At 36.1% G+C, this 204,974-nt stretch overlaps 3 protein-coding genes across 5 annotated transcripts; all 3 read right to left on the minus strand.

Annotated features, from left to right (window-relative positions):
- Nucleotides 1-444: 444 nt before the first annotated feature.
- Nucleotides 445-63,281, minus strand: ABCA8 (ATP binding cassette subfamily A member 8). Its single transcript, XM_012747411.3, has 39 exons — nt 63,088-63,281; nt 56,938-57,039; nt 55,602-55,806; nt 51,979-52,143; nt 48,165-48,268; nt 47,328-47,554; nt 45,384-45,525; nt 44,878-45,063; nt 43,714-43,861; nt 40,470-40,638; nt 38,015-38,073; nt 37,145-37,255; nt 36,148-36,323; nt 35,541-35,660; nt 35,296-35,434; nt 34,511-34,601; nt 31,630-31,769; nt 29,799-29,918; nt 28,068-28,266; nt 26,193-26,359; nt 21,329-21,462; nt 20,590-20,724; nt 18,338-18,445; nt 16,481-16,663; nt 16,164-16,277; nt 12,970-13,086; nt 12,100-12,165; nt 11,553-11,644; nt 10,271-10,391; nt 9,375-9,492; nt 8,653-8,744; nt 6,511-6,671; nt 5,558-5,633; nt 5,388-5,482; nt 4,533-4,652; nt 4,178-4,318; nt 2,341-2,420; nt 957-1,012; nt 445-799 (listed from the first exon to the last, which is right to left on the minus strand). Exons 2-39 carry the CDS (start codon nt 57,031-57,033, stop codon nt 701-703), a joined length of 4,872 nt encoding a protein of 1,623 aa, XP_012602865.2. The 5' UTR covers nt 57,034-57,039; nt 63,088-63,281; the 3' UTR covers nt 445-700.
- Nucleotides 63,282-69,849: 6,568 nt separating this feature from the next.
- ABCA9 (ATP binding cassette subfamily A member 9) lies at nt 69,850-128,704 on the minus strand. The gene is made up of 39 exons (XM_012747410.3): nt 128,339-128,704; nt 124,631-124,738; nt 122,859-123,066; nt 120,326-120,490; nt 119,607-119,710; nt 118,318-118,544; nt 116,924-117,065; nt 116,514-116,699; nt 115,484-115,631; nt 113,891-114,059; nt 111,191-111,249; nt 110,414-110,524; nt 109,808-109,983; nt 109,446-109,565; nt 109,084-109,222; nt 108,479-108,569; nt 107,269-107,408; nt 105,045-105,164; nt 103,471-103,669; nt 101,333-101,499; nt 100,573-100,706; nt 98,890-99,027; nt 94,438-94,548; nt 91,799-91,972; nt 91,504-91,617; nt 86,122-86,241; nt 83,224-83,292; nt 82,676-82,767; nt 81,308-81,428; nt 80,566-80,683; nt 79,451-79,542; nt 76,913-77,073; nt 76,446-76,521; nt 76,278-76,372; nt 75,110-75,229; nt 74,760-74,900; nt 73,942-74,021; nt 71,169-71,224; nt 69,850-71,033 (listed from the first exon to the last, which is right to left on the minus strand). Exons 2-39 carry the CDS (start codon nt 124,724-124,726, stop codon nt 70,935-70,937), a joined length of 4,878 nt encoding a protein of 1,625 aa, XP_012602864.2. The 5' UTR covers nt 124,727-124,738; nt 128,339-128,704; the 3' UTR covers nt 69,850-70,934.
- A 9,532-nt stretch (nt 128,705-138,236) lies between these two features.
- Nucleotides 138,237-192,579, minus strand: ABCA6 (ATP binding cassette subfamily A member 6). Of its 3 annotated transcripts, XM_012747407.3 has the most exons (40): nt 192,364-192,579; nt 191,846-191,928; nt 191,211-191,311; nt 189,598-189,802; nt 188,367-188,528; nt 187,537-187,640; nt 186,527-186,753; nt 183,213-183,354; nt 181,955-182,140; nt 180,872-181,019; nt 178,951-179,119; nt 175,538-175,596; nt 174,317-174,427; nt 173,750-173,925; nt 173,420-173,539; nt 173,028-173,166; nt 172,373-172,463; nt 171,006-171,145; nt 167,496-167,612; nt 166,098-166,281; nt 165,537-165,703; nt 163,304-163,437; nt 161,869-162,006; nt 159,285-159,392; nt 158,290-158,463; nt 157,952-158,065; nt 151,059-151,178; nt 149,421-149,498; nt 148,159-148,250; nt 147,158-147,278; nt 146,132-146,249; nt 144,912-145,003; nt 144,270-144,448; nt 143,685-143,760; nt 143,514-143,608; nt 142,435-142,554; nt 142,100-142,240; nt 140,578-140,657; nt 138,739-138,794; nt 138,237-138,608 (listed from the first exon to the last, which is right to left on the minus strand). In XM_012747407.3, exons 3-40 carry the CDS (start codon nt 191,304-191,306, stop codon nt 138,507-138,509), a joined length of 4,881 nt encoding a protein of 1,626 aa, XP_012602861.1. In that variant the 5' UTR covers nt 191,307-191,311; nt 191,846-191,928; nt 192,364-192,579; the 3' UTR covers nt 138,237-138,506. The 3 variants fall into 3 exon arrangements, with proteins under 3 accessions (XP_012602861.1, XP_012602862.1, XP_012602863.1); XM_012747408.3 differs by lacking the exon at nt 191,846-191,928; XM_012747409.3 differs by lacking the exon at nt 151,059-151,178.
- Between the last annotated feature and the right edge of the window lie 12,395 nt (nt 192,580-204,974).

Raw genomic sequence — 204,974 nt, forward strand, 5'->3', positions numbered from 1 at the left:
CCAAGTGACAAATATCCATGAAAGATCAGTTATAATACAGGCACCTCCAGAGCCTAGATTTAAAACTACAATCAAAATAGCACACAGTTGGATTATAGAAATTTTAAAAAGTGCAATCAATTTCTAATAGTAAGTTTTTGGTTTTCCAGATGATGTCTATATCATGGTGTTGCCAGTGGATAGGTTACCAGATTTATTGATATCAGATAGTATGACCAATGATATTTAGTATTTTTAGCCATGAGAAATGCACTAAAATCTATTTCAAAAAGTTTGATACTTTAGAATTCTTACTAAAATATCAACTTTTCAAAGTGTCGAACTCCCAGAAAAGTAAATACATGGATTTCTCAGTCTAGGTTAGAAAAAAAGTGTTTTAAGGTTTTGATTTTTTTAAAAAAAACTGAAACAAAATTTGTTTACCATACTCAGAAACTTAAGCAATGCTATAAAAGTGAATTTATTGATTCAGCGTTGTACAGAAAACGGGAACCAGGTGGCTGCAGAGATTCGGAGGCTGTGCCAGGAGGTTGGCTTAGTCAAATGCCACTCGCTGCCCCCCCCCCAGCCCACCTCCTCCCACAGGAAGAACCATTTCAGTGCTTATAATGTCGTTTCTAAAAATGTAACATTGATGCCGTAAAAACAAATGTCTTAAAAAAAAATCACAGGCTTAACCAGGAACACAGAATTTGGGGTTTTAAGGCTCTTCCTGTGGGAGGAGCTTCCACTTTACTGAGGGATCAATTTCCTCACCAAAATCTTCCAGCTCCTGCTCTTTGGAGAGTTCCAAGAAAACCTGAAAGGGAGGAAAGAAATTAAGAGAGGAGAAAAATGTCATACTGCCCCCTGTGCACACTCCTTCCAAGCATACCTTCCATGCCAGTGCAAAGAGTATACACCTGTCACACATTTGACATTCCACGGATGATACAGAATCACTGAAAACGACCCACCTGCTCCAGGGTAGACTGCGAGAGGCTGTACTCTTCCAGATCGAAGCTCTGTTTAACTGAATAAGGATGAACATGTATTAGAGGTTTACGTATTTTTTTTTTTTATACCTATAGGGTCTGATAAGTCAGCATGCAATACAAATAATACATTATTTTTTTAGAAAATCTTCAATAAATAGGTTAAGGTAATATGCATCCCTATCTTTAAGTATATCATTCAGTTAAAAATACACCAATGCATTTACTTAGGTTTTGGGGGAAAAATGTGCTTGTGTTGTATTTGCTTATTACACAGTTTTTGAGATCTGTATTTAAGGGAGGAAATCACACTGGGAAATCCTCGTTTCCTGTGTGTGAGCCAGTGCTTTTTGTACATTCAGCACAGGGAGATATGGCAGGAAGACACATTTTGAAAAGAGCTGCATTGGAAGATTATAGAGAAGGTTATCTGAGCTTTCTTAGTGAGCAGATATCGTCATGGGTCTCTTTCCAAAAGCCATTGCAGCTTCCCCTAATTACGTTGAAAATTCTTCTTATTGACGGAAGTAGACCGGGAGGGACATTAGAGCTCTGATAGGAGCCAGCAGACTGGCAGCATGCCACCAAAAGTTCCAGCATAGTATTGGGCATCAGTGCCAATCTGGGGAGTGCTGACCCAGAAAGTTGGGGTGCTCAGCTCAGAGAAAGAAGAGACGATGCATCACTGTGACCACAGATGCTATCTATCAACAAGAGTCAGGAGAGTCTTCTGGAACCAAGAGATTTAAATCTCTTCCTCAGGGTAGATGACAAACAAGCAAAGACATGTCACTGAGTGGTGACAATGAAAACAGTGTAGAGAGGCAGTTGCCACTAGCACAGTTCACAGTAACAGAGTTAATGGCCTAGAAGTGCAAGGAAAACACGGATCTGTTATGCTGGATGCAGTGTGGTCAGTTTTAGAGTACAACAGACCCAAGAACATTGTTTCAACAACCAGGCAGAAGTTAGTTTCTTAACATACAACCTAAGGCAATGAAATAATATGCCAGTCCACAGAAAAGTTAATTGGAAATATGCAAGCATCAATCTTCCAAAAAAAAGTATTTTTTCTTAAGTGAATATATAGCTGGGTTTTGACTTAGGTCATACAAATATATATGCAAAAATACACAGAAAAAAACCTCCACAAAGCAAAAGTAAAAATCACTCCCATTTGCCACACACATGCACAGAATCCCTCCTCTTCCTTCCTTGGTTTTGGTGGTCTTAAAATTCAATTTGAGATTTTAACTTTTAAACGTAATGCATTATGTCACATTTCATATTTGTCATGTAGATGGATTATTTTATGATTTGGAATTATGTCCTTTCCATAGTCTTATTTCAAAGTTATACTTCTTACCGTTCTCTAATTTGAAGAAAGCTTGGGCTAACGGTCGCACATCTTCCACCGGCAACTTATACACCATCAGAGAAGAGAACCTGAGAGGAGAGAAGAGGAGAAGAGAGTGGATTGTTTTCTTTGCTGCGTAGAAGGTTTTCAGTTTGATATCATCCTACTTGCTTATTTTTGTCTTTGTTGCCTATGCTTTAGGTGTCACATCCATGAAATCATTGCCAAGAACAACGTCATGAAGATTTTCCCCTATGTTTTCTTCCAGGAAGTTCTACAGTTTCAGGTCTTACGTTTACATTTTTAATCCATTTTGGGTTGATTTTTGTGTGTGGTGTAAGATAGGGTCCAATTTCATTCTTTTGCATATGGATATCTGGTTTTCCCAACACTGTTGGCTGGAGAGACTGTCCTTTCCCCCATCTTGTTTTCTTGGCACCCTGGTCAAAGTTCAGCTGACCATACATGAATGGATTTATTTCTGGGCTCCCTATTCTGTCCCACTGGTCTATGTGTCTGCTGTTATGCCAGTACCATATTGCTTTAATTAGTGTAGCTTTGTATCTGGGTCTTTATTTCTGTAAATGAGAGTCAGTTTGGTGTAGGTAAAGAGTGTAGGGTGAATCTATAATAACCAAAAGGAAGCAGTTTACAAGAGAACTGGGCAAAGTGAGTGTTAGGACTCAGTTTAGTGTCCTTGGCTGCTTGAATGGAAGTGGGTGGGTGCTGCCCAGCTGATATTTCAAGAGTTGCCAAAGCCATCTTCCACTTTATTTTCTAAGCTGAACACTTGATCTTCAACTTCATCCTTTAACCAGGAACCGACTGAGTTTCTTAAAATTCCCCAACTTGGGTAGAAATTTAGGTGTATTCCCTGTAAGACTCATAACGTCTGCTTCTCCTCCATCCTACTCAAACTGACTTCCTAACATAGTACAATGTAATTGAGCCTCTGATTAGGAGATCAGGAATTTAGCATCAAATAATGTCAGCAACAATAATATTTCAATAATTTGTTTCTCAGATAAATGTCCATCTTTTCATCATTTTAAAATCAGGAAGATTTACCTTTCTTTTCATATCACTTTGTATATTTATGGGGCAACCATTCTCATCCATTTTGCTTATTTCCTGTATTTTCATGATATATTTCTATTCCATCGTGGGCTGCTCATTGAGTTATAGCATTGCTTTGATATTTACATTCTACTATAAAAATGTATTTTTCCTTATTATTATTATGGCCTATTTCTCCTTATTATCTTTTTTTCTCTTCTAACTCCTAAATCACTTCTTTTGCAGTTAATTCGAGATATTAAAAATGACTGTAAAGTTGGTCTTGATTTTTGCTGTATGTGGATGGTACTATTACCTGAATTTATATAAACTTGGAAATATTAATAGATTTGAAATAAAATAATTAAGTTTGCCTCCTGGTTCTGCAGCTTGTTAGCTCAGTCATGTGACCTAGCCACTCTGTCAATTTCCTTTTCATAAAGATAATAATCAATTCCATTTATGAAGGTCTTTGTAAAGGCCAGACCCTCATAATACTTTTTTTGAAGTCTGCTCCTTTTCTATTTGAATAAGAGTGTCTACTTTGAAAAGTCTCTATGAGGATTGGATAAAATAACACAATACCAGGACAGTACCTGGCACACAGTGGGACCACAACATTCACTTTATCACCTTTTACATCTGCTCTCTCTTCTCCAGTTTACCTCCTGCACTATCCAACAAATAATCTCTATAATTTAGGTTTCCTTTACGAATGACTACAAGTCAATGTAACCGACAAGAAAAAGTGAACATTTGGTGCCATATTGAAAACAGCCCCTGCCTTTACCTTTCCTGCCGAGCAGCTTGTGGGAAAAGCCTCAGAACCTCTGCGTGGAGGGGCTCCACTTGTGCGGGGGTCTTTACCTTCATCTCCAGCAGATAATCTTTGCCGAATTTGCTTTTCAGCTGTTGGATGGAACCGATGCATCTGGAGGGAGGAGGAGGATGAGTTCAGAAGAGAAAGGGAGAAAAGAATCTACAATCCAGTGTTTGAGGCCCTCGAAAATGCTGCTGGCATTTTCTCAAGGTCCTTACTGTTAGACCTGGGCTCAGCAGTTCCAGCTGTTCTCAGCGATGTTCTCAGACAAAATCTTCCAGCCATGCACTATGGGTGCTGGTGCGGGCTCGGGGCGGGCACTCACCTCAGCCTTCCAGACACCATGATGGCCACTCGGTCACACACAGCCTCAGCCTCTGCCATGTAGTGGGTGGTCAGGAGGGCGCCCCTCTCCGTGTTTCTAAAGGTGGCCCGGATTGCCTGCCTACATTGTCAAGAAATGATTTATTTAATGGCAAAATTGATTTATTGTCCAGAAATTTAGGAAATCCTCTAATTAACCAGAAATGGATAGAAATAAGAATTTTTAACTGACATGAATATGAAAATTAGCAAAAAGAGATTAAGCTAAGGGAACGCTCCTAAGAGGGCAGATAAGATGAGGAAGGGCAAGCTGGTGAGAGCTGTTGAACTGAAAAAGGGAAGTTTGCAGAATACATTTATTACAAGGTTGCATGGAAAGAGAAATGCTGAGAGAGAGAGAGAATTGTTTATGAATAGGCTGTGGGAAGGAAAGGAAGACACAAAACTCAGCAACGGCACTGTCATAACCTCGTGGGAAGAAAATAAGTGCACGGTGAACACGCAATGACCACTTTTACAACTTCATGAAAACTACCATTCTCATGGTAAGTACTAGACACTGTGATTGTGGTACAGAAATGTACCACACTCACCTCAAAGATCAATTGAGCAATTACAATACTCAGTGAGTACCTGCACCCCCTGACAATGGTTATTCTTCTTTTAATAAGAAATGGTTATAAAATAATATCAGGGAAATTTTTTTTTTTTGCAAAGTATTGGTTTTACTAATGATATTGATCTCTTATTATTATTATTATTTCCACCTTGAAAAACAATTTTTGTGGGAGTAAAATGGTTGACCAGCTTGCTGCAAGGCTCCCACGTGGCCCCCCACTGTGGGAACGCTCCTCACCACATTTGCTGCTGCCCCTCGGGGTCCATCCCGGTCGACGGCTCGTCCAGAAGCACCACCGACGGGTTCCCCAGGATGCTCAGCGCGAAGCACAGCTGGAACAAGAGTAACAGCCCGTCTGGCACCCGTCTACGACTTTGTATGCAGAGTAATACTAAGCCCTGCCGTACCTTTCTCTTCATCCCCTCCGATAAGGTCTTCGTGGGAGTCTTCAGTTGGTCCTGCAGCTTGAGCATGCCGACTAACCTGAAACAAACACCACAGGGCCTTACAGTCTTCTCGACAAAGAGGAAGTTGATAGGAAGATGGACCAAGCAAGGCTGTGGGAGCAGAGCTCAGAAATGCAATTCTGGCTCTCGCCTATAATCCCAGCACTTTGGGAGGTGGGAGGATTGCTTGAGGCCAGGAGTTCGAGATCAGACTGGGCTGCATAATGAGACCCCATCTCTTAAAAATAAAAATGTAGTTCTGAAAATACATGTGGTGGTGGTGGGGTGAGGAGGGGCCGTATTACTGGCTGGTTTATTTCCCCCGCCAAAGATAATGTCGTCTTTTGAAAGAATAGAGGCACATGTCATGATATCCAAATAGTTGTTCTAGGATAAAAATAGTTTAAGAGCCAATTCTAATTATCCCAATATAATCTTAAGAAAAAGTGAAGGAATAAATTTGTATTTGTCTGATGTTTTGTTACAGTGAAATATTTAAAAGAGTAAGGTAGAAAGTAGAGACAAAGTCTGAAACCTTTCAAAATGGAAAATTAATTTTAAACTTAAAAATATAAAAGCATGTTCCTATTACCTATTACTCATACCGTCTTTGCATAAATGAATAAACAGAAATAAATTTTTTTTCAAAAACAATGTTTAGCATTTTTGATACAATTTACCAATGAATAGTAATTTTTAAAATCTTCATGTTTAATATGAGGAAAAAAAAATTAGCACTTTGACATCTGGGAAACCAGTTTCCAGTTGCAAATCTACTGAGTGCAACCTGGGTCAGCATTCAGAGTCTCTCATCCTGCGTTTTCTGTGAAGAGCCTCGCTCTCAGCCTCCCCCAGGGCCCCCTCAGGTGTGGAAGAGAACAGGCGTGGCTCACCACCCCTCCCCCACCGTGTACCGTGTAATAGTGACCTCCGCGTCCCCTTTCCTCAGCCCTTTCATGGCGGCGTACACCTGCAGGTGCTCCCTCACCGTCAGGCTGGGCCACAGGGCATTCTCCTGGGGACAGTACCCCAGGAACCCCAGGGCGTCCCCTCTGCCACTCCCTTTCAACAGCACCTATGGATGAAAGTTTCCTTTCAGAGCCTGTGTTCTGTCTGCAGTGCTTGTCTCAGTATGTCCGAGACATCTTGCTCCTTGCAAACCTAGAAAAACTAGAGAAATGCTAGGGCCTAATTGAGCTTAATAATCTGTAATTATTTTTGCATTAGAGAAACGTTGTCAAAAAGTAAATATGTGGAAACAAGAGTGTGCACAGCCAGCTACCCAATCTCAGCTGAAAATCAAATAGCCTACAACGTCGGTGCCCGGCCATCACGGCCAACGGTTCCTATCCAATTTTTCCATCACGGTCGGAATGAAGCACGTTGACTTATTCCTAACTATTTAATGTCACTCATGGATCGGAGGTCTTTTGGAGTACCTCCTATGTGACAGAGGCTGTGCTTCTTGCAGGTACAACGGAGAAGGGAACAACCAGTGCTTCTGCTCTTCGGAGTTTTCATTCTGCTGAATGAATCAGGCAAGAAACAAGTAGAGAAATGAGTAAACAGGATGAAGACAGATCAGAAATGATGCTGTTGTGGGAATGCAGGAGGCTGGGGTAGACAATAACAAGGAAGTGACTTTAGGGAGGGTGACTAGAGAGCCTGTCTGTGGAGAGGCCATTTCAGTGGAAGAGGAGAAGGTGCCAGTCACGGAGAAAGCCAGAGGCAAGAAATCTGGGGCAAATAGCAAGACCAGAGCCTCGTGCAGGGATGAAGCTCGATGCATTCTTGGGGCCAAGGCAAAGGCAAGGGGCCTGGAGCAGCATGAACAAAGGGGAGGACAGAGATACAGCAAAGGAGACAGGGAAGTCAGCTCCTGTTGCCGCCCGCAAGACAAGGGAGGAGGTGTCCTTCCAGCCACAGGAATGGGAGAGGTGGTTGAAAGTACTTAATCATGAGACTGGCATGGTGCCAAAAAAAGTCACTCTGGCTGATTTAATTAAGTTCATTTCATGACACCCAAATAGCTGGCTTTATATAACACTTAAAAGGATCTTACCTTTTAAAATATTCCATTTCACTATATCAAGGAGCAGTTACCTCCTTGTCTGTCTCTCATGTTTAGTGAGAAATAAAATACTGACTTAGGGCCCAGGCAGTGACTGGGTTGGAGGGTATTCATAATTAAAGTTAGGGGGTCTGTTAGGGCTGGCTGTGCCACCCTTACTTACTGAGAGAGGCCTTCACGAGCACCTGCCCTCACCGAGCCTGCAGAGAACTCTCTCTTTAGTGGGCTATTCAACAATAGCATCCTTGGCTGTTTTTCCCCCTTGTTGTCTTGATGACCAACTCCCTTTCCATAGTGCAGTTCCACAGACCTCAGTCTTACATTCTGTTCTGTACTTCCCCTGGACATATTTTCAAAGATGTTCTTAAGGTTTTCTATCTTCTGCCATAAAATTCGGAAGAAAATGTGTCATCTCTACCCAGTCATGTCTCTCTCCTTGATAAACCCGAGTCCTTTTTCTGTTTGCCCGGCCACCATATACAACTAAACCGTAAGCACAATCAAAGTCAACTTCACCACCCCTGTTCATTTTTGAGCCATTCCTTGAAAACGCTCCTGAGAAATAGTGTATTTGCACAAAAAATGCATATTTAAATAACTAAGCACTTTGTGAAAGACAATTAATATAATTGCCTAATAAAGTTTTTTTTTTTTTTTAACAGTTTTACTCATGATTAAGGTATTACATACGGGAAAGACAATGCTCGCTAAATGTGCAAATCCATGCGCTTTATGGTAGTACAAGGAGGATCCGTATGGATTCTGATCTGATACTACACCTTCTCCATTAATGTCTTTGAATAATTATTCTCTATCATTGCTTAATTTTTGTGTGCATTTATGTGATAATTTGTGAATTTGTTCTCCTGTATTTTGCATTAATTAATCATCTAATGATTAAATGGCATTTTGCTGTTTATAAGGTTGCAACATCTTACAAATCTATTTTATCCTAGATAACATATTTTCCACACAATTCACCTACCTGTCCAGCAGTTGGCTTTGTGTCTCCAGTTATCACCTTAATGGATGTACTTTTACCAGCTCCATTGTGTCCTAATAATCCTAAAACCTCACCTGGAAAAAATCGGTTACACTTAGTATTAATTGATTTTAATAGTAAAATTAAGAAAAAACATAGCCTGAAGTCTCACTACATGCTTTATATATAATATCTCATTTAATTGTCACAACCAGCCTGAGAAGTTGTTATCCTAGTCCCTTCTTATGTATTTGGGGACAGAAAGTCTCAAGGATGAAGTTACTTTCCCCAACGCCATACTGATGGGGAGTGGCAAAGACACTCTTGGAAGCTAAGTGCGTCAGACTCTGTCTCCTGCCATTCTGATCACTGTGTGATAATGACAGGCCATCTAATACCAGCTGGCCAAGCCTTCAGAATGTGCTGGCCCATCTGCAGACAGCTCTCTTGTGAAAAACAATGAACATTAGGAAATCAATTATGTTCATTTAATAGAAGTGTCACGGCTTCAGTGGTTCACTCTAATAGAGAGCTTATGGTTTCAGTGTAGATGTGACCAGGCCACTATTCATGGGGGGAGTTAATTAATTTAACCTAAGAATTGAAACATGTAAAAGGAGTTGCCATTGTTACTCCATTGGGTCACTCTTTTGCTGGGTCTCTCGGTAAACCACGAAGCTCTAAGGAGAGCTCTGGGCCAACAGTGGAAGAGCCTTGTGTCCAACCTTGTCTAACACAGAAAGAGACGTTTCTTGTGGCTATTTTATTCTTCCTCTTGGAAAAACAGCATTTCCTCTTCCCTGCATACTCCTTGCGCAGACAGCTGGCAATAATGACCGGCTTCTGTAAACAACAAAGTGGGCCATGTCAGACCATTTCAGTTCATTCTCTACCCTCCCATGGGATTGGCCCTTTGCTGACCACGCCATGTATCAAAGATGACCTTCTGCTAAGTGACATGCTCATTGGTCATTCTCCTACCCTAGCACTTAGTTTTTTGGAGAGAAGAGACTGTCGTGTTCATCTCCTACAAAGACAGTTTCTCAGGAGTGCATTACTTCATACAATCTGCCTTTCCACTCAGAACAGGAGCAGAGACTTGGAAAAGCACCGAATCATCCTCAAAGGACAAAACAAATGCTGTGGCCTGGACTCTACCCCGCATTTTGTACTACTGTGCACTTTCTCCAAGAAACAGTGATGTGCATTACTTTGCTTGGTTTCTAAAATTCTTGGCTTTTGTAATTTCAAATGCGCTCTACTTTATTTAATTTATTTATTTAATAAATAAATATTTATTTTAAAAATAAATATTTATTTATTTAATAAATAAAATTTAATTAAATATTTGTTTATTTAATAAATAAATAAAATGAGATTTAATTAAATATTTATTTATTTATTTATTACTACTTTATTCTCTGAAAGAAAAAAGTTAACTTGACTTTGAATCTGCTCACTTAGATGTAAAAAAAATGGCAACTACCTACTAAAATATTGACCCTCGTTTGTAAGGAATAGAGAAACTCAAAATCATTTGAGAATTTAGACTGGTAGACCAACTCCCCGGAAAACATTTGTGTTACTGGATGAAATAACTATTATGCTTTATAGGTTTTACCTCGTCGTAATTGGTGGAGCTCAAGGCATTTGCTGTTCTCACTCTTTCCGTCTGAACATCTTCATCTTCCCCTTGTGGCTCTTCTGGGTTTTGACACACATCACTGCTTCTTGGAGAAATCCTAGAATCAAAACCATCCATTAATCATTGATTTCTGGCTTTCATCCTCATATCGAAGATACTGCATCTTTTAAATCTTACGCTTGACTAGATTGGGCAATTAACAAACCACCATAATCTCCCTTGAGAACCCTCATCCCTTTACAACCTCCTTGCCTCTGTCAACAGCATGATTCTATTTAATGGCCATTGTTTCTTGCATATCTTTCATTCTACTTATCTATAGAAATATTTTTTTCAATATCAATGGTTAACTTGAAGCTTAATATCTAACGGAAGATTTTTATATCATAGTTCAATGAAGTAATTTTTCTGCAAGCCTTAGCTTTGACAACAACATGTAGGCATTACTATGTTTTCATGGGGAAAATGGGCCAGAATATTTGTAATCAGGACTGTCTCAGAAAATACAAGTTAGATGCTTGATCTCTCATGAATCCCGACCATTTCTTTGGAATATGTGTCAGCTTTACTTTTTCTCCCCATTCTGAGTCTGGTCCTGCATATCTAGAATTTATTGTAGTCTCTCTTCCCTTGATCTCCTTCCCCACACTGATCTTAGAAGATTTCTTAAAAGTCTGCTTTCATCTTGGCAGTCTCCCATCCAACTATCTGTAATAGTGGAAGATGAAGCTGATGTGGTATGGGACACACAGAGGCAGTGGGATGCTTATGGTTGTATCATTGTGTGGTGCAATAAAAAGTCTCAGCTTTTAAGCCCCATCAATAACTGAGCCAGTCTGTGATCCACCAGCTGGGTTTCCCACAACCACAGGAAAAGAGCACAGTTATTGCTGTCCTTGGCCCATTGATCATTCCATTCCTTCTCCCTGGGTGGGCAGCATTCCTTCAACTGCCAATCTATCCAAATGGATTGCTCTTTAAGTGGAACCAGCCACTTTTAACTTTCCCTGGTGCCACTGTGCACAGTGTCAGATAGAGCCCTGAACATTCAATGTTTCAGTTCTGTTTCTTCCACCAGATTGTAACCTTCTTTGGGTTAGGTATCTGGCTCTGTTTTATTTGCATTGGCACATGGGTATGACGCCAGCCTATCCTAGCACACAGCACCTCTTTGTTAATGGATTCATTTATGTGTGGAAAAATATTTTAAAATATTAATCAATGAAATAAAAAAAAATCCAATTTGATTTCTTCCAACCTAAAGAAAGGATCCTTTCTCATCGATTTCTTTCCAAACTTCCATTCCAGACATCGAAGAATAAAAAGAAAAATGATAAAATGAAGGAAAGGCTAGGAATAAAGAGAGAGATGCACAATTAGAAATGGCAAAAAGATAATTGTTTTAATATAAGAGATGAACTAGGAGTAATTGGACTTCTACAAAAATGCATTCAGTGAAATCATTACAAATTTCCAAGAACCTAGCTGGCAAATTATGAAACTATCAAATTCACTTTCAGTCTTGTTTACAGCAACATTGGCAACAACTATAATTATGTGATACCATTACTTTATGTCATTTCCTCTGATACTTGCCTAGTGTTCTTAAAATCTGGGAAGCACATTATCTGCTCAGTTGACCTTTATAAAAACAATTATTCCAGATTTTACAGATATTCTCTCTCCATGGGCTACAAATATCTATTATCTTCACCTTAAGAAAAAGTTTCACAGTGTGTACGGGAATTAAAATTAACTACAGTAAAAGGCGTGCAATCATGTTTTAAAGAAGAATGTGTTCTTACAATTAGGAATATCAGAAATGGCGTTACACCCCATGATTCTCCAGTAAAAAGAGAAACAGCGAAAAACTGCAAAACAAAAGACAATGGTTAAGGAGGAAGTTTTTGTTTCAAGCATTTTATCCACATACAGGTGAATTGGCTCTAAATAGCCCTGCTAACATTTCCCCTGATTTTATCATGATTATCAGGTAAGTGACCTTTCTGAAATGTGTGGCAAGGGGCTGTCTTCTTTACTCCCAAGCCCTATGAGCTTTTATTTAAAACAATAGGACTTATCAATGATTGACCACCTGGTATCCTGGGAATCTGTGCTAACCTTCCTAGAAAGTTAGAGCAACAGTGTTGATTCTTGTTACGTAGAGCTTCCCACACCTTCCTGTGCCCACTGTCCCTCTTCCTGTAGCCCTTCTCTTTCTCTTCCTTTCCCATAGATACCCCTTCATTCATGTACTGCATCTTCCTCCCTTTCGTAAAAGCATAGCCATCAGTCAGCCAGACCAAAAAGGGACTTTACTTACGTTGGGTGCTTCTCTAGAACCTTGACATTCCAAATATTAGGGGCATTTCATTTTGCCTCCTTCTCATGCTGAGTTTGCCCAGGAGAGAACAAAGCCCCAAATGAGACTAAAGGCTGCTCTATTTCCCACCGCCCATTCCCCTTCCTCCCGTACATTAACCAGGACTGGATTTCCTATTACAGACCAGCCGGAGCACACTGTCCTGGCTGGGAGGAAATCAACTGGAATCCATGAGGTAGAAACTGTCAAGCCTCATGCATGTTCACCATGTTGTACAGTCCCAACACTTGGCAAACTTTTCACAATTGGTCATGAGCTCCGGGACACCAGGACAGACAGTGGCATCACTTACGTAAAAATATGAGAAGAAACAGCCAATCAATGTGGCAGGTGGTACTAAAAAGGTGTAAATTTGGATACCACTTTCAACGCTCTCAGCTATAAGCCCAGCCACAGAGACTATGGTGACCTAAAGAAAATACAAATATGAATGTTAATCACTCTGAATTGCAATATATTTTTCAAATCAAGATGGCTCATCTTGTTTTTTTTGAGACAGAGACTCACTCTGTTGCTCAGGCTAGAGTGCTGTGGCATGATCCTAGCTCACAGCAACCTCAAACTCCTGGGCTCAAGCAATCCTCCTGCCTCAGCCTCCCGAGTAGCTGGGACTACAGGCATGTGCCACTATGCCCGGCTAATTTTTTCTATACACATTAGTTGGCCAATTAATTTCTTTCTATTTATAGTAGAGGCGGGGTCTCTCTCTTGCTCAGGCTGGTTTCGAACTCCTGACCTTGACCGATCCTCCCACCTCAGACTTCCAGAGTGCTAGGATTATAGGCGTGAGCCACCACGCCTGGCTGAAGATATTTTTAATTTTATCTCTAACCTCACAAACCAAATTGAAATTCAATGTATCTCCATTAACATTTTCTACTAGTGATTTAGCCAAATTTCTTTGGCCTAGAGTATCATGAGTGAGACGTCACTGGATAAACCTAGGATTCAATATATAGAATATATTCTCTCCATATAGAATATTTTAAATATAGAAAAGGAAAAAATTGGGGTGTTTATTATCTTTGGAGGTAAAATTCAGAATAGTTGATAAGCAAAAATCATAGGGAAAAATTGAAATTGATATCTAATGGAAATAAACAATAAGAGTAAAACGCCAAGAATAAAAAGAGACTTTTGTTAGCTATTCCAGTGGAGAAATATAAATATTTAACAACCTTGAGTGTCTTGAGCAGAAGTAGTAAAATTCAGTGATCCAGTGAGATTCATGCAAGGAGAACTCCATTAACGTCCAGTGGTATCTTATGCCCAGTTGAATACCAGTAGTCTCAGCACATTCCCAAACTTTCTTTTGGACTTTGCATTTCATTTTTTAATAAGTTCCAAGTCTGCATGCTTGTTAATCATTTTTAACTACAGCAATTTCTAAGATAGTCATGGGAAATACCATGGCATAATCATAACCTAGTCATCTTTCCTACACAAATACTACAACATAGACCTGGGCAAAGACCAAAGATGCTGAAAATAATAAGTAAGTAAGTTTTTGTTGGATTTCATATGAAACAAATATCTCGATTAAGTCAAAACTTTAGTAGATTTATGACAAATTAAGATATTTTCCCCAAGTGGTTCTAAATGTATGGTTCACAAACTGTTGATACCTCATCAAATCAAGATATGTTAAAGTTTTGATATGCTTTCTTAAATTATTTCTATTGTCCCATATTGTTTATGCATATAATGATAGAAATAAATATTCGATAAGTGCTAAATATGCTTTAATAAATTATGTTTTTATGTTTCACACAAAAAAGTTCAGGGATGAGAGAAAGTTATAAGTAAACCCGCAGCCTTCAGACGTTCTCTTCTAACATTACAATGGCTTCCTAAAAGCTTTTATACTTCTAATTTCTGTCTTTTAAACCATCATTTTTATGGCTGTCAAGGTATTCTTCCTGAAAGTTTGTCTCTGATCATATTTCTCTTAGAAACACTATAAGCTTCCGTGGCATCCCACAGTTTGTAGAATAAATTCTTGAGCACATGACGTAACAGAGGCCATGCTTCCAGCCATTATTTTTTCCATAACTAGGATCGTGACCGTGATGTACTTTGTTTTCTACCATATCCATACAAGATTATTATCAATTCCCAGGATAAGCCTGAACTTTCTCCCTTCTAGGTCCTATTCATTCATTATTTTCTATTTGTACCCTCATACTTCTTTAAAATTTTTAAATTTTTCTTTATCTTTTTCTAAATTTCAGAATATTACGGGGGGTACAAATGTTTAGGTTACATATATTGCCTTTGCCACACCCGTGTCAGAGCTACAAGCATGTCCATCCCCCCAGACAGGGCGCACCGTGCCCATTACGTGTGAATATGCCCATCCCTTCCTCTCCCCTCCCATCTGCCCGACACCCAATGAATATTACTACCATATGTGCTGATCAGTTAAGTGTTGACCAATTAATATCAATTTGATGGTGAGTAGATGTGGTGCTTCTTTTCCCATTCTTGTGATACTTCACTTAGTAGAATGGGCTCCAGCTCCACCCAGGATAATACAAGAGGTGCTGGACCACCATTGTTTTTTGTGGCTGAGTAGAGCTCCCTGGTATACACATACCACATTTTATTAATCTGCTCATGTATTGATGGGCACTTGAATTGTTTACACATCTTTGCAGTTGTGAATTGGGTTCTATTTGTTAAAATCTTACTCTTTTTCAGGTTTAACTTTTTTAAAAGAAAATCTTTGCCCTTATTTTTATAAATTAATCTTTCCATAAGGAGATGTCACTGGGTTTCACAGACATCTTTGCTATTTAGTTGTATTAATAGGCTTTTAAGATTACAAAAACTCTAAAGACAATCTTTTCTTATGACTGTTTTATTGCATGGCTGTTTCCTTATCTGTTTATCTTTTGAGAGCTCTTTCTGTGTTGAAGCTGTCTATTTAATATCTTTTCTCCCATTATCAATTTTAACTTGTGACACACTGTGGAAGTCAATAATTATTTATTGAATTAATAATTCACTTTTTTGGTATACTGAAATCACAGGAAATTAGAGTAGATACTCATAAATTACCCATGTTTTTCCTCCTGATTTAGACAAAAGAAATGTAGCTTTATCGAATTAATTTTCAGTAGAGAGTCTGGAGAAGCAGTTTCTATTTCAATGTTGCTAGCAACAGAATTTGTAATCTCATGAGGGTCTTTAGGCTTATTTTATTTTCGTTTTCAGTAAAAAGAAGACATGGTTGGTCTCCAGGTTTCCTTCTAGCTGAATATTTTATGGTTTTAGAAACAATGTTGCTACTTTTAAAGAAAGACAAGGATGGAGATAGGAAGTAAAAATGTGCATATTTTTTCAAAGGATTCATATGTAAAGCAAATGTAAAGTATTTTAGACTGCAATATTAATTTATCATTCTATCAAAGGCAAAATTTAAAGTATTAGTTCAAAATTGCACATTAAATATATATAGTAAATGTCCACAAGAAATATACTTACAACATAGAAGCAAAATGACCAAATGCCACTATTTTTTCTCCCCTTGTGGAAAAGGAACGAAATCACATATGTCATGAAGATAAGGGATAAGGAATACCCAACAACACATGGGATCTGAAATCAATAGCAATGTTAAGCTTAGTTAAAAAAAAAATCCAATGTAGGAAAAACACTTAGGATCCAAAGCATTGTCATAAAACAGGATTTCATAATAATTTAATTTATGACCATGTCAAGATCAATGAAAACTGTTAGAAGTTTCAAATTTTATAATTAAATCCTACAATGATATCTGTTTCACAAATATTGCCACTTACTTGAATAGCACGAGATATAGTTGGAAATATAAACGCCATATTGTCATGGGAATTTAAAATGTAGTCCACGCAATACATAAAAAGCAATATCAAAAGGTAGAGGGGAACATCCACCAGAGCCTGCCCAAGCCAGTAAGCAGAAGGGAAGAGCCCCGAAATCCGCAGCTGAGACCGAGCTTTGTTCTGATTAGGAAACAGCAAAGACACAAAGTGTTATTTCAGTTTGAGGATTAAGAAAATGTGGATTATGTAAGAAACTATTCAAACACAATCTTTATTTGTAATAATTCTGGATTACAGCTATAAATGTTATCTAGACTAAGGGATATGATAGTTCCAAACACAAATAACCAGTCTGCTGCTTTAATAAATGACTTTGATGTTTATCACACACTTGGCAGAACTATGCAAAAAGAAGACCTCAGAATAATCAAGGAATGGGTACTGCAGTAAACTGTGATTTAAGGACTTACAGGGGTGGTGGTGGCGGGGTGGATGGGAGGATAGTTTATCCATTTAAGCAACTAACTTTTCATCATAATGATTCCTCTCTCTTTCCTTCTATCTCTCTCTCTGTCTCTCTCTGTCTCTGTCTCTGTCTCTCTCTCTCTCTCTCTCACACACACACACACACACACACACACACACACACACACACACACACACACACAAATGTCCAAGTTTTTATGTAGAAAGGTGTTTTCTTTTCTTCTGGGTAAATACGTAGGAGAGAATTATGTCATGACAATAAGTTTATTTTTAACTTTGTAAGAAACAGCCAAATTGTTTTGCAAAGTTACTGTACTATTTACATTTCCACCAGCAACATGAGAGTTCTAGTTTCTGCACATCCTTACAAATTCTTGGTATTATCAGTCATTCTGGCATTATTTGTTTTATTTGCTGTACAGGGATATCTTACTGAAGTGATTTCCCTGATTACTCATGATATTACCCATTTTTTCATGGGAGTATTTTCCACCTGTGTCTCTTGTTTGGTGAAGTATATGTTCAAATATTTTTTTCATTTTTAAAACTAGGTTATCTTCTATAACTGAGGTATAAGCATTCTTTACATAATCTTAATACAAATCTTTTGTCAGATATACACACACATATATATAGATAGATAGGTAGACAGAGAAATGGATAGATAATGCATATTTTTCTCCCTGGCTTTTTAATTTTATTATTAAAATTGGCTTTTTAATTTTATTATTAGTCTTTTATTATACAAAGAGCAGAAGATTTTAACTGTGATGAAGTTCAAATTATCATTTTTATGGTATATATATGCTTCTGTCTCACCTGAAAATATTTGATGATCGTGAGATATATGATTCATTTCAAATTAATTTTGTGTATGGTGCGAGGTGCATGTCTAGAACCATTTTTTTTATACCAACATCAAGTTGTTCCAGCATAATTTGCTGAAAAGTCTAACCTTAACCCCATTTGAATGACCTATGTGTAGGTTTATTCCTGAACTCTCTATTCTATTTCATATATCTATATGATTATTTCTAGTTAATACAATACATTCTTAGTTACTATAAGTTTGTAGTGAGTCTTGAAGTCAGAAGCATAAGTCTTCTACCTTTCTTATTTAGATATTTTGTCTACTCTAGGTTATTTGCATAAACTTATAAATTTTAGAATCATTCTCTGTCATCTATCTATTAATATTTGTATTTCCACTTATAAAACTTCCTTTTATTTTTATAACTTAGAATTTATGCCTGAATTGGCTGCTCAGTTAAACATGTATAAATATCCTTGTGAAAAATCCTCTGATTATATTATACCTTCAGCTTCTAATTATATGAAACAATGGAAGTTGCAATTACTCGTTATTACCTTATAATCATCAATGCTGCTCATGGCAATATAAGGTGGGCAACTCGATGCCACAACCAACCAGAATATGGTATACACAAAGAATTCAAGTGAGTAGCTCTGTGTGTGCTGAAAATGGAAAGAATACAGTGAACTGAATGAACAAATTCAAAATTCATTTTCTGGAATACATTTTAAAACTTCAAGCTGCATGTACGTTATTCTGCCTTAGGCATCTTTTGAAATTCCCAAACTCTTTCATTATCCTTCCAGTTTTGAAGCTTGAACTTTTGGCTTTACACTCAAATCAGTAGATAAGGAAAGTGATTCAAAGAAAACGTATGAATTGATAACATTTGGAAAGTAGTAAGAGTTAAGATTTTCCTTATGATTCTAAACTTTATTCTGATGCTAAATAATAAATGATAATTCACAGCTGAAACATTCAATTTCGTAACTGATCTTTAATTATTTCAAAGGTCACAGCTTGACTCAAACATCATATTAGATGTTTTATGGGCACAGTGGTAAGTTAGCTTTTTAGGTACATCTTGAGACCAGAAAAATGTTGGCTAAGGATTCAAAAGTAGATATGAAATACTAGGTGGGAGAATGAAAACACCAAGGAAAACCTTTGCCCTTAGTTTTACCTATTGTTACTCCTGTTTGTAACAATCTTTAAGGATAGAAGGTTCACAGACTGTCTTGAAAATCAGTCCCGTGTTGTTTTCATGATTCACATTATTGGATTAAGCACATTACTGAAGAAAGTTCTAACCAGAGCCTGGTTGTCTTCAGAATGGTCATCAGAAAGACCCTTGCTAACCACAGAGTGGTGAGGTTAACGCTTATTGTCAGAATGCTTCCAGAACACTGTGAGTGCTGGGTAGGTTCAGTACTTGGTGGTGAATCTATTGACATAAGGAAGGACAGCAGCAAGGTCTGAAACTCCAGAAAACTCTTACTTTAGAGAATAGAATGAGCTGCTGGAGATATTGGTGGAAGTTAATACATTGGGCACATAAACATGATATCAATTGAGCTGGTTGATATTAGACTCATCCTAGCTAAAGCAGGACGTCTTTATAGATGGAAGCCCAAGGAAATTTGCTCAATTATTGTATCCTGCTCTCAGAAACAAGAAGGTTGAAAACGTCTTCACAGTCATAAAAGGTTAATTAAATGAACCATAACATATATTCTAAAATTAATTAACACTTGTTGGGTGACTAAAACTTTTACTTTAATGATTAGGTTTCTTGTATGCACTTAATAAAAGGAATTTTTATTTCCTGAGCACACGATGAGATATGGTATGAGAAGGTGACTGCAGATCTTGCTGGAGCATAAAAAAATAATAATGGATACATAGTCCATTTTATATACATATGAGTAAATGATTATTGGCCATGTATATGTTCTTAAAACCCTATAGTTGAATGAGATGTAGAAAGTTTGATGACACCAGCATTCATTTATATGTTTAACAAGTAAGTTATTTGGTGCTTATCATGTTCCAAGCCTTTTCCTAGGTACAAGGTATTTATATAGTATTAAAAATACATGACTCCTGTGCTCAAAGAACTCTCTGATAGGGAAAAATATGTTTATAAAATAACAACAACAAAAAAACTGTGATAAGTATTCTAGTTTCCAAGCTTAAAGAGCTATATGCATTCTAATCACTTGGGCCTTTGTTTAGAAATAGGATTTTTTTTTTTGCCTCACACATGGAAAAGATGGTTTGGCAGGTCTAGGAGGGCCAAGGGAATTAATATTTTTGGCAAGAACTTGGAGTAATTCTGATGTAGACATTCTGCAATTCTAGCCTAAACTTTGTCTTGAATTTTTTTTCTTTTGTATAATTTCTAAAGGTAATAACAAAGCCCTTTCCTTCCCTTCTTCCCCTCTCTCCCATCCTCCCTCCTCCATCCTCCTTTCCTTCCTTCTTCTTTCCTTTCTTCCTTCGTTCCTTCCTTCTTTTCTTCTTTCATTTGTTCATTATTTTTGTGCTAGTCACTGTACTGCTCAATTTCCCTTTTGTTGCTTCATCATCTCTTTTAAAAATATTTTCTTATTTTTATTTTGCTTTAAATAAATTGAAGCTCTGAAAAGTGTATTGATTTCCCAAAGCCACAGAGCTAGCATGAATCCAAAAGTTAATTTATTATGCAATGGTTTGTTCAATAAGAATAAGACACCAGCATTTAAACGTGTGATCTGTGAGATTCCTGATGGAAAGGCAGGAATTATAAGTAAGATTGTGTACTTACCCCAGTTGTGCTTCTGTCAGTTTGAATATGTGCTGAGGGTTTAACCATTCCAAGTAACCCATTACTAACAATGTCCATAAGAACTGGGAAGCAATTCAATCTTTTGGTATTGCATGCAAAGGAAAAGTTGTAATTCTACAATATAACAAATAAGGTTATAAATTCTCAAAGATCCTTAATTTTTTTCTAAAGAACTCAAAATTCACTATTTTAAGAGATTATGCTTTTAAAGCGGTGTTAAATAATCAAAACAAAAAACCAAATACTGTCTAAGTAAAAATGCTGAGTAAATAAAAGCACAACTTTTTGCTGTATAAGCAAAACAAAACGTGTATATAGTAAAACAAATCATATATCTGATTTTTAAGACATCAGGTGTTGTGTTTGAGGCTAGAATCATATGTTGAGTGTTTATTGTTTAAGAACAAAACAGAAGTTTCAGAATATATGTGTTACAGAATCCTTGAGAGGAAATACGAAGTTTTGGACTTCAATATGCACTTGACAGTGGGTATCTTACAGCACATATTTTGCTAACACACACCATTTGTATTGGTGGACAATGATTGACATGTGAATTAATTATCTCTTATGCTAATGAGTATAATTCACTGAATAATGCATGAAAACAGTATTTGATTTTCATTTTTATTTCTGAAATTGGAGACATGAATGTATGGATATTACATTAGCTTTCCACAACTTTGGGAAAAAAATCATTCAGTAGAGACCAGCATACCTTTTCGTTCCCAGACACCGTGACGGCGCCGTTGTAAACTGGCTCATCTGTGCCATTTCTAATTCCAAATGCATCCACTTCCACAGCTATGTTCTGAAGCTCCACAGAATGTATAAAGTCATCGATGCTTGCCCCTAGGGATTGTAGTCGAATATATGAGGTCTCACAAAACTGAGAAAATTGATGTCAAGTTGTGTACTCAAATTTTAACTAATGTCATTATGTGATACTTATAGTAAGTAGCATGGGCTACTATACTTCAGGATATTTTTCCACATGATAACATGCTTGCTACTGTGAAATAAAAATCTATTTGCCTCTCATGGAATTTACTTCATAGTATGTTTATTCGCTTATGATTGCTGTTAATGTAAACGGGTTTTTTTAGTGCCATGTGGTTTTGGGAATAAATTTTTTTTTTCTCCTAGAATTTCGCAGTGAATGGTCATGATCAATAAGGTTTTAATGACACAGATAACATCTACTGATAAAAGACCTAATTTGCTAAAACTCATTTCACTACTACTAGATTGTTAATTAATTTTCAAAATGTTCTTGATACAAGAAGATAACTTGTAGCATGGCAATTAGAGGAGCTCTGTAGACCCTTTCCTCAGGAAAATAACCATAACCACTAAAAATTCCTAAAAAAACAACAAATTAAAATCTTTGGAAATTGTCCTAACGGCATACAAAAAACGAAGAAACATTCATTTAAGAATATTGATTAAATCTCAGTAAGAACACAGAAAGACTGTGGCATTTGAGCTGTAACCTGATACCTCCACTCCCTGATCCTCTCAGAGCAGCATGGTAGGCTCCAAGAACTCAGGAATTCTTCTCTAAGCCCAGTTGAGAGGTATAGTATCTTCTTGGGAGGGGCTGACCACCAACTTTTCTCATTTCCACAGCTCTGTGTTGCAGAAGCTTCACACCAGGCAAGAGTGGCTGTTGAGAGATCTGCAGTTCTCTGCTTCCACCCATTCCCTACTCATAAGGTAGAAGCTCTATCCTAGGCACAAGAGGCTCAAACTCCTGGATCCCAATCATCCTTGCCCCATCTCACTTGTAGGGCAGAGTTTCCATGACAGGAGAGGCAAGTTGAGGAGACCAGAGGCTACCATCTCTGCCTAGTACTCTGCCCATAAAGCAGAATCAGGTCACTATCCATGCTTCCAGCTCTGGAGCAATGGGACAGATGTTTTTCCATGGTAAGAAACAGGCTATTTGAATAGAGAATTTTGAAACTCTACTCAAGGGAACTAACTGTATCTGAAACAGAGTTTGGGAACGTTCAAGCCTCAGAGCGCATTAAAAACGGTAAGATTTTGCTGGTAAGCAATTGACAGAAGATTGATTGGAGCCACCTGGTTAAACCATAACAAAACAAAACTACAATACAATAGCAAAATACAATACAAAACAAAAATATAATAGCTACATGTTTACCAGGGAGAACCAGCAAAGCAGATAGTTAAGCAGAGCCCTGAACCTTCTATGTTAAGACACTGAAAAAAAAAAAAAAAAAAAAAAGAGCAAACTAAACCCATGGCAAACAGAAAGAAATAAAACAACAAATATTAGATTGAAAATGAGTGACAGAGAATAGAAGAACAATGGAGAAAATCAATGAAACTTAAAGTTGTTATTTTGAAAACATGAACAAAATTGATGAATCCTTAACTAGGATGACACACAAAAAGTCAAATAAAACTCAAATTACTAAAATCTGGAATAAAAAAGGGGCATAAATACCAATTTTATAGATAAAATTATTTTAATGGTATACTATGAACAACAGTATGACAATGAATTAGATAATATAGATGTAATGGAAAATTCCTAAAATATCAGAAATTATCAAACTGAGACAAGAAGAAATATAAAATGTGAAGAGATTGGATTACTACTATCTCTCACCATATATAAAAATTAATTTAAGATGGATAAAAGACTTAGATATAAGTCATAAAACATTAAAAATTTAAGAAGAAAACATAGGAAAAACTCTTCTAGACATCAGCCCTGGCAAAGAATTTAAGACTAAGACCTCAAAGGCAAACACAGCAACAACAAAAATAAATAAGTGGGACTTAATTAGATTAAAAACTTCTGCATAGCAAAGGAAATAATCAACAGAGTAAGTAGACAATCCACAAAATGGGAGAAAATATTCACAAACTGTACAACCACCAAAGGGCTAATATACAGAACCTACTAAGAACCCAAACAAATCAGCAGGAAAAAAACAAACAACCGCATCAAGAAGTGGGCAAAAGATATGAACGGAAGTTTTTCAAGAGAAGATAGACAAATGGCTAACAAACATATGGAAAAATGCTCAACATCACTAATCATCATGGAAATACAAGTTAAAACCACAATGAGATACCACTTCTCTCTATCAGAATGGACATTATTAAAAAGTTAAAAAACAGTAGATGCTGGTGTGGATGCAGAGAGAAAGGAATGCGTATACATTGCTGGTGGGACTGCAAATTAGTACAACCTCTGTGGAAACGAGTATGGAGATTTCTCAAAGAAATAAAAGTAGTTCTTTTATCTACCATTTGATCCAGCAATCCCACTACTGGGTATCTACCCAAAGGAAAAGAAATCATTGTATCAAAAAGTCACCTGCACGCAAATGTTGCAGCACAATTCATAATTGCAAAGATGTTGAATCAACCTAAGTGACCATCAATTCATTAGTGGATAAAGAAAATGTGACATATATATATACACACACACAAGCACATATATACATGTATATGTACATATACGTGTATTTGTACATATACACGTATATGTACAAATACACGTATATGTACATACATGTATGTGTACATATAGACACACATGTGTATTTGTACATATACATGTATATATGTGCTTGTGTGTGTGTATATATATAAGCACCATGAAGTACTACTTAGCCATAAAGAGAAATAAAATAATGTGTTTTGCAGCAACCTAAATGGAATTATCCCAAGTGAAGTATCTCAGGAACAGAAAAACAAACACCTCATATTGTCACTAATAGTGGGAGCTAAACAATGGGTACACATGGGCACAAAGAGATGTAAGGGATATTGAAAACCAAGAAGGGAGGAGAGTGGGAGGTGGGTGAAGGATAAAAACTTACCTTTTGGGTACAATGAACACTATTCTGGTGATGGGCACACTAAAGGCCCTGACTTAAGCATTATGCAATGCATCCATATGACAAAAACATTTGCACCTCCTCACTATTTTGAAATTTTAAAAAAGAGATTGAATTACTCATTACAAAAATTTCCATAAAGAATATCTCTTTCTCAGGTGGCTACTAGTAAATTTCTACCTAAAATCTAAAAAAGAATTGTTGATCCTTCATAAAACCTTCCAAAAGAGAAAAGTGAAGAAAAAATTTGCAATCTAATTCTGTGCAGCTACTATTATCCTGATATCCAAAGACATCACAAGAAAATAAAACTACAGACCAACATCCCTTATGAATAGAGATGCAAAATGTTCTCAGCAAAATACTAGAAAACCACATCCAGCAGCATATTTAAAGGATCATACATCATGACCAAGTAGAATTTATCCCAGGAATGAAAGGTTGGTTAAATATTTGAAAGTGAATTAATATTGTACACCATACTGATAGCATGAAATACAAAAGAATCTGTGAATAATAAGGGTCTACAGAGTATCTGATAGGAGACTTATATGTAGAATATATAAAGGACACTTAAAACTCAATAAAAAAGATGAATAGTTCATTTTAAAAATGGCCAAAGAAAATAGACATTTCCCCAAAGAAGATGTATGACTGATCAGTAAGCACATGAAAAGATGCTCAACATCATTATCTATTAGCAAAATACAAATCAAAACTACAAGATATCACTTGACACAGTATGATGGATGTAATAAAAGAGACAGAAAACAAGTACTGGCAAAGAAGGTTAGAAGTTGGAACCCTCAAAAATTGCTGGTGTAAATATAAAGTGGTACAGTCACTTTGCAAAACAGTTTGGCAGGTCCTTAAAAGGCTAAATATAGTCACCATATGACCCAACAATTCCACACCTGGGATTATACCCCAAAGAAATGAAATATGTTCACACAAAAAGTTGTGCATGAACAATTACAGCAGCATTATTCCTAACAGCCAATTATTGAGAAAAAACAAAATGTACATCTGCTGATGAATGATAAATAAAAAAATGTGATATATCCATGTAATAGAATATTATCCAACAATTAAAAAATGAAATATTGATACATAGATACACGCTACAATATGAATAAACATTGAAAACATGCTAAGTGAAAAAAGTCAGTCATCAAAAATCATATATTTTATGATTCCACTGATATGAAATGTCCAGAGAAGGCAAATCAATAGAAACAGAAAGTAAATTTGTGGTTGTTTAGGACCAGAGGGAGGGATAAATGGGAATAACTGCTATTGGGTATGGGATTTCTTTGGGGGGTGATGAGACATTATAAAATAGATTGTACTGATAGTTACACATTTCTGTGAATGCACTAAACACCATTGAATTGTACATTTTAAATGGATCAGTCGTATGGCATATGAATTGTATGTCAATTAAGCTGTTAAAAATGTTCTGTTTTTTTGGTACAGACTCTTTTATGTTTAAAATTGCCACCAGATACTTTATTTCTCCTTTGGAAAATACTTTCTTAATTTCTCCTTATTTTGAGGCTTGCATTCATTATCCTTAAATCCCATAAATGGTTTTTAGCACATGCTGAAGAAGTCAAAAGCTCAGTTTTCTTTGTCGTGATTATGTTTTCTAAGCGATGCTCTGAATAGTAAATGGGAAACCAGTATTCATCACATTATTACCTGTTTTATTGATGATCAATAATTGAGTGAGAGGGTCACGTGGTTGTTGTCCAGGAGCAAGGAAGTACAAGTGAGGAGAAAGTCTCCAAGTGTAACTGTTTTGATATATTTGTGCCATTATATTCCCCACAAGAAGAGGGCACAGTCCAACCACGAGCATCAACAGCCTACAGAGGAGAAAATTGCCAATGTGAATGCAATGTCATTTCCTAACCTAAAAGTATCTGAGCAGTTTATAATGTAATGAGATCAAGAAATTACGAAAATTAAGGCCGGGCGCGGTGGCTCACGCCCGTAATCCTAGCACTCTGGGGGGCCGAGGCGGGCGGATTGCTCGAGGTCAGGAGTTCGAAACCAGCCTGAGCAAGAGCGAGACCCGTCTCTACTATAAAAATAGAAAGAAATTAATTGGCCAACTAATATACATAGAAAAAATTAGCCGGGCATGGTAGTGCATGCCTGTAGTCCCTGCTACTAGGGAGGCTGAGGCAGTAAGATTGAGCCCAGGAATTTGAGGTTGCTGTGAGCTAGGCTGACGCCACGGCACTCACTCTAGCCTGGACAACAAAGCGAGACTCTGTCTCAAAAGCAAAAGAAATTATGAAAATTAAACAGACGGCTCTCTTCTCATTTCTTGAGTATTTTTTTCTTTTTCTGACCTCTAAATTGGAAGCGATAAACTGTAAACTTATCCTTTGCTCATTTCTGGCCATTTGATATCCCCTCCAATTTCATGGGTTATGTGTCCTTTGACGGCATGACCACATCTGCCTCTCTCTTGTGTTTCTAGTGTGATGGTCTCCCTTTCTGCTGGTTGCTTCATCAGCACTTTACTCTGCATTTTTTTCACATTGACTCTTCTTCTTATAGTCCCTATGTCTATAAGTGACCACATGATTTCTTAGATCTTCAGCCTCCAATTTTAAATTATTTTGTACTCCTTATTCTCCTGTATTCCCTATTTCAAATAAATTAAAAAAATCTTACTATACTGTCATTAACATTTTTCACTTTCTCTATTCTTATATTGTCTGAAGTTTTGCTAAATGGCTGATATCTGTCTGTTCTTTATTCTCTGCAGACTCTCCATAGAGTGTTGACAGATTCATATTAAAGATTTTTCTTAAATCATGCTCATCTCCTTGTTAAAAATTCTCAATGAATTCTCACTACTTATTCATTTAGCAACTATTTATTGAGATTCAATTATGTGCCAAGTCTTCTATCTCCTTATAACTTAATAAAAGTATTCAGAGACAAGTCATTGATCAACAGCCATGTTTCCATGAGTTCTGATGTGACAGCCATTAGCTCCAGGGTGCTAAGGGGGAAGTGATATGATTCTTGGGAGCAGGGCTGGTACCAATTAAGCGCACAGTAGGTATGCGGAATGAGCAACTTTCACTTAGAGGGCTGGAGGGAAGCCATGACATCTAGGGTGGAGCCAGTAGGATAATGATGGGAGATTCAGGCCATCCAAGGAAGAGTCAGCCGGACAATCATATAGCATCTAAAATAGGGCATTGGCATATTGACATTGAGAAACAGGATACAGGATCCCAGTAAACCTGCCACCTACCACAGTGGAGAATTTGAGAGAGGAAATATTACAAGAAAATTTGTATGACTTCAACGTTTTCTGTAGAATTATCTCTGAAACATTACAAATTCCACCTGCCAGTCTCCTAATAGACAACTACTAGGACTCTTGACTAAATTGGGTATTATACTTTATATACTTTTGTAGACACAAAAATTTATTTGTGACACAAAAATTTATTTTCTTCTTTTTTTCCTCTTGTTTTTGTACCTTAGATTTGCTTTTAAATGCATTGACTCAAAAATTAAAAAAATCAAGGGCACTCTGCTACTCACAGTGATAGAAGAGCTTTTCTTTCATGCTTTAACTTTAATAAGCGGACCCTTGCAATCGCACAGATTTGCTGTCGCCAGAGAGCCACACCACCTATTGTCTCTCTTATCTCCCTAAGTGAAGAGATAACTTGTTCCATCTCAACAAGTCTTTCTGTGTCTCCAGTTCTTTCCACTTGTGCTTCTCCCAAAATAGCAATATCTGCAAAACACAAAATAAACAATTCATAAAATCCCACTCTCTAGATGTAGTTTTTAAAATTTAAAGATATTGGGGAGGGTGCAGATTTTTTTTGATATATGGCTTGAGTCAGGGCTATAAATGTGCCCTTCATCCGAATAGTGTTCATTGTACCCATTAGATGTACTTGATGGAGCTTACTGTAGGAGTTTGTTCTACCAAGAATATCACAGTTAGAGTCTTCTGTATTCCTACAGGCATTATATGGTAGGACTGGCTGCTGCCTTAAACTAGAAAAATAGATGAAAGATTTATTTCTTAAACAAAAAGAGCGGAAAGGATATCTTAGATAATTTGGATACAGACAATACATTAAAGAGCTTGAGATAAATATGCAAGATCCTCATAGTGCCTTAGTGTGACTTGGAAACTTATTAGAGGAAACAATTACCTTATGTGTTCAATTAAGCTACAAATTGACATGCTACACACTGCCGGTGAACTATCAATTGTTACTGGAGAGAGCTCACACCATCTACTAATTTGTCCCCATGGAACCTTCACTAAGTGCATAGAAATAGTACATCAGTGGCTGGGGGCAGAAAGGAAAAATTGAGAGAGAGAAAGGTGCATGGGGTCTTGTGCAAGAAAAGACATCGTGTCAAAGTGTGTGGGGCCTTCCTCTGTGTAATACATAATAGTAGATAAAATACACCAAAAAAATGGAGGCATGCTGAAAATCAGCACGATTTCTCTTATTGTTGAGAAATTTGGTAGTGGGACTTCATATAGAGAGATCTATAGAATTTGGCCAGTACTATAATTTGAAGTCATATTGAAGGGAAAGACAGGATTCTACCTTCAAAAAATGTGAAGCTGGGGACAAACTGAATCTAACAGAAGCTGTGCAAAAGCCCAGATACGTGCCAGATACAAATTAGATAAATTTATCCTTCTGTATCAGCAGCCTAACAGAATAAGAGTCATGCCATTTTCTGGGCATTGCTTACTTCAGTATTTACTGTTATTTACTGTTTTTTTTTTCCTTGTAGTAATGTCCACAATGAAATAAAAATTACAAGATATGAATAAGCAGGGAAATTTAACCCATAGGGAAAAGAAAAAAGTCAATCAAAATCAGTCACTGATAAGGGTCATTACTGACATGGTCCACATGTTGGAATTAAAATTCATGAGCTTAAAAGGCACTATGACAAATACATTATAAGATCTATTGGAAAACATGGATGATATTAGTGAACAGACAGGGAATTTCAGGAGAGATGCTGAAACTATAAAGCAAAAGAAATGGAGATATTGGAATGGGAAAATACAGTATCAGGAATGTTTATTAGTTTGGCTTCAAAACAGTCTGGACACAAGAGAAGACCTTGAAGACAGGTGACCTTGAAGACAGGTAAATAGGCATTCTCCAATTTCTAACATAAACAAAAAAAAATGAAAAACCTAACCAGAGAATCTGAGGAACAAATATATACTGCACTGGATGTGGTGAATACTTTCATATGACAATTTTCATGCATTTCATTTACCTGATTCATCAATTGCTGATTTTCCTTCTAGTTTCAGGAAAACCTCATTCAAAGTTGTCATGGAAACACCATAATTTTCAATTCCCAGGCCAGGGCAGCTATCAAGATCCTTGTAAAGTTCTAAAAAATACACCACACAGCAGTGAACCAAAACAAGAAAAATCGCAAGTGAACTGAAGACAACTTTTCAAATAAGCACAAATATATGAAATTATGCTTGTGATATGTCAAAAACATTTTAAAAATTAACATTTCATAATAGGTAACCTTATTCTTCTAATTCCATACATCATTTTCTATTTTACATTATGTTTTATAGTCCAAATATTACTTTCTTTTGATCAAATAGTAATTTATACTCATATTTCTATGACATTTTAGCTTTTCTCTGAATTGCTTTTAAAATTTAATTAATTGTGGAACTTTGAATTTTCCAACTCTCAGCCTAATTAATTGAAGAGTCTTTTCCACAGAACAGACACAAATGGAGCCATTTATGCTATATCTGAGTAAAAGGAGAAAACTAATTTGTTGAGAATTAGTTGGATGGTACAGAATCTTCTTCAGTTCAGAAAAAAGTCTTTCAAAGGAAAGATATAGACTATCAGCCATTTTTAAAAATTTTCTGTTTCTGAAAATGGAAGAAATAATTTGCAAGATCTAATAGAGAATGAGAAATTGACTCAGGGAATTTTCTTGGAATATTAGGGAATTGTGATAATCATTACTCTCTTGCCTGCATGGGTTTGAATTATAGGGGTTAATTAAATAAAGCTTAAATAAAAACCTAATTCTAAATTCTAGGTTCGTTACAGGAGTCCTTAGGCTTCAACCTAGCACTCCTAGTTGGACAAAAGGATAAATTAAAACCTGTCTTCACTAGAACACTATATACAGAAAGGCAGAAAATAAGTAAGATTTAAACTGCTAATGAGTCTTATGCATTATCTATCATTCCACCTAAAACTTTTACAAATTTTCTCTAAGTTATTAAAACACACTAATTAATGCTCTATTTAATTTAATTAAAATATACTAATTAGTGTTTGATTAAAACTTCGCCTGATGATTCTAAGAAATACTTGTGTTGTCACCATAAAATATATACTTGAATGGCTTTGTGGGGTAATTTGTATGTCTTTGTTAACCACACATATGGCAAAGTCAATTGTCTCAACTACTCACTGCAAGCTCTTCCAGTGACCCATGTTAGGGAACAGATTCTCTGAATAACAAACATAATTAGTAAACTTTTATGTATTAGCCTAAAAAACCCAAAGCTATCACAAAAGTATATCCAAGAAGAGTGGAATTGGAATGTTCCTAACACAAAGAAATGTTACATGCCTGAAATGATGGATACCCCAACTATCCTGATTTGATAAATTCACATTGTGTGTTTGTATTAAAACATCATATGTAACCTATGAAGATATACAACTGTTGAGTACCCATAATAATTAGAAATTAAAGAAAAAGAAATAGCCACATCATGGGGCTGTTTAATATAGTGCTTAAGCAAGAGGTGTTAGATTATTTGTGTTTAAGTACAGTTATGAAGACTAGAATATTCTGCTACACACTAAAAGGAGAAAAAGGACTGAAAGAAGATTCAGTCTTCTATAATGCCCAGGCATTACAATATCACTATTAGAATATAATAATATTTACCACTATAGATAAAATACTCTAGGTATCATACTATTCTTTTGATCATGTCTCAATATGTGAACACACCATAAACCCTCAAAAAAGTTGGTTATAGTGATTATCATTATTATCATTATGAAATTATTTCTACATTTTGTTTCATAGTGGTCATGTACATTACCTGGAAATTTATTTGTTCTTTCTAAGGGTAATGTATACACAACTTTTCCTTCGCTTGCTGTTGATAATTGGGCATCAGGGATGTGCTGTTTAACAAGTGATGTGATGTTTTCCTGAACACATATTTCATTTAACTGCAAACTGCCATTCCGAGAACAAAAAAGGTATATGTTATTTGACATAGTGTCCAATAGCATGAAAAAAATGACTAGTATCTATAGGACAAAAGTATCAATTAAAATATAATGCCAGAAATAGGTCATATAAACATGAAATTAGAGGACAAAACCCCCAAATCATAGGATATCATGGGGAAAAGCAAAGAATGAATCAGCATTTCTTGAGGTTACTCAGGAGTGGTGCCCAGAGAAGTCTGGTATTGATTGAGGTCCTTGAACAAAGATGAGGACTACACAACATGGATAATGTTCAATATTATGTTCAAAGGAAGTTTAAGTTTGCTAAATAGGGTTGTTGTATTGGTTCAAAAGAACAAGGGACCTTTGACAAGTATGATGCCACACAGGTTTAGTTATTCAATTTAGTCATCCAATGTAAATGAATTCAGTTCTAAGTATGGGACAGACATTGTACTAAGTGCTGAGGGTACGATGGTGACCATCATAGCATTGCCCTTCTCTTATGGAGTTGATTGCCTAGTGGGGGAGACAGAAAGAAAACAAATGAACAAACAGAGCAGTAAAATAATTGTCAATAGTAGTAAGTGCTACAAAGGAAACTGGGTTACAGATAGAAACTAATTATAGATGAATTGGGGGTTTGGTTAGTGGGATCCCTAACTTTTGTTTTCCTTTTAGTGCTAATCCCACAATGTTGATTAAGAAAAAAATTATCATTGAGAAAATCAGCCTATCCATTCAAAAACACCACACATATTTCCCCATTATAGACAAAAAGACAAAAATTTATTAATCAAGGTTACAAAGTATACAGTAGATAAAATATCAGTAGTGACTTGGCTTTGAAACTTGGTTTTGTCACTTGAAACATGTTATTAAACCTGTCTGTACAGTTACTTTGTTCAGAATGATTCCTGGCATCTAGGGTAAAATAGAAATGATTCCTAGCATCTAGGGTTGTTCTAAGAACTGAGTAATAGTAATGTTTTCCTGTAGCAAGCTCTTAAAAATAGCCTCTATTTTATTTGACCAAATGCTTAAGTCAAAATTATTCTATTCACTCATAAGACATGTATAGACTTACAAGAAGATGTGCAATTTTTTGAAGCAGTGAAATCTGCAGCAGGAATGAAGCAAAAAAAAAAAAACATATCATAGTTGTTCGCCATAATGCTGCCCCCTCAAAATAAAAACTGTTCAAGAAATATTCCTTGGCTACTTATAAGAACTTGTGTTGGGTGCTATGGGGGACTGCATAAGTGGAACACAGTGTCCTTCCTTGAGGAGCTTACAGCTTAGAAGGGGGAAGTATGGTCAATTTTTTTCTGTAAATGGCTGGATAGTGAATATTCTAGGCTTTGCGGGCTACCAGATTTCTGTTTCAACTCTTCAACTCTGCTGTTGTAATGTGGAAGCAGCCATAGCAATACGTAAGAGACTGGACAAGGCCGGGTCCAATCAAACATTATTTACAGAAACAGGAAATGGGCTGGATTTGATTCATGGGCCATCGTTTGTTGATTTCTGGTTTAGAAGAGAATAAGGCAACTGGACAAATTCGTGTCCAGGAGCTCACAAAGAGGCTCACAAATTGGGCAGGGATCCTGACTAGCACTTTTTATTTTGAGAACATGTTACTTTGCCATGCAAATGCAAGACAGCATCGCATTTATTTTTCTATAACCTTCACTTGCAACTGGGAATTATTACTCCTACTTTATAGCTGAGAAAATAGAGTTTCAGAGACTTTAATTTCCAAGAAGAGATTCAAACCAAGTGCTTTAGGAAATAAAAAAAAAAAATGAGACATTACACAGAACTGGAAAATTAACAAAGTGTATGAGATATATTATCAAATAACTCTTTGGGATTTAAACAAGCAGAAAAGGGTTCAACGAAACTGCCAGCCTGTTTGCTTTGTTTCGTTGCCATCACATGGTGGTTTGTGGTTTCCTTTTTTAAGTCTAGATGGTAAAAATCAGGAAAACTAACCAATAATTTAATAATTAAAAAGTAGTTTCAAATATGGATTTAGACACTAGATTTTGAAGTTAAAAATATCTAGGTCCAATTCCTGGCTCCACCACTTATGAATTTGAGAAGCCTATGATTTCTTTCTTTCTTTCTTTTTTTTTAGTTTTTTTTTAGCACTCAAACTGGCAATTTTATCTATAAAGTAAAAGTAACAACAGTTCCTATCTCAAAGAATAGAAGATTTAAATAAAATAATGTTAAATATCATACTCCTGAATGATTCAATAAATAACAGCTAGAATATGCTATTATTCAAAATAATGATAATAATAAGATGAAGAGGATGGACAGGAGAACAAGAAGGACAGAATTTAGGAGGAGTGGAAGTAGCTGGTTTAAGAAATTGTATTAACACCCTGGGTGAGAGAGGATGAGGGTGTGAATCACAAATGTGTCAACTGAAAAATTCCCTTAATACATGTCTCCCTTAACAAACAATGTATTGTGGATATATTTTCTAGCATGTTTATCTAAACTTTTGTTGTTACATTCTCAGTCTCTAAAATCTGCCAATAAATATCTCTTATATATACATACTAATTGACAAGGGAGCTAGATATCTGCACAAATATGTGTATACTAGTGTGTGCAAACATCTATGTACGATGAGAAAAGTTTTTCTTATGTATTGTTAATGTTCTACTTCAAGCACCATGCCTTATTCTAGCTCAGTTTCCATTTAATTCCAGCCTTCTCAAGTGGCCCTACCTTAAGTGATAGCCAATCCCCCATTTCTTCTTTAGGAACAGAGAAGAGCCTGCACACTTCAGTTTCCCTTTGGAGAGAAACACTTTCCTATCTGAAAGGGAAGAAAAGCAAAAATGAAAGTTTGGTAAGAAGTTGCCCATTCACATCCAAGAAAAGGAAGGTAAGCATCAACATAAGCAAACTCTAATTCAGGAGCTCCTACAGCCTCAAATACAGGGTTTAAGAAGGCTGAGTAGTACTCCATGGCAATTCAGGTAATCGAAACGTTTGTACTTCCCTAATATTCCGAAATAATTTTTTTTAAAAAAGGACTCAATGAAATAGACACATTTTAATTTCATTAATACCTTAGGCTAGTGTTTTGCCATCCAACTCATCAGGGAAATTAAATTATATGGATATATTTTTAATATAGAGAATCACCCTATTCTATATTTTAAAGGATCAAACATTAAAATCATTTGAATATTTCAAGTTGATTTACCTCAATTGTGAGTATAAAGGTCAATCTCAGATTAGAATATAGATGTCCTTCACTTTACAGTAAGCGAGTTTCCTGGCAGATCCTGCTCTTACGTGATCAAACGATACAAAAGTGTACAAGGTACACTAAAATGGTTCAGAGTCAGAGACTTTGGGTCCAGTTCCTGTCATTACCGGCTGTTCAGATTACCGGACACAGCTACATTGCCAAATTACAAAATATAACTGTTCAGAAAGCAATCTATACTTCTTAAATCTCTTAAAATTCTCATCAAGATACTTAAAAGGAAACCAGCAATTACCAGCCAGGATGTCAGCCTCGTCCATGAACTGGGTGCTGAAGAGCACAACTCGATCTGCTTTGCGTTCCTTCAGGAGGTTCCACACTCGGTGTCTTGAAAAGGGGTCCAGCCCAGCTGTCGGCTCATCCAACAGGAAAATCTACAGAGGAGGAAAGTTTATGAAGAAGTAAAGGATTTGATTTGAGCTATTACCGGAAGTCTCAGTTTTTAAGATTTGCATTCACCTGTGCATTCACCTGACTTACCTTGGGATCTCCTAAAATGGCAATCCCAAAGGTTAGTTTTCTCTTCTGTCCGCCGCTTAAGTTTTGAGCAAGGACATCCTGAATATTTTTCATTTCCAATTCCAGCAAAACTCTTTGTATCTAACCAAAAGACAACATTTATATCATAAACTAAGATTTCTGAGATTTAAACAGAAAACTAAGATTTTCTGTTTAAATGTATAAATATAGGCTGTAAAGTGTGATGGTTAAAAGTATGGGTACTAGAGCCAAACTGCCTGGGTTTACACATGCCAGTCAGGTTAACTAGCTGCACAATGGTGGTCAAATTACTTGCTCTCTTGAACCTCAGTTTCCACATGTGTAAAATGGGGATAATGATAGCACCTATCTCTTAGGGTTATTGTGAGAAATAAAGGAGTTATTGCATTTAAAGTTAAAGATAGGCTTAGCACATTGTAAATTATATCTAAATGTTAGCTGTGGTTTAAATTGGATTTTCGTCTCCAACATTTATACTATGATTTACATACAAATAATTGAATGAAAAAAAAATAAAAATATCAGTGCAAATAGGTTTTAACGATCCCATTTTGTCCAACACCTTAGTTCTAACATACTTATGTACCTCTTTATCCACTTCTTGTGGCAGAATCCCCTTTATTTTAGCAAAGAGCCTGAGGTTTTCTTTTACAGTGAGGAAGTCAAATTGCACATTGGCTTGTGGACAAACTCCAGTGAGCATTCTGATATTTTCTAGGTTAGCCATTTCTGAAAGTTTATTATTGTAGATGGCAACTGAACCTATAACAAAGTTTAACATTTAGTATTAGAATAATGCTTAAATTAGAATATTTCTAAATAAAAATCATAATCTATTAGTTATCTTTTAAAGGTATGCATTTATTTTCAAGGATTATAAAATTCAGACATTATGAACTTCCATTTTAGTTGCATGGTTTAGTAAAGTAAACAAGTTCCCATCTGCAGCTTTTCCCATCAAGATATAGTCTCTTTATCTGCCCCTCACGTTTCGGTGGCCATATACCCAATGGGACCATAGCAACTGTGATACAAGCAAAGGCTGACGAAGAGCTTCCACACAGTGATTTGCCCTTTGTTGCTGCTGGAATCGTGGAGACCATCGGGTGAAGAATCCCAGGCTAGCTTCCTGGAAGGTGAAAGTCCACGTGGGAAAGGAAGTGCAGCTGCCCTAACTGAGGCCCCAGTTATGTGAATTAGGCCATGTCGCATCATCCAGCCCCCGTCACTTTGGCCCAGGACAGAAAAGCTGCCCAGTCAACCCACGAAATCATAAGAAACAATAAAACATTTTTCTTTTAAGCCATTAACTTTGGGAGTGCTTGTCATGCAGCAAGAGCTGACAGACACAAGTTGGAACGCCAAAGGGTAACTAATGGCCATGAAAAAAATTATTATGTAATACTCACATTCCATATATAGTATACCAATGAACTATTACATACTTTTATAGAATGTTATCATAAATAAGTTTCTATTTCTTCTCTAGGTGTTTGTGCTAGGTTTGAGGAGTTTGTGATTACTAATCAGAAGGATTTGCTAGCTGATTTGTCAATCTGACTTGGGGAAAGAAAAATTCTTACCTTTGGTGGGAACAGACAAACCATTAAGAATGTTTAGCAATGTCGACTTTCCAGCTCCACTGTGACCAAGTATTGCAGTGATCTGGCCTTCATATATGTCAAGCACCAGATCTAGAAAGAAAAGAGGAAAGGAAGGAGAAGAATGAAGGGAGGTAGGAAGAGAGGAAGGAGGGAAGGAAGGAAGGAAGGAAGGAAGGAAGGAAGGAAGGAAGGAAGGAAGGAAGGAAGGAATAAAAGCAATTAAAATCACAAATAAAATTCTATTATGGAGCTAATGAATTGTTATTTTATTTTCTTCATTGGCCGTATTTTCTATGTATGAATATATTGTTAAATTCAAAATAAAACATAAGAAACCTTCATAAACTTATTGCTAAAAATATCCCTTTTAAATTTTGAGAATAATTAGTTTAAATTAATGCAACATGTCTATCTGCTAAGTTAATTGACATTGCCTGGCATATGATAAGTGGATGTTAATATTTATTGAATGAAGAATAGGCTAACAGCAAATATTACATCCCTAAAACTTCTTTAAGGTAAATGACTTTTTTGCACAAAAGAAAAACATACAGTATCTACCAATAGATTTTTCATTCCAGAAGAGAAATTTGAGGTTGCAGAAAAAAACACCCCAGAATATCCTTAGGCTACCTCAATATCACACAGTGTAGATTTTAAATACATATAATTCTAAAACATAAAGCAGAAGTAATGTGTTAAAAAGAAAAATTTCTCACGTGGCACAAATAACTCTTTTCAAATCTGAAATACCACCACTCATTGCTCACCCAAAGCAAAACAAACTGAATTAAGTCAGGAAAGCAATATTAATATGATAGCTTAAATAATCTCTCTCTCTCTCTTTACCTTTCAAGGCTTCTACTTTATCTGGCTTGCCTTTATATTCTTTTGTAACATTTCTGATTCTGAAAGAAAAAAAAAAAAAGAAAGATACTTCAAGATGACAATTTTATTCAATTTTTAATTCTGAGTTTGGTTGATGAAATTGGATGAATCTTATCTTCGGAGTACATGAGGATCTGGGACCTCACTCTCCTGCAGTCATGGTTGTACGACAGAATCAACTAAAATACCGCTTACCCACGCTGCCTGCACTTGAGCATCACCTGAGGAGTTTTACAACTTTAACTGTGCTTGGGACCCATCAGCAGAGGTTCTGATTCCATAGATCGGAGCCTAACCTAATATTAGTATTGGAGAACAGGATCATCTCTGAACCGCAAAGCTAAAGAAGCTAGAGAAAACATACACATCTAATACCCAAAGGCTCATTGCGAACCACTGGCGCAGATTGGAGGTATCCTTGACTGTCTTGAGTCAAGATCTCCAGAAGGACATTTTGATAAAAGCCATTCTCGGCCGGGTGCGGTGGCTCACGCCTGTAATCCTAGCTCTTGGGAGGCCGAGGCGGGCGGATTGCTCAAGGTCAGGAGTTCAAAACCAGCCTGAGCAAGAGCGAGACCCGTCTCTACTATAAATAGAAAGAAATTAATTGGCCAACTGATATATATATAAAAAATTAGCCGGGCATGGTGGCGCATGCCTGTAGTCCCAGCTACCCGGGAGGCTGAGGCAGAAGGATCACTAGAGCCCAGGAGTTTGAGGTTGCTGTGAGCTAGGCTGACGCCACGGCACTCACTCTAGCCTGGACAACAAAGCGAGACTCTTTCTCAAAAAAAAAAAAAAAAAAAAAAAAAAAAAAGCCATTCTCACTGAGTTAAGTGATATCCCATTGTCGTTTTGATTCTCATTTCCCTGATGATTAGAGATGCTGAGCATTTTTTTGTGTTCATGTCTTGTAAGTCATTATTACATTAATAAAGTTACACTTTTTAAAGCTGCAGGGGAAAAAAAATCGCCAGAAGTTCAGTAAAAGGTAGAGTAAAAAGAGAAGGAATATATCAGAATAGCAAGAGCATGGGTTCCACAGTCCTACCCAGCTGAGCCCGTCTCATCTCTCTACTACTTAGTGTTCTGTTACCTTAACCAATGTACTTATTCTAGCTAAGTTTCAGCTTTCACAACATGAAAATTTGTGGTACTTTAGGATTGTACTGGAGGGCAAATAAAGCATTTCATCTTGCATGTACAGAGCTTGGTCCATGATAAACGTTCAATAAAGGTAAGATGATATTGGTTTGATGATGATGATTATAGCAATAGAAAGGAATGGAATTAACATATGCTGGATGCTAGATCTGTAACCCTAGGCATGACCTGTATGGTTGTATTCTCCCAGTTGGGTATATATGTAATTAATAAGCCAAAATAAATTTTTGTTTCTTATTTTGTCATCTACTATTCCTCAAATGATCCGGGCTCCATTCATTTAAAACTATTTAGTTAGTTTTATTCTCTTATTTCCATTTCAATTCCATTTCATTGCCATTCCACTTTTAGTTGGGTGAGGTGCTAAAGAGATCAAAGAGAAACAAAAAGAAACACAAACACGTCAAATAAAACCATTGCTTTGCTCTTAGCTGCTCTGCTGGAAGCTAAACCTAGCTCACGCTGAATGACAGATACAAATGTACGGAAGATAAATACGAACAGGCTAAGATAAAAAATGAAACCGGCTCTAGAAGCTCAGTAGCCTGGTGTAATCTGGAGGAATTCATAGGGTACTGACTCGGGCTGGTCAGTGAAACCTGCATGAGATTTGAACCATCAGGGACCTTGACTTTCTTCCTGTTTTTTCATTTAGAAATAAAAGTTACCGGCACCAAACACAGAACGAAGCTACGCATGATTCTAACGAGCCCCTCTCCCCGAACCTCCCGGTGTCTGTCCCCAGGGTTTGCCTCCTTTCCTCTTCCCTACTCCTCCACCTTCTTTTAAAAGACAATAAATATTAGGAATGATAGTAAGAGGAGTTAAAAAGATAAATAAAAGACAATAAATGCAAGAGAAAAGAGAAGTTGAAAATATTTGAGAGAAAAATGGGGAGTATAACAAATGAGGTGGGGTCAAAGTGTGAATAAATGAGACGAAGCAAAAAAATGAGGGAGCCTAAGGATAGAGAAATAAAACAAAAGACAGAACACTGAGAATTCGGCAGGGGTTTTGTTGAATTATCTTTGTTGGTGAGATTTAAGTCTTTATTTAGTGTGAATGTCAATAATGTAAGACCTCAAGGGGTTGGCAAAGGAATTTTTCTTTGACCCTGAAGTGGGAAGTGATAGATGTGGCATGGCGAGGATTGGTGGGAACTATCTGCAGAGCACAAGAGAACTTTGCTATGTCAGGTGCTAACTATGAGCTTCCCAGCCTTTGGTCTGTTCTCTCTTTGCATCTTTGTTACCTGATGGCTTCTTTCCCATTGAATTCTGGAGACACTGGTTCGAAAGAGTCATTGGATGAAAGATCAGAATCTATTTCATCTTCCAGGGCCACGTGATCAGGCTTTTGTTGTTGTGACCAAAATGAGGACTTCAGGAAAAACAAAGGCGAATTTCGACGTCCATATTCATCTACATGACCAGGAGACAGTTAAGTATTGGGTCAATCACCACTTTCAGAGAGAGAGAGAGAGTCATAATAATGTATCATGGCAATGCATCCCCTTTGTCACTAAACCTTAACACATGGTCAACACAAAGTAATGCCCATATTTTGACACGTGTAACTTCGTGATTAAAAAAGAAAAATTCAAATGGAATTTACATAAGTGCTCAGAGTTTTCTTAACCTTAGAAAGCCAGATATTGAAACATAAATGCAAGAGATGCCAGGCATGCTGAATTCTGTCTAGGAGATCAGGTGTCATTACATCGGTAAAGGAAGAACTTGAGAAGTGACTATTGGCTAAACAAAACAAATATTCCAAGGGAACATAGAATAGAAATTAAAAAAATAAGTGACACATATGTAAGAAAGGGATAGAATGGGGCAAAAGAATTTATTGAAACTTAACAGAGTGGAATTTTTAAAAAAAGCTACTTTGCATTTCTGCTTATCTCATCCCCAAACAGTAACTTTCCTCTGAAACAAATTTATGATGTACTTTGAGAACATATTATCTGTAAACATCTTGCTGGAAACTAATCCATGCTGTATTTGTGCTTTCTTATCACTTTTGTTTTCCTACATGTTAGGAAATTATGAAATGGAAGAATCATATTTCACTGATATCATGCAACTGACCTCTGCTGTAAGAGTGATAGGTTTTCAAACTCAAGTGTACTTTTCACTTGTTCAGTCCTTAATTCATGAAATAAATATTTACTGAGCACTCTCTGTATACCTGGCATATGATATAATGTTAGCTACTATCTGTCTCTTCCTTTTCAACAAAAAAATCTAGCAAATAAAAGCACACAGCCATACATTCTGCCCCCAGATTTATCATTACATAGTTATGTCATTTTATCTGGTTAATTTTTCTTCCTGTCATTCATATGTATTATGCTTAAAAGAATTTTGAAAAAGTCACCTCTGGCCTTAAGTTCAGGCTTAGTGAATGGATGATAATCAAGAAGAAAATGGAATCATTCAGTTATATTGGATAAAAGAAACATTCTAGTTATACTAATAAAATAAAATGCTTTTGAAACTGAAAAAAGTGAGCATGTGACAAATATATTTATGACTAGGATATAAGATTAAGAAATAAGATGCAGATATGAAAATGGAACAGTAGTTGATATAAGGGAATTTGATAACCACATACAAATGGAATATTTAAAGTAATATCATTAGAATATGTTTGAAACAAGGACTAAGAAAATATGGAATATATCATATAATGTACACAAAAATCAAATTTAAGATGGTTAGAGAAAACAGTTGCCTAAGGGGATACTATTAAGCAATTGCAAATATAGTAACATCTGTTTGTGGATGCATTCCGAATAAACACATTGAAAAAACAAATAAATATGAAAGAAAATTTAAGTAGACTCCCTTAATAAGTAGAAGAAAAAATGTATTAGTAATTATAAGGGTCACAAGAGTAAACTTCCTGAACTAACAGCACACCAGTAATAGACTCTATGGTGTAAACACAAACAAAGGTCATTGACATTTCACCATAAAGGCAAAATCACAAAAATGAAACAGATGAAAACGTATTTAAATACCTTTTTTAATGAAGCAGTGTTAGCACAGGATAGAAAGGCTTAGAAAATTAGTAAGTGAAAAAATAATTTTGTTATGTAGTCACCTCATTTTCACCTCCACTGGAAAAAATATTAATAAAATGAAAACATACTCTATCTATTCAAACAATTCTAGTTGTAAAAAAAAAAAAAAGTCAATCCCGATCTATTTTTCTGGATTCTTCTGAAAGGCAGAGACAGTATTCTTAAGGGATTATCTAAAAACTAAGCAACACACACAACAACAGGGTCAATTCTCTGCTTCAAGATGTTGCTTTCTGGCTGGGCGTGGTGGCTCAGGCCTGTAATCCTAGCACTCTGGGAGGCCGAGGTGGGTGGATTGCTCTGAGGTCAGGAGTTTGAAACCAGCCGGAGCAAGAGGGAGACCCCATCTCTACTATAAAAATAGAAAGAAATTAATTGGACAACTAATATATATAGAAAAAATTAGCTGGGCATGGTAGCACATGCCTGTAGTCCCAGCTACTCGGGAGGCTGAGGCTGGAGGATTGCTTGAGCCCAGGAGATTGAGGTTGCTGTGAGCTAGGCTGACGCCACGGCACTCACTCTAGCCTGGGCAACAAAGCGACACTCTGTCTCCAAAAAAAAAAAAAAAAGATGTTGCTTTCTGTGTCGCCTCCTACCCTTTGCCCTTCTTTCCTTCCACAAGTGTTTATTCATTGTTTTATTAATAGAGGACCCTTGGCATTCTGTCTTGAATAGGAAATGCAGAGGGGAAAGACTCAGGCCCTGCCTTTGATTATAAAAGAAGGGAGAGAAAAGTGAACCCACGTTTCAGCCACAAGTGTTTACCGAGTGCCCTAGTGTGCATCAGACACTGGAGTGGGGGTGCTTGGGGTTTCATCTGTGAACAAAACAGATCCCTGCTTTTGTAGAACTCGTATTCTTATAAGTTCCATGCTGATAAAAGTGAAAATTAGTGACATATTGACTTTCCCCGATTGTGAAATTCTCGGGAGATTTCTAAAAATATAGATGCCCTGGTCCCATCACTGATTAATTGAATCAGAGTCTCTCCAGGTTGAGCTGGGCTTAGTATTTCTTTAAAGTTCTCTACATGGTTCCGATGTCTAGCCTGGGCTCAGAACCACTGAGCTAAATAGTTAGACAAAAGCAGCTCTCAATTGCTATGATTGCCTGATCCATTTAGGAACTAGCTTTCTAAGCATCACTTTTAAAAGAAACACTTGGAGTAGAGTGACGTTCAAACAAGGGCGAGTGATTCTATAAACATAATTCGGGCATTAGTTCTAACAAGTAGAAAGAAATGAAGCACTAATTCAGCCAGTAGTGACAACTTTGCCCATCTCCTTCCTGTTGATACACAAAGTAGTTCTTAAGATATAAATAGCATACGTGTTAAGAGATTCATTTTTAGAAAATAAAATTATTTAAATGATGTTTGATTTTAAATAATATCACTACTCACTTGGTAAAATTTTTTCAAAGTAAATCGCCAATGCCAGATAGAGGCAAGTATCAAATGCCAGCATGAAATATATTGGTATAATGAGATATGAGCCATCTGATGGGTCAGGAAGTACATTAGAATTCAAATCATAGTCCGAACGTAAAAGCTGCAAATTAAAAGTAATTAATTGAGGGAAATTAGGTTTATGATAAATGGTAAACAATTAGGTTTAATATAGGAATAAAATGGCTACTTCTTGCCTCAAACTGGGGATAGAAAGTTAAATAAGGAGATTGCCTACTTCATGGTTCTCAGATCTATTGGAAGGCATGGACTTATGACCAACTATACTGAATTTTAGTACTTGCTATGATAAAAATATGTTCCAAATGGAATTGGAATATTAGCAGGGAGTAGGGAAGTATGGGAAACAATGATATTTGAGCTCCAAAGTGAAGATAAACTTTCACTTAATAGGACATAGTCAAAAGGTGTGTTGAATTTTTAAAATGGCTGCATGAAGGAGAAGTTACACTCTTGGAAAAAGGCACTGGTATGTTTAAGGAGAACCAGTGGAAAAGTGGGCTTGTCTATGTTTAAGTTAATGAGCTCTTTATAATTAACAACCATTTTATTAAGCACTAAATAATGAATATTTAATGACTGGCATTACCATTTAATCGGAGGGAAGGCAAAGTGAGTTAAATAAGAATCAAATAAATAGAAAAGACAGTTTATGAACAGGAATATAATTTACTAATCAATTTTCAAAATGTTTTTAAATTTTGATTTCATTTTATTTTCTTGTCTGATTTTTACAGTCATGTATATCCTTCAATTACTAAGTAAAAATATGAAATGGAAATAGTTATTTAGAATTTAGATTTATAACATCCAGTCCATATTTAATTAATAGCCTAAGAAAACATTTTATATTGTCTTTAAAGAATTATACATTAATCTTCTAGGTTTTTTTTTTTTTTGGTCACTTTCTAAATGGCTTATTTTGCTGGACTAAATACTTTTAAGGTTTTAAGACTTCATCTTTATAATCTTAGAAGAGTCTTCACTAGGGTTTTAAACCTTACAACACTGAGCATAAAAATGACTACGGCTTACTGAATTCCAGAGAAGAAAGATGTTTCAGAAATGTCATCAATAAACAATTAGATTGCTTCTCACCTGGATCATTCCAAGCATGAAAGCAAAAGGGCTAAGCAAACTTAAAATCCACTCCAAGGATGCAGGAAGGTATCTGTACAATGATGTGAATCCCAGATTTCCCCAAAAGACAGTGAGAAGGAACACGATCAGGCCAGTGAGGAAAGATTTCTTTACCAAGATGCTCATTAAGAAAGTCAAAGCTATCTGAAATGAGAGAAAATCTAGTTTGTTTTTGTTTCTCTAAAAATTATCATAAATAATAATATAAGCATATATAAACATAATAAAATAAGATTTTTAATATACAAAATTATCCTTATGTTATGATCTTGTATATAATACACAAAGCTTCGTTCTGCAAATTGTATTAAAAATCGGCATTACAAAACAGCACAAATCAAATGCTACCTGTCCATAGATTTTGAAATGCAAACAGAGCAGATAGAAAAAAAGGGGAGAAGTATGTAATCAATAAATTTTTAGGCTGTCAGGTGGACTGGGAGACATTAAATTCAGCAACTCACCAAAGACAATCCATAGAGGAGAAAGAGGGTGAAGACCACCATGAAGCCTGTCAGAATGATAAACTGAGTTGATTTTATAACCAGTGCCAAGAAAATGGCCATAATGAAGATGAAACCAGCATACAGCAAACCCCAGGAAACCCTAATGTGGAAACAAAATGTTATTTTAGCATTTCATGTTCAATTGAAAAGCAGGACTTGGAAAAGATTCTAACATTCATTCATTCATTCATTCTCTCATTCAGCAGATATTTATTCAGTGTTCTAAGGATATGTAAATACAAGGTAATAATTCCAGGCAGAATTCTTTGGGAATTAGGAATGCTCTTTAGGAATTAGGAATGTCCTTTAGCAATTAGGAATATTTTCCCCTAAAATTGATTTCAGAAATATACACTTTCACACATTTATGTGTGAAATATATACACATAATTGTGAGGGGAAAGAAAGAAAAACAAGGCTTCCAGTCTGATAGATAGATTTCGGTTCAAACAGTTTGTCTGTTGCATTCTTACTTTGTGACAAACTCCGTAACCACTCTCTTATTCCTTTATACCTCTGGGCACTAGAAATAATATTACAGTGATGACTCAACGAGGTAATATCTACATAGGACACCGTCTTAGTGCATGGCAGCCCCTTAGTGAATCTCAGATCCATTTCTCCGCTCTGGAGCCTCTCTGGGGCGAAGAGCATTACAGATTTTCTTGAAAATAAGAAATTCTCCCTTATGTATAATTTTGTGTGTCTGTCTTTTTTCAAATGCTGTTGTCATCTTTCTCTGGGTGTGCTCACCAAAATAGTCTACATACTTGCCTGTAAGTATGTATAGTCTACACACTTGCCATCCATTTTTCTGTTAAGCTAGAATGCTAAAACATTAGCTCATTTCTTTTGTCTTAGAATAGTTCACTTTCCTTTCCTCATCAATTTCTTTTACCTTGTTTTACAATATTCTTTGAAAGCTATAATGAAATAATAATAATTTTAAAAAGCAAAAGCAAAAACAGCTGCAAAACCAACAAGATAATAGCCGGCACATATAGCAATTATTATATGTTGGGAAATGTTTTAAGAACTTAGCAAATATTAGATCATTTTATTCTTAAATCAATTTATTCTCATAATAGCCTTATGCAGAAATAGCGTTATTTTCCTCATTTTATTGACAGAGAAGCTAATGTACAAGGATGTTAAGTAACTCTGTTTCAAGTCCAGGCCTTTTGGCTCTAGAGTCTTTAGATTTCACTGCTCTCCTATATTTCCCTCCAATATTACTTCAATAAAGAGGTCAGTATTTATTTATAGTATTTTCATCCTGGGATTAGGATGAAATTCTATTTCTTCTAGACTCCTAATTGGTTGTCATTTGCACAATTCAGCTGTCTCCGTGGCCTCTACGTTATTTCCTTTCTCTTCCCTGCAAACATCACCTCCATGCCCTCTGGGTCAATTATGCATAAATTCTTACACAGAACCTTGTCCATTCTTGGAATTACTCAACCTCTGATATTTAAAATTCACATTACCCAGCCTCTATTCACAACCCTATTGTGTTTGCTCGTTCCCTCAGATATACCTGCCACGTTCTTCAGTTTCAAAAACATTCCTGATCCTTGGCCTCTTTTTCCCTTTCCGTCCTACCCTCATTTGAAATCCACTTCTGTCTGGCATATACACCAATGTCTACCTTTTCTATTACCCTCTTCCTATGGTTGTCTTCCATCGTCCTCACTTCTCAGTCACCCAGCAAACCTAACCCAGGTGTTCTTATTTCACTCAGAGAAGCAAGTAACACCTGGCAAACATTAAACCAATGGCAATTTATTCCATTCAGAGGTACAAAGCAAACAGAGAATCATTTAAGTTTTAATAAAGGTGCAATGAAGATGCCCGGTATTCGTGAGTTCCTCCATGTATCCATTTGTGCTACATTTGACTCACCAGAATGCTGAATCTCGAAGACCCATCATCACCATCAAACCCTTCATCCTTTTTCTCTCTCTTGTGACGTTAACGGCTGCATAGTAAGTGAATGGGGAAAAGGAAATAATGCAGAAGACAATGAGCATATCTGTTAAAACTCCTGTTTGTTCAATAAAGGACTGCAGCTTCATACATTTTCCAGTAACTGACAGCAGTTCCTCCATCACTGAATGATTTGTTGTGACCTGAAGAAATATTAATAAACAAAATTTGTATATTAGTGAATGGCATGCTCTGTTTTGCTTCGATCATCTGTTTTCCTATGAGTGCATGCCTGGCCTATTGGGATCTGATGCTAGCCTAAATTTCTACTTCTGTCTCCTGTCATCGGCCCACATGGAGCTTGGAGTTGAGGCATTCTGAGATATGTACAGTCCTCAGAATTTACTATGTGTTATATCACCTCCCTGCCTAACATTACTTTACAAACCTCTCACCTCAACCTTTGAGTTTAAATGTTATTTAATTGGGAATTCTTCCATGGCATTCTAGACTGGGAAGGTTTTGCTCATTTGCTTAAAGGACTTTAAGTCCATGTTAGCCTATTTCTGTTCTAATAATTTTCTTGTTACGTGCCTGGCTTCCTGACAAGGTTGAGTCCATGGATAGATTTTTCTTCTATTTGTGTCTATATCCCAATGACATATGGCAACTTTAGTAAGCTTTGCCAAAAAGATAAGGATGAGTAAATGAAAGAACAGGGCTATCTACTTATATTTTCTTCCATGAAACTTTCAATTCCTCTAATATTAATTTTCATTAAATATTAATTTGCATTGAACATTTCATACTCACTTCTATAATGGCAGCATTAATGGCAGCTTGAAGAGCCACAAAACCTTTCTCCCAGAATGATGAAACTTCACATTCAACATCTTCATTCATTCCATAACAATGAGCTTTGTGAAGAAAAGAAACCGTACTGTCATCATGGGTTTTTTAGTCTTAATTATAGGAAACAGTGGACTTCTCAATGACCCCAAATTCCAAATGTTCCTATTTTGACTAAAGCCTATGAAAACATAAATCATAATAATGATTCGCAAATAAATCATAATAATGATTCTCAAAATGAATCAGGCAAAACACTCTTATGAAGTGTTCTGCATTAATTGTTGTACTCCAAGCTTTTTCACACTATCTTTTGTGCTTCTCTTTCAATCAATAATTTTGTTGATCTCTTCTCTTTTTTTCTTTGTATTGTGAAAACAATATCTTTCTCTGTTTTTCAAAAGTCGGCAGAGTCTAATAGGGATTGAGAAACACTGAACTAAAGCTTATTCTAACATATGACACAGATACAATAGGCAAATGGAAGTTCAAATATGATAGCAACTTAAATCATGTCGACCAGAATGTCTTTTAGAGAGAAAGACCCATTTATTAAGAAGAAAACCTACCAGTCTATTAAACTGTATTAAAGATATATTTAAATATTTTAAACTCTACAATTCCAAATATTTCATTATATTTATTATTCTATACTTTGCTCACTTGCTCTAGATTATGATTTTGAAATGTGTATAAATGGTCTTATTTATTTTTTTTCTTCTCTTTATCATTATGTAGTGCCATTGCAGGAATGTGAGTCAACGTATTTATCCATACTCTTGTTAATGATAATTTGATTAGTTCCTTTATTCTTTTTACTATTACATAAAAATCTGCTGCTATAAAAATCTTTATGTATATCTTCTTATAAATACATGTATGTCAAGATAGTCTCTTATATGCTGCAGTGACAATCCCCAAATCTCAGTGACTTATCACAGTAAAAGTTTATTTCTCATTCCGGCTGCAAATTCAGCATGGGTCTTGGGTATGAGTGTTGGGGTTTTCTATTCCACATCAAACTAAGGATCCTGAGATGAAAGGAGTTTCCTCCAACTGGTATTTGTATTGTCATACATGGCCTCCTCTTCATTTTCAGAAGCAGGTGAGGAAAGGTGGAGAACTCACGCCTGGTTTTATATGCCTTGGCGCTAGCTCTGTCATCATAGCTTCAAATAGTAATTATTCTACACCTTCAGGAAGGAGAGAAGAACAGGCTGCAAGTCTGTAACACCAGGATGAGAGTTTCACTAATAAGATTTCTATGATGCTGGGTTATAGCGTCATGGCGTAAAGGTTCTTGCTAACGTTGCAGAAGGGAATTTCAGGAAACTCACACAACTGAGCAATAGTGGCAAGTATATTGAGTGAAAGCCGACAGGCTTAGGAAAGGCTTGCGCAGAAGTGAAAGTACACTCCCAAGGAAGGGAGCGGACAGGCTCAAAAAGAGCAACTGTCCGGAACCCTGAGGGGTTGCCATTTTTATTTGATGAGTAAGAACAGAATCAACACTGACCACCCCAGGCTTCTCTGACTTCATCAGTCTCTAAAGGTATTTAACAGAATTGTGGAAGTTCTGGTGAATGTGCTAAGACACGACAGAACTAAGTGCAATAATTAAGAATGGGACAAAATATGTCCTTATTAGATGCTACGTAAACAGAGACCCAGAAAATGCAAGAGCATCAACTCTGAAGACCCCTTTGATTAGATGAGCATTTGCTATTTCTTGTCTTTGGTTTGTTCTTTGACTCTGTTCTTTGCCTCTGTTCTTTGCCTCTGTTCTTTGTCTTTGCCTTTGGTTTGTTCTTGTTTTTCTAGTTACTTGAGGTTTGACATTAGGTTGCTAATTTGTGATATAGCTTTCTGTCTTTCTGATGTAAGCATTTAGTGCTATAAATTTACCTCACAGCACTGCTCTTACTGTATCCCAGAGGTTTTGGTAACTTGTGTCACTATTGTCATTCAATTAATAAATTGTTTTGATTTCCATCTGGATTTTGTCATTGATCCAAAGATTGTTCAGTGGCAGGTTGCTTTATTTCCATGCTTTTATATAGTTTCACAGTTCCTCTTGGAATTGATTTCTAGTTTTGTTCCACTGTGGTGTGAGGAGGTACATGATGTGATTTTAATATTTTTCAATTTTCTGAGACATGTTTGGTTTCTAATAATTATTGGGAGTGACCCTTCATTGAGGGTCAGCAAAGAAAGAAGAACCTCAGTCCTATAACTGCAGGGGGCTGAATTCTATCAACGTGAACAAGCTTGAAAATGGATTCTTCCTAAGAACTTCAAATAAGAGCTCAGCTTAGTCAGCACCTTTATTTCTGCCTCCTGAAGCCTTAAGCGCAGACCCAGTTGGGCTTGTCTAAACTTCTCACCCACACAACTGTGAGCTAACAAGTAGGTGTTGTTTTAAGCCACTGAACTTTGTGTTAATTTGTTGCACAGCAATAGAAAACTAATAAAACCTCTGTAGAATAAAAGGAATGTGGTATATTTTTCCATTTATTTGGGTCTTTTAAAACAAAATATTATATTTTTTCTATGAGAGACCACATATTTTTAGAATTTCTTTTCCTCTAAGGTACATTTTTAGTTGCTACTATGTATTATTTAGTTCATTAGAGGATTATATATCTTAACACATCTTCCCACTAATTATTACTAGCACATCCTATTTTTTATGGTATCTTTTTCCTTTCTTGTGTTTTTGATTGCCTCTCTTATTCTTTAACTTTATAGACATGTTTATTTTATATTCTTGATTTTATAATTCCACTGGGAAAGATGTATTGGCTTTGTTGGTTCTCCTAGCTCTCAGTGAGGGTGGCTTGTCTTCCCATATTGGACCATGAACATATATTGTATAGAGATATTTTATCTTTGTGGCTTGAGTTGAGGCTGCACTTTTCTTGAGAAGATTTATTCTCTCTTCTGCTAAGCACCCTGGTGCCCAACCAACCCAGGATCACTTCATTTATCTTTGCGGTTGGGATTTCTCACACCAGGCAGGTGAGGTAAATAAGAACCCCAAACCCAGGAAAAAGCAGGCTGAAAGCTACAAATTCTCAAAGGAAAATTCTCTTTTCATCATGAAAGCCCAAGTTATGACTAACAACCTTCTTTTTTGGTCTTCCTTTGCCAACAGGTGACTTTTTGTTGTTGTTGTTTATTTACTTTTTCACCAGGTAAGTCTATAGCCTTTCTAGATTCCAAATTAAGGAAGGTATTTCCATCTCATGCAAACACAAGATGTTATGTATATCCATATAGCCACTAAAACTCAAACCTCTTGGTTACTGAGACTGGCAAAATCATATAACATTGATGATAATCTACTCTAGATTTGGTGGCCTCTTCATTTTGTACCCTTAGGAATTTCCCTCACTGTCAGGTGAGCTTATGTAAACATTCAAAGGAAAATTTGTCTTATTTTATTTATAAACAACTTTATTTACTTTTAACAACCATATAATATACTACCTTTAATATATGTGTGTATATATGTGTACATATGCAATTTACACATCTATATAATAAGTGTCTGTATAAGTACATGTATATAATCATATATAACAGCCATATATCAAATGTGTTAGTATACCCAAAAATGAATACAGATTTTTTAAGTGTGTGGCATGCCATATGGACATTTACATATCACCATGGAAAACAGGGATTTTCTAATTTGACATACTAACCTCTATTCCCATATATGGCTTATAACATCATTGAAATAGAGAATAGTGGAATTTTATAACTGGAAAATTACCTGTATGGTCGCTGTGTTCCTTCTTTGTTGGGATTTTGTGGCTCACGGAGAACTTCAAATGATATGAGTACATATTAGTAAAGATGGCTGTTACTACATAATCAGGATAATGTCTTTTTAATTCTTGAATACTTTCCTCATCCGGCATAGCCAAGACTTCTCTACCTGCCATTACAAGAAGGGAATATTATTGTTAGTCAATTATTAGGAAACAGAACTTCAAGAGGTCATGTGTCAATTGCTTTTACTAGAGTTATTTATGAAAGTAAAACAAAATCAAGTATTAACTTTGAGAAAGTCAGGTAAGCTACAAGGCTGAGGGGAGAGATTTCGAAAGTTCCATTTAGATACAATCAGAAGAAATACATGAAAATCAGTTATTTTATTTTTATACATTTTGATATATTGAGCCAATTTAAATCACATAAAATATGGCACTATACCAATTAAACTATTCACAGAAGAATTAGCATTCTTCTAAATCTAAAATGGTAGAGATAGGTAGGTAGATTGATATAGATAGAAGGATATTTTGATTGCAGTTAGGCACTGATTTGTATCAGGTGAAAATAGCTATAAAAATTTATTTTCGCTTAACAACACTGAGGGAATGGTTAATAAGTTTAAAAAAAAGAGTGAAAATTTTAAATATAGGTCAAGTTCTTATGTCGACGTCACTAAAAGAATTTCTCTTTTCAGTAGATACTGTGTTTAAGGCTATATAGATTTTCATTAAAACTGAAAGAATGAGAGAGAATACAAGAAAAGTCCTGGGTTGGGGTGGAACTGTTTAAGATGAATGTGGAAAGAACAGGTCACATGTATTTTAATAGAATTAAATTTTATTCTGGCGTCTATTTTTTAAATCTGTGTCATCATGAGCAAGTCACTTCATTTTTGTTACTCAGTTTATATATTTGTAAAATAAACTTAACGATATCTATTATTATTACAGAATGTTAACACAGAGTACAGAATAATATAGAACAATATTGTTATTACAAAATAATATTCTATTACTCCAAGGCTGGACGCAGTGGCTCACGCCTGTAATTCCAGCCAAAGCAGGAGGATCTCTTGAGGCAAAATAATATTCTATTACTACAGAATAAAGTCTCTGAAAAAGCACATAGTAGCATTGAGTGAATATTTATTTTCATAATTGCAGATGGCTTTGGATGAAGGTATTGTTGAGAAGCTTGAGTTCCTGACCCTGGGGCTCTCAGGAAGACATCTCTGAAACAGAGGACAGGAGCAAACATGTTTCAGGACAGATTGATTAGGAGACTGGATCTTAGGTGGACAGAGCAGATCAGGTTATGATCTTGAATCAGAAGTGGATTCAGTGTTAGCAGATAAGATGCACAGTGTAGACATTCAGATTCAGGGGTAATAGTGTGACAGTCGGTGACATGCCATGGGGAAGCATGTTTTTTTTGTGTGTGTGGATTCAAGATCATTTCTGTTTTTATTGACACATAATGTTTTTACATGTTTATGGGATACATGTGTTATTTTGCTACGTGCATTACATAGAATGTGTAATGCTCTATCTGGCCAGGGTATTTGGGGTATCCAACAGTTTAAGTATTCATCATTTCTATGTGTTAGGAACATTTCAAGTTCTTTCTTCTAGCCATTTTGAAATATGCAATACATTGTTGTTAACAATTGTCACCCTACTCTGCTAACAAACACAACTTGTTCCTTCTATTTACTTGTTTGTTAATACCCATGAGCCAACCTTTCTTCATCCTCCTCCCAACACACCCTTCCCAGTCTCCGGTATCTATCATTCCACTCTCTACCTCCATGAGATCAACTTTTTCGGCCCCCACATACGAGTAAGAACATGTGATATTTGTGTTTCAGTGCCTGGCTTGTTACACTTAACATAATGACCTCCAGTTCCATCCATGTTGCTACAAATTACTCGATTTCATTGTTGTTTTTTTTGTGCCCTAAGAGTATGCCATTGTGTATATGTACCGCATTTTCTTTATCCGTTCCTTCATTGATGGACACTTAGGTCGATTCCATATCTTTGCTATTGTGAATAGTGCTGCAATAAACAGGATACAGATATCCTTTTGATATACTGATTTCTTTTCCTTTGGAGAAACACCCAAGAGTGGCATTGCTGGATCATATGGTACTTCTATTTTTAGTTTTGTGAGAACTATCTATCCTGTTTTCCACAGTGGCTGTACTAATTTACATTCCCACCATTAGTGTATAAGAGGGCAAAGCAGGTTTGAGATGGTTCACACCCTCCTGGCACAGCAGTGTGCCTTGAAGCACAGACAGGAAAGAAAATCCAACACAGTCTGGAATCTGTGGCCACAGAGACTCCAAAAAAGTCAATTGCACTAATAAATGCAAGTGCCTGAACACAGATTTAGTTAATGAACTAACTAAGAACACAACTAACCCTAAATCACCCATTTGTTCCAATGGATATAATCCCGGAAATTATTATGAACTATTGGGAAAGGTCTATAATCCTTTCACTGGAGTTGCTTATCTGGTAGGGTCTGCAGGCTGCCTCTGCCTCTGGGAGAGCCAACTTGTAAATAAAGCCAGCACACAAGACTGTAGACCTGAGAGCCAGAGGCAAACTGTTGCTAAACCTCTATCCCACCCTGCATTAATACTTTGCTCATTTAAACTAGACAAAGGATTCTTTTTCCTTAAGATAGGTTGATCCAGGATTCTTAATCTCAACAGAAACATCTATAAACATATAGTATTTTTAAATAGATTATTATTTAAATAGATTTATTAGATAAATTAAATAATTTATCTATTTATTAAATAGATGATTATTATAAACTAGTCACCCTACTGATCTATCAAACACTAGTTCTTATTTCTTCTAACTGTAAAAAAATATAGTACTATTGATCCTATTTTGCATATGATGATAATAGGGCCAGAGAAATTGATGGCTTACAAAATGTACTACAACCTCTTGCCTCTGCTCTAGCCAGCCTCGCCTCTAATGGCATGACATTGTTACAGAAATTGATCTTGATAGAATAATTCCCTTGTTATTTTTCATTAATGAGTCTCTTAATCTAGAAAGGGTGGAACTCTGAAACCCAAGATATTGAGAGGAATCTTCAAATATAGGAAGAGCATCTTTGTGGTGTTAAAAGGTGAGGATCAAATTCCCATAATCAAATTTTAAAAACAAAAAGACTGGTTGTGCTTTGTCTATAATAACAAACAAACACCAAGAGCAACCGTCTCATTCTGGTCGCAATGCTTTCAGAGCTACAAGTCAATGCATGCCCAAACACTACTGCTTTCAGTGTGTACCAGTCTGTGTATTCTTTGCTTCCCCAAACACTATGCAAGATCAGCAGGTTTCTTTGTTGAGAGACTGTGCACTCCAAGTGGAAACCTCTTGCTTGGCAAGCAATACACATTTAGTTTTAACTTAGATATTGATTAGTGGCATCTTACAATAAAGGGAAAGTATGTTCACATTTCACATACTCTAGAAAATTTGACAACTGACAAGATTTATCAACTGAAATGTAAATCAAATGCACACATTTGCAGTCAAATGAACCATATATTGACATCAGACATTCCTCCTAAGTTGTTAGAAAACTTACCTTCTAGGAAGGAAGCAGAGGCTACTTTCTCCATTATCTGTTTGGTTGTATTGGTGACAGGTGTGTATGCGATAGAAAACCTGGGTTCACCGAATGAATCTACCCGTCCCAGGTCAATGGTAGGTAGTGAAGAAAAATCATGAACACTATGGCCATGAGGATACAGGTACAAATAGAGTAGTAGAAACAATGAGCTTAACCATTCCTACACAATCCAAGAGAAAGGATAAAGAAAATTATGATTTCAAATTAGTCAGCCACGATCACTTTGTCCTACAGTTTGTCTCTTTGTTCATTTTTCTGATTTCAATATGTACCCTATTATGAACTATTTAAAATATGTACAGTACAAATTCAGCCGTTTGGGTAATTTTAAGGCACTATTAATGGGAATTCAAATTTATTGAGCCTCAGTGCCAATGCTGAAACATGCACTGATCATGAAAAAATATGAAATGCAACAGTAGAAAGCTGTTTTAAATTATTACCAGCTGGGATTACCTTGGTGACCCACTCATGCTGTGTTTGATTCTACTGAAAGTCTATGTGATATAAGAGACAATTCCAAGGCGTTGCTCACTTAGTAATGATTTATTGGTTATATGCCAGGATTTTGGCATCAACAGAAGGCCGGTGACCTTAGGGACACTGTCTTGACTAATTATTTATAAATCCTGGTCACATGCAAACTCCCAATAAGAAATCACTTGATTTTTAAAATGCATGATCTTGGAAAAAAATCTCACAAAGTATATATAGTAGGATTCCAATTTAGTTAAATATGCTATCTAGCTATATCCATCTGATTTTTAAAAGATATCAAAGTTTAACCAAGATTTTTGTTATGTGGTAAGATTATAAGACCTAATACCAGTTTTCTTCTTGGCACTTAATACATTTTCAACTTGTCATTTTTGAGGGAAGTGAATTGTTTTTTGAAAGATAAAGAGATATCAAAGAGAAAATACCAGTTACCTATTACTGTGGATGGATTTGTTTAACATATCTCTGGAATACCAGTATCTTAACCCTAGTATCTATGAGTGGGGACATTGGTAAAAAAGTGTGACCACTGGCTTTTAAAACATTTATTGACTTCTCAAGTGCTGACCAGCTTCAGTGGTTTTAGACATCAATTTATGAGCCTATGCCAATTAAAATGTCTTCAAACAGACTCATGGTCTGAGGAACAGCTTTTTCTATTGTATAAAGGTGTTTTATTATTTTTTTCTTTGGTGTGTGTATTGGGGGGCAGAGATAAACGAAGCATAAATACCTCCAAGGTAATATATATTTCCTATCATATGTATAAAGTGACACAGATATTGAATCATACCAATAAGGACTCTCTTTTCATCCTCCATTTTTTAAGAAAGTTCTTGTGTATTAAGGCCCACGTTTGTTGACACACACTGATCTCTCTCTTACTCATTTTGCCCTGTTTAATCAGAGAAAACAAAAGAAGATAAAGTTAATGCAAAGTTCTTAGAAGAAATATCCTACAAACAACAACAAAAAAGAGTAGCCTAATAACTCCAGTGTTCCCAATGAGTGTTTAGAATCTTGAGTATGCCCAAGTTCACATTTTATTACTCCCTTCTTCCCCTCCTTTCCCCACTTGCACTCTTTGTTCTATCATTTATTTGTGATGCACTGTTCCTGTTATCAATTTATTCCCTCTCAGCTCCAAATTCTCCCTTCAGAGCCTGCTTTATGAAAATGGTTCTGGGCCCTTGAAGTATTTACCTTTGTCAGCTGGCATGATGTTATACGTGATCAGCAGAGAGGATGTTAGAGACACTGTAGGAAGCAGAGGTTCTCCTTTCTGGTATCAGTGTTTCATTTGCCAGGTTTCTATAGAATGTATTTTTATTCCACTGCTCAAACTAAATGGTTTTCTCCAATGTAAACTACCTGGATGGTGCATGTTTCACTGTGTATATTCTCCAGCTCTTGACTTAGGACACAGTAGAGTATCTGGGAGCCCTAAGCACCTATAGTCCTTTCCTCAGAGTTTGATTTCCTTTGGCCCTCCTATTGCAAAGGCAGTGCACCCCAGTCCTTGTGCCCACAGCTTGCCATTCCTCTTCTCTGCCAGTCAGTGGGTTGCAACCACACCGTATCCAACTTGCCAACACCTGTCTCCCCACCCAAGTTTGTTCTTTTTTGGATATTCTCCATCAGCCCTAGGATGCCCTTTAGAGCTCTTAATCCATCTTTATAGTTATTCTCCTATCATTACTAAATAATTCTCTATATGAAACTTTCCTTGTTTAATTACTGTGCGGTTTCTGTCTTTGGATTAAGCCCAGACCAATGCATACACACACACCTCTCTTTACCTTCAATAAATAGATTGTTGTACACCTAGCTTAGCATATCTATATTTAGCTTAGATCCTGAATTATAGAGACTGCTAGCTTTTCATGAAAATGTATTTCTTTTTCTTTCTGAGCACAGAGCTACGCTCCATTCACAATAACGCCAATTGCTTTCTAGGCAATGGAATAGGAGCAGAAGAAATATGTGCTATTTCTGAGTCATCATCTTAAGAAGTAGGTGTGTCTCTCCCTGCTGTTTTTCCTTTTCTGACAGCCAGATGCCTTAGCAGACAGCAGGGCCAAAAGATGGATGGAACTCAGTTCCCTAAATCATCACGGGAAGAAAACCAACCATTGACCAGAGGCAGATGTCTTAGATGGTTTAGTGAGCAAGAAATTATATTCTATTTTACTTGAGCCATTACATAATTTTGGTTAGATTTTTTTTCCCCACAGCTTAATTTATATTAACTAGTGTGCTCTTTTAAATGAATCTTAGAAACATTTTGGCAAGTTCAATAGTGAATAAAGATCTGATTTACATTGCATTAAATTTATTAATGCATTTAGGAAGAATTAACATTTTTGTGGTATTGAGTTTTCTTGTACATGCAAATTGTTTTCAGTAACTATTTTATATCCTTTAATAATGTTATTTACTTTTTAAAGTCACTACAAAAATTATATTAAGTAATTTTATTATAATTACTTATAAAATGCCTAGCTTATGACTAGCATTTTGATGTATTTATCATGCACATTGGTCATTGCTCATCTATAGAGGTGCTACTGGTGTTGTATATTAATCATATATCTGAAAACATCAATGAATTCTTGAGTTAGTATGGAATTTTTCAAATAAATCTTCCTGTATTCTAATATAGACAATCGTATCAACCTAAAATACCCCATTAATCTCTTACATTCTTTCTTGTCCTAATATATAGGATAGGAACATTATGCAATGTTGAAGAGTTAGGGTTATAACAGGCATCTTGTTATTTTCCTGATTGAAGAGCAAATACATGAAATTTTCACCATTAGAATTTGTACTCTCTATAAGCTCTGACTTCTGTATTATACAATTCATCCATGTAAATAAAAACACTTCTACTCCCTAAATCTGCGGAAATAAAAAAACAATTTTTTAAATCTATAAATCCTGGAAAGATTTTATATCGATTATATATTAAACTAATATTTTTAATGTATTAAGCAAATACAACTTATTATTAAAATTAAAAATGAACAAATGGTATTCTTTATGTGCTTTTGTTAAATGGTTTTTATTAGGATAAAGGAACATCAACTGCTGTTCTACTTTCCTAAAGTTTTGATTCATAGATAAATTTTGCATGTTCGTAGCTACTTTCCCATATTGTCTTGTGATTATACCTAATATAATCTGCTAATATGTAATTTAGCTTGATATCGTCTCTCATGTGTTTCATAAAATATTATAATTTCTCATAGGTTTTTTTTTAATACTACTGAGTTGAATTTGGCAATATTTTACTTGGGATTATTTACAAATATAAATTACAGTGGACTATAATTTAATTTTTTATCCACTGGCCTTGTCTGATTTTAGCCTCAATGTTACGTTAGCTTCATTATGGGCAGCATTTTCTCTTTTTCAATGCTCCTACGCAGTTTGTAACACGTAGGATTATCTGGCCCTGGAAGGCTAGTAAACTTGCTCCTGCTGATACAACCTTATGAGCCTGTTGCCTTTGGGATGGGAATGGGCTAGATTATTATTGCTGTTAATTAACAAGGGTTCAATGAATTACTAATGTTTGGCTTATTCTGTTTATCTATTTAAACTTGATGCAATTTTGATAATTTTCACCACAAAGGTATCCATTATATCTGTATTTATTAGCATGAAGATATAATTTAAAATATCTATAACTAAAAATGCTTTTAAAGTACCTTATAACATGTATGCATATATATTTTTTCTTTCTATTTTTAAAAGTTTAAAATTTTTATTAGTCTTGCTAAAATTTTGAATTTATTAATAGTCTAAAAAAAAGCATTATTACTGTTTGATCAATTTGCTTGTTCATTATGTCTTCTATTTTTATTAATTTCTCTTCTTTATTAATGTTATTTTTTGGTTGTTAGTTTTTCTGCTTTTCCCCTTAGCTTCTTGGCTTGGGGACTCCAGCCAAGTCAATGGTGGACTCATCACACAGTGGCTGGGAAACGCAGACTCTGGAGCTGGGCGGGCTGTCAAGCTGGTTGATTGATGGCATCGGTGACCCCAGTTCTTCACCTCTGCCTGTGTCCACACCCTTAGTGTGGTAATTTTGGGGTTTGCCTCATAAAGGCCAAGAGAAGGAAGCAGGAGTGGTGATGGGCCAGTTCTGAGCCTTAACTGTACGAGGCCTTGGGTGTAACTCCTTGCGCTCTGCGATTGTCCCAGTGCTATGGCAGCAGACTGTGCCTGCTGGAGGATGATCATCCCAGTCACCTAGTCGAGGGTGATGGCCAGTCAGCCCCCAGAGATACAACCAAGCCTCTCTGAGGTCAGTAGTCTCTTAGGAACCACTGCAGGCATCACTGCTATTAATGCTTTTTTCTGCATGTTACTGGTTTGTGTGTGTGTGTGTGTGTGTGTGTGTGTTTTGCTATGCAACATAAATGTAGCAACAGACCACCGATGTAAGTTACTTAGCATTGCCTCTTCAGCTTCCATAATATTGAAGTTTCTTTGTTTTTAGTGACTTTTAATTTTTTATTTCTAACAATTGTGATCAGAGAAATGTCTTCTCTGTAAGGCGTTGCTTCTTTGAAATTCCTGAAGACTTCCATGGTGGAGCATCATATTTTACTATTTGGAAGTGTTCCATGTGTGTTTGACATACGTGTACATCACCATTTAGGTTAAGTGTTTTGTACATATCTATTTAATCTTTCTGATAGAATATAGAAATACAGTTCAATTTTTAAAGTACACTCAAAGTAGATTTATTTGTTAATTAAATTTGCCAATGAATTATGTGTTTCTGTGGGGGAAGCTGTCATATATTTGGGCTTGTGTTTGAGGTGACGTGTAGAAATCCTATCTGAACTGGAGTTGGATAGCTTCAGCTAGATTAAGAACCCAGGAACATTTGTCCTGTGTGTAAGCTAGTTCATGAACTTTACTTAAAATTGCCTGCAGAAAGCAGCATTATTTTCCCATAGACGTTACATCAGTAGCTAGAAAGCGGAAGTACAGCTATAGACCACCCCAATACTTGGTAGGAGCAGGAAAGCACCGGTTTAGCATATGTGACTTTCAGCAAAGAACATGATGTGAGAGAGAGTGTGTGTGTATTGTGTGTGTGTGTGAGAGTGTGTGTGCGAGAGAGCGTGTGTGTGAGAGAGAGAGTGGGGAGGGGGTGTGACTCAGTAGGGGAATTTATACATACATTTTATTTCAGCAAGGATATAAAATACTTCCCAGAAGGAGATGGCTCAGTGCGTAATAATAATGCCATATCTTTCCATAGCCCCAATCAACCAATACTATGCAAATGTGATTTGCTGAACCTCTCCTGAAACCTGCAGGACTTCATTGCTCTCACAAGGCCTTCCCTGTGGGAGAACACAGGGTATCTAAGCTGCATTATAGAAGGTAAAGAGATTCTGGAACAAACGATCACCAGTTTCCTGGGAAGCATGCCAGGGACGTGACCTGGAAGAATGGATCGGGACTTTTGAGCACAAAGCCATGTCCTGTCTTGTGAAGCTAGTGATCTCCTCCCCTCATGTACCACGTTGAGCACGGGATGTCAATGCCATGCCATGTTGGCCAGGGATGGAACCCACGTGGTTGCCATGAACTCCTCCATAGTGATGAGGCGTGGGTGTGCCCCCGACTGTAGCGCCATACCATCACGGCACAGGGCAGTGCTACTTCCTAGAGTCAAAGCTCAGATAAGGCGTCCAGGGGCCAAATCCAATGGAAGGCACATTAGCCAGGGAAGTGTCAGCGAGCACTGCCAGAGGAAGAATCTACACGTGGCAGCTTCATGAGGCCAAGAGGCAAGTCTAGATATAAGCAGGTCAACTAACCAGGTCAGAAAGCCCATGGAAAGAGAGAAGGAGGGAAAGACAGTTCCAAGAATAAAACAGGGTAGGTGAGAGTATTTAGTGAGGGGGCAGGGCTGGGAATCCCCATAAGTGGTTCTTAGTGCAGAAAACTCAGTATGAACACTTTTAAGGGAATTGTCCTGCCCTCCTGTAAGAAGAGCAAACTGGCCTTGCAGGAGGGTGAACTGGCTTAGAAGGTGATCTCCTCTCTATGGAATCAGCCACGCCCCAAGCAGCACAGACACTTCAGTCTGACTCCACCCCCTCAGATTTTACACTGTAAAGTCCTATTGCCTACTTCAGTTTTCCCCAGTTCATGTGTGTTCTGCAGTTTACAGAAAGATTAGCAACAACATAAATTTCTTAAGAAGTATGGCAAATAGTTTCAAATTGTAAACTGCTGTTAAATTCAGAACAAAATGTTTATACTATAGGAGCATGAAAGTTCTATTTACCACGGTATGCATTTAATATAATATTGTGGTAAGGAAAAACTAAATATTTCACATTCTGATTCACTCATTGCATCCAATGAGTAAAAGATTCTGGAAAGCGTCTTATATTTCTAAAATTCTTATAGCCTGACAGTGAGAGAAGCAGAAAATAAAAATATTTTTGTAAATTCCTCTTTGTAAACAGTACCAAAGTCAGAAAAACAGCTATCCAAACTGCCTCCAAATTATTGCACAATAAAAGCAAATAACTATAACTTCAAAAACAACCCAGCCTTACAAATCAATTCTCAAAATTCTAAGATCTTTACAAAAAATTTTTAGCCAATTTTGGCTTATTATTCATACACTTAGTTTCTGGTTAAAACAATATAATAGTTGCATAATTTTTAAAACCTTTTAACTCAATGCTTTTATCTATTGATATTTAATATTAAACACCAGACATCAAAAAACTTCAAAATAGCCCATTAATTTTCATAATAATTTCTTCACAGGTGGTTGGCATTTAGTTCATAAATACTTATTTATAATATTGTAATAAGAATTTCAAAAAAGAGAAACCCCCTCAAAACAACCATGCAAAAAGTCCACAAAACAAAACAGAAAAAAATATAATGAACTTACTTTTGGAAAAATTGAAGCAAGGGATCTAGAAGTACAGTTTATCCACTGGTGGTCTTATTTAGAAGAAAGTGATTCACATTTTTTCCCTAATCTCTACCACATTTCTAGAATTTGCTCTAACTGTTTGACTTCCTTGAAAAATTTCTGTGAAGACTGCTGTCAGAGGGGAGGTTAGGATCTCAATTCTGTTGGCTCTGCCAAATATCACTTTCACGTGATCACTCCCAGGACTTGTTTGTCTTTTCAGTTGTATTCAGTCAGTTCCTGCAGAGCAATGGCATTTAAACTTCCTTGCCTAGCTGTCCTGTATTATAAAGAACAATCTTACAGAGGAAATTCAATGCCTGTAAGCTTTTCTCTCCTATTTCCAAGATGACTGTGGCTAATATTAAAATTGAAAGCACTGTCTTTAAACTGAGAGAAAGTTAAACAGTTTAACCAGAGAAAAGCTCTTCTCTCTACCTAGAGCTCTAGATTGCTCAATTGACATCTTCTCTAGGGTAATTGAGATTTTTTTACTCTTTTCCCAGTTTCATTTTCAGTTCAGACTATTTTCTATTTTTTTTTTTTGATCCATGGATTATTTAGAAGTATATTGTTTAATTTCCAAATGTCTGAAGAGTTTCTTGTTATCTTTTGGTTATTGATCTCTAGTTTAATTCTATTAAGGCTCAGAAAATTTGTGTGTCAAATTGTTAAAGTTTGTTTTATGACACAGGATATGATCTACCTTGGTGAATATTTCATACGCACTTGAGAAGGCATGTATTTTGTTGTTTAGTGGAGTATTATATAAATATCTATTAGATCTAGTTTGTTGACAGTTGTTCAGTTTTTCTATATTTTTGCTAATTTTCTGTCTATTAGTTCTGTTGATTACTGAGAGAGGAATGTTGAAGATTTTAACAAAAATTAGAGATTTATAAATTTCCCTTTTAGCACTATCAGGTTTTGCCTGGTATATTTTGCAGCTGTGTTGTTAGATGTACACATATCTAGGAAGATGTTAAGTCTTCCTGGTTCATTGACCATTTTATCATCATGTAATATAAATTTTTATCTCTAGTAACTTTAGTGTTCTTAAGTCGACTTTGTTTGACAATAATATGGCTATTATTATTTTCCTTTGATTAGTGTTTTCATGTGATAGGTTTTCTATCCTTTTATATTAGATATATATATTACATATACATTTATTTACTTATTTATTTTAGAGATGGAGTCTTGCTATGATGCCCAGGCTGCATTGGAACTCCTGGGCTCAAGTGATCCTCCTGCGTCAGCCTCCTGAGTAGCTGGGACTACCAGCACACATCACTGCACATGGCTTTATATTATCTTTAAAGTGAGTTTCCTATAGACAGCATATAGTAGAGTCATGTTTTTTTGTTTTTTAAATCCAATCTGACAATATATGTCTTTTAATTGGTGTGTTTAGACCAGTTACATTTAATGTACTTATTGATAATTTTGGATTTAGGTCTGTCAGTTGGTAATTTCTTCTCTATAGTTTTAATTTCCTGACTTCTTTGGGGTTATTTGAACTTTTCTTTAGTATTCCATTTTTACCTTACCTATTGTGTTGTTTAATAATACCTGCTTGTATAGTTATTTTTTTCTTTTTTAAAAATTATTTTTTATGTATTTCAGAATATTATGGGGATACAAATGTTTTGGTTACATTTGTACAGATTGAGTCAAACTTATAAGTGTGTCCATTACCCAGATAGTGTGCATTGTACCCATTAGGTGTGAAGTCATCCAACCCCCCTCCCCCTCTCACCTGCTTGATTTCCATCAAATTTTATTACTATATGTGCACATGAGGGCACATCTATTAGTTTCATCAACATCTATTAGTTCCAATTTAGTAGTGAGTGCATATGGTTTTTGTTTTTCCATTCTTGCAATACTTCACTTACAAGAACGGTCTCCAGTTCCATCCAGGTTGTTACAAAAGGGTATACATGGGTATACATATGCCACATTTTATTAATCCACTGATGTATTAATGGGCACTTCAGTTTGCATCCTCTACAATTTCATGCCTCAGTGTTTTGTAGTCCTCCCTGTAGAAGTCTTTCACGTCCTTAAATATATTCCTAGATATTTTATTTCCTTTATTGCTGCTGTGTAAGGTATTGAGTCTTTGATTTGATTCTCTACTTGACTATTGGTGTATAGGAATGCTACTGATTTGTGTATATTAATTCTGTGGCCTGAGACTGAGACTTTGCTGAATTTATTTATCAATTCCAGGAGTCTCTTGGCAGAGTCTTTGGTGTTTTCTAAATATAAGATCATACCAACAGCAAAGAGTGATAATTTGACTTTTTCTTTCCCCGTTTGGATGCCCTTGATTTCCTTCTCTTGCCTGATTGCTCTGGCTAGGACTTCCAGCACTATGTTGAACAGAAGTGGTGGTAGTGGGCAAACTTTTCTGATTCTAGTTCTAATTGGGAATGCTTTCAACTTTTCCCCATTTAGTATAATGTTTGCTATGGGTTCATCATATATGGCTTTTATAATAGTGATGTATGTTCCATCTATGCCCATTTTCTGAAGAGTTCTTGTCAAAAAGGGTGCTGAATTTTGTCAAATGATTTTTCTGCATCTATTGAGTGGATTATATGGGCTTGGGTTTTGCTTTTATTTATGTGGTGAAGCACACTTACAGATTTGCATATGTTGAACCATCCTTGCATCTCTGGGATGAAGTCCACTTGATCGTGGTGGATTATTTTTTTTTGATGTACAGCTGAGTTTGGTTTGCTAGGATTTTATTAAGAATTTTTGCATCTATATTCATAAGGCATATTGGTCTGTAGTTTTTCTTTTTTTGTTGTGTTCTGTCCTGGCTTTGGTATCAGGGTGATATTGGCTTCATAGAATGAGATGGGAAGATTCCTTCCTTCTCAATGTTATGAAATAATTTTTACAGTATAAGTATCAGTTCTTCTTTGTAGATCTGGTAAAATTCCACTGTGAAACCATCTGGTCCAGAACTTTTTTGGGGGTGGGCAGGGAGAGATTTTTATTGCTGCTTCAATTTCATTACTTGATATTCATCTATTCAGGACTTCTATTTCTTCCTGATTAGGCCTAGCGGGGTTGTGTATTTCCAAGGATTTGTCCATTTCTTCAACTTTTTCAAGTTTATGTACAGAGAGATTTTTATAGTATTCAGAGATGATATTTTATATTTCCATGGTATCAGTTGTAATATCTCCTGTTCATTTCTGATTTAGCTTATTAGGGTCCTTTCTCTTCTGATTCTGGTTAATATAGCAAGAGGCCTGTCAAGTTTGTTCATCTTTTCAAAGAACCAAATTTTTGTTTCATTAATCTTCTGTATAACTCTTTTGTTACTGATCTTATTTAGTTCTGTTCTGACCTTAGTTATTTCTTTTCTTCTGCTGGTTTTGGGATTGGTTTGCTCTGCCTTTTCCAATTCCTTGAGAGTGATTTAACATTAAATTCAAGAAAGGGTGATGACATTTGTTCTTTGGCCAAAGACACAGGCAGTCACCTTTAACACTTCAGAAAGTTAGCTGATCAGTGGGACCTCCTTTCAGTAACAACAAACCTCTAAGCTCTCCTGTGTTTGAAAGTCCACCAACTTGTATATTTTATATTTCCCCAAAACCTGTAGAAATTAAGCTATTTGCTTTGTTTAAATATTGTGCTCTACCAACACAATTCTCTCTTGCTTAATTTTGTTATTTTCAGATCATGATTGGTGGCCCTTCCTTTGACCAAGGGAAAGTATATTATCTGGCAATTTTGACAATTAACAGTTTATCAAATGAACTGCATATGCACATGTTTATGACCAAATTAACTAGATACAGAAATTCCTCCTGGTTTAGTAGCAAACTCACATGCCTTGAAGGAGGCAGGAGAGATTTTATTTGTTATCCTTTGAGTTGCATTGGTGAAAGGTAATATGCAATAGCATATTTAGATTCATTAAATGAATCTACATCCCAAGTCCAGAGTTGGCAGTGACAAAAATTATCAACTTAATGATGCCTGTCATTGATCAACCAGGAGAATAAAATGGCATAGATTATAAAATGAGGGATTACAATATTAGTATAGCAGTGGGTAGAGACCAAGGATGCCATTAAATATTCTACACTACACAGGAAAGCCCATCCCCACCACCATCCCAACAAAGAATTTTCCAGCACAAAATGTCTATCATTCCACTGTGGAGAAACCCACATCTTGTATAAGAATAAACAAGCCTAATATTATTAAAAATATTTACTCATAGTCATTGTAATGTTTTCATTGATTAAGCTCTCAAAATAAACTATTCTTACCTTATACTTCAAATAGTCCAAACATTGACTCAATGTAACTTTGTATATGTAATTTGGAACATTCCTTCTTAGTTTTTTATAATAAGAGGAAAAGTGAACTCATCCAAAGGCATAGTGTCTTGGGTTGGATTCTGCCCAATGAGAGGTTTTGAGAAGACATTAAAATATGAGTATTTCCACCAATTTATAATAAGAGTTCCATTTCAAGGTAGCAATTTTAACCCAAGAGTTCAATTCTTTGGCTTTGAAATTGTATAACTCAAAACAAGAAAAACACTTATATTAGCACCAGTACCAGACAAGTTATTATTGCTTGGGTAGACACTTTGAGGATGATGCAGTGCAGATGGACTGAGCATGAAGGAAGTATCAACTAGCCAGAGAGTCCACACAGATGAACCTGTGAGAAGACAGTAGGAAGGGTCACCCTTGCAGGGTTCTGCTCTAGGCAAGGACTGGGGACAGGCAGCATCAGACAATATAAAAATCTTTGGCAATTGCATCCATGCCCTGCATGAGAAACATTCTACAGTTTTTGCTCTTTTTCACTGATATGTGAACTACTGTTTTAGTCAATGTAATTCTATTAATAGCTATCTGTTGTAACAAACCCCCAAATCTCAACAATTTCAGTATCTTAATACAAAGATACTGATACAGGACAGTATCTTAACACAAAGTGTTCTGTGGCCATTCCGTTTTTTCCTTTGGTTTGGCCCCTCTCAGCTATCACAGTCGAGGGCACCCCCATTTCTTCTCCCCCGTGGCCCCTCCATCTTCAAAGACAGTCACAGAGCACTACGTCCTCTTCATGTTTCAAATCTCAATGACTTTCCCTTCTGCCATGGGCCGGAGGAAACTCTCTATCAGATGATTAGATCAAGCCCACACAGATAATCTTTCTGCCTTAATGTCAAATGGGTCAGGCAGCATAACAGAGACGATGGTGTAATAACATCATCATATTTTAGGGTCCAGAGATTACAGAGGAGCACCTTTACTGAGCCATTTTAGAAATTGCTCCCACAGTGCTAACTATAAATTAGAATATTTATTTGTAATATTATTGTGTGGACTACACAAAATAAAAAATATATGTATAGAACCTGGCAGACAATGTGTATTTAGTCTTCTTATAAATGACAATAATATTGCTATTATGATACTAGGCTTTCAAAATTATTGTATATATGAAATTCTCTGTGGCTCAAGTTTACTGTTTCAGTTTTCTTTTACAGGACTGTTAGATATAAGTCCTTTACTTGACAAACTCTCACTGAGATTATTGGCATTGCTTTTCGTCATTTTTTTTTTTTTTTTTTGGCTTTGGGAACATACTCTTAGAATACTAAGATGATGTATGTGTCCCTTGGTCAGCCCCCAAAATATAGCACATAGACACTTTCTTATTGAAAAGAGCTTCACTAAAGTCCTGAGTCTAATAGAGTGTAATTAGGTCAGTTAAATCAAGTCCTAGGAAGTCATGTCTTATTTAAGAGGCAAGCCTTATATACAATGATAATGGCATAGTCTTCAGCAATTTGGTTCCTTGCAAGGAACATCTACTCTATAATATAGGGAAAGTGAACTATAGTTTTCAGCATGTTGACTTGTATCAAATTCTTTGAGACTCATAAAAGTCAAGTGAGTCAGTAGGGCCAGTATTAATGCCTCTCTTTCTCTTTCCTTTTTTTTTTTTTATTTTTTTTATTTTTTGAGACAGGATCTTGCTCTGACACCAAGGCTGGAGTACAGTGGCATGATCATAGCTCACTGTAACCTCTAATTACTGGCCTCAAATGATCCTCCCACCTTAGCCTCCTGAGTAGCTAGGACCACAAGCATATTCTACCAACATCTAGTTTATTTATTTACTTATTTATTTGTAGAGATGAAATTTCACTACTTGCCCAGGCTGATCTCAAACTCCTGGCCTCAAGTGACCCTGCTGCCTCAGCATCCCAAAGTGCTGCTATTACAGCTGTGAGTTACTATACTCTGCCAATGTCTCCTTTTTAAAATAAGAAAAGGGGGCCTTTTGCCCAAGGTTTCACATGAGTATTCTCATAGGTCACTGGCAGGATTTTATCTTCATAAACTAGGAGGATGCAAGAAACAATTAGAATCAAAATAAAGGTCTTTCCCACAACTTTCTTTGAATATTCAACTAGTAAGCAACCATAATAGTAATAACAACAAAAAAAAAACTCACCTAAATAAGAGTGTACAAATATATTGTGTTTATTTTGAGGTGTTTATAGGCTCACCAGTTGGATAGGTCAGAAGATATATACATATAGGAAATTAAGACCTATGACATTTTAGTGCTTTGCATAAGAGTAGACCCTTGCATCGTAAGAAACATATAAAATCAGAAATATATTTCAAACTCATATGTAAAATATATATTTTTAAATTTTCATTAACTCGGTCATTCAAACTCTTACTATAACTTTTTATTTTAACAGATTACAAATTTCCTTTATAGTTATAACAGACAAAAAATATGGACTCTACAATCTAAAGTATGAAAAATAGCAGAAAAGGAAAATCAGTGAATTAAGAACAGGTTAAAAAGTGAAAAAGACACCTGCACTCGAATGTTTATAGCAGCACAATTCACAATTGCAAAGCTGTGGAAACAACCCAAGTGCCCATCAATTTATGAGTGGATTAATAAAATATGGTATATGCATACCATGGAATACTACTCAGCTTTAAGAAACAATGTTGATATAGCACCTCTTGTATATTCCTGGATACAGCTGGAACCCATTCTACTAAGTGAAGTATCTCAAGAATGGAAAAACTAGCACCACATGTACTCACCAGCAAATTGGTATTAACCGATCAACACCTAAGTGGACATATAGGAGTAACATTTATTGGATGTTGGGAGGGTGGGGGGGGGAGGAGGGGATGGGTGTATACAACCACAACGAGTAAGATGTGCAACGTTTGGGGGATGGACATGCTTGAAGCTCTTACTCGAGGGGGGCATGGGCAATATAAGTGACCTTAACACTTGTGCCCCCATAATATGCTAAATAAAATAATAATAATAATAATAAAGAAAGTGAATACTGGGCTGCTCTGTAATCAATTGATTACCTTTACCCTAAAATCAACAGGATGTCTTAATTTGTATGTTATCTAATCAAAAAGATAAGAAAATATTCAACAGTTTGAAGTTCACAGAAAGAAAATTAAACAATCTCTGTATCATTTTTAGATATGTAAACAATTCTATAGTAAATGCATTTTAAGCTGAATACTGTATGCAACATGGGATTTGGCTGCTGGCACAGGGGCTGGGTGGTCTGGCTTAGTCCCGTGCCCTACGGTCACTCTCACTGACTCCACCCTTGGTCCCACTATGAGAAATACAACTGGGAAAAATTATGATATGAGTTTAAAAAATATTTTGTGTCATATCTGAGATAAAGTCTATTAATGCTATAAAATATTGTCTTAAAAAGAGTTACAAGTTTAAAGAGAGTACATAGGGTATTTTAAACTTTAAGGTTCTTCCTGTGGGAGGAGCTTCCACCTTATTGAAGGATCAACTTCCTCATCAAAATCATCCAACTCCTGCTCCTTGGAGAGTTCCAGGAAAACCTGTAATAGAAAAAATATATATAAAAGGAGAGTTATGCATTACTATCTCCTGTAGCTCCAAGCAAGTGCAAAGAGTATGCACATATTAAACACTTATATTCCATGGAAGATCTGAAATCACTAAAAATGACCCACCTGTTCTAGGGTAGATTGTGAGAGGCTGTACTCCTCCAGGTCGAAGTTCTGTTTAACTGCATAAGAATGAATGTACATTAGTTCTTTATATATAATTTTGTTTAGGGAGTTTTACCAAGTTATGTGAAAAAAAATATGAGTAGTTCTTAAATATAAAAGATAAGGTAATAAATATTCTTAGACAAAATATGGAAAAGAAAATATACCATATAGTCATACAATAGGATGGAAATACTGTCCCATTCTCCTAGAGTTTTGGCAGAGGCACCACAAGACCAGAAAATAACACAGACGGCTCCAGAACACCTGTGCAGGATAAGCTAAAAGATGGTACCTTCTGCGCTGAAACTATCCGCCCCTCTACACCTGCCCCCAGTCTTCTCTGCTCCACTCTCTACCCCAGGGGCTGAAATGAGAGATGTCTCCTGGTGGATTCCACCAATGGCAAGCTCAGCAGGAGGAGTAGAAGGGAGGGGAGGTTGCGGCATTTATTCTTTCAATCCCTCCCTGACACCAAGTGTGCCCCTTGATTGAAGGTCATTGCTTCTCCCAAGGTGGGAGATGATTCTACATGATTCTACTCCCACATTCCAGTCACTGCTTCCTCTCTTAGTCTCTTTGGACCTAAGAATGGTAACAGTTCTGCTGTCTCTAGCCTTGGGTAATTGCATTGTTCCTTATACCCTTGCAAATAGTCATTTGAAAAACAAAATTTCTTCTGGTTATCCTATTTTGAGTTTACCATCTGCTACCAATTTGGACTATGACTGAGACCCTAAACATGTAGATACATAAGAGGAGGGAAATCGTGAGCACAAAGGTGATACTGGAAAGCAAAGATTTCTTTTGGATAGTATCAGACTGCTGTGGTATTTCCTTTCTTCTCTCCATAGACAAGGAGACTGGTCCCTGTCTCATGTCTGGAAAGATGTAAAGAAGAAATGCCATGGGTGGCCGACTGCCCTGCACTTTTAGAGTCTGGAGAAGCAAAGGTGCTTGTGTGTTTCTCATGGACTTCGAAGGAGAGGTACGTTGAGAGGATCACTTGGAGGGGTAAAGGGATTTCAAGGAAGGGGCCTGAAGGCTACAAGGTGGTGACAGGAAGAGGAGGCATCACCCATCCCAGGAAGCTATAGTCTGAGGTTACAAATGGGAGGGGAAAGGGAGTCTTCAAGGAACTCACAGAAGCACCCCGTGAAAGCAAGGGCCAGCAATTGTTCATTTCTACACAGCAGACCCTGATGCCATATTATAGCTCTATGGATCATATGAAGCTTTGCTGCCATATCATCTCTTTTCCCTTCCCCTCACACCCTACCCTGGAGAGGCCCAAAACATTAGCTTCTGAGTCAAGGAGGGAATAGAATAGAAGGTGACCATCCCACCTTCCTAGCTGCAGCTCTTTAAATTCAAGGCAAGTCTGACCTGGAAGGGCCATATGAGTTTTTGCTGGAGTTTGCTTTACCAAGAGTGATTGGTGGTATGGAAGAATGAATCTATGTAGCAAAACAAAAGAATTGTCATGAAGTGTGCATTTAGCTTGCATAACACTGGGCCTAGCTCATTTAATAAATGTATTGCAGCTGAGTAACAATGTCCAGCAACATTTGGAGGGAAAATGCTGCCTTACACGTCCACATTTTGTACTTTGTGTCATCTTCACATAACGGGGCAAGAAACTGCGACAAAATGTTGTTATTTTATTTGTTTTGTCCCTAACTGAGGACCTCAGTTTTAGCAAATTAAACACAGCAGATAGAATTTGAGGTGAGAGGGAACATTTTTGAAAGGAGGAACATTAGAAGGCTTTTAAGAAAAGGCCCCATTGCATTCTAGGGAGGCAGCCTTCCCGGAACGTCAACCTCTCTGCTTCTAATCCATCACAACACGGTGCTTCCCATTGATCCTACCGTAGGAATCCTTCCCACTGGAATGATGCAAAACTGGACACTAGGCCAAAATGGTCAATGTGGTCAGTGTGGAAAATGGCCACATAGACCACAGATTAAGGTTGACCAGCAGGATGAGAATACGAAAGAAAACCTATCTGGGTGACCCTAAGCCTGTCTCAAGAAAAATCTCTTGAAAAGCTAGGGTCCCCGAGGCTTCCACTGAGGGCAGATGACAAGCCAGAAAGTGCAGCTCAAGAAGAGGCGTGAGGTTTCATTCATGGACTCATCAGGTTTCACACAGACATGATGGGCAAACACTGACTCCCTGATGGTCGATGCTGTATGCAAAGACCAAAACCTAAAGGCCTAAAAAGAGTCATGGATCAGCATACCTGAACAGAGAGAGGAACTTCCTTATCAGCATCTAATGCTATGAAATACACAGAGACAAAAAAAAAATTGTATTTTTCTGTTTATGTGAATTTGTGGATACTCTAGCCCTGAATGTCAGTGGTCTCTTTCCTCCAGAGCCCTGTTCGGCCACAGCAGGGTTTCTCAGCCTCAACCTCGGCATTAACGATGTTTTGGTCAGATTGTTCTTTCTTGTGGGGGCATTGTAGGATGTTCAGCATCATTCCCAGTCTCCACCCACTCAATGCCAGTCTTACCCCACTCCCCAACCCCCAGTTGCTGGAAGCAAAAATAATCCCAGACATTGCCCAATTCGTCCCTTGGTGAGAACCACCGGATTAGAAGTCTTAGTAATGTATTTACGACGTAACAGCACAATTCTATGTCCATGTATTTTTTAAATATTGGTTTTATGTAAGGTTTGGCTTTGTCTGTTTCCCAGAGTCTTTTCTCTACGCGATCACTCTTACCTATCTCTAATTTGAAGAAAGCCTGTGATAAAGGTCTCACGTCGTCAACAGGCAGCTTGTAGACCATCAGGGAGGAATACCTGCCAAGGGAAGGGAGTGAGGCTGACCTCTGCGTTTCAAGGTCGCAGCCCCCCATTGAGAGCATGTCGAAAAAGGAGCAATAACCTCATCAACAGTTTGTTTAAAGAGACACCTAGAGTGCAGAGGTTCTTTGGTCAACAATAAGTCACTCTGCTAAGAGGAGGATTAGAAGACAAAGGGAAGAAAATCAACAGCACCTACTCCCTAAGAAGGGAGGAAGCAAGACTACTCATCCTTTTCTTAGTGAGAAGAGAATAGCATGTAGGTAAAAGAACTAGGCTCAATTCCTATTTCCCCAACTCTGAGCCTCAGATGCCCTTACTGATAAAAAAAAATGCTAAGAGATGCCATTCACCGGGTTTTGTCTGATGCCTGGTACTCTGGCATGGACTCTCTACTGGTGATCTCCTTTAGTGGAGGATGGCTTTACCTTCTAGAAAGGACCCCTGAGATGACCTAAATACATCCATACTTTAGTACCTGGCAAATAAAGCCCCCATGAATGCCAATGCCCTTACAAGAGTCAGCTTCCAAATCAGCACTCTGTTCTCTTATTTCTCTCCTGTGGCAGCCCTTGGAATCGACTTTTCTCTAATAATTAAAGTGTTCACAAGTACCAACGAGTTACCAAAAAAAAAAAATAATAATAGTAATGAGAAGACAAAGCTTTTATTTCATCACCGTTAAAGAAACGCAAACCAAAGACTGAGATAAAACAAAACGACAGCTGTGTGTACCTTTCCTGCCGAGCAGCCTGTGGGAAAAGCCTCAGGATCTCTGCGTGGAGGGGCTCCACCTGTGCAGGGGTCTTCACTTTCATCACCAGCAGATAATCTTTGCCGAATTTGCTTTTCAGGTGTTGGATGGAACCGATGCATCTGGAGGTAGGAGGAGGACGAGGTCACGTAAGAAGAGGTGGAAATCTACTGCTGGCGATGCTCGGTCTCTGAGGCCAGGGAAGGGCCACCTAGAGCCTGCAGCAACCACCCCAGCTCCTCCCAGTGGGGGGCCTTGTGCAGGGAAATGTCCTTCCTTCAGAGCACACAACCGGAGCCAAGTTCGAGTGTGGGCTTGGGCGGGCACTCACCTCAGCCTCCCGGACACCATGATGGCCACTCGGTCACACACGGCCTCGGCCTCTGCCATGTAGTGGGTGGTCAGGAGGGCGCCCCTCTCCCTGTTTCTAAAGGTGGCCCGGATGGCCTGCCTAGAGTTAGGTCGAGGGAAAATGTTAACTAATGGGAATGCTCAAGGTATTGTGGAGTTTTAAAAAAGAAGTTTCCGTTGACAGACATGAAATAAGTCGTGAATACAGATTAGACAAAGAAAGGATTTTTTTAGGGGTAACAGGCATGGAAATGACCAGGCTATTGGTTAGAGTATATAATTCAGAACGTGGGTTGGGATGAACATAGGGAATGATACTGGGTAAAAGGCTGTTTAGAAAACGCTGAGTTCAGGAATATTTAGGAGAAGGCAGTGGGAAGAGAGACAGAAAATGAGAACTTACTAAAACGCACGATAATCACAACATATACCCAAAAGATACCAAATAACAGAACTCAGAAAGACTCGAAATGTTTCTTTTTATCTGCTGTAAGAATTGTGAATCAGGTAATGTTGCAGAAAGATTTAAATCTTAATAATAGATTGATTTGACTGAGAGTAAAAATGTTCCATGCATACCTAGAAGATCTAAGAAAAAACAAAATTCTTAGAGTGGATATTAGGTTGGGAGAATATATCTTTTTCTTGTCAATAAAAACCGGTTGTTGGCCGGGCGCGGTGGCTCACGCCTATAATCCTAGCACTCTGGGAGGCTGAGGCGGGCGGATTGCTCGAGGTCAGGAGTTCGAAACCAGCCTGAGCAAGAGCGAGACCCCGTCTCTACTATAAATAGAAAGAAATTAATTGGCTAACTAGTATATATAGAAAAAATTAGCCGGGCATGGTGGCGCATGCCTGTAGTCCCAGCTACTTGGGAGGCTGAGGCAGAAGGATTGCTTGAGCCCAGGAGTTTGAGGTTGCTGTGAGCTAGGCTGACGCCACGGCACTCACTCTAGCCTGGGCAACAAAGTGAGACTCTGTCTCAAAAAAAAAAAAAAAACCGGTTGTAATATGAAGTCAGATAATTTTTTCTCTTAACATTGCTTTCCCTGGTAATGTCGGGGTCTTTCCTTTTCTAAGTAGAAGACGACCCGGGTGGTCACGGGATCAATACATTCATGTAGAAGTTACTCGTGATATCTCCTCACCACAGTTGCTGCTGCCCCTCGGGGTCCATCCCGGTTGACGGCTCGTCCAGAAGCACCACCGACGGGGTCCCCAGGATGCTCAGCGCGAAGCACAGCTGGAACAGCAGGAAGAGCCTGTCTGGCACCCGTCTGTGGGGTGCACAGAACAGCCCCGAGTCCTGCCCGTACCTTTCTCTTTATTCCCTCCGATAAGGTCCCCACGGGAGCCTTCAGCTGTCCCTGCAGCTTGAGAGCATCCACCAGCCTGAAGGAGACAGAGAGAGTCAGTCCACACCACCCGCGAGCACTGGTGACTGCATGTAGGAGAATGAGAAAACCAGAATAAACACTGCAGTGGGGGATGTTTTTCAGAATAGTCAGGGTGGGCACGCCATTCAGACCACCTAGGCTCCTTTATGAACCTTCCGTGGTCGTCTTTTTAATGATTTCTTTCCATATTAAGAATAACCTTTTTCTCTTCAGGCTTAAAGCAAGAGAAAAAAAAATACTGAACAGAGTTCTAGATGATCAAGTCTTTTCCCCACAAGATTGGGGCCATGGGTTAAAACCCCCCTTCCTTAATTGCATGTGGACCTCATTACCATGACATCCCCCTAGCAAGGAACGAGGTGTCCTCCGGGCCCACCCCCATGTACCGTGAGATGGCGACTGCAGCGTCCCCTTTCCTCAGCCCTTTCACGGCGGCGTACACCTGCAGGTGCTCCCTCACCGTCAGGCTGGGCCACAGGGCGTTCTCCTGGGGACAGTACCCCAGGAACCCCAGGGCGTCCCCTCTGCCGCTCCCTTTCAACAGCACCTACACAAAATAAGTTCATTCTCAGATTCTGTCCAGAGTCTTGTGTGTATGTTTGTGCATGTAAGTGTTTATTTCAGTGATGCCTTCTTCACACACACAGGTACTAAGTGTACAAAAGCAAATAAGCAATCACTTAGCTCGGGGGAAAAGATGGTAAAAACTCAATAATTTAAAAGGCAGATGTTCCATTACAGTTTACACTTTATTACCAATTTCATCACCATGGTTGAATTCCAGGTTGCTTGTTTGTCTGTTGTTTGACTTCATTCATTGATAGGAACATGCAAAGGAAGAGTTACTTGTTGAGGATTCTGTGTTCCCCAGTGATAAATAGTTATAATTATAGGCTCTACTTTACAGTAAGGCAGTAGTTCTTAGTCAGGGACAATCCTCCACCCAGGGGATATTTAACAGTGCCTGGAGACATACTTGGTTGTTAGGGTTTGGGTGTGTATGCATTGGTGGGGAGACAACTACTGGAATCTAGTGAGTAGTGGCCAGGGACAGGGCCAAACATCCTACAATACACAGGAAAGCCCCCCATATCAAAAAGTATCCAGCCCGAAATGTCATTAGTACCAAGGTTGATAAATCCTCAACTAAGTATTAATAATAAAAAGCCTTTAGCCCTATGTCTGGCCCATAGGATCCAATAAATACATGATAGCATATATTATTTTTGTGAGGAGGCACTGGGCTATGTAATAATAATAACAGCTAATGTATATTCAGTGCTTGCTGTGTGCCAGAATATAAACATTTTATGGATTTTGGTTACATTATCCTATCTTTACAAAAGCTCTATGTGCATTAGATGTTTGTTTTATTATCGATGTTTTACACGTGGGAAAACTAATGCATGCATGGATTAGGAAACTAGCACAAGGTCACAGATGGTGAGCCTGGGACTTGAAACTGGGATTAACCTTCAGAATCCAAGCCTTTGACCTGGATGCTATATGGTTTCCCCCAATACAAAGGAAGAGAGACCTAGTCACCCTCGCCTCATAGAGCTTTGATTCTGGAGAGAGAAACAGAAAATGAACAAGTAAACATGTAAGAAAATTAATTGAAGCCTCTGCCTCATGCATTCAAGGAAACAGATGTGCTAAACAATAATAGAGGATTTAATTTAGCTAATAGCTAAATTAAAGTTTTTTGGGGAGGTAAATGCTAAAGTGATGAGGAGATGACAGAGCGTATGAAGAGATGAGGGAAGGGCACTCCAGCTACTGGAAGAGCAAACCCAGAGTCTGACAGGGAGAAGGTGACCCGAGGCCAACAGGAGCAGGGGAGGAGGGGTGTGGAAGGTGGTGGACACAGCCCACATCAGGCAGGGTCTCTTGCAGCCATGGTGAAGATTCTGGATCAATCGTTAGAGGTTGTAAGTGGGAGGGCGACAGGACCTCATTTGCATCTTTTAAGAACTGCTCTGGCTGCTGCTGTGTGAGGCAAGAGTGGAAATGGAAAGAAGATTCAGGAGACCTCTGCAGCAGTCAACACCACTGCCCAACCTTCCTTCCTGGACACTCCCCTGACATTGACGGCATGTCAAAGGTCGGTAGCATTTTCCCTTCAAAGGGCGTCCCTTATTTTGACCTCTGCCCACCATTTTACCCAGCTTGGCCTAGCCCTAGACCTACCACCAAATGGTATTCAGATATTATTCTACCTTCTGCTTTGGAATTTAGGCAATTATTTTTTTTTTCTTATCTCTGATCACTATTGTCTTAATAAATCCTGGATCTTTTATCACTAAGCCAGCATCACTGTTGTGCTTTGAGAACTTCAGTGTATGTGCAGTAATACTTTCTGCTGCTCTGTCATTCCATGACATCAGTTGGGCCAGGATATATCTCAATAATCATAAGAAAGTTTCTGTTGTTTACACTCTGTGTAAATACCCATGACATTTTACCTGCTCATGGACTCTTACCATTACACAAGTGACACATACTCTTTAATTATAGCATATAGCTAGAGAGCTGTTATTAAATATGAAGATTCATGACTCTGTCATTATTCTGACAGTGGTTTCTGGTGTGATGCTAGCTGAGGCTACTCAATTCAACAATTTCTTGGGATACATAAGTCGACAAAGCAAAGATCTGTGACCTCAAGGAATTTATATTTCCTTTTAATGAATCTATTTTCACTCAATAAAGAGTATAATATAGATTGCATGCAGCCCTTCTCAGCACCTAACTCTTTTTGGAATTCAGGAGAGAAATTTTTAGTCAATCCTCTTCATTCAATGCATAAATCCCACGAATTGATTGAGGATTATCTACATAATTTTAAGATTGCCATCAGTATTCCTGGTATAGCGTTTGTTCTAGGCAGCATCAATGACCATATTTCTGTGTGTTTTACTGACCTGCCCTGCGGTTGGTTTTGTGTCTCCACATATCATCTTAATCATTGTACTTTTACCAGCTCCATTGTGTCCTAACAACCCTATAACTTCACCTGAAAGAAAGAAGTATGCTCAGAAATATACAAATAATTACAATAAAAATAAAAGCAAATATGATTTGAGGGCTCACTATGCATCGAGCACTTTGTGAAATGTGCTGTGTACATCAGTTCACGTGTTCTTCACACTCATACACACACACACACTCATACACACACACACACACATCCTTGAGCATCATTACTAGCTTCATTTTACAGGTGAGGAAGCTAAGACTTAAAGAGGATAAATAACTTGCCCAAAGGCATGCAGCCAGTAAAAGACTGAGCTGGAATTTGAAACAAATATTTATTTCAAAGCCTGGTGCATTTAATCAACAATTCCACGAAGTGTGCTATTTGTTAGGAATGAAGAATGCATTACTGTGTTTCAGTTGTTCCCTCTTTGTAGTATTCTCTGTTGTGAAATTGTTACTTAAAAATTTATACCGTCTTTCTTAACAGAAAGACTGCCTTTTTGTTGTTTTGTTTGTTTTAATAGAACAGACATAGCCGTCTTCCTATGTAAAGAAAAACTCTGTTATAATTATAACTGAGGCTTTTTATTTTTTTGAGACAGAGTCTCACTCTGTTGCTCAGGCTAGAGTGCCATGGCATCAGCCTAGCTCACAGCAACCTCAAACTCCTGGGCTTAAGCAATCCTCCTGCCTCGGCCTCTTGAGTAGCTGGGACTACAGGCATGCACCACCATGCCCGGCTAATTTTTTCTATATATTTTTAGTTGGCCAATTAATTTCTTTGTTTTTTTAGTAAAGACAGGGTCTCACTCTTGCTCAGGCTGGTTTTGAACTCCTGACCTTGAGCGATCCACCCACCTCAGCCTCCCAGAGTGCTAGGATTACAGAAGTGAGCCACCTCACCTGGCCATAACTGAGGCTTTTAAGAAGGAAGGAGCGGCCTTAGCCTGCTGATGAGTTTGTCAATAGATGGCCCCAGATTCAGAGACTCTTATTCCCTTGGAAAGACCCAATCATCAGAGGTCAAGATTGCTCTGCTAACAGACCTACTGTTTCCAACCTTTTTTAACACAGAAGGAGACATTTCTTGTGGCGATTTTTTTCTTCCTTTTGGAAAAGCATTTTTTCTTTTTGCCTGCATATTCCTTCCGTAGACAGCTGGCAATGATAACTGGTTTCTGTAAAGACAAGTAAATAATAATGGGACTTTATTCTCACCTTGAGTTGAGAGAATGCTCTTCTCACCAGACCTCTCCCTATACAAAGTCAAGAATCGAAACTGCGATTTTTCAAGAAAAATCTCTCCCATAGTCTGTATTCTTGCAGGGAAAGGCCACTGGCACCACATAGTGTGACTTGCGCTTGCCCTTATTCAGCGAGCAGGAACAGAGATGTTCATTGAAACGTTAGATTTGTCAAGACACATACTCACATAAACATGCTCGCAAACACGCACCTCAAACGAGCTCTCTGTGAGTGGCCTGCAGTAAGCGTCACTTGGGTTATAGGACACACAAAGTCTTACTTAGGTGTTGTAATGTTTAACTGTACTTATCAAAACCGACCCTGCACAATAAATTAACAAGTTAACGTCTGTGTGTGTGTGTGTGTGTGCACGTGTGCACGTATTTCCTTTTCCCTCTTAGCTTTGTGGGCAGTGCATACCCACTGAAGTCAAGTAATGAGCTACACGTGTAAGAATGAAAGAACTTAAAGTGTTTTTCAAAAATTAAGATTAGGAAACTGCTCACTTTATCTGAGAGGAAAAAAAAATATTTGATGAACATTTTTGTGACTTCTACCTCCTCCATGTTGGTGACGGTCACAACATTCGCTGTTCTTGTCCTTTCCATCTGAACATCTTCATCCTCCCCTTCAGGCTCTTCTGGGTTTGGAAAAACATCGTTGCTTCTTGGAGAAATTCTAAAATCAAAACAGTGTGATAATGACAAGCTTCAAGTGGAAAAACTTGCAGCAAAAATAGTGAATTTTCTAGATACTGTTATCAATGATTTGAATAGATTTGCTATGGGTACAACATAATCTCTATCCTTGTAGTCGGCACCATCTACCTTTCAAACAGCCTAGTTTCCATCAGTGAGTCAAATGGTGCTACTCTTATATTATCCGTGCTTTTTTACCTAAGGTTAATTCTCCTTGTGGGTGGTGATTTTTTTCCCCAAAGAATAAAGCGGTGCACACCCTCTGGCAAAGGATTTTGAAGCAGGGTTGCATGAGAGACATCCCAGGGATTGTAACTTTGGCACAAATATTTTGGAATTTTGAAGGCTTTATAAGAACTATGTGCCCAAAGATTTGGAACCAGGGATGTGTTCCAGAAAATCCAGGACATCTAATCACCATACCAATGTCTAATCAGTTACTCTCAGCACAGTCACTTCTTAGGAATATGTGTCAGAATCACTCTTTCCTCAGTGCTACCAATCTAGTTCCTTCCTTCATCACCCCACCACTGATCACAGCAGACTTCTGCATCTTTCCCTCATGCCACCCCAAATCACTGCTGTCAGTGGGTTTCCTAAAGGATGGCTGTCACCTTGTCACTATCTTATGCTACCACCAACATTAGACATGAGTTTGATTTCTATTTTGTATGCTAGGCCCAGATGTTCAAGACACACCTGTGTCTTGGTTTCTCATTATGTAATTTGCAAAGACTTCCCCATGCTTTCCTATTTTAAGACTGTCTAATATCTATCTTCAATTTCATTTTCCATCATCCCCCAACACAAGATTTCAAGTGTGTTCTGGCTGCCTTCTCAAATCTGCAAGAAGAGGGTGTTCATCTCAGCCTTTGTCCAAATGCTCAGAAGTCTCCCCCTTTTTGGCTTGGCCACACTTACCCAATTGATAATCTAGCCTTACTCATTATTTTAAAGATTCTACTTCTTGCATATAATTTTCCTTAACAGTGAAATTATGATCTGCCTTAATTTCTCAGTGTTTCATGTGTGGTGGTAATGTGGATTCTCTCAATGGATTGTAATCTCAGTAGAGTACCATGAATTATGGTCATTTCACATACCACAAAATACCTTTAAAACTGATCCTGTGCAGTATTTTTTACTTAATTAATTTAGGCATGTTAAAATGTCTTTAAGCAATGAATTTTAAAATAAAACAAGAAATTCTAATTGAATTTTCTCAACCTGAACACAGGATCCTTTCTCATTGATTGCTTCCTGAAGTTCATTTCTAGATATCGCAGAACGAAGAGGAAAATGAAAAAGTGAAGGTAAGGCTAGGGAAAAAGAAAGATAATCAAAATTAACATCACCATACAAGCAATGATTTCAATATTGGAATTGATTTAAGGAGATTGATTACATATGAAACTAGATTTGAGAACATTTTTTGCAAGATTTAAAGATAATCTACATATATTCTATGGAACTCTCAAAGTTACCTTCACTGCTTTCAGATAAAGCAGAATGACAGAATTATAGGAGTAGTAGGCTGAAATCAGTACGACACAAGCCGTCTAGAGTTTAGGTTTCACACCTGGCAACAGATGGTGATTGTAAAGATAGTGGCCCAGACTTAAAAGCCATTGTCAGTGTGTGTGCGCGCGCGTGTGTGTTACTTCAGATGCCCCAAATGCTCAAACCTTTTTAACTTGATGCAATTCAAAGAACCTCAAACCATATAAGGCCGTGTTCCCTCATGCAACAACATTGAAAAGGAAATATCTTCTTACTATTAGCAGTGCCAGATATACAATCTGAGATTCTGACTCTCCTAGGTAATCCATGGAGTTAGGAGAAATCTGTAAAATGAGGAGAAAGTGTGTTTAGATGAACCTTCATCTGTTCATGAAACTCATCCAACGTAAGACAAATGAATGTCCATTTAGTGGCCTTACCACCATTCTCCCTGATTCTCTCTCAGATACCAGGTTAATACTAATTTCTCACTGTGTAGTATGTCTTCTTTGCTTCCAATGTATCTCAGTGAACTGTCAACCTGTGCTCGTCTATAGGCTGAGATAGGTTTGTATGTAATGCCGTGAGTTGCCCCTTTAGGAGAGTCCTGGGCTGGTGTTGGCAAGACCCATTGAAGCAATCAGTGAGTTTGTCTTAAGACAAACCCTCTCCTCCAACTGTACCTGTCTTTCTCTCCTCACCTGTGCTCCTTCCTTCTATTCTTTCCCCAAGGGTCCTGGAATTGTTATATTGCTCTTACCCTCCAATATTCACTTTTGAGAATCATCACAACATCCTTTCAAACTGAGGGCAAAGTTCTCCCCCTGGAGTCTCACGCGTATACATTTAAGTGCTTTTTTTCCAGCATCCCCCCATCTTTAGTGAATAAAGGCTGAAGGGCTAATTTTGCTCTAGAGCTACATTTACCAAGTCTTTTTCCTGAGCAATTTTAAGTCCTTTGCAGTAAATTTTTAACCATCACAGCTATCTGCCAAATGACTTTTTAGAAATAATGTGCATAACATTAACATCATTTCAAATGATTTTGTTCTCCTAAGTGCCTCAGTCGCCCACTTCCAGTAATTGTGCCAAATCCGAAATGAACTCTGGGCTCCCTGATCTCTGCCCCCTCTCTGCCACCACATTTTATTTTTCCAGCTTCCTCATTCTAGTGTCCTTACTACATAATTTGGAATTGGCGAACCTCCAACACACCAACCTTTTTCCCCACTGTCCACAATCCCACTCATGTCCCTAACGTCTTCATTCTGTAGCTTAGAATCCACGGTACTGCCTTCCTTATGTAGGCTACCCTTTCCTTTGTCAGATTCAACTGCCAAATTTCTAAGCCTCATTGCATTCAACTCTCTGCCTTTCCTAAACTGCATCTGAGAAGCAGACGAACAATAAGAAAACTTTTCAACTTTGCTGACTTCACTTGAAAAGTAGCGCAGAGGGACTTTAGCACTGCCTGTTGATCCTACTGGCAGTCTCTGAAATAGTTTTCACATCTTTTATTCTCAAAACCCCAAGACTCCTCAACCACGATCAGTTGATGACTTCGGAAAATCATCTCATCTTTCTACCAGCAAAGCCACGAAACTACCTGCCTCTGTATTCATTTACTCTGATTATGATTTCTTGTTAAGTACATGGAATGTCCCTGTTTTTGTGGACAGGAACCCCTCTGTTTGTGCACCCCGTGCATGCACAATTTTTTTTCCCAGCTGTTCAAAGACTCGACTCCTTGGATAGTCCCGATCTCTCCTTTGCATCATAAATTTTTCTCACATGCGCATAGTATCTCCTTTCTTAGCACAAACAAACAAAAATCTACCCTCCCCATTCATCTGCTCTTACATTTTTCTGCTACTCTTTTTTGGCAAAACGCCTAGAAATACTTGCCTATACCCACGTCACCACTTCCTCGCCTCAAATTCTCTACTAAACTCACTCTTACTAGGCTTTTGTATTGGCGCTTTCATTAAAATAAACCTTCTTAAGATCACCAATGACCTTCATGTAGTCAGCTGTCATCTTTCTGGAATTCTCAGTAGCATTTGATGGTTTTATCACACCCTCCTTCCCGAAACAGTCTTCACTGCCATCTGGCACACACCCTTATGTACTGATACTTAAGTGTTTAAGAAGAGTTTCTGAGCAGAGATTCAGGCACACAGAAGTCTGCCACTGTTATTTGCCTGTCCCCCTGGCTCCATCTCGGACTGATTTATTGTCTTTTCCTCTTCCTAACCTTTAAATTTTGGAGTTCAAGGTCAAGTCCTTGGCCCTCTTTTCATTTCTATCTAAATTCACCACGTAGGTCGTATTATCCGGTACATGGCCTTTAATACCATCTATAAACTGATGAATCTCAAGTATTTAGCTTTTATCTCAACCTCCACACATCCCCATATCGCGTTATAATCTAACTGGCTACTTGGACATTTTTCTATGCATGTCAATTAGGAGTCTTATATCTAACTCGTCCAAAACTTAACAAAAAAGGGGCATCTCTTCCGCCTTTCGGTTAGAGTTCCCAGGAGTGAGGGTTGCCATAAGAACTATAACATTCTACAACGTTAGTGTTGCCTTTGACCTTCATAAACCAAGGCAGGGCCTCTTACTGAATGAGAACATGCCCCTTGCCTGTGGCAAGAGAATTGGCTTTCCAACACCAGAAACTTTTTTTTTTCTCCTTTTTTTTTTATTTCGGCATATTATGGGGTTACAGATTTTAAGGTTTCAATAAATGCCCATTTCCCCCCCTCCCCCCAAAAGTCTGAGTCTCCATCATGACCATCCCCCAGATGGTGCACATCTCACCCATTATGTATGTATATACCCGCCCCCCTCCCCCCTCCCACCTGCCCAATACCCTATTACTGTAGCACCTATGTGTCCACTTAGGTGCTACTCAGTTAATACCAGTTTGCTGGAGAATATATCTGGTGCTTGTTTTTCCATTCTTGGGATACTTCACTTAGTAGTATGGGTTCCAGCTCTAACTAGGAAACTATAAGATGTGCTATATCACCATTGTTTCTTAGAGCAACACCAGAAACTTTTAAACTTTTTACAGCTGAGGACTCTTCCAACATTTTTGCAACATTCAAGGCTTTCTCAACTGGCCACACATTTCATGACCCTAGGACAGGAGTAGAACTACTTACCTGAGAAAAAATGAATAGAGAGCCAATCAATGTGTAGGGTGGTAGTAATAGGGCACTGAATAATAACCCTAGAAATCCATACTCATTTATATCAACAGCAACTATTGTGAAGATGGTGACCTAAGATAAAAGCATAACATAGTGTCACTAAAGTGTAACTATCTGAATTTTAGGGTGTTTTTCAAGAGGGTAGTGATTCATCTTGAAAATTTTCTTGTCTTCAATTTCACTCCCCAGGCTAGTATTGCCATCATTTCTTTTTCTTTGCAACATGGGATTTTGTCAGCATTTTGTATTTGGCTGATTATGAATTTTTTAAAAGACACAACAGTGCTTCTCAAACTCAATGAGCTTACAAATCAGGTGGGGTTCCTGCTAAAATTCAGAGTCAAAGAGATTATTTATTATATATTTTTTTGCATTTTCCCTTTTTCATTTCACAATAGATCATAGACATCCTTTTAGGTTTAGGGACAACAGCTATTTGTTTTCACGGGAGCTATTCATTTGAATGGATGTGTAGGAATTTGAGAATTTTGCCTTCAGAAGATGTGTTTTCAATTTTTCTACTCCTATAAGTTATAGTTTACATGAATCTTTTTATACTAGCACTTTTTAGTCTTAAAGGAGACAGTCTAAAAAGTGTAATTGCAGGTTAAAATTTATGTGCATTTAAAATTTTAAGTTACTAACAGATTATTTCGTTAAAAGAATGTGACATCTATTCTCCTCCAAACAATGAATTAGAGTGCACATTACATCAGACCTCACTGACACAGGATGTCATAATTAATTATTGTAGGTATCCTTGTTTTATTGCTGATAGTAGGTAAATAACTTTATAATTTTATGATGTAATATGGTGTTTACCATTGGGTTTTGGTTATTTGTCCTTTCTATGTTTATATTTTCTTTTTACTAGGCATTTTTAAGGAACTGTGTCGTGTTTTCTTGATTCATTCAGGTTTCCTCTGTGGGTTTGATAGCTGCTAATAGTGACCCATCATTACATTCTGAAATAAATCATATCAATTTTTTATTATTGTTTTTTTAATTTACTTCCATGTTTGCTCAATTATTTTTTTATTTAGAGAGTTGTCTTTAATTTTTCCAAGTGAATTTATCAATGGTTTTCTTTTCTAAAGGTATCTTAGGTTTTATTATTAAAATTATGCATGCTTTATAAAAATAACTATTCAATTTGATGGATTTTTTTTCTATTTAAATATTTATGTATACTATAGCCATGATTCACAAAGTTATTTAATCTTCATAAGTATTTAGCTGAATTCCGTGGTTCCTACCAGTGCTTTTACAACAATTTTACTTTTCTTGAATTCTTTAATTTTTTTCTTAGATGGATTATATTTAACCTTAAGAGTTTCACCTTTTGAATAGCTGTAATTTGTTCCTGAGTGACTTTTTTCTTTTTTTGTTAAATAGATTTATTTTTGGAGCAGTTTTGGCTTCATAGCAAAATTGAGTGGAAAGTACAGAACTTTCCCATGTTCCCCCCACCCCCACATATGCACAGGCTCCTGATTATCAACATCCTACACCAGAGTGGTACATTTGTTACAATTAATCAACCTTATTCACAAATCTGTGTCACCCATTTTCCATAGTTTACATTAGAGCTTACTCTTGCTGTTGTGCATTCTATGGGTTTGGACAATGTATAATGACATGTGTCCACCATGATAGTGTTATACAGAATAGTTTTACTATCCTGAAAATCCTCTGTACTCCAACTTTTCTTCCCTCCCTTCCCCCAACCTCTGGAAGCCACTGATATTTTTACTGTCTTCATAGTTTTGCCTTTTCCAGAATGTCATGTAGCTGGAATAATGCAGTGTGTAGTACACTTTTCAGATTGCCTTCTTTCACTTAGTAAGATGCATTTAAGTTTTCCCCATGTCCTTTCATGGCTTAATAGCACATTTCTTTTTAGCACTAAATAATATTCCATTGTCTGCATGTACTACATCAATTCATCATCTTGGACATCTTGGTTGCTTCCAAGTTTTGGCAATTATGAATAAAGCTGCTATAAACATCCACATGCAGGTTTTTGTGTGGACTAAATGATTATTTTTCTTTAAAAAGGGGGCTTTGAAAAGCTTCATTTTCTGAGTTCATATTTGAGTATGTCTAATCTTTCCTAGAACTACCACTTGGGTACATAGAATTTTGGAGGAGGATTTCATTTGCTTTCCCTTAGATTATGATAACTGACATGCAAAATTATAGAAAATAAATCTGGGAAACTTGAAATTTTCTCTTTCATGGTTGATTTCCATTTACTTCTTGAGTGCCTTTATTTTCAAGTTTCATGTCTTAGTGAGTATTGGTCATTCCATAACAGTTCTTTCTTAATTTAGAGGATATTTTCTTCTATTATAATTTTATACATGGAATTATAACAGAATTATATTATATGAAAATAATTATAATATATAAAAGATATGTATATACCTAATGATTTACTATGTAAAATTTAATTATTATTTTATTGAAATGGCTTTGTTTTGGCATATTTTTTGTATTTTTATCATTGCCTTGCTGATTAATGAGATTATCTTAATTCTTTATTTTATATCTGTAATTAGATTTTTAGCCTTTTTCAGAATTCACTATTAGTTCTGAAATTATACTGATGATTATTGTGTTTATGCAGCTCTGAAATCTCTTTTTTCTCATTCAAGATGTTTTATCATTGTGACACTGAGCTTTTGTCTTATTAAATTCATGCTCTTTCAAAACTATAGAAAAAGCTCAAATAGAAGTTTTATTTGTTCTACAACTTTTTTTGAATACTGTATTAACTTCTTGGTTATTGCTGCTTCTCTTACTTTTCGATATCTTACGTTGCCTTGTGTGTTTGAAGAGTTGTCATGGACTACCTTTTTATCTTTAATCTTGACCATGTCTAATATTTACAGCTCTACTGAGATCTATTTGCTCTGATAAAGTATTTATGATTTCTTTTGAACACCTTTTCTTTCTTAGCTGACATCTATTTATCTTTTCCTTTGAGTGATATTTTGATGTAGGGTGTTGCTTTCTATAACATCTTTGAAACCTGGAGGCATGAATGCATGCAAGTGTGCTCAGCTTGGGCCATGTGAAATCTTGTTGCTTTATTCTGTGAGTCATGTCCAGTGCTTTGTATCAGTTCTCACTTTGTCTAGTAGGCAGTACATCTCATTGCCCAGCGGTGGGCACACCCTTATACCTTGGACCACAACCCAATTCAGTTTAGAGCCCTATAAAATAGCATGCCTCAGCATTCGTCCTCTCCAGGTAAGGCATTCTTCTCCTAAGGGTTTTTATTTGCCTTTGCCCAGGATGTCAGCTCAGTCACTCAAATACTTCTTTTTAGAGCTAATTGTCAGTATTTTATCAACTAACTTTTCCTCATCAAAATTGCTTGTTGAGGATGAAAGTGGAGTGAGGCGTCTAAGAAGTCAGTGACTTCTTTCCTTGGCCACCACATTTCTACTTCAGTTTTCCTTATTCTGTTCTACCCTGCTCTACTAACAAAGATGTTCTCTGTCTATATATCTAATCAAATCAAACTTGTATAATGTTTAATTTAAATCTCTATATGCTGATTCATTTTTCCAACTGATCTGTCAGTTCTGAAACAGGTGATTTAAGTTCAACTTGTATTTTTAGAGATAATTTGTGTTATGTATTTTGCTGTTGTGTATTATTAACTAAATAAAAGATGAGCATTTTGACTCAAGCTGTACAAAAGTAATTCATGTAACCAAAATGTTTGTTGCCCTGTAATATTCTGAAATTAAAACAAATGTGAGCCTTCTATCTTCTTCGTGGACTTTACATTTTGTCAACATATTATTTTTCCTTATTTGAGACTTTAGGTCTTGAATTCAATTTTATCTGTGATTTGTGTAGCCATTTATAATTTCCTTATTTAAAAGAAATGCCTATGAAGTCATTGCCCATGACTTAGTTGTATTTATTATAAACAATATATAGCTGAATTTTATTTAACTCAATTTGATAATCATTGTCTTTTGTTATCTTATAATTTGTTTTTACTCATTGTATTTTATTTTAGTTTCTTCCAAATTTTGGCAAAGATGTGAAGCATCTTTCAGATCATCCACTGGAATTCTCCTACCCTGCAGGTGGTACAACCACTTTGAAAACTGTTTGCTAATATCTACTAAAGGTGAACATAAAGTTGAATACTTTAAAGACCTAAACATTCCACTGCGAGGTTTATACTTCAAACTACTTATATATGTGCACCAAAAGACATATAGAAAAGTTCATGGAAGCATTATTTAACAGTCTAAAACAGGACATCATGTGAATGTCCATCAACAATAGACAAATAAATCATAGAATTTTCATCAATAGAATACTATGGCAATGAAAACGAATGAACTATCATGGTAGTTATCAGCTACAACAGCATTGATCACTCTAAAAAATGCATTATTGATTACAAGCAGGTACAGAATTATGTATTCTACATGATTCCGTTTTTATGAAGTTGAGAAACTGGCTAAACTAATCCATGGTATTACAATTAAGGATAATGATTTCTTATAAGGAGGAGATAAAGGCAAGAGGGCTTCTAGAGTTCTAGTAATGTTCTATTTTTTGATGTGTCTGTAGATTTTTGGAAGTGCTCATTTTAAAATATTTAGTGTGCTTATAATGAGGTGTACTTTTCCATACAGGCCATATTTTTTAACTAAAATTTATTTTTAAAAGATACCTTTGGTAATTATATAGAGAACAGTTCACAGGAGGCAAAAGTAGAAACAGAGAGACCACTTACAGATCTATTGCAATACTCCAAGTAAGAGATGATAAATGCTTAGACAAGGATGTAGCTCTGAAGTTGGGACACCCAAACAGACTGGGAAATATTTGACATGCATATGGATTGAATGCGGAAAGAGACAAATGAATAGGAATCAAAGATGATTTTGGATTTTTGGTATGAGCAACTAGCTAGGTGGATTTTGCTGTAATAATGTACTCTATTAAGAGGCAAGGAACAATTGGATTAAGGAGATGATTATATTTCAGATATGTGATTATTGAGGTCATTTTTAAATGTTCAAGTGAAATTGTAAGTGAATTGTTGGAGGTATTAATCTCTAGCATAGGGGAAAAGTTAGACCTGGAGACATGTTTTGGGGGTCATAGTTTATAGATGGCATATACCCACATGAAGAATAGATTTTAGATACATCTATGATTATCTTGGATTAATTACAATTTTCTGGAGAGCAATACTAATTTGCTGTTCTGCTTAGTACAAATATTAAAATACGTTCTTAGATTTATTCAAAAATGATTTTGAAGTAAAATAATATGTACCATGTGCATACTTACAATTAAGAAGAAAAACGACCAAATGCCACTATTTTTCCTCCCATTGCGAAAAATGAATGAAATCACATATGTCAAGAAAACAAGAGATGAGACATAGCCAATACTACACAGGGTCTGAAAATAGAAACATCAAGGTTGGATAAGGTTAATACTGTTTAGAAAAGTATTCATACTTACCCTTTAACTTTCCAAAACTATACTATAGCACAGATAATTTGAAGTTCTTTCGTTTAAGATTAATAATATCACTGCATTCATGAAAAAATAAAACCATTTTGTAATTTTTGCCACTTACTTGAATTAAAAGGTTTTGAATTATAAATATAATCTCTTCTGGGTTAAAAATGTAATCCATTATTTGCATTATAAGGAGGATCAAGAAGTATAGGGGAACATCCACCAGTGCCTGTCCAAACCAGTAAGCAGAAGGGTAGAGGCCTGAAATCCGTAGCTGGGAATGAGCTTTTTTCTGGTAAAAAAATAGAAGAATCACCAAAAGGTTCTAAAAGGTTGAGGTTTGGGAAATTGTAAATATATAGTCATAAAAGCATTCATTTTTGCTATATACCTTTTACAAATATTATTCTGATTTAGCAAATGACACTGCCACTTGCCACACCCCTGTTCAGAGGCATTAATAATACTACAAACCATGATGTGACTTCATCGTCCACAGGGAAAATGCACCAACATAACTAATAATGTTTCATCATAGAATGACCAGGCATTGTCTCAATAAAAAGATATCCTTTCTTTTCTTTCCAAGGCTACACTTACCTTTGACAAAAAGACTTGCAAATTGCACAAAGGTCCAACAGAAGTGAGCTTACCATTTCCTGTTAGATTTTTAAAATGTATGCTGAATATAAATAATTCATTTATAATTGGCATTTTATTTTGGGTCTAAGAAATGGTCACCTAACTAGACAATTTTACTTAAAAGAAAAAAAAAAACTCTTTGGGTTGGCATAAGCAAGGCATCTTCTAAATTGTTGCACTACTCTCATTGCCTTGAAGGAAACTATATTCTTTATTATAATGTTATGAAAACTAGTGTGTAATTTTGATATTGTGACCCACTATAAGCCACATTGATACAGTGATTGTCTTAAAATATAACTTGGACTATTTTAACAGTAAAGCATAAAAGCAATTAAAATTTTAAATCTAAAATTGAGTTTATATAAAAAGATATATTAAGAGAAAAAGTTGGAATGCACATAAATATTCTGGAAAGGAGAGTACATCTGAAAGGAGGCAGGAAAGAGAGTGATAGTGAGGATGTGTTAAAGAGCATGACATTTCCTACTCATTAATTGACTTAATATAAATTTACACAGTATATGCCAAGTAGCTGGCTTTGTGTTGGTCATGGGCACTTATGGAATGGAATAAAGGCAACAAGCAAATAAATATAGTGATAGCGACATAATTAAAATTGGGTAAGTGTTAAGAAGGGTTCAGAGTCATATGAGAACCTTTCAATGGGAAATGGATCGTAATTAGGGGGTCAGGTCAGAGAGGGTTCTCTTATCAAGAGATGTATGGGGTAGGGTCTGGGCAGCGAATAAGAATCATCCAGGTAACAGGTAGGAAGCACCTCAGGAAGAGAGAACAGAAGGAGAGAAGGCCCTTCGGTGGGGAGAGGTTGATGTTTTGGGGAAACTGGGAAGAAGCCAGTGTGGCTGCAGCATGGTTATCAAGGTGATAGTGGTAGCAGATCAAGGTAGAAAGACACACACACCTGGGTGGGTCACCTATGGGTTTTCAGGCTACAGCTGGGACTCCATTCCTGCTCTTTCATATCATGAGAAACTACTGAAGGGATTTAGAGAGGGAGTGGACAGGGTCAGCATTGTGTTCCTAAGATATTACTCTTTATACCATGTGGAAAATATAGTAGCTTTCCCACAGATATTAGTGCTTGATGTCCAAATACCCAGGGTTTGGTCCTAGGCCCCTAGGACATTTGGACGTCAAGCACTAACATCTGTGGAAAAGTTACTATATGCCACATATGGTTCTGAATGATTCATAGGTATTATTCTGCCCCATCCTCACAGAAACCTATTTCAAATAGATGAAACTATTATGCCCACTTCACAGGTGATAAAAGTGAGGCACAGAGTGATTAAGCAACTTTCAATGTTCACGCAGCTGAACAACGGAAGAGTCAGGATTTTGACTCAGGGAGGTTTAAATTAAAAAAGATGTGTGAGAAAAAGTGACGAGAGAGGTAGGAAGAAAATGGTGTATGTGTGGTCTCATAAAAGTAAAGGAAGAATAGTATTTTGTGTTTCCCATGAAAGAATTTGCTGAAGGTGGGGGAAGTTTGAGAGCAAAATAAATAAAAATTAATTCAAGCCCTTCAAAAACATCTCCTGAGCATCAGCAGATGATGTCTAGGACACAGGGACATGGGAAAGTGGCACCAGAAGTACCAAAGAGAGGCAAAAAGACTCTGTTACAGACTTCTTGAATTTTATACAAAAGCATCACAAAAATAAAGCTTTAAAGCGACAAATTTTTTCCAACAACAAGTCAAAGTGCTGTGGAGAGTTGGTGAGGGCTGTTAAACTGAGTAGCTTTACCACCATTTAGAATGCAGAAACCATCATTGAGGAATGGGATGGGATTACGTCAGTGAGTAAAGTGTCTATAAATAAAATTCTAAGTGATACACAGTTAAAGTTACCACTCTCTGTTGGCTGATACGGTCTACTGAGCTGTCCTTCCTGAGGTCTCCCATTTGTTTAAGAAAAATAGCATTTTCTTTATATTTGGCAATTTATTATTATATGAAAATGCTTGATTATTTATTGCATCAAGCACAAAAATTAGATCTACCACCTGCATGTCGATTTATGGTCATATGGGTGGAGGAGGGTTCCCTGGACATTAAAAACATGGGAGGACTTTGTTAGCTCTTCTTACTTTATAGTCACCGATGCTGCTCATTGCAATGTAAGGAGTCAAGGAGGCTGCCACCGGTATCCAGAAGATGGAGCTACTCAGGAACCCAGTCTCGTCATAATCCATGTGGTCCTGAAATCATGCAGAGCATGGTGAGCTGATGGCCACTGGGTATCTGCTTCATTTGTACTTTCTTAACTAAATTACGCAAATAGATGAATTGGGCTAAGCACTCAAAGCTCTTCTCAAGGTCCTATGTGCAATCTCTCACCCATATTCATTTTCAGTCCTGTGTTGCAGCAACCTGGATATTTTCAACCTGTGTCCTGATTTACTTAGGAAGATGCAAACTCAACAAAGTGATATGAATTGACAAAGGTCCCACAGTTAATAATGTGTGAGGTAGGTATGCAACTTCTACTCTCTGACTTTATGGTTATAATATTACAATGGCTTATATACATCAAGGCTGATGTTTTAGTAGACAACAGGGATTGTGAACTGTCAGTGGAGGGCTGTTTTGCTTTCAGAAATTGGTGCCAAATCAGTCCAGTTCAACATTCATGAATAGTCACTTCCCTGGTTCAGAATTCAAGTGCTTTCAGGGATCTGGCAGATATAAATTAATGAGTAGATAGATGTTAGAAAATAAGAGTAATAGGCCTTGGAGAAAAATGGTCAATACGTGATCCACATGAAGGCACTGAAAAAAAAATCAAACCCCTGTGCATGTTAAAGAGGACCTTGAGTTTTGCAACAAGCCTTGACTTGATCTATGATCAGTTGTTCCACTACATTGCAAGTCATCTCTGTCATGAGTTTTGCAGTCTCCTTACTTCTCCATATTCTTACCCCCTCCTAAAATTTGGCACCCCTTGAAGATCTTGCAGCACATGAAAATTGTTTTAATAAAGATATATATGTGGAGATGAGGCCCTGAAAGAGGAAAAAAGGCACCAAAGACTGCATCAGCCATCTCATATCCTTGCCTGTGGACATCATTGTTGATTTTCCTGATTTGGAAGATCTCTGGGGATGGAAAATTCATAATCCATCTCAACAGCCAGCACCCTTACTCATGACTTGGTTCACGAACAACATATTATGTCCATATTACATTATACCCCCCCCCCCCACAGTCAGAGTCTTGTGTGGCTCAACCTGAAGGAGACACACAGAAAGATAGTTGATACCACCTGGGTGTTTGGGCAAGTGTCCACTGGCAAATATACGAGACGAATGGGTATAACTTTCAGGAGTTGGGAGCATTTTAGGACACTCCGAGAGATAGTAAAAATTGCTGAGTGATGTCAGAAGTGAGGTCTGAGCTAGAATGAGCTCTGTGCTATAGATTCAAGTAGGATAGGCTTGCAGAATTGCAAGAGAATGCCAGGTCCTGGGTGGAGAAACCAGCAATTCAGACAGAATTTATCTACATCTGAGTTCAAGGTCAGCTGGGCTAGAGGGTAGCAAATATTTTATGGTTAAGACATCTTTAAAGGTGGGAACTCAAGTTGATTGTTAATCCTTGGGAACATCCTATTCTTGGTTATCCAGATAATTATATATTCAGGTATATCAATTGAGTATAATAGATGATGAAACACATTTGACACCTCTATGTGCTACAGTTTCCTCAGCTATCTAATAATAATAAAGGAGATTGAGCATTCCTAATCTGAAAATCCAAAATCTGAAACCCTTCAAAATCCAAAACTTTTTGAGTGCCAACATGATGCCACAGTTTCCAATTCTACATTTGACTTCCTGTAACGGGTTGTAGTCAAAATGCAGGTGCACAACACACAGTTTATTAAAATATTTTATTAAAAATATAAATATTGTATAAGATTACCTTACGTGTATAAGGTATATATGAAATATAAATGAATTTTTTTTTTTTTTTTGAGACAGAGTCTCGCTTTGTTGCCCAGGCTAGAGTGAGTGCCGTGGCGTCAGCCTAGCTCACAGCAACCTCAAACTCCTGGGCTCGAGCAATCCTTCTGCCTCAGCCTCCCTGGTAGCTGGGACTACAGGCATGTGCCACCATGCCCGGCTAATTTTTTATATATATATATCAGTTGGCCAATTGATTTCTTTCTATTTATAGTAGAGACGGGGTCTCGCTCTTGCTCAGGCTGGTTTTGAACTCCTGACCTTGAGCAATCCGCCCGCCTCGGCCTCCCAAGAGCTAGGATTACAGGCGTGAGCCACAGCGCCCGGCCATAAATGAATTTTGTGTTTGGGCTTGGTTCCTATCCCCAAGGTATCTCATGAGGTATATATAAATATTCCAAAATCCAAAAATATCCAAAATTCAAAATATTTCTGGTGCCAAGCATTTTGGATAAAGGAGATATATATATACCTATAATAACAACAACAATAACAACAACTATCTCAACATCTTGTTAGGGCATTTAAATATGCTAATATATATAAATCCTATGGTACATATCTTATTTTTCTCTAGAGATTTTTGAAGGAAGGAGGACTGCTGAAATGTGGTTTGAAAGGACAATGGTATGATGTACTTTAGAAAAGATGAGCCAACGCCTTTCGTATCCTGAATCTCTGTAGCTTTCAGACAGCACACAAGAAACACTCAACAGTTCCCATAGCTCTTTCTGAAGAAGCACACAAGTTAAACCAAGCGTAGAAGCTGGTGAACTACCTGGATGACGACCACATCAAACAATGAGCAATGCAGACTGGAGAAAGCTTGATAGTGCAGACTCCTCTGCAGCAGCCTACGGAAACTCTGTTCTACAACCTTGAGTGCACCCTCATCTACAGAAGGGACTGGGGTCAAGACAATCACACATGTCACCTGAGCTGTGGCGACCACATAAGTAGATGCTACCAGCAGCAGATATAACTAGATAAAGCATAGATTTCTCCCCAGCACTATTTCTATAGGATAATCTCCATCTCTCCATCCGTCTGTTCTACCTCCAGCACCAGCAATGCTTTACTCAGAAGGGAAAGAAAGGGGAGTGTTTCAGAGCTAGAATACTCCCTCTCTTCTACTCCAAGGTGTTAGACCATAAAAGAGAACAAAAGGACAAACCACCCCACTTTCACCCCATCCATATCCCTTATGCCGCAAGTTGACCCTACAGTGCTTGAATTTCATAGGAAATTGAAGTTTTGGACTGCACTGGAATAATTCCTAATAGCAAAATGTGAACAAGAAGCTATAGAATGTGCCCAAGGTGTCATTTTAGCTGAAATAAAAAAGAAAGAAAGAAAGATAATAAAGATAATAAACCAGGCAAATGCAACATAGCAAGATGAAAGAGGTGACTTTATGACATAGATGTGCACATCCCCCTCCCCACCCTGGATATTAAAAGTTGTATTTGTGACAAGAACTACTCCTAGTTCTAGTTCAGCTGGTCCCATGATCTAGTCAAAATTGAATATTTTTTAATGGAAGCTTCTTTTGATGCATTACCAAGAAAAATAACGTTAGCAGCAATAATGGTAAAAAGTACAATTTATTGAGCACCTATGGTTTTCTACGTTTATATACTTAAACTACCTTGTTTCCCTGAAAATAAGACAGGATCTTATATTTATTTTTCCTCAAGAAGACACCCTAGGGCTTATTTTCAGGGGATTTTTTTTTTTAAGTACGGTACAACAATCTACATTTATTCAAATAGAGTTAAGCTGTCTTCTTCTGGAACATCTCATAACTTTCCAAACCCCGAATTCCATCCTGAATTTCTTGCAATTCTATTTCCTTTAGAACCATTGGCCTCAATCTCTCATGTCTAGCAATAGAGCTCTCATGGGGCAGATGAGAAGGGCTGCTCATCTTCTTTATTGTTCTGTGATGAAATGCATGGTTGTGCAGATACACTACGTAGCCACGCCCATCACTAAGTCTTATTTTCGGGGTAGGGCTTATATTGTGCAAATGCTTAGAGATCCTGCTAGGGGTTATTTTATGGGTAGGTCTTATTTTCTGGGAAACATGGTAACTTTGCCAACTTAGCCTGGTGCTCACATTGCCTCATTTACTTCTTAAGAAACTTGCATGGTGAATTTTTTTATCTGTATTGTTTGCGGATTGGTGAACTAAGTCCTACATAAGTCAAATTGTTTAAGAAGCCCACATAATCTAGCCTTTAAGACTGTGACTGTTTCAACTATGTCCCACTACCTAACACCACAGATGATGGCAGATCTAAGATCAAGTCTTAATTTTTTTTCCCAATTAACTGTATTTTCTGTTGTTTCAATGATCTCCCTCATCTGAATAAGGTTATAATGTTATGTAATCATTGCTGAATAGTATGTGTATACACATAAATATATATTATACATAGAGTTATTTTTTAAATATAAAATATAAACTTATTAAGAATAGGTTCATAAAAATTAATATGATGTTATTTCAGCATTTCAAGAATTTTCTTGAAAACTTCTGGTGAGTCAGTATAAGTGAGATATAATTATACTTACTGCAATAGATGTGCTTCTGTCAGTCTGAATGTGTTCTGAAGAATTAAAGATTCCAAGTAGCCCATTGCTAATGACATCCATGAGGACAGGAAAGCAATTTAGCCTTTTCGTATTACATGCTATTGAAAATCTGTGTTCCTGAAATATAATAAATATCAATTCTAACTTCCTATAAAGCAAATATAAAATTTAATGAATGGATATGGTAGAAAATCATTCAAATTTTTTATAACATAGGAAGGCCAAAACACTAAAGGAGATTGATATCATCATCACTCGTATTATTTGATAAATTCCCAGTACACTTAAAATCCAGTGTTTTGGTTTCTATATGCCATAATATCATCCATGTGGCTATGCATGCCTAAATTTAACAAAACAAAATAGCTCAAATGGTTTTTAGTAGCAAAGCTACAAAACCCCAAAATGCAACCTCACTTTAATATGGCTGCAGACTTTATTTCAAAATGTAATACATTCATTTTCTAAGTGAAGGATGCATGGATACTTGGCAAGCAGCAGACAGGCAGGCAATTGTAATGAAAGTATATGCTTTCACAAATACTGAGCTTACATGTAAAGTTTCTTCTAAGAGAACATATTATATATGTGCGTGTGTGTGTGTGTGTGTACATGTGTGTGTGATTATTTTTCTCTCAGAGAAAAAGAATATAAGTGAAGTATTAATAATTATCTATATTGCCCAAAATCTAGGCAAGGTTTGCGAATATATTTTTATGATCATAAATAAATCAAGCATATTATATCTAACCTAATTACCTAAAGCAATATTTATTGATGTTAAGACTGCCATATTTTAAAACTACTTTTCTAAGAATACTGGAAAATAATTTGATTAAGATATATTGAGGACTAGTTGGATTGAAGGTAATTTTTTATTTTTATTATTGGCATGGAAATTTTTCCTGAAAATTAACTGTGATGAGCTATAAATGTCACACTTTATGACACCTAACAGCTGTGATTTGTATATTTAACATGGTCTCCTGTTTTTCCATTTGGCTACCATAGCGCTTTCTGATTCAAACTCCTACAGCAGGTGTCCTCAAACTACAGCCTGCAGGCTACATGCCGCCAGCTGAGGACGTTTATCCGGCCTGCTGGGTGTTTTTGCCGCCACTGCCTGTCCTGCTTAGCAGCCGACTTGTCCCGGGCCCACAGTGCGCATGTGTGGAATGTGCACCGCACTCTCCAACAGCCTTCCAACATCTGAGGGACAGTGAACTGGCTCTCTGTTTAAAAGTTTGAGGACCCATGTCCTATACGGTTTAGACAGGTGATATAAATGAATGAAACAGTATGGAGAAAGGGCAAACAGAAAAGCAAAGGCCAAGTCTAAAGTGGGCAGTTATTCTCAGTTCTAACTGCAAATAAGATTTAAATTAATAATTGAAAGGGAATCCCATTGGTAATAAGATTAAAATACATTATTCATGACAGCAACGCATAGAACTTAATAAGGAATAGAGTCAAACAGTATTTCATTATGCATTGTTATACTGCAGGCTGTGGGCAAATAGTTGTAGTCCAGCTTCTCCTATAAAAACGAGAACTATCCATTTGTTTGTCCAATTAGCCTTTCATGTCAGTTGACATGAATTGTTTGAGTTGTATATCCATAGTCTGTCTTCGGTGAAATGCAGCAACTAGAGTCCAACATACCTTTTCATCACCTGACACAATGATAGCACCATTGTATGAGGGCTCATCTGTGCCATTTCTAGTTCCAAGAGCATCCACTTCTAAAACTATGTTCTGTCGCCTCAGTGAATGTACAAAGTTATCAATGCTTGACCCTACCATGAAGGTAAAGATCAAAGGAAACAAAATAGGAAACAAAAAAAGGAAATAAAGCATTGGTCAAGTAATAAACACACAACTAAACTGCATCACCTCACTCAAAACATACCATAAAAAGGACTGTTTAAGCATTTTCTTTAACAGGCAGAATTAATGCTATAATACTATTATGAAATTCATTCTGACATCATAAATATGACAAGGTTACTTTACTTTGAGACTAGGCATTTAGTTTTAATTTCTACTGGTATAAAAATACTATTAATAATTATAATCCTTGATGCTACTAATCTTCTATCTTCTTATAAATTTGGAACAGATTTTTTTTCCAGCACTCAGCAATGCATAGACTCATAAAGACAAAAGACCTCAAAAGTCAGTCATTGATTTATCTTCCTAAATCCTCTTTTTAATGACCATTAGGGTTTAAGTAAACTTGCAGGATATGTCTGTGAAACAAACTCTCCAATCTTGTATTTTTAATTTTTCAATTAACTTTCTGTTTGGCTTCATATGTGCTTTCTAAAACATACAGAATTTATTTTTTCTTCATGCTTTGTATTTCCAGGGAATCTGTTAACAAGAACAACACTCAGAAGTGGTATTTCAGCCCTGTGTTCACCTGTTTTATTGATGAGCAGTAAATGGGTCAGAGGAGCTTGTGGCTGTTGTCCTGGTGAGAGGAAGTACATATTTGGAGATAATTCCCAAGAGTCACTTTTTACATATAATTCATAGAATAGATATTCCAAAAGATTAGGGATTAAACTAATCCCAAAAAGCAATAACCTATGTGTAGAAAAAATATAAAAGAAAAAAATAATTTATAACAACCTTTGTAGGTTTTTAAGTTTGAGCAGATAATGGATATAGTAATAAAAATAAATTATAAGCACTAACATTTGAATCATGCTTTTTCTTCATTTTCTTCTTTCTAAAATGAAATGTTTCCTATGTATCTGTATTCTCTCTCTCTCTCTCTCTCTCTCTCTCTCTCTCTCTCTCTCTCTCTCTCTCTCTCTCTCTCTCTCTCTCCCCTTTCCCCAAGTAGGATACCTGGACATTTCATTCATGCTTATGGAATCTGCAGATTATGATTTCTGGCATGTCATTAATATACAGACTTACTACACTCTGAACCTTTTTCCCATCCTGTTTCCAATTTCTGTAAATGACAACATTTTGTCATTCACTTGGGCTACAAAGACCAACTATTTTCCACTCATGTCTCTCCTGTAAGTCTCTTTTCCAATGGTTGAAAATTCCTATCTATCATATCATCATCAGTACTTGCCTCCAAACCTCCCTCTCGCTTTCTCTTTCAAGTTAGGTCTTTATGATCTCTTTCCTGACCTCTTTCAATATTGTCCTAAATGATTGTTTTCACTGCTTCCAGTGTCTATGATAACCAAACAATTTTGCACTATTGTCCAATTAAACTTCTTGGCATTCTGTTCTAATTGTAAATCCCCTATTCAAAATAAAAAATGAAACCTTAATAGTTTCTTATTATTCATAAAGTACAAACTCATTAGCTCTATGTAATACATATTCTGAAAGTTATTTTGACTTTTTAATATACTTTACACTGCAATTAACTCAAATTATCAGTTTTTTTAGATTTCTCATGTATCACTATACTTGGTACTTCCTCTGCCTGAATTTCCATCTTCCTCTTTATTCTTAGCTAAATAAGTTCCATTCTCTTAGACCAAATCAAATTCTTCCTGAGCTTCTTCTCTGATGTCACTATTTGGATATCATCTTTCTCCTAATAAATGGCATAGTTTACAGGATTTTCTATTATTTAGTGCACACTAATCACCATCAAGGACAGATGACATGTCTGATTTATTTTGATATATGTTACAATTTTTTTTTTTTTGAGACAGAGTCTTGCACTGTTGCTTCAGTTAAAATGCAGTGGCATCATCATAGCTCACTGTAACTTCTAACTCCGGGGCTTAAGAGACCCTCCTGCCTCAGCCTCCCTAGTAGCTGGAACTACAGGCATGCCACAATGTCCAGCTATTTTTTTTTTCTTCTATTTTTGGTAGAGACAGGATCTTGCTCTTGCTCAGGCTGATCTCAAACTTCTGACCTCCTCCTGCTTCAGCCTCCCAGAGTGCTAAGATCACAGATGTGAGCCACCGCACCTGGTCTATTACAATCATTTAATAATAGAGTGTTGCATAGAGGTGCTCACAAATATTTTTAGGTGAATGGGTGTTCTCAGTGGAGAGCTGAGCTTATGCAAGGGGATAGTACTCGATGAAGAGGATAAATCTGGAGGGGTGTTAATCTTACAGTGGGCTCCAGGCACAGTTGTGAAGCCAAGGCAGAGACTACTAGCACACAGTCTCAAGACACAACATAGAAATTCTGCCTAAGTTTTCCAGTCCGTCAACTGCAATGTTGACTCTAATCTGAGCTTCCAGCCTGCTGCTCAGCCCCTATAGATTTCAGATTTGTAGTCTCCATGATTCCTTAACATAAATGTCTTTATATATGTATGTGTGTAAAAGAAAAACCCCAGTCTTTATCTGTTTTAATTATCTGTCAACATGATTAGAAATTATTTCTTCAATTAAAAGATGATTTATTTATCTAAAAGATCATATATATGCATTTGGTGGGATTTATTTTGTCCGAGGGTTTTTTTTTTTTAATGTTATGCTCTCTTAAACTTATTCACGTTAAATAAGTTAAACTTATTTTGAGTTCACAGACTAAACAAATCTGAAACATTCAGATACTCACATAGTCAACAGGCTCTTTCTTTCATGTTTTAACTTTAGGAAGCGAACTTTTGCTATTGCACAGACCTGCTGCCTCCAGAGCACCATGCCACTGATTGTTTTCCCGGTTCCGTTGAGGAAAGACAAAACTTGTTCCAGCCCAACAGGGCTTCCCGTGTCTTTTGCTCCATCGTTTTGTAATTGTCCCCAGATTCCTGTATCTAAAACATAAGATCAGTATTTTATAAAGTGCTGTTTCAGTTGTGCATTATTTAGCTTTTCCTATGATCATCTTTACAACCAAAGGCATCAAAGTTAACGTCTTGGGTCAAGATGCAAGCAAGTTAACTCATGGCATTATTAGAGCAACGGCTGAAGAAAAGTGAAAGAAGCAAAAAGTATTGAAATAATGAAATAAAATCTTCTGTTTTCTGATTTTAAAAGTCCTCTGTCTGCAGCTTTGTAGGACTTCATTCATTTTAGGAAAATCAGTGAAAAGAAACTCATAAACCTATTTCTTGCAAGAGATAAACTATCTTAGTATTTATGACCAAGATGGGAGAGCTAGCCCATGCAGAAGTCCCTCCTCCTCTCTCCAAGAACATAAAAATATCTGATAGAGACAATATTTTTAATATAGCCATGGTTAAAAACAAGATAAAAAGTTACCTCTTTTGAAAAGAAGTTTAGAGAAAATGCTTACCTTTAGAATTCTAGAAAGCTGTGATATATGTATAGTAAAGGTTAAATATAATCACTTAAAATGTGTCAAGCATATAACTTCAAATATGAATTAAATAGGGAAAGAAGATGTAGGAACCATACTTGATCAATAAAAAAATACCCCAAAATTACAAAAATAAAAGGCATAGTAAAGAGTAAACACAATATGATAGTAAATAAGAAACAAAGAAATATCTTAGAAGCAACAAGAGAGTAAAGACAGACTACTTTCCAAGGAATAACAATTAGGCTTGAGAGCAGATCTTTCGACGGAAACAACTGAATCCTGAAGACACTGGAATAATATCTTCAAAATGCTGTAAGAAATACCGCATGTTACCACACATGGAGAATGGTATAATGGACATTTGAGACTGAGAAGGTAGAGGGGGGAGGCAAGTGACAGATGAAAAAATTAACTATTGGGTATAATATCCACTATTTGGGTGACAGGCACACTAAAAGCCCTGATTCATACTATACAATTCACCCATGTAACAAAAAACCATTTGTACTACCCTACATCTATTGAAACACATTTTTTTAAAAAAGAAAAATAATTGTCAATGTAAATTCAAATTTTCTCTTCTCTATAACACTTATATTCAGGTAATATTAATATTACAGCATATACTTATCATCTGCTCCATGAGCAACCAGTGTTATACATTGCCCTATTCCACAGAGATACATTTTTTTCTCTGCCTTAAGTTTTCCCAAGAGCAGCCTGAATTGTAGCACTAACAAAAGCATATAGTCTCAACATTCAAAGCATATGTTCAAGATAAAATATTGTACAGAAAGATACAATTCAGATTTCTTTTCTTTTTTTCTTCCTTCCTTTATTATTACATATATATATTTTTTTTTTACCTGATTCATCAAGAGTTGATTTTCCTTCTAATTTCAGGAACACCTCATTCAAAGTTGTTATGGAAACACCATAGTTCTCAATCCCTTGGTTAGAACACTTATCAAGATCCCTGTAAAGGTCTTAAAGAAGGCACAAAAATAGACCAAAAGAATATAATACATATTGAGACTGGTAATAACCATATTTTTTAAAAAAGAAAATATTGATAATAGGCCAAATGTACTCATAATAAACAAAACTGCTATATATATATGTTCCCTTACTTCTAAAATTAAAAAATAATACAATGTATTTGTTAGTTTTCACATCGCTTTGAGTATAAAAGTTTCATTTAAACATTTTTCTTTTTATTCTCAGAAAATTACATACTTTTTGGAAAAAATTATTTTATTTAGTATATTTTTAAAAACATATTTCTGTTATATTAATATTATAGGAAGTGTTTAATTCGAAACCCCAATTATTTAAAAAATATTTTCCAGAGACTAGAGATTTGTACTTCCATGTTAGGATTAATTGTCAGGCAACTCCAATAACAAATGCAAAATAACTGATGTTTACATAAATAATTAAGTGCCACAGAATCTTCCCTAGTTCAAAAATGTATAAATTAAAGGAAAGGACAAAGTGTGCATGTAACTTTGTACTCTCTCTTTATCCTCCCTTCTCTCCTTCCCCTCCTCTTTCTCTGTATCTCTCTTTGTTTTAACTTCTGACTATGGTGTGAAAATTACAAAGGAGCCTTGAAAGAGATTCAGTGCTTATGAGGGATTAGCAGGTCCTTTTGAGAGACAATTTTTAAAAAAGATATTGGGAATGATCCTTGAGGTGTTCAGGAAAACTGAAAGTTGGATAAAGTATAAACTAATTCAAATATTGGGAGAATTAAAGGCTTCTATCTTAATTATAAATAAAGAAAAATAGAGATGCATTGACGATTTATGGTGAGTTCTTAAATCGACCTAACTCTGGGTTCTTTTCAGTTTCTCTAAACTGCTCATCTTCTTTGGAATGCATTTAATAAGTAATCAGGTAAAACTTTACTGTGTAGTCATCACAAAGATTTCTGTTTTCATAAATGACACATATCTCAAAGATACTGTGTATGCATTTTGTACCACTGATTCTAAGATGAATACATTTTATCACCTTTGATATATCTGAAATGAGGATGAGCCATAAATGATGGTAAATCGTATTTTAAATGGCAGCATTAGTTCTTTCTGTTTCTTCATTAGTGGCACATGCTGTAGTTGAAGGTTTTTACACCTGATGAAATACCGTAGGCACTACATGTCAGGCATTATTCCTGACTTAATAGTTTGATAATATATTTAAATATATCATTTAATCCTCATAACAACATCAGAGTACTATTGCAATTTCCTTTTTACAAATGAAGAAATTGAGGTAAAGGAAAGTATTATAACTTGTTTAGGATTATAGAGCTAATAACGGCATAGATGGGATTTGAATCTAAGCTGTCTAGCTCTATCATTTGGGCTTCCAATCACCGCAATTTATCATCCGATGATGCATTTCTTTACTGACCATGGTTATGGCAGGCTTATTGATTCAAGTATGCAGCAATGGCACCAGTATTAATGTAAATACATTTTATAGGCTACACTTAAAAAAAAGAAAAAGAGCAACTAAACTTTTGGGAAATAAAACAGTGCATCGGGAGAGGCAATAGGAAAATGGTAAGAGCAGTGGCCCTCCAGGCTTTCATATTTGCAGAAAAGTTGTTAATTTTAGAATGTTTGGCAGCATGAAGGTTGATCTTAACTATTTTCAATACCATTAGGTTATGGTGTTCATAAAACAATCTGCATATTGCATACGATTTCCTTAGATCTACTTCAATAGTCTGGCACTGTTTTTGCAGACCTCTTCCTAGCCTGACCATACTCTCTCACTCATTCTTGAAACAAATTTCCTCAATAATCCTAATTTTAGTTTAGTGCTAGCCTGCACCACTTAATGGCACATGTTGTGACTTGAAATATGCTTAACATCTGTGTGTCGTGGTTTACTCATAAGTGACATGGAGATAATATAAGGACTAATATTAGAAATAGCCTTGGGGTTGGGAATATTAAATGAGTTAATGCATGGTGCCACATACTTAGCAAGCATTAAAACTAGCCATCATTCTTATCACTATCATTATTGTTAGTAATCTGATTCCCAAATCATTCTGTGGTCTCTACATTTTGTTACCTGGAAATTTGTTTGTCCTTTCCAAAGGCAAAACATATACAAGTTTTTCTTCAGTCTGTGCTGTTAATCTGGCATCAGGGATGTGCTGTTTTACCAGTGACGTTATACTCTCTGGGTCACACATTTCATTCAGATGCAAACTAACATTTAAAAAGAGTAAGTTAACGTTACTTTTACCCAACACTATCTTAAAAACAATCTCCTAACTATGTAGTATGTGTTTGTCACTTCATTAATATTTATGAGCCGAAAAATAATATAATTTACTGGACAAAGCAAGATATAAAATTACAGTTATAGTCCAAACTGTTTAATTTATACAGCATGACAGAGGAATTAGTGTGCAGGGTGACAAAAATCAGATAACTCAAGGACTCTTACTTGGAGAAAAGAGGTATTAAGCGAGATCTTGGCTTAGGTTAAGGTAGAGTGGAATGTTTAATTTTGACTAGATTTATTTAAAAACCCATGAGTGGTTCATTTTAGTTAAAAGGTACTGATTCAATTAGATCATTTTTTTTAAGAAATATTAATATTTTAGTGCAAAGCATAGAAAGTGATTCACATTACACCAATAATCTTGATCCAAAGACTCTACCACTTATAAACCAGGTAAGATTGACAGATTTTTGAAACTGTCTGACATGTGCCATCCTCATTTGTCAAAAAAGTATAATCATGACATCTTCTCAGAGTTATTTGGAGAATTAAATATGATAATATGAGTATTCTATACGTGATTATTTTAGCAAGTGAGCCATAGCCAACTCTTAATAAATGATAGACATTACTTAATAATAGTAATAATTAAGGAAGAGAAGGAGAAACAAAAGAATGGTGGAGAAGAGGAAGCCAGGGAGAATAGAGAGGAGGGTATTAAAATTGCCAAGATGAACAAAAATAAACATCAAGAATATGATAAGAGAAAGGGCTGGAATATCAATAAATTACTCTTAGCAACATGTTATGAAAATATTTTCCAAAAATTTTATTTAAACCTAGATTAATCGTCATTGTATCCCCAATGTCTACAATCTCACATACCCTACATTCTAGCTAAAAAGGAGGGCAATTGTGACTTAGTTCTTACACCGCTCTTTTAAAATGAATTTAATAGTTACATAGTCTACTTTGACATATTGATACTGATAGCACCTGCCCCTAGCATTTTCAGTATGTTTCAACACGTTTCCCACATTCAGGGCTATACCTTAAATGGTACCCAATGCCCCATTTCTTCTTTAGGAACAGAGAAGAGCCTGCACACTTCAGCCTCCCATTGGATATGAACACCTTCCTATCTATGCAGAAAGAACCAAAAGATACATTGTATTAAGGAGTTATTCCTTTACAATTTATAAAAGAACAAATCCATTAACAAGCAATGTATTTTAGAAGCATGACACACTAGCATAGATACATTATCATCCTGGCCACATGTAAACCACTCTCTTTGTTATCCAACAACTACAATGATAAATTGTTATTAATAGTTTATTCTCCAGCATATTTAAAAAAAATTATCATGCATCTAAAGGATCTGTTTCAAGTCACCTGAGATTAATATTGAATAAAACAAATGATACCTTTGAGAATGTGCTACATATTTTACAACCAGTTGGCTCTGCAATGGGATCAGAATACTTCCCTGGGACAATGTACTCTGGAGTGCAGATATTCAAAAGAGTGAGAGCAAATTCTTCTATGTTGGCCCATAGCAGTCCCCAGTGACACACAGCTATGGAACATATCTACTGCTATGCTACACATGACCCTAATTTCTCACTAACATACATGAATAAAACCAAAAATTACCAGCCAGGATGTCAGCCTCATCCATAAACTGGGTACTGAAGAGAATTACTCTGTCTGACTTCCCCTCTTTCAGGAGATTCCATACTCGGTGTCTTGAAAGAGGATCCAATCCAGCAGTTGGTTCATCCAATAGCAAAACCTGGATAGTAGGAAAGCACATGAAATAATTCTTCTCTTTCAAGCAAGTTTATTTTTAAAAGCACTATTCTTATAAAAAATATTATGGAGAATATAATACCTCAGTACTGAGTAATTCATTGTAAAAATTCTCTTAAATTTATCATTTGCAAATTAAGCTGGATCTAACAAAATAGTTTTATAGTATTCAACCTGATTTCACCAGCAATTTTAGTTTGACTTACCTGAGGATCTCCTAAAATGGCAATCCCAAAAGTGAGTTTCCTATTTTGTCCACCGCTTAAATTTTGAGCAAGAATGTCTTGGATATTTTCCATCTCTAAGTCCCGTAAAACTTGTTGTACCTAACCAAATAATATAAGAATATTTAAAATATTTAAATATTTAAAATAAAATATAAGAATATTTAGTCTAAAACCCAGAATGTTTATTTTAAAATACTATCATTTTTCTGTTCTTTACAAAGGGACTCTTTGTCTAACCTTTACACGATGAATTGTGTAGAAATAACACAAATACATTTTAGAATTTTCTAGGTAAACAATTTCATTTTCATGGTTGTGTGACACCCCACTTGTTCATATACCTGTTGCTCCACTTCATGTGGCAGAATCCCTTTTATTTTAGCAAATAGCCTAAGGTTTTCTCTCACAGTGAGAAAGCCAAATTGCACATTGGATTGTGGACAAACTCCGGTAAGCTTTCTGACAGTTTCCAAGTCAGTCATTTCTGAAAGTGTGTGATTATATATAGTGACCGAACCTATAAGCAAAAGGTAGAGAGTTCCCATCAGGACAATGTGTCAAACTTCATTGAAATTATTTTTAAGTGGAAACAATGTATGTCAATTATTAGATTCATTTCAAAATATTTTGCCTGTAAGGCATACATAATTGACTGATTAAAAATGTAATGTTCACAATAATATTTGATCCAGCTAGAATGCTAATTAGTAACTGAATAATCATAAAACTACTTGTGAAAATTTTAAAACACAAATAATATCTTCCTAAATAAATGTAATACAATTCAATAAAAGAATAACAAACAAACTTCTAAAGTTTTTCTTTTAAATACCTGGGTGTAACAAGTAGTTAATGAAACTATTGAAGTTAATTAATGAAACTAACTACTAAAATGCACAGTTAATTCATTTAACCATGTACCTATCCCTGGATAATTGTCCTCTCACCTGATGTTGGAACCGACAGCCCACTAAGTATGTTTAACAAGGTGGTTTTTCCAGCTCCACTGTGACCAAGGAGAGCAGTGATCTGACCTTCATATATGTCAAACACCAGACCTGGCATGATGTTAAAAAAATTAGAGATCCTACTCAAAAACTCAGATCCTACATAGTAACTTCTCTGAAATTTTTATAATTTCCTACAGCATGAATATATTTGGTTAGTATTCTAACCAAATATAATTATGCTTGGAAAATAGTTAATGATACTAACCAAATATACTAAATATTCTAAAATAGAATTTATACATAATATATACTATGTTAGTATAATATTATATTAAAATAAAATTTACCTTATAATTCTTTCTTTTAAAGTTATATCTCATTTGATACGCATTTTATGGCTACAGCATTGTCAATAATATGTCATTATGTGATTAACACTTTTTTAATAAAAGCAGTTTTATCATTAGCAAGAGCCTGCCTATAATAAAGACAGCTTTAGGATTTAGGACTAGAGCATGTGATGAGTTGAAAATAAAAAATTCCCCAATACTATCATATATATTTCAAACCCTATAAGATGCTTAATGTTACACACTACTTTTTAATGTTACACATTGTTATGTGGCTTTTTATTTACTCAGAAAGAAATACAATGTGTTCAGATAAAGAAGAATCATGACATCTGAAATATCTGTTCTTACTCCCTACCAGGATGCTACAACAGTGAGGGGGTCACTAAACCAAGCAACCATATAAAACATGTTATTTTATTACCTCTCAAAGCTTCTATTTTTTCACGCTTTCCTGTATATTCTTTTTTAAGGTTTTTGATTCTGAAAAAAGAGGGAAATGTTTTCAGGAAATTGTGGAGATGGGTAGAGGGTTAATAAATCAAGTATTTGAGGCTTGAGCAAAGCCTCAAAGAAACTCTGGGGATTCTTTGCTTTCACACAGCCACTGGCAGAAGCACCTATGAGATCTCATTACAAGCAGCACTTCTCATCATTTGAAATCGAACCATCTAGAATACAGAGGGCATAGCTAGCATGTGGAAATACGTATGCTGCCACAAGGATTGTGACAAGTGACTGAATATGAGGAAGGCTGGAGATTACACCAATGATGGGGAAATACTAAGGTGGAGAAAAGAAAAGAAACAGCACACCGTAACAGAAAGATCAGAGCTTGGAGGTCCAATTATTCTGGGTAAAGTCCCAGTTGTGCCACCCACTAGCTCTCTTACAAAGGCTATGTACTCAAAACTCATTGAGTCCAGTTCTTCAACAGTAAGATGGGGATGGCAACATTAACTGTCATATAGGATTGAATTGTAGAGTAAATCAGATAATACAAGCAGAGCACAAACTTCTTGGAACATAGAAACCTCCAAAGAAGATGGGAAGAGGAAGAAGATGAGGACAAGGATTTAAAGCGAAGATAGATTTAAAAAACATAGCGCATAGAAAAAGACTTAGAATTAGTTGAATGTCTATTATAAACCAGTGCATTCTACCTGTATTATTTTCTTACATTATCACAACAAACCAGCAGTTAGGTTGTATTGGCCTGCTTATGCTCCTGTAACAAAATACCAAAATATTGGGTGGCTTGAAGAATAGACATTTATTTCTCTCAGTTGTAGAGGCTGGGAAATCCCAGATGGCAGTATCAACAGATTTGTCTTCTGGTGAGGGCTCTCGTCCTGACTCACACGCAGCCACCTTCTTGCTGTGTCATGACATGGCAGAGAGAGAACGCAAGCTCTCTTGTCTTCTTACAGATACAGTAATCCCATCGTGAAGGTCTCACCTCCATGATCTCCTTTAACCCTAGTTACTTTCTAAAGGCCCCGTTTTCAAATACCACCACTTTGAAGGTTTGTGTTTCAACATATAAATTTTGAGGGGACACAATTCAATCCACAGAATAGGTACAATGCAGTTTGAGCATATATGAGTTAAAATACTGTCTCACTTCCTAAACTGTGTGGCCTTGAGCAAGTTGCTTGGCTTTTCCTATCCTCTCTTTGCCCATCTTTTCTTTTTCAGGCAGTAATAGATATCAGCTTGCCTTATTCCTTCATTTCATCTAAGCAGTATGAATGATGCGTTTTTTTCCAAATATTTTGATGGAATTTAGCTTTAGTGTTTAGGCAGCAGATTCTAGGTTAGGTAGAATCTACTCTGTAATTGGTACGGTAATGAATTTTATTTGACATTTCATTCTTTTGCCTTCTAAACTAAGAGATGATTATGAGCCCAACTAGCTTAACCTCTAGGACAGAATAACCAAGAGCTTCAGAGCTCTCTGCACTGGTCTGTTGGATGTAGTACAGGCCACAGCAACAAAACAGGACATGCAGTCTTGAGCAGCCATGCCACAGGCAAAATCTTCTAGACTATCTCGACAGTCAGCATGTGAGACTCTGCTTCCAATGCCTCTGCCCATTAAATGGGGATAATTTTTCTAGAGCATAAGACTAATCTCGTTACCCACACTTCAGAAATCTTCAATACCCTCCTCCCTGTCCACTGAGTAAACAAAAATGCCTTCTTTCATCATTCAAGGCTTTGTATGACTCTTCTGATAGGACCAGATTCTGACATAGGCACTACAAAGAATATAAAACTTAGGGTTCCAGCTTAAAGGGAATCACAAATTCTGAGAACATAGCACTAATTCATGAGGAATGGGAGAATAATGCTCTTCGTTGTCTGTTCATATTGGACCTATGTTTTAAGAAACTAAATGTTTAAAAACTGTAGGTATCATAAATGTTCAGAGGTAAAATACATTAGTGGAACGGGTGGATCAGAAAGTTTTTATTGAGTAGTGAAATGAACAAAACATTAAATAATTAACAAAACTTCAGCAAAGATCTGGGATATTAGAGATTTCTAGCTATTTGAAAATCAAAGCAACCAGCATTGAACAGAGCACTTACATCATCTCAAAGGGAAGATATGCATATACTCATGGCACTAGTACTCTTAACTTCTCACGTTTCCTTCCCTTCTCTCTGGAATGTCTCTCTCCCTTTTACGTACTAGTTGCCTTTTCTCCTCATCTTATTATAAGCCAGGAAAGGCAGATGAAAGGGACAAAGTGAATGACCATAAAAAGGGTACAGGGAATGACAAGGGAGTTGATGGCCGTGTTTGTCACAAAGAGAGCAGCAAAGAGAGAAAAACATGAAGAGGAGAAATAAGAGAGAGAATGAGGAAAATGGAAATTTGAAGATTATCTTTTTGTTGATGGTTGTTGCTATATCACGTAAAAGTATATGTAAAGGTTGAAAATGTGAGAAAACAAAATACTATGAAAAATGAGTATATCCTTTCACGAGTGCAGCAGGCAGGGCATAGGTGGTCCAAAGGGGCACAAAAGGTGATCTTGGCACATAACGTTATGCCTGATAGATTGCTGGTCTCTGACCTGTTCTCCATTTGCACCTCTGTGCGATTTATTTGTTACCTGATGCCTTCTTTCCCATGGAATTCTGGAGACACTGGTTCAAAAGAGTCATTAGATGAAGGATCAGAATCTATTTCATTCTCAAGGACCACGTGGTTAGCTCTTTGGTGTTGATACCAAAAAGAAGACTTCAGGAAAAACAAGGGAGAACGTCGATGTCCATATTCAGCTACATGAGCAGGAGGAAATTAAATAATGTGTCAGCCACTTCAATGATTCCAGGCACCCTAGGGCAGCATGTCAATGCAACCCCTTTGATACTAAACCTCAACTCACATTATCATATTAAGGTATTAATTTTTTAATGTACTTTTGACATATGTAGAACAGTCAGGAAAAAATAACTAAGATGTTACCACATCATTTGTTGTTTCTAATATGAGAAGAATGTAGCATTGTTAACTAAATTAAAAGCTCCTCAAAGTGGAGTGAGATGCTTCAAGAGGAATTTAAATCTTCTATTAAGAACAATTTTTATTTCAATGTAGCCAGATACTTGGTTGTGTTTCCCAGAGTTTCTGGCTATGCTGAGAAATAGTCATTGTGCCATTGTGCTGGCAGTTTTGCGATTTCCTTCATTTAGATTAGATAAAGTCCATACTCCAAGTATGACAGTAAATATCATTAAATATCATAACAATAATGAGAAAGCTTGAAATTTCTTACTTTGGAGGTTTTTTAAAAAATCAGAGAACTATTATTCTGTATCAGTCCTCTCAGAAACGTGATGGATAAGTTATTCAAATGGTCCTTTCCTTCCTTTCATCTCCAATTTCTCTTTTTGCCTCTTCCCTAACATTTATCTAGTATATACTAGGAAGTGACAGGCAAACTCCAGAGATGCACAAATAAAGACCTTGTTTTTCCATAAAAGAGACAGTGCATTCAGTATACAATTAATAAATATTGTGCTATTGTCTAAGAAGTGAGTTAAATGGGGAAGCACTTAAAGATTTCTAAGTTCAAATATCAAGCACTAGCATTCTTTATCTAGTTCTGATAAAAACACTAACAGTATAATTATCCATAATCTCTTGCAAATGTCTGTTTTTAAAAAGAAATGCACTAACATGTTATAGTAGAGCAAAGTTGTAGAAAGTGATTCTATAAACAAAGTGCAGAATACCATTAGGCTTCTATTAAAAATTTTTTTTTTTTTTTTTGAGACAGAGTCTCGCTTTGTTGTCCAGGCTAGAGTGAGTGCCGTGGCGTCAGCCTAGCTCACAGCAACCTCAAACTCCTGGGCTCAAGTGATCCTTCTGCCTCAGCCTCCCGAGTAGCTGGGACTACAGGCATGCGCCACCATGCCCGGCTAATTTTTTTTATATATATATCAGTTGGCCAATTAATTTCTTTCTATTTATAGTAGAGACGGGGTCTCGCTCTTGCTCAGGCTGGTTTTGAACTCCTGACCTTGAGCAATCCGCCCACCTCGGCCTCCCAAGAGCTAGGATTACAGGCGTGAGCCACAGCGCCCGGCCTATTAAAAATTTTGAAAAAAATACTTGCTAATTTGTATTAAATATATTGTAGAGTTATTTTAAAGAAATGTGATTAATAATTGTGTTGAATTATAAACACGCTTATACTTACTGGGCAAAATTTTGTCAAAATACAATGTCAATACCAAATAGAGAAGAGCATCAAAAACCAGCATGAAAAGAGTAGCTATTATTAGGTACGGGTTGTTCAAAGAATTCAAATGGGCATTGGAATTCACATCATAGTCCAAATGTATAAGCTGAAAAAAAGATAAATTAAATTAAAAAGAATCAATATGGCATTAAGAATTATTATTGTCTTATTTCTGCACTGAGTTTGCAAAGACAAATAAGACATAATTCGTGTCTTTGCAGAGCTCAGATCTACTGGAAGATAATTTCAGTAGCAATGGAATTATCTAACTACAAAGCAATTTGGGAAGTAAACGGAAGTTGGTACTGAGAACTAAGAAACCCACAGGCAGCACCAGGGAAAGTCTTCTAAGAGGAAGTACAAATTCAATGAAGGTGCTATTTGAGTTGGACCTAATAGAGGACTTTGTCAGGCTTAGGATGGGGGAAAGGAGCGCATTCTGAGCAGAGGACTCCATTTCAGACTAAAAACTTGGACAGGTAAATGTATTTCAGTAATTGGGCAGAAGACAGAAGAATAATTTCTCCCTGATGTAGAGGAGAATATAATGAGTTTATAGGTAGCATATAACCTTTCATTTAGTGCTTTATAGTTATATCAAAATTAATTTTTATGACAGGAAGTTCAGTTTCATTTAGAAATGGGAAATTAAAAAGTAAAAATTTATTTATTCCAAATTTCTGGCTTTCAAATGTTTGTGATAACAATAAGGGTCATGTTTCCTGAGCATTAAATCGGACAAATGTTTACTGAGACGACCAGTTAGAAGTGGAAGCATCAATAATGAAGAATCATCCTATATTTAGGGGCTTAAGAAAAAACTAATTATGCTGAGAGAGAAAAATAAAAATGTCTCTTATCATTTAAGTGTTCATTTTTGCAAAAGTAGGATATCATTTTAGTGCTTAGAACATATTGCATGAATTTTTAGGAGGGAATCTGTTTAGAATGTTTTGTAAAATGTGACATAGTTACCTTAAACCCTTACCTGGGCCATTCCAACAGTAAAGGCAAAGGGGCTAAGAAGACACAAGGTCCATTCAAAAAATGCAGGAAGATGTGCGTACAACACTGTGAATCCCAGGATACCCCAAAAGACAGTAAGGAGAAAGACAACCAAGCCGGTGAGGAAAGGTTTCTTTATCAACACACTCATCAGGAAAGATAAAGTTATCTGAGAAAAGAGAAAAACTTCAGCTGGTGTAAAATTCACTGAGAACCATCCGTAGCACAAAAAAAGGAATTTTATATTATAATAGTATATTTCATCAATTCCCCCCCCCCCCAGATACTGTTTCATGCAAATACTGCAGACAGAACATATGACAAATGATTGGGAGGAGAGAGAATGGGGTAATAAGAATGAAAGAGGGATTGAGATTAAGTTGATCAACTCACCAAAGACAGGCCATAGAGGAGAAAGAGGGTGAAGACCACCACAAAACCAGTTAGGACGACAACTTGTGAAGATTTAATAACAAGAGCCATTAAAGTGGTCATAATAAGGATGAAGCCAGCATACATCAAACCCCAGGAAAGCCTAGCAAAGAAACAAAGCATCAGTTCAGAGTGCTGTTACTTCATCACTTCATTCATTTATTCTTACTGAATAAATCCTTAACTGAACATTTATATGTTTGTGACACTCGTCATTGATCAGGGTAAAGAGGATGCAATAGCTAACAAATCTGAAAACTTCCCTGCCCTGAAGCTCATATTCCACAGGGAAAGGTAGGTAGCAAACAAGTAAACGGGTAAAATTGATACTAATTGCAAATTAAGAAAAGCTAGGTAGTACAATGGGTGTAATTGGGAGACGTTTCCAGGGAGAACTTTTCCGGGAAAACATCTATGATGATTTGTCAATTTTGGATAAGTTATTTCAGTAAAGTAATTGTATAAACAACATGGACAAAAAAGTAGATTATGATGCCAGGGTGAGCAAACCATTTTTTCTAAATAGCCCAATTGTAAATATTTTAGGCTTTGCAGGCCATACGGTTTCTGTTGCAACCACCCAATGTTGACTTTGTAGCACAAAAGCAGTCATAGGTAATATGTAAATGATGTGTGGCTATGTTCCAATAAAAATATGTTCGCAAACAATGAAATTTGAATTTTATATAAATTTTCATGTGCCAGAAAATATTATTGTTCTTTTGATTTTTTCCAAACATTTAAAAGTGTAAAAACCAGTCTTAATTTGCAGATTGTACAAAAATAGTCCATAATTTACCAAATGCTGATACAGATGATTAGATATAGATACAGATTTATATTAATACATGGATATAGGACATAGAATACAGATATATAGAGAGATGGATAGATAGATATGAAGATATGTTCTTCCTTATTATCAATGTCAAAGACACAGGAAGAAAGTTCTTTATAGGGGAAAGAGAATAACTTTCCAGTCACATAGACATGGGTTCACGATTCACGTTTTCTCTGCTCCATTGTAACTATGTAATCCCAGGAGGTAGTTACTTAATCTCTTTAAAATTTAGTTTTCTCTACTGGAAAATAAGAGAATTAAAAGAAATTATATATTTTAAGAGTTAAATACGGCAACTGGTTTATAATGGGTCCACAATGAACAGCTGGTTTCTTTTTTACTTAAAGCAGAACATACCACTGTATTTTGGGATGTCTTCTTTTTAATGTCATTAATTGTGATGATTTACTTTTCACAGTACACTTTTGTTCATCTGAAATTGTTCATCTATACGCATTCTACAAACCTATCTTTAATTTTCATTTAAATGCTGGACTATAGTCATGAGATTTACCAGAATGCTGGCTCTCGAAGTCCCATCATTGTCATCAATGACTTAATGTATTGTCTTTCTTGTGCAACATTAACTGATGCATAGTATATAAATGCAGAAAAAGAAATAATGCAAAAGAAAATGAAAAAATCAGTTGCAATTCCTCCTTGGGCAATAAAAGGTAATATCTTCATATTTATACCGGTAACTGACATCAGCTCTTCCATCACTGAATGATTTGTTGTGACCTAAAGAAAGATATCAATGAACAAATTGTTGTCATCAATCCAATTATCTCAGGCTTTTTTGCTAAATTATAAGGAACAATGTACATTTAATCATTTCATGTAATATATATATATATATAGCACCTTGTAATTCCTGAAATGCTCCAGATTTTGTCTTGACTACTTACCCTCTTCACTGGACAAAATGCTACTTATGTTTTAAGACTAGTTGGAATGTCACTTCAATTATTAATAGTAAATCTTCCCTGATATCTCATAGTAGAGTATCCTCCTACGTCATTGTTTGACTAATACACCATTTAAAAATTCTGTGATAGAGCCAAGCATAGTGGCATGTGCCCCCTAGCTACTCTGGAGGCTGAGCCAAAAGGATTGCTTTAATCCAGGAGTTTGAGGCTGCAGTGAGCTATGATCATGCCACTGCACTCTGGATGGGTGATATAGTGAGTACCTGTCTCTAAAAAAAAATAAAAATAAAAATTCTATAATAGAACCTAAAATCTTATTATGACTATATATCCATATTTCTATCTCCCCTGCATCCCTGTAGAAAAGTGCCTGTGTTTTACTTATTTTTTGATCCCCACTACTTAGCACAATGGTTTGCATATAGAAGTTGTTCAGTATATTGTGCCTTATTAATGAAGTGAATAAATGATAGAATAGGGCAATCCATTATATCCCTGATAACATGGAAGGGTTGGTGGTGCCATCCTCATGATAATGAATGAGTTCTCATTCTGTTAGTTCACGCAAGAGCTAGGTGTTTAAAAAAGCATGGCACCCCACCCTTCTCTCTCTCTTGCTTCCTTCCTCTGGCCACATGATGCTAGTTCCCTTCCCTTTGCACCACCAGTGGAGGCTTCCTGAGGCTTCACCTGGTGCAGATGCCAGTGCTATGCTTCTTAACAGCCTGCAGAACCATGAGCCAAATAAATCTCTTTTGTTTACAAATCATCCAGCCTCAGGTGTTCCTTTATAGCAATGCAGCAGACTAACACAATCACCATCCACCAAAATTTAATTTGTAATGCAATTAGGTTCCTTTAACTTAATACTCACTTCTATGATAGCAGCATTAATGGCAGCTTGAAAAGCTACAAAGCCTTTCTCCCAGAACATCGAAGATTCACATGTGATTTTTTCATTCATTACTTGACAATGAGCTTTAGAAAAAGAACACACCCGTTATTATGGGATGGGACAATCTTGTTTATAGGAAAAATCAAAATTTCAAAGGTTCCAAAATGCACTCAAAGTCCATGACAATATAGTGGATGGTAAATCTTCTCATTTGAAGTTAGTAGAGCACACCCCAGGAGAATATACCAGAATTGCTTTATTAGTGTTTTTAGGACCAGCTGTCAGTGATTTTTCATTCAATATTATAATTCTTTTCATTATCAAGAATTTTTTTTGGAGCTTTGCTCTTCTGTTGCTTGTGCCAAGAAAGCACTAAATTTTTAAAAAATGTTTGGAAATCATTGAGCAAGACCATTTTGTCGAGGTTTTATTTTGGAGAAACAGAAATAATAGTAAATATAATTACTTAATAAAACAATGTAATTAAAAATGTAAATTTTATTTAATAAGGATGAATCTCTTTTATGTTCAGAAATTAAAAGTATATGTTTTGTACATTTGTGCAGTTAATTTACTTCTGCTCTCACATGTGACCCCTTGTGGCTACTGATATATTAATAATAGCATATATGTGCGTGTGTGTGTGTGTGTGTGTGTGTGTGTGTGTGTGTGTGTGTGTTTTCTACTAAGAAAGTTACCTGAATGGTCTCTGTGTTCTTTCATCCTAGGGATTCTATATCCCCAATAAAACTTCAAATGATATGAGAAGGTATCAGTAAAAATGACTTTCACTACATCTACAGAAGAGTTTAAATCCAATTCATCCATGCCTTTTTCATCAGGCCATCCCATGATTGTTCTTCCTGCCATGTGAAGAAAAGAGAGTAGTTAATTACAAAGACTTCAGTGTGACTCAAAGACAGCCTGCCATACTCAATTATGCTGAAGGTATTTTATACTAAATCTATGTCTTCCCTAAAGGTAGTATTGGGTCTGGGGGTGGGGGTGAGCTAGGGGAGGCACAAATTTCTAACATTCTAGATAAAATCGTAAGTGTTATATGGCAAACATTTTTGTTGAAAATATAATATGCCTTTCCAAATGAACTTTTTAACCAATAATTTAAAGCACAATGAATTTTTAATAATAGCAATACCATTACATCCACTTAAATCCATGTACAGATACACCCATCTAATGTTGAAATGTGTACTATAATACTAGTATATATTTCCGTCTGACAGTAGCGTCAATGTAGCCGAATTTACAAAAATAGCATATAATTGTTAAATTTGTATAGTGTTTCCTTAGGAGGCTTTGTGTAGTCTAAAACGCATAATGTAAACGGCTCAATGTTATTGATCAAACCCAGGCCATTTAACCCATATAATTCCTCACAGTCTGGATTTTGTTTGTGTTCCTTTGTCCTCTGTATTTCCTACAGTTCAACAGCTAGAAACCCTTTTCGCCAGACTATAGGTGGTGGTGCTGTGCTGTTTAATCAGAGCTTCATAATTTCTAATTGCTTCTTTTTCTTTCTTTTTTTTTTTTTTTGAGATATTAGCAGCTATTGATACACAGTGCCTAGGTCCATTAATTCAATGAGAGTTTCAAAATGTTCTATCATTTTAAAAAACTTATTAGTAAAATATAGAATAGTACTTTTCTATTTGGTCATGCAATATTACAGTTCACATAGGCTACATGCTGGTATTTCCCCTTTATTTACAAATTTTTGTAAGAACACATTAGTATAGGTTGAGTATCTCTTATCCAAAATGTTTGAGATCAGATGTGTATCAGATTGTTTTGCACTTTGGAATATTTGCATATACATAATGAGATCTCTTGGGGGCAGGACCCAAGTCTAAACACAGAATTCAATTATGTTTCATATATACTTTATACACATAGGCTGGAGGTAATTTTATACTGTATTTTTAGTAATTTTGTGCATGAAACAAAATTTTGACTGCGTTTTAACTGTGACCCATCACATGAGGTCAGGTGTGGAATATTCCACTTGGGTATCATGTTGACAACTCAAAAAGTTTCAGATTTTAGAGCATTTGGGATTTCTGATTTTTGGATTAGGGATCCTCAACCTATATCATTCTCTAAAAGTAAACAGCTAGTTACATTTTCCTTTTCATAACATTATAAAAGCATGGACATCAATATCTGTTTGATGAGTTTCAAATCATTGCCCAATTTGTGCCAAGTTGGCTGCTGAGGCTTCAGACATAACTTACCAGTTCTTGGTGGCTCCTTAGCTATCTGGAACAGCAATATAATTACTGAAAATGGTTTATTTTGCTGTTCTCAAATCAGCTGTCTCTGCTTTCCAGTGGTTACTTATTAACTGTTAAGGGGCTGCCCTCAGAACCACCAGGTACCCCATCACTTCTCTTTGTACTCTTCCCATTCCCAGAGAAAGGTACCACGTTGATTTTGTGGCTTTTGGTGTTTCTTCTCCACTCATTTATATTTTGGGATACAAGGAACACTTTGTCACCTGGTTTTCTAATAAATATTGCTCATGGGGTTTGTTTTTGTTTTTGTTTTGAGACAGAGTCTCCATCTGTCATCTTGGGTAGGGTGCCATGGCATCAGTCTAGCTCACAGCAACCTGAAACTCCTGGGCTCAAGCAATCCCTCTGTTTCAGCCTCCTGAGTAGCTGGGACTACAGGCATGTGCCACCACGCCTGGCTAATTTTTTCAATATATATTTTTAGTTGTCCAGCTAATTTCTTTCTAGTTTTAGTAGAGATGGGATCTCGCTCTTGCTCAGGCTGGTCTCAAACTCCTGAGCTCAAATGATCCACCCACCTTGGCCTCCTAAAGTGCTAGGATTATAGGCATGAGCCACCGTGCCCAGCCTCATGAGTTTTTGATATTGTCTAGCTTCTCTCTCAATTTTTATGTATTTAAAGAGATTAAAAAAAAACACTGTCCAAAATTTCCAGAATCTTTTCACAACCATACATTTAAATATCCCTGAACTATCTCATTTTGCCATGTGCTAAAATGAAGATAACCCTTTTAACAGAATTTCCTAAATACTAGGGAACAGAGTAAGAAAACTTCCTTGAGACTGGAAAGAAATACACATTAATGTTGTTAATAAAATCCAGAAACTTGACTATCTAACACAATTTATCAAGGAAATCTCAAAATGAATTTGTGTCTTTTGCAAAGAAGGAATTACTGTGAACAGCCAGAGAACATACCTTTCATGAACGGGGCTGAAGCTACTATGTCCATTATCCTTTGGGTAGTGTTGGATTCAGGTGCAAATGCAATAATATAATTAGTATCATTAAAATGATCTACACGTCCCAAATACATTGCAGGCATTTGAGGAGAGTCGTTAATTTGATGTAAATTTAATGACATTAAGTATGCAAATAGTACTAGAAGAAGTGAGAAAAGCCATTCCTGCATAGCAATGAGAGAAAAATGAAGCAAATCGATGGGTGTTCTACCACAGATTAATCATCCACAAACAACTTAAAACAATTATGCAGCTTGCATTTCATTTGTTCTTGCTCCCAGTTTTTAAATGTCTTGATTTTATTTTGTACTTTAATCTTCACATTTTGAAATATTCACATTGTCTACCCAGACAGAACTATGCACATCAATTCCAATTATATTCAGAAATGTAAGTTTACTATACTTTTATGCCAATGATAAAGGCTAGATTGCTTCATGACTGGCCCAACGGCTTATAGTCATGTTAAAACTTCAATGACAACAATAATTAAATGGTAGGTGGCATGGAATAAGTAACTGGCTTCCATCAACAGGATCAAAGTCATACTTTTATCTTCTGCTTTCTGCATGTGGAAGAGGATAGTCCCAATATATTGTTCATAAAAAGAATTTTAGAAGTCTTTGTCACTGTAACCATAATCTGGAATTGGAAATGCAGCAGAATGCATTTGAAGCCCAGTGGGAAGCCCCCACTTTATTATTTAGCTGCACTTCTAAACACAAATCCTTTCAAAGGAGTTATATGTTATATTCATCATGTGATCCTCTTTGAGTTATATGTGTTGGTCTATGTCTATATCTGTTTATCTACATAGAAAACTAGATAGATGTAATGTCTATACGAAAACTAATTAAAAGGTTGGAAGTAAAACATCTATATAGAATGAGATTTCAACTTTTATATTTATATTTATATAATCCTTGCTCCATGTAGGAATTTTTGATACTTTATTCACTTCCAATCCTAGCATTCAATATGTATTTGTTGAATAAACATACACACACACACACACACATACACACACAAACCTATTCATAAGATCTGATGATAATATACCAACTTTTGAATTATGAGTATTTTATGGAAGACTTTATCTTACTTATTATATTTTTCTGAATTTAATGAATTTTCTACACAAGGCACATTGAGTCATTCTAATGATCAGAAGAAAATAAGTAATATTTTAATAGAAGTAAAAGTTCCAAATGCCATTTTATATTCCTGTTTGTTTATATGCCCATTGTTTCTTACAAATGTACATTGTCTGTATCCAGAGTGCAACTGTGTAGAAGTGCTACAATTTGTCTTTTGGTTGTTTTCTAAATTTTGGGTCACTTTCTGAATTAAATCTGAAAATTAAACTCTGCCTCTTTGGCTTTGGCCCTGAACTTCTGTACCTCTGAAATTCAAATGAGCTCAGAGGTTAAGAATTTTTATCTCTACAGTATACAGATGTGGCTTTATTTTTCAGGAAGTTTCTCAATATGAATTCTTTAAAAAATGCCTTCAGTAGGACATACAATAATGATATAGTTTTAATTTTACTTGAAAAAAAATACATTTTATCTGAAAAGATACCAAAGCCCAGAATTTGAAAAAATTCTAGCCTGCTAATTAGACTATACATACATGAAGCATAAAATAATGAAAATGAAGAATTAGTGTTGCCTGTAAAAATACTTTTTCACCCTCTGAATACTAGAACACATAGACCCCAAACCATACCAACAAGGTCGCTCTTTTCATCCTCCATTTTTTAAGACAATTCTTGCAGAGAAGAGCCCACGTCTGCTGAACCACACTCATGTGTCTCTTGTTCATTTTGACCTGTTTCTTTTAAAAAGAGGACAGAAGGGAAGTAAATGTGAAGGTCTGAAGTAGAAAACATTGTGCAACCAAACCAAAAAGAAACATCAGAACAGCTGTTTCCAGTTGCCTGTCTAGAGAAGGAGGAAGCCAAAAGCTAAAACAAAACATATGAAGAGATGCTTAATCTTGAAAGAAATAAAAATCAAAATGATTACGAGATGTCATTTTTCTCTCACTAGACTTGCAAAAATCAGAGGGGTTGATAATGTAAAGTGTTGTTGTCTCCCCAACACTTGGGACTGTTAAACTGTCTAATGGGGAGAAAGGAGCTTTATGTACTGACGGTGGAAATATAAACTTACCCCATGATTTTGGTGATTTATTACAAATTCATTACTACCTAGCAATATCCTATCATCAATCATTTCTGCTCCTGGGTATTTATCCCGAGGAAATTTTCACATGACTTCATGAGGGAACCTGTGCAAGGATGTTCTTTATAATGTAGATTATTATGGTATGCTGTTATAAAACAAATTTTGATGGACAGTCCAAAGAGTATGATGTAGGAATCAGCAGCAATGGATTGATACCCACCCATTGACATGAAGAGATCTTAAAAACATACTGCCAATTCAAAAGAAAAAAAAAAAAAGGAAAAGTTCAGAGTTATATTACAATGTTAATTCACACTACATGCAATACACATTTTTCAAAAATATCAAGGAAGTAAAGGATCACCATCAAATATGGTAAAAAAATTCCTTCACGTTTGGCAGTAGGAAATAGAAATGGAGGTTGGGAGTAAAGTGGGAATTTGAAATAAAATAAAAAACCAAAATAAGATAGAAGCTTTCTTTGAACCAAAAATTTTGTGTGTCACGAACTCAAGAATATAATTAACTCAAACTTTTATTGACCTTTATAATTGAATCTCTTCAAAGTCCAAAGATAATCATCAAAAAAAAAAAAAAAAAGAAAAGAAAAAAGAAAAAACAATAAATCCAAAAGCAGAAAACCCCAAAGGCAAGTATATAGAAAGCATCATGGGAATTTTAGAGAATTTCATATGTTCAGTATGACTGGAACAAAGAGATTGGGGGTAGTTTGAATATAGGATAATGAAGAAAAAGCAATATTACCTAGCATTTAATGATGATTTCCTATGATCCAGGTAATTCTAAATGTTTTATAATAATTAATTAAATCCTCCTTTAAAGTATACAGGAGGATAGGTGCATGTTAAATTCAAATACTACACCATTTAATAATATATAAGGTGCTTGAGCATATGTGGGTTTGATATCCATGGGAGTCCTGGAATCTGCCCCCCCACAGGGAGCAAGGGAGAAATGTATTAGTGTATTGCCCAGACAGAGCTATATAACTGCATTGCAAGAAGGTCTGTCTCATTATCTACACATAAGGAAGAATAACAAAAATGCTCTGAGAGTTGTAGAGTCAAATGCCCAAGAACTATCTTAATTGACAAAGAAAGCATAAAGCCTACTCTCAGTTATCAGAACTCACTATTCTAAGAGAGGAAACTGGTCCAGGAGATGATTCAAGGGTAGTAGTTCAAGCTTTGGTGCAGTGCTTGGAGCGCAAAGCCAGTTGACTAATAAGGCCTAGGTCTTCATGGCAGTGATGTCCTCCTGTAGTACCATACTGAACAGGGATGGAGATCATAGGGTTGCTATTTTCTCTTCAATGGTTTTACTGATGAGGTTGCTCCTGATGAGGTTCATGGTTCAACCACAGAGCAGAAGTAAGCCATAAATGTGCTGACCCCTTCTGGTATTCAAGAGGCAGCTCAAATGGGAAGACAATTTACTCAAGGCGGCTTCAGGGGAGTGCTGCCAGACATGTAGCCTAACCATGTAGCCTAAACCATAGTTTATTGCAAGGAATACTATGCTGCTATTTATTTCCTGAAAGACAAAGAATAGTTGAAGAGAAAGGTGATGGGCAGAATAATGGTCCTGTTCTAATTCTGGGGCTTGCGAATATGTCACATTCATGAAAAAAGGGAATTAAGGTAGCAGATGAAATTAAGGTTGTTAATCAAGTGACTTTAAGGTAGCAAGATTACCCTTGATTATCTGGGTAGACCAGAGGTAACCACAAGGGTTCTACAAAGTGAAACAGGGAACAGGTGATGAGATCAGAGTGAGGTAGTATAAGAAGGACTCAATCTGCTGCTTCTGGCTTTGGGGATGGAGAAGAAAGCCATGAACCAAAGAATGCAGGAAGCGTCTAGAAGCTGTGAAAGTCAAGAAAACAGATCCTCTCCACAGCCCCCGGAAAGGAACGCAGCCCTGCCAACACCTTGATGTTAGCCTAGTGAGACCCACATCACACTCCCAACCTCCATCATTGTAAGATGATAGATCTGTTTTATCTTAAGCCATTAAGTCTGTGGCCATTTGTTACGGCAGCAATGGAAAGTTAATATAAAGAGGGAAAAAAAAATGAGTCTGAAACTATGAGGACTGAGAACATGACAGGAAGAAATTCTAAAGCAGGTATAGGACAAGGGCTTTAGGACAGAAATAGTTGCTGGAGGTTTCTTTTATGATGTGCCTCATTCATGGCACAAACTAAGGCATGAAGTTATGTTTAAAAATTGTCCATAAGTGAACAAAAAGATTCAGCAGCAAGGTAGATGAGCTCCTGATAATAACGCCATCAGAGCAGGCTGTAATAGCCTGGAAACCCTGACTCAAACCAAACTACAACCATTTTCAATTAAGAAATCAATGCTTAGGTAAACCTCAATATCTGAAAGTTAAATATAGTACTCAAATGACTATTCTTCTTTCTTTCTGTGGATTAATGTATATGCTGGAAAATATTTATGAATAAAAATTACATAATCTAATTATCATGAATGTGCTTATTTCCTTCTATTAAGACTCATTTTTTTTTTTCCATTGAACATCTTGGTGTAAATATCAGGGCAAAAATATTGGTCACCATAATAGCACAAAACATCTAGTTATCTTAAATTGCTCTGAATAGGAAATTGTGTCATTTAGAAATAATAAATTGATTGTAAAAAGCCAGTCATGTCCCTGTTAGGTAGAATTCCTGTTATTCAGAGAACAAATGCATTGCACAACAAATTAGATCAAAATCATTATATAATTAGTATGATAAACAAGGTCAATAAAAATGTTTCCCAAAGTTTTCTTGATGAGAATATTCTTAAGCCAGTTAAAAACAATTCAAAACTCAGAAAATCGTGCATCCTCCAATGTTTATAATTCCTCTGGCAGTAAAATTGAAAATGAACAAAAAAGAATAAGTAATTTAAATAACTCTGAAAATAGTTCAGACGTGCAAAGAAGCAACATAAAATGACATTCCTTTCAATTTACCCAACAGACTATTAGATAATACATACTATTTGTCCAAACATGCTTTAGTCATGATGTAAAAATGAAAATTCTTAGTTCTCCAACTGGTTATTGAGTTATACAAAATAAAATACTCCTATTATTTGAAAAATCAAAACAACTCTTAAATAACTTGCTGTACTTAGTGGTTTCCACCCAAATGTTTGGGATTTCTAGTCTTACATTTCCGTATGCAAAATAACCATAATTTTAAAGGTTAACTTACTCTTAGAAAAGCTGGAGGAAAACTCTAGAAGCACAGTTCATCCACAGGTCTCTGCATGTCCTGGAGAAGAATTCACATTCCTTTTGAGTCACTACTACATCATGCTTTTAATTTCGTGTTCATTGTGAATAGTTCTGTTTTAAACTGATTTCTGAAGAGGATTATGGTCTCAATTCAGCTAGGCTGCCAAAAACTCTTATGCTTACATAGTGACTCCTTTGTTGTTTTCCAATTCTTTGTGTCCTGCCAGTTCCTCAGCAGGGAGTTTGTAGTTGCAGATGGTTGGCTGAACAAATCAAAACACTAGGAACCATCAAACCAAGGAGAATCTAGTCTTTCTCAGCGGGCTTTTTCATATAAGGTCCTAATGGGAGAGTTGACTCCAATACAATCTTTTAAACAAAGATACGTAAAAAGCCAGTTCAGAGAATAGCAGAGCAAAGTGGAAAAGAAAACATATTTTTAAATGACATATATAAACATACAAAATATTAGGTCAGAAAATACCCCAAACTGTTCCGCAGGTTCTTAAAAACTGAATCTAGAAATATAGCATTGAAACAATGCAATTTTTTTCAGGGTAACAAAGTAAACTGTGCATTTTTATCTGCATCTCAATTGCATTGCATGCATGCTGATGACAGCATTCTTTCTTGAAATTGAAAACAGGAGACCCTTTAGAACAATGTCACATAAAAATGTCTGCATTCCTACAGGCTTGTTATTTCTGCAACAGGTCCCAGAAAACAAACTACTTTCTCTGTATTGGTTTTTAGTATATCCTGCTTTCCAGTATTGTAGAGAAACATTTTGAACAGGTAATAGCTACCATCCTATCTTTTTTTGAGCATCTCTTGTAAGTAGAAAGCAAGGTTGTTCCAAAATTGCTTTAATTCATGGAGTTTATCTTTGGCTAAAGGACAAACGTAAAAAAGGACCCCTATCTTTCTACTTACAGCTAGTAAGTCTGTTAAATTCCTCTGCACTTTGATTACTTCCTGGACACACAACTGAAAAGGAAACAATAAATGCATACAATTCCTAAATCTGACTCTCATCTGTGTCCCATTGGCCATTATAATCACATGAAATCTTCCTTATCTATTTCCCATGTCCTCAGTATTTATTCAATCATATTTACCCTTTTACTAATTATATGGGATCCAGAAATGGCTCAGCAAGCAGAGTCTATAGACTCAGATTGAACTCATTAATCCATGACACTATCAACCTTTTGAAAAAAGACTTCTAATTGTTTCTGTATGTCTACTGTCTGCTATAGAAGTTACAAAATGATTACATTTCATAACATTGCCAGCATTTTGTGTACAGAGAATATAATTTAGGAATTTTTTTTTCTAGTAGCTTGTTTCCTTGAAAAACTTTGTGTCTAGGTCAGAGCTTATAAATTCTAGCCTAGTCCACTTTTGGTCATGAATTCTGTTCTTTTCCTTCAATATGTCTGCCTCTTCTGTCACATGTGCCACACTGTAATCTCTGTGGCACTATAATAGAGCAAGCTCACTCTCATGAATCTTCTTTTCAACATTTTCTTAAGTCACATGCATTTACTCTTCTAAATAAGTTTTAGAATCAGTTTACCAGTTTAAAAAAATAATCCTTATGGGATTTCAAAAATGAAATAGCACAGATTTTATAGCATAATGTACTTATTTAGCAACTACATATAGCTTTTACCATGTGCAAGGTACACTTAAATATTAACGCATTTAATCCACATAATAGTCCAATGAGGTAGGCACTATTATAATCACCCCCATTTTACAGATGAGAAAGGGGAGGCCCAGAGAATTTAAATAACTTGCCCAAATTCACACGGTTGGCGAATAGCAGAACCTGGGTTAAAACCCAAACCATCTCCAGAGTCTGTGAGTTTAAATTACAAATGCTATGCTATCTCACTTTTGTATGTCTTTGTTCATTCAATTATGCTTACTTTAGCTACACACATTTTACAATTTTCCTTGTTTTTCGTTTCCTTTATTTTGCAGCAATATTCTTCAGTGCCAGTAGCCTTAGAAATTTCATGTGATGTGTTTTGCATCAGGCTAAAACATTCCTCTTGGAATCGTTGCTGGCTATTTGTAGAGTACTAGTCCCCCTGGGACCCGTGTGCTGCTCTTCTCAACATTTTGTGCAAAAGCAGAAAATCTTGATCTGCAAAGAGAGAAGAATGAAGCGGTCCAGCTGTCTGATAAAAAGATACTGATAAAAAGAGACTGGAAAGGTCTGTTTGTTCCCCAAGGGCTTTTCTGTTCTTGCTTTTTGTCCTTCCTTTGAGCCAGCTGTGCTGCCTGCATATGGGTTTTGTCAAATATTCTCCAAAAATTTCTCTTTGTTTCTTAAAAATATAATAAACAAATTCTACCTGGTCCTGTTTTATGCTTTTTTGCCTTGAAATATCCTTTTTGCGATACATTCCTGCCCTCCTTTCTTATTTGCATTTGCCTTTCACAGGTATATTTTGACCAACCTCAGGCATTATCTACCTGCAGGGTATCTCTGGAAACAGTACAATTACATTTTTCTTTTTACCTCATCTGCAAATCTTTTACTTTCCATGAGCAAGGTGTGAGATTTAGGTCCCTAGGATAATCGATCCATTTGCTCTGGCCGTCTTATTTTACTGTCTCTTTAAATTAAGCTTTCCTGTTGTTTTCCATGTCTCCATTTCCTCCCTGATCATGTGTCCTCTGTTCCTTTTTTGTAGGTTCCCCTTTTCCCCACCTCTCATCCAGAAAGTTCTGGATTGGTAATTTGATCTATTAGTGATTACTAACCTCAAATGTTAACAAACATGTTTGAATCTACATTACTCTGGTGATGTGACAACACCAGCCTATATTTCTATCCATCTTTCTCCCCACATTCCTGTTCCTTATAAAACAAATCCTTTAGCATATTTGAACTTAAATCCTTAGCTCTACTTCTGACTTACTGTGCCATGCTTGAGCAAGTGAGTTAGCTTGGAAGCTTCTATTTTCTTATCTATGAGATCCAGAGGATATAAGAGTATCTATCAAATGTCATTTTAGAATTTAAAAAATTCAAGATTTGTTGAGGGGGGTGATTAAAGTAGACAATGCATGTAAAGTATTTAGCACAGCACCTAATAATAGTAACAAGGGATTACTTAGTAAATACTAGTGATTATAGTCTCCATGGCCTCACCAAAACTGGACATTATAGCTATTTTTAAATTTTACCAATCTGACTGATAAAATATAGTACCACCGTGATAACATCCATTTCTTAGATTACTTCTGATGTCAAGCATATTATTTTTTTTTTTATTTTTTATTTTTTTATTTTTTTTTTTGAGACAGAGTCTTACTTTGTTGCCCAGGCTAGAGTGAGTGCCGTGGCGTCAGCCTGGCTCACAGCAACCTCAATCTCCAGGGCTCAGCGATCCTACTGCCTCAGCCTCCCGAGTAGCTGGGACTACAGGCATGCGCCACCATGCCCGGCTAATTTTTTGTATATATATATTTTTAGTTGGTCAATTAATTTATTTCTATTTTTGGTAGAGACGGGGTCTCGCTCAGGCTGGTTTCGAACTCCTGACCTTGAGCAATCCGCCTGCCTTGGCCTCCCAAAGTGCTAGGATTACAGACGTGAGCCACCACGCCCGGCATCAAGCATATTTTAATATAACTTTTGGCCATTGGTAAGTATTTTGACTATACTAAATCTGTCCACTTTTTCTACCTATATTTTTGCTGCTGTGTCATTACATTACTAGTTTTTTGTTTTGTTTTTTGCTTTTGGGGTTTTTGTTGTTGTTGTTGTTGTTGGCTCTGATTGAAAAGTCTTAGATTATTCACTTTAAAAATAGTATGTTACTGCTTCCTTGTATCTAATTTTGCTAATAAGAATGCTAACATAACTTTGGTACTCATAAATTTGGCGTATTTTGTTTTTTTCTCTAGGATATTTTACAACTTTCTCTTAACCACAGGTGTATGAAATTTCACAATGTGCTTAGGTGTAGGTTTTGCTTTTGTTCTTTGTCCTGCATGGCACTTTGTGTTCACTTGCAATCAAAGAACTTGTGTCTTTTTTTTAAGTTCTGGGAAATTTTTGACTAATACTTTTGTCAAATATTGCTTCCCTACTAGCCTCCTGGAATTTTATTAGATATTTGAGCTCTGTTGTCCTTGTCTCTACCTATTGCCTGTCATCTTGAAATGGGACAGTAATCCATTTCCACACAACCTATAAACAATCCTTCTGACCTACAATTCTATCTTATCATTCCCATTGCTGCCTTGACTATGTTCTGGTTTCTCTGCGAGGATTTTTTTTTTTTTTATTTCGGCATATTATGGGGGAACAGATTTTAAGGTTTCAATAAATGCCCTCCCCCGCCCCCACAAGTCTGAGTTTCCAGCATGACCATCCCCCAGATGGTGCACATCTCACTCCTTATGTATATATATACCCGCCCCCTGCCCCCCTCCCCCCTGCCCAATACCCTATTACTGTAGTACCTATGTGTCCACTTAGGTGCTACTCAGTTAATACCGGTTTGCTGGAGAATATATCTGGTGCTTGTTTTTCCATTCTTGGGATACTTCACTTAGTAGTATGGGTTCCAGCTCTAACCAGGAAAATATAAGATGTGCTATATCACCATTGTTTCTTAGAGCTGAATAGTACTCCATGGTATACATATACCACATTTTATTAACCCATTCTTGGATTGATGGGCACTTGGGCTGTTTCCACAGCCTTGCGATTATGAATTGTGCTGCTATAAACATTCGAGTGCAGGTGTCTTTTTTGTAGAGTGTCATTGGATCATTTGGGTAGATGCCCAGCAATGGGATTGCTGGATCAAATGGTAGATTCACTTGTATCGCTTTAAGGTATCTCCATATTGCTTTCCACAGAGGTTGAACTAGTTTGCAGTCCCACCAGCAGTGTAGGAGTGTTCCTCTCTCTCCACATCCACGCCAGCATTTGTTATTTGGAGACTTTTTGATAAAGGCCATTCTCACTGGAGTTAAGTGATATCTCATTGTAGTTTTGATTTGCATTTCCCTGATGATTAGAGATGATGAGCATTTTTTCATATGTTTGTTGGCCATTCTTCTGTCTTCTTTAGAAAAGTTTCTGTTCAAGTCCTTTGCCCACTTTTTAATAGGGTTATTTGATTTTTTCTTGCTGATTTTCGTGAGTTCTAAGTATATTCTAGTTATCAGCCCTTTATCAGATATGTAGGATGCAAAAATTTTCTCCCATTCTGTAGGTTGTCTGTTTACTTTCATGACTGTTTCTTTGGCTGTGCAGAAGCTTTTTAGTTTGATCATGTCCCATTTATTTATTTTTGTTGCTGCTTTGATTGCCTTTGGGGACTTCTTCATAAACTCTTTGCCTAAGCCAATGTCTAGGAGAGTGTTTCCAACATTTTCCTCTAGAATTCTAATAGTTTCATACCTTAGGTTTAAGTTTGTTATCCAGCGTGAGTTGATTTTTGTGAGAGGTGAAAGGTGTGGGTCCTGCTTTAGCCTTCTACAAGTGGCTATCCAGTTTTCCCAGCACCATTTATTGAAAAGGGATTCTTTTCCCCAGCGTATGTTTTTGTCTGCTTTGTCAAAGATTAGATGGCTATATGAGGATGATTTTATATCAGGATTCTCAGAGCTGTTCCACTGGTCAATATTCCTATTTTTGTGCCAATACCATATTGTTTTAATTACTACAGCTTTGTAGTATAGTTTGATATCTGGCATATTAATGCCTCCCATTTTGTTTTTGTTGCCTAGAATTGCTCTTGATATTCGGGGTCTTCTTTGGTTCCATACGAAGCATAAAATTATTTTTTCTATATCTGTGAAGAATGCTGATGGGATTTTAATAGGTATTGCATTGAATCTGTAGATCAGTTTGGGTAGTATAGACATTTTAATGATGCTGAGTCTGCCGATCCACGAGCATGGAATGGATTTCCATCTGTTTACATCTTCTGCTATTTCCTTCCTCAGTGTTTCATAGTTCTCCCTGTAGAGGTCTTTTACGTCCTTGGTTAAGTATACTCCTAGGTACTTTAATTTCTTTGTTGCTATTGTGAAGGGTATTGAGTCTTTAATTTGGTTCTCAATTTGATTGTTGTTGGTGTATACAAATGCCTCTGATTTCTGTGTATTGATTTTGTATCCTGAGACTTTACTAAATTCATTGATCAGTTCCAGGAGTTTCTTGGTTGAATCTTTGGGGTTTTCTAAATATAGTATCATATCATCAGCAAACAGTGAAAGTTTGATCTCTTCTGCCCCTATTTGGATACCTTTAATTCCACTTTCCTGTCTGATTGCTGTAGCCAGGACTTCCAGCACTATGTTGAATAGAAGTGGAGATAGTGGGCAGCCTTGTCTGGTTCCAGTTCTAAGTGGGAATGCTTTCAGTTTTTCCCCATTCAGTATAATGTTGGCTATGGGTCTGTCATATATGGCTTGTATCATTTTTAGGTATGTCCCTTCTATGCCTATTTTCTTAAGTGTTCATATCATGAAAGGGTGTTGAATTTTGTCAAAAGCTTTTTCTGCATCTATTGAAAGAATCATGTGGTCTTTGTTTTTGCTTCTGTTTATGTGGTGAATTGCATTTATAGATTTACGTATGTTGAACCATCTTTGCGAGGATTTTTGTTATCTGGTCCCTCCTTCTCTCTCCACCCTTCCCTTGCCTTGTCCTCATCCTCCGACTCCGGCCATACTTAGACATGATTATTTTTTAAGAGAACACACCATGTTCTCATTTACCTCTCTACTCTCTCCTGGAACTAGCCCCTGCTCTCAACCTGCCTTCCCCCAGTAACTACATCTATTTGCCTCACTCCTACTTGTCCTTCAGGTTTCACCTCTGACCTCTCCTCCCCCAGGGAGCCTTCCTTTCCCTCATCCCACGTGGGTTGCATGCTCCTTCCAGGCACTCCCATGGTTAGCACTCCATGGTTTTGCTATTGTAGTATGCACCTCGCTATATTTTAAGATAATTATGCTCATTTTTCTCCCATCATGGGTGGTAAAGATCTGAAGGGTACAAAACTTTACTGCTGTAAACCTCACATCACCCAGAACTTGAAAGTTGCTCAATACACAATACACATGTATAAGATTGAATGTGAGATGGGGAAGCAAAAGAAAGTATCATTTTTTTTTTTTTTTTGAGAAGCTTAGTTATGAAAGAAAAGCCATCAATCGGGTGATAGTCAAAAGGAGTTGTTTGGGGAATGTTGTTTTTATTTTTGAGATAATATTTAGAAGGGGGAGTGAAGAGGGAGATGCTGAAAACACTGGAGAAATCAAGTAACAGGTAGAGAGCTGCTCTTTTGGAGGGGAGAATAACAAGGGATTGGGTCAGAAGCAAGATGACAATACAGCCTTGAAAAGGAGAAGGGGTCATTTTTTTCTGTCAAAAGACAAAAAGGAAGTGTCAGTGAAAGCTGAGAAAATTTTTAAATATGACAGCATGAAGTAAAGATTTCACCCCTGAGAGTTAAGATATTTTTCTGTGAAGTAGGAGGTAAATTCTAAGAATAAAACAACACATGTGCTAGGCAATTGAGGATGGTGTTAGGAGTGTTGAAATATGTGTAGAGGAGAAATTTATAAAAGAAAGCCATTGGGTCTATATAGGTACTTCCTTTATTCTTACATTATATAAGCCTCAAACATAACTCATTACAATAGTTAGTGTTACAGAAGACACGCAGCACTCATTGGGTTTGAAAAAACTAAACATTGCTGCCATTAAATTTCTTCTTAGCTTTTGTTGGGGGCATTACGTAAAAAGTGAATTTATGTGCTATAGTAGATGCCAATCCCTGTGCAGAATGTCTAAGGAGAAATATTGGGAAATCTCAGCAATGAAGCCATCAGGTCCTGGTCTTTTCTTTGATGAAAGACTTTTTAGTACTGTTCAATCTCATTATTTGTTATTGATCTATTTAGATTTTCTATTTCTTCATAATTCAATCTTGGTAGGTTGTATGTGTCCAGGAATTTATCTATTTATTCTATGTTACTAAATTTGTTGACATGGTTATTCATAATAGTATCACATGATCCTTTGTCTTTCTGTGGGATTAATTGTAATATTAATACCTCCTGGTCTGTGTGTCTGTGTTTATGCCAATACCATGCTGCTTTGGTCGCTATAGCCTTGCAGTATAATTTGAAGTTGGGCAAGATAGTTGTTCTTTTTTGTTAAGATTGCATTGTCTATTTGGGTTCTTTTTTTGGTTCCATATGAATATTAGGATTATTTTTTCAAATTCTGTGAAAAATTATGTTGATATTTTAATAGGAATTGCACTGAATCTCTAGATTGCTTGTACAAAAATTTTTGTTGCTTTATATCCTTGTTCTATAAGCTTTTTTCTATTAAAGGTTTTATTTATATTTATTTTTTATACTTTTTTGTTAAAAATGAATACACAAACACACACATAGACTAGGCCTACAGGGTCAGGATCACCAAGACATCATCATATGATAGGAATTTTTCAGCTACATTCATATCTTATAGGAGCACCATCATATAGGTAATCGATCATTGACTGAAGCATCATTACAGGCAGTATATAATGGTATTTACTGTTGCTGAATTGACTCCTCATTATATAATGGTCTTTTTTGTTTCTTTTTACAGTTTTTTACTTAAATCCTATTTTATCTGACCTAAGTATAACTACTTCTGCTCTCTTTTGGTTTTCATTTACATGGGATATCTTTTCTTCTTACCTTTGCTCTCAGTCTATGTATGTCCTTGGAGGTGAAGTGAGTATCTTATAGGCAGTATATAGATGAGTCTTGTTTCTGATATCTATTCAGTCACTTTGTGTCTTTTGAATGGAGAATTTAATTCATTTATATTCAAAATAATTATTGATAGGTAAGAAATTACTATTACCATTTATTCATTGTTTTCAAGTTGTTTTGCAGACACATTCTTCTTTTCTACCTCTCTTACTGTCTTCATTTGTGCTTAACTGATTTTCTCTAGTAGTATCATTTGATTCCTCACTTTTTATTTTTAGTGTATTGATTATAGATTTTTGCTTTGTGGCTACCACAAAATTTACAAAAAACATCTTATAACAGTTTGTGCATGGATAGTTATTCCAATTGATGTTTCTGTGAAGGATGATCATTAGTGGAGTTCTATTCTGCCACCTTGCTCTACATTTTCCTGGATTTCATGGTGATACTTTTATTCAGTTTTTAAAAATTCCTATATTTTTCTCTGTTATACCAATTTTCTTCAATGACCATAAAAATACTCTTAAGTTATATAACATATCAACAAAAACAACAACAAAAATCAGCAGGAATACTGCTTGGTCTTTGAAATTTTTCTCATGATATTTAGAATGAAATAGCTATTTTTAAGAAAAAAAATAAAATAATATGTGAAGCTGATACAGACTTTTTAAAATTGAGCATTACAAATATATATGAGGGAAATGACCTTAAAATAATAACAAATAACAGAAAACTATTAATGAGGTGAGGAGGGAAATCAGCACCCCTTAAAATTATAAGATATTGATATTAGTATTCAAAATTTTAAAAATATCAACAAATACTACTGTGATTCCCCTTGTTTTCAAATTATATATTTGAACTACTTTTTCAATGTGTATGCTTGTCCATTTGTGAGTCCAAGGACCTTCTAACACCTGTGGTTTTTAAAACAATTTCTGGAAAGTGTTCAGGAGAAGACTATTGTATTGCATTTGTAAATAAAAGAAAACTTGCAAACCCGATACACCATGAAGTAGTGTGAAGTAGTCATGTAGCTCTAGGCTATTGAATGCCCCTCTCACATATTTCAGTATATCTTTTTTCAGTAAATGGTAAAAAAAGTCATATTTTTAAAAATTTCAAGTTTGTAGTTTTATTTCCACAATAACTAGTGCTTGGCCCTTTGGCTGACTTTAACAATATTTTGTACTGTCTTTATCACAGATTTTCTATCATCCCCGAGTGATAGAATAACTTTAAAATTTATTCATTTATTAACTAAATATACAAAATATTCCTGATATTGATATTAAATATTCCTTAAAATTATACATACTGCTAATTGTTGCATAAAACATAAGTTTATAGAAGAACAAAAAACTGTTAGGTTTAAGGTTTTAAGGTTCATCTGAATGAGAGAGGAGTTTCCATCTCATTGTGGTATCAACTTCTTCATCAAAATCTCCCTCTTCCTGCTCCTTAGAAAGTTCTAAGAATACCTAAATAGGAGACAAAAAAGAAGGAAAAAAATATCAAGTTTTTTATTGTCTTCCAAATGAACAAGAAAAATGCATGTTGTTTTCATGTGAAATTTACAGGGATGACATAAAGTCAAACAAATTGACTCACCTTTTCCAATGTGCATTGAGAGAGGCTATATTCTTCCAGGTTAAAGTTATGTTTTACTGAAGAGAAAAAATAAAGACTAGTAGTAGATGCTTACAATTTATTACCAGGAATTTTTTCAAAGTCATATAAAATAAAAAATGCAAATCATTAATATAAATAGAAGATAAAGCTAAATAAACAAATACTTGATGGAAGGATGAAATAATAAAAGGTATAAAGAGTTAATATACACATTAAATTAATCATGATAGAATTTTCTCATATTATGTTTCAATAATATTTGTTTTGTTATTTCATGTATGTGTCTTTGGAAGATTCATATGTCCCTTGAGGAACTACATCCTTGGTTGACATATTCTTACACATGAGGAAGATTTCAATCCCATTCCACTCCCTTTAAAAGGACAAATAATCCCCTCAGCCACTTCATCTGTCATACCATCTCTCTTCTGGGCTTCCCCACGAGGAAATCTACATGACAGTTGCCACCAGACTCATGTGTTCACAGTTCACCATTTATACAACTAAAAATCTCCTATGTGTGAGGTACTCTTAAATACCAGAAATAGAAAAGAAAACAAAAAAGGCAAAAATCCCTTGCCTTCATGTAGTTTGCATTTTAGTGGGAGAAATATTGGCATTAACACACAGGAACTTAAATATATAATAAAGTAAATGGTGGCAGCATCTATAAGTTAAAATAAAGCAGATGAAGAAAATAGAGAGTCCGGGGCACTAGGCACTCTTTTTTTACAGAATGGTCAATAAAGGTCAGAGTAATAAGGTGATAATTGAACAGAACGCTTAAAAAGTGAGGAAGAAGCCTGGATATTTCAGAAGGAGAATTTAGGGAAGAAGGATTAGCAAGTGAAAAGTCCTGGGGCAGGAGCACACATGTGTGGCAACATGTAGGAAGAGCTAGAAAGTCAAATGTGTAGAGTAGAAGAAGAAAAGCAGTGATTTATATTAATATTATGTCAAAAACAATGAGCCAGGCATTGTTCTAGGCACTTCACAAATTAACTCCTTTAATCTTCTCAACAACCTGGCCAGGTAGGCACTGATATCATCCCTCATTCTAGAGATGAACCATCTGTACATGATAGGATTGAGTAACTTTACCCAGGATTTCCCAGCTACTAAGCAGGAGTACTGGAATGAGAGCCCAGAAAGACTGGCTCTAGAGTTTGAGCTCCTCACACTATGCTGTGCTGAGGAATTACACCATGATGGTCTGCTGTTGGGAATGACACAGTTAAAAGCAGAAAAATGATGCTGGAGGACAGAGGATGGACAATTTCAAGTAGGAGTTACACACATTGCAGAGAACAGTCATGGCTATCATTCCTGGTAACAGAAAGGCCAAATAAACCAGCATAGACACAAGGAGGCTGATGGATGAACAGAAGGTTTTTCTCTTGCTTTTTTTTTTTTTTTATTAGTGAAGTACAAAGCAAGGGCATCAACTGAGGGAGAAAGAGGTGGGTATATAAGGAAAGAGGAGGAGTGAAGTAATAATTTAGTTCAGTTGCTGTGAATGTGTTGTGGCTATGCAGGCAAAGCAGGTGACCCAAAGGAGCTTTTTGAGGTTAATGTCCTGGATTCACAGTAATAATAGTCAGGCATGGTTGTGTGTTTTCTGCAGCTTCAGTTCCTGCACTGGAGATTAACCTCTTTCCAGAGAGCTGGGTTAAGTAAAGTTTGGGTTAAATCCCACCATTGTTTACTATTAGAATTCTTAAAAGTCATGCCCCACAGAGCCTACTTTTTAAATGTGTTACACAAGTATCTCCCATTAAATTCTTATCAAAAGTTTTATTTGAATATGGTCACTCTTACCTGTCTCTAATTTGTGAAAGGCCTGAGATAGGGGGTAAACATCTGCCAAGGGTAGCTTATAGGTCAACAAGGAGGGACACCTGAAAGCAGGAAAGTGACACATTTGACTCTGAGCTTCAAGGGGAGAAAATGAGCATCAAAATAAATCTTGATATTAGCAATAATTTCCTTTCTTAAAATAAAAGCAATGCAAATTAGTGTATGGGTTATATATGAAGTCAAATCATTTGCCAGTGGAAAATTTCTTGAAGTAATTTGTGGTAACTGGCTATTGTAAACAGTTCTCCTAGTGATAATTTGGCATAATTGCTTATATTCTGTTTATGCAGACCTTTTGATTGTTGAAAACATATTCTGAACTATTCCCTTTGATTGGTGCAAGTTAGGTTAAGAATCAATCCCAAAGTAAGCGTTCATTCTTGTCACTAGAAAGTTAACTTGTAAAGAGAGTTATGAGGTTTGGAGAGTTGGACATAACAGTAAGCGAAGGACTTAAAAGACTTTAATTAAAAACTTCCCTGACCTCTGAGGAAGAGCTGGAATTGATTTAGGGCATCTTGTTTGGGCAGCCATAACCATGCGCTGCTTCTGGCTGTACAACTTCATTGCCTAGTCTCAGTTTATTGCCAAATAAGAGTTTGGTGCTCTCAGGTGGCCCTAAGGTTAACCAGACCTCCAAGACTGACCCTACCCAGACCATCCCCTGCTCTTTCTGTCTTACCATTTATGATCTTCCCATCTATATCAAAACTGCTGCTCTACTTTGTGATACCAAAGTCTGGGAATAGGACTAAGTTACATGTCCTGGCATATATCATAGACAAATCTATTACATTTATACTGTGCTAAGATAAAAATAGCAGTTTTACTTCCTGTTTTTTTGATGTGCTTATCCCTCCAAGGAATTTCTAATTCAGTTTCCAGTCTACCTCCTTGCCTTCCTCCAAATAATAATATTTATTATTATATAATATTGCCCTCCTCCAAATAATAATAATAATAACTGACATACACAAATGCACACATACATATGTGTGTGCACACACACACAGACACACCCCTTTCCATTTTCCATTCTAAGACATGAAAATTCCATTCAAGGGAGACTCTTTGATTATCTCAATTGCTATATATTTCCTATGGGGGAAATTCAACCTAAATATTTACATCTTTTAAATTTTAAATATTTATGAGGAGGCCCAGGGATGATGCCATGAGGGCCACAGTGGATCTCTGTAGGTTTGGGTCATCTAGAAGTCCCTGCCTCCCAATCTTTCCAAGTCCCTCTCTGGAGCTGGGGACCAGCCCAGGATGGCTGAGAAGAGTACACTTACACTGCCCCAGGGGACAGTTTTGTGGGTAGGCCCCAAATCTCTTACAGTCTGGATGACTCAGCAAATCAGTGTTTGAGGTCTCTGACTTTTATTATGAACTTAAATCATGAAGTTCTCACAGAGCAAAAAAAGGAACCACTGTGTTGGTAAAGACTATGTATTTCTTTGTAATCAAAAGCTCTTTTCACCTTTCCTGCTGAGCAGCCTGTGGAAAAAGCTTCAGAATTTCAGTGTGGACCAAAGTCACTTGAGAAGATTCCTTCACTTTTAGTTCTAGAGTGTAATCCTTGCCAAATTTGTTTTTCAGGTGTTGAATGGAGCCAATGCATCTATGGGCAAGAAGAAGATGTTAGAAAAAACATTGCTCTTAATTTTTTATGCTATTCTCAAATCTCAAATGTAGGGGAAAGGAAGTCACTGAGAAAGAAAAAGGAAGGGCTCCGCAGCTGATCCCAGTGACTTTTCCCTTTCCGTGGGGAATCTCATCTGGGACATCACATGCAGGCCCTGGAGAGACACCCACCGCAGCCTTCCGGACACCATGATGGCCACACGGTCACACAGGGCCTCGGCCTCAGCCAGGTCATGGGTGGTCAAAAGGACACCTCTCTCTCTGTTTTTAATGGCTGCCTGGATTGCCTGCCTGAAATGAGCCAAGATGTTATCCACATTTTGTAAAAATGTACAAAACAAACAAAAAGACAAAATGTTGCACATGAATCGTATTCAAATCCTAATTCAAGAGAACAGTGAAATATAAATACTAACTAGGTTATTTTATAACATGAAGAAAATTTTTAAATATTTTAGATGTGCTACTCATATTGGGATTAAGTTAAAAAAATAAAGACATCTTTTAGAGATACTAACTGAAATATGTATACATAAAAGAACATGCTGCCTAGTATTTCCTTCAAAATAATTGGAGAGTGGGGAAAGGAAGTGGGTGGAGGTATACATGAAAGGAGGTTGGCCTTCCATTTATTGATAACTGTTGAAACTGCGTGATGGAAATAATGGATTCATAAATGATTCTCTCAACATCTGTATAAAATTGGCATGATAAAGTTTTTTTAACAGTTAGAATAATACCAGACAGTCACAAATATGAGACTGGATTGAATATCTTATTAGTCCAAAAGTTAAGTTCTAGATAGGAAAGTAAGAAGAAGAAAAAAAGTGAGAAAAAGTAGATTAACAAATTTGACAGGTTAGGTCAAAGAGGAGTAAAAAGGAAATGGGGAGATTGTGTCAGGAAGTTAATAGTCTCCAAGGAAACAAAGTAGAAGAAGAAAAAAGGAAACAGTTATATATTAATACATATAAAAACTTAAAGGGCAAAATACAAAATATTTTGTATTTTAACAGACCAGATTAAAAACCTAAAACTCCAACAAAATATTTAGGGTTTTTCTTAAACCTGAATGCCACATGAATTAAGATTAGATAAACTATTTATTAAATTTTTTTCCTAATTATGTAAATTATGTCCACTGAATCAGGAACCAGTTTATCTGAGAGTTGATTTTCCAAGATCAGTTTAAAAATGCAACGCTATCTAACATTTATACTCATAGTTTTGAAGGTTACGATAATGCTCACCACATTTGGTGCTGCCCTATTGGATCCATGCCTGTAGACGGTTCATCCAGAAGCAGGATGGGTGAATTTCCCAGGATGCTTAGCACAAAGCTCAGCTGCAATGCAGAGACACACTCCTGTTTGCTGTCACACCACGCCAGCCCTCAGGAAAGCATCAAACATCACACCTACCTTTCTAGTGGTTCCTACTGTTAATTTCTGCACTGGCACATTCAGATGCTCATGTAGTTTGAAAGCATCCAGTAATCTGATGGAAAAATAGAATGACAATATGAGCTCAAGAGAGGATTATTGGAAAATTCAAGCACACAGAACAATAACAACATTAGAGGGAAGCTTGACAATACTATTGCCAGAACTCTAACTGATGATAAAATGGGGGGAAAAAATCCACTTACTTTGGAACATGAAAGACTTTTCACCTTATAAGAAGTTTTTAAGAAAAGCTAGCATTCTGAATGAGAAATTGAAAATGGATGATTACTCCATTTTCAGGTTTCTTAAATTAGAAAATGGAAATGGATGATTTGTTCACTTATTCCTTGTCAATTACTTTTATACAATCGTTTTTTTTTAAAGGTCCCTCATTCAGGGATGCAGGAACCCAGGTCTTTTTCCCCATCACTGTTCTGCCACTGACATTCTGAAAAAGTGGAGACATCATTTCTACTCTCCATTCTTTATTAGTGACTTCATGATAGGTGGTATACAGCCTCCTGCTTCTTGACACTAAGACATCACAGAACATCTCTGTACCGTGTAATGACGACCTTTGCGTCCCCTTTCCTCAGCCCCTTCACAGCCGCGTACACCTCCAGGTGCTCCCTCATGGTCAGCACGGGCCACAGCACGTTCTCCTGAGGACAGTACCCCAGGAACTTGCTTGTGCCTCCTTCCTGGTAACTCGAATCGGAACTGCAGCCTTTCAGTTCCACCTAAAAAAGTAAAACAGCTTTAGAAACACATGTAGCTTTTTTTTCCTAATCACATAATTACACGAGAAACTGATACAGTTAATAAAAGCCTAAATTGTTGGAGCATCAAAGAAATATTGTAGAAATTACTTCATATATTTATTATAGAAAACAATTTAAACGACTAACAGAAAAAGTATAGCCTTACTCATGAGGGGGGTGGGAGGAAGACCTAATAAGCTTGGGTGGTTCCCGAGAAACTGTGATGAGGAAAGGTCTTTGGTTCCTGGTGACATCCCAAGTCCTGTTATATACCCTTGATACCCAACAAAAGTGATAAAAGAGGCAAAATAAATTCATCCAAAAGGCAAAAAAACAAAAACAAAAAACCCAAACCACCAGTATACTCTTACAAAGATATAATCTATCTTTATCATGAAATTTCTATTTTGGGAATAGAAACCATTTCCTCATTTTTTACTACCTCTCCAGCTGTTGGCTTCGTGATCCCAGATATCATTCTAATAGATGAACTTTTACCAGCTCCATTGGGTCCTAGCAATCCCAAAATTTCACCTGAAAGAAAGAATCAGCCTATCAAAATTTTAAGTGAAGTACTAATTAACATAAACCCTTTCTTCACAATGAAATCTTCTGAAATCTGTGTACCCCTCAGTTAGTACCATTTTTAAATGTATAACATACATGTGCTTATGTGACTAAACCATGTTCTTTAATTCCTGTAATTATATAAAATATTAGTGCAAAGCTTGTGAATTTGATGTCAATACATCTGTCTTTTTTTCCCCCATGATTACTTGTTTCAATTAACAACACACGCGATTGTTTTCTGTAGCAATTGGCTGGTGCACTGAATACATGTATAAATGATTCCTAACTCTGGGAAGTCAGTGACATTTTCTTCATCCCAAGTATAATCACCTGTGTTCAAGCTACCATCATCTTTCATCCGAACTGATAGAAAAGCCTCTTAACTTATCCCCCCACCCAAATTCATGAACATACAGTAGCCAGTATGTAATCTTCTCAAAATATAAATTAACATCATGACACAAGCATTCTGAACAACCCCCAGTGGCATTCCACTAGCATGGTACAACATGGACACTCCTTGCTGTTCTAAAAGCTATACAAATCTGGCCCTGCTCACCTCTTTGACTTCATTTTTTTCATTTGCAGGTATGTACACTGGCCTCTGTTTGAGGCGCACTCACTCCAAATGTGTCTGAGTCGTTGGCCTTGCTGCTTCCTCCACCTGCATGCCTTTATATCACTTAATTCTCACATAGATAGTACCTTCTTATCACCCAGATCTTGGCTTAAGTGTCACTGCTCAAGGGAGGCCTTCTCTGACCCTCATCAAATGCAGCCTCAAGTCACTCATGTCATTTCACATATTTTGATGTCCCACAAAGAACTTACCTAAGACCTGACACTTTTCTTGATAAGTTACCTTTGTTTATGAACCCCCTCCTCAAATGGAAACTCCATGAGGACAGGAACTTCACCTATTTCCCTTCATAATTATATTTCCAGAGCCTGAAACAGTCCCTGGCACACTAAAAGAAATACACGTTGAATGAATGAATCAATGGTTCAACAAGTAAAACTGTGCCTACAAGATAGATGTGCAGTGGATACTTCTAAAAATAATGGCGAATTTAAAAAGTGATTATTCCAAACCTTTTTTAACACAGAAAGAGATATTTCTTGTTGCTATTTTCTTCTTCCTCTTTGAAAAGCAATTTTTCTTCTGGCCTGCATATTCTTTGTGTAGACAGCTGGCAATTATGATTGGTTTCTAGAAGAGATGACAGCATGATTTCCCTCTTAAATTTCAGAGACTTTATGTCCCTACTGGAACCTTTCATGCTCTATGCCATAAACCAAATCATATCTTGAGTTGAGAGTAATTCATGTTGATTGTTACAAATGTAATATGCATTCATTGGCCGGGTGAGGTGGCTCACACCTGTAATCCTAGCACTCTGGGAGGCCGAGACAGGAGGATCATTTGAGCTCAGGAGTTCAAGACCAGCCAGAGCAAGAGTGAGACCCTGTCTCTACCAAAAATAGAAAAAATTAGCTGGGCATGGTGGCACATGCCTGTAGTCCCAGCTACTTGGGAGGCTGAGGCAGAAGGATTGCTTGAGCCCAGGACTTTGAGGTTGCTGTGAGGTAGGCTGACACCACAGCACTCTAGCCCAGGGCAACAGAGTGAGACAGTCTCAAATTAAAAAAAAAAAAAAATGCATTCATTAACCTAGCCAATATTTCTTGCTTCTAAATAGACTGAGAAAGCGGCATAGTTTCACAAAAGCCAGCTCATTGCCTTGCCAGAACAGAAGTGACTAAGGTAATGGAAAGATCACAACATTTAAGGCAAATAAAAAAATAGCCCTTAAAATCTTAATCTCTACTTAGCATTTTATAACAAATCTTAAATTCTTTAACTCATGAGGTCTTATTTGGTTTTAAAATTATTGCTCTAATTATCAAAATCCATTTTTCTCAAAAGAAGAATAAAACTACCACTATGTTATGTGTTCTTTTAACTTCCAATCCACTTCAAGAAGTGCCTACATATTTAAGGATTACAGAAATGTACCCAACTCCAAACTTTCAGAACAAAAACCAGTATATCAAATTCAATTCTTGACTGTAGTTGGATGTTTCCATTAACATCCATTCGGTCACTTGCTTTTCTACCTCATCTAAGTTTGAAGTGGTCAGGGCAGTTGCTGTTCTTATTCTTTCTGCTTGAACATCTTCATCTTCATCTGTAGGTCCTTCTGGATTTGGTCGAGCCTCTCTACTTTGGGGGGAGATTCTGTGAAGAAAGTAAAATGTTAGATGTGGTTTTCTGTCAAAGTTATATCAAAAATCAGTGTTCCTGGGATTTTATTAATACCCAATTGGCATTTTATTAATACCAATTCAATGGACAGGTGAGGGTGATAATGATGATGATGACTCTGTCATTGTTGTTTTCCCTTTTGCCAACGATTCCCTTCCCACTAGCCAGAATCCCTTTCTTGGTGCTGTTGCCATCCTTCCAGTAAGCATCTATGACCCTTTCAAATCTGCTTTTTGCTCTTTAAAAAAATGAGTGTGAAATTAAGTGCATGAGGATTTTCAACTTCTATGAAAGTTATCTGTCCTTGTGTTAAATGACGTTATTGCATAAAGCAACCCATTTATCTACCTATCCATCTATCATCTATATATCTCTATGCTCACTACGTGCTAGCCTCTGAGATATTTTGTACTCTCAGTTTCCAGTTTCAGAGAGAAATGAAAGATCTTGCTCAAGGACAAAAAATAAAAATTCAGGTCACTCGTTTTCTTTGCTCACTCTGAGCCCATCTTAATCACACCAGATAGCTTTTACTGCTTATCCTTTCCAGGGTCCCTCCACTTTTAAAACATTCTGAACTATGTTCCTAAATCAGTTCCATCCCATCTCTTCTATCCAAGGACTTTGAACAATCTTGGGTGAAAGGAAGGCATATCTGAGTACCCATGAAAGTCTCCCTGAGCTGCTTAGTGGCAGAACTCTGCCTGGGAGGCCTATTTCGTGGCAGCAAAGCCAGCAATCCTCTGAGCATAATGATAATCATCATGCCGTCTCCCTTGTAAATATATATACGCGTTAAGAAATTGATAGCACAGCCACTATCCAGGAATATGAAATTAAATTTTTTCCCAACCTGAAAACAGGGTCCTTTTGCATTCTCTTCTTTCCATATTTTAGTTCCATGCATCTTAGAACAAAAATGAACAGCAAAGCCTGAAAGTAAGGCTAGGAGCAGAGAAAACCAATTATATTCAGGCATAAGTTCGCATATATTATTTAAACAGTTCAATTAAATTGTTCGTGCTTTGTCTTCAGGTAAAATAGTTGTGAATCATCCTTATAAATTGGGGGAGAAATGTAGGTATGCATTCACACCCAGCTTGGTGGAACCTATCTCTTCTCTTCCTCTCACCACCCACATATAGTTTGTCAGTAAACTCTATCTGCCCTATCTTCAGGATTATCTGTTAATATAACCCAATTATTTCTCACCCCTACTGTGCTACCCACCAAGGTCTAGCTTGTTACAATTTCTCGCCTGGATTATAGCAACCTTCCTTGGCTCCCTCTGCTCCTCTTGCTCTAATCATCTATTCTCAACAGAGCTATTCTTTTAATACATAAGTCTGATCATAACACATTGCTTAAAACCCTCCAAGGACTCCTCTTCCATCACTCAAAGTAGAGACAAAGTCTTTACAGTTACCCAGAAGACCCTGTGTAACTCCTCCAGACCTCACACTTTATCCCGTTACTCCTATGACCATCTCTCCTGCCACTCTCCCTCTTAGTTACTCTGCCACAACCACACTGGCCTCCTGGAGGGGTCACTCTTGCCACCTTCTACTGGAATATTCTTCTACAAGCATTTCTTGATCATCTGTCTGACATAGTATATATTATTTAGTTAGTTTGTTATCCATCTCCTTCCACCAGAATATAAGCTCTATTAGGGCAGGGACTTCTGTCTATATTTGTTTCTATGCCTAGAAAAATACTAATACATGGAATTCAAAGACAGTAGCTTTCTATATGCCAACGTAATCATTTTTCCCTTTTCCTTTTATTGTTTGGCTCTTGCCTTTTTATCTAAAATTCAGTGGATTTAAGTTATATTGCATCTGTATTTTTATAAGCTCTCTCAAATTTAGAGGAGCAGTAAAGAGGATAAACAAATAAAAAAATTAATTTCATATTAAATTGTGGACCTATATAGTCCATTCTACATGCAAAAAGTTAACGCTAGGGTTTAAAATCATGTCCAAATGTAATTGCTTTACCTAAAACTGTATTAAAAACACTTTCAAAGTTGGCATATTTTAGATAAGATCAAATAGTTCTAGGAAATGATAGCCATCCAAAAGAATATGTGGTGAGGTAGAAAGACCTTCTTACTATCAGACAGACTAGAAGATCGGCTTCACTCAGGTCAAAGTTTAGTTCTTCAAATTTTCTGTAATGCTGAATGGCTCTCTGAAAAGACAAAAAAAAATGGCTAAATGAAAATTCATCAGCTTTATGACTTGTACTTAAATAATATAATATTTCACAGATTGATGTTTCCATCTTTAAACTCAATTCTTCTGTGTGTGGTGACAAAGTAATTCCCTATGGAGAAGGAAGGGAGCCTCCTTACTGTCTCTCAAGGAGCAGGCAAACTATGTTTGTTCCTCTTTTCCAATACTTTTTAAATTTTATTAGTATTTTGGTTTTAACATTTGTTGAAAGTCTACTGAAAGCACAGCAGAGAGAGGTGCTGGCACTGATAGGATTTCTAGTGGTTGATGATATTTGTCTTCAGTGCACCACACAAGCCTTTTCAGGGTCCCTTCTTACCCCAGGGGTGACTGTTTTCCCATCATGATAATGAGTCCCATCATGTTATTCTTTCTTCATCAATCAATTTATTCAGGAAGTAATTCATGCCTCCTAAATAATACATGACAGATCTAGATGTACATATTTCACCTGGCAAGCCTACTTATATTTTAGGAGGAAAATGCTTTAAGCAAAGAAATGAGTTTCCAACTAAGAATTCCAGGCATTGTTCAGCCAATGAAAAAGTATTTTTGCATATGGAAGGCTTTCCTAATTCCCCAACAACACAGGAGATTAGGGAAGACCTCCCTACTTTCTTTAAAGCCATTTCATCCAGGATGGTGCAGGGCCCCAGAAAGCGTGTTCTCCACTGAATTATCTTGCCCTAGCTTCATTATATAGTTTTCTCCACTTGAATCACATTTGGTTTCTTTTAATGCCTCCCAGTCTTTCCTGCTTTAATGCCTTTGTTTCCCTCTGCAGAACATGCTTACCTCCTGCCTCACTCTCCCACTAATTAAATCTTGTTCATCCTTTAGGAATTATTTAAACATCAGTTCCCCAGAGGAATTCTCTGACTTTCTAGAGCACATGGGCTATGTTCTGTATATTTTTCCTTGGCACTTTGCTCTTATTCTTTGTAAGATTTAAGCTTTTTGCATTGATGTGATTGATGTAGGTGTGTTTTTGTCTCCACTAAGCTCTGTGAAAGATAGGACTGTGCTATCTTATTCATCAGGTGTCTCTGATTACTAGCACAGTGACTAACACAGAATGGTGTTTAATATATTTTTTGAGTGATTGAAAGGTATCATATGAGTTTATCCTCACAGTGGATAATGAATATCCATCGAAATAGATAACTTTGTTTCTTTCAATCTGGCAGAAGATTGGAATAGCATTTGAAGATGCCTGTACTTTGCAAAGCACATAGGATGTAACTTAACAGCTTTATTGAGGTTTTTTTTCATGCCACAAAATTCTCCCATTTTAAGAGTACAACTCAAAGACATTTAGTAAGTTTACAGAGCTTTGCAAGCATCACCACAATTCAACTTTAGAATATTTTCATCATCTCAAAAAAATCCTTCATGCCCATTTTTGCTGTCACTGTCCATTCCCACTAAGCTACTTTCTATGTCTCTATAGCTCTTGGCAAAGCCCTTTACTAGGCTACATATTCGACATTAACGACACAGTTGTAACATTTCTTACCTCTTCTATAAAGGTTATAAATCCAAACAAGGTAAATGAAGGAACTAATAGCATGCTGGTAATTATGATAATTAGGGCAAAATGATTGATTATAATGATGATAAGCATGATGGTAGAGACCTATAAAACAAGTCCAAATAATTGCATCAGACATATTCAGCCCATTGATATTTGGGAAAACATTTAAGATGTAGGTATTCTCATCTCATATATTAATACCATAATTTTTCCATGTGCAGATATAACCTATGACCACCATAGTTTCTCCTTTCAGAGAGAGAAGTGAGGTGTTTTTGTTAATAAGAACATATACAATCTTTTTAGTTCTCCAACATAAAATTCTTAATACATAATGACTGGAGATTAAGGTGAAAGCTAAAAATGATCAGACTTCCTGATAGTGCGTTATTAAGTTCAATCCAAGACAAAAGGATAAGAAGAGAAATTGCCTTTCTATAACTAAAGTAACAATATTGCTAATGTATAAAACCCTATATAAATTGAAAGTTACATGGCAGTTATACAAAAACAAATAATCCATATTGCTATATAGACTCTCACTTAGACTACTATGAAGTTTTCTCATTGTTCTGTCTGCTCCATTTTTTCTCTATTCCAAAGAAATGATTTTTCTGAGATTGTGCATTTTCATTGTATTGGGCTCGTTTTAATTTACTGGCAAAGGAGGGGAAGGAATAAAGAAAACGTTTTATTTTTCTGGGTTTTTTAATTTATGTATTTATTTCTTTATTTTAATTTCAGAATATTATGGGGGTGGAAATGTTTAGGTCCCCAAACAACAAATGTTGGCATAGATGTGGAGAGATAAGAACACTCAAGCACTGCTGGTAGGCCTATAAACCATTTTTCTGTTTTTAAGGATCAATTTGATGTGCTGTTGAATTTGGTTTGCTAATATTTTATTGAGGACTTTTGCATATATATTCATAATGGATATTGGTCTGTAGTTTTCTTTTTTTGTTGTTTGTTTTCCTTGCTTTGGTATCAAGGTGAAACTGGCTTCACAGAATGAGTGGGAAGGATGCCCTCCTTTTCAATGTTATGGAATAATTTCTGCAGTATTGATGCCAGCTCTTCTTTGTAGGTCTGGTAAAATTCGACTGTGACTCCATCTGATCTGAGGCTTTTTTTGTTATTGTTGGAAGATATCTTTATTACTACTTTGATCTTGCTGTTTGTTATTGATCTATTTAAGGGTTGTATTTCCTCCTGATTGAGTCTTGAGAGGTTATGTGTTTCCAAGAATTTGTCTATTTCCTCTATGTTTTCTAATTTATGTGCATAGAGATTTTCATAGTGTTTACAGGTGATATTTTCTATTTCTGTGGTATCAGTTATAATATCTCCTTTTTCATTTTCGATTGAGCTTAGTTAGGTCCTTTCTCTTCTATTCCTGGTTAATCTAGCAAGAGGTTTTATCAATTTTATTTATGTTTTCAAAAAACTCGATGTAATCATCAGGGAAATGTAAATGAAAACCAAAACGAGAGACCTCCTCACCCCTTTTAGAATGGCTTTGATTAAAAAATTCAAGAACAACAGATGCTATCAGGGATGCAGAGAGAAAGAAATGCTTATACACTGTTGGTGGGACTGAAAATTAGCACAACCTCTATGGAAAACAGTATGGAGATACCTCAAAAAACTAAAAGTAGATCTACCACTTGTTCTAGCAATCCCACTACTGGGCATCTAAAGGAAAAGAAGTCATTTTATTGAAAAGACACCTTCACTCAAATTTTTATTGCAACACAATTCACAGTTGCAAAGATGTGGAATCAACCCAAGTGTCCATAAATTCACAATTGAATTAATAAAATATGGTATATGGATACCATCGAGTACTACTCAGCCATAAAAAGGATGAGTTAATGCCCTTTGCAACAATTTGGATGGAACTGGAGACCATTATCCTATGTGAAACATCTAGAGAATAGAAAACCACATGCACTCGCTATTAAGTTGGAACTAACCAATGAGCACACACATGCACAGAGAAAGATAGAACTTAGTGGAAATCAAGCAGTTGGGGGGAAGAGGAGATGGGTGAAATCTACTTAATGGGCACAATGAACACAATTTGGGTTACAGGCACACTTATAGCCATGACTCAAGCATTACAGAAGTGATCCATGTAAGCAAAAATGTTTTTGCCCCCTAATATTTTGAAATTTTAAAAAAGAATCAATTTATCAGTCAAGTATGTATTGAGCACTATATTAAATCTTTGCTGGATCTTATTAATATACTAATTATAATAAAAATAGGATCAAAATTGCTAAATACACTAAATGCCAGGTATTAAGAACTTAGCATGATTATTTACTTTAACCCTCACAACTCTATGATGTAGCTACTGTTGTTATCTTTTCCTTTACATATGATAAATCTAGGGTTCAGATATGATCAATAATATTCTCAAGACCACAGTCAGGAAGTGACAAAACTGGAACTTCAAACTCTGTGTGTATGAGCCCTAAGTCTTTATGTATTAGCTTTATGCCCAAGTCTTTATTAAAAACAACTCGGAATAGAAGCAAATAATTGATAATGAAGTATTCAGTAAGAGTACAGTATGCATTTTAGGTGGAAATTCCAAAGTACTTTTCTCACTTTACAACCTCCATAAACTATATACCAACGTATTACACAATTATCCACAAATACATATTTCTCTCTTCTTGGTTTCCAATATGTCACCCTTTTCTATTTTTTATCCTATCTCCTCATTTCTTAATAATTCTAAGTCCTTTAGTCCACTTAGCTAACATCTCTTAATCTACCAGGCCTCCAAGTTTTTACTATTTTTTTCTTCCTCTCTCATCTACTGGAACAAGAGAGTATTCTAAACTTTGAGAGCATCACAGGATACTCTAGGGCTCAGTGTGCTAAGATGTGCTGCTAGACCTCTACAACTCAGCATAATAGGCTGAAAAGATGCTCCCTTATCAGACAGGGGTCTAGAATATCCATGAAGCACTACACCCCTAAGGGCATGGGAGTCCATTGGAATATAGAAACAAATTAATTGCAACTGTGTCTTCACTCAGCAAAGGAGAGGCATTGCCTACACTGTCCTTCCAAATGTATCCCAGATACAAAAGGACAACTGCAGTGATGATCAACATATAATGCATTCTGACATATGATCCTGTGAGAAATAAAAAATTACCTCAGACCAAAGACTAGCATGGTTTAAGTTCATACCGTGTTTCCCCGGTATATGTTAAGTTCATACCATGTTTCCCCAGTAAATAAGACAGGGTCTTATATTTATTTTTCCTCAAGAAGACACCCTAGGGCTTATTTTCAGGGGATGTGTTATTTTTTTTTAAGTATAGTACAACAATCTACATTTATTCAAATATAGTTAATTTGTCTTCTTCTGGAACATCGTCATAACTCTCCAAACCCTGAATTCCATCCTGAATTTCTTGCGACTCTATTTCCTTTAGAACCATTGGCCCCAATCTCTCATGTTGAGATATAGAGCTCTCATGGGGCAGATGAGAAGGGCTGCTCGTCTTCTTTATCGCTCTGTGACAAAATGCATGGGTTGCGCAGATACACTGTGTAGCCACGCCCATCCCTAGGTCTTATTTTGGGGGTAGGGTTTATATTGCACAAATGCTTAGAAATCCTGCTAGGGCTTATTTTATGGATAGGTCTTATTTTCAGGAAACACGGTACTAGCTGCATGATGAAAGATAAATTATAGGCCAGGCCTGGTGGCTCATGCCTGTAATCCTAGCACTTTGGGTGGCCGAGGCAGGAGGATCACTTGAGCTCAGGAGTTCAAGACCAGCCTCAGCAAGAGCAAGAGCCTGTCTCTACTAAAAATAGAAAGAAATTAGCCAGACAACTAAAAATAGAAAAACTAGCCAGGCGTGTTGGCACACACCTGGAGTTTCAGCTACTTGGGAGGCTGAGGCAGGAGGATGTCTTGAGCCCAAGAGTTTGAGGTTGCTATGATCTAGGCTGATGCCATGGTATTCTAGCCCAGGCAACATAGCAAGACTCTGTTTCAAAAAAGAAAGAAAGAAAGAAAGAAAGAAAGAAAGAAAGAAAGAAAGAAAGAAAGAAAGAAAGAAAGAAAGAAAGAAAGAAAGAAAGAAAGAAAGAAATTTTTACAACCTATACCCTCAATACATAGTTATAATGAAATTATAAGTTATTTGTATCAGGTAAAATGCAAAGTTTGGTGCAAATTGCTTGTGGTCTTTGTGAAGATGTTTAATTTTGAAATCTTTTATCCTACTGAGATAAAAATGTGTTGATCAGCAAAAGTTTTGAATAAGTTTTACATATTACCAACTATGGTACTGTCTCATATTTTTTGATATGAGAAATAAACAAGCTCTGAGACCTCAAGTTTATTCCTGAGTCTGACACTAATTTTTGTGTGACCTTGAGCAAGTTACTTAATTTTTTTCCCTCTATATAATTGGATAAACTCTACTACATGAACTTGAAATTCTTTCCTGTCTGACATTCCATCATTCCATAGATATATAGATTCCTTTCAATGATATAAAAAATGAAATAAGTACACTGAAATATATAAATATAAGAAAAGCAAAGGGAAAATAATCAGAAATTATAAATACATATTATACTATAACGCTATGCTGTAATTTTATTTTCACATTTTGAACAGAGTCTTTATTTTACAAAATGTACTTTGCCTATGTAATATTGTCTTGCTTTATTTCAATCCATAACAACTCAAGTGGAATTGGCAACAAAGGAAAAAAGGTGTTCAATCATATGTAGATATGTTTTGATTTTAAAAATACAGTGTTTCAGAGTGTCATGTTTGATTTTCTGCTGTGATCCTTATTTGAGAGAGTTTATTCAAATCACAGTAAGAACACCTTCATCATCACATCAGTCCAATGTGATGGACTAATGTAGAAGGTGTTCTACATTATTATGAATTTCTTTAGAAAAAACAAAGTCAAATTTCTTTCTTTATTCATCTGCTGTATATGTAAGAGGAATTTATAACATGATAATGCAGATGCTGATCTGTCTTCTACTATGTTTCAAGTAAGTTTGCTCTCATTGGTCTCTCATACCTTATATCACAAAGGGAAAATGGTCCCTGTTCTCTAATCCAAGAGATTAAACCTATTGTTCTGGAAGACTCTGGTGTATCAAGATCTGGAAGGTTTATCATATTCTGTGGAACTGATGCATAGATTTGAACTCCTAGAACGTAGCTGAGAAAATCCTGCCCACAATGTTTTCCAACCCACAGTATCACTACAGAGACTGCACTCATGAGGAAATCATCCCTGCTCAGCTTCTCCACTGAGAGCTGAAAGACAGGGGCCTGAGGTACAGTTTCACCATTGACTTTGAAAGCTCCCTCATCTGAGAGATCACCAACTACATACAAACCTGGATAAATTGTAAGTATAAGGTAAACCAGAAGCTGATTTTTTGACTGACACATGGCAAAACTGTGTCCATCTAGATATGCATTTGTCCTAGTCTGGAATGCTTTCTGTGTAAGGAGAGTCAGCACAAAGAGAGGAAGAAGCCACAAATAAAAAGGAACCATGTTCCAAGCAGTGAGTTACTTCGGACTGAAGAACGATTAGCTGAAAGGGCATCTCTGAGGTCACTCACTGGGGCATCCCCCGGGGCCACTCAGGCTGGAAGTCACAGACCTGTCCACAGCCATTAACCCTGACATTTCTTGACTTCATTCAGAATTGAAACTATGGGCAAACATAAAGAATGGATGTGAATTCTTTGTCCATCTTTGCTAGACATATATAAGAATTCTAGCTAGAGAAAACAGCAAGAAAGAGTGTCAGTAAGACTCTCTTCTACTGCCATCTCATCTGCATATCCAGCTTCTGGGATTACACTGGACAATGGCAGTAAGTCTGTTGACTGAACACAAAAGCTTCCATGGAAAGTATGAACGGAAAGACCTTTGGTGCACCAAATCCTCACGACTGCCTCAAAGATAGTTTTTCCAAGTCAGGTAACTCTGTAGTTCTTTCTGTAGCTTCTGTCCTTGGATTGGATTGTGCCAATGACAGTGAGATAGTAATAGACACTATTTGCTGAATACAAAGAAGTGTAACCAGAGAAGTCAAGTGAGAGTACTGTCTGCTAAGAAGGAACAACAGTTCCCTGTTGCCCAAAAGAGTCTAAGACTAATTTCTGACACAAGTCAGTGGGTGGTATCAGTTGTATTTTCTTACAGGCAATCTTTGGTTGGGTTCCTTTCATGGTTTCAGGACTTCCATTCCAAGAGTTGGGAGCTGCTTTCAAGACAGACATCCAACCACGGGTTGAGGATCTCAGTTAAAAGATGCTTATGGTGCAGGATGCAAGGCACTCTGGGTCTCTAAGAGTTTTTGTATACATTTCCAGCCAAGTTTTCCATAATCTTGGATAAGCTCTTTACTTTCATATGTATTTACTAATAAGTGATCTGGCGTAAGTATAAAACATCATCAGTATCTAAAACTATTAGTAGCTAAGGTTAAGAGAGACCTTCTTGAAGAATGTAGAAATGGATTGTACCATCAACAGTTATGAAGCCAATTTTTGTTCTAGTGTTTCCAGGGAGCCATGTATTCTGAAGGATACATAAAATCAAGAGCATATTTTGAACTTCAGGTTTTCTGGGATGTTTTCTATAAATTCTGTTCAAAGGACTGTACCTGGGTTCTTCAGGGAGATTATTGATTCGGTAATAGAGTTACACTTCCTTCTACTTTCTTTGGTGTGATTTAAAAATATGATTAATTTTACTCACTTCTCAAGGCAAAATGATTATATTTAACATTACATTGAAAGTTTAAAAAATAACTCAATTTCTCTATTTGTATGTAGGTATGTGTACTTACGAAATAGAAGCAAAATGACCAAAGGCCACTGTTTTTTCTCCTTTTGCGAAAAATAAATGATATCACATATGTGAAGAAGACAAGAGAAGCTGCAAAACCAGGTGTAATTATAACCTGAAGATAATACAAATAATATCATAGTCAAAAAATGAATTATCTGAGGGAAAAATTAAATGACAAATATTTTAAAATATTTTATTACACTTGCACTTTGAATGCTTTTTGTTTTGGTTTATGACAAAATAAAAAATGAAAATATCTTGACTACATAAAATAACAGTGTTAAAATTTATTATTAGTTACTTTATAAAATTTGGCATATGTACTGTGTTACTCACCAAGGCCAACACAATTCGACCTGTAGTATAAATATTCGCCATGTTGTGTATGTAGATAATAAAATACATTAAAAGGAGAATTAAAGTGAAGAAGTTAATATCCACCAGTGCCTGCCCACACCAGTAAGCAGAGGTATAGAGACCAGAAATCCATAGCTGGGACTTAGCTTTCTTCTGATGAGAAAACATAGGATATACATAGATTTGATTAAAATGCAAATCTAAAAAACACATTGGAAGAATTTTTTAAGGTAGCTATAATCTAGTCTTCTAATATTCTTAAAAATAATTATACATATGCTATTTAGGAATCTGGGATCTATAAAGCCAGTTCTATTGTTTTAAAGGTGGCCATTTAAAAAAAAGTATATTATTTTGTTTGATAGATTTGTTTGCTAAACCATTTTAACTCATGAATAATAAATAGAAAAGTAGGCCTCATAGTGATCAAGGCATTAAGCTCCTTCAAAGGAAATGTTATCTTATGATCTGAAGGACATAATAAATTTTCCTTTGTTTAAACATCTTCTTGGAGAGTTACTGGCTCAGACTTGTGAAGGCTGAATCCAAAGTTAACTGTTTTATCTGGATAATGGGCACAATCAAATAAAAATATTACACAGAATTTTAATTTCCACAGTGGAAAAGGAATTCAAGTCATAAATTTGGTCTTCAGTTTCAACATCAAGTACTTCTTCCTTGTAATTAACTAATAATGTAGTCAAAAGATTTATAATGCCTTCCTTTTGAAGGTCTAGACTAATTTGAGTCTCTTAAAAATCATTGTACTTTTTCCTGTAACTTTGAAGTAAAAAGAATTTTGCATTTTTAGAAGTAAATTTTCTGACTTGCTAGAAATGATGCTTAACTACATTATCTACATTAAACATATATTTAAATGTTTTCTCAGAGGAAAACATTTTGAACACATAGCATTCAAAATACAATTATTGAACTTCTTGAAGTTTTCTTTAATTATCCCCCATTTCCCTTACTTTGTAATCACTGATGCTGCTCATGGCGATGTAAGGAGATGTGCTGCATAAAATAAAATATAAGAACGTAGAAGCTTCTGGCAGCCCAGCCCAGAGTGATACAGAGCTCTGCAAATATTGAAAGTACTTTAGTGAATGTTTTCTAACTGAAACAAATACTAATAACCATAAAGAATGTGCTTTTTGAAATATTAAAAAATCAAAGTATAGGTGTAGTTCATCAACATCTATGCACAGAGGTGGGAGGGAAAATATTTCTGATCATTTAACATCAGGCTTCAACTCAAAGAACACAGAGAAGTCAAAAATAATTTAGGATCTACTTCTGGATATATATCCAAAAGCACTGAAAGTAGGGGTCTCAAAGAGATATCGCACATTCATGTTCACAGCAACATTACTCACAATAGCCAAGAGGTGGAAGCAACCCAAATGTCCAAATGAATGGATAAACAAAATACGGTGTGTGTATATGTGTGTGTGTATAAACATTCGCATACATATACATACAACAGAGTATTATTTAGTCTTAAATACGAAGGAAATCCTGTCATAGGCTACAAAGTGGATGAGCCTGGAAAACATGCTAAATGAAATAAACCAGTGAAGACAAATATTACGATTCCATATACATGAGGTATCTATAGTAGTCAAATTAATAGAAACAGAAAGTAGGATGATGGTTTCCAGGAGTTGTGGGGAGTAGGAAATGGGAAGTTGTTTAATAGGTATAGAATTTCAGTTCTGCAAGATGAAGTTTTAGAGATCCATTTCACTACAATGTGAATACACTTAATACTACTGAATTCCACACTTAAAATGTTATAGTGGTCAATTTTATATTATGTTTTTTCACCACAGTAAAAAATAATAATAATTCAGGAATTATGACAGTCAGTGAATAGATAATTCAGACCTGAGCAGCATATCTTTCTCAGCAAAACTACAGGTGGATGTGTGAAGAGTTGGGTGAATGTGTTCTGAAGTGCAGAACTAAAAAGAAAGCTTGATGCTGCTGAACCCGTCTTCAGGGAGAAGAACTTTAAATCACTACCCCTCAATCAGTGTCTGCCTGAGCCTGGGCCTGCACCCAAGCGGCGTACAAGATAGTCTCCTGGATATAATTACAGGACAGCAGCATAAACCGGTCTCAAAATAATTCTGCAATTCTTAAAGCTTATTTAAGGCTTTAAAAGCTACATCGATAAATTCCAATTTTTCACCAGGTGGAAAAATGCATTACTGTCACCACAGGAATGAAAGAGGAAAGGTATGTGCCACAAAGGGTGGAGAGCGGGGTGTGCCTAAAAGAGTAGCCATGGGCCATTTTTATCCTGAGCAAACAGGCAATGGCCCAGGGAACTAATGAACCAAGAGGGAGTAACAATTGTCCCTTCCTGCTACCACGCTGGGTCCCACTTTCTAGGGATTCTCTTCAGACACAGCTACATTGAACGATCCTGTTCTCACCCTGCTCATGTGGTTGGTCAGTCACCCTTCAACTCACAGATGTATATGTCCACCACTGACCCTCAAGTGCTCTCTACTTCACCCACGTTTTCCCTATTGCCTGCAGAAAATCTGCACTTGCATGTATTCCTAGCACCCCTGGTGTAGTGGAGCCAAAGCTGAATTCCACACCTTTGTCATAAAATGAGCTTCCCTTTTGATGGATCCATGTCTAATCCTGCTTATTGCTCTTTCAAACTTCTGTTGTGAAACTGTTGGAGTCACTTTTGAGAGTTCCCTCTTGGTATAAATCAGGGTCTAGCCAGAGAACCATAACTACCATAAGTACTTAGGAAGGAACTCATCATGAAATGGTTAGTGGATGGTGATCATGCAACAAGGATGATGGAGTGGGAAGCCATTGTTGCTTCTGGGCTGGAGGGACAAAGGAAGGAGGTGATATGACTGGAGCCCGATGAGGGGGGGTTGCGTGCTCTCCCGTCTCCCACCACTGCTTTATAGTGTCTAAATTGGTTAAAGCCAGACTTGTAAACAGCTGACACAGAATCCTGCAAATACAGCCTGTGTGTATTAGACACCCATGCAATGTGGGCACCTACTATAGGTAGGTGAAGGAATGAATCAGACAGTATGTCACCCCAGAACTGAAAGATTCTCCTTCCTATTAGTCAATCTACTATCCCTTTAGTCAAAGGAGGGTCCACTGACAAATTACATATGTTATAATAGATTGATAAGATTCTAAGACAGGGTTACACATGCTCCTGATTTCCAATTCAGTGTTTTCTCTCTTCTTTCTCTCTCTCCCCCGCCCCCTCTTTTTCTCACATACACATCTGCAATCAAGTATGTAGAATTTTCAAAACACTCCCTAGGAGACTATGACAAAATATTCAAAAGTATTCCCCCATGATAATTCTCTGATAATACTTTATAATAACTTAGCAAGAAAAAAAATTCTATTTTATTTGATATAACCCCCTTAAAATGTTAGGACAAAATAATAATCTTCAGGACTAACAATCAATTATGAATATGTAAAGGCTTAAGAGAGAAAACATAGGCTACTTGTCAAATTCTTAATTGTTTAAGAGTCAGTAAATGCAATACTTACAAGAGGATGTGGGCTTCTCTCAATTCGAATATATTGTGTATGATTAAACATTCGAAGTAGACCATTGCTGATAATATTCATAAGAATAGGAAAACAGTGCAATCTCTTGGTATTGCACACAACTGAAAATCTATAATTCTTAAACAAATAAAAACAAAACAAATAGTTAATTCTAAATCCTTAAGGAACAAAGGCAAGTTATATATATATATATATTCCTAATAGTGCCATATTCTTGCTGTGTCCATCTTTGAGTTAACTGGCTTTCTGAGCTCTAGCTTCCTCATCTGTAAAAGGGGATACTAAATGAGTTGTTATATTGTTTAAATGAGATTACATACATGTAGATTAGGCCCTAGCACAAAGATAGCATTCACTCAATATGGATTTTCATTAGTATTACTAATTTTTAGGTAATTTTGTCCCCATCTTTCGATACGGAAATTTTGGTTACTGAAGTTTAAAAAGTCTCCCTGTCAAGGAGACACTGTCCGTTTACAGTGGGCAAGCAGAGGAACCCTGATCTTCTGGATAGGAGGTAAGGTTGGAGTTCCATAAAATATTCATGGTTACACCGCCCAGGAAGCATTTTCACACTTTCTGAGGCAATGTTCACATACTTTACATTTATGAAAATGTTCATGCATTCATCAAGAGGTTCAACAATGTTTAAATATTACCAATCATTCATTTAGTAAATCTGTTAGATAAATAACAACAAAAAAGCAGCTACCAAAGTAGTTGTTCAAAGCTGGCACAAAGGGATTACATCTTTTATAGTATATTTAGTTAGTTTAGGTAGAATTTAATTCAATGAAACATCTTCAAAGACTTTTGTTTTTATTTCCCTTGTGGAAAGAAATGAAGAGGTAGCTTCATTTTAATTTGGCCCCTTGTTTTTACTGTAATGCAAATATAACTCGAGAGTTTTTAGGATTAAGATGTATTTTCAATAGTTTTGTTCCTAGGTGAATCTCCATGGCTTGCACTCTTTTACCCAATCTGAAATTTGCTAAGATAGCAGACTGATAATACTTTTCTCTCAGAGATTTCATGTAGTTATATAGTATTTAATGTATGCTCTTAATATATATAAAAACACCATTCAGATAGCTGTTTAATAGGATTCCTTGAATTCATAATTATACTGGCTGGTGATTATAAGCTATAATATTTTCGTTAAGTTTGAACAATACAATTAAATTTGGCTTCTTTTGAATGTAAAAATTGTCTATTAAATGATTCAAAGTTAAGATAGAACATGTTTTACAAAAACTTATGAAAACATCACAGCTTATTAAATAATAACCCACAATGGTTTTCTGAGTCAAATTGCTATATACTAGTTTTGACTTTCTGCAGTTTATAAAACAATTGAAAAGGTAGGATTTTCTTATTGATTTTTGGTCATGAAAGCAAAAATAAGCAAACATACCTTTTGTTTCCCAGAAACTATGATAGCTCCATTGTATGAAAGACCATCAGTGCCATTTCTGTTTTTAAAGTCATCTACTTCCAAAAGTATACTTTGATGCTTCAGTGACTGTATAAAATCTTCAATATTTGATTCTAGTGTAACATCAATAACAAAATACCATATAAAATAAAATACGTGTCAAACTTTTCAAATAAACCTCATACATAAAGTCAATATTTATAGCATACTTTGTGAAGGCATATTTCTTTGGGCATCACAATAACATTGGCCCATGCAAGAGAAATCACTCTACCATCTTCTATTTAGCAAATCTTATGCTATAGTCAATTAGCTTGATAAATCTGTTTAATGTAATTTACTGTGTGATCATAAAAACAAGATAATTCTATTCATGACTTTTGGTAAACAAATACATTAGAACTGAATAATCCGTGGAGATACAATAATTTTATAAGGAGTACTTCATATTGTCCACACTAAAATGGGCAATGATAACAAACTTCCCTCTCCCTAGTCCTCCAAATAATAGAAAAGTAAATAAATGTGCCTGTATAACAATAAATGTATTTTACTTTATTTTACTATTTACATATATAGCATGTGTATATATTGCATAAATATATTTTTTCTTAGGAAATGGAAAATGGAAATGGTGCTATCATCAGATCAGAGTGTTTGATATGTCCCTAAAGAAGGAAGTAGATGAAATTATTTGACAGACAAATAAGAGCTGAGAAAAATTCACAGCCCGGAGCACACAGGAGCAAACAACTGAAGGTAAAACCAGTTTCTAGGACATCTAAACTCAGAGTGAGTGGATGGGAGATGTTCACAAATTGGGCAACTACACCGGGAACAAGATGAGCAGTCAGACCTCTCCCCAGGGTCCACTCAGAGCAGGCAGCAGCTGCAGTTGCTACCAGTGTAAGAGTCCTGTATTCACTTACTAAGAGACATGATCTGAGAACAGCAGGACAGGAACTGAAGTAATTACAGATAACAATTAGGGTACGATGGAATGAGTAAAAAGAAAAAAAAGGCTCTTTTTTTCCTTCTTATTTAGCCTTTGAAATAGGACTTCATATTGGGGACCCTCAGAATGGGCTCTGGGATTGGAAAATAGGGCCAAACCTGATTCCCCTCCAAGTGAAACATACACAGAGAAAATAAGCTTTCCATGTACCCTGGGGCAGCCACAGACTCCACCTCCACAGTCCCTTGAGGTGGGGTACCATATGGTCACCTGGGCAAATGGGGATTCTCACATTAAAAGATAAACATGTTACCAATGATCATTGGATTTTGAGTAAAGAGGAACAAGATGTCACAGAAGCCCCAAACTAAAATCACAAAATATCTAACAACTGAGTACAAAAAAGAAAAAATAAATATGCTAACACAAGTATGCTGCCTTCAGAGTGACTGAAGAGGAGAAGACATACATGATTTACCTTTCATACAAGCTGATAGGTAAACAATTCTAGATCTTAAATGTACAATTAGCAAGACTATAAGTTTTACAGTAGTGGAGAGGACAAAAATTTACTTTCCAAAGCCCAAATGGAAAGCAAGAATTATGAGAAACAAAAACGAAAAGACCATCTTTGCTTAAAGAGAATACATTACAACCCTGAGTCACAAATACATGTGAAAATCAGAATAAGTAAAGGAACTCATCAAGAAAGGATTCTTACTCTGATTTTTTTTTTTTAACATCTAAGGTAGCAACATAAAAGCTTCTTCTTTAAAATTATTTAGCAGTTAGAAAAAAACCAATTACCCATCACTTGGGATAACAAGACAAGGGATCTTTTTGCGTCTTATTGTATTTCATGGAGGGGAATAGGGTGCAGATATGCCACCTTTGCATAGCAATCAGTGTGTCTCATATTTCTGGTAGAGGTTAGGCTGCTATAACAAAATAGAGTGGTTCAGCCTATATAGAAGCTTATTACTCTCACATGTAATAGCTTAGGACAGTAAGGTGGACAGGCAGCTCTACTCTCCTAGGTTGTATAATGACCCAGGTTCCTTCTCTCTTGTCCCTATCATCCTTATTATCTCCAAAATCAGAGGAAATATGCACAGTTGCTCATATGTTGTTTTCTATGAATGAAATTTAATTATACATTTCTTCTCTTATAATTTGCTTCGACCCCTCCCCCCCCAACGTGCTAATAAACAGTAAAAATAATTTATTTCTGGATTTAAATTTTGATTTTCTTTTCACCTGTGTTATTGATGATCAATAGGCTGGTACGGGGTTCCTGGGGAAGTTGTCCAGGAGAGAGGAAATATAATCCTGTTTTAAACTCCCAATCAATCTTTTGATTAAACATAGCATGAAGTACATTGTCCATAATCATAGGTGACAATGCAATTCCAAGTACCAATAGTCTAAACAAAGAAAAATGACCACATGAATCTGTAGCAATTTTGTTTATTTAGCCAGACATTTCACAAATATTTAAAGTGACAAATCTACTTTATGCCAACCATGATTCTAAGTGCCAAAATTCTGAAAGTCATGCCTTAGCATGCTACACAGTACCAAAAGGCACTACTATATAAACATCAGGTTATCAAACTATGAAAACTAAACACACCTGCATGTATAAGCATAATTAAGTACTAACATACAGGTATCCCCACTTTCAGTAAAATCATTTGCAGCATTTATCCATCCCCTAGCAGAAATGTTGAGTATTATGTTCTGGTTTTAAATTTTCTTCTGGTTTGTACCTCTTCTGAAACTCATTATCTAACAAAACCATAGTACTCTGATACTTACAGTGCCAAAAACACTTTTCTTCCACGTTTTAACTTTAAGAAACGGAGCCGTGCTATTGCAAAGACTTGCATTCTCCAGAGGCCCATGCCACTCACAGTCTTCAGCATTTCAGAGAGGGAAGAGTGAGCTGGCTCCATTTCATTTAGGCTTGCTGAGTCTCCTGTCATTTCCACTTGTTCAAAATCTATACACACATACATTATTAATGCCATCCTGGGGTAATATTAAAAACTGTTTTACATTTGGTTTTATTTTTATAACCAATTTTATAACTAATTTATAACCAATTAAACCAAAGGGATTGTTTAGACATTTTTCAATATTTATTAATTTTATGCTTCACCACTACTTTCTATATTTTCCTTCTATAGTTAAGTTTTACAATTGCCAATGGTGATGCATATAAAGGTAAAACTCTTTAAATAAGAAAAAAAATGTTTTAGAATGTTGATGGTTACAATGCAAACAATATAAGAAACATACAACAATGTTCATATTCTATAAACCCATTGAGAAAACATACTGAATTCACATCAAAATAAGAATTCACAAAAAAGGGTGATCTCATTACTCTTAGTCTTTAAAAACGGCAAAGAAAGTCCCACATGTAATAAAACTCTGAGGGATTTCAAGAAATCTCCATACGAATAGCCAATTACTACCTAAATGTCTACTACTACTAAAGTATCAATAATTTAGCAGTGTAGGGGAAATATCACCAGCTCTGAAACTATCAGATTTGTATGTGAATCCTATACATGTGACTTATCATGGTGTGATTGGGGACTATCATTTAACTGCTCTTAGGTCTGATTTTCATATCTGTAAAATAGTGCCAATTATACCTGTTGAAAAGGTTATTGTAGGGAGATAATGTTGAAGGCATATATCAATGTATATCCTCACATTAATCAAAGTGTCTGGCATGGGAGGAGCTCTATAAATGACAGTTCTTATTATTAACCATTAAAATACACAAGAGCTGATATGAAGAATTCTCCCTGTTAGGAACTTAGTGGAATTGTGTATACGTGTAATATTTACAAGCTCTGAGCAGATTTTTTTATGTAAAAAAAAATCTGCTCAGAGCTCACGTCCCAGATTAGGAGCCTTTCACAGACTAAAAGTATCCAAGAAGCGGTGAGTATTGGGTATAGGAGAAAACTGCTGAAATAGGAGATAGTTTCCAAAGAGAAATTTGGTGGACTCCATGAAGGGCTCTATGTTCAGTCCTAGTAAGGATGTTAAGAAACAATGACAGCCTGTCTCAATAAGCAGAGCCAAATTTGGAATGGATCACATTTCTTAGTGTGAATCATGCATAAGAAATTATAAGTACTAAATTGGCAAGTGATCATTTGGAAATTGATTTTTTATGAATTATACAGATGGCTTTACCTTGTTCAATACTTGACTTTCCTTCCAGTTTCATGAAGACTTCATTCAGAGTTGACATAGAAACATCATAACCCATCACTCCCTGGGCAGAATACTTATCTAGAGCACTGAAAAGATCTAAGCCAAAAGATAGGAATAGATATTTTGAAAAACTACATCAATAATTAAACCTACTAAATTAATACTTATTTAAAAGATGATGCAGAATATCGTTTGGAAAATCATGTCTTTGGAATATCACGGTAGTCCAAAACAAAATTGCATTAGAATGCTCTCATTCTTTTTAATAACTCTGTCAGATCTCTCCCTCTGTCCTCAAACTATCTGTTCTTCATCTTCTATTCTTAGCTTATGAACTTCATATAGGCTTTTCTGAGGAAATATGAGCAATCAGAAGGACTATCATCTCCTCACCTCCACACTACAAGTCCACACATTTCTCTACCCATATTCTGGGTTTTCCTTCTGTATGGGTCTTTCAGTGGTTTCTCAATGCCTTTAATATGACAATCAAAGTCAATAACACAACCTCTGAGGCTCCATAAGAGCCACTCTCCATCTATTCATACAACTCTACCAATCCTGACTTTCCATTCCACCCCCTCACTCACTGCCCTGCAGACAACCCTTTTCCCCTCTACTCAGAAGGCTTGTGACCATTTTCTTCTCGTGGCCTTCAGTGACCACTTTTTATAAACCCCATTCTGACACCTGTCATCACTCTAACTCATGTGGCCTTGTTTATTATTTTTTTGAACAATTTTATTTTGTGTATCCACTTTTCCCTATCCTATTAAATGTAGGTAGGCTCTATGAGGGTGGGAATTCATACGCCTTAGTTAATGCTGTATTTCTAGCACCTGGAGCAGTGCCTTTTGTATAACAGGTCCCCAATATACATTTATTGGGTAACTATCCCAGGAGGCAATTTGGATAAGGACACAAGTTTGTAGAAGACTCTCTCATCATGCTGCTTTCTACACTGGGTGGAACAATAAGCCAATGATGTTACTGAAAGGAATTAGATGGATGAGACTGTAGCAAGCACTGTGTTTCCCTATGGCCTGCACATGTTAGGCAGAGCACATGGAGTCCCATGTCCTGGAATTGACACACACATGCCTTGAGACTAACAGAGGCCTTGAGTCTGCGTAAAGAGGCTACCATGAGCCAGGATGCCAACACTAGAGACTCTGACTAAGTGACGTATTACAGTGGTGATACCAACATATAACTCCTTATCTTTCTCTGACCAAAAAAGAAAGTGAGCCAGCTATACCTCATGGGGTCTTAGTCCAAGAACAGAATAATGCAGTATAGTCCACCAATCTGAGAACACTGTCTTTCATGCTACCACAAGGACATAGAGAGCTGCCATATTTGGAGGTGGGGCTAAAATCAGAATTACTGAGTATTTGCCTAATGAGACTAAATCATCCAAAAGACCTTATTTAGTTTAGGCTTATAGGGAATTAAACTTTTAATAAGATAAATATCTAAACAAAAAGGATGTCATTTAAATCAGAAGAGACTGAAATACATTTCCTTATTTGTAAAATAGAGAAAATTATACCACCCACCTCACAGAACAGTTGTGAGGACTAAATGAGTTGATATATATGAAACCATTAGAACAGTGCCTACCATATAGTAAGCATTGTATAAGAATTAGTGATACTGAGGATTACTTATCAAATGATAAGTTGGTATTGCTATCAACTTATCAAATGATTCGTAGCAACCATTTGTTGGTATTGCTACCCTTCTGGCTGGGAAACTATGTTGAACACTTTTGTAGAATAAATAGGTTATGTTTTTCTCTGCAAAATAATACATGCACGATTGAATTAAAATAGAGTAATCCCTCCTTATCAATGGTTTTGCGTTCCACAGTTTCAGTTAGCCCCAGTTAACTGTGGTCCAAAATTATTAAATGGAAAGTTATAGAAATAACAATTTGGAAATTTTCAATTGGGTGTCCTTCTGAATAGTGAAATCTTGCACTATCTCACTCATTCCTGACCAGGATGTGAATCAACTCCTTGTCCAGCAGGCCCATGCTGTCTATATGCACTACCCACCTATAGTCACCTAGTAGCCATCTTGGTGATGGTTATCAGATCAACTGTCAAGATATTGCAATGCTTGTGTTCAAATAACTCTTATTTTACTTAATAGTGGCCTCCAAAGGGCAAGAGTAGTAATACTGGCAATTTGGATATGCTAAGGCAAACCTGTAAAGTGTTTCTTTTAAGTAAAACAGTGAAAGTTATTGACTTAATAAGGACAGAAAAAAATTGTATGCTGAGATTTCTAAGATCTCCAGTGAGAATGAATCTTCTATGTGTGAAACTGTGAAGAAGGCAAAGTTGTGCTGGTTTTGCTGTTGCACTTCAAACTGCAAACGTTACAGCCACAGTTCATGGTAAGTACTTAGTTAAAATGGAAAAGGCATTAAATCTGGGGGTAGAAGACGTGAACAGAAACGTGTTCTGACTGACGGCAGTTGAGCTCATTACTATCTAGTTTCAGCCATAAGCTGAGGGTCTTGGAACCATGTATCTCCCATGGATAAGAGGGGACTGTTGTACAGAAACAAACCTGGGCCAGGCGTGGTGGCTCACGCCTGTAATCCTAGCACTCTGGGAGGCCAAGGTGGGTGGATTGCTCGAGCTCAGGAGTTCAAAACCAGCCTGAGCAAGAGTCAGACCCTGTCTCTACTATAAATAGAAATAAATTAATTGGCCAACTAATATATACAGAAGAAATTAGCTGGGCATGGTGGCGGATGCCTGTAGTCCCACCTACTCAGGAGGCTGAGGCAGTAGGATCACTTGAGCCCAGAAGTTTGAGGTTGCTGTGAGCTAGGCTGGCGACACCGTACTCACTCTAGCCTGGGCAACAAAGTGAGACTTTGTCTCAAAAAAAAAAGAAAGAAAAGAAACAAACCTGTAGCAGAAACCTTGATGCCCCACCAACATGTTTTCTGCACTCACTTACACACAATACATCTACTTATTAAAAAGACCAGCCTGAGGTCCTTTTTCTGGCCTTGGAAGTATGCTAAGCTCATATTCAGAGTGATTCTGAAGGGTCAGAAAGTTAATGCTTCTGGAAGAACCCCTTACCCAAGGATGACGGATAGGGAGCAACAAGTACTCCAGCTTCTTCACCCCTCCAATGACATAACTCTGAGCCCACTTATTTACCTAGTCATATATTTTTCCCCCAGTGGCCTTACACCTCAATTGCCTACCACAGTAACCTGCTCCATACCGCAAACTTCCCTGGCTTCCTTCCTTCCCTCTCTCATGTCCCCATTATCTGCTGGTGCTTACAGGGATCAACCACCAAATAAATTAATTGCACTCAAACCCTCATCTCAAGCTCTGCTTCTCAGGTGACCAAACCTAAGACAAAAATCCAAATTCATTAGACAACGTAAATTATAAATAATAATGTGAACATTTGTTCCCAAATTTCATTCCATTGTAATCATATTTAAATTACCTGGAAATTTACTTGTCCTTTCCAAAGGCAAAGTATACACAAGGTTTTCTTCATTTTGTGTTTTTAATTTAGCACCAGGGATGTGATGATTAATGAAGGATGTTATTTGTTCTGGATCACATGTTTCATTCCTATGCAAACTAACATTTAAAAGAGAAGACAAGTCATTTGCATTTTCTAAACTGCTACCACACACCAAAAAAAGAGCTTTTTACTGAATATCTAGTCATTGATAGTCATTGAGCACTACTTTACTGGGCTTTGTGGAACAAACAAAATTAGTCAATAATAACATTAATAATAATCCATCAATTTAAAAATCGTATGGTTTATACAGAGAAGATGAATAAACTCAGAACTACAAATATAATAACAAATACATAATGTACTTGAAGCTATATACCAAGTATGAAGATAAACAAAGGGAGGCGAGAACATGAGGCAGAAGAGACTTCTTAGAGAAAATTATACCAGATCACGTAGCTATCAGAAATCAGTAGCTAATAGGGAAATTTGGCCCATATCCATGTTTTATTTGGCTATAGAGTTTATTTTCTAAAATTTTTTAGCCTGGATATACACTTTCTTGTTAGGCACAGTTATCACCACTCTTCGCCCCCCAATTTATTGCTGGTTCACACTGGCTTCTGAAAATTATTTGCCTTTGTGCCCTATGAAAGAACAAAAATCTATTACAGAATTATATGGATTGGCCGAGGAAAGTGGAGAATGGGAAGAAATTAGAGGTTTAGGCTGCACAGAGCAGCTCCCTGGAAAAATGGTACATGAAGTAGTCCTTCTGTGAACAATAAGTCTTGATTTATAATGTTGAAATGTTGCCCACTATTAACATTAAGAAAGATATGAGGGGCCGGGCACGGTGGCTCACGCCTGTAATCCTAGCACTCTGGGAGGCCGAGGCGGGCGGATTGCTCGAGGTCAGGAGTTCGAAACCAGCCTTAGCGAGACCCTGTCTCTACTAAAAATAGAAAGAAATTAATTGACCAACTAAAAGTATATATATATATATATACAAAAAATTAGCAAGGCATGGTGGTGCATGCCTGTAGTCCCAGCTACTCGGGAGGCTGAGGCAGGAGGATCGCTTGAGCCCAGGAGTTTGAGGTTGCTGTGAGCTAGGCTGATGCCACAGCACTCACTCTAGCCTGGGCAACAAAAGTGAGACTCTGTCTCAAAAAAAAAAAAAAGAAAAGAAAAGAAAGATATGAGGAGGCAGAAACATCAGAAAAGTATTGATTAATCCAGTATGGTAGAGGCAGAAATCCAGTATTCTTTCATGATTGTCCACCCTTTTGATATCCCAGTATTGAAAATACACATATCCACTCTATTCCCAAAGTCTTTACCTTAAATTATATCCAAGACCCCATTTTCTCTTCAGAAAGATAGAAGAGCCTGCACACTTCAATTTTCCATTGGACATGATCACTTTCCTATCTGATTAAACAGAAGCAAGAGAGAAAAGATATTGGGAGTCATTCCTTCCCACTCTAGAAAATAAATGTGAGGAGCCGAAGCTCAGAATTCCAAAAGACAAGTGTCCTACGAGGCATAAACTATATCCACTGTGCACTTTAAAATTTGAAACACACATTAATATGCATTTAAAATAAGTCCATGAACACTAGTCTATGTCAGTACCCTCCAGTATTTCCTGGAGAAAAAAAAAACCCCACACTAATTTTGTGGTTCTACTCAGATGCTAAACAATGAGTGACTATTTTTCAACCAAATATATGTTAAAGATTTGAATGTTTAAACTAACTGATAGCTGACCTGAAAAAAGTAATCACAATTTTTCATTAGTGTTCATAACCTAGCAAATGTACCACCAGGGAGGAATTCCACCGTGGAATTCAACTCCTGTCATCCACCCCCCAAGACTGCTATGGAATGTCAGTACACCAAGGTAATGAAAACAGGGCTCTTACCCTGGAATAAACATCACTTCTAAATTTCCCGAGTTCTCTATGGTAATACTGAGGCAAAACCAACGATTACCAGCCAGGATGTCAGCCTCGTCAATGAACTGGGTGCTGAAGAGGATGACATGATCTGCTCTACGTTCCTTCAGGAGGCTCCACACTTGATGCTTTGAAAAGGGATCCAGTCCAGTAGTTGGTTCATCTAAGAGCAAAACCTACAGAGAATAAAGATACATAACATATGTCTCTCTTTCATGTTAACTGTTTTCCACATGATAGCATGAAAAACAATTTAAAAAGTAGTAACTATCCAACCATTTGTCTCCAAGTTGCTTATATTTATAATTAAACATAGCAGGCTCTCTCTTGATACATTACAATGAAAGCTCTACCACTTTTAGCAGAAAAAGAGCTTGATGTTTGGGGGATATTCAATCTGCTTTCCTCCCCATGCATAATCTCACTTACTTGAGGATCTCCTAAAATAGCAATCCCAAAGGTCAGCTTTCTTTTCTGTCCTTCACTTAAATGTCCAGCAAGGTTATTTTGAATATTTTGCATGTCTAATTCCAACAAAATTCGTTGTACCTATATGAGAAAATAGACAAAGCTTAAAATCCAAAGCGATTCATATTGTGCAATTTTAACTGCCCATTAATTCAGTAGACATTGTTTATGGGACCTCCTTGCCTAAATGTTAATCATAACAGGGCTGATAAACCACTGAAGGGAACTCTGTGGTCATGATTTAACTTGGTAAATGGTTGGCAGTTCAGTTAACCCAAGCAGGCCCATTACCTCTTGTTCCACTTCCTGTGGATGAATCCCTTTTATTTTAGCAAACAGGTTGAGGTTTTCCTTCACAGTGAGCATGTCAAATTGAATATTGAGTTGAGGACAAATACCAGTGATCTTTCTGATTTCCTCCAAGTCTTGCATTTCACAGAGATTTTTATTATAGATAGTAACTGATCCTAAGAATAGAAGTTAAAAATAACTTAATGTTGGCAAGACAATATATTTTATTAACATTCAGGGATCTTATTTAAGAAAATATTGGCACATATTCACAAATATCTGAAGTGCTGACTTCATAATTAATTAACAACTACTAGTTATTATTGACATAAATACATGCTTATAGTAGTGCACATTTCCCCATAAATACTATACAATGTAATAAAGATAATTATTTTTATAAAAATTAGATAAATACAAAATATATTCAAAATCATAGAGTTCCAGGAAACAACTTTCAATAAACATTATTTCTCTTAAACCATCAAATTTAAAATGAAAGAGGCATACATATGATCTCATTCTATTATAAGATATTTTGTGTTGGAGAAATTTCTTTATGCTCACCTTCTGTTGGAACACTTAATCCATTAAGGATGTTTAACAGTGAAGATTTGCCAGCTCCACTGTGGCCCAGAATTGCTGTGATTTGACCTTCATATATGTCAAATAGCAAACCTTTTTTAGAATAAAATATTAAAATTATAAATGGGAGGGCATTAGATAGGATTTTTTCCAAAACATAGAACAAGACTACTTAGTGGTGTGTTTCTCTTCATAAATACCTTAAAATACACAATATTCAATATTTTCCTAATTGCCAAAATAATACATTGCAGAACTATAATAATTAAAATAATACATTACTGGTGCAGGACACAGTGACTAATGGAATAGAAGTCTAATATGGACCAAAGTAAAGATAAAAATAAAGTTTAATAGAATGATTTTTCAAATTCATTAAAAAGATGAATTATTTGGTAAATGATATTGGGACAATTTAACAAGTACATTAACAAATTCTATGTTTATTGTTTTTAAATGGAAAGTATACAGTGTTTTCAAGGGTGAGAGGGACATGATGCTGGTTATCACAGAATTGACCCATATTAACTGGAAAAATAAAACATAAGCCTCAGTTTTCCTCACCCACAAAGAGAGATATTAAAATGTTTTTCATAGGATTAAATGAAACAAATGCTTATAAATTACTTAGCATGGTTGTCAGCCAGCACACACAAAGCCCTCAATGAACTTTAAGTGTTTATTGCTATTTTTGTTATTTATGTTAATTACATCTTGCTTGGGGAGTATGAATTTTTATAATCTTAGAGGGAAAGATTTGAAATATGAATCAAGAATCTTGAAAATATGGTTTCTTTGAATAATTTGGCTTCTAGAAATTTATATTTAGGAAATATTATAATTAATGACATTTATAAAGATTGAACAAGAATGTACATTCTGGTGTTTTTTACGGTAGTGAATAATTGGAAACAAACTGAATTTCACATACTGGTATGTTACTTAAGTTAATCATGGTATCCATACAATGGGTTGTTATTTAGCTGCTGAAAAATTGTAAATTTATAGATTCACGAAATACCTGGAAGAATTGTACAATAAGTTCTTAATCATGATTAATCTCTGGGTGATAGAGTTAGATTATCTGTGTATTCTTTTTGTTGTTGTTGTTTTGCTTATCTATATTTTCAAATTTTCCATATTGAATTATTTTCATTTTCTGTAATAAATAAGTCAATTAAAAAGTGAAATGTTTTTCTTTACCTTTCAATGCTTCCACTTTTCCAGGCCTTCCTTTATATTCTTTTTTAACATTTCTGATTCTGAAATAATAAAAGAGGTGCTGACTTACCCAACACAATCGTAAAAATAGCGCAGGTTGTGAATAACCCTAGTCATAGTGATAGATGGAGCCAATCACTTTACGTGAAATGAGTTGGCAGAACCAGTTTATTCAGAAAGACAAAGACTTATTTTCAATTAATCATTCTCTCCTGAGATAGAAAATAAAAGAATCTCTCTAGAAAGTTAAAATTAAATTATTTAGCATTTTGCCTAGAAAAGTAGAATGCTCTGTAATTATCCTCACTTTCTTCCTTTAGTGTTAGGGAATTTAGTTCTTTTCCCTACTCAATTAGGATAAGATCAGTCCATTCAGCTGCAGTCTTCATCCATCATCTCCTGTCCCTCCAACTCTTGTTCATTAATAAGACCTTCTGTGCTCTGCATCTGCTTTCATGTCCTCTCTGAACTCTAACTCTGCTTTAAATACAATCGAATTTCTGTCCCCTTATTTTTATAAAATTCTCAAAATAAAAGTGTAAACTTGCCATTTTCCCTTCCTTCCCTTTCCTTCCTCTTCAACTGTACTTTGATTTCTGAACTCACCACTCTAGTGGACCTCGTCATACTGAAATCATCAGTGGCCTTCTAATTCCCAAATGCAGCAAATACTTTTCCATCCTTACTTATTGGATTATGAGTCACTATTGATGACTCCCTCTTTGTAGCAATGTGTCTACATTCCACTTAACTAGTTTTCTTTCTATGATTCCAAGTATTCCTTCTCTGTTTCCTACTAAGGTCCTCGTCTTTCATTAGACACATCATGTTGGTGTTCCAAGGGTTCTCCATGTAAATTACAGATCTTCCCATTCTAGACTCTCTCAGTGTTATCCCATTGGGCATCATGGTTTCACCATTAACCTAATCTTGACCCCATACTTTTCACTGACTCATATGTCTAATAGGTTGCTGGATTGCCTTATTCAAGTCTTTCCTCTCTCTCTCTCTCTCTCTCTCTCTCTCTCTCTCTCTCTCTCTCTCTCTCACACACACACACACACACACACACACCTCTAAATCAGTAGTTAGCAAACTGAATTCATATTAGAATCCCAAAGGGAACAGATGCTTGGGGATGACCCTCAAAGATTCACATTAGATTCATATTAATTGATCTGGGGTGAAGACTGAGGATTGAGATATTTTTAAATTTCTCCAACTGATTGTAATGTGAAGCCAAGTTTGAGAATTAACTGCTCCAAAACTGCATATCCAGAACAGACCTCATTGCACTGTCAGCTTAACCCATCCCTCCAGCATTTTGGATCTTACTTGGCAGCATAGACATTCAGCTATTCTCTTCTTGATTCGTACTCAGATTCATCACCCATCCAATCAGTTATTTCTTGTAAAATTTAATTCCATAATAGTTCTGGCCTCAAAATCCTCAAGTTCTTCACTAATTCTCCTTTTGTCCACTGCCTCTAATTCTTTTCCCTACTTCTGGTTTATTCCCCTAGAATCCATGCTCCACACAGCAAACAGGGTAATTTATTTTAAAAAAAAACCATGTTATTCACTCCTCAACATTCCTCAGGATTTGCTCATCAGCCTCAAAGGGAAAGTCAAGGCTACTTTGTACATAAAGCAACTTCTCATGGTCCATCCAGTGACATATTCCAGCATCATCTGCCTCATGTTTTATGTGTCAGGACCAGCAAGCCACCTCTTACATCCTGCACAAAGCTTAGAGGTCTTTGTCTTTTCTGCTAGGTGTGCTATACACAGATGCAGGTGCACATATACACTCATACATTCACACACACGTATATATGCACAAATTCACCTTTGTATCTGTCTTATTCTTAAGGAAAGTACATTATAGCATTGTTTGTAAGAGCAAAACATTAGAAACAACCTGAATATTCTTCAACGTAAGAAAGGATAAATAAAAGTGGTTGATTCATATCTTAGAATATTATATAAAAGTTAAAATCAATGCCTTATCCCATAGTTATCACTGTGAATAGATATCAAAAACATAATGTTGAGTGTAAAAGCAATATGAAGAAACCATAAGTACAATTTGATACCATTTAGAGATTATTTTAAAAACACACAGAGCCATAGCATGCATCGTTTAGGGCTATAAGTACATGCTGCAACATGTAAATATGGATGGGAAATGACAACCCCAAATCCATCATTAAGGTCAATTCTGATGAGGGAGGGAGAAAATATTATAGAGAGATCAAAGGGGGCTTTAGATAAGCATATAATACATTTATTAAAAATATAAAGCAAATATGATAATATGTTTATAGGTTCAACCTGGATGGTGAATATGTTAACTTTAAAAGCCTAAATTTCTTCATAATTTTTAATTTTTAAAAGAAAATTACATATTCCCATGCTCAATTTCCCTAAACTAGAGTAGTTGACACTCCTTTCAATGATGTAACACTTGGTTAATATCTCTATCCCTATATTTATCAAATTAACCAGATGTTAAAGAGCATGGACTCTGGAGCCAGATTGTCTGGATTCCAATCCCAGCTCCCTACTTACAAGTCAGTGAAATTGGGCAAGAGACTTAAGCTTTCAGTACTGCACATTTCTCATCTGTAAAATGGGGAAAACAAAAGTACCTGCCTCATAAACTTTTTGTGAAAATGAAGTATATGTCTAGTACATAGTAAGCACTACATGAACATCTGCTAAATAAATAAATGGTTAATATTTAAAGCTCTGATTTTGTTTAACTTTATTGCAAACTTTGTAGAAAAATCTACAGAGCTTTTTAAAATCCATAGATACTTAGGTTCCATCCCAAACCTGCTGAGTTAGAATCACTGGAGGTAGGCAGGGTCTGAGAGCATAGATATTTTAAGGGTTCCTCATATGATTGCATCATATACCAAATCTTGTAATAACGCTACATAGTAGATGTTACTCGTGTTTCACAAAAGATACTGACACTCAGGAAAACTTACTTGTTTTTCCAAGATTACACATCAGGTGAAAGACAAGTGTGGTATTAGAATCTAAGAATTTCTGATTCCCAATTTCTTACTTCTTCTGCCATACCATATAAACCAGATGGAACCATGGAGGGAGGGGTTCAGGGAATGAGAAGAACAAGTATAAAAGAGAGGCGAGGGACAAGAAACAGAAGCAGGAAGAGAGACAAGATGAAATATGACAAGGTAACATTATACAGAGCTGCTAAGGAGAATTTTCCTTTCGAGTAACAGGAGAAATTTCTGATGGTGGTAATAGAACAGTTTAAAGTGATGTTGATAAAAACAAATTTCTTCTCCTGTTGCTGTTGGTTAATAATTCTTTAGCCTTGCACTCCTATATTAATTAGTATAACTATATGGGTGATTTACCTGATGGCTTCTTTTCCTTGGAATTCAGGAGCTACTGGTTCAAAATTATCATCAGAGGGATGCTCAGGATCTATTTCTTTCTCAATGACCTTGTTATCAGTCCTTTGGTGTTGAAAACAAGAGGACGAATTCAGGAAAAATAATGGAGAATAACGACACTCACTTCCATCTAAATAATCAAGAGGCAACAAAATACCAGATCAGTAATATTAATACAATGAGCAAAGAAGCCTTGCTCACAATACTGCAGAATGTCTTGAACTTTTAAGCATCCTAGAAAAATTCTTTTCCTTCTAATATCCTATTTATTATTAAGAAGAAAACTTGGTGATGAAGCAAACAATGAAAATTCAAAGGATATAACATGCTGTAAAAGTTAAACAATATACTAGAACTTTTAACAAAGCATAAATAAATGTTAGAATAAAATGTGATCTAAAAGGCTTTAGAAAAATGAATGAAACCAAATATTTGAGAAAACACAAAGCCTTAATATAGAACATAAAAATAATTCTAGACATGTTTGTGAACTTAAATATAATAATTTGACCATGGAAATACCATTGAATATAATACTGAAATCTATATATTCACATATAGGTATGAGAATGAAAAATACATGGAGGAATTATATTTGCTCAGGATAAATTTATGGTCTATTTTTAAGATACTTTTTCCAGATTTTAAAAAGATGAAGTAGTATTTATTTATTAAGGGCCTTGAGTTATAAACCACAAATAAGAGAAAGACAGGAATATGTACAAGTAGATACACAGAAACATGACAACTTAAAATATAGTCAGAGTGGAAGGAACATGTAAAATAAGAGGATAAACAAGAAAATTGTACAAGGAATAAAACATTCTAATTCTAGTATGTGTGAATAAATTCTGGGCTTATATGAAATCTTTGCTTCTTTACAAAATAATATAACTGAGTATTTAATATACTTTAGTAAATATGAACAGTATGTTAAAAATTTGATAATAATAATAATCTTAAACAAATATTTATTAGGAAGCACTTCCATGGTACAGTGGCCCTAGACTAGCCAAACCATTATAAGAACTAACTTATTTCATCTTATTCTGATACAAATCCTAAATATTACTCTTTCAAAACACTTTCAGGGATACTTGGAAATGTAACATTATTTAATTACTATATAATTATGTTATGTACTATAATTATCATTATTATATAATTATAATATTATAAATCAAAACAATAATTGTTTTCACATAAAAATTATTCCTGGCCATTAAACTATGAAGTAGAAATAAAGAACTTATTTAATCTGAGATAAAAAACATTCTTCAAAAAGACACCTGCACTCGAATGTTTATAGCAGCACAATTCATAATTGCAAGGCTGTGGAAACAGCCCAAGTGCCCATCAATCCAAGAATGGATTAATAAAATGTGGTATATGTATACCATGGAGTACTATTCAGCTCTAAGAAACAATGGTGATATAGCACATCTTATATTTTCCTGGTTAGAGCTGGAACCCATACTACTAAGTGAAGTATCCCAAGAATGGAAAAACAAGCACCAGATATATTCTCCAGCAAACTGGTATTAACTGGGGAGCACCTAAGTGGACACATAGGTACTACAGTAATAGGGTATTGGGCAGGTGGGAGGAGGGAGGGGGCAGGTATATACATACATAATGAGTGAGATGTGCACCATCTGGGGGATGGTCATGATGGAGACTCAGACTTTTAGGGGGAGGGGGGAAATGGGCATTCATTGAAACCTTAAAATCTGTACCCCCATAATATGCCGAAATAAAAAACCAAAACAAAACAAAACAAAAAAACATTCTTCATTCTTTAAAAGATATTCATATAACCCTAAAACCATAGTCAATGTAATCAATAACTATAGAGGTCAGAGAAAAATCCACTATTACTTACAAGGTAGAATTTTGTCAAAGTATAATGCCAATACCAAGTAGATAAGACCATCTAAAGCCAATATGGAAAACGTTGCTATCATTACATATGAGTCTCCTGAAGGATCAGGAAAAATCACACCATTCAAATTATAATCCATTCGGATAATCTAAGATTCAAACAAAAATAATAATAAATGCTTCAATTAAATGAATAAATAACTTGGCATAGCAGCAAGAATTATTAATTTATTAACTAGCTTTTCCAAGAAGCCCTTATTAATTACCAATGAAATATACAAATAAGTAAAGCTATTAGTCAAAATATTTCCATTTTGCAGTGATCAAAAATATATTAGAAGTAAACATTAATTTAAAAATACAATATTTTAAGTATAGGAATTTAATTGTAACTAATTTGCTTGTTTTCATAAAAATATTGCAATATTGCAAAGCATCCATTCTATGCAACAAAGGAAAGACAAAGTTTAGAAAGAAAATGAGAAATTCTTTGAAGCATCTAATTAGAATAATAAGAGAACTTACCTCTTATAGTTATTATTGCAAATAAGATTTACATTTATAATTTTTCCATATAATAATAGCTACTGTGTTCTAGACATTATTCAAGTGCTTTTTTATATTATCCCATATAGTCTTCATTACAACCTTATGAGATAAGTCTTATTATTTTTATCTGCATTTTACTATGATGAAACTGAAGCATAGCAAAGTTGAGTAGCTTAACCAGCCAAAGTCAAAACCTCATAGAGAGGAGCAGAAAATCTGGAATCAGAACACAGAAAGCCCTACTCCCAAGTTCACTTCCTTACCCTACACACTGTACGACTTTTCAATCTGTGTTAAAACGTTAACAATTTCATGACTAAGTTGAGTTTATTCTGAGAAGGATTTTTTAACTTAAGTTTCCTTGTGCAATGATAATTTTTCTACAACATAATAATAACATTTTCAAATTTAGTTTTAGAGTAAAAAAATTGTTTCGAATAAAGGCTCTTAGTTTGAGCTAATTTGTTTATGAAGGGTCAGGAATTATCAAGCCCTTTTGAAATTTCAACAATAAACCAATTAACTATGCCCTTACCTGAATCATTCCAGCAGTGAAAGCAAAGGGACTACAAATACTCAAAATCCATTCCAGAGATGAAGGAAGTTGTTTATATAATACAGTGAATCCCAGACACCCCCAAAAGAGGGTAAGGAGAAACACAACCAAATTGGTGAGGACAGCTTTCTTTAACAGCACACTCATCAGGAAGACTAAAGCTATCTGAAAGAGGGAGAAGATCTGTTATATATATTTACTTCACTGGTTGCACAATAAAATAAGAATGTTTTTATCATAACATAAGTATGTATCCATGAGAGCGACAAAATATTAACGTATAATGATTCTGTCCTCTCAACCTCTTTTTAAAGAGGACCCTTATTTGTCCTGCTTGAATTCTGGGCTTTTGTTGCTGGGAAAAGGGTGTGGAAAAAGCTGGAAGAATATCTGACGATAAGGTAGAAATGCAGAGTTGGAAAAATCTAACGAAGCTAAATTAAAGTACTAAGAAGAAGCATCTGCATAACCTCTGTAGAAAACATCCTGGAAGCTAGAAGAAATTGGAGGCCCCTGTTCAGAGAAGGAAGAGAGGAGTGAGGTGGGAAGTTAGTGTGAAACAGAGTATTAGAGGGAGAAGAGGTGTTGTGATGGCTACCACGTGATGGGCACCCTTAGGGAAAAAATATGGGTCCATCCCCCAAGAACATCCTCAATAATCATCTACAAAAGTCTTTGATGTTTTTTAGAATCAAAATCATTTTTTTCTTTTTGATGCATCAGTTCATTAATTCAGACCTTTTAGCAAAAAAGAGGTCCAGGCCAGTCATGGTGGCTCACACCTGTAATCCTAGCACTCTGGGAGGTCGAGGCCAGAGGATTGTTTGAGCTCAGGAGTCTGAGACCAGACTGAACAAGAGAAAGATCCCGTCTCTACCAAAAATAGAAAAAATTATCCGGGCATGGTGGCACATGCCTGTAGTCCCACTACTCGGGAGGCTGAGGCAGAAGGATCACTTGAGTCCGGGAGTTTGAGGTTGCTGTGAGCTAGGCTGACACCATGGCACTCTAGCCTGGGCAACAGAGTGAGACTCTGTCTCAAAAAAATTTAAAAAGAGGTCCAATTTTATGTAGGCACATCATTTTCTCAATCCACAGAAGTTTTTTTAAACCTGCACATACACACACACAATGGACATGAAAGAAGTAATTGTAGTAAGCTACTAGGGCATTAATATTTGCTACATTACAGCTAAGGTATAAAGCAGAGAAAGTAGCAATAAACATATGAACTTACCAGAGACAAGCCATATAAGAAAAAGAGTGTAAATATAACCATGAAACCAGTCATGACTATAATTTGGGTGGATGTTATAACAATTGTAATGAGTATGGAAAAAATGAAGTTGGAGACAGCATAGAATAAACCCCAGGAGAGCCTAAATAAAGACAAAAAGTTATTTAAATTATGGTAACTTTATTATGAAATATTTAAATATACAAAAGCATCTAAAGAACAATGTAAATGATTATTCTTGTACCTCTTTAATTAATAATAATAATACTAATACTAAAGCAGAAGCTCACCGTGCATATTTTCCCGATCACAATTCTCCTTCCACATATTGCAATGCATTTTTATTACCTTTACTTATAGGCACACAGAGACAATAGATAATTAACACTGGTACAGGCACCAACCAATGGGAAAGGTGCCATTAAAGCATCCATTAAGTGACTATAAACAACGGCAGGTTGTGCTGTGCCTACAGGTTAAGCATCAACCCTGTATGCATGTATTTTATACATAGCATGAACATTGTAATAAAAAGTATCAAAACGATCACACCGTATGCATTCTTCTCCAACTTTCCTTTATCCGTCAACATTAACAATATTATACACTGATGTATAATATTTCATTGTGTGAATATGATCCAGTATTCTCCTGTACATGGAAATTTAGGTTGTTTCCAATTTTTTTCCTATGTTTATGAGAACATTCATAAACAATGTTTATGAGAACATTCTTGTATTTGTCTATTTTTGGAAAATGCATAAGAATGTCTCTAAGCATTTTGGATCTGCAGTTTTATCAGATACTACCAAACTATCCTAAATGTAGAATTGGAAGGAAATGTAACAGCTGGCAATCAATCGAGTAACTCTACAAGCACTGGGGGCACATGATAACTCTATAAGCACTGGGGCCGCATGATAATTTGACCATTCTTGAGGATCTCAGAAGGTATTATCTGCATTCTCCTCAGCAGTAAAAAACTGAAATTTCATAACTCCATTAAGCCCATTTCATTCTCCCTATTCCTATTCATGATTTCTTTACTTCAACTCACATAAAATATAGTACACCCTTAAGTGTTCACACTGTTGTGCTCTAGACGTGCTAGTGTTGACATTTTTATGAAATAGTTTTTAAGAAACAGTATTCAATCTTAGATATAACATGCCTATACAGTGTGTTAGCCCAAGCTTCTCATTTTACAAATAAGGAAAGCACATTCTCTCTTATTGGTAAATGGGTTTATCCAAGGTCACAAAATAAATCAATAAAAAAGCTCAGAGGAAGCTGCAGGCCTTCTCTCTGCACAGAGATCGTTCCTCTACTTAAAATTGCCTAGCTAAATAAGAATTCAACAGCTGAATAGTATAGAAAAAGTATTAAAGCTAAGACATTGCATCAGTATGTCCCAGAAGAACATGTTTATGCTGTGTTTACTGCTTATTTGACTTCTTTTTAAATGTCATGTCATTACAATGATTCAGCCTGTGTTGGAAACATCAACATTTTCGAAAAGCATATCACATTCTGCAGAACCCACTTCCTGAGTACAGAAGGGAACTACTTTAGGTAGGAATAGAAAAAACACAGGGTAGGAGAACTACAAATAGAAAAATTACCTAGAAATTACCATTACTTAGAAAAGGGAACCTGGAGAAGGAAGTGTTAATAAACATATAAGAACGCCCTTGCTAAAAACAAAGCAATTCAGACATCACACTTAAATAAATACTGATTACACTTTGCATTTACTACATTAGTAAAAAAAAAAAAAATCCTTGTAAAATTTATTTCTACTAGATACCCTGCACTTAGTAGAAACATTCAGAATTTTTTTCTTTCTTAGTTTTAAGTATGAATTCATTTTACTAAGTTTTAGGACAACATAGTAAGATTCACTTATCCTGAAAATAAATTCACAACCAAATGGCCAATACCTTTCTAACTTTAATGTAGGGTTGACTCCTGCTTCCCTGGTCTCAGGTGACTGCAGAATTACTGTCCCACAGGACATGCCCTGGACAGAAAGGAGGGCCTTTTTACAGGGGTTCCCTCTAACGTACTCTGTGGGTGGCTCTAAGTCCATTCCTTTGTATTTCCCTAAGTTCCACTGCAGAAAACTTCTCATCTCTTTTTTTATATCAAGACACAGTTTCCTCTTTTTCCATTTTACAGTTTATGTATATTAGAACTAAAAATCTCTGTTAATAAAATATATTTTATGGAAACGTAAGAATTCTCTAGACCATAATGTTATTTCAGGGAATATATGACATACAAAGAATTGTTCAGGAAGTAATTACTCAACCATTCCAAGTAGTTCCACATCCATAAAGCGTATTTCCTTGATATAAGGAGTATACAGAGAAATATATCCCAGGACTCAATATCGAAAAATGTTATGTTTCTTTTGGGATAAAATAAACAATTGTTTTTCCTTTTCCTAGATAGTATGGATTTTGTTGCTGATAATACTGCAAATTCTCTGCTTTGACCTCTTGTAAGTTTAGAGCTTGTATGGTTTGCATTTCTATCTACTAATCCTACCTGTTTATTATTTTGCCTGGTCTTCATTTCTACTACTTAATTTTTTTTATTATGATATAAAATTATATTAATAGATACATACATACATGTATATGTATATATATATATATATATATATACACATATATATGTCAAGATCACTTTCAATTATTTGTGAAATGGAGTAAAATATAAATATTAACCCATGAAGCAAATACTCTTATTAAGGCCTTCCTACATGCCAGCCTATGTGTTGTATGTTCTGGATATATTATGTAGGCTATCTCATTTAACTTCACCGAACAGTGTTTCATTGCTCCAAAAAATATATGCCTGGCTGCCAAGCCCCTGAACACAAATTAGCTTTTATAGGATCATACTTTTTTAAACATGAGGAAGCCTGGAGAAATCAATTGTTAACTGTGGGCCAGCCCAGCAAAAGCTGTAATCAGAGTACCTCTGTTAGAGTCTCAGCTCCAGCACTTACTATCTATCTGACATTGGGCAACTCTCTTACTCTCTTTCACCTTCATTTTCTTTCTTTACTAACTAGGTGATAATTTCTCCATCACAGGGTTGGCTTAAGACAATCATGGCAGTGAAAAAGTGCTCAGCAAATTATAATCACTATTTTGCATAACATAGACTAAATCAAAAAGTCAGAACGAAAGAAAAATTAGCCAATGCATCAAGTTGAAACCATGATGTTCTAAAACAATAACATTTTTTCACTGATTCTTAATTTTCCTGTTTATTAATTTGCACTACTTGAATCAGTTACTCACCAGAATGCTGAATCTTGTAGACCCATCATTTTCATCAAATCCTTACACTTTTTTCTCTCTTTTGTAACATTGAGTGACATAAAATATATAAGTGGGGAGAAGTAAAGTGAACAGTATAAAATAAATATTTCACTTTGAAGACCATTTTTAGAAATAAAAGGTAATGTCTTCATATTTGTAGCAGTAACTGACATCAAGTCCTCCATCACAGAGTGATTTGTTGTGATCTAAAGAAGAATTTAAACAAATATCATCATTACTTAAAGGATAGAAACTGGTGAAATCTGAATAAGATCTGTTGATTATATGAATGCCAATTTTCTGGTTTTGTTATCATGCTACAGTTATGGAAGATGTTACCACTGGGGGAAACTGTTTGAAGAATATATGAACCTCCCTGTATATTGTTTTTGCAGCTTCCTATGCTTCTATAACTAATTCAAAATTGGTTTTAAGTTTAAGCTAATTTTTAAACTTTCTTTTTAACATTTAAAAATAAATAAGCAATGTATTCCTTTGTCTAGATATCTGTGTTGTTATTATAACCATAAGAAAACCTGAGTATCTATCATTCCTATGGTTTGAATATGTCCCCTCCAAACTTCATATTGAAACTTAATCTCCGTTGTGGTGATATTATGAGGTGGGGCCTTCTGGGAAGCAGTTAAGTCATGACAGTGGAGCCCTCATGCATGGATTAGTGCCTTATAGCAGGGCTGAAGGAAACTCACTGAAGACCGTTTTACCCTCTTCTGGTCCACCATGTGAGGACACCTAGACAATTCCATCCATGAGGAATGGGCCTTCACCAGACTCTGAACCTGCCAGCACCTTGATCTTATACTTCTCATCCTTGTGAGAAACAAAATTCTATTCTTTATACATTACTCAGTCTCAGATATTTTGTTATAGCAGCACAAACAGACTAAGATAATCATCTTTCATCAAAATCTTCATGTCTCTGGAATTAGTTTACATTAATTATTAGAACTTTTCAATTAAGCACTTACTTCTATAATAGCAGCATTAATTGCAGTTTGTAAAGTAACAAATCCTCTATTCCAGTATGTGGTTAAAAAACAGTGAAAATCTTCATATCCCTCCCAGCAATGAGCTGTGAGCACAAAGAAAAGCACAACCAACATTATGGGATGAAGGTAGTTGGAGAATATGAAACAAGAATCCAGGAAGAAACAATCTAGAGGAGACTCCACCAGTGAGAACTTTTAACTATATAGGAAAAAAAGCAAATAAATGAATGTTCTTAATGTAATTTTACTTATGCAGACCACACCATGCTCAGAAAATCTCAGAAAATAAAAAGATGAAAGCAAACACTCTGCTCTAGCCATAGTGGACTCCTTGCTGCACCTCAAAATGCCAAGTGCATCTCAGCACTAGAACTTTTCTTGAACTTGAATGCATTGCCTTTGGCCTGTCTCCTAGTCAGCTGCCTCCACTATGGTCTAAGATTTCATTATATCCTCCATAATTCCTCTGCAATCCATTTTCTGGGCTGTATCTGGAGTGCTCCCTTAAACCTGGAAACCTAATCTCATTTTTGTCCTGATTAAAGCACCTCAATGGCTACCCATTGCCTAGGTTCTCAAGATGCCACAGCCAGGTTTGGGGAACCTGCAGGCTCAACAGGCCACATGTGGCCCTCCAGATCCCCAAGTGCAGCCCCTTTATCAAATCCAAACTTCACAGTGTTCTGTGAATAATGCGCTTCCTCTATCTTCTCATGTGCCATTGAAAGCATCTCCATTGCACATCCCCACCTCTTCTTTATGCTGAAAACAGGAAAAATGCCATAATGATATTTTATATCAAAAATCACCTGAGAGATCTTCATCTGACAAAGCTGGAATTTCATAGCCCTGAAAAAATTTTAACTTATAAGAGAAAGCATCATTAAAGATGATTCCCACAGCATATGCTAGATTTTCTGAAAGCATTTTGTCCATATGTTCTTCATTTGGTACCCCAATGACTCTTTCTCCTGTGGATTACAAGATAAAAAATAGACATCGAAAATTGTTACAGAGTTTCACCAAAACAAAATGTGGCATACAACTGTACCACCATATATTTTTCATTAGACTTAAACTAAAATCGTTTTCCATTTAAATCAAGCTTGAATTAAAAGACAAGAGGGGAGGTTTTATTTTAATGCTTTAGATTCTAGAATCAGAAGACATGCATAAGAATTAAGTGCATTCTTTTCATAATGACAGGTACCAGGGCAAGTTTTAGGTACCTAAAACACATTGTGCCAGGATAAGTATGCATAAGAGAATTGGGGTAAAAATAAAGAAGTAATTGTTGTAGTTACTATACCGTTGGGGATTCTATATTTCAGATTTACTAAAGCAGATTTACTATATGACCTTTGCCTTAAGCAGAAAACAAGAAAACAAAGTGAATCTATTCCTAACAGCCAGAAATGTCACTTGTTAGTAGTTGAGAATTAAAGAATAAATAGCCAAACTACACCCAATTTGCCCATGAATGAAATATGCATTTTGTTTATCTCCGTTACATAATGACTTCATTTGGAATGAAGATCTTTAAAGATATTTACAAATTATACAGTACGAACAACAGAATAATATTAGATTATCCATCCTTATTTTTCAGTTGTGAATTATTATTCAATAACCATGAACTAATTTCTTTTATTTAGATATTTTCCCCTGAGCTATGTATCTTAATCATGGTATTTCCCTGTTAAAAACACACTCATCAATGGTTATACTCCTACTAGACACTATTCTACAATCTGACATTATAAATCTTTTGAGTTATATTCCAATAGAAATGTGGACCTCCCTAAACTGGACCTCCATCAAGCTGAAAAAATTTCAAAGGCTAATTGTTGTGAGAGAAAGTAAAAAACAACCAAATTTGTATGCTATCTTGATACTTAAATAGTTAGCATAATGTATCACTTTAACTTCAAATTAATACACACACACACACACACACACACACACACACATATATATATACCTTATCAAAAGAACACAAACCAATATCAGTAATTCTTTTTTTGCCATGAGTACACCTACCTTTCAAAAGAAGACCAAATGCTGTTTTATTCATTATCTGCTGGGTTACATTAGAGATAGGTGTATACACAACCATTCTAAAAGAGCTATTAAATTGATCTACCCTTCCCAGATCATGAGGAGGTGTTTCAGGAAACTGGTCACTTCTTACAAAATTTGAAAACAGACCCAGACACAGTCCTAGAAGTATTGAGAGGCCCCATTCCTATAATACATAAAGAAAATGAAAAAATTTAGGTTGTATTCAATTAAAGTGCTCAGTCAATATAAAAGAACTGTTGAAAACAAATTCCAATTTTGCCATAAAGTGGGCTTCTCTCTGTTCTTTACTCCTCAGAGCAAGGAGAATCCAACAAAAGATAAATACTGAGACCATAGCCACATTTATCATTTTCCAATACTAGAATAAAACTTTTGCATTAAATCATGAACTGCTGCAAAAGCCATCATAGAAACTAACAGGATGACTTTAAAAAAAGGATGACAATCTCTACATGCACTGGCAGTTGACTCTAGAGTGTCTAAAACACAGAGAATCCCGGATAGAGCCCATGGTGGCAAACAGCAATATTTTTGTCAGCTGGGTTGTGGGTGAAGGAATCTTCTGCACACACTCATTCAGGGACCCAGTCATCTTCATCTAGGGACTCTGCCTATCTTTTCATTAGAAGCTAAAGAAAATGAAAAGTAAATGAATGGCAGAGACTACTACTATCACTATTCAACAATAGCAATCATCTTGTCCTCTCTGGCACAATGTAGACTATATTCCCAGCTTCCTGAAATTAAGTGGGACCAAGTGGTTGAGTTCTGGCCAGCGAGATATGGGCAAGAGTAATAGGAGTAACATGCACCACTAGCAGGCCTGGCTCACGGACTCTTATACACCTTTCTATATTCTCTTTGTCTCAGCCCCTCTCTTTCTTAATCTTCTGACTAGATGCAGAGGATCCAGTAGCGGTCTCCAGCTAGGGAAATGGCAGAGTCCCTAGATGAAGACGACTGGGTCCCTGAATGACTGTGTGGAGAACATTCCTTCACCCACCCAATCCAATTCACTTCCACTGTTGACCTTTAGACTGTGAAAAGTGAAAAATAAACTTTTGCTATGTTAAGCCACTGAAATTTGGGCTAGTCACTTAGAGGTAGCCCATTTGCCTACGGCAAACTTTAGCCCTTCCGCCTAAGGCAAACTGACTATCAGCAGTTTTACTTGGTCATAATTCTTGGAAATAATCTTTGTGTAGAAAATTCATGGCTTTGCAAATAAATCCACAAAATTAAAATTTCTCAATATCTTCTAGGAGACATTTTTCTTATTTTTTGGCTCTACATGTATAACATTTGGTAGCAGCTTTAACAGTTGCTATAGTTTACCATATAATTAAATTTTCACTTAATCTCTATTTTTTAATATAATACTTCTATTCTTTATAATTTTATGTTATTCTCCAGGGACTGTTGTGACTCTCTCAATTCAACAAATACAACAAGAAACAACCATAAAATCAATACATCCAGTCTGCTTATTAAAATATAACTTAAGAGAACCATTAGGTAATGAAATTCTATAGGAGTGCTAACTGTGGAAAAAGGCAAACTTTTGAACATACCAATAAGCTCTCTCTTTTCATTCTCCATTTCTTAAGAAAATTCTTACACAGAAGTGCTTGAGTTTGCTGATACACACTTCTCTGTTTTGTACTCATTTAGCCTGTTCATTAAATGAACAAGGAGAAAGTAAACATGGCAGAACACAAAGTAGAAAAAATAAATGTAATAAAAAAAAACCTTCATCATATTTTTACGCAAAATATTTACCAATCTTAAGAACTGTAAAAAATGGACTTAAAATATTATTTCAATTATTCATGACTATAAAATGTCACCTCAAATATATTCACATTAAGCAATTTGGGGGAGTAGGTAATGGTGGGAAGGTACAGTCATTATTATCTCAATTTTATACTCACTTAGATTACTACAATGAGAAACTCTATAATTAGAATTTAGAAACTACAAGATAATGTCACCTTTTCGGCCTTTTAAAACAGAGCTTCCAAGTATATAAATACAGTAACTAAATTAATTTCATTCTGTTAATAGTCATTTCCTGTTCTTTACATTTAAATAAAAATCCTAGAGCTAATCAAATTAACATCAAAATTCTGATAACTGAGATTCATCTAAAAAAGAAATTATTTTCATTAGATATAGCCTCAATGAAATATTTTCTTATAGTTCTTACCTTCAGATTGAAATGAACAACTTTTATCAAAAGAGTTAGGCTGTGGAAGAATAATCCAGACTCAAGCTACTTGAAACTTGATTCTATGACACGAGAAGAATAAAGCAATTTATCTCAATTTTCTGAATTAAGAAGTCCCTAAATAGCAGGAAACAAACTACAAAACTAGTTTTAAAAGAAGAAAAAGAAATCACATGGGAAAGTAATTTTGCCAAAATGTGTGCAAATAAACAGATACTTTTTTCATTTTTGTAATCTCAAAATTAATTTTTTTTTCAGATTTGCATATCAAATTTGAAAGAATTCGTCAGCTAATACAGAAGTATATTTTTCTATTGTCCTGTATTCTATTGTTAAAGTTTACACAATAAAAATTGTTTGGAAAAAATAGAAAATTTTTGTCATTAGGCATTTAACATAAAACACACAAGAATTCGGAAACATCTGATAATTAGATTGATTTCAGCAGTGTCCACACATATATTTGGCACAGCACAACAAAATAGAGCTTTACTTACTGTCAGAAAAATTAGAAAAAGTACGCTAGAAACACTGTCAAACCCCAGTTCTCTTTCTGCCTAAGACAATAATTAAAACTTCTTTAGTGCTACTTCTTCATTTATTCTTTAAATGGGTGTCTACTCCCAGTAGCTCTTACTCAGGCCGGTTTCTGAAAAGGGTGTAGTCAGACCAAACTGCACATGATGAACTTGTTTTGTTTTGTGTGTCTTTTTTCCTAAGCCAATTATTCTTCAGGGAAATGACTGATCTGTGGTTGGTTGGGAATAAGACAAACTCTGTGTTTGTTCACTTGGCCTTTCAACTACAGGGATAAGGGAGAAAATGGTAAACAAGGAAAATGGAACTAGTTCATCAGAATTGATGAGACCAGGATGGGGGAAGGAATAAGAAAAGAGCAAAAACAATAACTAACCAAGTAAAGCAGTTAAACTTGTATGTGAATCTTCCCCACTCCTTCCCCCACTACTGGTGACTAAACACAACTCCCAATTATATATTTGACTAATTCAGACTATGTGGGGAGAATATTCTGGAGCTGATTTTTTTGTTTTGTTTTTGTTTTTTTTTTTTTTTTGCCTTATAAAGCTAAGCAATCTGTAATCTGCCTTAGAGAAACTTCTAGGATGAACAAATGAAGAATCATGAACACATTTTTACATTTTGTTCCACTCTATTCACAGTGGATGCTGGATTTCATAAGACATATGAATAAAATAAAAGTTAAGTAGATTGCCAAAGATTACAAAACATATAAAAAGATTAAGGTGAATTTTTGTGCTCGAAGGCTAGGAAAAACTGAAATGTGTTCAGTTCTCATTGCACATTCTATCTCTCTCCGTAAAAAGTTGCAAACTTTTCTTGACCTGCCATAGTAAATGGTAAAACAGGAAACCAAAGTCCATGAATTGGGAAATCTCAAATATTTGACATGGCTCCCAATCCACAGATGTTAATAATCATAAAGCTGAAAGATGTTCTGGAGTAAAGGAGATAATTTAAACAATAACAAAAACAGTTAAAGCCATGATACTATTAAGTATATATATTTCTCTCCTTAGCAATTGGTTCTATTTTTTAAAATAGTCAACAGTGAAATATTACATGTCTTTTTATGTTGAAAATTGTCATTAACAAAGTTAATAAAGGTGTTCTTTTAAAAAGCCCATGGGACGGCCGTGTGCAGTGGCTCACGCCTGTAATCCTAGCACTCTGGGAGGCTGAGGCAGGAGGATCGCTCAAGGTCAGGAGTTCGAAACCAGCCTGAGCAAGACCCTGTCTCTACTAAAAATAGAAAAAAATTAATTGACCAAATAAAACTATATACAAAAAATTAGCCGGGCATGGTGGCGCATGCCTGCAGTCCCAGCTACCTGGGAGGCTGAGGCAGTAGGATCACTTGAGCCCAGGAGTTTGAGGTTGCTGTGAGTTAGGCTGACACCTGGGTACTCACTCTAGCCTGGGCAACAAAGTGAGACTCTGTCTCAAAAAAAAAAAGCCCATGGGATGGGGGAAGGTCATAAACACTGTTAACACTTTGCATCAATAATACAACAAAAATTCAAAGTTTCTTGTAAATTATCTGGAATATAGTTAATACATTTATTAATTTTGTTGCTGTTATAGCTGTTTTACACCCTTTATACTCTACCTTAGGAATCATTTTTCACTCAGCCTTTTGTATAATTGTATTAAAATTCACAGTCACAATATCAATATTTAGATTAAATAAATATATTTTACTAGTTTCATTTCTTACATTGATTCTTGTGAAGGTTTTCTCTTCCTTTTTCTTACTTCTTTATTCAAATTTATTTTCATTTATTGGAGGCCATTTTTCTTATTTAAATTTAAAGATTTCCCCAAAAATGGTGATCTAATATGATGAGGAAGTGCTCAGTCTCTGGCTAAAAGGACATCGAAATGTGGATAAAATATATCCCAAAATAGAAGTTCCTGTATAAAACCAAACTTTAAAAAGGAAGAAGAAAAGATGAAAGTAATAAACAATGGAGGAAACAAAGAAAAAACTGGAAGGCATATCTCCACGTGTTAAAAATGAAAAGGGAAATTAACTTTCTCTTAAGCTGTAAGTAGCATTTCAGACACCCCAGCAGTCCAAGGATATATTGGACTGAGAACAGGCCCTAGGTGTTTTAATGCTTCTGTGACCTGGAGGTGGCCCTTGACAGGTTGGGAAGCTGGAATCATATCCCTGCATGAATCCAGAAGCTTCACAGGACTAGCCAATGCTAGAAATAGACAAGAAAAATCTCACCTAATACCTCAGAGAAGAGTAAAGACATGCATTCTCTGCCCAGTAACTGGGACACACTATATCTTCCATAGAAAATTAAACCCCCAAGTATACATAGCACATGTGAGATACAGGAGACAGGAGAGAGATCTGAATTTATTCTTTCTGCTTAATAACATGTCCAGGAAAAATATCTTAGCAGTTAGTGTATGCACTCTAGAGCCAAACTTGGCTTCAAATTCTGGCTCTGCTGTGTACTAGCTGAGTGACCTTGCACTATCCATTTAACACTTTCTCCCTCCGTTATTTTTCATTCATAAAAGTGGGTAAATAACAGTGTTAATAAGCTTATTGTAAGAATTACATTCATTAATATAAGTAAAGTACATAGAACAATGCCTGAAAAATTATAAAAGCTCAAAAACTGTTAATTGTTGCTACTGATATTTCCACCCCCCCTCCTATCCTAGAGCTCCACAGAGAAGACGCAAACAGTTCTATAAGGATATATCAAAAATTCAGAACACAAAGTAACAGAGTCAAAAATATATATATTCTTCCCAGAAGCTAAATTCATAATCAAAAGCCCACCATGCAAAAAAAATCCGCAGACCAAACCATGGGACTATTAGCAAACTCAAGAACTAAAGGAAATAAAAATGATGACAGGCTATAAAATATATATCTAAAGTATTAAATAATATGTCAGTAAAAATAGGAGACAATATAAAGTAAAGCTAATAAGAAAAGAACCCATTAGAACATATAAGGATTTATAGAGAGTAATAAGAGTTAAGATTAAAAACGTAATGGGTAAGTTTTATAGCAGATTACACACAGTAGAAGAGAAAATTAATAAACAAAAATATAACTGAAGAAATCACATAAAATTCAATGTAAAAACAGAAAAAGATGAAAAAAGTATTAAAAGAGGTTATGAGACACAAAAGACAGAATATCTAGCACATGTCTAATAGGCATTCCATAACAAGAAAACTAAAGAGAATAAATAGGAGGAATATTCAAAGATAAAATGGATGAGAATTTTCCCAAATTAAAGATATGAACCTCAGATTAGAAAAACAATGTGTCCCATGCAAAGTTATAAACAAACAAAAGTCCAATAACTAACTAATTTGCAGTGAGCTTGAGGGGCATTGGGTGGGAGAAGAAAGGAAAGAGAGAGAGAAATATTTAAAAAGCAATAAAATAAAAAAGACAGATTGCCAACTAAGGATCAACAGTTAGCCAAAGATATTGTAAAGCAATGGACTAATTATCTGAAAGAGCTAAAGGAAAATGAACCATTAACACCAAATTCTATACTCAGCTAAATGTGCATGGAATAAAGATATCTTCATATAGAATTTACCACTTACACAGCCTGGCTGAAAGAATACTAAAGGATACATATACTTCAGTTAAATATAATAAAATAAAATAATTTTTAAAAAGGAAATTGAACTCAAACCAAAGGAACGGAGTGCCAAAAGTACTTAGTAAATAAGTCATATTTACCAAAGTCATATATAACCAGAAGTATTTGGTAGTAGATAGTTATTTTATTTTGAAAATCAACTGTAAACAATAATTCTGTGGGAGAGGAGACAGAATTTCTCACCAACCTACATATTTCTTCATTCTCTGATGATGGAATCTCAGATGTTTCTATGATTTTTGTAGACTTTAAATTGCTAGTTAAGAATAGAGAAGGAGTTGGCATGGGAGTAGAAAATGTTAGGGCTTTTCACATGTATAATATTCCACTGTTTTCCTCAGTTTGTTGTGGGGACCCAACGTTATTGGGGATTACTGTTATGCTCAACTACTTTTCACTAGAAATCCTTGCCCAGTTCACTTAAAAAGCATCCCTTGTAAGCTATAATATGAAATATAATTCAGGGATGGGAAGGGGATATTTGACAGAGTAATATTCTGAGTAGAGGACAGGGGTTGATGATGACATCATGCACAGGTGTGGAGGTTGGCCTTATATAAGAACATTATTCATTTAAGCTAATGAGAAGTAAGTCTGAGTGTGTGAGTGTAATACAACCTGGTTAGTTGCTGAGATTATGGATGCTTGTGAAGACATTCTCTTACTATTGTTTGATTTTCATAATCAAATGGGAATCAAGGTCTTCTGAAAATCAAAGAAAGGGGGAAAGATTTTAGAGGTCTGAGAGGACATAAAAGATATGACTAGGTTATTAATATAGTTATCAAATGCAGTGGAAGAGTGGATATATTAAAGGAATATAGTACAGTTGGCAGGCAGAACTAAGGCTCCTCTTGAAGTCAGAGGTCATCTATTTAACGTGAGACTAATTATTACATGGAGGTATAATTTGTACCAATATTTATCCCCCAAATGCAGGAACAAAGTGGATGGAGAGTTGGGGTTAATCAAGGTTGGGCTTTTCCCAGTTCATTATGATGAAAAGTAAGAGAATCAAGCATTGATGGTGTATACAAGGAAATGGCTACTGGATGAGGTAGGTCTCTTGCTTGAAGGGTAAGGACTCCTAAGTGGAAATGCTAGATATCTCTTCCTTCTTGCCAACTTGATTTGGTCCATTGGTTCCCACGTTATGCTTTCAAGTACATTACAGGGAACTGACTCACTGTGTCCAGAAAGATGATGAACTTTTGGAGAGGGCTTAGCTTTCTAGGATTATATCAAAATTTTGAGGTAAGACAGAATATGTGGCTGTGATCCATTTCTTAAGTAAAAAAGCATTTCAAGTAAACTAGAATTTAGAAGGTTGGCAGCATATTAGAGATAACCACAAGTTCTCCAGAATTTTAGCTGCAGCAGTAATTTTAGCCATCTATTTATTCTCCTTTTGCATGTTTTCTTCTTACAAGGTTATTTTGCTTATCTGCTTAATGAAGCACATGTACAACCATCCATTTGCGGCCATAGTGAGTAGGATAAAATATCAGGATTGTACCAGCATTATTGTAGAACAAAATCTTAGCACCAAGAGTTTGTATATCTCTGTATAGAACTATCCCAACTACTAGAATCTCAGTATTTACTGAGATCACTGAGATTTTAAATTATCCCAGTCTGGATGTGGCACTGCTCCAACTCATTTCATTGTTATTCCTAGTTTGGAGTTACATGATGTAGGTACAGCTACTGGTGGCCCACCCCTATGAGCCTGCCAAAAGAAGATTAAGCTGTCCTCAGAAAAGGGGAAACTGAACCCACAAACACTCTGAAATGTGACTAGTACAAAATTAAAAATAGTATTATTTCTAAGATCTTCTGTTTCTGGAACTAATTGTGCTTCTTTGGAGAACTTTGCTGATTATTCCACTTGGTTTTGATCTTTCTGTAGTCTAACTCTCCTTATCTGGCCAATGTTTTTCCCATTAATGGCCCATATTAAGGAGGTCTAGATCAACCAGCACAGTGGTTGGTTATTGTGGACTCTCTTGTAATTGATTAGGTCAATGTCACTTTTTTTTTTTCCCTGACTAACTATATTTTTGTACCCATTAACTATCCTCATTTTATTCTCTCTTCCCTGCAACCCTTCCCAGCCTCTGGTAACCATCATTCTATTCTCTGTCTCCACGAGGTCAATTGTTTTTAACATTTTGCTCCCACATATAAATGAGAACATGTGATATTTGTCTTTCTGTGTTTGAGTTATGTCACTTAACATAATGTTCTCCAGGTCCATCCATGTTGTTGAAAATGGCAGGATTTCATTCTTTTTGTGGCTATATAATATTTCACTATGTATATGTACCATAATTTCTTTATCCAGTCATCCATTGATGGACACTTAGGTTGATTCCATATCTTGGTTTTTGTGAATAGTACTGCAATAAACATAGGAGTGCAGATATCTTTTCAATACACTGAATTCCCCTCCTTTTGATATATACCCAGCAGTGGCATTGCTGGGTCATATGGTAGTTCTTTCTTAGGTTTTTGAAGAGACTCCATACTGTTTTTCATAGTAGTTGCACAATTTACATTCTCATCAACAGGGTATGAGGGTTCCCCATTCTCCACATCCTCGTCAGCATTCATTATTTCCTATCTTTTTGATAAAAGCCATTTTAACGGAGGTAAGATGGTATTTCACTGTAGTTTTGATTTATATTTCTCTGGTGACTAATGTGTTGAACATTTTTTCATATCCTGTTGGCTATTTGCATATCCTCTTTGAGAATTGTCTATTGAGATCCCTTGTCCATGTTTTAATCAGATTATTTGATTTTTTTCCTGTTGAGTTATTGGAGCTCCTTATATATTCTATATTAAATACCTTGTCAGATGGGTAGAAGTAGTTTGCAAATAATTTCTCCCATTCTGTGGGTTGTCTCTTCATTTTATTAATTGTTTCCTTTGCTGTATAGAAGCTTTTTAGCTTGATGTGATGCCACTTGTCCAATTTTGCTTTGGTTGCCTGTGCTTTGGGGGTATTACTCAAGAAGTCCTTGTCCAGACCAAATTTCCTGAAGCATTTCTCAATGTTTTCTTTTAGTACTTTGATAGTTTCAGGTCTTAGATTTAAGTCTTTAACACGTTTTGATTTGATTTTTGTATATGGCAATCCAGTTTTCCCAGCACCATTTATTGAAGACGCCACTCTTTGTCTGCTTTTGGTATCAGAGTGATACAGGCCTTGTCGAATGATTATAGATCATATGGATTAAAAAATCCCCCTCGATTTTTTAGATTAGTTTAAGGATGATTGTTATTAGTTTTTGTTTGAATGCTTGGTAGAATTCAGCAGTGAAGTCATCAGGTCCTGGGCTTTTCTTTGATGGGAAACTTTTTATTACTGTTTCTATCTTGTTATTAGATATTGGTTTATTCAGGTTTTGGATTGCTTCCTGGTTCAATCTTGGTAGGTTGTATGTCTAGGAATTTATACATTTTTTCTAGCTTTTCCAATTTATTGGCATATAGTTGCTCATAGTAATTTCTAATGATCCTTTGGATTCCTTTATTAACAGTTGTAATGTTTCCTTTTTCATCTCTGATTTTATTTATTTGTGTCTTCTCTTTGTTTTTTTTTAGTCTAGCTAAAGGTATGCCAATTTTGTTTATCATTTCAAAAAACCAACTTTTCGTTTTGTTTATCTTTTGTATATTTTTGTGGTTTCAATTTTATTTTTTTCTTCTCTGATCTTTATTGTTTCTTTTCTTCTATTAATTTTGGGTTTGGTTTGTTTTTGTTATTCTGGTTTTTTGAGATGCATGATTAGGTTGTTTATTTGAAGTTTTCCTGCTGTTTTGATATAGACACTTATTGCTATAAACTTTCCTCTTATTACTGCTTTTAGTATATCCCATAGGTTTTGATATGTTGTGTTCTCATTTTCATTTGTTTCAAGACATTTTTTAGCTGGCTATGGTGGCTCATGCCTGTAATCCTAGCACTCTGGGAAGCCAAGGAAGGAGGATTGCTTTAGGTCAGTTCAAGACCAGCCTAAGCAAGAGTGAGATGCTGTCTATACTAAAAAAAAAAAAAAAAAAACTATAAAAAATTAGCTGGGCGTGGTCATGTTTGCCTGTACTCCCAGCTACTCAGAGGCTGAGGCAATGCAAGATTGTCTTGCTGCCCTTTTCAGTGCCTCTTTTCTTGATATAATGTTAAAACCAAGTAGTATGATCATTCACCTGATTTTTTGTTCTTCTGAAGGTGCTTACTTGCATGGATAGTTATTGAATTTGGTGTTCATGCAGAGGGACGATTGCTGGGGGTTTCTATTTGGACATCTTGCTCCATCCCCTTTCCAGTCAATGTTACTACTTTTTCTTTCCTTTATTTTTTACTTTCTGACAAGTTACCCCCACCCTTTGCCTTCCCCTCCATTTCTCTCTGTAAGTTGGGTAGATACAAGATTGTGCAGAAACAAAGACCTTCACTTCATTTACTACCACAGCCTAGAGACCACTTTGAGCCAGTCATACTTTTCTCTTTCCATGTGATCTCCAACCTGGTTCTGAGTGGGGGAAATACAACAACAACAAAAAATGGCACTATCTGGTAAAATGATCATTTGGCCGAGTGTTTTCTTCTCCTGATAACCTCTGCTGTTCTGTTCAGTGATAGAACAGGCTTTCCCTTAGCTCAAGCATGCTTTGAGGACCCCTCCCACCACCAACCAATGTGGAAGAACATAATAAGGGCCTTCAGAATTCTTTTCACTTTCTATCTTTCAAAATCTGCTCACAAATTGGAGAGGTATGTACTGGCTCCTGGCATCTTTCTTTTATTTTAGTGAATAATTGTGTGGGATGCTAACAAAGTAATTTGGGGATTATAATAAGAGCCTGGACCTTTCTTAGCTGCATCATAGATATAGTAATATATTTCTGCCATTTTTCCCCATTTCAGTAGATAAGAGTGAGGGCATAATGGAAATAGGCACTTCATTTGTCATTACTGCCAGCAATTTCTAACTCCTTTCTTTTTTGGGAAATTTCTGGAAAGCCAAGGTAACTGGCTAGAGTGTACTGGTAAAACTCCACATGATGACCCAGGCATTCTAGGAATATACTCTAAATGATTAAGTAGATAATTGCCAAACATATACATGCAACATTCTTAGTTGTAGCATTGTTTATAACAGGGAAATGAAGAAACAACCTATATATCTTCCAAACGATTTTTTGACTAAAAGTTTTGATATATCTAGATATTGAAATACTACATATGCATTACAGAAAAGTGACATAGGTATATCATTAACTAGGAAGGTGTAATATTCACAGTATGTTGTTAAATAAGACAACTACAAAATAGTGGATATAATATTATCCAGTGTGTGTATATAATAGAAAAATGTAATAACTAGGCAAGAAATTTTTTTTCATATATTGGTATGATTTTTATAGCAAACATATATTATGTCAGAATTTTAAAATTATTTTAAAAAATTAAATGGATGGAATTTGCCATTTTAACCATTTTAAGCATACAATTCAGTGGCATTAATTGTGTTCACAATGTTGTGCAACTATTATCATTATCTAGTTCCAAAGTTTTTCATCACCTCAAACAGGAATTCTGTAACCATGAAGCAATAACGCTCACTCTCCCCTCCTCCAAAGCCCTAGTAATCTTTAATCTCTTTCTATCTCAGCATGTCCCTATTCTAGATATTTCTTATGAGTGCAATCATATAATATTTGTCCTTTAGTGTCTGGTTTATTTCAAGTAAATTTTATATTAGATACCTTTTACCACAATTAAAAATCAAATAGAATGAGACACTGAGAATTCTGAGGCAATAAATACTCATTTATTTTATTTGCAACAATTGGCACTTTTTACCCAATCTAGCACAATCCTGCTAGATTTTCTGATGCATTTGCTTCTGTATTCATCCAATCAGCATTTTTCACTGCTCTGCTACAAATACTGCATGTTGAAAGTGTTTGAAAGTCAGCAAATACACATGAGCTCTGCTTCCATCAGACCTATCATCTCACTGCTGATTCTGACTCTGTTTTTAGGGTGGCTTCCGTGGCAGTGGGTCTTCCTGTCACTTCTGGAACAAGCCACATTTTACATAGATGTTTCACAGGTCGTTCTTTGGTTGACTTTTTCAGTTGGGATTCCAAAACTGCATAGTTAGTATAAATTCCAGCCCACTTATGAGCATAGCTCAGACTTTTCTTCTTTCCGTCCAGGCACTGGGACAAACAGCTTCTCCAGGCTGTGGGCACACACATCAGGTTCCCTTTTCCAGCCTGAGCAGGCTTTCTTAGAAGCTGGGTTTATGCAGCTATCATGGTTCTAAGTCTTCACTTCTCATCGACTTTAGATCACTTCTCTAATCCTCATGTAGGCATAAAAATTCTAGTCCCCACCCTTGGAGGTTATATCCAGGTTCAATATAATGCTGGGCCACTGCAACATAAGCTGAAGCTTAATGCTCTGATAGTCTTAAAGTGGTTTTTGTTATATTTTATCCAGAATTTCATATATTTATAATGGGAGGAAAGTCTGGTTTAACTAAGCACTGAGCTAAAAGACACAGACTACAATATATGGGTTAAATACTGTTATTGACTATGACCCATACAGTGGGTCAACCCATCTTTATAGTTGCTTCATGGAAGTTGCCCTCCTAAGGAATGAGAGCCTAGGCCTTTCTTAACATAAGGCTGACCATAATTTGTAATATAGGTACAAGACTACAACACATTCAGCTTATGTGCTGTTTGTTATTAAAAGCTCTGTTCAAATAGAGACAAAGCCAATCATAACCTTTGGCTCTCTAGAAACTGAACTGGGAAACATAGAGGAAGGTAAAAGGACACACACAGAGAGGCAATGAGGCAGGAGGGACATGATAGATCATGAGATAAGCTAAAGTTAGGAATAAACAAAAGCTTTCAAAAAGCAGAAAGAATAGATTGATGACATAGCAGATGACGTAGCCAGTTAACAGGGGAAGTGAGACTATACACAATTATAAGCCAGGCTGAATCTGTGTTGTGGGTGGAGTAGTCCAGTGAAGTTTCACAATCTCAGGTTATGGAGGTCACTGTGGCTGTGGCTGTCCTTAGATTCACAGTGACCTTCAAGTTGTCTCTTTCAGTCCTGTCCTTGTTCTAGGATATGCTTGGGATGCTCCTCATTGCCTGAGTTAGCACATGTGAGTCTATTCCTTGCATCCAGAAAAACATAAAGAACATGGAAATTACTACCAGGAATAGAGATTCATGAAATATGAAATCACCAAGAATGACCAAGAGATTTTTCAACTAGTTACAATATCATGGCTGGAAAGCATGGAGAATGTTCTACCTATTCCAAAATTAAGCTTTTAATTTTGTTTTCTTGAGAATCATACCTACCATGTGGCCAAAGAAGATGAGGCTATGGGGAACTGCTGCAAAGCCACAATTTTAAAGGCTTAATAAATGAAACAGTAGCAGAGTTGGACAATTGCTATTCATAGCACTAGGAGATTTACAAAGTTAAAGTCCAGAATGCCCTACTCAAAGCAGCTAAAAAAATCTGATAGAGGAAGCCATCTTATCTTATAACATTGTAAACATTGACAGTGTCCATTGCCAGATAGTTGCATCAGAAGAAATCATAGAACTTTTTTGCATCTTTTTTAGTTAAGGAAAATCCCTAATTGGCAGGAATAGAAACACTTGTGGAAAGTGGAAGGTTTTACTTTTTCCTGAGCTCCTCTTTTTTACCAACTGTGATAAGACTCATTTTAAAAAAGTATACTGCAGCAGGGATGTGAGCCAGTTTTAAATGCTAAATGTTGAGCAATCAAAGCTTAAAGGACATAATCATGTGGTTAAAAAAAATTGGGGTTTCTCAACATCAGCACTATTGACATTTTGAGTGAAAGAATTCTGTGTTGTGGGGAGATGTCCTATGGATTGTAGGATGCTTAGCAGTATACCTAGCCTCTCCCCAGTAGATGTCATTAGCAATTCCCAGTTGAGACAATCAAAAGTATCTTTAGAGACTGCCTATTATCCCCTTGGGTGGGGAGGAGGGAATCCTCTCTAGTTGAAGACCACTAAAGCAACCCAAGGAGTGTGGTATTCCAGGAATTAAAAAAAAAAAATGTCACATGTCCCCAAATGATAAATATATTCCTTTATAGGTTTTAATTATGCAATTAATACATAGAGTTTCCTTTCTTAAAAAATTAAAACTACAGATAAAACTAAAGTTTTACACATGAATATTCATATGTACATGGCAGGCAATATACTTACTGGACCAGACAGCAAGTAATATATGATGCCATCTCACTTCAGCCAGAATATTTGTACTACTCTTGAAATCAAGGGGTAGACATTTTTTTTCACTTTCCTTAAAGAAGGATTATTGTTTTTCACTATTATTGCCATTGCTGTATTGAGAGTGGGAGTGATGGTTTAATGTGTGTTCTATTATTACAGAATATTATACTTGCTGAAGAAATTAGAGTGTTTCCTCCATTCCTAAGAAGGGATAATTAAGTGAATTTGGGTGTTGTATATGTGGTAGTGGTACCATGTTGGGCAGAAATATTATTGGAATGACACATTTAGGAAGAAGGATGTATCATGGAGACATGAGTGTCATGGAGAGAGATATGCAAGATATGTCATCCTTAATGGCTGTCATCACAGCAGCCCCTTCTGGGAACAAATCTTTTCCCCATTTCCCCTCCTGGAAGCAAAATTCATAGCCTGTCCCTTGGATAGGGATGCTCATGTTTTCATCATCTAATCTATAGTTGATCGAGCCTGGGTGGACGGACTGTCAACTCAAGACCCCTCATTTCATTGCCTGGCATATTGGCCATTAGGTACCCTAAGAAGCAAAGCTTTGAGGAAAAGGGGATGAACCG

The sequence above is a fragment of the Microcebus murinus genome, chromosome 18 (assembly GCF_040939455.1).
Source record: "Microcebus murinus isolate Inina chromosome 18, M.murinus_Inina_mat1.0, whole genome shotgun sequence".
Taxonomy (NCBI): Eukaryota; Metazoa; Chordata; class Mammalia; order Primates; family Cheirogaleidae; genus Microcebus; species Microcebus murinus.

Bases quoted from the DNA above. Each gene is read 5' to 3' on its own strand.
- ABCA8 (XM_012747411.3), bottom strand. From the start codon at position 57,033: ATGAGTAAGAGAGAGATCAGTGTGTGTCAACAAACGTGGGCCTTAATA. The intron at 21,463-26,192 runs GTAATAATGTGA...TACAATCCCTAG, and splicing joins ATTGATCATCAATAAAACAG to GGGCAAGCATCGATGACTTT. The intron at 11,645-12,099 runs GTAAGAACACAT...CTTTATTCCTAG, and splicing joins CATTTCTGATATTCCTAATT to CCTTTCCTTCATTTTATCAT.
- ABCA6 (XM_012747408.3), bottom strand. From the start codon at position 191,306: ATGAGTACAAAACAGAGAAGTGTGTATCAGCAAACTCAAGCACTTCTG. The intron at 149,499-151,058 runs GTAAGAAATGTT...TTGTCTTTTCAG, and splicing joins TTATAACCTTTATAGAAGAG to AGAGCCATTCAGCATTACAG. The intron at 146,250-147,157 runs GTAGAAAAGCAA...CATCTCTTCTAG, and splicing joins CCACTTCAAACTTAGATGAG to AAACCAATCATAATTGCCAG.
- ABCA9 (XM_012747410.3), bottom strand. From the start codon at position 124,726: ATGAACAAGAGACACATGAGTGTGGTTCAGCAGACGTGGGCTCTTCTC. The intron at 91,618-91,798 runs GTAAGTGGCAAA...TTCTATTTTCAG, and splicing joins TTCAAAACCTTTTAATTCAA to ACCCTGTGTAGTATTGGCTA. The intron at 79,543-80,565 runs GTTGGAAACAGT...TCTTTCTTTCAG, and splicing joins CTCCTTCTGTGTTAAAAAAG to GTGAAGTTATAGGGTTGTTA.